The sequence below is a fragment of the Aythya fuligula genome, chromosome 2, assembly GCF_009819795.1.
Source record: "Aythya fuligula isolate bAytFul2 chromosome 2, bAytFul2.pri, whole genome shotgun sequence".
Taxonomy (NCBI): Eukaryota; Metazoa; Chordata; class Aves; order Anseriformes; family Anatidae; genus Aythya; species Aythya fuligula.
Window position 1 is genome coordinate 47,369,724 of NC_045560.1, and position 226,468 is coordinate 47,596,191.

The 226,468-nt window shown below is 42.2% G+C and overlaps 2 protein-coding genes across 2 annotated transcripts; both read left to right on the forward strand.

Moving 5' to 3' along the window:
* Window positions 1-12,825: 12,825 nt before the first annotated feature.
* LOC116485808 (collagen alpha-1(XV) chain-like) lies at window positions 12,826-126,155 on the forward strand. Its single transcript, XM_032181450.1, is given in 38 exon segments — window positions 12,826-13,027; window positions 13,160-13,242; window positions 48,018-48,568; window positions 50,264-50,338; window positions 50,868-50,963; window positions 53,131-53,257; window positions 54,656-54,774; window positions 55,845-55,948; window positions 55,951-55,968; window positions 58,007-58,059; window positions 60,968-61,005; window positions 61,198-61,350; window positions 66,394-66,462; window positions 72,367-72,402; window positions 77,608-77,670; window positions 78,554-78,589; window positions 78,681-78,764; window positions 85,621-85,686; window positions 87,300-87,335; window positions 88,967-89,029; window positions 91,007-91,084; window positions 91,202-91,237; window positions 95,116-95,169; window positions 95,267-95,326; window positions 97,172-97,240; window positions 99,994-100,035; window positions 104,221-104,266; window positions 105,726-105,824; window positions 111,706-111,755; window positions 113,801-113,911; window positions 114,427-114,571; window positions 118,234-118,298; window positions 119,482-119,610; window positions 119,785-119,844; window positions 121,183-121,242; window positions 122,251-122,436; window positions 123,361-123,476; window positions 123,819-126,155. Coding segments are annotated over 38 exon segments (3,504 nt in total). The 5' UTR covers window positions 12,826-13,016; the 3' UTR covers window positions 124,036-126,155.
* Window positions 126,156-134,071: 7,916 nt separating this feature from the next.
* Window positions 134,072-166,533, forward strand: TGFBR1 (transforming growth factor beta receptor 1). The gene is made up of 9 exons (XM_032181009.1): window positions 134,072-134,192; window positions 139,864-140,115; window positions 140,514-140,756; window positions 145,942-146,172; window positions 152,653-152,820; window positions 153,826-153,982; window positions 160,335-160,459; window positions 161,056-161,186; window positions 163,471-166,533. The coding sequence occupies exons 1-9, from the start codon at window positions 134,114-134,116 to the stop codon at window positions 163,594-163,596; spliced, it is 1,512 nt and encodes a 503-aa protein (XP_032036900.1). The 5' UTR covers window positions 134,072-134,113; the 3' UTR covers window positions 163,597-166,533.
* Window positions 166,534-226,468: the final 59,935 nt, after the last annotated feature.

The following is a 226,468-nucleotide window of genomic DNA, read 5'->3' on the forward strand; positions in this document are numbered from 1 at the left end:
ACACCTTCCTTTCAGGTAGTTGCAGAGAGCAATGAGGTCTCCCCTGAGCCTCCTCTTCTCCAGACTAAACAACCCCAGTTCCCTCAGCTGCTCCTCACAGGACTTGTGTTCCAGGCCGTTCACCAGCTTTGTAGCCCTTCTCTGGACATGCTCCATGGCCTCGATGTCTTTCTTGTAGTGAGCGGCCCAAAACTGAACACAGTACTCGAGGTGCAGCCTCACCAGAGCAGAGTACAGGGCGACAATCACCTCCCTGGTCCTACTGGCTTCAAACAACAGCAAAGCTGAACATGTATCAGAGACACAGACAAGCAGAACGCTGGCAGCCCTGGTCATGGACTGCCTTCAACAACATTTACACACAGGACTTATGTAAAACACAGACAGCTGAGACCCATTTCTCCTCTCTGGCTGGTAGAGACTGAAGCTCACTACTGCAAGCATACATACAGCACTCTCTAGGTTTACAAAGCAAGCATGTTTTCACTGATCCCGCAAGTACTGGCACTGTCCCCTCTGTCCACCCCAGCACCCCGCCTGGATCCCAGGCTCTCTTACCTCTCTCACAGGCAGCCTACTTGCTGACTAGTCTGGCTTTAAGTTTGCTGCAAACACAGAACAGTCACACACTTCTCCCTTAGTCACACCACATTCACAAATACCCCTGCGTGTACCAACACAGACCGCCTGCCTGCCTGATGCCCCAGCCAGGAACAAAGGCCTCAGCTACCTGTTGGCTGGACCAGCTTAAAGTTTGCTAGTGAATATACCCACACGATGTTAGGGAAGATACAGACACCCTTCCTGGCCATTCTTCCAGAGCTGCCCTTCGACACCATTCATCCAGAGCAGCTGTTCACTGCCATTCAAGTGCCATGGGTTGTCAAAAATCCAGAGCCACTGCTTGTCCAGAGCCACCATTTGCTGCTGTTCGTCTACAGCTGCCATTCATCCAGAGCTGGCATTCACTGCTGCTCATGAAGAGAGAGCCAGAGCCACAGTTTGCTGCAGTTCATAGAATCACAGAATCATAGAAGCATAGAAGCATAGAATGGTTTGGATTGGAAGGGACCTTAAAGGTCATCTAATTCCAACACCCCTGCCAGTGTCGGGGACACCTTCTGCTAGACCAGGTTGCTCAAAGACCTATCCAACCTGCCCTTAAACACTTCCAGGGATGAGGAATCTACAACTTCTCTGGGCAACCCATTCCAATGCTCTCCTATAAAGAAAGCCTGAGAAGGTTGGGGTTGTTCAGCCTGAAGAGAAAGCTATGAGGAGACCTTATAGTATCCTTATATGGATGCTCCATCCCTGGAAGTGTGCTAGGCCAGTTTGGATGGGGCTTTGAGCAACCTGGTCAGGTGGGAGGTGTTCCTGTCCATGTCAGGGGGTTAGGACTAGATGATCTTAAGTTCCCTTCCAATCCAAAACCATTCTGTGATTTTGTGATTCAGAAAGTGCAGTCAGAAACAGAAGAAAACAGGCACAGAGATACAGTTATAGATGGCCATAGGGTCCATCCAGGAGACAAGATACCTGCTGTGTAGGCCCAAAGCCCATTCAGGTGGTAGTACCAGAGACAAGACCCCACACATGTACACCTACCATGTGTTTCAGAGACTGTGAAACAACAGGCCTGATCTTCCTTAGACTTCCTGTCACAGCTAGCAGAAAGTATGTGTGGAGGTCCCTGATGAGGCTGCTTAGCGTAATTAATGTCTATTGGTGTTGTCAAGGCACTGACAATTTGCTACTTTTTTTTTTTTTTCATCAAACTGAAGGAATTGTTTCAATTAAGACAAGAACAACACAGAAGTTAAAGAACTTGACAGAATGTCTCCCCTATATTAATGGTGTCAGAACTTCCTTCTTAGCTGTAGTTCAGGCTTCAATACCATGAAGGGAATTTAGAGCTGAGAAGACCCTAATTGTCCTTTTTTGCCATGTACTCATGTTGTGAGTAAAAATCATTTATCTGAGAGCTTATTGTGTAAGTCTGTTTTTAAAAAAATTCTGATAAAGCACATTTGTATAAATTTATTAGTAAATGTAAACATTGGCCATAGTACTAAATTTACTACTACTGCTCCAGTTATTTTCATGTTAACTATCCATTTCGTTTTCACTGAATGAATATGAGCCATTACCACTATCAGAAATGACAAAATAAAAGCATAGATCATTGTCTTTCCTTTAATCACATAAATATTTTATTTACTTTTACACAGTGTTACAGTTATCTTGTAATTCTTTCAGGTATTTAGCTTTATTCCACACCGTTCTTGGTTTTTGCTGTCACGTGAAAGGAATGAGAAAATTGAGGCCAGATTAACAAAGGAATAAAAAATCCCTGAGAAAATGTTACTGAGGAGAGGAAGCTCGTATAACACAGCTGCCAAGAATGAGGCAACTGAACATCTGTGTTGGATTATAATGCTTCAGAAAAGCTAAAACAAGTCTGTGCTAAAAGAACCCTCTGTTAATCTTACTTGCTTTTTCCATTTCTCCTTTGTTTATACTTTTTTGGAGCCAAAGAAACACCAGTTTCTTTATTAGTACCATGACTGTCCAGATGGACAAAAAAGTTCTTGTAAAATGCCATTTTATATATTCTAACATCAAGGCTAGTTACAACAGCAAAAAGGGATGCAAAGCTGCAAAGCTTTTTTTCTTTTCTTTTCTTTTCTTTTTTCTTTTTTTTTTTTTTGAGAAGTCACCTCTGTAAACATAAACCTTAACTGAAACGATCCCTGTGCTCTGCCAGGACAGCTTCTATAGCCTGGAATTGATTTATTTGGTGCCTTTTTACTTGCTGTTTGTAGAACTTATAAGGAAAAGAGAATTACTGAGTAACAGCAGAAGCTTTGTGATCAGCTTGCAGCCTTCATCTGTGGAAGATCTTCATACATTTTCATGGGCTTTCTGTTGACTGCATATTGGTCACACTTTACTAAATGTAGTCAGTATTAAATCAAAGATGCAGCATGAAATTCTAAGCTAAACTTTAACAGTTGATGGGTTGGTGGTGTGTTTTTGTTGTTGTTTGTTTGTTTGTTTTGTTTGTTTGTTTGTTTGTTTTTAACCAGAGAGCAAGTTGAAGCTCATTGCATGTCAGCAGCAAAGGTTAAAAAAAAAGAAAAAAAAAAAAAAAAAAAGAAAATTTAAGCTGATTTACTAACAACTGCCAAATAACAACTGGCTAACAACAAATAACAAGGTTATTTGTAGTGGGAATCTGATGGACAGGCAAGACCATTTAGATACTTTTGGCTAGCTAGCATCAGCCAAAACAGACACAGTAGAGCTGTCAAAGATAGAAATGTCCTGTACCTACAGTGGTTCTCATGACCTGGGTAGGAGTGAGATTCTCCCTCCCCCTAGGCTAGTGCTCTTACTGACATGAAGAACTGAAGTCTGTGTGTGTTCTAAATGTATGTGGGTCCATCAGTGTACATGTGGTATTCAGAACAGCTGCTGCAGCCCAACAGAACAGGCAGAAGTTGTGGCGAGAAGCAGCAATTGCAGAATGTGAGCTGATCAGTTAGAGGATATCAGATGTAAATATGTAGGAGTTCAGGAAAAATACTATGTGTCTATGTGAAGAAAATAAGAGAAATAGATGTACATGTACCCTTATTTATCCAAATGTGTATTCAAGAGCTACCTAATTTACCTGAAGCCCAGAGTTATATTGGTCACAGCTAATTTCTCAACCTATGATTAAACCTTGGGACAATGAAATGCTGTTGTTTCAAGAGCTAGCAGCTGAAGATGAACTTTTAATTTTATGTTTGCTGATGACAATTTACGGTCTGTTTTGCTAAACATTTAAACCTTTAGTAGTAATGCACACAGCATTGTAGAAAGTACTGTACATGGACCTAGTTAGGCTTCTCTGCTTCCTGCTCTCTTTCTGCTGTCCTTCCCAGATTTGTGGATATCAATGCATTGCTTTTGTATCAACATCAAAAGAGAATGCAGCAAACTGGCCTTTTGAACAGAACAATGTAAGGGAGTTACATGTTTAGATCTTGTACATATGAGATGGGCTTCAGCAAATGCTAGAGGGAACTAGCCCTAATGCTATTGGGGTATATAGGATTGGTGACCAGAGGTCATCCAGTGTGGACTGAGAACTCTGGACTATGAAGCCACTACTGAAGATGGCTTAAAGAGCATTGGTATGGTTACCGATGCTGACTCTGAGGCCTGTCTACTTATTTTTTCTAGAAATACTAGTTCATTTAATAAGAGATCACTTTCTTGATCTGTGCAAGTTCTTCTAGCAGTGTTGAACCATCCTTGCTAGTATGTCAGAAGGCATGCACTTGCTTGGGTTGTGAAGGGAAGGGAGGAATATAGTGAGTTTCTTTTTAGTTTTGATAATTTATTTATTTATTTTTGTAAAGCATTTTGAGGTATGTTTGTGTGCTGAACAACTCTTCCTAAAATAAAAACACAGAAGAAAAGTCAGACTTAAAACGTGAATAAACCTATTCTGGGAAGATCTATGGATTCATTAGAAAAAAGAAAAAAAAAAAAAGATATATAGGGAATAAATGACTGGAACTACACTGGTAGCAAATGTATGACCATCATGCTTTGGTAAACATGCATGTTGCTTAAAAGAAGGTGTTGGCTGAATTAAAACAAGAAAAAAAATCAAACTGAAAAGTGCAAATTAAGACAAAAAACTGTCATGTTTTATTAAAGTGCTGACTGCTTTGAAAGTATACTTTCAAATTTTTTATTTCAAATACTTCAAATTTTTCAATACTTTTAATTTTTTAAAAGTCCGATTAGCCTTAAGGCTAGATGACACGAACCTGTTATTTTGGTGAGCGTAACAGTAGAAAAGGGGTGTAAGTTCATAAGTGTGGGTGTTAAATTTTTTGATTGTATTATTGATATTACTTCAACTTTTCCTGTATATAAATATGCTAGCTGCTTTATTATTATTATTGTTGCTGCTGTCATTATTATGATCTGTGTTAACTAGTTGTGTAATATTAACGATCCTTGAATTAAACTGCTAAATGTTCCTTTATACTAACAAGTAATGAACTACAGAATGGTTATGGTGGGAGGGGATGTCTGAAGGCCATCTGATCCAACCTCCCTGCTCGGGCAGGGACACCTAAAGCTACTTGTCCATGACCATGTTCAGACAGCTTTTGAGTGTCAAGGAGGGAGTCTCCACAACTTCTCTGGGCTACCTGTACTACTGCTCTGACACCCATTGACTAAAGATGTGCTTCTTGATGGCACCTCCTGTGTTTCAGGTTACACCCATTACCCTGTCAATTTTCTTTGCACCCTCCCTTAGCCTTCTCTTCTCCAAGCTGAACCAGCTCTCAACCTCTCCTCATAGGAGAGATGCTCCCATCCCCTCATCATCTTTCTGGCCCTTTGTTGGACTCTTTCCAGAATGTCCATATTTCTCTTGCCCAGATCTGGATACAGTACTCCAGATACAGCCTTCCCAGTGTTGAATAGAGAGGAAGGATCACCTCCCTCAACCTTCTGGCTACAGGAATGACCTGGAAACCATCGCACCACATCTCTGTGATCCCAACAAGATCATAATTCTGCAATTGCACACAGATCTCCAACTCTTAGTAACTCTATCCATCCTATGTCATTCTTAGTTTAAAGCCTTTCTGTCCAGATCAGCCACCCTGCTGGCAATGTTGCCTTTGCCCCTGTTCATGAGGCAGATTCCACCTCTCACAAAATTCTTGGTTTTATTTACAAGGTGTTCTGTCTCTTTGCCCTTAGAGAAGATTCTGAGTATCACAACTATATCTAGGAAAAAAAAAAGAAAAGAAAAGAAAAAAAAAAAAAGTTGCTGTGTTCTTTGCTACCACGTCTTCATCTAAAAAACAGATGGTACAAATACTATGTCTCGTCCTGATCATTATAGTGATCTAAATATATATTTAAGAAAATGTATATTGAGCAAAATCCTTGCACTGTAGGCAGCTTTTGTAGACAATCTTTTTCAGTAAGGCCAGGTTTTTGACCTATATCTAAGCTAAATATTTGTATTCCTTTTGCCAGTGAAGGTGCATTATCGGTCCTGTCCATGTTATAAGAATGATTTATGAAGTAGACATTTGAGGCAATAATGGTGGCATTTACATCACCTAGTGGTTGGCTTATAAAGCAGTGTTTTACTTTTCTGAACAACCCTGCTTCATATAAACTAGTGGGACAAGAGATTTTTCCCATTGTAGAACATGTTTTTTATGAGTTTATCTCAAGGCAGTGTAAAAAATAGTTGAAGAAGTTATTCATTGGTTTGGGTTCTATAAATATTTTTAAAACGAAAATATTTGGGTCAAGTTAGCTTGAACAGAATGGGGAGAGGCGTTCTCGTGAAGTGTTTTACTTTCTATATCCTCTGTGTGTGTGTATAGGAGAAAATATTTCTTCAGCTCAGCTGAACATGGAGACAGACAGTGAAAGTGCTGCATATAATTCTTTCTGGGTTTATTCACAGAAAAGGAATGTATGACATTTAGTCTGAATAGAGTCTTTCAGTGCCACACGTCCTTAATATAGCTAAGACTTACTTCCTGAGTATGCTTTAAAATTATGTACCCTTCTGGTAATGATAAATTAATTTAATATAACAAATTAGATCAGTGTTAACATGCAAGTGAGGTTAAACTACAGGCAGAATATCTACTTATGCTCAGTTTTACAATTATCTTCCCTCCCCCCGAGTGTTGAATAAATTGCTTGTTCAGTTTTTGAACACTGACCGTTTTGCATTTTGACTTTGTGTCTCATGCCAGTAACATGAACTTCATCAGAAAGAGTTCAACCATTTCTGGAAATGGTAGTTTTTGTGGCCATTTTATAAGTTGTCACAGAATTAGTTAACAGCTCTAGTGTTTTTGTGCTTTAGAACACTAAATTTAAATTTAATGGGGGCATACTGACACTTGAGTGTGCCATCAGAAGTGTTGAAATATCTTGATTTGTAGTGTATGCTACTGCTGCAATTATTATTGTATTGCACAATCAATGAGACACAATTTGCTAGTAGGTTTCATGGGTGCTTGCTTATAGCAGAAGTGTGACAGGTTGCAGGCATTTTGGATTCTACTTGAAACTTTGGCAGAAGGAAGTAAAGGAATGTTTTAATAGATGCATACTCTTCTACTACCATGAGTAATTTTTTTTTTTTTAACATATCCCTTTTAAATATTTTTTCTGTCTGTGTCTCTTGTCCAGTTCCCCTTACCTACCCTATTTTTATTTACAACTTTCTCATTCTGAGCATGGTGTTTTCCTCCTAGTCACACTGCCTGGTGAAAGACTGAGACAGAGTCTGTAAAGGGGAAATATAGATGTCTAAATATTTATTCTTGCTTCCCTGGTCACCTAATGACAGATCACATTTCCAGACTTCCCTGTCCTTTTATTTTCTAACTAGCATTCAGTGCTCTTCTTAGCTTTGCCCTCATTTTTTCCTAATTTCTTGTCCCAGGCTTATTCTCCTTTTCTCACCCTTTTCTTTGTATTAGTCCTTCATCCTCAACAGTAGTCTGATTCCCCTCAAACCCATCCATGTGCCCAGCAGACCTGGTCTTATCCTTTCTAAAAATCACTTTCTAATGTAATTATTAATGGGAGATCCCTTTCTTCCTAGGGTTTCTATTGCAAGCTTCAGGTCCCTGAATCCTTTTTGATTTCTTTACCAGCTAACGCCCACCATGTGAAAGATTTTACTTTTTTTTTTTTTTTTTTTTTTTTTCCAACGCTTTTTATAATACTGTGAGAGAGGGGTAGAGGAAGCAGAAATATTCATATTATGTGAAATGAAGTGCTAAAGGACTAGAAAATGCCACAGTTCTTTGGCTCTGTAACGTTAGTTTGAACCTGTTTCAGGGTATAATACAGACTTAAATTACATAAATGTCATCTCTTATTATTTCATATGTCCATATTAAAAACAGCATTTATAAAGTCTTTTTTATTTTTTTCCCCAAAGGTGTCTTGTTTAAAACAGGAAAAATGCAGAAGAGTGAACTATTGAAGCAAATTGTTATGCTTATAAATCATAGTATCATCATAAACTTATAAAGGTTTGGAAAAGACTTCCAAGATTATCTGGTCCAACCATCACCCTACTGCCAATATCACCCGCTAAACCATGTCCCTAAGCATTACATTCAACCTTTCCTTAAACACCTCCAGGGATGGTGACCCCACCACCCCCCTGAGCAACCCCTTCCAATGCCTAACTACTCTTTCAGAGAAGAAAACAACCCCATCTACCGTTGGATCTAGATTAAAGCTGTCCAAATGAACCCTGCTAATTCCTGTCCCATAACCCCTTCACCCCTGTGAGATAAACCTTTCCCATGTATTACTGTTAGGCCTGGTGTCTTACAAAACCAGCCATTATCAAAGAACCCAAAGCCCTGCCTGTAGCACCAGTCATGTAGCCAAGCATTTATGGACTAGATCCTTCTATTTCGTCCCACATCATCACCCCAGAATGGAAGGAGGGAAAATAACTTGCACCCAGACTATTTCACCAACAGCCCAAGGCCTTGAAGTCTTTCTTCATTTCCTTCAGATTATGGAATGCAGCTTGCTCCCCACCTATGTGGAAGATCAGTAGTGGGTAGTAGTCTGTCGAGTGCACCAGGTAAGGGAGTGTCCTGGTGATATCCTTGATTTGAGGCTCCAGGTAGGCTGCAGACTTCCCTATGATGAGGGTCAACTCTGCATATCTGGCCCTCTGTTCCTCTCAGAAAGGAATCTCCTACTACAATTACCCTTCTTTCTTTCTTTTCGGAGGCAGTCTTGAGGCGTGGTGTTGACTGCCTCTTCCTACGTGACCTCATAGGCGGACCTTCCACCACATCCTCGCCTGCCTCTCCTTTAAGATCTAGGGCCTCAAACCTGTTATGGAGGGGCACCTGGGGAAGGGAGGTAGGTACGGAGAAGATTGCCTGTGATGCTGAAGTAGGACTCGCTTCCAACCCTCCTCGTCTTTTTGGTCCCCTCCCTCTGCCTGACAGCAAAAGGGCAGGGGCTCCACCACCATTGGGGAGGCATTCCCTTGGTGCCCTGGCACGCCAGGGAGTTAGTCTATGCAGGCAATCTCCTGCTCACAAGCCCTGATGCTCCTTAGTCTCTCCACCTCCTCCTTGAGCTCAGGCACTGTGGTGAGCAGACATTCCACCTGAGAATAGGCGGTCTCCCCTCTGTCCTCCCCCAGCAGTGGCAGGCTCAGGTGCTCCCTGCAGCCAGAGGCCTGAACAGCCACGTCTCTGGGCAGGCCCTCTGTCTGGGTCACCACAGCCTTTTTGGAGTGAGCTCTCTGCCTAGTGGACACCATGGTATGTGGGTGACCTTGCAGACTGCCAATACTTGGTGCAGAGCTCCTGTGTCCTGTCCCAGGCCTCCCCTGGTGAAACAAGGGTGCAAAATCCCCCCTGTAACTCGTGGTCGGGCACTGCGGCTGCAGCTGCACCAGCCTCAAAGCAGCAGACCTCAGCTACATGCTACTATTTAGTGTGACATCATTTAAAGGAAGTAGTCAGGGGGATTGACAGCATCTTTTCAGGAAGCCAGGGCACAAGAAGTAAGATTTATGTATGAACAGTTAAAGGAGGGACAAAAGGGTGAGGAATATATAGTCAGTCCTTGTACAAGTTCTCTAGCCCTTGTACTAGAGAATGATCACCGATGCAATTCCACAGATATATGCATTGCCTGACTAACCTAGTAATGGCAAGCAGTTACGTGACTGTTTGCTGTGCAGTTAGGTTTGCTGATGATGAGTTTTTGTTTTGTTGTTTTAATAAGAACAAGGGCAGATTGCAAAGAATTACAAAAGGATCTTCTAAGTATAAGTCATGGGAAAATAAAATGGTAGATTAAATTCATTTCTACTATTTGTTATCAATTTATTGAAATTTATTGAAAGAGAGAAGACAAATCTTAATCACACAAAAATTACCTTTCAGGAGTAAATTATTATGCTTGTGAGAATTATGCAGTTATCGGGGAAAATATAAAAAAAAAAAAAACATTGTTATGTCACTAGAGAAATCTTGAGATTATTTGTATTGTGCATTTATGCTCCATCTTCACCAAAGATCAAAAGTGATGTACTAGTGTGGTGTAAATGCCTGAAGTAACTAGGAAAATAAAACTAACATTCACATTTTTTGAGGAAAAGGTACAGCATTGAAGAGGCTTTCAGGGTAGGGCATAACTGCATTATTTGAGCGTTCCCTAGGCTCCCAACCTTTGATGCTATCGCGCTGGGGAAACTTGGTGTGCTAGCTCTAAGGAACAGCACGGAGTGTAGAGTGGAGTGGAGACACCACGGCTAGGCTCTGTAATCAGATGGGGCCTCGATTGTTCTTGTGCACACAGCTGCACTTTTTGCCACCCTAAGCCAAAGACCTGTCATGTTTTGACAAATGCTGTACCCTAGTGTACTTTTTGCTCATTATAATATCATTATAATACCAAAACACACCTCCATCCCAAAAGCTACCCGCCTCCAAGGTGCGACCACCCCTCACTGAGCATGCGCTCTGAATTTCTCGGAGCCTATTACTTTAAACGGAGACGGGAAAACTTTACACCAATCATAACTAAGATATGCTTGACTAGAGCCACTCAAGCTCCACCTAAAAGATAGAAAATAATATAAATTGGCCCAAGAGAAAGGGGATGTTAGGGAAGATACCACCGTCAGGGGAGATACCATCCCGAGGACAACATCCTTAGGACCTCCTGATTCCTGGGATCAGTCGACGGGCTGAGCCTCTCTTCCCCCCCATTGGGACGCCTTTGGGTGAGATCTAAATACTTGCTTATAAATCTCTATAGAGTCTTTGATCCTTTTAACGCGTTTATTTCTAGGCTGCGCACCTGTAACATCTATAACATCTGTAACACCTGCAACATCTATAACATCTATAACATCTGTAACACCCATAACACCTATAACACCTGTGTATTTTATGCATACTAGCTTGCTTTGCAGACAGTCACTATCGCCGGCAATCCAAAAGAACCTGATTATCTGTTGCTGTAATAAACCATACTTGATTGCATTGTGATAACTCTCATTGAGTGCAATGAGGGTGAGGGTGGTTATCCGTGATAGTTCAGTGTTCTGAATCTAACCAGACCCCCAGGCGGTTAATGCATTTTTGGTGAATGTCCGAGCGGACCCCCAGATGGTTAATGCGTTTTTGGTGAATGTCTGAACGGACCCCCAGGCCGTTAATGCGTTTTTGGTGAATGTCTGACTGGACCCCCAGGCGGTTAATGTGTTTTTGGTGAATGTCCGACTGGTTCAGTATCCTGAATCTGACCGGGCCCGTAACGGTTAATCAGCTACACCCCTTAACGCGACAACTAGAACAGAAGAAACTCTAAGATTAAAAAGATGACTTGAGATATGGAATGATTGTAGAACAAGAAATGACCAAGTAAGTTCATACTCCTCAGTACAGAAAGAGACAAGTGAAAGAGGCATATGAAAGAAGTTTCTGAAATCACAACAAGCATGGAAAAAACAGAAGTGATGGTGAAGAGGCAATCCTTATTCAATACAGAGACTGAAGGCATCAAAGAACATCAGCAGGACCCAAGTTCAAAGTAAACAAACAAACAAACAAACAAACAAACAAACAAACAAAAAACACTAGGGACTTCTTTATGAAAGTCATAACTGAGCAGTGGACCTCGTTGCAGCAGCATATTAATACCAAACACTTACCTGTGTTCTGGCCCAAACAGAAATATTTTGTTCTCTTCTAGCTTGGTTCTTAACTCACTCTGGCTTCAGAACATACTGCTTTTCTAGTACTAATCTTGCACAAGAGTATTCTTATGATTCTTAAGTGTTGTGATATAGAGGCTAAAAGTGTGCAGCTAATAAATTTGTATTGCAGAGTCAGGAGGAAAAATAATATGCTTAACACAGAGATGGTCAGAAATATAAGAACACCCAGCCAGACTAACTTAGTGAACAAGTAAGAACTGTAACAGAAGAATTGTAGGCATCCATTTCAAATGTTAAGGAATGCAATCAGTTGACAGAGCTGAGGAAGGTAAACAAAACTTCTGCCTGGAAAATAGAGATTTTTAATCAGCAGAAAAACTCCAGCTTAGATGAAGAGAGATGGAAAGAGTGCAGAAGGAAAGCACTTATGTCCTCATTCAAATGGCTCCTGCTGTGTTTAAAATAAGAGACAAGTAGCAAAATTAAAATGGAGTGGATACATACAAACATTACTGTGCATGTTGGGAGCAAGGTATAGCTAGCAGACATAGAAGACCTGTTAATATTCTGTGATTCTTAAGACTACAAATGAACATTAGAAAGTTGGGAAATCTCACAGTCCTACAGGAGTGGGTTAATAAACTACTTATATTCAGAAATTTAAGACTAATGGAATGCAGAGGTCAAGAACATGTTTTGCTTTGCTGTCTTTTATCCAGCAGTGTTAAAAATATGCAGCATTGGTCACACATCCACATTAAAGTATCCAGACAAAATTAACGGCACTTTCAGCAGCATTTCATGTAGACCATCTGCATGAATAGTGTCATACCTGTGGGAGAGGGAGTGGTGTTACTTCCTTTATCTATGCATTTTCTAAAATCAGAGAAAAAGCTATGCTGCTATCTGTCAGGGTAAACAGTAGTTTAAGGCAGGACCAGAGAATTACACCATTGGGATGATGTACAGCATCAAGGGCTGTCCACCAATAAATAAAGAAGGAACTTTTAGGCTGTGGACTGACAGGAAAATCTATGTGGAGTCAGATTTCAGAGCTGGAGCACTGAATTGCAGTGAGTCACACAGAGAGCCTGAGAGCTGCCTTTGTTCCACTTGTGTCTGAACGTTGGAGGAGAAACAGCAGGCTCCAGTTTTCATTAACTTCTTATTTTCAGAAGCATAAAACTCATGTTCACTGAACTTCTTCCCCACTTTTCATCGTCCAACTGACTTTCAAAAAATGCTGTCATGGTAAGAACTCTCACTTCTAAAAATCATTATTATCATTATTACCCTTGTGCTTCTGTATTTTACTCTTTTTTCTTATTGTTCCCCCCGACGTTTTCTTTTTTTTTTTTTTTTTTTTTGGCACACCTGCTCCAGGCATGCCTGGTGGACCTGGGACTTGCTTCTTCTTCTCTTAGGCTTGTCAATCCATGCTGGTTCAGCAGCTGAGATCATAGAAGGTAAGACTTCTCCAAATCACATCTATGAATTGAGAGTAAGGGTTAATTTTAAGATAAGCTTTCTCAATATAGAAAGACTCTACATTTCAGCTTTTCATTTTCTCTGCTGCTTTTTGTTCTTCATATCATATAGGGAAGCTGCTGCAAGTTAAGAGCTTAAATTGCCATTCATTCTGGAAAAGAGAAAATAAATACATTGGTCTGCATCTGTAAGGTAGCCTTTCATGACAGCTCTCTCAATATTGCTTCAGAGTGTAATAATCATCAGAAAGCACTTCAAAGTGGATAATAGTGGATATTTTTGGATGTATCAGGTGAGGAAAAGGTAGCAGAAAGTAACTAGGATCGAGGTGTATTTCTGGAGATAACGGGAATGTGCCAGGCACAGTGTGAGTGCAAAGACACAAATGTAATGCTTGTTAAGGTGCACAGAGATTTCTCCTGATAAGTGTCTACACAAATTGTGATCTTCAGATCTCTTGAGTTAAATATTTGGTTTTATCAGCCTAGCCATTGTTGCTTTTCAGTCTTTCTGTAATTGCAGATCACATATTTTTTTCTTGTAACAGAGCAACTCTAGAAAACATAGCCTTAAATTTCAGTTTGAGAGAGATCACTGGTTTAAAAGTCTGTGTGCAATTTTGCAAAGGTGAAAAATCTTCATATATTATTCTTCCACTATAGGCGATTCTTATATCAAAAACACTTTATTGACTACATTCAGAGAGAAATAGGCTGTGAATTTGTTATGTAAATAACCACTAGACAACTATATGGTGGTAGCATTAGAACTAATTGAAGGGAAATAGATATTGTTCATGAAGAATTCAATAGCACTCAGATTGTGTGTTTTTTGTTGTTGTTGTTGTTGTTGTTTGTTTGTTTGTTTGTTTTTTGTTTTATCTGACACTGCCACAGAATAGATGGTATGTTTAAGAGCCAAAGCTCCAGCTAGTTATCTCAGTAAATAAATGCTGCAAGTGCATATGGGAAATATGTACTCTTGTATTACAGATAGGGTAAGAAGCTGTAACAAGCTATTAGAAAGAGGAAAACCTTAATGTATGACTGAATGGTGCCAGAAATACAATATATTGCATAAACTATGGAGATAAATATGTTGTATCACATGATATGTTTTCCTTGAGCTGATGAATGATAGTACAGTGCGTGAAGTCTGGACTCGAGAGAACTGATGCTTATTTTTTTCCTGATGCTTGGTTTAAATGCTCTCATCTCCTGAAATCAGGTGTTGAGTGCTAGAAATACAAATAAAACCTTTCTTTCTGGTGCTGCAACTATATGAAAGATATAAATACTCCTTGTCACTACCAAATAGTCAAGAGGTATATACTTCACAACTTATACTCTAACCACTGCAGAAATAACATCTATTTCTTTTCCCATAGTTCAATTTAGTGATAAAGTGCACAGAAATAAATTCAGTAAAGATTAAAATGTTTGGAGGTACAGGGAGAGAAAACAAACTTCTGGTCTTCCAGCTTTTTGCTGTTAAGCTTGTGCTTTATTCAATATTAATTTTTGTCACTGTCTCCTTTAAGGTTGCTGCTTTCCAGGATTCTCCAGCCCACTGAATATTGCTGTGCTGCATTTTTGTTGGCTGACCTCTTCTATCTCTCTCTCTAATGAATCGATGGCTGAAAGGACAGCTGTTTAACTTATTAAAATTAAGATAGATATCTTCCATGAAATTTGTAGATAATGCTATGTGTTGTGACAGAATGAAAAAAAAAATTAAATATGCATAATTTTAAAATTCTGTTGTATGTTCTGCAAATTGATGCAACTTGGTAATTATTTCATGGAAATTCTCAAAAAATACTTGGATCTTGCTGAGTGAAAACAAAGAGGAGTTCTGAAATCTCATTAGTTCCCATGAGTTAGCATTCTGAATTTTGACTAACTTTGTTGGAAGATTTTAGTCCCTTTTCTTGCAGCTAGCATTGTATATCTCTCTCTTTTTCTTCTTTTTCACCCAGGTATAGTGTCATTTGAACTACAGAGAGGTTTTGCAGTTTTTCTCATGTGTTCGTGAAAACTGTGCAAGTGTAGTACCCCATTCTTCTTTTGTTTGTGTATGAGGCTTAAAGATACGTTGGTGACTCAATGAATAGTCTCACCATTTCTCCTTTGTTCAAAATGACAATTAAGCATGTATCTATCTGTGCATAAAAAAGTAGTCTGCCTTAATCTATCTGGTATCACTGTGTGGTGCAAGTACTTAGCCTTTAATTATACCTGTCAATGTATCTTGATTTACCTTGTTTACCCATGTCTGCTTTCTGTACATTGCTTTGGACCTTCAGACACGAATTAAGCTAGTGAATAGCAGGTGCTCAGAATACAGTTCTGAACATAGAATCACAGAATGGCTAGGGTTGGAAGGGACCTCTGAAGATCATCTAGTCCAACCTCCATGCCAAGTAGGATCACCTAGAGCACATTGTGCAGGATGACATCCAAATGGATTTTGAATATCTCCAGAGAAGGAGACTCCACAGCCTGTCGATTTTGAATATCTCCAGAGAAGGAGACTCCACAGCCTGTCTGGGAAAACTGTTACAGTACTCTGTCACCCTCACAGTAAAGAAGTGCCCTCTCATATTCAGGTGGAACTTCCTGTGCTTCAGTTTGTTCCCATTGCCTCTTGTCCTGTTGCTGGGCACAACTGAAAAGAGACCATCTCCATCCTCTCGGCACCCTCCCCTCAGATATCTATACACATTGATGAGGTCTCCCCTCAGTCTTCTCTTCTCCAAGCTAAACAGGCCCAGTTCTCTCAGCCTGTCCTTGTCAGGCTGAGAGAACCTTGTCAGGTGCTCCTGTCCTCTCATCATCTTCGTAGCCCTCATCAGAACTTGCTCCAGCAATTCTATGTCCCTCTTGTACTGGGGAGCCCAGAACTGGACACAATACTCCAGGTGTGGCCTCACCAGGGCTGAGTAGAGGGGAAGGATCACCTCCCTTGACCTGCTGGCAACACACTCCTGAATGCAGCCCAGGATACCGTTGGCCTTCTTGGCCACAAAGGCACATTGCAGACTCGTGGTTAGCCTGCTGTCCACCAGGATGCCCAGGTCTCTCTCTGCAGAGCTGCTCTCCAGCAGGTCAGCCCCCAGACTGTACTGGTGCTTCACATGTTAGATTGTGAACAGAACTAAAGTTATAAAATCTGAATTCTAACCCTGCTGAAGTTTGAATGATAGGGTCCTCCCCATGACTTGCTCTAGGCTCTTGCAGTATTCATATTTACTCTTCCAGGCTGTCTGTGAAGATATCAGTGCTGCTCAGTTCTTTTCATTCGAATCAGTGCAAGCCTTTTTTTGTAAAATAAATAAGACAAATTGCTTAAAGGTATGCATTTCTACAGTTTGTATTATATTTATTGTCTCTAAAAGAAGCTTTACAAATTTCTAACTGACAACTTTTGGTTTTATTTTTAGCCAAGCTGAATTACACTTTGTTGCCTTAAATAATATGCTTAACAATAGTTTACATAAAGTAAATATTTGTCTCTTTCCTTGGCTCTCTGTACATGGAATGGCTGTCATTAAGCTGTTGACATAAACTTTGCACTTTTGAACTGCTGAGTTTAATGGAGGAACACTGAATTATTGACTTCCATTGGCTGTTAATCAACTGGGATGATTCATACAAGCAGCTGGCTTGCATTTCTTTCCAGGATGAACTGACACAATGAGTGTAAATTAGTATCACAGAATCACAGAATCACAGAATTTTCTAGGTTGGAAGAGACCTCAAGGTCATCGAGTCCAACCTCCAACCTAACGCTAACAGCCCTCCACTAAACCATATCCCTAAGCTCTACGTCTAAACGTCTTTTGAAGACTTCCAGGGATGGTGACTCCACCACTTCCCTGGGCAGCCTGTTCCAGTGCCTCACAACCCTTTCAGTGAAGAAGTTCTTCCTAACATCTAGCCTAAAACTCCCCTGGCTCAACTTAAACCCATTCCCCCTCGTCCTGTCACCAGGCACGTGGGAGAACAGGCCAACCCCCACCTCGCTACAGCCTCCCTTGAGGTACCTATAGAGAGCGATAAGGTCGCCCCTGAGCCTCCTTTTCTCCAGGCTGAACAAGCCCAGCTCCCTCAGCCGCTCCTCGTAGGACTTGTTCTCCAGGCCCCTCACCAGCTTCGTCGCCCTTCTCTGCACCCGCTCAAGCACCTCGATGTCCTTCTTGTAGCGAGGGGCCCAAAACTGAACACAGTACTCGAGGTGTGGCCTCACCAGAGCTGAGTACAGGGGGACGATCACCTCCCTAGCCCTGCTGGTCACGCTGTTCCTAATACAAGCCAGGATGCCGTTGGCCTTCTTGGCCACCTGAGCACACTGCTGGCTCATATTCAGCCGACTGTCCACCATCACTCCCAGGTCCTTCTCTGCCTGGCAGCTTTCCAACCATTCCTCTCCCAGCCTGTAGCTCTGCTTGGGGTTATTGCGCCACAGGTGCAGGACCCGGCACTTGGCCTTGTTAAACTTCATGCAGTTGACCTCAGCCCATCGGTGCAGCCTATCCAGGTCCTCCTGCAGAGCTTTCCTACCCTCAAGCAGATCGACACACGCACCTAACTTGGTGTCATCTGCGAACTTACTGAGGGTGCACTCGATGCCCTCGTCCAGATCATCGATGAAGATATTAAAGAGGACCGGCCCCAGCACCGAGCCCTGGGGGACGCCAGTAGTGACTGGCCTCCAACTGGACTTGGCTCCATTCACCATGACTCTTTGGGCCCGGCTATCCAGCCAGTTTCTAACCCAACGAAGCGTGCGCCAGTCCAAGCCAAGAGCAGCCAGTTTCTTGAGGAGAATGCTGTGGGAGACGGTGTCAAAAGCCTTGCTGAAGTCAAGGTAGACCACATCCACAGCCTTTCCCTCATCCACCCAGCGCGTCACTCTGTCATAGGAGATCAGGTTCGTCAGGCATGACCTGCCTTTCATAAAGCCATGCTGACTGGGCCTGATCGCCTGCTTCCCCTTCAAGTGCTGCATGATGACTCTCAGGAGGATCTGCTCCATGAGCTTTCCTGGCACTGAGGTCAAACTGACAGGCCTGTAGTTTCCTGGGTCTGCCCTCCGTCCCTTCTTGTAGATGGGCGTCACGTTTGCTAGCCGCCAGTCGATTGGGACCTCCCCTGATAGCCAGGACTGTTGATAAATGATGGACAGTGGCTTGGCCAGCTCCTCTGCCAGTTCCCTCAGTACCCTTGGGTGGATCCCATCTGGCCCCATCGACTTGTGCACATCTAAGTATGTATATAGTTAAAGTACGTGTATGTATTTAAAAGCTTGTTTCTATCAAGTAATTACTCTATGTGCTTTGCATTGCATTACATGTGTAAAATCACACTGACTTATGCAGTGACAGTGTATTCTTTTCTAAGAAGGAGCACGGTTACTGTAATTCTGTTCTGTATGGAGCACAGTGTTTTGTAAAGATAATTTAGTTGACACTACACTCTTGTTCCTGACTAAGCATTTGGGCATCATTGCACTTGAATTTAAACTGAAGAAGACACTGAATATTTTTCAGAGACATCTACAGGCTGTTAATATCTGTTGTGCATGTTCTTAATGCAGAGCTGAAGTTGATTTCATAGTCATTAAAAAACCTTTCCATGCAGAACATAGCTAATATACTGTAGAAAATCAGTTTGCTCATCTGGGTCATCTCTATGACCAGTAGAGCAAATTTGATTTAGTAAATTTGTTCCATTTTGTCACTTTTCTAAACGGATTAGTTCTCAGTACAATACCTTCTACATGTTAATTCTCCAGGACAATAAACTCTATGTTTGCGAAGCTATTCTACCAGGCAGCAGAAGATATTTTGGTCTTTCTTGAGGCCTCTGAAGGGAAAACTAGCTGGTGGGGATATAGTGTTGTAATGGCTATCTTCATTTCCTCTCTGGAGGCATCCTGGTAACACAGGAAGACTGCAGTAAGCAGTTGTTTCCATGATCTAAATAGAATCTAACATTTCATTTGCCAATAAATGGTGTTTGAAAGACTTCTTCTGCTGAGAAAGTACTGCTTCTACGACTTGCTAACAAGCATCACTTCAATTAAAGATCTTTTAACTAAAATTTGTTTCTTATACACTAAGGACAATGCCCAATCCTGATGATCTTGTGTTGTGTATTTGTCTCTTCCTGCTCTACTTGGGAGGAGATAGGTTTGTTTCAAATCTTTGGGTTGGAGGGCAAGACAATACAAGTTTTCCAGGGTTTCAACAAGGTTAAACTTTTACTGATAATTTCCAGAGGAGTTATTAGAGGTTTGGCAAAAGCACATACGTTCCAAATAAAGAAATAGAGATGGAGAGAGAGAGAGAGAGAGATCACCACCCGTGGATCCTGCATTGACTTGTCCTCTTCAGGTTCTCAGGTGGTGGGTACACACACAGATGCTCTAGCATCGTGATTTTTAAAGCTTAGTCCTTGTCTCTTTGGGCATTTTTTGGAGTCCTACGCAGCCCTTTCCCGGACATGAATGTTTCATATTAGGGGATGTTTGAGAAATGAGTCTAGGATAGTTCTTGGTGTCCATAGTGCCCTTCTACCCCATCGCCCCTCCTGATAACCACTAATCTGGGCTAAAATTCATTTCAGTTTATCCCTGTGATACTGCTCTCTTCTGAATGCTTGGTCCTGTTCAATATCTCTGGGGTGGATGGGGGAGACCTTAAATCTTTCTGTCATGATAGATGCAAGTTCTACCAGTGAAATCCAAGGCTTTGCTTCCATCTGCATGGACATGAAAAGCAAACTTCAGTGTGCAGATAGCATGTAATATCTTCCTGATGCTACTCCTCCAGATCTTATCCCTCTTTGTTTGATGGATCCTCAAAAAGTGTCAGGAAAAGGACAAAAAATGTTGCTAGTTTACCAGATATCTATTGGTCTAGTCCAATGGGGAATGCTGTTTCCTGACAGGTAAACTTATAACATCCTGGCAAAGGAAAAAAAGAAAAAGGGAAGAGAAGAGAAGAGAAGAGAAGAGAAGAGAAGAGAAGAGAAGAGAAGAGAAGAGAAGAGAAGAGAAGAGAAGAGAAGAGAAGAGAAGAGAAGAGAAGAGAAGAGAAGAGAAGAGAAGAGAAGAGAAGAGAAGAGAAGAGAAGAGAAGAGAAGAGAAGAGAAGAGAAGAGAAGAGAAGAGAAGAGAAGAGAAGAGAAGAGAAGAGAAGAGAAGAGAAGAGAAGAGAAGAGAAGAGAAGAGAAGAGAAGAGAAGAGAAGAGAAGAGAATGTAGAAACTTTACAAATTTGAGTTAGATGGTAAGAGGTGGAAAGCCAGAGAGGGGTTTGCACAGGCTTACATTTTTCCTCTATCTTCTATCTGTCCTAGAATGCTGTCTTGCCTATTATCCTATCATCTTCATGAAGTAAAGGAGAAAACATGGATAAGTCTTCCCATCATGAGCTTCCTGAAGGGTTAGTAAGGGGGCCAGAATAGTTGTCATAGTAAGCATCATGGCAATAAAAATGGATTCCATTATCAAACTCTAAAAAATGAAGAGGTAGTAAGGATCAGCAGTTTGGGAATGCCAGGAGAAAGGCAATGTAACCATGTTTCCTGCCTGAATGTAAAGCTGTAGAGTTAGTGCTGGTTTGGGTAAAAGTATAACAGTTCCTTAGGTTAAAAATTTTGGGACCCTCTTCTGCTTTTCATGTTGTCATTCTAACTTTGGTTTTCAGGCATCATAAGACATTTCATATCTAGTATTTTAATGTCCTTGGCAGAATTTTCAGGAGGACCTCTAGTTTGTGAGCTTTCCCAGTCATGTGTGGGATCAAGGATGAGGGGGAGAAAAAAGTCTTTATCCTGGATGTACATGAGATTTGGGTTAGGTATATTGTATCTGAATTCAGACTACCTGATAAGCTTGTGTTTGGATCTTTGCTTTGGTAGAATGTTAGTTGGCACTGTCGCGTTAAAGGGTGTAGCCGATTAACTGTTATGGGTCCGGTCAGATTCAGGGTACTGAACTATCACAATCACAGTTTCACCAATAAAGGATTAACCTTTAGGGGTCTGGTCGGATTCAGAGCACTGAATTACCACGGTCACAAATTCACCAATAACGTATACCACCCTTACTCTAGTCATGTTTAATGAGAACTATCACAGCTAGGAACAATGCAATCAAGTGCAATTTATTACAGCAACAGGTACACAGGCTCTTTGGATTGCCGGCAATAGTTACTGTCTGCAAAAGCAAGCTAGCATGCATGAAATCACATGTGACACAGGTGCACAGCCTGGAAATTAATGCGTTAAAAGGCAAAAACACTCTACAGAGATTTCTAAGTTTCCGTGGAGACACACCATATAACCAAGCATTCAAAACTCACTCAAAGGTGTCCCAATGGGGGGGAAGAGAGGCTCAGCCTGTCAACTGATCCCAGAAGTCATGATGTCCTCGGGATGGTGTATTCCCTGGGGATGGTCCTAACGATGGTATCTTCCCTAACTTCCCCTCTCTCTTAGGCCAATTTATATATTTTTTTATCTTTTAGGTGGAGCTTGAGTGACTCTAGTCAAGCATATCTTAGTTATGATTGGTGAAAAGTTTTCCCATCTCTGTTTAAAGTAATAGGCTCCGAGAAATTCAGAGCTCATGCTCAGCGAGGGGTGGTCGCACCTTGGAGGCAGGTAGCTTTTGGGATGGAGTGTGTTTTGGTATTATAATGATCCTAGTTACTTTGGGCAATTGCACCACAAGCACAAGCTTGAAAAGATGCATAGACACAAGGACTTAACTTGCCAACAGAGTTAAAAGCTGTATTCCCTTTAACTAGTATCCATATATGTGCTCCCAAGATTCACTTAATTAAGATAAATTCAAAGGGTAATATGAGTTCTTTTTGTCCCCTTGAGACTATTCCTTTCTTTCCTCTGTATACTAAGTTACTTATTACACTATTCATGCCTGGGATATTCAAAGGGTTCCAGAAAACATACTTCTTATTGCAACATGTATTTTCCAAGTCAAGTGCTTGCTTTGAAGTTTGCCTGTTCCTTTGGCTGTGATTTCTTCCTCTTTCCTTTTCTGTGAGATGTGGATTGATTTTTTTGTTTGTTTTTGTTTTTGAAGTGGTATTTCACATTTGACCAAATTCATGCCTGTTCAAGCAGTGTGCCTTTGCTAGAAAGACACTGAATTGTACTATTTGGTAAAATCTGACTGGTTTGTTTTAGACGTCATTAATGTTATTATTTAAGAGAGGGTGTCTATTTGTCTATTTCTAGCTCACCAAACAATCTAGTCTCATTTGGCCAACACACACAGTTGCCACAAGTTTAGAAACAAAAGTTAGTCATTGATTTTGTCTGTGGTGGATTCTATCCACACAAATAATCTTATTCTTTTTAGTGCTTTGTATGTCTCATTGGTCAGATTAGGCATATGACTAATACAGCAGGCAGTGCGTTTTGCATTTTGCTTTCCCATATTTGTACTACAGTCATACAGAGCATGTTCCATCACACATAAAGCTGCTCTATATGGGATATAGATTCTGTTTTGCTCTGTTTATATCAGTATCTTTTGATCTACTATGGACCTAGTATGTACCACAGGTGCATAGAGAGATGCTTAGCTAACAATAAATAAATAAATAAAAGTTAGGAAAAAAACATACTCCAGAGATCTATGGAGGTTTAAGTAAATTTTAATTCTTGAGGAAAATAGCCATATATTTACTTCATTTCCATAAGTCACAACTCATGTTTTATTATAGGAAAAAAGTTGAGAAAAATAATGCATGTGAGCAGTTATGTTCATCAAAAAACAACACATACACAGAACTTTATATTTGAGTAGGTGAAAGCTGTAGTGCTCTCCACCCCACCCTGAAGTATTTTTGTATTTTTTCTGTCTGTTCTGGAAACACTTACAGAATGATGCAGAGAGTATTACAGGACAAACAAGTCCATGTGAGATCTCTGTGGCCTGATGGTGTATTGGGATTTCATGGCAAGATTTTGGTAGTGGGTTGGGAGTGGGGAGCAGGGAGGAAATGCTGCAGGGGTGGCCCCTGTGAAAAGACACCATGGTCTCATTGGATAGAGCCAGTTTCTGCTGGCTCCAAAAGGGGCCCACCATGGGCCAAAGCTGAGACAAAGGGCAACACTTGTTGCACCTCAAAGATAACATATTTAATAAAGGCTGGAAAAAGCCATGCAGCAGCTGTGAGAGATAATAAAATTGTGAGATAAACAACTCTGCAAACATCAAGGTCAGTAAGGAAAGAGGAGGTGCTCCAGGCCCCAGAGCAGAGGTTCCTCTGCAGCCCATAGAGAGGACTGTGGCAATGATGGTTGTCTCCCGATGGATGCAGCCGATGGTGTACCACATCAAAGCAGATATTCACACTGCAACCCATGGAGGGCACCATGACACAACAGGTGGATATGTCCTGAAGAAAGCTGAAGCCTGTGGAGAGGAGCCCACGCTGGAGCAGGTTGTCTGTGAAACTGACAGGCAGAAACTGTGGCCCATGGGGGACCCACACTGGAGCAGTCTGTTTCTGAAGAACTGCATCCCATGGAAAAGACCTATGCCAGAGCAGTTTTTGAAGAACTGCAGCCCAAAGGAAGAGCCCACATTGTTGTAGTTCATGAAGAGCTGCATCCATGAAAGAGAATGTCTTAATTAAGATTAATCTGTTTTGCCCATAATGATAATTTGTGAGTGATCTTCCTGTACTTACCTCAAACCACAAGTTTTTCAGCATATACATGTATTCTCCCCCATGTTGTCCTGATGAGAGGTTTGAGAGAGCAGGTTGGTGAACACCTATCGCCCAGCCAGGATCAACCCACCACAGCTGGTCATATGCATGATGGTCTCAACTTAGACTGTTTAATGGAGAAGTATTCTTTGAACAAAAAATTCTTGTTTCTTTTTTCATGAGGGCCATGAAGTGACTGGGCTTCAGGCAAGTGGATGCAGTGCTCCTGTCAGTGCAATATGAAGTGATTTTCTATATGAGGTTAACTACTTGGAAAAAAAAAAAAAAAAAAAAGGCATTCATTTTGTCTAGAGATACTTGAAAAATGTAATCTCTAGTAGGTCTTTTTCTAAAATGCAGAAAGTCACAGACACTGCAGAAAGTAAACGAGAGTGCAGATAGGATTCTTCCAAAGAATGAGTAAAATGGGTAAACTCTAATTTTAATGTATGTGTTTTAATGAGTGTGTTTTAATTTGTGGATGAGGAATGTGAAACAACAGGTGTATTATTCATGTTAGCATCTGGAAGAAAGCCTTGGAAAAAGCAACAGGCAGGGCTGAATATTCAAAGAACTGCAGTTTTAAACAAATACCTATCTTACGGTCCAAATAGAGAAGAACCAAGGTCTGAATCAAGTTTTTTAGGGGTTCTGAGAAGAATCAGAATTTTCTGGAGACACTCAAGCATGTTCAGTTCCAAACAGTCAATGGCCAGAAGTCTCAAGCTGGAAATGGGGGCAGGAAGAAACTAAATAAAGTTTAGCAAGAGCAAGTATAGAGTCCTGCACCTAGGAAGGAACAACCACATGTATCAGTACAGGCTAAGGGATTACCCTTTGGAGAAGAGCTCTGTGGAGAAGGACCTGGCGGTCCTGGTGGATCACAGGTTGACCATGAGCCAGCAGTGTGCCCTGGTGGCCAAGAAGGTCAAGGGGATCCTGGCGTGCATTAAAAGGAGTGTGACCAGCAGGCCAAGGGAGGTGATCCTCCCCCTCTACTCTGCCCTGGTCAGGCCTTACCTGGAGTACTGTGTCCAGTTCTGCGCTCCCCAGTACAAAAAAGACAGGGAGCTCCTGGAAAGAGTCCAGAGGAGGGTAACAAAGATGATACAGGGCCTGGAGCATCTTCCCTATGAGGAACGGCTGAGAGACCTCGGTCTGTTCAGCCTTGAGAAAAGAAGACTGAGAGGGGATCTTATTAATGTTTACAAATATCTTAAGTGTGGGAGACAGAGGGATTTGGCCAACCTCTTTTAAGTGGTTTGTGGGGACAGGGCCGCAAAAGGGGCAATGGCCACAGCATAGAGCACAGAAAGTTCCGTACCAATATGTGAAATAGCTTCTTCTTGGTGAGGGTGACAGAGCACTGGAACAGGCTGCCCAGGGAGGTTGTGAAGTCTCCTTCTCTGGAGATATTCAAGGCCCATCTGGACAACTACCTGGGCAACCTGCTGTAGGGAACCTGCTTTGGCAGGGGGGTTGGACCCAATGATCTCCTGAGGACCCTTCCAACCCCTTTATTTCTGTGATTCTGTGATTCTATGATTCTGTGAAATGGTGATTCAGTGATGAGATTTGAAGCTGTACCATTAGTTATTGTCTTTGGCTTAATCTTCAGTATATAAGATAGAATATCAATAAGAAGGGATTCCAGTCAATTCAGTCTATGCCTGGGAATCTCCAGGATCTTATGACTCCTGTTCTATCTCCCCTACTGCCACTGAATCCACTTTTTGTTGTGTTTAGTTCCTAAAACAGTAACTTAAAACTGCTCAGTTAATATTAGCTTCCAGTCCTATTCATGACATATCTTTCTCTGAACTCTGAAATCATTATGTTCCATACATAGTCAAGATGCCTGACTCTACTTCTTTGGAAAGCTAAATATAGCTTCTGAATTTCTATGTACTTTTTTGGTGGTCAGTGACTAGAAGGGCATATTATATGGTCATTTCTCATAGGATTTTATATCCAATTCCCCTTTTAACAAGAGATATACATTACCTAGCTCATGAGTAAAGAACCCACCTAGAAATAATTTCAATTTTTACTGCCTGCTAATGAGTAAGTTAATGTCTCTTGTGAGAAAAGGATATTGTTTCAAGATATGCTTCAAAGTTTCCTACAAGCACTACCTATGTTTCACAGATATTCTGAATAGCTAACTGTGTTTTAGTAAAAAACATTTTCAGAACATAAGCCAATGTGGTATCCAACCACTGATACATCTAAGGCGCTATTTCCTCTGACTAAACTCAAAGAGTAAAAGAGCCACAAAGGGCCACAAGGGGTCACAATGTTGATCAGAGTGCTGGAACACCCTCTTAAAAAGAAAGGTTGAGAGAAAGGCTGAGGCTGGAGATGTTCAACCTGAAGAAGAGAAGGCTCTGGGGAGACCGCATTGAAGCTTTTCAGTATTTAAAGAGGGCTTAAAAAAAGAGGTGGAGAGCTACTTTTTTCTCGGGCAGACAATTACAGGACAAGGATCAATGCAAGGATCAATAAGAAAGGATTAGATTAGGTGTTAGGAGGGCTAAATTGCTTACCACCTTCTTCAGTCAAGGCGTGGTGAGGCATTGGAATAGGTTACCCTGTTGTGGGATGTCCCCTCCCTGGAGATGTGGTGTTTAAGGCCAGGTTGGATGACAGGTAGAGTGTGATTCCATAATTAATAGTGACCCCACAAATATTTTGAGTTGTTGAACCGTGAGCCAAGCTTATGGGAAAAACAGGCATGTAGAAAGAGAAGATCTGTTTGTCAGGGTGGAAAGGAGCTACATAACTTTTCTAGCTATATTATTGTCTCTTTCTTGATGGTCTCAAGAAGCTAAATAGAGTATGCAAGTCCTTTTTTCCCACATTTATAGGTATATATTGCATCATAATATGTTTTTTGTCGCAATTTGACAAACACAGTCATAGTTAACTATGCATTGCAGTGTACATTGTTTCTTGGTAACATTAATTTAAACTCATTTGTCCCTGTATTTCTTTCTCTCACACAGAAAATTTCTGGCCCAGCATTGTTGTTTCATTGGAAAGCCTGTCTTCAAGAGTCAAAGAGCTGTTATGAACAACCAAAACTAATGTCTAGTAGCTTGTTAAATTATTATGCAGCGATGTATATGGTGCAAAGTATCTACTAGTGAATAAAATGAGGGAAAAATATGCAAAATTGAAAGCCTTTCTAGAAGTTCTCTCATATTTGGAATTCCTAACATCAAAGTATCCATTGATGAGGCTCGGTAATACTCCTTGTAAGCCCAATGCCTGCATCATAGAATGAGGTGTGAGAGAACAGTGTCTCTTTGCAGCATGGATTTTTATTTCTGCCATCCCACTTTGGTTAGCTGTGTACTGACTTGATACACTGCATCACTTCTGTGAATATGATGTGGGGGTTTTTTTTGCTTTTTTTTTTTTTTTTCTGGGAGGGACAAAGATGCTCAGTCTTCTGTTTTTCACAAGCAATTCCATTTTTATTTATTTTTTTTAACATTCTGTCAAAACAACATAGATCTTGATTTGATCCAAGGAGCAATTACATCTGCAATTCGTCTACTATGAATGCTTCACAGTACTAGCGCCATTCTGAGTGTTTGTATGTGTGTGTGCATGCATGAATCCGCCCCTTGCCTGCTACTCATTCAACAAGTAAATACTTCATCTTTCTCAGATTAGCCATGAGTGTGGTTAAATACACATGGATTGATTATTTTTGTTGTTGTTGTTGTTGTTCTGTCTTTACTCTTCATCCATACACAATTTCAGGAATTTCAGGAATGGTATACAACACATGCACATTTTCTCAGCTGAAAAAAAAAAAATCAGGTTTGATTGAAATTGAAACAAGGTATCAATTATTGCAGTGCAATGGTAGTAAAATAAAAACATTTATTTGAAAAATTTTTGAATTTTTACTAGAGTGCTACAGTATGCAATATATCATTGCATAGAACTACATTTATTTTTAACAGACAATGGCTGGCTGAACTCAAAATACTGTTATTGAGACCTCCTCTTAAAATCAGACCTTTGATTGTGCATTATAGTTTTTGCTTTCTTTTTTTTCCAGATGTACTTTTAGTAAAACACATTCCTATCGTGACATAAGAATCTGTTGTGGTTTAACTGCAGAATCTTAAAAATAAGTCCTGCATGGCAATTTTCTGGCTCAGATATGACAAGAGCAAAACAATGTTTTTGTTTGTTTGTTTGTTTGTTTCATTATAAATCTGAACATGCTTAAAATTTGAAGGCCAAATTCTCAGAGGAAAAAAAAATCACCGATGGTCTAAAGTACTGCAGCAGCTTTTTACACTTTTTAAATGGAATTTGAAAAGGTAGGACTGCGGGAACTCTGTAACTGCTTTACCCATTTCAGATCTGAATTGTCCAGCAAGGAGGTTTTCATCATTTCTACTGAAATATTGCCCTTGAAATGACTGATTTGTGTGTGTGTGTGTGTGTGTGTGTGTGATGATCAATGTTGCATTTATTTCTAAAAAAAAATACATAATTGGTGGGAAAATAAATGCTGATTGAACTAAGAGTTAATGCTCCATCACCTTCCTGGGGAATGAAGTGAGGCTGACCATCATGTAGTTGCCTGTGTCCTGCTTCTTGCCCTTCTTGAAGACAGAAGTGATATTTGCTTTCCTCCAGCCTTAAGACATTTCTCTCAGTTACAATGCTCAATCAAAGACTGAGAGTGGCGTTAAAATGGCATTTGCCAATTCCCTCAACACTCATGGACTCTCATCAGTGCATGTGGATTTAGGTGTGTCCAATTTGCTCAAGTATTTCCTGACCTGATCACATTATGTTAAGGGAGGTAAAAAGTGATGAGAACCCAGCTGCCTCCTCCAGCCACTCAGGCCCAGGATTGCCCATATCCAGCCATTGGTGCCCAGTTTGGTGGCTGGGGACCTGGGATCTCTGCCCAGATTTGGGGATGCAGCTGCCACTTACCCCTTTGGAGGGTAAAATGGTAGCAAAGCTGAAAACATATCCCTTGCAGGTTTAGCTGGTAACAAAGCTGAGTATGTATCCGTGAAATACATAGACACACACAGACAGAGATAGAACACTAACATGAACACTGGCCACAAAGGCTGCCCTGGTCAAGAGCTGCCTTCAACAGCACTTGCACACAGGACTCATGTGAAACAGACACAGACAGCTGAGACCCATTTCCCCTCTTTGGCTGTTAGAGATGGAAGTACCAGAGCACTCTACAGGTTCAAAATTACATGTACATTCATGGATCCTTCGAGTACTAGCATAACCCCTCTATCCACCCAGCACCACTACACAGACCCCTCAAGTATTGGCGTAGCCCCTCTGTTCATCCAGTACCCCTGCCCAAATCCCTCAGAGTACCAGTACAGCCCCTCTGTCCATTCAGCAACCTTGCTAAGATACTTGGCCTGCCTTACAGAACACGCAAACAGGAGAGAGAGAGTGCAGAGAAAGAGTTAAGAGGAGATTTAATGATAAAAAGGAGAAGACAGGACAGACTGCAGTGTTCAGCCACAGGGGGCAACCAGACAAGTGTACTGACCATTGCCATTTTACACGTAACTGGCCTTTTTATACCCGTTTCTATCTATCCTCTTCTTTGTTCCTCCTGCTTCCTCCTACCGCTGCACACACTCAATGGGTTTTCAGAGCTCTGCAGTTTCTGCACCTTCTTAGTCTGGGGCCCCCTGGTTCACAATCATATCAGTTCATCCTTCCAGGAAGTGGCATCTGTAGCTTGTTAGTCTAGCAATTAATGTGACCGGGAGGTCTGTTTCTTGTTATTGTCTTACACCTTGGAAGTCCTCCGTCAGATAATAAACATTCCTACAGTCTCACATGCTCTCATAACTTAGTGTGACAGACCATCCCTTTCTTACTACCCTTTGTTGCCTTGGGAAAAAGTCCTTGACCGGACACCCTTAAAGGAGCAGACACTCTCCTTCTACATACCCTTACACTTCAATGAGTGGTTCAGTCACACAGGGATTGAGTTGGAAATCTATTCTCAATAGAATAGAACAGTTCAATTGGAAGGGAACTGCACAGATCATCAAGTCCAACTGCCTGATCACTTCAGCGCTATCAAAAAGTTAAAGCATATTATTAAGGGCATTATCCAAATACCTCTTGAACACTGAGAGACATGGGACATAAATTATCTCACTAGGATGCCTGTTGCAGTGTTTGACCACCCTTACAGTAAAGAAATTTTTCCTAATATTCACTCTGAACCTCTGCTGGTGCAACTTTGTGCCATTCCCAGACATCCTATCAGTACTTACTAAGGAGAAGAGATAAGCACTTCTGTCTCCATTTCCCCTCCTCAGGAAGTTGCTGAGAGTGATGAGTTTGTCTCTTAGCCTCCTTTCCTCCAAACTAGACAAAGTGCCATCAGTGTCCCTGATGGGACATGCCTTCCAGCCCTTTCATCAGCTTTGTTGCCCTTCCCTGGACAACTGCAAGTACTTTAGCATCCTTTTTATATTTTGGAGCCCAGACCTGCACACAGTATTCAAGGTGAGGCTACACCAAAACTAAATATAATGGGATAATCACCTCTTTTGACTGACTGGCTATGCTGCGTTTAATGCACCCAAAAATGAAGTTTGCCCTCTTGACTTTTAGGGCACACTTCTGACTCATGTTGAGACTATTGTCAGCTAGCACCCCATGATCCCTTTCTGCTGAGCTGCTCTAGCCACTCACCTTCCTGTCTGTACCTGTAACCAGCATTTCTCCATCCCAGGTGCAGAACCTGGCATTTACCTCTGTTGAATTTCATTGCTATTTATTGCTATTTAATGTTGCTATTGCTGATTGTCCAATGCTCCAGTCTATCTAGATCCCTCTGCAAGGCAAGGAATCATCTTTCCAGAGCATCAACAGCACCCCCCAGTTTAGTATCATCAGCAAACTTGCTAAGGATGCATTCAACTGCCACATTCAGATCATTGATAAAGATGTTAAACAGAAACAGAAATGTTGAACTGGAATTGAGTGCTAGAGAATACTACTAGTGACTGGCCACCAGCCAGATTAACTAGTAGTATCCCACCACCCCATTCACTACAACACTTTGAGCTCTGACATTGAAACAGTTCATTACCCAGTGTAGTGTGAATCTGTTCATCTCACAGTTGGATATTTGTCCAGAAGGAAACTGTGAAGGATGGTATCAAAAGGTCTTACTGAATTCCAGAAAGATTATGTCTGCTGCCTTCCCTTCATTCACTGAGCAAATGACCTTAACATGTGATCAAATTTGTAAGTCAGCACTTGAAGAACCCATGTTTACTATGCCCGATAAAAGCTTTGTTCTTTAAATGCCTTTTAATATCCCCCAGGATACTCTTCTTCATAACTTTTCAGGTACTATGGTTAAACTAATAGGTCTGTGGTTTCTTAGGTCTTTTCTTGTGCCCTTCTTGTAGATTGCTTATATGGGGCATCCACAACTTCTCTGGGCAACCTGTTCCAGTGTCTCACCACCCTAACAAGTGAAGAATTTCCTCCTAATCTCTAATTTAAATCTATCCTCTTTTAGTTTAAGACTACATGTATTACCCCTTGTCCTATCATTATCTACCCAAGTAAAGAGTCTCTCTGCATCTTATAAAAAGGATGCAGAGAGACTCTTTACTTGGGTAGATCAATCCCTTTCAATCCCTTTAAGTATTGAAAGACCTCAAAGAGATCTCCCTGCAGCCTTCTATTCTCCAGGCTGAACAGCTTTCTCAGCCTTTCTTCATAGGAGAGGTGCTCTGATCATCTTTGAGCCCTCTTCTGGACTCACTCTAACAGGTCCACATGCTTCGTGTGCTGGGGGCCTCAGACCTAGATGCAGTACTCCAGGTGAGGCCTCACAAAGGCAGAGTAGGGTGGGACAATCATCTCCCTTGACCTCCTGGTCACACCTCTTTTGATGCAGACCAGGCTGCAGTTGGCCTTCTGGGCTTCAAGCACATGCTGCTGGCTCTTGTCAAGCCTTTCATCCACCATAACTCTCAAGTCCATCTCCACAGGGCTGCTTTCAATGAATTCTTTTCCCAGTCCGCACTCCTCTCTGGGATTGCCCCAACCCACGTGCAGCACCTTGGACTTGGACTTGCTGAACTTCATGTGGTTCACATGGGCCCACTTCTCCAGCCTGTCCAGGTCTCTTTGAATGGCATCTCTTCATTCTTTGGTATCAACTGCACCACTCAGCTTGGTGTCATCTACAAACTTACTGAGGGTGCACTCAACCCCATTGTCTACGTCATTGATGAAGATATTGAAAAACACTGATCCCAAGATAGACCCCTGAGGGACTCTGCTCATCACAGGCCTCCACCTGGACATAGAACCATTGACCACTACTCTCTGGGTGCAGCCATCGAGCCAATATTTTATCCACTGGATGGCCCACCCTTCAAATCCTTGTCTTTCCAATTTAAAGATTAGGATGTTGTGAGGGACCGTGTCAAAAGCCTTACAGAAATCCAAGTTCCCTTGTTGACTGATGGAGTCACTCCATCACAGAAAGCCCAAGATTGGTCAGGCACAATTTGCCGTTGGTGAAGCCATGCTGGCTATCCCAGATCACCTCTTTTTCCTGCATGTGCCTTAACATTGCCTCCAGCAGGATTAATTCCATGATCTTGCCAGGCACAGAGGTGAGGCTCACCGGTCTGTAGTTCCCTGGGTCTGATAGATTCAACTGATAGAACTGGTACCTTACAATTTTGTTGACCACAAGGGAAAAGTTGCTGCTCCCCCAGTCATGGTTCTACCACAAAGAAGTCTGGGCAGCCCAAGATCTACTGTTAATATTAAAAACTGAGGTTAAAAAGGCATTAAATGCCTCTGTCTTTTCCTCACCCCTACTTGTTAGGTGACCATCTATCAAGTACTAGTCCAATATTTTCCTTAGACTTCCTCTTGCTGTTGACATACTTAAAAACAGCCTTTTTTTGTTGGCTGACATACACTGTTTGGTGTCAACTCAGGGTGAGCTTTGTTTTTTCTTGTTTTCCTCTTACAAATGCAAACTGCAGCTCTTTAATCTGCCTGCAAAACCTGACCTTGCATCCAGCAATCATATATTTTCTGTTTCTACCCAAATTCAAAGGTTGCCAATATTTAGTAGACACTGGGATCAAGTCGCTGTTCGAAAGATGTTTTTTGGCTTGACTTTCAATGCCATTTAAAAGTTGCTGTGAGTTTCATAGATAAATACAGATTTCCTAGTGTGGTAAACACAGATTCTTGAAATGACTAGGATCCTTATAAGAACTGCTAGTATTGAATATAACAGCTGTAAAGCAAAATTTTGGTGCAAAATTCTCTTTTCAGAAGTCCTGATGAAAGTTTAGGTTTTATGTAAGAAAGTAGAAAAAAAAAAAAAAAAAGTCTTAAATTATGAACTTTATAAACATCAAAAGTGACCTAGATTTGATCAGTCTCAAGTTTTTTTCTATTTTTATTATCTGTAATAAAACTTTAACTCATTAAGCTTGCCAACTAAATGATTCCTTGTGGCTAGGTAAAACTAAGCATGAAGACAACCAGAAGTATGTAAGTTTACTTCTCGCCGTCTCTCTTAGGTGATTTATATTGGAAATGTGAAATGCAGAACTGAGAGCTAATGTTATGAGCTATTCCTACTGAGGTGCAGGACCCTGCACTTGCCCTTGTTGTACCACATGAGGTTCCTCTCAGCCCAACCTTCCAGCCTGTTGAGACCCCTCTGAATGGCTGCACAGCCCTCTGGTATCAGCCACTCTGAACTTTGTGTCATCAGCAAAACCGATGAGGGTGGACTGCACTCCATTGTCCATGTCATTGATAAATAAATAGAACAACACTGGACCCAGTACTGACCCCTGGGGGACACCACTAGCTACGGGCCTCCAACTAGACTCTTTGTCACTAAGCACAACCCTCTGAGCTCTGCCATCCAGCCAGTTATCAATCCCCCTCATTGTCCACTCATCTAGGACACACTTCCCAAGCTTGTCTATGAGGATGTTATGGGAGACAGTGTCAAAAGCCTTGCTGAAGTCAAGGTAGACCATATCCACCACTCTCCTCCCCTCATCTACCCAGCTAGTCATCTCATCATAGAAGGCTATCAGATTGGTTAAGCATAATTTCCCCTTGGTGAATCCATTCTGACTATTTCTGATCACTTTCTTATCCTCCACATGCTTGGAGATGACTTCCAGGATGAGCTGTTCCATCATGTTTGTGATGTGATGTGAAGCTGACTGGCCTGTAGTTGCCTGGGTCCTCCTTCTTGCCCTTTTTGAAGACTGGTGTGACACTAGCTTTCTTCCAGTCCTCAGACACCTCTCCTGTTCTCCATGACCTTTCAGAGGTGATGGAGAGTGGTCTAGCAATAACATCAGCCAGCTTCCTCATCACCTGCGGGTGCATTCCATCTGGGCCCATGGATTTGTGGACGTCATGTTTGCTTAGATGATCTCTGGCCCAACCCTCCTCAACCCAGGGAAAGTCCTCCTTTCTCCGGACTTCCTTTCTTGTCTCCAGGGTCTGAGATTCCTGAGGGCTGGTCTTAGCAGTAAAGACTGAAACAAAAAAGGCATTCAGTAACCCTGTCTTCTCTGTATCTATTGTCACCAGGGCACCTTTCCCATTCAGCAGTGGGCTGACATTTTCCACAGTCTTCCTGTTGTCAGGTAGTTATGCAGTACAGTTGCTAGGCTCACTGTTTGTTTTTTTAAAACAACAGCATATGCTTTAAATGCAAAAATAGCCCAAATATCATAATATCATGACTTGTGTGGAATAATACTTTGCAGATTTTTCAGCAAGATTTTACAGAGGCTCATAGAGCTGGGACTGTTCAGCCTGGAGAAAACAAGGGTCAGGAGAGATCTTATCAATGTATATAAATACCTAAAGAGAGGATGCAGGCAGGCTATTTTCAGTAGTGCCCAGTGACTGGACAAGAGACAATGGGCACAGACTGGAACACAAGAGGTTCTGCCTAAACATCAGGAAGCAATTCTTTACTGTGTGGTTGACTGAGCACTGGCACAGGTTGTACAGAATGGTTATAGAACCTTTCTCATTTAACATATTCAAAGGCCATTTAGACATGTTTAGACAACCATGGCAACCTGCTTTAGGTGTCCCTGCTTGAGCAACGGGGTTGGAACAGATGACCTCCAGAGATCCCTTCCAACCTCAACCATTCCTTTCTCTTCTGCATGCACTGAAGAGAAAGGAATGAAAATTAAACTTAAATTGTAGTGATTTAAGCCAGCAGGTAGCTAAGCATCACACAGCTGTTTGCTCACCACCACCACCAACTCCAAGTGGGTTAGGGGACAGAATTGTAACAACAACAACAAGTAAAAATTCATGGGTTGAGATAGAGAGAGTTTAATAGGATAGAAACAGGAAGGGAAAATAACAATAATGACAATGATAATTATATAAATATATATAAAACAAATGTTTTACAATGCAATTGCTCCTCCTCTGACTTACTCCTCTGACTGATGCCCAGCCAGTCCCTGAGCAGCTGTCCCCCTCTGGCCAGTCCTCCCAGTTTTTATTGTCACACATGATGTCTTATGGTATGAAATATCCCTTTGGCCATTTTGAGCCAGCTGTCTTGTCTCTGTCCCCTCCCAGATTCTTGTGTACCCCCAGCCTCCTCACTGACAGGGCAGCACAAGAAGCTGAAAAGTCTCTAGCTTAATGTAAGCACCACTCTGTAACAACTAGAACATGAGTGTGTTACCAACATTATCTCTCTCCTAAATCCAAAACATGGCACATACCAGCCACTATGAAGAATATTAACTCTATCCCAGCTACAACCAGGACGCTCATGTTTCAGATACATAAATGAAGTAGCTATTTTAAGGGATTATTTTTATATAATATTATATTTTAATCGGATAATCCTTTATTATGTACTAACCTCAGCAGTGTTAGAAAACAATTTGTTGTCCAATGCATATGTGCATATTTATTTATGATAAATAAGCACAGAATTCTGACTGCTCTGGGTTCTAAATATGGTTTGCAAAATCTGTGCATAAAAATATGAGATTTATTAAAATGTGAATCTAAAATAGTTTCACTCTTTATGGCCTCTCATAACCTTTAGCATGCTGGGGATAAATGAAGTGGGGCTGTGCAAAAAATATATATATTAAAACATGGCACTGGTAGTTGTTTTTTTTTTACAGGCCTGCACTTAGAAAAACGTCTTTCACAAACTGTGAATCCACACCACTGTAATTCAAACAGTAACTCCATTGATAAACTTATGGAATGAAAGAAATTCCTATGGAATGTAGGAAGCTAGAAAAAGAAAGGTAGCCACTGGATCAGTGTATATAAAGAAAACAGTCTAGCAGTGTGCACTTGGAAAAAAAAATAATAATTTATTTTGTAGCTATATTTTAGAAATGAAGCTGTCTGAGGTATTTAGCATTTAGATGATATATTTAGTAGATGATATCTTGCTGGGCTTCATGTGGAGAGTTACAACATATTTTGTCAGGAGTGAATACGATTCCAAAACTAAGCAATACATTTTCATTCGTTCCATTAACCTGTAAAATGAAAATTTAGAAAAAAATTTTAACAGTACTCATCAAGAGCACAACTGTCTTTATGATGAAAACATAAAGAGATGAAATCAAAAGTGGAGAAGAATCATGTTTAGGCATTCTAAACCTGCTTCCTTTCTCACCTTGGGATCCTCTTGGAAATTATGTAGACATATGACACAAGTATTCAAATATAGTTTCAGTTTAGCTTTCCCTAGCTCTAAATTGACAAAAGCTGAAAAGACACATTCTGTTTCTTTTCTGTAATAGAGAATGTTTAGTTCATTAAAGAGAGTGAGCTCTATAAATATTCTTGCTATATGAATATATAAATGATGGGGAATGATGGGATTGTCTGTATCATGTATAAGTCTTCTGTGGACTTGAATAGAATCACAGAATTTCTAGGGTGGAAGAGACCTCAGGATCATCGAGTCCAACCTCTGACCTAACACTAACAGTCCCCACTAAACCATATCCCTAAGCTCTACATCTAAACGTCTTTTAAAGACTTCCAGGGATGGGAGTCTTCCAGGGATAGATGTGACAGCTTTCAACAGAAAATAAATTGAAAGAAAGGGCTGAAAGTCTTTCAGTAAAGTTGATTAATTTCAGAATTCAGGACACAATCCTCAGATCAGGATTCCACTAAACAGTTGGGCTGTGTAAACTAATGATAATCTTTTGATATTAAACAGCTTTCAAAGTAATACCAAAATACAGTTTGGAAATAAATATACATACGTGGCATTTTTCTTAACTTGTCCCTATGCAGAAAACACTGGCATTGTTTATAGAATTTAATCCATTTAGCAGATTCAAGAAAGGGAAAAATACTGCTGTGCAACAGCAGCTGAGAGAGTGAGGAGTGAGAAACAGCCTTGCGGACACTAAAGTCAGTGAAGGAAGTGCCCCAGGTGCTATAGCCACCCTGCAGCCTGTGGCGAGGACTCTGGCAGAGCAGGCTGTGGAGCAGCCCACAGTGTACCATGGTAGAGCAGATCTCCATGCTGCCGCCCATGGAGGAGTCCCTGGTGGAGCAGGTGGCAGGTGGATGTGGCCTGGAGGAGGCTGCGGCCCATGGAGAGCCCCTGCAGGAGCAGGCCCCGGGCCAGAACTGCAGCCCATGGAGAGCAGCCCACGCAGGAGCAGAGGTCTGGGGGGAGCTGCCGCCCACCTGTGGGGGACCCGTGCTGGAGCAGTTTGCTCCTGGGTGATGGATGGACCCCGTGGTATGGAGCCGTGTCAAAGCAGTGCTTGAAGAGCTGCTGCCTGTGGGAAGGCCACACAGGATCAGTTTGGGAAGGATGGCATGCTGTGGGAGGGACCCCACACTGGAGCAGGGGAAGAGAGTGACTGTGAAGGAATGGTGGAGATGAAGCGTTAGGGACTGAATGCAGCCTGTATTCCCCATTCCCCTGTGCTGCTCAGGGGGAGGAGGTAGAAGAGAGTGGATGAGGGAAAGGTGTTCTTAGTTTGTTTTTAGTTCTCCCCACTCTAGTCTGTTAGGACGCTACGTTAATCTACCTACACTGAGTCTGTTTTGCCTGTGATGATAATTGTTGAGTGATTTCCCTGTTCTTACCTCAACCCTTGAGCCCTTTTCATCATATTTTCTCCCCCTTTCCCTTTGAGGTGAGGGAGTAAGAGAGCAGATGTAGTTCATTTGCTCAGCTGAGTAAAACCACCACAGTTATATAGAAAAACAAAGCTGGATTAAATAGTATAAGTTCTGCTATTAGCAACCACTTCAGCTGCTTCAAAACTAGACTAAGCATTGAAGCATAGAAGCAGCTCTTGTCCAGGAAGAAAAGGGAAAAGGGGGAAAGGGAGAGGGAAGAAAGCAAAGGAAGAAAATTATCACATATTGTATTAATGTTTATAGAGATTCCATGGTGGTTGCATAATTTGAATGAATTCTACTTACTTGGGCATTTTGGATCGTGTAGTCTCAGAAAAAAAAAAAATATTGTAGTCACAACTGGGTAAGTTCAATTAAAAAAAAAAGTATACACATATATATTTATTTCAACAGCACTAGTTGAGAACAAAATACAGGGTTATAGGCTTTTGGTGCATCACCCTGCTCTCATAGTTAACTACTTAAGCTCTCTAGCAGTTAGCACAGCATGTATTATCCAGTCCTTGTTTTTTTTGACTCAGACTCCTTAGTGGCATATGTTGTGGAAAAGAAAATGGCCAAGATGGAAGCCAATCAGTGGTTCTCTTCACTGTGAAAGACATCTTGAAATGAAAGGATATGAAAAAATAGGAGAAAGAAAGAGTTTAGAACCTATTCATTGATACTTAATATATATGAGATTTTTTTTTAATATATATTGATATGTGGCCTATTTGGATCCCTTTTAATCTAAAATTGTTGATTTTACAACTCCTCTGTTGTACAGTTTGTACTGTTAGAATCATTTCTGGATGGAGGTAAAGGGTGGAGGAACTTTAAAGGTAGACTTGACCATCTGTTTGTAATCCTGTCTCTTGGTCCTGTGTGTCAGGTCCTTGAAGTTTGGTTGAGAATATTGCATCTAATACGTAGAAAAATACCAGGCTTCAAATGACCCAAACTCTTCTTATTCCAGTGACATTTCCTGTGCAAATATATAATATACATGACACTGCTTCATTAGAAGATTGTTATTGACAGCTGCCTTGAACAATATTACTAAGTACCTATTACTTCTACTAATTAGTAGCAGCTACTATTAACTACTAAAAGTTATAAAGCAACATGGGAGGATAAAATTAGTGGCAGCTGATTTTTCTGGTGAATGCTGTTTGTTTTTTTCTGCAGGTCAGAATGTGTATCTTTCTGCTGGTTCCCTTTGAGAAGGCACAGACCACTTGCCTTGGACACAACTCTAGATATATATGCACTCTGTTTTAAAAATCTGTCTTTATTCTGTACTTAACAGAATACTCCAGTTCAGTTCAGGTCACTGTAGATGTCCGCCTACCAGAAATGAGGGTGTAGCCAGATACATTAACATCTATGTGACTCAGGTTTTATGTGGTCATGTAACAAAACCACAAAATTCCAGTTATTGAAAGAGACATACTGTCAGATCCAAGATAAATGTCTTGTCCTGTTGAGTCTGAAGTTCTGTAGTTACATTCTATAAGCCAAACTCATTTTGTGATTATTTTCCTTACTTTAAAATAACATTAAAAACCCTACACAGAACACCACAGGCTGTATCAACTAGTTCCTTAGTGTTGTTCCAAATCAAGCAACGCAATTGCCAAGTAGACCACTGGGAATTAAACAGGCCCACAAAGAAGTTAATTTTTATGAACAAGTGAACATTCTGTTAGAGAGGGTATAAGGGAATTGATACTTTTTATCTCCGTGGTTGTGTATTTCAAAGGCTATACCTTCTACTTTAGCTACAATGATTAGTAGAATTGTAATTTATATATTTATGAAAAATACTTAGCATTTAAGCAACAGAGCAATGAAATAACTGATGAAAACAAATTTGGCTCGATCATTAACCGTATTTGCAAACTACATTTGCAAAGTCTCAGTTTGGGTATTGGGGATAGCTACTATAATGTATAAAATTATCACAGCAAGTACCAAAAGCAGCAGAAACTACCATAATTCACCGCATCCTGAAAATGTTACCTTACTTTGGTTTTTGAAAAAACTACGGAGATTTTGAGACTCAAGAAAACAATTTAAAACCAATCTTTCCTCCTCAATTTTCAGAACGTTTCAGGTTTAACTATCACAAGATAGTGCTGTTATTACTTGAATATTCTCTGTTACTGCTGCCTTTTGTGTACAGAGTAGTTCACTGAGAGACATCATAAGTCTTACTTGGCTTTCAGGGAGTGAACCTGAACATAGAATCATAGAATCATTAAGGTTGGAAAAGATCTCCAAGATCATCTGTTCCAACCAATCCCCTACCATCAATATACCAACTAAACCATGTCCCAAAGTACCATATACAACATTTCCTTGGCATTACTCCCCAAGGCTCATCTCTATTGAGCCCCATTTCATCCCATTCCCACTTCATACCTAGTTTTAAAGCCCAGTGAAGCCCTGCTGGCTCCTGGTCTAGGATCTGTTTCCCCATTTGAGAGAGGTGGGACCCCATCTGTAGCTATCAGGCCTTCATAACACACACCTGTGGTTATCACCAATGAAATTGGTAATACCAGAAATCACTATTGTCTTACAATAAGACTGAGAGAAAAAAGAGTAAAGCCTGCAATCAAGCCAAACCAATGATTTATTTTCCTTTTTACTATGTTTTACTTATTTTTTATTTCATAAATATTCATTTGAAATAAGAATTAACAAAAATGCAATAAATTCTGAAGATGTTACTTTTTCTTTGTGTTGGCACCAAAGACAAAAAGCCTTGAGAAAGTAACTTATGAAATCAATCCAGAAGGGCAAAAATGTTAGGTTTTGTGAACTATTTTTCTAGAAGAAGGAAGCAAGCATACATTATATGGATTTATAAATATTGGAAACAGAGACAAATCAAGTATGTCCTTCAAGTTTGGTTTGGCGTGCCGTTGAGAAAACTCTGAAACACAACTGTATGTCAAGCATACGGAGTTCAGAATAACTACTGTATGCTACTTTTACCTTTCTGTCTTTTTCAGCTCTTGGATCAAACAATATTTGAGTGAACTAAAAATATAACATTCACCAAATATGAGATTTCTGCTATTCAATATGTATTCTTGAAGAAATTATTTTTTGGCCATATGTGTGGCAAAACGTAATATATTCTTTGTGTTTTGTTGTTGTTGTTTGTTGTTGGTTTTGTTGTTTTTTTTTTTTCATTTTGTTTTGGTCATACAACTTCAAATCTTGAATAAAATATAAGAGACAACTTGGCTTTTCTAGATGTGACCTAATGATTATGTCCATGTTGTGCACAAGCCATGCAGATCTGCTCTGACTGGCAATACATTGCAGAGACAAAAGTATTAGTTCGTAATCAACAACAGTAGAACTGTTAAAGTAAATGTTAGCAAGCTGGGAAAAGTATCATCTACTATTTCATTTTTCAGTCGATTACCATAATTATTAACTACCTTATAAACTTCTCTAAGCAATTTAGGTTAACAGGCAGTGATCAAAAATATCATTAGATTGGTAACTCTAGCTTTGGTAGCCATAAAATCTCATTTATGTACTTATGGTCTTATTAAAATATGAACTGCAGTAATGAAATATCTGATTTGTATGGCATTTCTAATGTTGTCATACTGTTCCTGTCATATTTCCTTGGAAATAATGCAAAGGAGATATAGCTGTGAATCAGAGAAGAAAAGAAAAGAAAAGGAAAAGAAAAGAAAAGAAAAGAAAAGAAAAGAAAAGAAAAGAAAAAGAAAAGAAAAGAAAAGAAAAGAAAAGAAAAGAAAAGAAAAGAAAAGAAAAGAAAAGAAAAGAAAAGAAAGAAAAGAAAAGAAAAGAAAAGAAAAGAAAGAATTTTGGATCACTCAAACTACTGTTTGAGACTGCATTATTTGGTCATTGATGAGGGCAGATAAGGAATGCATGGAGCCAGAAGCAAGGATACATGCCTGCATGTAGCTATATTATGAAGAAAGGTTTCTGTCCCTATCAGCTGCATAGAAAAATACATCTCATAATATGGTCCTTTCCTGCATGGAACCTTTTTGGATCACAAGTCACACATTAACCACTTAGTTATAGGGCTTTTTCCTGTTCCCAGCATAATAATTTTTTTCTTCTTGTGTTAAGTAAATGAACAAAAATGGAATAAGTATGTATTTAACAGATTATATATTGATTAGTCACAGATAAAAAGCATCATAAATATCTGCTTTTTGTGTTTTAAGGAACTGAACTGGTATGGATCAGCACAAAACAATACCTCACTGGCAAAGCAGCATTTAAGCTATCCTTGATAAAGTCCACAGGAAAAAATCTGCAGGCTTAGCACCCCATGGTATTTTTTCAGTGAAAAGTGTGGGGAGATGATCAGAAATCATGATAAACTCTGTTTGCAGAACTTCCCATGAATGTATTGGCCTCTTCAGAGTTATCTGACAGAGCTAGCACTGAGGCTGGTACAGGTCTACACGTGAAGATTTATTCTAAACTTGTAGTTTTTCTGGTTGCAAATAAAGTCCCCCAGACATTAATAATGTAATGTATGAGCCTGTGAAAATCTGAAACCAACTGAATGTAAAGGCACTACACTATTTTTCCTCCTCTCTATGACTGCAAAGTCTGAAATACCTGTATCCAACATCCCATTAATATGTTTTATGCTAAGTTCAAATAGACTTCTTCTTTATTTTATTTTTCTTCTAAAGAAAATTCTTGAGCTCCCATTAATGAAGATAACAATCATCCCAGTATCTGTTTTGTAAAATATTTCTTATACTTGTTTATGAAGTCACATAGCTAAAATCAGAGTCACTTAGTCCACATCCCATTGCATAGGATAATGTGCAAAGTCAGCAGTGTCATTTGTAAGTAGCAAAACCAGTTAATCCACTGAATTTAAGAAAGAACCAACTGTATTTGCATTCAAGAGAAGAGCTGTAGGCATGTACTACAGTGATGCATTGAGTTTGAACTGTTTTCACAAGGAAATGAAGCATATGTAATTGTAGCATGTGTCTGTGCAATGATTTCTGAGACTTCTTTGAGTCTGAGCTTGTATACATCAAAACTGACAATGATACTGAGGCCTGATGGCCATTTAGCTCAAAGTCTTAAGGAACAGAAACAGAGTAAGTGTGCAAAACCCTATTTATGTCCGCACTGAGAGGGACTGTTTGGAGAAGCAGTAAATTTGCATAAGATGCTTAAAGCCCTGAAAAAGCTTCAGTGAGTGCTTACCTTTTCACTACAGAATCCAATGACAAGACAAAAAGATAGTAAAAACGTGGCTTCAGCAACACTTCTGCTCACAGCAGTTTCTTATTTAGGTGGCTACTGAATTTTTCCTTCCACTGGAGTGAAAAGAGGAAAAGAGGCCAGATTGTTTTCCACACCCAGCAGGTTATAGAAGATTCCCCTCCTACAGAGCTGACAGACTCCTGCACAGAGATGTTTTTCTGTTTAGTCTAAAGTGTCAGGAGAAGTTTTAACAAATTTAACAAAACTAGATGGCATTGTAAGGAAGATGAAAATATTTTTCCTTCAGTAATTGTGATCTGTTGTTAAGAGAGCATTACAGAAAGAAATCTGTCCAGACATGAAAAGCGGCCCTTGACCTGCCCATTTATTTCCTTTCCAGCCTTCTTGGTCTTCTAAGTAGCAATGTGAAACCTATGACAGGTGAAGCTGGTCAACATTTAGAAAACTGATATAATAGAGAAATATAAAATATAAAAATAGAGAAAAATACAAATGGACAAGGAGGTGCAAGCTTTTTGACAGAAGTGTATCTCAAACAACTTTTAGTAGGTTTGGTCCTACTGCTCCCTGACTAAATTTGCCACAGCAGTAGAGTGCACTGCTGAAAACTGTACTTGAGTGCACAGTTTCTAACTGTTAAAGCTGTGGCCATAGGGCTACCACTAGCAGCAGGCTATGGGATCATTTCTTCTAACAAGTCAGTTTAAAACATGTTCTTTCAGTTAGGACTTCAGCCAGGATTTTAACCCAGAATTTTTTATAACAAAAATTACATTTTTAAGATACTTTGTTTAACCCACTCAATGCATACCCTGGAGAAATATGAAAGTGTACCCATAATAAAAGTATGTGTGATTTACACCAGGAAATAAATGTAGTGTAAGGTAGCTCTTGGGAAATGAAATTCCTGGGAAAAGGAAGATGGAAGAAATAGGATTACACTAGCTGTATTTTTGTTGTTGTTGTTCTACATTTTTTAAGTGTACCTAAGTTATGAAATGATTAAGCTGTAAGAAATATTAATGTCCAAAATAAAACATAATTTTAGATTTTACTGTTCCCATAACTTCTACCTCACAATTAATTTTCCACTTTTCTGAATCCCAGCCCTTTTTAATATCTAATATATTAAGTACTTAATCCCATGGTGTAGAGAATATATGAGAAGTACAAAGAATAAATGATGAGAGGATGACTACATAAAAGAATAAAAATCCGTAATAAATACCAGGCAACATAGACTGAAGAACTTTTATGGAAGAGATGCTCCTAGATTACAGGAAATAAAAAAATAAAGCTCCCTATTTAGGCTTTGAAAAGACTTTAGTAACAAAGCATTTGCTTTCTGTTGCTTAACATGAAAGAATGGATAGTTTAGTCACCTGAGAGAGGAATACCAGTCCCCCAGGTCTCAAAGTAAAATCTAATTGTTGATGATGCATAAAAAACCCTGTTTTTCATTATATGGACTGGGTCCATAGCCCTTGATTTAAATAACAATACAATACTAAACAAAAATGTTGTGCAATATTTTTATTTTTCTGTTTTATTTTTCTGATCTACCCTGGGATTAAGCAGATTTTCCACTCTCGGATTACTGGAAGATTGCAGAAAAGTTTCACCTAAACCTGAGATGATTTACTATGCATATATCAGCCTCCATCACACAGAGATTGTACCAGAATGTAGAAAATACAAATATGTCAGCTATTTGTTTCTCTCACCTCCCATTCAGAGATTGCCTGCAGGCAGTTTTTCCATATATTTGGGGTAATATTTGCCCTTGAGTGTTGGCTTTGACTGAGCTAAGAGGTGTAGTGTGGTAGGCATGAGAATGGAAGTACCATTTCTGGGTGAAGTTTTGTAATTTTCATACAGTGCTCATATGGTCCTGCTCACACCATGGATCCAAGGACAGAATCTTGTAGTGCAATAGGGAGCTAGCAAAGAAGAGCAGGAACAATAGGAGATTCTAAGTAAGTGTTCTCTGTCCTGGCTTCCCATTAAATCCCTTTATATGGGTCGAGAATTTAGACCCAGGCCAGTGTGCCAGACTACGTTCGGTATCTTTAAATAGGTGTCTGTTTTTCCTCATTTGTGCAGAGAGTCTCTGCTGACACATACAACTAAGTCTGCAAAAGCGTCAGATGTCTCTCCCTGTACCTTAAAAGAGAATTGTCCTCATTATCTTAGAAAAATATTACATTTTAGTAATGAAGGCATTGGTCATGGCCTTGCAATGATTTTCTCCCTTAAAATTCAGGAGATAAAAAGAGAAAGAGAAAATGAGAAAAGCAATGTCATTTTTACCCATGAAAATACACAGCAGACTTAGTTAATTGTATTTTGTCTGATTTCCAAGGTTACTGTGAAACAAAAACAACAGGGTAATAATTCACATCCATTTTGAACATAATGGAAATTAAGCATAAACTAGCTTTGATGTTGTGAAAAAGTACATACAGCAAACACTGGCATTGGTTATTTCATAAGTAAAGCTCTCCTTTCCTAAACTAAAGCTCTAATCTGATTTATGAAGTGCTGTATCGCTGCCTAGTGGTGAAATATAAAATTTCTGCTACCTTTGCAATCATTAAAGAGTGTAACCTCAAGCTGATAATGGTAACAGCATATCAGTTTATGTAATTTACATATTTACATCACACACAATTTTAATTCCATAAAATCAGTGACCAAGCTTGCCACAGATGTGTACGTTGGACAGCTGCAATATTCAATGCACATTCTGTAATCCTTTTTACAGTTTTAGTTTTGTCCAGTTACCTTTAGGATGGTGGATGTCCCAGAATGCCAGCTCATACACACATCCTATATCTGAAAAAGGCTGGATAAAATGGCAACTTTGGCATTGTTCTGAGTGCAGAGACAGTAGAAAACCAGTTTCAGTGCTGAATTTCTGTGTTTCTAAAGAAATTGTCAAGTTACTCAAACCTGGACTTTTCTCTCTTTTTTTTTTTTTCTTTTTCTTTTCCAGTTTTTTTTTTTTTTTTTTTTCCTACTGCCTTGCACTGAATAAGATAGATCCCTCAACACTCCTGTTTTTCCATGCCATGTCCATTTTGAGCCCCCAGCTGTCCTTCAGTAGTTCAAGTCCTTCTGCATTGGACTTTTCTCTCTCTCTCTCTCTTTTTTTTTTTTTTCCCCGAATATGTGAGCCTTTGGAATTGCATGTTTTAAACCAGGGATAAGAGATAATTCTGTCTGTGTAAGGCCTAACAGCCCTGCTTTTTGAACTCTGCTTCTGATATACTGAAATTGAGGGTGAAAGGACACAGAAAAACAGCCTCCTTATCTGTAATCCTGTTGTCATTGACTCTGTTGTAGGTTTCCTAAAGCCTGTATGCTAATATACTTTAACCACCTTAGAAGTTGGGTTCTGTGAAAATGCAGTGTATTAACATCAGCTGGAAACAGGGACCATGTTTTATACAAGCTCTATTATACAAAAAGTAATACAAATATTCTTCTCCAGGTGTCAGAATGTTTCAGGTTTACAATTACTAGTCTTAGGATAGATCTAGACTCTAGTCCAAACAGCTTTTAATAGCAACCTTTAAGTTGGTATTAAAGGTGAGGCAAGGCAAGGCAAGGCAGGGTAAGGTGAGACAAGAGAGAAAAAAGGAAGGAAGGAAGGAAGGAAGGAAGGAAGGAAGGAAGGAAGGAAGGAAGGAAGGAAGGAAGGAAGGAAGGAAGGAAGGAAGGAAGGAAGGAAAGCAGTATACCTTTGCAAGGTTTTAGTTAGAATTGTGTGTAGGTAATTTGCTCTTGTCATTACTACTACATTGCCAAGAATTTTCTTTCTGGGCATGTTTGACAGAGATTTTTTACTCTTTTTATAGTTTATTTATTTATTTATTTTTTACACATTTACTTCTGTGTGCTTGCTGGAGCAGAAATTCGTTTCAAAACTGAATTTTGACTGATGATGGGTTTTGACTTCGACTTTTCTTATATACACAGTGAAACTAAGGAAATAAATTTGAGAAAAAGGACATAAAAACTGAGGTCTGTTTTACAAGCAGAGCTAATTGCAAGGACTGACGTAAACTCACTGCAACTTTTAGCCTGGTTTTGTGTAACTCTATTGTGTTGTTTATAGAAAATTCTTGCTTTTTTGATTGAGAGGATAACATCTCAGCTAATGTGCGAAAACGGAGGTTGTTTATTCTTCACAGAAGCAAGCACTTGCAGAAGTTTTCTTGCAGTTTATAGCCAGCAAAAGTGATATGTCTTTTGTAGGAAGTAGTTTTTTTGTCAGAAGCACATGAGCATTTAGCATATGAGTAACCTCTAATAGTCAAAGGAAAAAGGTGCATACACATAACTAAGGCTAAGTGTGTTCAGAACTAACTGAACTGGGGCCTAAAGTAGTAGCAGTATGTTATCGGTATTTTAAAAAAGCATTTCAGGTTTTAAGGTTTTTATTAAATGTTTTGAATTAAATGGGCTGTGCACTTCAAGAATAATAACGTTTGTTTGTTTGTTTCTCTCATACTTTATAGAACGAGGCTCAAAAGGAAGTCTTGATCTCACAGAGTTAATAGGAGTTCCACTCCCTCCTTCTGTCTACTTTGTCACCGGCTACGGAGGGTTTCCGGCATACAGCTTTGGTATAGATGCCAACATTGGTCGATTGACAAGTGCTATAATACCACTGTCTTTCTATAGAGACTTTGCTATAGTAGTTACAGTGAAACCAAACAGCGATCGTGGAGGAGTGCTATTTGCAATAACAGATGCCTTCCAGAAAACAATTTACTTGGGAATGAGAATTTCACCAGTTGATGACAGCACCCAAAGAATAATTATGTACTACACAGAGCCTGGTTCCCGTATCTCCCAAGAGGCTGCTTCATTTAAAGTGCCAGTGATGACTAACAGGTGGAATAGGTTTACAGTGACTGTTCAGGGAAACTATATTGCTTTGTTCATGGACTGTGAGAATATCAGGAGGAGTGTTCCATTTCAGAGGTCAGCTGAAGCCTTGGTATTTGATTCTGACTCTGGGATATTTGTTGGTAATGCAGGAGCCACGGGACTGGATAAGTTCACAGTGAGTACAATGTGATACACATCTCAGTATTGTGCACATGTACACTTCAACCAAGAGATTCTGTTTACAATGGTTATATCATGGTTACAATGTATAGAGCTATTTTTTTCCTATACCCAGCTAATGCAGGATGTATAAACTCTGACTTAAAATGCTCATAGAATGTCAGAAATTTAGAAATGATCCAGATATTGAGCTCAATGCTAAGTTTTTGTACTAGGAATTTCCACAGTAAATGTATAATTTACATTTATAGGGCCTTTTTTTTTCTGGAAGTCAGATTTCAGAGTGTCCATTTGTTTAATTTATCTGAATAATACCTTAGTACAATTCAGCATTTTAAATTCTTTTTAGCTTGGTATGTTCATTCCACACTAAATATCAAGAAGAGAGTGATCTTATCAAAGTATAGCTGGAAAATAAGCTGTTTTCTACAATTTATATATTACTTGAAGCTTAATCAGGTGGCTCTAGAAAAATGGAAAGGACCCAACACACTACCACAAGACCAGTATGCAAGAGATTAACTCATTACCAAACTGAAATGGAAACTTCACACCTTTTCTGGTCTTGTACTTCTCCAGTACTTCAAAACTGGTACAGTAGTTTGTAAGAATAATATCTCTTCCCATAAATTAGCAGAGCAGCAGCACAAAACTGAATAGATCCTTTGCTTCAGAAAAACAGGATGTTCTTTCCAAAGTTCAACTGTATTGGCAGATTGTGAGCTCCAACAGGTAAACAGCAAGGATAATGTGCTTGTATCATTTATCTGACTAGACTAAGCATTTAGAAATTATAGGGATGTATTGAACAGCAGCAAATAAGTGGCAGAAAAGGATATGCAGGAAATCTGCCTGCTGGTGTTACCTTTCTGTAGACTGTTGGATTGACTGGACTATTGAGGCTGCCTGATTAGCAAGTAGGAAGGAGAAACTTTCAAGAAAATCAGGTGACTTTGGTACCCCACCTGGAAAATATATGTGTGATGATTAGTTTCCAAGATTACCACCAATAATTCTGTAAATATGGAGAAAAGAGTGCATAGCAGATTACGCTTAAAGGCATCTTCCACTGAAACAGACTGTTCTGTTTACTCTGTATACATAAATTTCAGCCATTCAGCTGATTGCTTCAGTACTATGATTTGTGATGTGTTCTGTAGGTCACATGTATGCTCTTTTGTTTTTATACTTCACGCATCATATGTCACAATGAGTTAGGGGCAGAACAAATAAATTTTTGATAAACCCTCAAGCAAGAACTCTTTGTCCCGAATAGAAAAATACACACAAATTAAGCAAATGACTCTCTATGCCATTTGCTATTTTGCTCTGACTCTCGAGAATTCATGTGTCCAAGGCTCTGTTTACTAGACACAAAAGGACATAACTATAATCAGATTTTAAGGAAAGAAAAGGAAGTTCTATGACTTCTAAATAGAAGTACAAAACAAACATAAACCAAATAATGGGAAAACAGAACATTAAAACATTAAAATTTATTCACATTTTAAAATTGAATTTGTTATCATAATATTTCAGGCCTTAGATAATTTCCCAAGCAAATCATATCAAAGTTTTTTTTTCTGTTATTGTTATTGTTATTATTATTGTTACTATTATTATTATTATTATTATTCACCTTCCTACATGAAATATTACTTCCTTGTACTGTTTTTATTCTTTCATGTAGGGTTCAATTCAACATCTGACTATCAGATCTGACCCAAGATCTACTGAAGACCATTGTGAAGATGATGATCCTTATGTGAGTATTCTTACAAACACTTCATCTATCCTCAGTGCTCATATAACAGATTTCAAGGTCAGTTGCCACAAGTTTTTACTTTTTAATTTAAAAAAATTAAATTTAATTAAAAAAATAAATTTATAATATTATTAAATTTTAAATAGTATTATAAAATAAATTTAAATTTAAAACTAATTTTTTTAATAGTTTTTTTTTTATGAAACTAAATACAGTATTTCTTCATGGCAACATACTGCCATTTTAAAAGCTCTATGTGTAAGAATCTCTTATTTTGTTTTTTTTTTTTTTTTTCTTCTTTCTATAACATGCTTAAGAAAATGAACTGTTTTACAATTTTCTAAAGGGTCATATTCATGAAATACCCTAAGTACTGCAAAATAAGTTAACATCATAATGAGAATGAGGCTTCACCAATTTGGAAAAATAAAGATCAGTCTTTTCTACTTTGAAGTAGCTGATTCCTTGGAGAACATACTTTTTTCCTCTTACTTTTATGAACATGTTATTATGATTGGGTTTTGCACAGGCCTCGGGGGACATCAGTGGCAATGGCAGTATTCAAGAACATGAAAACATTCCTGAGACACAAGAAGCCCTTTCACCTTCTCATCTTCCCATAAGGGTAAATTTATTTGATTTATACACCCTACATTTCTGGTTTAATATTATTTTTTCAGATAGCAAGTCCTAGATTCTATTACTACTTTTAAAAATTTCATTTATTTTTCTCTGCTTTAGTTTAAACTTCTCTGAGAACTTGTTTTACAACTTAATTGTGTGTTGACCTGGCTTCCTGCTTCTGATACGTTTGAAAAAAAGATTATTTTTTATGCATTTTGCAAATAACTCAAACTTTTTCACCTGTCTTATGCTTCTCACAGAACAGCTAATGCTGAAAGAGACCTATGAAGATTATTCTGTCCAAATCTCTTCTTAAAATAGTCAATGACAGATTGGTGCCAGTAGAAAAAAAATGTTCTGATGTAGAAATGGAATTTCTTGCATTTCAGTTTGTTTCCGTTGCCTCTTGCCCTTCCACTGGCTACTGACTGATAAGGGTCTGTCTCTACTTTACTCCCTCTTATCGGGATTTTATATGTATTGATATGACCACTCTGAGCCTTCTCTTCTTGAGGCTAAATGGTTCTCACTCTCTTATCTTCCCTTCATAAGTCAAATGCTCTAGTTCCCTAATGATCTTCATGGTCCTTTCCTGGACTTGATCTAATCTGTCCATATACTTGGGATACAAGATCCACAACAACAGTTTTCAGGATGAGGGTGTTACCAGTGCTGAATAGAGAATAATCACCTCCCTTGACCTGCTGACATCACTGATCCTACTGCAGCCCAGGATGCTGCTGGCCTTCTTTGCCGGAAGGGCACATTGCTGGCTATGCTTCCAACTGCCCACCAGATCCTAGATTTTAGCATGATAAAATTTAAAAAAAAAAAAAAAAAGAAAAATCTGAAATCCCCAAAAAATTACATCAACTGACCTTCACTTTGTCAAACTAGATGGGTTAATCTTGTCATAAAAGGTTTTAATTAAGTAAGGGATTAAGTTTGTTAAACAAGATTTTCCACTGGATTTTGTTTTTCAGTAACTCCCAGAACAATCTTCCTCCATAATTTTACTATACCCTGAAGCGAGACTAACAGATCTGTAATTACCAGGGTTTTCTTTCTTGCCCTTCTTGAAAGCAAGGACATTTGCTAGCTTCCAGTCAACTGGGAATCTCTCTAGATTCTCAAGACTATTGAAAAAATAATAGAAGAGAGGTCTCACAATGACATCAGCCAGCTCTTTGAGTAGCCTTGGATGAATCCTATCAGACCCCATAGACTTATGTGCATCCAGCTGAAGCAGCAAATCTCACAGAAGTTCAGCATTGGCTGGGAGTTTACCATTTCCTGCTGTCACGGTCCTCCATTCAGGGTGCCAGGAAAGCCCATACCCCATCATTAATGTTAAAAGCAAAGGTGAGGAAGGCATTTAAATGGCTCTAGTTTGTCTATATTCCGATTTGCGAGGAACCATCTTCATCAAGAAACAGATCAATGTTGTTGCTGGTTTTCCTTTGCTCTTAACACATTTTAAGAAACTCTTTTTATTGTCCCCCACAGTAGTGGCCATCTTCAATTATAATTGAACCCTATGAATCACCTCCCTACAATGGCAAAAAAAAATCTCTGTGGTCCTCCCATGTCACATAACCACACTTCCATTGGCCATACATTTCTTTTCCCACCTAAGCTCTAAAAGGACTTTGTATTTAAAGAAAAATGTTGTTCCTCATTCCTCAAAGTAGCCAAGACCCAGCCTGATTTAAGGGATTTTTAAACACAAAACTCTGTGATACATTACAAGGCTAACATTATAAGTTTCCTGTAGTTCAGAAAAATTGTAATAAAAGGTTTATTCATCCCTAAAAAGTAATTGCAATATTCCTAAACAGATTGTCAATAGCAAGATCTAGGTATAAGAGAAATAAGAGAAGAAGAAACATTCATGTGGTTTTTTTGTTTGTTTGTTTGTTTGTTTGTTTTCTCAAATTGAGTAAATAAAACTGAAATCAAAAGAAAGTACTTTTGTCAGTTATAGTGGGAATCAGATCTGGCCCCTAGTGGGAAAGATCTTATTTTCCCCTCAAAATTAGCCCTAAGCCCTTTTCTCAATACTTCTTAATAACAAGAAGACCCTTGAAGTTTTTTAATTGATTTCTGCTTTAAAACATATACTAAGCCTTTTTTTTCTAAACAGTTTGTTGGGATTTTATGTATTTTAGCTTGAAGATACACTGGCCGAGCCAGTGGAAGCACCACCAACCATATTGTCTTTTTTGGAAGAAAGCAATTTCTCGGGACATCACAGACCAGAAGAAACCTCTGAAACAGCTAAAATTAGAGAACAAGGCATGATCTCTTTTTTTGTTCATTTGCTTGTTTGGAGGCAGGTAATGGGGGGTTGTCATTTTTGTTATCTAGGTCAGAGTTGGTAGTTTTCTTTTGTATGAAAAATCACAGACATGTTTTGGGTGCTGCCAGGAGTTGAAAATTATATGATTTGTGGGATCCTGTTGTGTTTCAAAGGATCAGCATGTCAAACATTGAAACTGCAGTCTGTTAGACCACAGTTTCTTAACAACAGCAAAGGTAAGTGGTAGCAAATACAGAGAACACTCAATGCATCTCTCACTTCACTCCATATAGATGCTTACACTATATATATTATAGATGCTTGGCATTGTTAAACATGCCAAGTAGGCTTACCCATCCATAGTGTGAAAGTTTCAGTCACTTTTTTTCCAGAAAGTTTTATATTTTAAAATAAATAATATTAATAATTATAAAATTTAAAAGAAGAAGAACAAATTTTTTAAAATAAAAAAATAATAATAAAATAAAAACAATAAAAAAAAAGAAAAAGAAAAAACCTGACCTGTGGAGCTACAGCTGTGATACTCTACACCACTACAGGAATGTACATGGCATTAAAGGTTGGTTTAGGCAAAGGAAGGAAAGGAGAAAAATGCTCTCCATTTTTGCGCAAGGTCATTGAGAAACATGACATTTATTAAGACATGATATCTGTAAATAGTGTCACTGGCTCTAAAATCAAGTGAGTCCTTTTGAAAGAAATTTAAGATAGCTGTTTAATTCAATGACCTTCTGCAACAGCCTTTCATCTAAAACTGAGTACCACCACTGAATAAATGACTATATTCCACTTATCTTCACTGCGAAGAATGTGAATATATTTAGTGCATAAATGGGGTATTTTGGATGCAAGTATTAGCAACATCATGAAAACATCAGCTTATAAACTACTGAGAAATCTAATCCTCCAACTAGCAAGGTATTTTGGTGCATGCCCGAGAACAAGACGCTATTTATCTAAATAAAGTCAAAGGAAATTGTATCTTTTTAAATTTTACATATACTCCAGATAGTGCCTGTTGTACTTATCCCTCCTTTTTTTACATTACATATGTGAAAAATAGGCAATCATTAGACATGAGTTTGAGGCAAAGGAAAATGCAATACAGTCTTTGTCCTTAAATAAACTTTCATTTTATAATTTTATTCTCTCTTCTCTCTTTTCTTTTTTTTTCTTTTTTTTTTTTTTTTTGTTTCTTTTTAAATATTTCAGAGTTATAAAGTGACATATTAATTCTTGGAATACTCTGTATTTTGGTCATAATCTAAATAATTTCTTTGTTCAAACTAATTGCAACATGTGCTATGATAGATAACCTCTGAATCAGTGTAATTTTGCTCTGTTTCTCACTATTAAGTGATTGTTTTATTTAGATTCTGCTGTCATGGAAACTGAACAAGGCAACAGTCAGTCTACCATTGTTACACAGAAAATCTTAGGAGAAGAAGATGCCTCTGGGTTTAGTATTTTGCCAACAGAGAGCGGAGAGAAGGTCTGTACAAAGGATTTGTTATCTGCTTTATCTTTTTTGGCCCAAGGGCAGGTAAACATATATGAACTTTAAGTGCTTTGTTGAGTTGTTTTCTTTGTCTATTACATCTTAGCAGCATAGCAAACCAGAAGTTACTTCTCATGTTCTTGAATGTCCTCTCATGACAACTGACTGAAAAGCACTCTCACTATACAGAAGTTTGGATCTATAAGGATTTCTCACATTGAGATGGACTTGAGATTCTTGATTGAAAAATAATAATAATAATAATAATAATAATAATAATAATAATAATAATAATAATAATAATAATGAAGTTATTACCAGGAAGTAAATATATAGCAGATTTTAAAGGTATAGCAATAATAAACAGTAGGAGCTGCTAGAGGTAGTAGATATGCAATTAACGGCAGTAAAAATATATATATATTTATATATATATTAGTATTATAGGTTCAAAAAATTGTCAATACTAAGCAGCAAATAAACTTATGAGAGATGACACTCACCAGTACTATGGCAGCAAATATACATGTAAAAATATATATTCATAAGACCACTACCAGTACCAAATATATGAAACCAATCCCAGAACAGTGATCCAACTGACCTCAGAAATGGTCCAATTCATTGGAACAACCCCAGAAATGGACACAGAAGGAGGAACCAATAAAATAATGGCCAAAAGTCTCACTTCAAAGTTGATTCACATTCATGGTTTGGAGATCACAGGTTTAGGAGTCAGCCTGACATAGCAACACGGAGTTAGAAGTCAGCCCAGTGTTCCAGGGAAGCTTCAACCTATTTACGATAATAGAAAGAGAAGAATATGTGCAGCATGAGAAATTTTCAGAGAGGGAAGCTCCATTTGGGGTGAAAATCAGGCCTTTTTCATACCATAAAGACAAGAAAGTACAGGACGGCACCACTTCAAGCAGTCAGTAGATGCTGTTGCTTTCTGATTTTCTCCTGAGACAGCCAATAGATGATGGTGTTTATTATTTTCTCAGTTAAACCACAGGATAATGCAAGATATTTAGTATATTTAATTTTTACTTATTCGGGGACAGAAAGGTCAGAATGGAGAAGATGGGCCCACAGGACCTCCAGGAAAGGCCAGGAATAGGAGATGTGCAGAGAAAAGACCCAGGATCTCCTGGACCTTCAGCAAAACATGGCCAACATGGTCCACCTGTGAGTATCGTCTGTTGAAAGAATGCATGTGCTTTAGGAAGGGTAATAGTTATTCATGTGTAAAGGCCTGAAACACCATAGCCTCACACACTGTCATCAGTTATACTTCTAGAAGATGTGTTTTTAGACCCATGAAATCAGTTCAGGAGTATCTGCTTTGCACATGTGTTAATGGCTATACAAGGGCCTGATAGAAGGAATCATCAGAAAGCACAAGGCAAACAACTGAGGCGCCAACATATTCTCCAAATATACAAGCATTTTCAGGACAAATCAATTTATTTATTTTTTCCTGCTAGGGAAAAAAATGGAGTGCAACAGTGGGACTTCAAAGTAACTAGTGCTTACATTTGTTTTGTTACTATAGTTACTTAGAAAGTAAACCCTCTTATTTTCCTATCATAGATATTTTGTTATAAGTTGTGAAATGAACATTACCCTGTATTTTTTATAGTTAGTCTTTTGTCCATGTGCAGTGTGTTCCAGCCTTGCGTATGTCTGTGCAACTCTACTAATGGACTGAGGGGGCTTCACTCAACAATAAAATTAGTAAACATGGGGAATGTGGCCCTCACTATCCATGAGGAGATGGTTGGTGACCTGCTACGGCACTTGGATGTACGCAAGTCGATGGGGCCAGATGGGATACACCTGAGGATACTGAGAGAACTGGTGGAGGAACTGGCCAAGCCGCTTACCATCATTTATCAACAGTCCTGGCTATCGAGGGTGGTCCCAGTCGACTTCTCCCTCAGTTACATTAGCATGGGACAGTTCTTGTAGATTCTGGGTAATCTTCAAAGTAGTCAACAGTGCTTGAGCAGCAGCATGGAGCTCAGAGACTGCCAGCCTAAAAACCTTCAATAACAAGGCTAGCCTGCACGGAACTTGAAGCTGCTGTGATGACAGTGACAACCTGCACAGGCTAATGTAGTGTACTCTTGACATAACCTGTAAGGATTAGCTTTAAGCATGCCTGAAGCTCTAGTGATCCTGTCTCACTTAACATGTCTAAGCATTAGGGCATGAGTTTAGATTGCTGAGCTGGGTCTAGATATCCTGACAGTATAAAAGGATAAGTATAAGTAAAAGTATAAGGATAAGGAGTATATAAAGCCCAGCTGTCTGCAATCATCATTCCACCACCGTCTTCCTATAGACTTGTTCTCTTGGAATAAAACCCCAAGGCCTGGGAAGGGAAGGAGCCTCAGGTCTAGAGGATGTAGGGAGCAGGACAAAAGATTGTAGTGACAGTACACCTGTTCCACACAGTTAGGAATCCTGCCAATAAGAAACTAAGGACTATGATGTCAGGAAAAATATTTTTCTTTCTTTCTTACACTTAATTAAGGAATTCATGCCTGAAAACCCCATGGTTTAACACAAAAGAGCTCCAGGAGGATGGGCTAAGTGACAGTTCTCCAATATGCTGCACAGCGGTCGTATTCCCTAGAAATGTTCTTTTCAGGCTTTGCTCATCCTGCCACACACAAAGCCTGTCAGCCCTTCCAGGATGTTTTCCTGCTTTGATTGCAAAGAAGAAATATTGCCCCAGTCAGCTAGTCTTCATCAAATCTTCTACAGTATGCCAGAACTCTCAATGGTAGAGAAAAGGAGTTGAGGAGCCCATGTGTGGTCTGAGCCTATCAGACTATTACTGGATAGACAGCTGACACGTGTTTGGAGTTCAGTCCCAACACATCTGTAGTAGCATTGTCAAAAAGCTGCTTGCATAACACCATTATTTTACATGAAATGTTGTATCTATATTATATTGTTTAAAAAGTATTTTTATTTCACTATGCAATGATGTGATATAGTTTTCTATTAATATGTATTTAATAATTTTTTTATACCAAACCAAATTCTCAGTCGACAAGGAATACAAAATGCTAGAACTTAGTCGGGTTTAGCTGGTACTTGTGCCACATAGTATTTCACACTTTTGTTTCATGAAGTAGGTCCAAAATACTTGCCTGTATGTGCTAGGAAGAGGACTATCAAACACCACCTGCTTTAGATTTACTATCATCCACAGGGTCTTCCTGGGCTTGATGGAGTGGTTGGCCCACCAGGACAGAAGGGGAGAAAAAGGTAAGTTAAACATCTGTGTTGCCCCTTGCAACACAGTGTTGGCTGACTTCAAACAATTTTTTTTACTGAATCCAGATGTTAATGACTTATTGGAACATATTGGGAAAAGACATACTGAGAAATCCAGGTGGATGCAGTCTCATTTTCTGCAGCATGCAATGTTCAAAATGCAATTCTATTGCAATTCACAAATAACAAAGCATAGGAAGTCTCTAGGGGAAAGAAAGAATTGCAGCTCCTAGTCCAGACTGCAGAAAACTTCTCTCCATGGTTTGTGTGTGTATACTAGGGCCACTGGAATGACTTAAGTTTGAATTCTGTGATCTGCTCCATGTGTCTTATCCCAAGTCACACAAGCGCAGGTCTTCCGACCACTAGCACAGCAAGGTTTTTACACTTCTGCAGCATCCTATGTCTGCCTGAACTGTTGACTGCTGCAGTTTTGCCATTTCAAGCTATGATTTCCCAATCCCACACTTGCATCAGCTTCAGCCTTCACTCAGTCTTGGGTGAGATGTTTCAGCATGCTAATGTGGCAGCAGAGGGTTACTTAGTTTTCCATTGACTTGCTGCAGTGAATGGCATAATTGAGGATCAAATGAGTTCTACAGCCAACACAAAGGAAAAGTGGGAAACATGAGTGGAAGCACGGGATGATAGCATCCAGCAGAGAGATTTTCTTATTCTACTATTGAACCAAAAATCACATACTGCAAAAAAATGCCACTCTCAATATCTTTCCCCTATTTACTGCATAACCACTTCAAGAAGGATGTGCAGAACATCAGCTCCAGGGCAGCCAAGTTCTGCAGCAGAGCAGGGGGTGGACTAGATGATCTTCAGAGGTCCCTTCCAACCTCAGCAATTTGTGACTCTGGCAGCAGAGATCTGCAGAGATGATCAGGGGCTTCGAGCATGTGACTGGTGAGGAGAAGATGAAGGAGCTCAAACTGGTTATTCTGGTATAAAGAAGACACAGCTGTGATCTAAGAGCTGCCTACAATTCTTTGAAGGGCAGTTGTAAAGCTGATGAAGCCAAATGGTTCCTCATAGCACCAGAGGGTACAACAAGTGACAGTGGCCTAAAAACTGCATCTTAAGAGGTTCAGGCTAAACCTTAGGAGAAACTGGTTCACTAGGAGGCTGGTGCAGAATTGTGGCAGGTTGCCCAGAGAGGATGCAGAAGCTCTCCATTGTTCGATGTTTTCAAGACTAGAATGGACAGAGCCATCATGGACCTGATGTATAGGTGGTGATGTTTCCAGTTCAAGGGGGACACTGCATTAGATGGCCTCTGGAGGTCCTGTACAACCCTTTTTCTGTGATTCTAAGTCTCACTTTTTTTTAGTGGCTAAGGGAAAATTTAATCCTTCAGTGGCTATCTGCACTTAGGTTTCAGCACAAGAACTTGAAAGTAGACTCCTAAGTGAGCCTTGAAATTTCACATACTACAAGCAAAATTAAAAACCTCCAAAACAGACAGAATATTGACATATTTATTTTTTAATTTGAAAGATTTTTTAATATCAATCTGAGAATGTAGGGTCTGACTTGTGATTTCGAAAAAAAAAATTATGTTGGTAGAACTACAGAACACCTGGGATCTAGCAACTATCCAGAAAATAAAGAATGCATCTTATAAAGCAGGCAGCCACACCTTGTCTCTATTGTGAACAGTGGCTTGAGTTTTACGTAAAAGATTTTAAGAAGAGAATAAATTCTACATGAAGCAAACAGGACCTGACTCTCAGATTATAGGAAAGAGAATTAACTGAAAGAGAAAAATAATTTTCAAACAGGGTATAATACTCAAAAAATGGCAAAAAATATTCAACTGTTTTGCCTCACTGAGACTGTTTTCTACATTGTGTACATACATTGACAAATGTTAATTAGAAGTGAAGCACTACATATTTGTTCCTTCTCAATACAATCCCCAACACGATGGGATAATATGATTTTTCTATTTCTACTATGCATTTTTACCTGAAAACCTTGTTTTAATCTACAGTGTGATATCAAGTTGTAATAATTATTCCTATTTACTACATATAATACTACAGGGTGAAACTGCAGGATGCATAGAAGAGTGCAAAGTTAAGTCATCTAGTTCCTTGGAGTGATATATGATACGTTTTTTTGCCACTACTTTTTGAAGAAATCATTGTTATCGTTACACTGCTGATGCTTACTCATTTTTTCAGAACTTACTTAAACAAAGTTTCAACTTAATGTGTAAGCACAGGAGCTTGCCAATATAACAATTAAGTCCATTAGATTCAGTGCAATTTAGAAAATGAATATTTATATGCAGTGAGTTTCTGTCTTTTCCATACGTTAGATGTGGGGAAATGGCATTTAGGTAAACTATATAAAAGCAAATCAAATAATCTGATTGCTGCAGAAGAGCCTGAAAACCATACTCATAATCATATCCCTTGTTTGGACTGGTATCATAGACAGCTTGCTTGTTACCACACCAGATCAGTTTCTGTTTCTCATATAGTCCATGAGGGTTTTGTCATTTAAGTTTAGAAGCATAAGGATGTGACCCAAAGTGTTTAATTCTGTGTAGTCTAGAGATCTGAAAATCTGCAGCAATAATTGAGATACAGGTTTGCTTCTTGTATGCATCTTAGTCCAGAGTTAGTCCTTTGGTAATATAACTCCTGAGTTGTTTTCCTCTTTGTTTTCCTTTTAACTAAGGAAATTGTTTTCCTTTTAACTAAGGGGCCTAATGTTTCATATAAAGGACATTATGACATCAAGATAAACAACACAGAAATTTGTTAGCATTTTAATTAAGCAATCACATTCATCTGTTTGTTTTTGTTTTTTGTTTTGTTTTTTTGTTTTGTTTTCCCGATTAATGCTCTTACTGTACATAAGGATGGTTTTCTTTTACAGGGCGATAGAGGTCTTCCTGGCTCCATTGGTCCAAAGGTAAAGATAAAAATAAAACAGACAGTGACTTTACAGATTATGGGAAAGCAGCATCATTCTAACACAGCATGTTACTTAGAATGTACCCCTGAAAAGGACTAAGTCTAAAAGATCGTTATTGTGAATCCTAAGCACTTACCTACATCAACTTTTTCATGTTCAGTGTAAGAATTGACTGACCTTTTATTTTAGGGTAGTACTGGAGACACTGGATTAATAGGCCCCAAAGGTGAAGATGGTCCTCATGGCTCTCCTGGGAAACAAGGACCCCCAGGACCCCCAGGGCCTCCTGGACCGCCTGGACCTCCTGGATCCACAGATCTAAGCTACGGTTCCGGATTTGAGGTATTTTGCTGTTATGGGTTTTGTTGTAGCTATGCATATACTTCCTTCAGAGAAGGGGCAATGTAATCATCTGTGTATTTCATGACTAAGAATGAATTGATGACATACGGAGTCGTTTGCTACAGCCTCAGACCAGTAGGCTTGGCAGGTAGACAACATCTCTGTAACAGTAGAAGGCCCTTCTGCTGCTGCTGCTCCCAGAATACAAAATGAAGGACCTGTGCCACACCCTGACTGATATGACATGCCCTGTTCGCTGCATTCCTGGGCTGCATGCTTTATATGACTGAGGAGGAGCACTCCTGGCTCTTCCCAAGGCTCGTCAGCTGCCCTCGAGAGGGCTGTAGGGTCCTAGTGGCTCCCTCAGATGCCGCTAGGGGCCTCTATGCAGGAAATACCCTGCAGGCCACAATGCTGCTGGAGAACACATCCACCCCAGAGCTGATCACCTCAGCAAGAGACTAGTGAGATAGAGGTGCCGACCTCTTCTCCCTTTTAACCAGTGGTAGGACACACGGGAATAGCATGAAGTCCTACCAGGGGAGGTTCAGATTGGATATTAGGTAAAATTTCTTTACACCGAAAGAGGTTGTTGATGCCTCATCCCTGTCAGTATTCAAGAGATGTTTGGCCAGTGCCCTCATTAATATACTTTAAATTTTGGTTAAACTTAACCCTGAAGAGGTCAGGCAGTGGGATTTGATGATCCTTGTAGGTCCCTTCCAACTGAACTATTATTATATTCTATTTTTATTTAGGCACTTTTCATTAAATTATTCAGTAATTAAATATTAATGTTGTGTATTATATAAAAATATAATTGCTAATATCAGATACTCAAAGCTACTACTGCATTAGATGGAAAAGCTTCTTTGGCACCATTTTTACCATGTAAATAATTTAGAGTAAAGATCTCTACATATCTAGAGACCTGTCAGTATTCATTAAAATCAAACTGCAGGTCCCACTTAAGCTTCTACTTTTCCCATGCTGTCATTTTTGAGGCCGTGAGTTTAGCTTCTTCAGTAAGATGGAAATACAGAGAAAAATTATTGACATTTGTGGTTTCATGGTCTGTTCTACTCAGAAGAAAAAAATTTCTATTAAAAAAAAAATAAAACTAAATTGCAAATCCTACTTTCTACTTCTGAGAATAATACCTTCATCACTTTAAAATACGGTATCTGGTCAGCTCAATCTGAGCTTTACATGTGATTTTAGAACTACTCATTGAGATTATTCTTTTGGAACAGAAAGTAGCTGTGCAGTACAGAAAGGCAAAGGGAGCACACTCAGGTTCAAGAGCTGCCCTATTAATGTGTTTGTGAAGCAACGTTGACAGATTGCCTGCATCAACAGTCACATATGAGTTTTTGCCTTCTCTTTTTATGTGCTTTTCACTTCTAATCTAGCAGTGACTCAGAAAAGTCTTTCCAGAGTTGTCTATTCATTATTATTATTATTATTATTATTATTGAACAAAACTGCTGGCCATCTATAGAATTGCATTTGTAAGGTGATGATGTTTAAAAGATGCCAGATAAATACATGTTTCTGCCAGTATCTACAGTGCTTCTTTTTTCTTTCTCTCTTTTTTTACTGTAGAGACACTTTGAGTAATCCAAGTACAGAGGTGACCATTAATGCTTGTTTAGAGGCATATTCTAACATCTGATATCTAACTAAACAGTATTATACTATGTACACTACTGAGTAGTAATGTCACTGCAATCCATGGATTTCAATGGGCAAAAAAAAAATCTCCAGCAGCTAACAAGTTCTTAACTGCCACCACTGCAATTGTTAGTAAATAATAGCATAAATTCTAAGTATACAAACACTCTATTGCATTAATTTTAACATACTATGAAGGCTGGTACAGGGTCTTCCCTGAATTAATATATGCTTGCCTCAGAATGAGGAAAGGGCTGGTAATAAGCCACATCTTCATCCTAGGCCTGGTCTTTGTTTGATCCCAGGATGGCTTGTCTGACTGACAGTCACTTCCTGTGACCCTTCAGGATCACAGATGTTAAGGGATGCTCCACTCTTCCCCATTCACTCTATTTGAGTAGAAACAACCTTTGCCTTGTTGTGCCACCAAAGAGAGCTCCTGCAGGGGGCCTACTTGGGACCAGAATTTGCCACTTCTGATGCTTAATTCAAAGAGAAGCAAAGTCTGTAATACTTGGCAGGAAAGCATGACATTGTGAAAACTGACAGTTGCTACTTTTATGGACACAGATAGAGACAGATATCAGCTCTAACTGCATCAATAATATCGTGACTAGCTTCATCTTAAACTTCATCCAGTCCAAATAGAATTGCTGTGATTGTAATTTCTCTGAGACAGGCTTGCTAATTCTTGCTGATCTTTTAGAGGCTCACCCCTGCCATCTGTTAAAGCAGCAATGTGGTATGCCAATTTGTTAGGGCAACACTACCTTTTGGTTGGCAGTCTGTTTACTGCTGTAAGGCTGTCTATGCAAAGCATTCCTGTTAGTGCTTGTTAGCATCTGTGTTCAGCTATGTGCAAAAAACAAATGGCATGGGGTTTGCTGGCACTTGTGTTTGCCAAAAGAACAGTTTGAGCCACAGAAGGTACCTGGTAAACCTATTAAAATATGCAGATGTCAAAATCGATGGTATGTTGTATAAAGCAGGCATCAAGCACTCTCTTAAAACAAAAGTATACTGGCACAGATGGAGTATTTAAAGTGGAGTGGAGGCAAAGGAAGGAAGGGCCCAGAAACACATTTTACGGTTTACTCTAAGTAGTGAGTGTTTGGTTAAACAGGCCAAGCAGAATCTCAGCAGATTTTCTGATGATATTTGTCATTCTGTTATCTGATGGAGGAGCAAAATGAAGTCTAAGTAACATTCATTCTCAGGTGAAGTTACATGGAAGGACTTGAATGAACATAATGACTCATTATTCCCCACCTTGGTCCTTAAACAGAAGGTCTTAATTCCAGCTGTTTCTGAGAAAGAAAGCGCTCTTTCTGCTTCTCTTGTACTTGCCCTCATGGAGCTGGTGGAAAAGGATAAAATAACAAGATCTCTCCTTTTCACTGGAGTCAGATCAGTTGACATTTTCCATAATTTCAGCACCAAACTGTCATTCCATAGCAGCTTAAGCTGATGTAATTGGTTTTCCTACCCTTTTCCTTACACTGTCATCAGAGTACATAAGATCCATGGCAATCCAAACCATTTCAAGTCAACAACTACGCAGAAAGCTAAGGAGTGTCTACTCCTAGTATGGGTCCTCTAAACATAATAACTGATAAAAAGGCTCATTGTTACTAAGAGGTGAAGATTTTATTTTCTTTCTGCTCCTCCTCCTGTCTGCGGCTGTTCCAGGCACATGCTTACCCTTCACATACACTAACATCCAGTGTTCTATCAATCCTTCCAGAAGTAAATTTAATGTACTAAAATTTTAGAGAACTATCCACCCCCCCCCCCAAAAAAAAAAAAAAAAAAAAAAAAAACACTAATTTTCTGCCATATTAGTGAGCTTAAATGACTCACAGAAAAGCCAGAGGATTCAATATGTGGCACAGATGTTGAAAATGAAGGCTGTATGGCTGTGAATAAGGAAGAGGAACAATGAAATATCAGTATTTTCCATTTTCAGAAGAAAGAAGTCACAGAAGTCACATTTCTTTTTCAGAAGAAATTGAGTCACAATGGTTTCCTGCTGGCATAGTTCATCCAGACACTTTGCAACACAGTCTGACAAGTTCTGGAATAGGCTTAAGGCTAGTAATTGGAATATGTGGCTGAAATGGTTCTGGAGCTAAGACAGAGAAATATGCCAACCTGCAATTGTACTTCTTTGTCTGCTTCAGAACTGGCACCTCCTGGTTCTGCCCTGAATTTGGAATGTCACACTCAGAATAATGGGAGCCAAATGGTGGTTGTTACTTTCTGTGCAGTCTCCTTTAAAGTCACTAGTGCATATCCACAGGAAATATGGGTGTTTCGCAAAAGGTCTTACATTTCTCTGAGATCTTTCTGAAGTCAGCAGAGAGCCAGGACAATGGTCAGTAGACTGAAACACATGGCCTGTGAGGAAAGACTCAAGGGACTAAGGTTGCTTAGTCTAGAGAAGATTTAGGGTCCCTTTAAGTACCTGAAAGGAGGTTACTGAGAAGACATGTAGCCAGGGTCTTTACAGTGGTGCACAGAGGGATAAGCAACAATAATCATAAACTGAAATGGGAGGTTCAAATTTGACAGAAGTAAAATATTTTTCACCCCAAGGACTGACAAGCATTGGAACAGGTGTTTGGAGAGGTTGTAGAACCTCAATCTCTGATGGGTTCCAAGACCTGAGGGGTCAAAGCCCTGACCAACTTGATTCGAATTCAAAGTTGACCGTACTATCAACAGAAAGTTGGACTGGGTAGCCTCTGAGGTCTTTCCCATCTTAATTAATTCCACCATCTTTGGCAGAACAGTTCTTCCCGCTCCATTTCAGTCAGCTGCACTTTAGGCAGCAATTCACAATTAAACTGTGAAAGTTATGAAGGACCTTTATTTTTGAATAATGACTGTTGCTCTTTAAAACCAGCCTGCAAGCCCTCCCTGCCTTAAATCAGTTATGTAACCCTTACTAGTCATTACAGTATTTCAGCATCAAGGTGATAGGAAGTGCTAAACAGAAAAATACTACTACATGTTTAAATGTAGCACATAAAGCAGAGATCCTCTCACAGGTGCCTGTTGCTGTCCAGACTCAAGTGCCAGAGATATAAAGTCAAAGTGACAAGTTTGTAAAGACCAGAGTTTTTGTATGAAAGATCAACATGCTCTTATCTCATTTGAAAAGAGCCTGTCTCTAGAACACCACTTGTTGATTTAAAATAAAAGGCTAATGAGAAAACATTATCTATCTATCTATCTATCTATATATATATGTTCAACATCTGCCCACTTTTTTTACAGGACTCCAGAAAAATTAGCAGCTAAAAAAAAAAAAAAAAAAAAAAAAAAAGATTAATTCTTAAGTTCTGTAGTGTTCTTCTCTTCCATTAGGACATGGAGGGATCAGGGATTATTGGCTTGCTAAGTGAATCCAGAATTACAGGATCAAGAGTGCCAAAGGTAAGTGGATATTCTGAGAGAGGGAAGCATTGATTATTTTTTTTGTCTGTTTGTCTGTTTCTTTGTTTTCCAAAAGCAAAACTGTCATCTCTCTGCTTTTTGGAAATGCATAGACCCAATCAGCTATAGACTAACTGTACTGCACTGGCTTCAGTTGCTCTAGAATGATATCACAATAACTGTCTCCTAAAGAATCTGAAATATATTTCTCTGATACCTGGTTAGCTGATGATTTTTAGAGAATTGAGTGGTATCTGTTTAAGAGATTAAATGATGAGATAGAATTTCTCCTGTTTTACCCTTAATAGATGCTCTTCTTGCATATGAAGATAATGAAATTGAGATGTTATCATTTGACAATAAGATGTGCATAGTCTGAAAATACCAATTAAACTAAAACATTGTTCCCAGTAGTATGGAAATCATGACCAAGAACAAGGAATGCTTTTTCCTCCATCAAACTTGTCTCAGGATATTTTTGTCAGTGTGAGCCACTCTAAAACACTGAGTACTTGCCACATTTTATCTTAATTCTTAACAAGTAACACCAAAACTACAATCTATTGTGACTTGCCCAAAGCAGGCAATTCTCTAGTATTCCTCCTCCTAGAACTCTCTGCATTGTTCTGATTTGGCCCTGTCTCCATGCTCACTCTGAAAGAAACATTTGAACATTCAAAATATAGCTTTGAAGGAACAAGTCTTGTTGCCCAAGTCTGGAGAAAGTACTGCTGAGAAAGACCTTGGGATAAGGTAGATGCCAGACTGCATATTCAGCAACAGTGCACTGTCACTGCAAATAAGGGAAACCTTGTGCTGCAATGCACCAAGAAGAGCATGGCTAACACTTATAAAGATGTTATTATGTTATTATTATTCTCTTGTACTCAGGGTTAGTGAAGTTGCAATTGCAGTGGAATAAGAGGTGTGGGGCTTTTTTTTCTTTTTTTTCCTTTTTTTTTTCTTCTTTTCTTTTTTTTTCTTTTTTTTTCTTTTTTTTTTTTCTTTTTCTTTTTCTTTTTTAGTTTGTTTTGTTGTTGTTGTTGTTTTTCACCCCACATCAAGAAGGATGTGGAGAAGACAGACGCAGTCCAGCAGAGGCCTGCAGGGTCAGAGGCTTCGAGCATGTGACTGGTGAGGAAAAGATGAAGGAGCTCAAACTGGTTATTCTGGTATAAAGAAGACACAGCTGTGATCTAAGAGCTGCCTACAATTCTTTGAAGGGCAGTTGTAAAGCTGATGAAGCCAAATGGTTCCTCATAGCACCAGAGGGTGCATCAAGTGACAGTGGCCTAAAAACTGCATCTTAAGAGGTTCAGGCTAAACCTTAGGAGAAACTGGTTCACTGAGAGATTGGTACAGAATTGTGGCAAGTTGCCCAGAGAGGATGCAGAAGCTCTCCATCGTTGGAGATTTTCAAGACCAGGATGGACAAAGTCATCATGGACCTGATGTATAGGTGGTGATATTTCCAGTTCAAGGGGGACACTGGATTAGATGGCCTCCAGAGGTCCTGTACTTTTTCTGTGATTCCATGAATCTTCAGAAATGAACTGGAGCCAGTAACAAGTAGCCAGCTCTTTAATGTGCTGGTTTTTTAATTCTGAATCACTGAAATTGTAGGTGTCTCAGTTACAATTACAATCTTAGACACCTTTCTCATTCTAATATCTTTTCCTAGCTACTAAAAAAGTGTCCAGAAAACTATATTTACAATAATAGAATTCTTTAGCCAAAACAAGTTAGTGTCCAAAATGAGATGTCCAAATCTGGTTCTGAAATTGCCCATTCTGACTTCCCTAATTGATAGACTTATTCTTGGTTTTGATTTTGTAACAGACATGGTTTCCAAGTCACTCTGCTATAAATACTGAAAAACATCTTATTGCAGCTGAACAAAATTCTGGAATTTCCTTTTAATCAGGAACAGGTTTTTATATACTTGTTGGTACTGCATAAAAGCATTATGAGTCACATCCAGTGATACCTCCAGAGGTTCCAGACTGTGTTTGAGAGAAAACAAAGTATCTGCTTCTAAGAGAGCTGTAACTCAAAGCAGCTGCTAAGAAGTAAATTACAATTATCCCCACTATATAGCTATCCAATGATTTTTTTATTCATCCTTTATCATAGAAACATGGAACTATAGAATGGCTTGGGTTGGCAGGGACCTTAAAGATCATCCAGTTCCAACCCCCCTGTGATGGGCAGGGATGCCTCCCACTAGATCAGGTTGCCCAGGACCTCATCCAACCTGGTCTTGAACACTTCCAGAGATGGGACATCCACAGCTTATCTGGGCAACCTGTTCCAAAGCCTCACCACCCTCTAAGTGAAGAATTTTCTCCTAACCTCTAACCTAAATCTCCCCCCTTTTAGTTTAAAGCCATTCCCCTTGTCCTGTCATTATCTGACTGAGCAAAAAGTTGTTCTCCATACTTTTTATGAGCTCCCTCTAAGCAGTGAAAGCTGCAATGAGGTGTCCCTGGAGCTTTCTCTTCTCCAGGCTGAACATCCCTAGCTCTCTCAGCCTTTCTTCACAGGAGAGGTGCTCCAGCCCTCTGATCATCTTTGCGGCCCTCCTCTGGATCCACTCTAACAGTTCCACGTCTTTCTTGTGCTGGGATCCCCAGACCTGGATGTAGCACTCCATGTGGGGCCTCACACATTTTTAAGAATGTAGTGGTTATGTTTTGTCTAACAGACAAAATATTTTTTGTTGTTGTTGTTGTTAAAAGTTTTTGTAATAAAAATGTGTATTAATAGAATTATTTCTTATCCATGTCAGAATGGTGCATAAATACCAATGGGGCACTTAGACTCCAAGACACCTGCTGTAACATGGTACTTTTGTTTAATTTCTTAGGAAGTTTGGCAGTTCTTCTTTGTTGCTCAAAATAAAATTTCGTCTGTTAGAGTAGCTAAAATTTCCAGGGTTTCTATTCTTTTTCTACCACAGATCAGTGTAAATTTTTGTTGGCGGTTTATTTGACAGTGTCTTCTCTTCATATTCCAGATGGAGATGACTCAATCATTTGTTGGATTTCTTTTTTCCGTTCTACCCCCTCAAATGATCCATATTGGGACAGTTAATTTTGCCTTTAAAGGATCATAATTGACCTTTATAACTGACAAGTAGAATTTGCATTCCAAAAACTATGTTTCAAGCTATTTTTAGCCTGGCAAGACATTACCATATTGCCTGTACTCTGTTAATACAATGTAATCTTATACAAGGAGGTAAATTTAAAAAAAAAAAAAAAAAAAAGTAAACAATTGAAAGTAATCCCTTGCAACAAATGTACTTCAAGAATTTAATTCTTGTTACTGCATACTAGTACTTTTTTTTTTTTTGAAAGTATTAGAAATAAAGTCATTCTAAGAAAAAAAATACCTTTAGCTCTTTGCATAATATAAATCAAGGCACTATTTACTAGAACAATGAATATAAAACAGTGCTTGTATCTTACTACTCTGTTGATATTTCTGATCTCGGATCCTCTTTTTGTAACAGCTGCAATTATGATTTTTTTTTCTTCTGAGAAAATTTGTTATGAAATGTTGCCTGGATTTGCCTGTAAATGCAGTGAGATTTAATAGGGTTCTGCAGAAAGACATGGACAGCATTTGGACCAAAAGTACTGTATGAACAAGAACATATCAAAGCTAGCCTATTTTGCTTTGGAGTATATTTTTGATTTCTATATTCCCAGTATTTGCCTTAAAAAAAACAACTTTATGGTTAACATTTATATATGGGGTAAGTACTAGATTAATTGTGTTTCCTTTTACACTGGGTAACACACAATGTGTATTAATAGAATTTATTTTATTTCTTATTTCTTTCTTTTCTATAAATTATTTCTTATCCATATCAGAATGGTGCATATGGGGCACTTAGACCCCAAGACACCTGCTGTAACATGGTACTTTTGTTTAATTTTTTAGGAAGTTTGGCAGTTCCTCTTTGTTGCTCATTGATACTTCATTCTGGTTTCCAGGAGGTTGCATGTGTTTTGTTATAAGAGGAAGCTGTAGGAAGACCTTCTGGTGTCATTTGTGATAAGTGATAAGAAAGTGATGAGAAAAGATTCTGAAAATGTTGGGGGAAAAGAGAGTTGTTCTTTGCCTTCTTTTTTTCTTTGAGCTCAGCTGTGACAGAATTTTTCCACCTTGATGCCACTGTTGGTTAAGTAAGCCATGTAGAAAAAACAGAGAAATGTGAAAAAAAGATAAAAGGGCATATTCCCAAAATGAAGCCTTAGCCGGGAAGAGTTTGCTTCTAATCCTGTATGAAGATTTAGTACCGCTCAATTTAATAGTACAGCATGGCAACACCTTTTCAGCACCTTCAATCTGTTGTATGAAGTTAAAGATGTTCCATGTCTTCATTGCCCTGGGAAATGACAGGAACACTGAGAGAGCATGAAATGTAAAATAATAGGTTGTGGACTCCACCCTCTCTTCCTTAAATTTATACACAGCACAGGTCACTGGTTACTCAGAAAGGACATTGTCAGCAACAGCTGCATGCATCTCTTTCATAGAACAATGCCAATCTAAGATCTGTCCAGTCTGCTATATGTAGAGTCTAGTGTAGTGCTCAGTTTACACAGCTGCAAAAAGTCCCTCCACTGGGTAACAAGTCCTCCTGTTAATGTTGGAAGACAGCATTACTTATGAGTATGGGGATAGCATGATGATGCATTTATGAACATAACTAGGACTGAAAAGATAGTCATAAATTTTGACCAAGAGAGTTCACTACCACCTACACTAAGTTTATGGTTGTTTAAACTTGAGTCATTCATCCCCAAGATCATGGAGACACAGAAAGGAACAGATTATGTGTTGCTTAATTTCTTACAAAATCAGATACACTACAGAAAATCAATATAAAGTGGCTGTAATACACTATAATTCTCATGGGGATGAAATTTCCACCCACTTTTCATGGTTATAAAAGACTTCACTAGGCAACAGTGGCAAAATACAACAGCTACCCACTTCCAAAAAACAAAGGCTCACACGGTATATTCAAGATAAAGTTGTGTTTCATATCTCCTTCATCCTTCAAACACCCAACAGTGAAGGCCTGTTGTGACCAAAGTTTAATGTCTTTCCTAACAAATAAAGACCAAACTCTGCTTTTACAGTTATTATTAAGAAAAACTACTTTCCTTTAAAAAGAATCTTCAGTCTTCATTAACTTAAGAATATAAACACTCCTGAAAGACTGTAAGCATAAACATAACATTCCAGGCAATGGCAATAGCTTCTTGATGCTTTATTCCTTTTCATATTATCCATCTCAATTAAAATGAACTACATTGCATATTCTTTGTCTAGTGAAATCAAGAAATCATGTCTACTCATAGCCAGAGTGCTGCAGAGTAAGACCTGAAGGTGTAACAGGACAGTACTCATTACATTACTTGTGTTATGACACAGTGTCTGGGTAGATGGGGAGAGCAGTAGTACGGAGGAGGCTAATTTAACTGTATTGAAGCAAGAATGTGGGTCATTTGTGGATGCACAAGATCACTGTGGCACTGGTATATCTGGGGAATGTTACTATATTCACTTTCCAGACACCGAAAGGAAGGTTCAGGCATGCAGCTTGGTGCATGCACAGCAGAAGTAATGTGTGCTAAACAGAAGCACTTATGATGTAGGTTGCAACTGGAAGGTTAAACCCCCAGAACTAGTTCACAAATGTATATTGAGCATCACTTTACCAAAAATGTGCTCTGTTTTTATTGATCTTTTTACTCCATCCAGTCTTTTTTTTTTTTTTTTTTTTTTTTTTTTTTCTCCCTAAGGAAAGTAACATACATGTTTAAAATCCTTGTAATCACCATTCACTTTGATCTTTGAGCTCTACTTACTGTGTCTCTGTTTCAGGGAGAAAGAGGAAATATTGGTCCACCAGGTTCAAAGGTGAGAAATTCATATAGCTTGATCTAAAACCTCACTCATTTCCTCCTCTTAGTTTCCTTTATATGGGAATAATAAGGGGGCAATGAACATTTCTTGCTGCTCTGTCAATTTATTAAAGCTCAGGAAGGTTTCTCTGGAAAAACAGAACCTTTCTCTGTTGAGTTGTGAATGTCAGGAGCCAGGTAACCTGTTGCTTAAGACTTCTGTTTAAAATATGGTTAAAATTATATTTAAAATCCAGTTATTTAAGTGTGTGATGTCATGGTGTATTGTGAAGCCACTTTGTTTTTTGGCAGAACAGAAATGAAAATAAGCAAAGTTTATGTGAAAACTGAGTTCCACCTCTTGACCCATTCTTAACAGGGTTCATAGCTAGCACACCATACCAAAGCACTCCACCACTACACTACGTATCTGTAGTACAACAGTAGATTCATTTGTGTTGTGCAGAGGTCTCAGGACCCATCCACAACCCTAATCCAGTGTTCCACACAGAGGCCACTATTGTTCCCTATTTCTGTGCTAGAGCTTGCCATTTTCCTGCAGCCAGGTTACTCCTAATCCAAATGGACCATTCAGAAGGTACAGGAATGTAGAAATATTAGCTGGAAGAACCCCAGAGGTCATCTAGTCCAATATCACACTTAATGTGGGATTATCACCAACACCAGATCATATCAGCAATGAATTTGTTTGGGTGAGTCTTAAATAACTCCAAGGAGAATGAAAAAAGTCTTTGGGTATCCTGTCCTGGTGCTTCATTATCCATCTAGGAAAGACGGTTTTCCTAATATGCAGCCTGTGCCTCCAAGCTGGAATTTGTCCTAGCTGTCTAACTCACCCCATGCACCAGTGTGCAAGCTAGACCTGCTCCACTGGATCAATTCAAGTTCTAGCCATGCAACATGGCATCAAAAGCAGCCAGTTTACACTGTTTTCCACCATGTTAGTGCAGAAGTTAATGGTGCAAGAGTCCATATTTCCTGTCCAATCTTCCCCCTCACCATCCCTGTCTTTTCTGCTTTGGACCCTCCTTGGAGCCCACCCCAAAGTTTCTGCTCATGTCCCCGCTGCTTTCTGCATGACTGACTATGGCTGACTTGGGTGCCTTTTGCAGATGTATCACAGCAGATGGCAGCACTGGGACACGTAGAAAATGAAATGAAATGAAATGAAATAAACGAAATGAAATGAAATAAAATAAAATAAAATAAAATAAAATAAAATAAAATAAAATAAAATAAAATAAAATAAAATAAAATAAAATAAAATTATTTTGCATTTGGCACAGCTCTAAAATCAATAGTTGCTGTATGAAACAAGATAAAAACCTTTATGAATCTACCCTTCTATTTGCTGAGTATTTGCAGAAGTATTGCCACAGTCTTCTAACAGCATTTGCTTATTTATTTTTTAAAAAACAACAATGCAGTAAGACTCTGTTTGACATAAATTCCATCTGCTCTGCATATTTTAAGCATTGCCATGGCAGAGAGATTTGTTAGTGAAGTAACTAAAGCTGATACACTAATGCATAGGACTGTTGTTTTAAAATCTTTTTTATCTGCTTGAGGCTATAAATTATTTCCTTAATTATTATTCATACAGGTGTTTTGTCTTATGGTGCTTGTTCTAGTAATTAGTATTGATGCTATGACAGATACATTTCAAACACATGCATATATTGTAAGTGGACTGGTTACAAAGTTATTTAAGAATAGTCAACCTCTCCAATCCTCAGGTTAAAAACAAAAGAAAACAAAAGAAAACGAGGAATGTATTTTAGTTCTCTTATATTTGAGCAAAGAGCAGCTCTACAATCTTAAAATATGGAGGGAGTTGGAAATGAGGATGTCTCTGAATAACTTATTTAATTAAAGCATCATACCTATCCTGTATTATTCTTCCAAACTAAAAATCATTAGTAAAATCAAATGATGAAATTATTCAGGATTTGTAATAATAAGAAGTTGATCTACACGTACCAGCATGCCTGAAAGGATGGCATATTAAATCTTTTATGATGGTAGTTCTATAATAAGGGACAAGTAGAGAGAGGATTTTGAGCCCTATAAATTGTTAATTTGAACTTCTTCTATCACACCGAAAATACAACACAGAAGGCTATTTGACTTTAGATGCTTTATGGATCTATTGTTCTTTTAGAGACCCCAGCAGAATATTACATAATTCTTGGTGGTTTTACTGGATCTTATCTATGCATCCTAGTATCCTGCCTTCAGAAATAGTCAAAAGTAGATACAGTTTGAGCAGATGCTTAGATGCTGTTTGAGTTTAGAAAAGGGCAAGTAGTACACTGAAATTCTTTTCTGCAAGAACTTGATACCTTCCCTGGAACTTACACAAACTTTTATGATATATGATATCTTGTGTCAAGGGGCTCTGTCAACTTAGCTACACATTGCACGAACTTCTTCCAGCTTTTTTCATTTGATGCTCACTATTTCTTCTATTAGAAGAGTGAATCCTTAATTCCTCTCTCCTTTTAGAATATAACACAATATTCTTCATCCATCTCCTCATTTGTCTCTTTTCCAACTAGATGGCCCTAGCTTACACCATAACATCTCGGTAGAGTAGACTTCCGGTAGACTGGAAGCTGGCAAATGTTGTGCCAATTTTCAAGAAGGGTCAGAAAGAAGACCCTAGCAATTACAGGCCTGTCAGTCTCACGTCAGTGCCTGGTAAAATCATGGAGAAGTTGGTTCTTGGACTTATTGAGGCGCACCTGGGGGACAAAGCAGTCATTGGTCCCAGCCAGCATGGGTTTGTGAAGGGTAGGTCCTGCCTAACTAACCTGATTTCCTTTTATGATAAGATCACCCGTATGGTGGACCAAGGGAAACCAGCTGATGTGATTTTTTTGGACTTCAGCAAGGCTTTTGACACGGTTTCCCATAGGATCCTACTGGACAAAATGTCCACCATGCAGCTAAATAAAAACATCATACGATGGGTGAGCAATTGGCTAACGGGCAGGGCCCAAAGGGTTATGGTAAATGGGGCTGTGTCAGGCTGGCAGGCGGTCACCAGTGGGGTCCCTCAAGGCTCCATTTTAGGGCCGGTACTTTTCAATATTTTTATAAACAATCTGGATGTAGGAATAGAGGGTATTTTGAGCAAGTTTGCTGATGACACCAAACTTGGAGGAGTTGTGGACTCAAATGAGGGCGTAAAGTTCTTACAGAGGGATCTGGACAGGTTGGAGAGCTGGGCGATCACCAACCGCATGAAGTTCAATAAGAGCAAGTGCCGGGTCCTGCACCTGGGACGGGGAAACCCTGGCTGCATGTACAGACTGGGCGATGAGACGCTGGAGAGCAGCCTAGAAGAGAGGGATCTGGGGGACGTGGTAGACAGCAAGTTGAATATGAGCCAGCAGTGTGCCCTGGCAGCCAGGAGGGCCAACCGTGTCCTGGGGTGCATCAAGCACAGCATCGCTAGTAGGTCAAGGGAGGTGATTGTCCCGCTCTACTCTGCGCTGGTGCGGCCTCACCTTGAGTACTGTGTGCAGTTCTGGGCACCACAGTATAAAAAGGACATGAAACTGTTGGAAAGTGTCCAGAGGAGGGCTACGAAGATGGTGAAAGGCCTTGAGGGGAAGACGTACGAGGAACGGCTGAGGTCACTGGGCCTGTTCAGCCTGGAGAAGAGGAGGCTGAGGGGAGACCTCATCACAGTCTACAACTTCCTCGTAAGGGGGTGTCGAGAGGCAGGAGACCTTTTCTCCATTAACACTAGTGACAGGACCCGCGGGAACGGGGTTAAGCTGAGGCAGGGGAAATTTAGGCTGGACGTCAGGAGGGGGTTCTTCACAGAGAGGGTGGTTGCACACTGGAACAGGCTCCCCAGGGAAGTGGTCACTGCACCGAGCCTGTCTGAATTTAAGAAGAGATTGGACTGTGCACTTAGGCACATGGTCTGAACTTCTGGGTAGACCTGTGCGGTGTCAAGAGTTGGACTTGATGATCCTTAAGGGTCCCTTCCAACTCAGGATATTCTATGATTCTATGATTCTATGATCTCATATAGACGTCATTCTGTACCTTTCATTATTCCCATTGCTCTTTCTGAAGTTTTTCTATTTCTACTAGAACCCTTTTAAGATGAAAGAACTGAAATGATCCACAGTATTCAAGTTATGGGCATACAATAAGCATATGCAGTGGAATAGTAATGCTCTGTGTTCTTCTTTGTTCTTCTTTTTTTTTTTTTTTCTTTCCCTGTGCCTTTTATAATAATCTTTATTATTCAGCTTACCTTTTTGACAGCTACCAAGCGTTTACATGGAATTGTCTATGTCTTTTAGATTGTCATGGTACTATCTACTGTAAAAGCCCAGAAGTAGTTTTTCTGAAGCAAAACAAAATGTAAGAACAAAACAACCTTTTCCAAAAAAAAAAAAAAAAAAAATCAAATGAAAAGAAAACACAAACCACTACTGAAACAGCACAGGACTAACCTAGCACTTGGGTGAATCATTAGGCTATTCTGTGTAATTTCTTTTGCTTTTTCATGTGACAGAGAAAAACAGATGCAGATAAAAAGATAGTTCACTGTTTAGTTGTTCCTTTAAGAATTCACAGTCTTCTTTTATCAATTTTTTCTAGGCAAAGTTCATTATCATTACTATGGAATAATTTATTTTTTTTTCCCCATAGAATATAGAGTACCTGATCAGATTCATAGCAGTAAAGTTCAGTCCTCCACTAAACTAGAGCAGGAGATACCAAACTTTTTTCCCCACATCCCAATCCTTCCCCCTCTCTCCCTCCCTCCCATCTACATTCAATATCTCTGCTGCCACTTCATCCAGTTTGAGAGTCACTTAATCGAAAGGGTGGAAATAACCCACAATAAAGCTTGAGGGAAAGCAGCAGAATTCACCCTTTTGCTAAGCAGAGTTGCAAACAATGATGATGAATAATTGAAACTGCATTTAAAAAAAAAAAAAAAAAACTTATCTGGAGAGGAGGAAACAGCAGGAGCAGTGCAGAGGACTGATGACTACTGAGAGCTACTGATCCTGACTCCATGGAACCCCCCAACCTACTATCTAGTCCACTCAGATAGTATGTCCCTTTGGGAGCAGTATGTTTGTATGAGATCTTGTAGTTTTTTTCTTGTAGTCTTTGTATTCAATCATGTAGTTTATCTTGAATAACAATATGTTTTCTGTGGTAGGGACTGCCAGGTACAAAAGGAAAACCAGGCTTTCCTGGCATTGCTGGACATCCTGGAAATATGGTGAGTAGGGATATCATATCCTGTGATCACCTAACACACACTGGCTCCTAAACTTGTGTCTTGAGGTTCAGCAGGAGCCCTCTACAGGACTTGGTAGCAGTATATGGAGAGCTGGGTCTGGGTTTGTCCTACCTAACCTGAAGCATACAGTTTAGACACCACACACCACTCAAAAGTGATACAGGCCTCTCCAGGGGCCAGTTCTCATACTTCAATTCTCCTTTTGTTTTTAATTATTCAGAATTTATCTCTGCTTTTAATTAGATGGAAACCAAAATAAAAATAAAAATAAATAAATAAAAAAATTAGATGGCTTTAATGTATTTCTCCTGCTTAAGAGCCCCAGGGACTTCAAAAATTCTTCAGCTGGGAAGTCCTACAGCTCATTCCCTGCCACTTTCCTTTCGCTCATGCCAAACGAGCTGTCTACATGTCTAGTGAATCATACTGAAGGGCTGATCAAGCTTAGAAATAACTTATCTGAAAAATGACTGTTTAGCTCACCTGTATTTCCCTGCCCAGTTCACTGGGCAATCCAGGACACAACTGAGGCAGTCAGTGCTGAAAAAGGAAAAAGCAGCCAGGCATGGCTGATTTCACTACACTGAAAGAAAGGCTTCTGTAATTAATCCCCAGCTAATGAAATGGTGTGTGCTCATTTGTTTCTTGTTTGTGAAGTGTCAAATGTGCTGACAAATAATTTTAAACATCATGCCCTCAGTGGATCTGAGTGGAAATTAGCTTGTCCCATCTGTGGTTTGAGAGGCTGCTGATCATTCTGTACCTGTGTTTTACTCTTGTGCATTTTCTGAGGATAGAGAATTCTCATTTTCACCATTTTCCTTTTAAAATAATTTCTGCTTGTTTTTATTATCATGTGCAGGGGCCAAAAGGGGAGAAGGGTGACCCAGGACCTCAGGTGAGATCGGGTGGATTTCATTCTTTCTGAGAAATCTGTGAATTGTAGTGCTTAGTAAATGGGTTTTCCACATGTAATGCTTTTAAAATAGGGTGAACGAGGACAGGATGGAAACAGTATTGTGGGTCCACCTGGACCACCAGGACCACCAGGACCAATCATAGCAATACCTGAGGTAAGTGCGTTTGTCAAGCTTCAAAGTCTTTGTAACTCCACTTAACATGAAGAGGGCACAAGCAGTTACCTACCTGTCAATTCTAGTGTTGATGTTCAGGTTTTAAGTCTGCTCCTCAAAACAAACAAAAAATCTCAGTATGGGAGGACAGCATAGATAAGGAATATAAAAATATTATTGAAGCCAACATAGCAAACTAATGACTAGTTTTCTGGAGGTTGCATGACTCCCTGTGTGTTGTGGTAGGCAGAGTCCACCACGTCTATCTAATATGTAGATAGGCCTGAAGAAACCATCCTCTGAATTCTCCACAATCTGTGTATGAATTGCGTTCATCATGTGTTACAGAAGTGTGTAGAGCCTGGTAGAAGCTGTATTGCATCAGGTATATTACAAATCTGTACAGAAACACATTTCCTTCTCTAAATAGATTGGAGTTTAAGAAGTAAGCTCCCGTACAAACTAGGGTGCACACACTTTGTGTACTTTACATACATTTGTAGCAAACAGGCTTTACATACATTTGTAGCAAACAGGTATTCTGTGGAGGTACAGCAAGAGCTATTTTTGAGACATCCTCGTATGCTTCAAAATCTACTTGCTGTTAATCAGATGATTTCTCTGAGGACTTGACAAGCTGGATTTGAAACGGTTGATTAAACTTGTGTGTATGTGTAAGTATATGTGGGTATATATGACAATGAGTTCTACTTACCGCACAGTTTGTATAAGAACAGGATCTTTGCTTAATATATATTTGCTGAGATAGAAGATTAAATTATCCAAATTCTGTTGACAGAGTTTTTCAGAAAAACATCAGACCTCATATGTAATTAACTTCAGAAATGAAAAGAACTACTGCAAGCAGACCTAACAATTGCAGTTAGAATTACAGAACTAAAATAAATACCAATACCATCTGTTGCAATGTGGATATTGTTTTGACCTTGGTAGAGTAGCAGACATCAGTTAAGTGATCTAAGTGATCCATAGCACATCCCGGGAAATCATTGCCCAGGTCAGGATGTATTAGTTCACTCACTCAACTATTGTTTAACCAAAGACAATAATACTTCATTGGCTATAGAAATCAAATGGACTGAACCATCAGAGTAGGAAGGAAGTCTTTTTTTTTAATGTCTTAGTGGCTACAACTAAAGCAGTTTTATACCGCTTGACAATAGCTAAATAAATTAAAAAGTTGATGAAGTCTCAGTATTGCTGTAATATTAAGATCTGATCAGGACGGTTGTGACTCTTGGCCAACCTTCACCATTAGTGGTCAAACAGTAAAGTAGGCATTGGCTTCGTCCTCATTTGATCTCGTTTTCCTCCTCATTTGATGTTCTCCATGTGAACTGAGGGGATTTGATTCCTTCAGGAGCCAATTCTAACACTGTGAAAAGATATGATAAAATAAAACTGAGGTCTATAGTGGGACCAAGCTATTTCCAGGCTTCTGTATTCCCTTTTGACATCTGTGGGTCTCAGAAACTTGCAATCTTCTCTCCCTCCTCTATTCACTCCTTTAATCAGTTAGGTAGTCTGCTCTGAACTATTCTGTATATATACTAAAAAACAAAAACAAAACAAAACAAAAAAACTCAGTTTGCTGCTAATTTGGTATTCAAAAATACTAATTTTTTATCATAGAACCACAGAACAGCTTGCCACCCACTAGATCAGGTTGCCCAGGGTCTAATCCAACCTGGTCTTGAACACTTCCAGACTTCCAGAGATGGGGCATCCACAGCTTATCTGGGCAACCTGTGCCAGTGCCTCACCACCCTCTGAGTGAAGAATTTTCTCCTAACCTATAACCTAAATCTCCCCCCTTTTAGTTTAAAGCCATTCCCCTTGTCCTGTCATTATCTGACTGAGCAAAAAATTGCTCTCCGTATTTTTTATGAGCCCCCTTTAAGTGGTGAAAAGCTGCAGTGAGGGCTCCCTGGAGCCTTTATCTTCCTCAGGCTGAAAATCCTCAGCTCTCTCAGCCTTTCTTTACAGGAGAGGTGCTCCAGCCCTGTGAGCATCTTTGTGGCCCTCCTCTGGACCCGCTCTAACAGATTCACATCCTTCTTGTGCTGGGGGCCCCAGACCTGGGCACAGTACTCCAAGTGGGAGGGCAGAGCAGATGGGGACAATCACATGCCTCAGCCTGTTGGCCACCCCTCTGTTGATGCAGCCCAGGATGCAGTTGGCCTTCTGGGCTGCAAGTGCACACTGCTGGCTCATGTCAAGCTTTTTGTCCACCAGAACCTGCCAGTCTTCTCCACCAGGCTGCTCTCAGTGAGTTCTTCATCCAGTCTGTACTGACACCTGGGATTGCCCTGACCCAGGTGCACTACCTTGCGCTTAGATTTGTTGAACTTCAATAGGTTCACATTGGAACACTTCTCCAGGTCCCTTTGGATGGCAGCTCTTCCTTCTGTTGTATTAACTGCACCACTCAGCTTGGTGTCATCTGCAAACCTGCTGAGGCTGCACTTGATCCCACTATGTTGTGGATAAAGATATTAAAATTTAAAATATATTAAACAGTTTAAAAGATATTAAACAGTTGATTTAAAGTTATTAAACAGCACAAGTCCCAGGACAGACCCCTGAGGGACACCACTCATCACCATCCTCCACCTGGGCATACAGCCATTGACCACTACTCCCTGGGTGCAACCCTCAAGCCAATTCCTTATCCACTGAATAGTCCAGTCCACTTATCAAGTCCATCTCTCTCCAATTTGGAGACCAGGATGTCATGTTGGATGATGTCAAAGGCCTTTAGAAGTCCAGATAGATGTCAAAGATGTCAAAAGATGTCAAAGGTGTCAAAGGCCTTTTAGAAGTCCAGATAGATGACATTGGTCAGTCTTCTCTTGTCAACTAATGCAGTCACTCAATAATAGAAGGCCACCAGATTGGCCAAGCACGATTTGCCCTTGGTGAAGCCATGCTGGTTGTCTCAGATCACCCTTTTGTCTCATATGTGCCTTAACATTGCCTCCAGGAGGATCTGTTCCATGATCTTCCCAGGTACAGAGGTGAGGCTCACCAATCTGTAGTTCCCTGGGTCCTTCTTTCTACCCTTTTTTAAAATGGGAGTGATGTTCCCTTTTTTCCAGTAACCAGAGACTTCATCTGACTGCCAGGACTTTACAAATGTGATGGAGAAAGGCTTAGCTACTACGTCAGCCAATATACAGCTAATACTACACATACAGTATATATAAAAATATATATAAAGCAATGTATAAAATACTAAAAATTCTTATCCTGTATTGGTTATTTTGCTCTTTTGGAGAGTAATCTGTGATATTCTGTGCATTTTCTTGCATCATAACTGGTAAATGATAACTAGTAAAACATTAATTTTTGCTAGGATTTAATCACTCTGAACTATCTTAGTTGGAACTAAGATACTAACTAACTCAGTTGGAATCTATAATGAAATAACGTTGAATTGAGAAATTTAATTGGATTTAAATATAAAATGATTAAGCAATTAATTATGTTTTGCTGCCATTCTTCATACATAGTTTAGGTACACAAACTGAATGAAAGCTCTGTTCCTGGAGAAAGGTTCATGTCTGGGGGGAGTAAAGCAAATGTCAGAAGATTTTGTGTTACCCCTTTTTTCTGTAATTGTATTAACAGCTTATTCACTCCATTTGTCATGCGAAAAACTATTGTTTCTTCCTCTTTATAACAGTGAACAAAAACTGAAAAACAACACTGTCCTTACTTTTTAGACAACACTTTCTAAATTCATTTGATGTGTTGAAAATTTATGTTGCTAAATTGTGGCTATTAAAGCTGCTTGCAAATCTGAAAAGAAAGTTAAATAACTATGTGCCTGGTGCAGTCTTTTTCTCTAATCATCATTTTTGCACCCTGTATTTTTGTATCTTTAGCACTTTGTAGACTTCACTTATTTCCAACCATACTTTCCATTTGCAGCTAAACTCTATTTCTAAAACATACAAAATGCCTGCTCCCAAGCTCAGCAAGGCCTTTGGAATTCTTTCCACTGACTTCACTATGGTTTGGATTGAGAATGAATACTCAGTAATTCAAAACAAAACAAAACAAAACAAAAAAATAAACTCTGTAATTCTGTACTGAAAAGATGGAGTAAACCCAGGGCTCCTGGACTTCTGCCACCAGCTGTAGACAAAGCAGAACAATTTCAGCAGCAGAACTCTTATTACTGTCATTAAAGTATAGACACTGTCCTGCTCCCTCTCTGGGCGAAGTAGGACAAGGAATGCAGTGCAACCAACAGCATCTTGCTACCCCTGGAGCAACCAGAAGAGAGCTTATGCAGGTCAGGAGAAGGACTGCTTCCTGTAGGATTTAAAACAGTCTTTTTACTTGCTTCAGTGACAACTTTCCAGAGTTTTCTGTAGAACCTGAGGACAGGGAGAAGGGAGCAGCACCCAGTAGAAGTAACAGGCTTTAGCTACATGAATCATGATTCCAACAGGACCTCAAAATACAGAAAGCTTGCGTTGCCATGCTCAGATGGATATGATAGGATAGGATATGATAGAATATGACATATGATAAGACCAAGTAGGTCTGTCCTCTCTTGTGCCCTTCCTCACATCCTAGATTAGAAAAAATAGTATTCAGAGACTCACATGACAATTGGAAGGGACCTCTGATGACCATGTGGTCAAACCATCTATTCAAACCAGGAATTTAACACAAGATTTTTTCAAACTAATTTCAAAGTTAGATCCTGTATACTATATTCATAACAAATTATGAAAAGGACTGTAATCTGGTAGTTATCATCCGGACATAGTTACGTGAAGAAAAGGTATTCAGATTTCACAATGCCTTGTTGAAAACATGCTTATTCATGAGCTAAGTAAATCCTGCTCTTTGAAGGCATGTCCTGCCCTGGCCTTGTGAAATTCAGAAGATTTTCATTACATTGAATAGGAATACACGGCTGCACACAGAGCATGATCTTGAAATGGATGGTGTGTCTTGCTGCTAAACCAGTGTACTAGTTCAAGACTCTAAGAATATTTGGTACATATTTCTGAATTCAAAACAAGGTTAGAAGTCATACTGTTGGACTGTTGGAGTGAAAGAAATGAAAAAAAAATCTCTTTCATCTACAGCATTTATGTGGAGCAAGCAGTTTCATACTGCCCTTACTTAATGTATGACCACATGATATAGTATTGGGAACATTTATTTAAACCAGAAAGTTGGCTGTCTTGAAAACAGAATGAAAGTCTTATCAAAACATCAGGATAAGAAGGTGACTGAGAGCAGCCAAGTTGGATTTACTAAGGACAAGTCATTTCTGACCAGCATGGTCACCTGCCTGTGGCCAAGGGATGGACACCATGCCCTGACTTTTTTGATGCAGTCTCCCATAGCCTTATGATCACCAAACTGGTAACCTATGAATTGGATAAGAGGATGACTAAAAACAGGTGGAAAATTGGCTCAGCTCAATTGATGAACTCAGAGAGATGTGACTACATTCACAAGACTGCATCAGGAATATCAAGTACAACTGTGGGCTTCCTAGTACAAGAAAGATATTGACATAGTGAAGCAAGACCCGTGAAGAGACACCGAGATGGTCAGGAGACCAGAGGACATGGTACACAAGAAGTGGAAACAACTGAGTTTGTTCAGCCTGGAGAAAATAATGCTAAGCATATCTGAATTTAAGAAGCGATTGGACCGTGCTGTTAGTCACATGGTCTAAAATTTTGGGTAGACCTGTGTGGTGCCAGGAGTTGGACTAGATGATCCTTATGGGTCCCTTCCAACTCAGGATATTCTGTGATTCTGTGATTCTGTGATTCTAAGGAGAAAATTCGTTGCTCTCTACAACTACCTAATTAGAGAATACAGAGATGGAGCTACATGCTTCTTAGAGGTACATAGAGTTATCATGAGACTTTAATCAACACAAGTTGGAAAATGGGAAATTCTGATTAGATATAAGCAAAGACTTTTTACCCTGAGGATGCTCAAATATTGAATCTGGTTGCTCAGGGTATCTGTGGCATTTATGTCCTTGTAGTTGTTCAAGCCTCAACTGGACTTGACCTAATTTGACCAGCTTTGAGCAGGAGGTTGGAACAAATTACTTGCAAAGGTCCAGGTCGACCTTCATTATTCTGATTCTACAATCAATGTCTGCAGGTGTCTGAGCTAATGCAGACCTCACTAATTCCAGGATAGGAAGAAGTATAACAACATTGTTATCATTCTGCTCTGTTCAGGTTTCTGGAGACTCAGAGTGCATTAGCTTAGGTGTTGCTCCACATGCATGTGACTACACTGTTTTGGGGATCCAAGCTAATTTCATTGATTGCTCTATATTGCACCAAGTAGACACAGCAGCATGATCAGATCTAATTTAGGAGTCACTATATTGTATGATGCAGACATATCCAGAATAAAAACCTCAAATCTACAAGATAGATTGTGGCCAGATAAATTCACCATCTCAGAATGCCAGTGACTTATTGGGGTATAATACTTTTATTTTGATCTTTATTGTGGAGAAATGACCTCAGACTACAATATATGTTGTAAAAGTTTTCAAATTAAAAATATATGGTGGTCAGGTAGTAAAAGCTTTTAAAGCATTCTGAAGTCCTTACATAAGGAATGAAATGAAAATGCTCTATTTTGTTATTCCAGGTGTATAACAAAAGTTAAAAATAGCTTATACATATCTTTGGCCTTACTTGTAGTTTTCTGCCCATGTTTATAATGGGATACACAGTTTAAACTGTGTGCAAATTTCTAAAAAACGTATGAGTACTCCAGATAACCAGTGTGATATTTGAAATAACCTGTTCCTTAACCACTTTTTTAGCTACTACTCAATGATACAGATGGAATTTTTAATTTTTCTTCAATTGAAGAACTGGTCGGGCCTCCTGTGAGTATATGTTGCTTTACTGAATCCTCAGAATTGCTCTATCTTTAATGTCTCCTTTTAAGTATCATCTAGAGCTGAGTTTCCTGTGCTTCAGAAATGTGTTTATAACTCCTGCAACAAGCTGTGTGGGAGTACTTCAGGGCAGAAATGAATTCTGTGTGGATGAATTAGTTCTTATATGTTTGTCTGAAAGAAATGAATTGAAGGGGTTGGTTTAGTTCTAAATCTGAACAATATGCTCAGAATGACAGAAATGTGGAACTGATGCAAAAATAGGGATGTACATAGCATTTCCTCCACCTTTTTGTATTCTTGTTTTTCAAGTCATGAAAAGTTGGGGTAATGTATTTCCCTCAGTTCTGCTTGTGATTGCAACTAAGAATAGTAGGCTCACACGTTTGAATTTTATCTCACAGAAATTATAGCTGTGGATGGTAAATTGTAAATCTCACAAAAGAACAACAGATAGGAAATTTCAATTTCTGTTTTATAGCAGTCTAGCTGCAAAAAAGTTTGGTCAAATATTTAAAGTGCTGGATGCTTCTTTGTAAGGATTCCAAATTTCTAGGACTAACTCCACAGAAAAGCCTACGTTCTCCAGCCTGTAGAGTCTATTCAAAGTTAGGCAGAACTTGCCTGAAAATCTACAATATATTGCACTTCACAATGTTTAAATCCCACAGTGTCTTGCTTCACAGTGTTTCAGTTGCTGACCGGTGTTTATTTCATTTATTTATTGTCTATTTCTTCTTTGTGAACACAGTTGTCTCCCTCACATTCAGTCCCCGATGAAACAAGGAAGATAAGCCTAACCCCTGCACATTATAGGATGCCAGGGATTAATAGGATGGTCCCTTGTGTGAGTTCTGGTATTGCAGGTAGTTGGCATTCAAGCCTTAGACAACAGGTTCTCAAAACATATATGAGTGGTCTCATAAACACAGCAGAAATTCATTGTTTTTTAGTAGTTGTTATGGAAAGAAGTAGGTCCTGTAGGTCCAGCCTGAAATGTAGTTTTAATTGGAAGGGCATCAGAACCTCAGTTCACCATAGTCAGGAAGGATGTTGGGGTATCATGGTGACCTGGGTAATGCACGTTCAGGTGACTTAAACTAGAAATAAATTGTGTTTCTGCAAATATCATAGTGGGGCAATCTTAAATATGCTCAGTACAAATACAAATCCATGTTTATATTCACAGTATAGTGGACATTCTGTTTCCTATCCACAGACAACCCGGAGTGCAGTGGCAAAGGTGGAAGGGCTCCTGTGATCTCTGTGATGGGTTGTGTAAAAAAAATAAAAATAAAAATACAAAGAAGTCTGACTTATGGTTGCATGCCTTTAATATGTGGAAAATGTCACCTTTCAGAAGCCTCTCCTGGATATTTGTCCCTTCCATTTTGGAAAGTAAATCCTAGTGTCCCAGAAAAAGTTAGAAACATAGAGTGTTGTGGAGTGATAGCAGGTTTACCACTGGCTGAATGAAATTCTTAGTCCAGTTTCAGATCAATTAATATTCATAAATTAGGCTATACACTGAAAATGCATACTCTGTTTTGTAAATCTGTAATATATGTTTGTAAGGGAGTAGGGTTTTTTGCATTTTGCAGGGTCCAGATGGCAGGCCAGGTCTACCAGGATTTCCTGTAAGTATTATGTTCCTGGGATCTAAGTATTTCTCAATATGCTTTAATATTTTAACATTTATATTGTACAGAGTTTATACAAAGTCTGATACATTTCTGTATGAGACTGTAGTTTTTATGGAACCAACAGTTATGGTAGAAATTAACTCTGCTGGAAATGAAGTATACTATGATATACATAACTCATTTCTGCTTATCTCAGAATCAGATCTGCAGTTTACATGTAATTGAGTCTAATGAAAAATTGCTACCTAAAGAAAATTCCTGTGCAGTTTAGGAGAAACAAATGGAATGAATGGGCTTCTAAAAATTATATTCAAATAGCATATGGGATAATATTATTTGTTATGTATTTTTGTGCTGTTGCTGCATTTTTTTTTGGTCACTACTAGAGAGCTCTGTAAAACCTTATCAGGTTTATGATTTCTTAATCCTTTAGGATAATACAAAGCTTATTTTTTATTAATTTTAGTAATTTTTTTAAAATAGTATTTCAGCATTCCAGTGCATTACATAGCCATAGTTTCAAAAGGTACATTATATTATGCTACCTATTGTGCTCATACTGCTGTTCCATTAAACACTACCTGGCTTGTAACTTCTTACAGTATTATTTATACTATTATATTTATATTATATCTAATTTAGTAGCATTATTTCCCCCTGTTACGGTTGTTTTACAGTTCAGATGTATGCATATGATCTCAGAGCCCTTCGTCTATTGCCTAAGAATAAGGAGAAAACTGGGAAAGCTGAAAAATGATGTTAACAAAATGTTGGCAACTAGCCCAAAGTTCTACAAAGGTTGTTTGCTGGGTCCTGGGCATTGTGGACTGCATAAGAAAACAAATAAAAATTAAAAAATTAAAAATCTTTAAAATACTTTTCAGTTGAAAAAGAGCTGACAACATTTAGAAAGTGATATAATGAATTGTTAGTCTTTCTGTTATTAACAGAATTTCTTCATAAAAAATACCATTCTCATCCTTAAGTCAGGTCTTTACTTTAACTCTTCACTAATGCAGAAATCATGTAAATTTGAATTTAGCTCTTGATGGGTAAAAACAAAAGTGCTTCTACACGTGTTTATAATGGAAGACTGTAAAACAAAATAGGATCTGAGAAGAATACTTTCACAGAAATGATCTTATTTTTAAATATATAATCTCTCTATGTAAAAACGTAATTTTTATTGTACTGTTTCTTAAAAATACAACTTCAGAAAATCTTTTGGAAATCAGTGTCACTGAATGACCATGGAAGGAGAGAGAATAGAGTAGGGAAGAAAGAGAATTTTAGGCTGATTTTCCATTCTTATTAATGTATGCATATTTCTCTTTGTGAAAGTGTGTATCATCTACACTCTGATAAACAATAGCTTTTTTTCTTTTGCTATTTTTAACAGATTATCCCTATATAATATTTGTTTTTAAAAATTTGTTGATTCAGACAGCAATTTAGTCTTGTAAGTCTAAGATTTGTAATACTTGTAAATCAAGTCTTAGACTGTAATCAGAGTGATTCAGGTTCAACTTTTCCAGTTACTTAAAATTACATTTAGTAAAATGGTCCTGCTCCGTTTTCTCTGCAGAGCTCTCCACCAATTTATTTATGTACTTGATTTTGCTTAGGGCCCTCAGGGACCAAAAGGTGATATTGGTTTGCCTGGACCAAAAGGACCCAAAGGCCAACAGGTAAGAGAAAAGACAAAGGGAATATTACATGTTACAAAATGTGTTAGATAACAAATCCTTAGTGGCATCATAATGTTTTATGGTTCTAGTTTTATAATTCTAATTTTACTAGGGATTGGGGTGTTAATAAGTTTATGTGAAAAATGTACTAAGTGTGATTTGAAAAACTGATAAACAAAATACCTGATATAATATTACTGAGAACTAACATTTCTGCCCAAGAACTGAAATTCAGCAGTATAGTATGCTTTTATCAAAATATGTTTGCATAAACATCAAGCATGAGGTGACCTCTTCTTGCAAGCTGGTGATCAGTGCCGACAGCCTGGTATTCTAACCAAGGAGACCAAAAAAAATTTAAAAAAAAGGAAAAAAAAACTTTCTTTTTCCTTCCTTGGTACAGAAAGTTTTACCTACACAATGAAGACTGCGATTTTCCATTCCCCAAAAACAAGAGCAAGACCTGGAAACCTCTTTCCTTAGGGTCCTTTCTCTTATTTTACACAATACTGTTTATTTTGTGACATTGCTGAGAGCTGACCGAGGCCTGTTCTGTTTTTTTCTTCCTCTTTTCAAGTATTGCTGATGCTGTTGCATTTTCTTATTCCTCTTCTCATCCATTTGCTGGAAGCATGGATGAGGAACATCTAAGTTATTACAGTCTTGGGGATAACAAAAGCAAAAACACTTCCTGCTTGTATTTATAAAATAACCGACCCACACTTTCTCACAAGTGGGAATGGTTTGAGAATAATCCCCTTTTGATACATGGGTTCTGGTTTTACCCAGTGCATAAAATGATGGAGCTCAGACTTAAAAACAGTTGTGTGTTTTTTGGCTTGGCGTTGTCTGTTTGCTTTTTTTGGTTTTGGATTTTTTTGTGTTTATTTTTTACTTCTACTATTCACACTGGAAGGAACTCAAAGTTTTGAAGTCATTATATTTTACACCCACCAATGACATAATGATGTTTTTGATGCTGTTTCTGAGGCGTGAATACCAAGTTATGCTCAAGACTGTGATGATCTCAGCAACCACAGACAAAGCTCAACAGACACCAGGGAACATTTCCCTGTAAGGATCATGAGATTGTTCTGTTGCAGCCTCTCATCCATAAAATCTCACAAAAAATAAAGTCAATAAAACAAGGGCTCAGGGAGACTCCAAAATATGCCTTAAATCTGCAGGAAATGAAGCTCAATATAAGTGTTCTAACCTGAGCTATCACTTTAATCAGCAATGCAATTGTTAGTTTCAAATCAAATTTCTTCCATTAAAGGTCTTGGGAAAGCTAAAAAGCTCAGATTACCTGAGCTAGGAGGAGGAAAGTTACAGCTGAATGATCTAGATCTAGTGGCAACCACGTGTCTGCACTGGAGAATGAGAATTCCTGGTGGTGGTGCCATTATTCAATGAAACCCATTGAAGAAGAGAAACTCAGAGGTTTGTAATTTAAATGCTGCCAATTGGCCTTCCTGAAAGATAATAAGACTGCATCATACCTCAAGGACATAGAAAAAAAGATTCATGCTTTCCTGATAGTCACTCTTTCTACTTAGTGTTTTCAAGAATTTACAATTCCAGCAGTATTTGCTGACGAATATCTAAGCTGATGGTACATAGGAAGACTCCAATAGCCTGTCTGCCTTTGGCAGAGATCTCTTATGAACACAGCACGTTTCACAGAGACAATTATTTGAGAGCAACTGAAAGTCTTTTTTTTTTTTTTTTTTTTTTAACACAAAAACAAAACCAAGTATTTATACATCTTATGGATATTTACCGTAGTAGGATATTTTCAGTTTACCGTATGGTGTTTTAGGAAAGATCAGTCCTACTCTCCCCCAGAATCAATCATACTGTAGTTTTTCTCTCAGAATGTCATGTTTCAAGCAGCAGCAATGCTGCTTTTACTTTTGCTTACTCATTGAGAGCTGCTTTGTAAACACTGTAAAATAGCTTTGATGTTAATTGCAGGGTGAAAAGGGAGAACCAGGAGCTATCATTACTGCTGATGGATCTTTAACTGAATTATTAGGAAGAAAAGGGCAGAAGGTGAGTTCATACTGCTTTTTGTTCTTCCAGAATATTTGGTGGCCTTGTTACCAGCCACCTCTATTAGATACTGTAGAAGTTCTCATTGTCATTGCTGTGTATGTTCATCCTCAACAGGGTGAAGCTGGAGTGGTGGGACCAGTGGGGCCAAGGGTAAGACCTTTCCAAAATTCAGTGAATTCTTTTTTGATTTTGTTTTGGCATTAGAGAGACTAATAATTGTAAAGGTAGTTTGTTTTAGCTTTCCATTCCTTCTGAGTAGGAATTGTAAGGAATATTAATGTTTCAGGATGATCAATGTCCTCTAGAAAATAATGGTTTTTACATACATGGTGCTGTAAGTTACTGACTTGATATAGAATATAAATTCTAGTAAAAAAAAAGGTATCCGTTATTTACTAAACAGAGAGTGAGAAGTCTTCTTTCTGAGCTCATAACTTTCCAGACTTATGAGAAGTGTTTGAGTACACTGCATTTATTTAGCCACAAAAAAAATAAAAAATAAAAAAAAATAAAAAAATACTGAGAGAGAGGCTCTAATTGTTCCCTGTCACTGCCTGAAAGGGAACTAGAAAAAACACAGAGTCAGGCCTTCTCAGAGATGTGCAGGAAAAAGAAAAGACATGTGCCAATGATCACAGGTTGCAGCAAGGGAAATTCTGAAAAGATATAAGGGAAAAAAAAATCACAAAAGCACCACCACACCAAAAAAAAAAAAAAAAAAAAAAAAAAGTGATTAAACACAGAAATAGATGCTCAGAGAAATGGTGGATTGGGAAACAAGGTGCCGAACACCATGATCTAACTTGGAAATTTGCCTTTCTTTAAGGGTTGGACTAGATGACCTCTGGAGGTCCCTTTCAATCTAAATTATTCTCCAATTCTATGATTTCTATTATATACATTTAAACAACTGACTACATCAGCCCCAATTTCTGTAGGAGCCAAGGATTTGCAACTCCCTTGTATTCAGAGCAAGAAGTAAATCAGGCAGTAGCATCAGACCATTTACTGAAAACAGGGTTTAGAAGCCTTATTTCACATACTTGGCCTAATATTTTTGACTCTACACAAAATGTATGAAAGCACAACAAGAAATTAGTTGTAATATATTAACACTTTTCCAGACTCAGTAGTGTTAGAGCAGGAATTCATTTCCTGAAGTCTAATATTACACAAAGATCAAGGATATTGAGATTTTCAGGCTGCCAAGAGAAGCGGTTGATGCCCCATCTCTGGAGGTGTTCAAGACCAGGCTGGATGGGGCCTTGGCCAACCTGATGTAGTGGGTGGCATCCCTCTCTATGGCAGAGGAGTTAGAGTTATATGACCTTTAAGGTCTCTTCCAACCCAAACCATTCTATGACTCTATGATTTCTTTGCTTCTGCTTTTGATGTAGCCTAGTCCCTGTTGTACCTAAGTGATTGTTAGTAGCTTTTGTAGTTTCTGTGCATTAAGGTGAACAGGAGATTTTTCCCATCGGTTGCTGTGGTCTTTAGAAGGAGATAACCGGGTCTGCTGATAAACTGCTTTCTTAAATACTATACTTTAAAATGCCTTGAGGGAGCTATCCTAACTTAAGAGAAGGGGAGGTCCTTTTCTCCTCCTTGTATGACTGCAAGATGAGTTTATCCTTTAACCTTGATATAGAATCATAGGATAATTTAGAATGGAAGTGAACTTCAGAGGTCATCTAGTACACACTTGCTGGCCAAATCAGGTCTAGGTAGCTCAGGGGTTTGCCCAGTCAAGTCTTCAACACCTCTTACAGTGGAGATTCCACAGCCCCCATGGCCAACATGTTCCAGTATATGATAATCTTTAGTTTTAATAGTTTTTTCCATATATTTTTTTGAAAATTCTCATGTTCTGACTTGTGTCTCTTGCCTTTCATCCTTTTGCCAGGCACCCTTCAGGACATGCCCTTTTACTATCAGCCCCAAACTCTGAATTTATATTTTCTTTTGTACTGCCCTGAGATGTTTCATACAGTTTATCAAGAAGGCAAGAGCATTCAGAAAATGTTCTTGCTAGCACTGGTGTGAACTCAGCAGGATAATTTGACACACAGAGCCTGTTTCAAGATTTTTCCCAGCCATTTCCTCTTCTTAGTGTATTCTTAGTGCCTAGAGATTCTTAGTGCAAAACTCTGATTTGATCATCACTGCTAATAGGCATGATTCCTTTTAGTGTGGTCCGATAGATTAAAAAAAAATCTTTTGTAGTCAGTGGGAGTCCTGTGCAGCATTAATATAGAAATTTCAGAGTGCTTAGCCACACCCTCTGTGGCATAATTTATCAAAGCATTGGTGTCAATAGCTCTGTTCCACTTGGTATGCACTAAAGCTCTGTCAGAAGCTCTCACAGAATCTCTCAGAACCCTCTGAGCTCTGCTGTCCATCCAGTTATCAATCCCCCTCACTGTCTACTCATCTAGGCCACACTTCCTGAGCTTCTCTATGAGGATGTTATGGGAGACGATGTTAAAAGTCTTGCTGCAGTCAATATAGACCACATCCACCGCTCTCCCCTCATCTACCCAGCTAGTCATCTCATCATAGAAGGCTATCACATAGGTTAAGCATGATTTCCCCTTGATGACTACTCCTGATCACCTTCTTATCCTCCACATGCCTGGAGATTCACCTCAAGGAAGAGCTGCTCCATCTTCTTTCCAGAGATGCAGGTGTCTGAATGTCTTGTAGTTGCTTCATCCACCTCTAGGCAGAGCTCCATGCATTCCAGTTGCTCTCTCACATAAAGAGCAATCCCACCACCTTGCCTTCCTGGCCAGTCTTTTCTAAAAAGCACGTGGCCTTCCATGACAGCATTCCAGTCATGTGAAGTATCCCACTATGTCTCCAAGATTGCAATGAGGTCATAGAATCATTGAAACATTAAGGTTGGAAAAGACCTCCAAGATCATCTGATCCAACCGTCCCCCTACCATCAGCATCATCACCCACTAAACCATGTCCCTAAGCACGATGTCCAGCCTTTCCTTAAACACCCCCAGGAATGGGGACTCTGCCAGACCCAGTACAAGGTATTAGAAGATTTACTTTCAGATTTTATGCATCCAATTCATATGTAGCCTTCATCTTCTCCATGTACATGTGGAACAATGAGTGTAGTTAAAATACAAGTGCAATAATTCAAGAAGGCGAATTCTTCAGTATTTCACCAGGCTGGAAAAAAAAGGAAATGAAACTAGAAAAGCTGACTCATAAGTAAAGAGACTGTCTAGACTCTTGTGGTTTTGTTGAGTTTTAGGAAGTTGACTGCAGGTTAAAGCTTGTGGTGTTCACCAGTTTACTGCTTTTTGTTAATCTGTTACCCCTGGCTGCCTAGAAGTCATGTGCTTGCAAATACCAAATCACAGATAATCCATGGTCCTGGACTACTTTTCCCGGGTGACCTGCTTGCCTTTTAGTTCTGAAGTCTCTTTTATCGGTCTTTGTGGTCTGATGGGTAACTCTTGTGTAAAGAAGGATCTGTTTCAATTATCATCCACTTAAGTCCATGTATCCAGGCTGGCAAGAAGTCTGGCACTATAGTAAGTCTCAGTCTAATCCACAGACATTTCCCCATAGTGTCTGATTCAATAAAAAATAAAAAATAAAAAACAGGTGCACAAAGTATACACCTTTAACTGCCTTTTTTCTATTGACTGATATGCTTAATTTTGCTTTGATACATGGCAGCTTAGTGTTGAACTACACACATTACAAACGGCAGAAAATTCAGGCTTCATTTCAGATAGCCAGTCTTTTTCAAACCAGACTTCTCTATTATATGCAGACCTCTCCAGCTTCTGAGATCACTTAGAAGAGCAAATAGAGAGGACATTCTGAGGAAATAGACAGGACATTCTGTGTATTGTGGGCAAATAATCACAGACTGACTTAACACAAATGTAACACTATGCCTCTATTTCTAAATAACCAAATCTGTGCCAAAGATTTCTTCCATACATTATTTGTTCAATTTTATTCTTTTTCTCCACAATCATATTTTCTTTTCTGTCCAGGGACCAATAGGACCTGCTGGACCTAAAGGAGAACTTGGCTTCCCAGGACGACCAGTATGTATTAAGCTCTCAAATGGAATAAAAGTAGGGCAGCTTGGTTCAGGCACCTACTGCACTATTTCTACTCTTTTGTTATGTGTACTTATTTCAGGGCCGCCCAGGACTCAATGGACTAAGAGGTGTGAAAGGTGAACGAGGTGAAGCATTAAATGTAAGTTTTTATGTATTACAATTAATTGAAATAAATCTTGTTGAAGTCTTGTCAAGTCTGATTTCTATGAATTTCTTTGAAATGATGATGGGATGAAAAAGCTGAAATTAGCTTGAAATGATTACTTGCTTCTGCTATTATTCCTATGTGATAACAGTCATCAGAAAGTCAACTTCTGAGGCCACCTGGACAGTTCTTACAGATATAGATCTTTGTATCAGATCCCAGGTGTAAAAGTTGCATGCAATTCACTGTTAGCATAGGTTGTTCAAATAGCATATGATCTGGGATTGCCAAATTCTTTCTACAAATACATAGGATCTTCATGGTGTGAAGATACTTCCATAGGCTTTTAGATGTCTTGAATATGTGCAAGCAGCATTTAAGCATATCATAATTAAGTGTCATCTACCCGACTAACGAGGAGATGGTTGCTGATACCTATTACCTGCTTTGATATTCGTGTACATGTATCCAGAATAATGACCACCATACAGTGTTTGCAAGATGATTGCACATACATGCCCACCTGTATCCTGTAATTATGGAATGACAAGTAATGAATGCTGCAACTCTCTTCTGGCACAGCAACTCTGTTCTTATGAATAGAATTAAATCAACTGGTCTCATGACAGACATGAAGAATTGTAAAACACACATCAATAAGTACTGCTGAGCATAAGCAGCACATTTCAGACTAGAGTATTTATTTACTTGGCAGAGTACTTCTTGTAGTTGTTCTGACATCATGGGCTGATCTGTGCTGAAAAAGAAAAATGTACTCTAACCACAACAGCAGGTAATAATAATATTTCATCTGTATCTAAGATATGCAGGAAAAAAAAAATAGACAAGGGAACCTTACTGCATTACCATAGAAATCATAGGAAGGCAGGGATCAGCAAGGTATTAGAAGAGATGATCTAGTCAATAGAAATTTAGTTGCTGGAAGATGAAGCCTGGCAGATTAGACAAATTATAACTAGACAAAAAAGACAGAAAAGATGACTAGCCTCTGGCAGAAAACATTAAATAGATTTTCAATTTCTCCATATCTTTAAACAGTGTCAAGGTTAATTTTCTGGAATGTCTCCCCTAGCCAAACAAAAACTATTAAAGCAATTGTTATCAGATGAAGTTTATCAGGATGGGCCATTAAAGCAAACAGGCAAGCAAAACAGGTTGCACGTTCTAATAGTTTTTCCTTCAGTGCTTGGGGAAGATAAAATCCAATAGATCCAATAGAATAGTTATTTATATGGTGACATATGACACCTCACTGAAGTGTGCATCAATGTAGAGTGAACATGTCATGGACATGTCATGGTGCCAAATTTTTAAATGACACGGTAAAGACTTAGCATAGTTTTTGTAAAGGGCAGTCATGCCTCCAGTGTAGCAGAATTCCTTGAAGATGCTAATTAGTGTATAGTTATCTGACAGGCACTTTGAAGTATATGAATCTCATCAGTCCTGAGAGTCCCAGGCCAGTCTTGAAGACCTAATTATCCTTAGATGGTAGAACCACTGACTTTAATTTATTTTCAACTTATAGTGCTTTTGGGCTTGGGAGTTGGATGTTTGCTTGCTTATTTTTCCCTGGAAATAGCAATTTTAGGCTGCTTTGTTCTCCATAGAGTACTTTAGGCTAAATATTAAAATTCACCTTCCAGCTTAGGTTGGTCCCTCTAACTGAATGCTCAGCCTTCCCTCAAGCCATTTCACATATAACTTCTTGGTTAAACAGAGCCTTAAAAGCCCCTTGTCCTTCCTTCCCTAGGCTCAGTTGTACTGCATATGAAAAGATCTGTGTAATGTCTTCCTTACTTCACTTTCTTTTACCAGGGCATGCCTGGCTTGCCTGGACCCCCAGGGCCCCCTGGACGTCCAGGACGTATAGTTTACATCAAAGGAGTAAGTACACTGAACAAACAGTTTCTGTTCTGTCTCTGTAGCAGAAATGTGCTGTTCTTGAAATGGTTTGCAAAGTGAAACATCAAAACTTGTTTCAGGCAACAGCATTTACCGTGGGCCACCTTGCTTGCATGCATAGGAAGAAATCTCATAACAAGAGTATGGAGTAATTGCCTGGGGTGACTCAGAAATTAAAACTTATACTCCCGTTTTAAAGAAAAGGTACAGCATCGAAGAAGCTTCCAGGGTGGAATGTAGCTGCACCACACAGAAGTTCCTTAAGCTTACAACCTTAGATGTTGATCACACCAGGGGAACTTTGTGTGCTGACTCTAAGAGGAACTGTGTGGTGGGTGGGGCAGAGTGGAGACACCATAGCCAGGATCTGTGATAAGATGCGAACTTGATTGTTCTTGTGCACACTGAAACTGATAAGCTGCACATTTGGTATCCTGGGCCAAGAGTCTGTCATATTTTTGACAAAATGTTGTCCTTTTCGTGAACTTTACTCATTATAATATCATTATAATACCAAAACACACCTCCATTCCAAAGGTTACCCACCTCCAAGGTGTAACCATGCCTCACTGAGCTTGTGCTAAAAAATTTTTCTAGTCTATACCTTTAAAAGCAAAGAGAGAAAATTTTGAACCATTCGTAACAAAGGTATGCATGGCTAGAGTCACTCAAACTCCACCTAAAAGGTAGAAAATAATGTAAATTAGCTTAAGGGAGAGAGGATGTTAGGGATGATACCGTCATATAAGGAAAGATACCTTCTGACTTCTGGGATCAGTCAACTGACTGGGTAAGATAAGGGCCATAAGGAGGACCCAGGGAACTACGGGCCTGTCAGCCTGACCTCAGTGCCAGGAAACGTGATGGAGCAGGTCATCTTGAATGCAGTCACACAGCATACACAGGACAACCAGGCCCAGCCAGCATGGGTTCATGAAAGGCAAGTCCTGCTTGACCAACCTCATCTCCTTCTACGACCAGGTGACCCACCTGGTGGATGAGGGAAAGGATGTAGTCTGCCTAGACTTCAGCAAATCCTTTGACACGGTCTCCCACAGTATTCTCCTGGAGATGCTGGCAGCCCTTGACTTGGACAGGTACACTCTGCTGGGTTAAAAACTGGCTGGACGGCTGGGCCTAGAGAGTAGTGGTAAATGGAATGAAATCTAGTTGGTGACCAAACAGTCACAAGTGGTGTTCCTCAGCAGTCAGTGTTGGGGCCTATCCTCTTTAATATCTTAGTGGTGTGAGAAAAATCTCAATAATTTTTTCAGACAGGGTCTTCTGTGAAGCTATTTTATTTGCAAGTGCAATGGTGGGCATCCTGCAAGCAGGAGCACCTAGTAAAGGTCTATATACACCATAACATTATATTCCCTATTACCCAACGCTTGATTCCTCCCCTGTTTCTTCATCGGCTGAGTACTACAGGTTCACAAACTACTCAACGTCTTTCTATACCACACATGTACAATTTTATTTGACCAAATGTTAATTTCTCCTTTTCCTTTTTTTTTTTTCTTTCTTCTGTCATGACCAGAGGGCCCGTGATTTTTGTTTTTACTGATTTCACACTGCTTGTCCTGTTTTTCTTAGCTATCCTCTCTTCAATATTTTCTCTTCAATATCTTTATAAATGATCTGGATGAGGGGATTGAGTACACCCTCAGTACGTTTGCAGACGATGCCAAGTTAGGTGCATGGATTGATCTGCTCAAGGGTAGGAAAGCTCTGCAGGAGGATCTGGACAGGCTGAACCGATAGGCTGAGGCCAACTGTATGAGGTTCAACAAGGCCAAGTGCCGGGTCCTGCACCTGGGGCACAACAACCCCAAGCAGTGCTACAGGTTGGGAGATGAGTAGCTGGAAAACTGCCAGGCAGAGAAGGTCCTAGGAGTATTGGTTGATAGTCAGCTGAACATGAGCCAGCAGTGTGCTCAGGTGGCCAAGAAGGCCAACAGCATCCTGGCTTGTGTCAGAAACAGCATAGCCAGCAGGACTAGGGAAGTGATTGTCCCCTTGTACTCTGATCTGGTGAGGCAGCACGTTGAGTGCACGTTGAGTGTTTAGTTTTGGGCCCCTCTCTATAGGAAGGACATCAAGGTGCTCAAGCGTGTCCAGAGAAGGGCAATGAAACTGTTGAGGGGTCTAGAACATGAGTCTTATGAGGAGAGGCTGACATAGCTGGGGTTGTTTAGCCTGGAGAAGAGGAGGCTTAGGGATGACCTTATTGCTCCCTACAACTATCTGAAAGGAATTTGTGGGGAGCTGGGAGTCAGCCTCTTCTCACAGATAGCTAGTCATAGGACAGGAGGGAATCGCCTCAAGTTGTGCCAGGGGAGGTTTAGGTTAGAAATTAGGAGACATTTCTTCTCAGAAAGAGTAGTCAGGCATTGAAATATGTTGCCCAGGGGGGTGGTGGTGTCACCGTCCCTGGGGATGTTCAAGGAAAGGCTCAACCTGGTGCATAGGGACATGGTTTAGTGGGTGACATTGGTGGTAGGGGGACAGTTGGACCAGATGATCTTGGAGGTCTTTTCCAACCTTAATGTTTCTATGATTCTATGCTGACAGAACCATGAGAGCTCCCAGGAAGAAAACAGGACTCTGTGAGGTGCTGTTTTTTACTTTCAAGTTTTGTCTTGTCATGTCTATTAGATCTAACTGTTTGGTGTGTTTTCTGGAATATTATTGCCTACATTCATTAAACTTATTTCCCTTCTTATTTTCAACAGACAGTTTTCCCAGTATCTCGCAGACCTCATTGCAAGATGACAGTAAGTCACACACAGAATTTGCTCTTAGCAAGATGCATGCCCATGACAATACATAACCAAAACAGCTACATGCATAACTACAGTATCTCTGCAGCTTTACTCCCCCTGCCTTCTGCTGTACACCAGGGAGATGTTTTACCTAGTCTTCAAGATAACAGATTTTCAAATGTTTAAATATTCAAAGTTAGCCACATATATATAACAGAACTAACTGAAACCTTTTGCTTAAAGCACTTTGATTACTTGGTTGTCCAAACTCTTTTAATGGCTTTCAGAGCTCCATGTTTCCATAGATTGAGAGTTGCTTTGGGGAGCGAATATTTATACATACATGTACATGCATCTTTCAGACGTACATATAAATAATGTCTCCACATTGTTATGTCTTTTGTTGTTTTCAATTTCCCCATCCAAAATAAGACACCTTATATATTTCAGTCTGGCATAAAAAGTGCATCAGAAAAGAAAAATCACAGTCCTTATTTGACCCTCAATTGCAGACTATTCACATATAATTCATGACTGGAGTGTTGTAATGGAAGCATACAGGCACTTTAGGAAGGACAGGCAGGGGAGATGAGGAGGGGATATCAACAGATATCAACCACCCCGATATCTGTTGGAGAGACAACACAGCAAGACATAAGCAATCCAAAAAGTTCCCAGTAGGTATTGATGATAACTTCCTTCTCCAAGTCATAGAGGAGCCAATGAAGAGAAGTGATATGCTGGACCTCGTTGTCATCCACAGGAAGAGGCTTTGGGGAAATATGAAGGTAAAAGAAAGCCATAGCTGCAGTGACCATGAAATGGTGGAGTTCAAGATTCTTAGGTCAGTGAACAACAAACTCACAGCCCTGGACTTTGGGAGAGTAGACTTAGAACTCTTCAGGGATCTGCTTTTTAGAGTACTGTGGGATGAAGCCCTAGATAGAAGAAAGGACCAAGAAAGCTGGTTAATACTCAAGGATCACCTCCTCCAAGCTCAGGAGCGATGCATCCCAACAAGGAGGAAGTCAGGCAAAAATGCCAGGAGGCCTGCATGGATAAACAAGGAGCTTCTGGAAAACGTAAACACAAAAAGGAAGCCTATAAAGGGTAGAAGCAAGGACAAGTAGCCTGGAAGGAATACAGAGACATTGTCCAAGTAGCCAGGGGTCAAGTTAGGAAAGCCAAAGCCCAGACAGAATTGAATCTGGCCAGGGACATTAAGTGCAACATGAAGGGCTTCTACAAGCACATCAGTGATAACAAGAAAAATAGGAAAGATATGAGCCCTCTGCTGAAAGAAATGGAGACCTGGTTACCCAGGATATAGAGAAGGCTGAGGTACTCAATGACATTTTTGCTTCAGTCTTCACCAGCAAGTGCTCTAGCCACATCACCAAATTCACAGAATCCAAAGGCAGGGGCTGGGAAAATTAAATGCTTCCCACTGTAGGAGAAGATTAGGTTTAAGACCTTCCAAGGTACCTGAATGTGCATGAGCTGATGAGATGTGTCCGAGGGTCCTGAGGGAACTAGCAAGATGAAGTTGCTAATCCAAGATCTATAGTATTTGAAAAGACATAGCAGTCTGATGAAGTTCCCAGTGACTGGAAAAGAGGAAAGACAACCCTCATTTTTAAAAAGGGAAAAAGAAAGACACAGAGAAATACAAGCCAGTCAGTCTCACCTCTGTCTCCAATAAAATCACAAAGCAGATTCTCCTGGAAAATGTTCTAAGGCACTTGGAAAACAAAGAAGTGATTGATGACAGCCAACATGGCTTCACTAATTGCAAATCATTCCTGAAAAATTTGGTGGCCTTCTAAGACAGGGTTACAGCATTAGTGGATAAGGGAAGAGCAACTGATGGCAACTACCTGGACTTGGGCAAAGCATTTGGTACTGTCCCACACAACAGTCTTGTCTCTAAAATGTTGAGACATGGATTTAATGGATGGACCACGTGGTGGGTAAGGAATTAGCTGAATGGTCATACTAAAAGAGTTGCAGTCAATGGCTCAATATCCAGGTGGAGAACAATAATGACTGATGCCCTTGGGGTCTGTATTGGGACCGGTATTATTTAACATCCTTGTTGGTGACATGGACAATGGGATAGAGTGCCCCCTCAGCAAGTCTGTGTGTCTGAGAAAGCTGGAGAGGGACTCTCTATCAGGGACTATACTGAAAGGAGAAGGGGTAACGGTTTTAAACTAAAAGAAGTGTTCAAGATCAGATTTGATATGACCCAATCTAGTGGAGGATATCCCTGCCTATGGGAGGGGGTTTCAACTAGATAATTTTTAAGGTCTCTTACAACCCAAATCATTCTATGATTCTATGATAAAAAATTATTATCACAAGAAAGCCACCAGGTGAAGCTCTGCCACACTTTTCCAAAGTAAATGACAACACCCTCCATTGTCTTCAAACGAACTGTAATTTCATACTCAGTGCCAAAAAAAAGGAAAGAGTTTTCATGTTTTCAGAACACTTTGATGCAATTTTTGCTTAACATGTCATGGAAATCACATCCTACAATGAACTGCGGACACAGTTTAATCCTGGGATTACTCTTCCTAGGACAATATTATACTGCTAACCTGTGGGCTACATACTTGGAAAGGATTCTGTCTTTGAACACTGCGGTCTTCCCCTGAATAGTCTGATGCATGGTATGGCTGCTCTAGTTTTCTGTTAGACAGTATAGTTCAAAATAGTACTGTGCTCTTCTCTTCCAGTTTCCATTATAGTCCTTTTTTACTCATATTAGAAAAGCAGCTCTTGACTTAGACTATACTAGATGCATTGACACTCATCACACCATTTACTGTTCAAGAAAGATTTATCCCAGGTAACGTATCTTTCTGATCTTTCTGTTAATTAATGATAAATAGTCATTACTCCATGGTAAGTTCACATTCCTATGGGTTTGGCCCACTATTGTAGACATCATTTTACCTCATTGAATTCCTCCCTTAAATCTTCCTATTCCTACTGTATAACATTCTGGTATGTTTTTCTCACATTCACACAAAAGTTCTGGGTTAGTCAGCCTCATCTCTGAAACCTGACTGGACTGCACCGAGCAACCTACTGTAGTTGATCCTGCTCTGGGCTAGACAACTTCCAGAAATCCCACCCAAACTCAAGTTTTGTATGCTTCTCTGTGGAATGATTCAAACAATGCAAACCTATTTTAGCTGAGTTTCAGATAATAATAAAAAGTCTCTTTTCAATAAGGTTACAATCACTGAATAATAAAAGTGAATTTTACATGTAAAAGTAATAAAGCCAGTAGTTATAAATACCTCTTCATGCATCTGAATACACTAGATATCTTTGACATACATTTGTGGACAATTTAAACCTATCCAAGTATACAGATAAGAAGTCTGATGCACATGCCTATATAAATGTATATCCATAAAGAACTACAGACTAAATCTCATAAGTTTTCTTCATGTGAAGTGAATTTCTGAATTTACAGGAGCTATCCATGTGACTGAAGACTCCTAAGAGCTAATACTGCAGTATTAGCCATATGCAGCACACGGTTGATTTTCTTTGTATGCTTGTTTAAATTCATATAAATAGTACTAGTTAGTACTAAAATCTGTCTATTTCCAAGCAGTGTGCCACATTTTAATTCCTGCACTGTCCTTGTTTTGAAGACAGGTGGTAGAAGTATTGTTACAGGGGAATTGTCTCAGAATAGGATACACTAAAATAAGAAGTTTCTCCCCACTGTGATTTCAATGCATCTGGAGTATAGGTCAACATCAGAGAGTAGGCCTAGCCATGGTCTGATGAAAAAATTACAACTATATTCTCTTATCATACAATCAAATATAAAATCCTGCTTTCAAATGCAGTGATGTAAATTTAGAATTGTTCTTGGAGAATAAGTCTTCTGATGTTTCTCTAGCATGACTGAGACTGGGATTTGCTAGTGCCTCCAAAGTGCATGTTGTTACGCTCTTACTGAAAGCATGTTGCATGCTTAAGATAGAACAATCCTGAAAAAGGCTTGATTAGTTAATACTCGAAACCTGCCAAACTGGAGATGAGCACAGAGTGCTGTTATAACACTTACTGTGATAGCATGCAAATATTCCAGGCTTTCCAGTCACACTGATGCACTTCCATCAATTAATGTGTATAGATAAGTTCTAATAGATTTCCTTTTGTATGTAGGTGAGCGCTACTTACCCTGGGAATGAAGAAGCTCTTAATGTCCAAGGTGAGTAATTCTTGCAGCATGGTTTAAATAAACTGTTCTTATTATGAACAAAAACACCTTTTTTTTTTTTTTTGGGGGGGGGGGGGGGTGTTGCGTAACTGGTTTCATGAGGAAAAAAAAAAAAAAAAAAAAAAAAGAATGATAGTCTCACTTGTTCTGCTGAATCCATAATGTCATATCTTGGTCCAGTCTCAACATGCAGGCCAAAGAATAAATGAGTATAGGGCTACACTTCAAAGGCTAGCTTATAAATTGAGCAGTGGATGAGGGAAAGGCTGTGGATTTGGTCTACGTAGACTTCAATATGACTTATGACACCATTTCCCACAGCATTCTCCTGTAAAAACTGGCTGCTCAAGGCCTGGACAGGTGTATGCTTCATTGCATTGAAAACTGTTCTGGTGGCTGGGTCCAAAGAGTCATGGTGATTGGAGAAATATCCATCCAGAGGCCAGTCACAAGTGGAATCCCCCAGGGATCAATACTGGGGCCCGTTCTCTTTAATATCTTTATCAGTGATCTGGATGAGAAGATAGAGTGCACCCTCAGTTAGTTTGCAGACAACACCAAGTTGGGCACAAGTGTTGATCTGCTCGAGGGTAGGAAGGCTACACAGAGGGATTTGGATAGGCTCGACTGATGGGTCGAGGCCAACTGTATGAGGTTCTACAAGGCTAAGTGCTGGGTCCTGCATTTGGGGCACAACAACCCCAAGCAATGCTACAGGCTGGGAGAAGAGTGGTTGGAAAGCTATGCAGAGGAAAAGGAACTGGGGCTGTTGGTTGGTGCTTGCCTGAACATGAGCTGGCAGTGTGCTCAGATGGCCAAGAAGGCCAAAGATATCCTGGCTTGCTATCAGAAAAAGTGTGGCCAGAAGGATTAGGGAGGTCATTGTCCCCCTGTACTCTGCTCTAGTGAGGCTGCACCTTGAGTACTGTGTTTAGTTTTGGACCTCTCACTACAAGGACATTGAGGCCATGGAGAGTGTCCAGAGAAGGGCAACAAAGGGCGAAGTGTCTGGGAACACAAGTCTTATGAGGAGCAGCTGAACATTACAGATACTATTTTTTTTCAAAATCTAGAGATAGCAGTTTTGGTATAAAAATCATAATGTAAGAACCATTTCTGCTCTTGCCCCATGAAATTCACAAATGCAATGAGAACAGGTTGATTCAGAGGGTCAAAGGCTAGGTGATTAAGGAAAGGAGAGTGAAAGACTGATCCGTAAAAGAAAGATTATTTTGTACATGTTGGGATTGATAAACAAGAGAGGACAATGAGCCAGCCAGCCATTCAATATTCATGAGAACAGTGAGACAAGCATATAGAGACTGGAATTAAAAGCCCTGCACATATGAAAAATCTGCTGTTACTATCAGTGGTTTGGTTGTTACTTCTGCAGTCTCTGTTGTTTGAAAGTTCTCGTGAATTTTGTTTCATTGTGATGCTTTTATGACAGGTGCTAAAGGAAACAGAGATTGCTGGGGATTGCAGTCCACTGGGAGTTCAGCAGACTTAAAAGGAGAAAAGGGAGACAGAGGTGATCCAGGACCACCAGGTATACTAAATCAGATATGTCACTGATACCCTCTAAAGGGTCATGTGTTTAACTTAAAAGCAGTACAGCAAAGTACCTTTACCTGCCTAAAGACACACTTATTTTCTTGCTGAACTGAGGTGCAGAACAACAAAGCCTGTAATGTATCCTCTGAAAAGAACTATCTGTACTGCACATTTGTGAACCTATTATGAGTGTGTTCAGTACATGAACAGATATTGAAATGTATCTGGCTGGTTAGAGATTTTCTGAAATCTTAGAAGAACATCACACCCACTTCCTAAGACATTATTTTGTTGTCAGAGTTTTTGAGCCAACTGGACTAAAATGCAGTGTTATCCCTTTCAGGATAACATACCTCTGCATTCTGATTTCAAGGCAGCCATTTGTTGGTGATAGTCCCAATTCCAGAACTCTACCATCTCCATTTCAACCAACTTTTTAATATTCTATGCTTTATTTGCCGTAATCATGAAAAGTATGAGAGCTAAATTATCAATTCACTTGTGCTAGGAGCATCACAACAGATGTTGCTTACCAAAGATTTACTTTTCTATATCAAAAGTTGACACATATTGCTAATTCTTACACATTCAAAAATAGTTATAGAAACAAGCATCTATTTGAAAAGATTGCTATTACAAATTCTTCCTTTTTACTATATTTTTTGAAATCTCATATACTGAGATAAGGCTTTGGTCAGTGCCAGCAATCATTCAAAATAGAAGAAGCTGTACATCAAATTAATGTTCCTATACCATATTTATAATATTTGTCCTCTAATGTGTTCATAATTAATACAAAATTGTATATACATGGATATTTTGTCTTTGTTCCAAAGCCACAGTTCTGTTGACTTAAGATATTTGGTTATTTTTATGAGGACATCTGTTTGTTGTAATCAAATCTGCTTTCTTATCATGTCCTTATTAATCTTCATTCTGATCAATGTCCAGTGCTCTGAAGTAGCGGTTAGTGCTTCCTCATCACCAATAGACTTATAAAAAAAAAAAAAAAAAAAAAAAAAAAAAAAGGAGCAAGAAAGATTTCTATACAGAGGTTAAGATTTACTCTTCTGTGCCGGTTTCTCCACTGTCAATGTCTGTTAATTCCCAGACTTTGTATTTAATGTAGTTCAATGTCCTACAGTTACTTTTGTCTGTACCTGATGATTTCAGGGGTACTTCTGAAGCAGAGGATTATGCTTATGATTTTGTTATAAAACTGCAACTAGAGAGGATGGAGAAAATTATACAATAATTCTGGTTAAACTGTCTTGTTTAAATCTTCCTCATAAAAGAATGTCAGCTGACGTAACTACTACAATGTTCTTTTATACAAATCCATTCTGTAGGTCTTATAGATACCTACACAACCTTTGACAATGGAAATTCACAATCCAGAAATTGCAGGATAGTAGAACATGATAATATAGGAAATTTTCAAAACCTTCTTTGGGGACAGACAATTGAAGGTCCTTCCAGTTCACTATCTGTTGAGTCACAGCAATCTGAAAAGCTTTCTGAACTCTGCCATTTATTCATTCAGTGGATTTATTTTTCCTCTACCCCAAATGTCATCCCTCTAACCTTACAGACAGACTCCGTTAATTGATAGCTTGCAAAAACATGAAGCCAGCATAGAAAGCATGGATATTTGGCAGGCCGCAATTTATATAACTACTCTGTATAAAGGCAGGTATAGTGAGTATCCAGAACATAGGCACAGTGTTTCAATCATATATGCAACATTCCAACACAACCTCATTATTTCTGGCTGAAGGAATACTGTCTGAGGCCATGTAAGGAAACCCATTTAGAAACAGAGGAGAAGAATTCATGGTATCTCAGACCCAATTGCCTAAAGTTGAAGATCTGCTCATCTAAAATGCAGTGTTTATTGCAGTATACTGGCATTTGATCCTTCCTTCCTGCCAGGCCACATTCATACCTGGCATTCTGGACAAGTTTCAATACTCATCCAAATCCACCCTTTTTCTTGTTTGTCCTGAGACTTTCTTTTCTTTATGAAGAAGTTTCACCCTCCTTTTCATGAATACTGGAAGGAATGGAATTAAAGGAAAAGCAGATGGGGAACAAGACAGCATCTCACTGGGCAAGCACTAATTCCTGTAATGAATTTTATTGCTCCAGGGACTGAGTTTATTTATAAATCAGATCCCAGATCAGAAAGCAGCACGGCTTTCTCTAAAAGAAAGGGCACCAAAGTTCTGTAACTTTATGACCATTGTGAGGGTGTGATTTTGCCATTGATAATGCCCATGCAAAGTGCTATTAGTCCGTTTCAGCAACATCAGAAAACAAAGCAAAATGAAAATGTCTGGTCTGCCAGCACAGGCTATGCAATTAGCATGTTTCCCTCTGGTTGGTGTTAAGATCCCCAAAGGTCCTACAAAAAATTGCCTATCAGCCCTTCACTGAATATCTAGAGAAGAGGACTGGACTAGGTGAGCCCTTAAGAAGTCATGTCAGGCAAACTTCCCTGGCTGTGTAAACCAAACAGGGCCGGGACATGGGATAGTTGTCCTGCAGTTTAAATGTTAGCATGTTTCCTGGCCAACATTTGGCCTAAAATAAATAACACTTTCTAAGACCATGGGAGACAGCTTAACTGAAGGATTGGTACAATAGGCTGTATGGATAACTTTCTCCTCTTTTGGGAGTGAGGAAGACAGTTTAGCTGTATGGATAAAAGCTATGCTATTTGATCATGGGGCTAAAGAGGTAGGAGTACCAGTATAGGTAGAGCTAGCCTTAAGCTCCCAGATCACAGCTCTTCTATCCTTTCTGAAGCCACTCCTGTTTTTCCACTGGTTCCTTACCACAAGTTTTTGGGTTCTATTTTAGAGTGATGCCCTTCCTATTCCTCACATACTTTGCATAGACCTAGTCTGCTTGAAAGATCTCCTAGGAAAATCCTAAAATATTACCCAATATAGAAATTAATACTAAGCAACATCTGAGAAGGACACCTGCCAATCTACCTGTCTATTCTCCACCCCCTTTCATAGATTGAGCAATAGCTGTCAGGATTCAAATAAAATCAAAATAGCTACCACACTGGCAATACATTTCTGTCCCAGAGTACAGATGTATACACTATCTACATGATCTAATTGCGTCTGAGATAATATACTGAGATCTGAGACCTATGGCTGGAACAGTGTTGCACCCAAAGTTCAGAACACATTTGAAGAAATGGCAGCTTCCATGGCTGCCAGGAGGGCCATGGCAGCCAGGAGGGCCAACCGTATCCTGGGGTTCATCAAGCACGGCATTGCTAGTCAGTTGAGGGAAGGGATTCTCTCGCTCTACTCTGCGCTGGTGCAGCCTCACCTCGAGTACTCTGTGCAGTTCTGGGCACCACAGTACAGAAAGGACGTGAAACTGTTGGAGAGTGTCCAGATGGACAAAGTACTAAGATGGTGAAGTGCCTAGAGGGGAAGACATACGAGGAGCAGCTGAGGTGACTTGGCCTGTTCAGCCTGAAAAAGAGGAGGCTGAGGGGGAATCTCATTGTTGTCTACAGCTTCCTCACATGGGGGAGTGGAGGGGCAGGTGCTGAGCTGTTCTCTTTACTGACCAGTGATAGGACCTGAGTGAATGGTGTCAAGCTGTGACAGAAGAGCTTCAGGCTGGGTATCAGGAAGAGGTTCTTCAATGAGAGGGTTGTAACACACTGGAGCAGACTCCCCAGGGAAGTAGTCACTGCACCAAGCCTGTCGGAGTTTAAGAAGCGTTTGGACTGTGCTTAGTCATGTGGTCTGAATTTTTGGGTAGACCCGTGTGGTGCCAGGAGTTGGACTCAATGATCCTTATGGGTCCCTTCCAACTTGGGATATTTTATGATTCTATGAAAATGTCCCCAGCTGTTACTGGCAGCTGTAAAACATTCATTTTCCAAGTGTATCCCAAACAACGAATATTTGAAGAATTCTTAGACTTGTGCTGGCTTGACTTCTTTGGCTGACCACCATTGGCAGACAACACAGCACAGCTGTTATAACCATTGGTACTGGTACTGGTTTTTCTTGCAGAAAAATGTCAAAGAACAGTTGTTCTGTGATCAGCAAAATGGCAGTAACCCTGGTTCTTTTTCTTGTTGGTTATGTGTGGCCAGCAGGACTAGGGAAGTGATTGTCCCTCTGTACTCAGCTCTGGTGAGGCCACACCTCGAGTACTGTGTTCAGTTTTGGGCCCCTCACTACAAGAAGGACATTGAGGTACTCGAGCGAGTCCAGAGAAGAGCAATGAAGCTGTTGAAGGGTCTGGAGAACAAGTCTTACGAGGAGCGACTCAGGGAGCTGGGCTTGTTTAGCCTGGAGAAGAGGAGGCTCAGGGGTGACCTTATCACACTCTACAGGTACCTTAAAGGAGGCTGTAGCGAGGTGGGGGTTGGTCTGTTCTCCCACGTGCCTGGTGATTGTATGAAGGGGAAATGGGCTAAAGTTGCTCCAGGGGAGGTTCAGGTTGGATATTAGGAAGAACTTCTTTACCAAAAGGGTTGTGAGGCATTGGAATGGGCTGCCCAGGGAAGCAGTTGAGTCAGCATCCCTGGAGGTCTTTAAAAGACGTTTAGATGTAGAGCTCAGTGATGTGGTTTAGTGGAGGACTTGTTAGTGTTAGGTCAGAGGTTGGACTCGGTGATCATGGAGGTCTCTTCCAACCTAGACGGTTCTGTGATTCTGTGAAAGTGTCCTTGCACAAAAGATAGTACAACTGTAATTCATTCAGAAGTGGGCTGGTACTGACTGCTACCCCATTGCTTGCAAAACATATGGAATGCTCTCGTGTTAAAGGGTAAGGAAGTTTGGCAGGACCTAAACCCCCTTGTGTTCCAGCTTGTCCTCAGATATCCAAGGGGCTGGGCTTAGATTCTGAGTGATGCCCAAGTGGCACTATAAGTCCGGTTGCATTCAATATACCATGATCACGGTTGCACAAATAGCACAATCAGCACTATAAGGTTTGGCCACATTAATTACAATCACGGCTTCACAAATAGTACATACAATACATCTTCAGTCTAGTAAATGACAGGTGTAGTTTTTTGAAGCAACAAGAGTATAGGTTATTTTGGATTGCTGGTGATAAATACACTGTCTGCAAAACGTGCAAATACCAAGAATATAAGAAACACAATCAACTACACATGCTAACTTATGAAACAACTCTGTAGAGAATGTTAGGTTGCCTGGGGAAGCACTCAGTACAACCAAGAGTTCAAATCTCACCCAATAGGCATTCCTGTAGGAGGGTAAGAGACGTTCAGCCCATCAACTGATCCCAGAAGTCATCAATGTCCTTCCAACTTGTCTATGATGGTGTCTTCCCCTGACATTTTCCTCTCTTGAGCTATTTTTTTAAAATATTTTCTTACTTTTAGGTGGAGCTTGAGTGACTCTAGTCATACATGCCTTCCTTGTGATTGGTACAATTTTTTCTTGCTTTTGTTTAAAGGTATAGGCTCAGAGAAATTCAGAGTGCATGCTCAGTGAGGAGTGGTCACACCTTTGAGATGGGTAGCCTTTGGGATGGAGGTGTGTTTTGGCATTATAATGAGATTATAATGAGCATTTTTCAGAAAACTGAGTACTTATCATCTTTGAGACTTCTTTGCTTTCAAATGTCACTGAAATCCACAGTAAGGTTCAGAAATTATTAAGGTGAAGAAGTGAGACAGAGCATGTAAGCATGGTTTCATTAGGAAACTGAACTAAAAATGTTAGATTTAAAGGTTAATATTACCATTGTAAATCATTTTCCTTTAAACTTCTAAGCCAAAAATACCTAAAGCAGTGCTTTTAAAAAGGAAATTACAGATAATTACTGTACTTTACTGTATTTTCTTCATTTTTCAGGTCCACCTCTACCTCCATCATATTTCAGCCACTTTATTAATAGCATAAAGGTAATTATATCTCATTTGTGTTTGAGTTCTTTAAGCTTTTTTTAAAGCATACTATATATTAAGCATACTACAGTACAGAATAGTGAAATATATGAAACAGATAACTGGATCAGCAATTACAAATTATATTAATTCCTTAAACTCCAGATGAATATAAAAGTTTGTTACAAATACAGAGATAGCTGTTAGTACTACAGAAAGACTATAGGAAAAAAAAAAAAAAAAAAAAAAAAAAAAAAAAAAAAAAACATTAGTGAGGCTTTTTGCCTTCCCAGTGGTATTAAAGTGAGTCATTATTCACTGTTACCTAACATAGGTTGGTATAAACTATTTGCTGTAAATTAATGCCTTTTGTTCCATGCCAGCTCAGATAAGAGACATCCATTTCCTAAAGGGTGACTAGAAAAAATATTACCAACAATCAATGCATGACAAGAAATTCACTTCTGTTGAATACTATTTATCTTTTAAACACAATCAATAAAATAAATTAAAGTGATGGAAAGCATGTTTCTGCTTCCCCATGCTCGTTTACTGAGATCTCATAAAAGAAAGCATATCCATACCATGATGTGCTTGGTCTCTCTCTGTTCCACTACTCTCCTGACTGCTTTAAGTGAAAAAATGAATACCTACACAATACTATTTTAAATGCTTTTATGTAAACAAGGCTGTTATTGCTCTTTATCAAAACAAGATCTGAAAAAAGTAGAATCAAGTTATCATTTAATGATGCCATAGAAAACTGGGCTTGTGGGGGTACTGTCAGTTTCCTTGAAGGACTCCTACTGCTGTCTTTTTTTCAGATTTTATTCCTGCTTGGCTGAGAGCACTGAAGTTATTTCTATAACATGAAGTGTCCAGTGCATGCATGGCAGAGCCATTGTGGCTTCTCTGATATAATAAAGCAGTGTTTGCAACTTTACAGCTTTAGCTACAATTTCATCTAGTTCTTCAGCTCTACAAAATGGCATATCATATATAAAGCTTCATACTTTTGTTTACAGGGAAAGAAAAAAAAAGAAAAAAAAAAAAAAAAAAAGAAGACTCAGAGGAGGAGCTATACATAGCCATTTCTATTGTCTTTCCTCAGCTACCTGCCACTCTTGCATTGTCCTTTGCTGCCTCTATACATAGCTTTATTTCTGAAAATGTGAAAATGGGAACCAAAATAGACCAAAAAAATTAAGGTGGGAGGGAAGGAAGGAAGGAAGGAAGGAAGGAAGGAAGGAAGGAAGGAAGGAAGGAAGGAAGGAAGGAAGGAAGGAAGGAAGGAAGGAAGGAAGGAAGGAAGGAAGGAAGGAAGGAAGGAAGGAAGGAGAAACCAGCAGACAAAGAGAAAATAATGTGAGGTCAGAACCTACAATGGAGGTGGCTTACTTTGTACAAAAGATAATGACCTAATATTTAAATGCTTCTTCTTACCTGCCACTGTTCCCCAGCTAGCTGCTAATCAGAAGAGATACAGTTCAAAGTGCCTGCAATTTTGTGTGGTGTCTCTTCTGTTATCCTGGTACACATACCCATCCTTTTGTGTGGTAATTATCTATGTACGGTAATCATCACTTTGTAACATATCTTTAAATATCTGTCCATTTCATGTCAATCTTGCTTTGCTTTTTCCTTGATGTGGGAGAAAAGCAACAAGCTTTTATGCTTCCTCCAACTTTCTCTTTGCCTCCAGCTACAACACAGATCAGGTGTTTTTTTCTGGGTAAATTAGGAAACAGCAACAGAGGCACTTCCCTCTGTCTCCACTCAGTCTCTGTCTCTCCCAGCCTGTGAAATCCTTCTGTGAAAATCCTTGTGAAAATTCTCTCCTCCCTGTGAAATCCTTGCAGCTTCAATAGAGGAGGCATTCCTTTTTATTCCATATCACTGTAGAAGGAAGTGATGCCAAAAAGATTTTAAGTGGATCATTTTCTTTATTAATCTCAGAAATTTCAGGCAACTTTAAAAGACCAGTGCATGGGGTTCTGATCTTGCTTCAACTGAGGTTCAGATCTTGCTTCAACTGGATGTTTTCAAATATGTTATGTTTAAAGGGTGAAAAAGGAGACAATGGAAACACTGGTGTAAAAGGAGAAAAAGGAGAACCAAACAGAGGATTTTACCTGACAGGACCTCCTGGACCACCTGGAAGACCAGGATTAATTGTAAGTCATATAAATGGTAAAACAGGAATATTTGTGGGTACCCATTGTTCTAACTTAGAAGGCTGTAAAAAGAAATAATCATCATGATGGTGTTAAGAACAATATATACACTCCTATACTAACCATTAGGTTAATGAGACAGACTTGCATTAGGCATAAACACAGACACTTCACTATTGGAATTAATTTGCTCTGAAGAACTGGTATAGTGTTGTACTCAGCTGGCTAATACAACTAAATCAGTATGTAGATTCACGCTGTCAACAGCATTACAAGTCAAGGCAATATATATAACTATGTAAGACCTATCAGAAAGCTTTCTGAAAGTCCAATTCTTTAATTTAGTTTAATATATAGTTGGTTTTTTTTCATTTCCCATGGCTTTCAAAAATGGTTATGACTCATGTCTGAACAGTGGTGTAGTGGCCTGCCTTCAGAAAATGTTGCCACCAGAGATGAAGGACCTACAGCCGTGAAATTGATACATTCAAGGTAGTATTTTTTATCATTCATAGGGACCAAAAGGGGACTCAGTTGTTGGACCCAGAGGACCTCCAGGGTTACCTGGCTTACCTGGATTACCAGGTTATGGAAAAACTGGACCTCCTGGCCCACCTGGCCCACCAGGACCACCAGGACCCCCTGCAATATATGGCTCAGGTGAGAGGGTGTAATTTTGCTTTTCACTATGTACGTGAGCACATCTACATACATGCCCCTCTTTCCTCACCATTTCCTTTACATATCTGCTCTTCTAGCCACCCATCCATTCTTCATGCTTGAATCAGGTTTCTCCCTTCTTTCCTGCACACTGATGTTATTTCCCTGAGGGGTGTGTATTGGAACTGAGAGCACAAAAGGGACAATTTCTCTGCAATCAGTTTTCATTGACTAGTGAGATGGGAGCACTAATGCATGAAAACTTTATTTTAACTGTGATTAGGAGGAAGTAACAGAGGAGGGGAGGAATAACACGGGAAGGTTGCCTTGAAATATTTGTGAAGTTTATTAGACTGGCTAAATTTGGGAAGCTGTTAATGTGGGCCAGGAAGCTCTTCTGTGATATAAGGGCAGTACTCACAGTAGATCTTAGGTCTAAAATGAAACTGGTGGAGAACTGCTTCTAAAAACTAGTTGTTATTGCACACTCTGAATATGAGCAAATCTGTTTTGGGATTGGTTACTGTATATTTTGGTTACTTTAATCATTTTCAATTTACTGGATTAGAAAAAGGTGTAAAAATTGTCACAGGTAGTAACATCTGAGGGAGGAGCTTTGTTAACGAGGTGGTGCTAGAGGTTCAGATGACTTATTGCAACCTTGCATTGCTTTAAATCAAATGTCAGAGTTCAAGTCAGTTGCACTTTTGACTCCTTCTGGCTTGCAGGTCTGTTAGTGGCAAGACTCTTATTGTTAATGTCCAGCCCTTAGACTAGGTTCTGATGGAAATGGTCCTGAGCTCCACTTGACATCACTGCTGAGTGTGATGTCAGAGGATAACTTGTCAGTGCTACCTGAGTGAGAGACTGATTCTTCCGTCAGGAAACTGTGCCCAGAATAAGAATCTGGTAAGGTAAAACCAGCCCTCCAACACGAAGCATTCCCTAATCTCAGCTGAAGGAAAGCAACATGCTAACAGCACGGGCAACCATACAGAGAGGTTATAATGCATGACTGTTCTGCCTAAACTTTAGTTTGGCCTAGCTAATACAGATCTCAGTTTCTGAGACCTATTGATCTGACTTCTTCCTGTAACACTTGTGCTTTCAGCATGCTGCATTGGAGAAAAGACCCCTCCACCTCCAGTTTGTAGTCTGCAGGTATTTCTTGAACCTAGTCAGACTGGTTTAAACAGCTGCCCAGGGACAAGGTGATATTTCCAAGCTGTCATCTGGCAAATATTATTAATGGAGTGTTTACCAGAAGTGTTCATGCCCTGATGAATATTTGAACAAATGAGTAATCCTTACTATATTCAACATTGGAACGTAGGCCTGGACATGGATTAGCCCCTGATCACAATAAAATGGACAGATCCATGGCATCCATAAAGGCTGTCAGGCCTTTTCCCATGTAATTCACACCAAGTACTTCTGAATATTAGCTAAGAGACCTAGTCAGATGAATATATATATATATGTATGTATATATATACACACACACATATATATTATTAATACTCCATCCCTATACTTTCACTCATCTACTCTGCCCTTAGTCTTCATTATCCTTCTACACATTTTCCTCTTTGATTTGTAAGTAGCTTCTTTAGGCAGCACACTGATGGACGTCCATTTTACTAAATATTATGGTGACAGGTGTTTGTTTCTTTATTTAGTATCTTCAAGGCACCTATTTATCTCTGTTAAAGCTCTTACTGCAATATGGAGTTCACATACTGTAATATGAGGAAAGAAGAATGGCTTATCTGCAGATAAATAGCTTTGAATTCTTGTGAGAAATAAGCCCCTTTTCCCTGCTATTGGTATGAAAGAGATTCTCTCTGGAGAATCCTCAGAGCATAAATTCTTTAATTTGTAAAAGGCCATTTCGAGGGTTCTCATGGCTTCACAAAAATAAATAGTTTTGAATAGTAGATTTTGCTTTATTGGTATGTAATTGCAGCCTCTCAATTCAGAAGTTATAAATTGGTAAAAATCAAGTTCTGGAATGCAGCACTGCTTTCAGGATTAGGCTTTACTGACTCTTCAATGGTCCATGCTATATTTTATAGTTTTATCTTACAATGCTTTATTCAGATTATCAAACTACTTCAAAGTGGAGAGATACAGTGAAACAGAAGATATTCAATACTTTTGCTCCACTGATTGTATTTGAAGGTGGGGGGGAATCTATAGCTCTATTTTCACTGAAGGTCATTGATCCTTATTCACTTCAAAATTATGAAGGCAGAGGAAACAGTCTTATAGCTTATCTTCTTTTGCTCTCCTTCAGTCCATCTCATTCCAAACTCTCCAGTAAGCTCTGAATAAGTATAGTTTAGATTATTGTGGGGAGGTTATCCAGAAGTACTCAACTAAATTTCTCCAAAGGGTGGTTTCAGAGAATATTCCTACATTATTATATTTCTCCTTCAACTTCAAAGAGCAATTTGGTCCACATTTAGGATCATGGGACTATTTGCATGGCTAAGATCGACTGGATACTATTCTCAAGTGCCCAGCAACATAGGAATTGGGAATTGGCAAGGAGGTGAACCTTTCAGGTACTTGTGCATATTTTATGCCACAGATTCATCAGTGTGCTGGAACATGTTAGACTCCCCCATGCTTCAGATAGTTTGACAGGTATCCACCAACTATTTTTTATCTTTCTTCCATGTCATACCAGCTCACATCATGCCTTTATGTTCATAATTGTATTTCTTGCTGAGCCTTTTATACACACTCCCAGCAGTATACTAGTGTACTCTGGTTGATACCTCTGGACCTATTTTGTTGCCCCTACTTTGTGTCTCTGTTTTTATACACAGAAATATCTCTACTTGTGATTGTGATTTATAAAAGGTTTGCCCAGACTTTAGCTACAGAGCCTCACTGGGATGCATCATGATGCTCACTAGGGTCTGCATGGTCTTTCTTCTAAGAAGCTTTAAAGTGCCATTATCATATGAATTCACACAATATTTTTGCTTTCAGTCTTCCAAATATTTTTTTATTTCCTGGAGTTTTTACTCCAAGAAACAATGATTTTCAGCTCAAGGTAAAAAAATCAGTTCCAGAGTAGAGAGAGGTACTAGGTAGGTAATATATGTTGTGGACTACAGGCTTAGAGGTTCAGGTTCATACCACCAGAGAATTCATTGTTGCTTTGAAACAATAGCTGAGCTTACACTTGTGAATTTTTATCTAAGTAAAAGTTAATTCTAGTTTACTTTAAGAACAAAGGATAAATTTACTCCCTCTTACTCCCTCAAAGCCTATATGGGTGGGAGATAAAAATTCTTCCAAGTACACATCAACAGCAGCTAGTAGAAGAAATATTCCGGTCAATTTAAGTCAATCTGATTCTTCATTTGCAGAATACCCACAATAAATTCCAAGCTGGTGATTTTAAATTTCCAAATAACAGAGAAAAGATTGTTTCACCATTGCTTAATAAATAAATAAATAAATCCTCAGAATACATTTTCTATAGTTGGCTTGAACACAGCTATTCAGAGCTGGCTATGTAAGGACCATGGCCATTTAAAGCTCTCGCTATTCCTAGACACCACCACCAAGTCCTTTATTTATGTCACTCACTTTCTCTCTCAAAACAGATGACCTTCAACATGTGTTGTATGCTTGTTTTGTTTTAGCAGCTGCAATGCCCGGGCCACCAGGTCCTCCTGGAGAGCCAGGGCCACCTGTAAGCAGGAATCTGGTAAGACAACAAAAAATGGAAGTTTGCCATAGCAACCTTGTTTCAAATTTTTTCATGGTCATTGGTAGTAGTAACAGAAGACAGAAGGCTTAGTCCTGCCTTTTTAATTATTAGAATCTTTTCTTGTTTACTAAACCTCATCATGTTTTAGAATGGAATCCGTGAAGCTGGGAAAAGTGATGAGAGAAGTCTGTCCATTTCCTTGTTAGTAACAGTCCATTCAAGCAAATGCAAGTATTGATGGGATGTTAAAGAAAAGGAAAGGTGTACATATTCCATACCCACAGCAACAGTTCTGAAAGAACTGCAACTTAACTTGCAAAGAGACTGGAATAACCTCTGAATGACCAGTTTCTATAAAAAAAAAAAAAAAAAAAAAAAAAAAAAAAAAAAAAAAAACACCTTCACACTAGACTAAAACATACTCATTTAGGTCACTTGATTCTAAGATGAAAACTGTAACAAATCTAAAATTTATTCTGCTAAATAATACATTTAAACTGAATTGTTTCCTTTTCTTATTCAGTCTTTCTTCAACAGCTGACATTTTTGAAAATTAAGTATTTTGCTTTTTATCTCTTAATTTTAAAAAGGTTATGAAAATAGTTTCATTCTAAGATACTGTCTACTAATCCTGCTACAAGGTTTCAGCTCAGCTAAAATGTATTATTACCACATCTGAATTCAACACATAGTTAGTGCCGTTTCTCACTCAGATGCCTGATTTGAAGTGAAAATCCATGAAACCCATAGAATAAGTATCTGAATAGATCACATTAACAAGACCAAAATAAAATAAAATAAAATAAAATAAAATAAAATAGAGAGACACAAATGGATCTAGAATTGTGTGTGGTATTTCTAAGGCATAGCCAACCTTATCAAGTCTCTTCTGTATTCTGCCATTTCAATCCTGTATGCTAAATGTTAGAGACACAATCATCTCACTCTCTGAAAAATTAACAATTGGTGTAGTTCTATTAAAACCAACAGAGTAATGATTCTGTAATGCCAAAATATGTCTTTTTATTGACGTTTTTTGTATGGAATGACATAAAACTGATTTTATGAGCATTTCCCAAGCAAGAAGTCTTGACATTTATGTGTTTAAATTAAACTTAAATTTAACTTGCAAAGTGTTTTGTGTGTTTGATGAAGCATGATTTGTTTTGCTACTTGACAGATTACAACATTCCAAAACATTGCGGGTATGTTGGAAAAGGTTCATTTCGTAGCAGAAGGTACACTAATCTATCTGAGTGAAACCAGTGAGGTTTTTATCCGTGTTCGGAATGGATGGAGAAAATTGCAGGTATGATTGCACTACATCCTAATACCTTTGAGCTCTCTTACTCAAAATGGAATCATTGTGATGAGAATCATTGAGAAGTATGGGTGCAAAGATACTTTTTTTTTCTTTTCTTTTTTTAGCTCATAAGCTCCTACTGATATGATTTTGTTTGCTTCTCTTTTTGTGTTCTTTCAGCTTGGTGAGCTAATTCCCATCCCTGATGACAGCCTTCCTCCTCCAGCCATATCAAGCCATGTAAGTACAAAATACTGGACTGTGAAAAACTGAGTCTAAATGTGCAAAAAGAGAAGATACACTTGGCAGAAGTTGCAGGCAGGTCCCTGCACAACATGATTTTCTGCTGAGACTTGTCAGTTCAAAGTAAGTATCCTGCCACTGCATAACCTTGCAAAGTAGTTCATGCTGTCCAGCCATTAATCTTTTCCATTATAGTTCGAGATTTCAAACATGACAAAGATGAAACAACCTCCACAAAACACAGGACAAAGCAGACTGCCCACTAAAAAGAAATCAGTATTCTGTTTCATAACACTTCTGTCAAGAAAACTCTTAAAAGTGTCTCTGAAAAGCAGGTTTTCTTTAAAAGTTTATAGTGCTTTATTTATGCTGTATCATCATCACCTGCATATAGTTTATCCCACATTGGGATAAGTGGGTTACTGAGGTCTCTTCTAAAATCTCACATGTTAATTTATACCTGACTTCATTTTGCAGATTATTGTCTAAATTTGCATGTGAACATGCTGCCTGTCCCAAAAAATCATATGAGGATGAAACCCAGGAAATGGCAAAGGGGATAGAGAAGTCTTGTTGATGACTGGTCAATTGATCTTACTGATAATGAAAGGGCAAGGGAGTGCTATGAAGGCTCATGAGGAGGAAAGTGGCTGGGAAAATAAAAGTAGTTGGAATAGGTCAGACAGAAATGCACTTAGCACACTAGGAAGATCTCTAGACCTCGTTTTGTAAGAAATTTTCTGCAACCTCCAGCTGACACCACATCATTTTCCCAACTGCTACATTCACTGGCTCATTACTCATATTTTCCATGACCATAGAAGAAAATTTAGCTGTTCATGAGAGAGCTATTGAAGCTCATCAACCCTTTGGTCTCTACATGTCACTTGTTTAGGAGAGGGAATTACTAAGACCTTAAGAAATCTCCCCAGCCACTAAACTTTCTATTTCCACATTCTTCCTGTCCTTTCAATGTTATTTTTCCTGAAGTGGTCTTCTGCTTCTACCAAGAGCAGGCCACTTCCATATGGGACTGCAGGTGCATACTGGTGCTGACACCAGGTAGGGTACTGCAGAATGGTAACACTTGGGTCTAGCAAAGCAACTTGGCCAGGACAGTATTCAAACACATATTTATGTGACAAACTAAATTGAAGGTACATACATGTAGGTAAAGTATTGTGGCCACATGGTTCGGGTTTATTTTTCTGATGCAATATAGTTTCAGATTCTCCAACATTCAATGTCTACTTTATGTACAATATTATGGAATGTTTAAAATTCTGGTCTAACTAACATATTTAACAAACATATCTGCATGTGTTAAAATAACAGGGATTTCAGTCTCTTCCGGCACCAAGTCCAATATCAAATATGAACAATGGAAAGCCAGTAGTAAGTATGAGATCTGTATTGCAATGCATTTTGAAATATTCCAATTTTCATGTTGAGGGAAATGTGTAATATTTTCTCTTCAAATTAACAGCTTTTGCTTTAGAAATTTACAAATATTTTTTTAACTAGTTTAGACATCACAGAGAAAATAATAAATGGTTTTCTCCAGGACTATTTTAGTCTCCCTAGCCCCTTTCATATCTTAGAAAAGAAATAATGAACAAACAAAACAAAAACTGATTCTATGTTAGGAATACCTCTTAACTTAGGGATTGTGCCCAAAAATCTGCAATACAGTAATTTTTAAGCTATAATTGTGTTACAATTAAATCACTAAAATATTAGTTAGAACCTTTTCTATCTTCATGATGCTGCTTGTTTTTAAACAGACACTTTAGAATATAAGCCTTCATTTGAAGTACTTTAAAATATTTATTAAAATTTATTTATTTATTTATTTATTATCAAATTTATTATAATATTTATTAAATATATTAAAATACATTAAAATAAATTAAAGTATTTATTAAGATATATTAAAAATTAATGTTTAGACAAGGAAAGCAAAATAATGGAGTTACATGAAAAAATAAAGAAGTGGAAGAGTTCTTGCATACTGTTTGACTCAAGTATGCTAGTTCTTGTATTTGGTAACATTGAATTTTCAAATGGTATATGTCACCTCTTACTACTTATTTCCATGTCTGTAAGATTTCAGATTATGTTTGTTAACTTTTTGAGACTGTTGTTTTAAGATACTAGCTACTTCAAAAAGTTTTTAAAGAGTATATAATTCATGTTTTCCTGACTGTTAAAGAAATACATGTATATTACAGGGCTGCATAGATTTAAGGAATGTAATATTATTATTATGGCAAATAAACTTAATACCAAGAATGGAAGGTACTAGGTCTTGTGCTGGCAGGGGATAGGTGGTAGTTGTTTTCAATACGTCTTCTCATGTTATATACTTTAAAAAAAAATGGCTTTTCTTCTTTCTTTCTCCAGCTGCATCTGGTGGCTTTAAACTTGCCATTTTCTGGTGACATGAGAGCAGATTTTCAGTGTTTTCAACAGGCCCAGCTAGCAGGTTTGACAGCTACTTATAGAGCCTTCCTCTCATCACATTTGCAAGATCTGGCCACAGTTGTCAGAAAAACAGACCGATACAACTTACCAATAGTCAATCTTAAGGTAAGAGTGAGTGCTTAGTATTTGTTATATTAGGATAAGCTGTAGGTGCTCCAAAATCTTAGAAAATACCAAAAGCTTAAAAGTTCAACACAAAGTACATTTATAAAGAAGTTTTCCTTCATATTTTGGAATCAGGTTACAGGAGGAAAAAGGTAGTGATAAAGCAGAAAGTTAAAGACTCACATTTCCTTTCCTTTTTAAGGTGTTACTCCTTTCAGTATCAAATTGGGCATTCAGTATTCCAATTAGGCATTGGAATAGACTGCTCAGGGAAGTGGTGGAGTCATCATCCCTGGAGGTCTTTAAAAGACGTTTAGATGTTGAACTTAGCGATATGGTTTAGTGGAGGACTTGCTAGTGTTAGGTCAGAGGTTGGACTCTATGATCTTGAGGTCTCTTCAAACCTAGACAATTCTGTGATTCTGTGATTCTGTAAAAGAGGTTTAGATTCGATATAAGGAAGAAATTCTTTGTTATGAGGGTGGTGAGGCACAGGAACAGGGTGCTGAGAGAAATTATGGATGCTCTATCCCTTGAAGCATTCAAGGCCAGATTCAGTGGGCCCTTGAAAAACCTGATCTAGTGGAAGGTGTCTCTGCCCATCTCAGGACTGTTGGAACTAGATCATCTTTATCAGTCTCTTCGAACCCAGACCATTCTATGACTGTATAGTTTCTATGATCAAGTTGAATGTTTGGAGTGACAATAGAGCAGAGATGCAACTATGAGGCAAAGGTGAGAGAGCTATTTGCAGAGAGATGATATCTGGATTCATTCAGGAGCATCGTGAAGAATCTAAGATGTGAAAGCTGGAATCACAAGTTTTCTTAAATCAAGATAAGATTTTAGATTTACTGAGAAGTTTATAAAAGTCAGTTATGACATATTATTTTGTTTGTAAAAATGGCTTTGAAAATTTAACAGGGAGAAATGCTTTTCCACAACTGGGAATCTATATTTAAAGGAAATGGTGGAGAATTCAACATTAATGTTCCAATATACTCCTTTGATGGGAGAAATGTCATGACAGACCCATCCTGGTGAGTTTACATTATCATTTTTAGTTTTACATGGCATTTATTTTTGTCAGATAGTACAAGTGGCAATATCTTGGGCTATTAGAAATATGATAAAAATTTCTCTATTTTCTTATGCTGTCTTCTTTTCCATTTCAGATAGTCTACAACTGAGATATCAGGCTCTGTTTTCCTTTTCTTCCTTTGCTTTCTATCTTCATCTTTTCCCACATGCTGTTTGCTTCAAGGCAAGAGAGCAACAAAAAATAGTCATATGGTATGAACAGAGCAAAGTCACCATATAGGCATGCAGCTGAATGAAAAATAGACTTTTTCAGAAAATAACCTGTTAGCATTACTTTTCAGGCCTCAAAAAGTAATATGGCATGGTTCAACGGCGAATGGGATCCGAATGGTTAGCAACTACTGTGAAGCCTGGCACACAAGTGATTTGGCAGCTATGGGACAAGCATCACCACTGAAGAAGGGAAAACTTCTCGATCAGAAAGCATATAGCTGTAGCAATCAGTTTATTGTTCTCTGTATTGAAAACAGTTTTGTATCTGATCCCCAAGGAAAATAATTCACCTGTTGCACATAGTATTCCATCTCATGACAGAAAAAGCCGACACTGAACTTTTATTTGTACCGATGTAAATATTTTATTTTTTGCAATTGCACCTTTCAGGAAAAAATAGCCAAAGAAAATGTACCTCAACATAAGCCATATTCCAGTTGGGTGAAATATCCCATGTCACATGAGGCTGACTTAAACCCTTCTTTCCACTTGAACCCCACATGGTTCAAGGTCTGCCAACACTTAACTCACAACCCCTTTCCTTTCTGTCTGAAGATCAGTGAAAGTCTAGTGTGGTCTACAGGAAAGATTCAGTAGCTTATCTTAGAAGCAATAAGGCTCAGCAAGGCTGATGCTTCTTCATAGTTGAGAAGCTGCATGTTCTTTTTACTTGCATAGGTTTTTGAACACTCAAGGCACTATTTAAATATATGTCTATATACATGCTGTCCCTGAGTAAATAAGGGGATGCTGTTAAAACTTACAGGGATGGAATTGACAAAAAATTTTAAGAACAAAGGTGCTCACCTTTCAGTCTCCGCGGAAGCTAAGTACCTACCTCCCATAAGCTTTTACAGATTTCACCCTGGTTCTTATACATGAGTTTAGCAGCCTGACTGCTTACTTCCACTATTTGCAGATTCTAGGTGTACGGCTTTATGCAGAACTGAATCTCACCTAGACAAAATCTGGTCCTTATTTTGGTGCTATCGTTATCAGGAAATCTGGAACAATATTAATAGAAAACATCCTGTTTTAACTGGCAGAACTTTGCAAAGTATATGCAGACAAACAAGCCATCCGACCGTTATTTATTTTATTGCATGTTAGAGGAAGTCATTTCCTGTTGTGGCAAGCATTGCTGAATGAAAAATGTCTGTCATCGTTTCTTTACAATAGGTTCTAGATATTGTTATCTCACTAAGTTACATGTAAAAGTGATTTTCCTTTTTGTGAATTTACCCTTCTGGCATTCACATAATGAAGGAATCGTTAATACATAATCACAGCAGCAATGATGGAAATGACCTGTAAATGCTAATGTTCTTGACAAACAGTATCACCTTAATATCTTAAGTCTTTTGCCTACATATTTGTCTACTGCATACTTTAAAAAAGATATTTTGTCGTATTTTTTCTGGTGGTAACTATGGAATTCAAGAGCCATGTTATCATTTTAAAAAAATCTTATCTAAATTCTGTGTTTTAAGTACATAATACTCTTATTTGTCAGCAAATTAATAAGTTACTAGATAACTACTTTCAAAAGACAAGAGCAAGCCAAATCACATTTATTATACTAAACTGATTTAATTATTACATAATAATGTGAAATCCAACTTTATTTTTTCAATTATTATAAAAGCATATTTCCCAGGGTCAGCTGAATTGTATCTTCTTTTTTTCTCGGAAAAGCCACAACTCCATCATTACAACATGTTAATGAGGCAAAAACAGCCTCTATATTGCATTTTAAATGTATGCATAACAATTCACTGCACTCATTTTTAGTACATCCATTTCCCTAAAATGTTGAGCACTTGTGAAATGCTGTATTCCATTAATTTGCACAGCTGGAAGAGTTGTATATGTATGGTGGGGTTTCACTCTGAGACACAGAAGCTTCAAGGGGGAAAATATTTTTTTTTATGTACTTCCAGCAGGAGCCACCTAGCTTTAAACCTATGTTTATGCTTGCAGCCAGTAATTACAGTCAATTCTTACTCTTCCACTCCTGAGCTAGAGCCATCAGTCACAGGGAGTTGGGTATTTCCTTGCCTAGAACTGCAATGACAAGTTGGGGATAAGAGATGGGATCAAAACCAAGCGCTCAAAGGGGGAGGGGAGAAGTCAGAAAAACATAGTTTTTAGGAGATAGGGCACAAATATTAAGTCAGGCCCAGCAGTAATGTGTGCAGAATTACATTTGTGCCAATCATTTCACAGGACTAACTTCTCTTTGTATTCTGGATAGCTGTTAGAGCTTAGAAGGAAACTGAAATAGTTAAACACGATCAATGATACATTAGAGAAATCTTAACATTTGCTTCCCAACTTTAACATTAATTCACATGCTACAGGAATTTATTGTACACCCTTCATCTTAATACAGAGCATAAACAGTGCGTCATCTTGGCTGTTCCACTGCTGAGTACACTCACTGTGCTCATACACCTGCCAGGGAACTAGCTGAGCTGAGACCAACAGGAGAGACCTGTTAGAAAACTGAGGTTTCCCTTGGAGAAAACAAAAACAAAAAACACCGTCGTCATAACCAGAGCCAAAGGTGCTCTTTATATTCCTTGGTATAACTGCAGAGAAACAGTAATGTTTATCAAGGATATGACAGAGACAAGTTTGGCCCAGTACTTAAAAATAAATTAGCTCTCCCTATCGAAGCTGAATACTTTTGAAGTTCAACACAAAAATCAGGTGCACTTCAGGAAGAAGATTTGTTAATTCCAGTAAGTAACTGCATTTAAAACAAATGAATCAATCACAAAGAGTAACACTGCAGCACAGCTGAAAAGAATAACTATACTAGTGAGAAGAGTAACTATACTCTGTGAGAAGAGTCCAGAAGCTGCCCCATGGCAGATCAAAGCTAATTTCAGCCTGCTCCAAAGGGACCCACTACTGGCCAGAGCTGAGCCAATAAGCGACATGGGTCATGCCTCTGGAATTTAAGAAAGGAAAAAAACTGCTGTGCAACTGCTGTTGCTGGGAGAGAGAGGAGTGAGAAGCAGCTCTGCAGCCCCCAAGGTCAGAGCAGCAGGAGGGCAGGAGGTGCTCCAAGCACACAGCAGCAGTTCCCCTGCAGCCTGTGCAGGGAGAGGCCCCTGGTGGAGCAGGCTGTCCCCCTGCAGCCCATGGGACCCACATGGAGCAGATCTCCACGCTGTAGCCCCCCCATGGGTGGAGGAGCCCCCGGTGGAGCAGGTGGATGTGGCCCGGAGGAGGCTGCGGCCCATGGAGAGCCCCCGCAGAAGCAGGCCCCGGGCCGGAGCTGCAGCCCGTGGAGAGGAGCCCACGCAGGAGCAGGGGTCTGGGGGGAGCTGCCGCCCACCCGCGGGGGACCCGTGCTAGAGCAGTTTGCACCTCAGTGTACAGTGTAACAGCTTCAGATTCTACAGTCAGCAAGTCTTCTGCATGACATTTTATGAGTCTAGAGTTCCCAGAATCATCCCACCACCCTCTCAATCTTCCTGATACCTTGAGATATGAGAATGCATCCCTTGATCCTATACCATATTAGGGTGGGATGAGTGGTGTGTGTGAACTCATGAGTTTTCTAAGTTCTCATTGTGATGCTGACCACAGCCAAGCCCCTTTTGCAATTACCAAAAGCTGTATTAGATTTTTTGTTACAGATGAATTGGTAATTGTTCATCAACTCCATCAAAACTCAGCAGTAATTTCCAATTTGTTGATCATATTATTTTAAAATTGTTATTTCCTTCCAAGAAGATATTGACCTGTGGGCTCTGAATCTTCATGAGTTCCTAGGGCTTGTGAAGTCTCTGTGGTCCATCTGCCAACAGGCTGCTTTGGAAACACGGCCTTCAGCACATTTTCATTTGTCTTGCATTGCCATTAGTTCCACCTAGATAGTAAGAACCTGGTTCACTCACAGCAACTTAGATCTGCTCAAGTTGCACATGGATGAATAGAACACGCAGCAGTGTGTTTAGATGCCTATGCCTCCATTTTCAGAAGGCAAGAAGCAGGTATCTCTGCTTGTGCCATGATACTTTTCCATTTGGGTAGGAAAGTACCTGGATAATGTATAGAGGTAATTGTCACCAAAGTGACAATTGAATGGATTTGTAGATGAGGCCTCTCCTACAGAAAGGCCTCTGCTCTTACAAAAAAAAGGTTGGGGGAGAGAAGCTAGAGAAATTAGTTGCACCAAACTCAGTTACTTTCTAATATCCACATTTTTTCCTGGGGAGGGGGGGAAGAAGGGGGGGTGGAAAGAAACCTAACTATTGATGATATAACAGAAGACACTTCAAGGCTTAGGTACATATCAGCATTTCAAACTCCTGCTCTCAACTGAGTGTCACATAACAACAGATAAGCTATTCATTCTGTCAAAGGCACTGAGTCACGGGATCTCTCTTACAAAAAAATGATTGCTCACCACCAGAAGAAAGGGTAGGGAATACTGATGAGCAGCCTAGAGAACAGATCAAAATAGTCACTTAGAGCTAGCTGTATCTTCTTTTACAGGTACAATCACTAGGACATACGGTGGGAAGGAAGAAGGGTAAGGCGAGTCAAAAATATTGGAGAAGAGGAAGAAAAAAGCACTGAAGTTGTAGTGAACTCTGTAAATGAGAATTTAGAAGAAAATCCTGTGTAGGATCCATTACAGAAACTCTGTAGGTAGTAAGTGGGCTAGTCTACAGGTTGGAGCTACAGAATGGACACTGAACTCAGATGAGATGTTAGCGAAAAGCAACCCATTTAAATCTAACAGAGGTTAAACACAGTGATGAAAAGGATTTAATGTAGCCACATCCAAACGTAATGATCCTCTATTGCCCCCTCAGCCACTGGTAAATATCCATAGGCAGCTATGCTTCCACTGACACTTTAGGCATTTAAAGAGCAAAAATCTCTTTCTGTGGCGGGAAGAATCCACAGACATGGAAATAACTGCAATAGGAAGGACTGAAAGTATCAAGTAAAACATCCACAGTCTTGCAAGTAAGATCTGTAAGCACAAATCCCTTGGGCATTGAAAGTACATTTCCCATATTAACCACTAGTAAAATGAGTCCAAAAGGTACCAGCTTTAAGGTATACTTTTGCATAAAAGCTTTGGTTCTACATAGGAACTAAACTATGTGAAGAAAGTCAAAAAGTTTAGGCAACCCTTGGTGCCCTGACCACAACTTTCTGTTCAGTTTATTTTTAGGTTGATGTCTCTGTACTGTGTGCAGCTGTAAACACCCAACAGTAAAAAAAAAAAAAAAAAAAAAAAAAAAGTTACTTCTGAACTAGTGAAGCCTGTTTTAATCAAAGGGAGGTAAAGATAAGAAGTAGAGCAGCAACTTACTGGTATCAAAAATCACAACCCTCTGGAACAGTTAGTCCTAGCTCATATGCAAGAGAAGACTAAATCTGTTTTAGCCCCAAGTAAAACACAGAATACAAGAAAAATACAAGAGCAGACATACTTATGCAGACTTCGTATGCATAGGACAAAGCTGTAATAGCACAGACCAGGACAGAAATCTGCAGAAATTAAAATATGCCTCTAAAGGTTTTGGTTGCAATGTTCAAATGTACACTGCACTTAAGACCAAAGTAGTTTATGGTTGTTTTATTTTCACAACTCTTCATCTTCCTTATTTTGTAAACAGGAAAGCAATGTCCAGAGCACAAACTAAGATTATTTATTAAGGCTAAGACTGCCTGGAGAACCCTAGCTTCCTCTGTTACAAATGCTGCAGTGGCTAAGGCATGGTGTGTCCAAAGAGAAAGGATGGTCTCATGTTTGTGGTAATAGAATACACATTTGCCCATTAACGTTCACAACAAATCTATTTTCTGCTTCAGGATATACATTTTTTTATACTCTTTGTTATTTTCTGCTCACATTATTTGCCTTTCCTTTCAGTATTAATAAGCCAAGACACCTGTCTTATACAGAACTCCAATTTGGCAGAAATAGGTTCCTCACAACTGTACTGAGAAATTGTGTGTAATGGAATGGGATTGATCGTTTTTTTACATTTTCCTTCTTGCAATCACAAACATTTGAACCTAACCTATTCAGAGATGAGTGGAAGTAACTGGCATGAAAAAGGCTGGTGATTTGTATACTGTGCCACCAAGATAGCACACTGTTAACTTTGCTGGAGGAATGCAGAATTATTTGTGAATGGAGGATGTTTGATGTCCAGATTCTGGCATCTACGCTAGTAGCAAAAAGAGTTCTTTACAGCAAGGACTGCTGAGTACATTGATTTGTCATCACTAGTTCAGTAGTAAGCACCCAGGCTCAGGGTTCTACTCACAGCCATGCTTAAAGTGGCATAACACAATTTCACAATCCTGTGGAATACCAAAAGGGATCTGTGAACTGTACAGAAATATCAACAGAAACAAGCACCAGAGGGTAAGACTGGAATCTCATATCTCTTGGCTCCTGCTTTAAAAGATATATGAAAAAGCCCTTTCCCTTCAAATGTATCAGAAATATTTTACCAGATGTAAGCAAACAAATAGCTGAGTGCCAGGTGACCTTTATGATGCTTACTACTCTGTGACTGTGCTGTGCTGTTGCAGTGCTGAATTTTTAAAGTGAAAACAGAAATGGATTATGACTTCAAGAAAAAATTGGAGCTTTATTAGTAGACAAAATTAGAGGTGTGAGTCAACTGTTATCCTTATGCACTAAGAAATTCTGTAAAGTTTTTAGACAATATTCCTCTGAGGTTAAATACCAGCAGAAATAAAAAATGACAAGAAATGAATACCAGCAGTACTCTATGAGGACTTCTCATCAAAAAGACCTTTTTCTCCCTGGCTTGAGCTTATTTATTTAATTGCGAGGTGTAAAAGCCACCTACTTTCAAGGATATTTGTTGTGGGTATTACCTGAGGATCTTTACCTCAGGACATTACCTGAGGACAAGCAATTGAGGTTGCCACTGCTAGAGAAAAGATATGAAGGACACCATCACTCCAGGTCACAAGCAGTTACGAGCTCTGAAGAATGAGAGTGGATGGGGAGTAAATAGCAAGACGTGATGTGCTGTAGCAAAAATGACATACATTATTGCCTTAATATTACTATCAACTCCATACAAGAAGTAGAGCTCAAGCAGGTAAAAGCTGTGCTTTTACCAAAAAAAAAAAAAAAAAAAAAAAAGTATCCTTTCTTAATTAAAGGCAAGCTACTATAATGTATCTATCCTTCACTGGAGAGTCACTGGTGAGATAATCATGTAATTTCAGGGTTGCTACAGCAACATAAAGCCTTTGGATAGATCATGACATACAGTCCAAAGCCATTTCCAGACCTCATGTCAGCCTCTTTACTTCTGGCTACCCACCCCCAGTCTAACCAGTCTTCTTAGTCACTTCTGTGTTTAGTAACATGCCTCAGACTACATATTTCCTCACTGCTTTTAGCATAAATTAGACCACTCTTTTGTGAGTGCAGCCCCAGGGCAGGTACTGCGGGCTGTGGCTTAACCACTGTGGTGGCAGTGGGCCTGATGGCGGTGCTGGCCCCCACAGTGATGGGCCTGGTCCTCATGATGTTGGGCCTGGACACAGCTTGTGGCCCCATGGCGTCCTGTCTCCAAGAAGGTGCCCTCACAGAGAGGCCCCCGCCAGGATCCTGGCCCAAGGGCTCCAAGGCATCTTCCTGTAACACAAGTCCTGTGAGGAGCAGATGAGGGAACTGGGGTTGTTTAGTCTGGAGAAGAGGAGGCTCAGGGAAGACCTCATTGCTCTCTGAAACTACCTGAAAGGAAGGTGTGGGGAGCTGCATGTTGGCCTCTTCTTGCAGGTGACTAGTGATAGGACTAGAGGGAATGGCCTCAAGTTGCACCAGGGGAGGTTTAGGTTGGAAATGAGGAGACATTTCTTCTCAGAAAGAGCAGTCAGGCATTGGAACATGTTGCCCAGGGGGGTGGTGTAGTCCCCGTCCCCGGGGATGTTCAAGGAAAGGCTCAACCTGGTGCATAGGTACATGGTTTAGCGGGTGATATTGGTAATAGGGTGATGGTTGGGCCAGATGATCTTTGACGTCTTTTCCAGCCTTAATGATTCTATGAGACTTACAGTCGACACTGCTCTCTGTGAATATACCATACCTGATTTCAAATTAAGCTGGACATTGTAAGTGTAGGAAACAAAGTTCGAGGGGTTTAATAGCAGCACCATTAAAACTGCCATCACTGCAATCTGCTTAAGTGCAAACTAAGAACTTACAACACTGCGATATACTTGCAAACCTACTAGCTCTAGGATAACTAGCGTAAGCTGTAGGGACCAAGCAACTGTATACTGAAGCAGTATGAAGCAGTGCCACCTGATTCATAATTCTGAGATACCGATCTGTCATGTTTCACAGACAGTGAATTAAAAGGAAAATTTTAAGACATATGACACCCTTTAACTGACCTCCTGATAATGGGGATAATGAACTGGGTTTGCTTACCTAAGATCTCACTGTATTTAGTTTTGGAGGGACAGATGAGGTAAACCTGGCAATATCTGTAAAGGTTAGATATGTAAAAATTCTGGGTATTCTATAAAGCAGTGACAAAATAATAATAATAATAATAATAATCTGCTGCTTGCCTCTGATTTAGCAGCATCACAGTCTTTTGCTAAAGTTTCTGATTTGTGAGCTTACAGAAACGGGAAGCAAATAAGTACTTTCATTCTTTCTGTGCTAATTTGAGTAAAATTGCTTGAGAAAATAAAGGATCTGGTTTTCTTTGTTGTGTTGGGGGCTTTTTTTGGCTTTTTTGATGGAAAACAGCTTATTCTGTTGACTTGGAAAATATTACATGTTCAGTATTTTTCCTCTTACTGACCATAACTTGTAAATGTCACAATGCACCAAACAGTTTAAAAAAAAAAAAAAAAAAAAAAAAAAATTCAACTAATTAAATGAAGGGAAAACTTTAAAAACTGCAAATGAAGTTTTGCAACATCTTATTTCCTCTTGCGTTACCACTAACCATACATATTTTCGTGTTGAAACACAGATTAACTAGAAATTTTTGTTAGCCTGATACAGTACTTCTTATCCTAAAAGACTGACAGAGCTGTTGGTACCACGTTTCTGTTAGACCACATAGTAGCATAACCACAGCTGTTAGCTGTTAGATAGCGGTCGCTGTTAGTACCACATTTCCATACACTTTTGCTTCAAAAACTGAACAATTTTTATTAGTGCCCATTTGCTTAAGTAAATCTACTTATGAGTATTCATATATTTGATCTTAGTCAAAAGCTAATCCATAGAACAACTTGTTCTGCATAATTTCCTGTCATCACTTGTCCCTTTTCAAAACTGGTTACATGTTAATGCTTTATGTAGCTCCTCAGCATGTGTTTTTCTTGCATTACAGAGTGCTGTTTGAACCTTCCATACATGCTCAAGTATTTGCTTTCTTTCCGGAAGGTGGAAAGTAAAAGACTATTCAAAACCCGTCCATAATTCTTGCAAGAAATAATAAATTCTTGCAAGAAATAAGACTATGTAGAGATCAAATGTTCCACTCTCTGTCCCTCTGGGTCCTGCATATTTTACACAATATGTCTAAAGGCCACCATGTTCTAGTAGAGGTATGAAACAAACCCATGTTTAAACTGCGGATAATCCTGGTATAATAGCCTGCTTTAATGAACCTGTGAAACAACGTGGGAGCTGCAAACGGGGTCTAGAAAGGTTCAATCCTTATACTAATGCAGGTAGGCTCTACCCTATCTCATCCTCATGCAGGTAGGCTCTACCCTATGACCTTTTAGGCTACAGGAAGACAAATCCTTTGCTCCTGAATTGCAGGCGGGCTGCAGGGCTAGCATTACGAAGGCTGAGCTTCCTCTATACGGCTGCCAGCGGGTCTGTGAGCAAGCTGTCACAGTGCCCGTGCGTTACACCTACACCCGCGTGTGAGAGAAACGCATCAGAGGGAGCCGCGGGACGGGCTCTGCCTGCCTCCCCTAGCCCACGCCGCCACCCAGGCAGCTTCTAAAGACGAATTCCCCAGCTCCTGGGGCTGCTTCCCCTGTCTCAACAAGCCTCCTGCCGGAAGCCCTCTCGGGCGGACGAACGAAAGCGGATGCTCAGCGGCGAGGCTGCCTCCAGCCTCCAGCCGCCAGCCGCCAGCCCGCCCCTCAGCCCCGCCGCGGGGGTGGGACGGGGACGGGGCCGGGAGCGGGGGGGGGGGGGAGCGGCCAATCAGGCGGCGCCTCCGCGGCCGCGGCAGCAGCGGCAGGAGGGAGGCGAGGGGCGCGGCGGGGCGGGGTGGGGCGGGCTGAGGCGGTGCGGGGCCGCGCGCGCGCGCGCTCGGCGGGGCTGGCGTTGCGGGTTCGAGACCGGACCATGGCGCTACCGGCCCCTCGGCCGGGCTGGGCCCCGCTGCGCCTGGCGGCGGCCGCGCTGCTCTTCCCCGCGGCGGCCGGTGAGCGCCTGAGGGGAAAGATGGGGGAGATAAAGGTGGAAAGGAATGGGGCGAGGGGGATGGGGGGGGGAGCGAGCGGGGTCAGTGCGTGGTGCTGGAGGCACCACGGCGGGGTAGGAGAGCGGCGGCGGGCGGCTGCAGGTCCGCGGCGGTTCCTTTCAACAACATGGCGGAGGGGCTGGCTGGGGCGGAGGCGCCACCCCCCTGGTGTCCGAGCCCGGCAGGGCCCGCGGCCGGCTCGTCCCTTTGTCAGGCTGCCCTCAGCAGCCCCCTGCCGCCCCGCTGGTGCGCGCCGCCTGAACCCTCTCCAGCCCTGTCTGCGGTTTATTTTACAGCCGCCCCGCCAGGTAGGTACGCGGCTGTCGGTGTGCAGGCGGTAGGGTTGAGCCTCCCTTTATTCTTGGGGAAAAAACTTGTGGCTGCTCCCTGGGAGCGCTGGCGTCGACCCGGGGAAATCCCGCTATGTCTCCTCGCAGCGTGTCAAAGGGCGCTTGCAGGCAGCACAGCGGGGAGAGGAGGCGTGAGGCGGTGCTCAGAGCCTCCCCGGAGCGAGGGTAAGAGATCCCCCGGCTGCCATGTCGGGCGCTTTAACGCGCCACGTTGTAGCGTGTTTACAGTGTCTGCGGGGAAGCTGTGACGAGGGAGGTGGGCGAGCTTTCCCTCGCAGTCAGACAGCCGTGTTTGCCTTGCCAGGAGCGCACCATGAGGAAGTGAAGTCTGCAGCGAGCGTCGCGCAGTGAAGTGGCTTTGTTCTGCTGGCTTCTCTGTACCTGTGGCGTCTTGTGAGAGGGAGATGTTTGTTATACAAGTGTTACAGATGCCTGGTTCTAATCGCTGTAGGTTCCAGCTGCATCTCTAGCGAGAGGTTAATGACAGATGCACAAAATCTGACTTATAATGAATTCCAGTTCCTAAATTATTCCGCAGGTGGGTCGTATACTGCTTTGGGTTTTAAAGAGGAAACGGAGAAGCACCACAACTTATTCCAGCTATAAGACATCTGGGGTTTCACCGTGCTGTTTGCAGTTCACTTTAAGGTGGTACTTACACTGTAAAGAAAATACTGCTTAAAGCAAAACAACTAGCTAAACTAAAATACTCTATTGCTTGTCAGTCTTCTTACTGAAGGAGGTGGAGAATCTTTTGTTGTGGAAACAGTGAAGTAAGCCTAAGTTAACCATTGATTTTTCTTGTGTTCGTGAAAAGGCGTAGCAGGCTTTAATAATTTGAAGCTTTCTTACATACCGTATCCAATCTAGACATTGAGGGAAACTTTAACTTGATTTCAGCTTTGAAGCTTTCTTTTCCCTTTTAATGCTTCTAGTCAGTCAAGAATTCCCATTCAATCTCTTTCAGGAAAGAAAGGTCTGAAAGCTTTATGCGAAAACAAGGTAATAGATTTCTATGCAAAAGCTTAAGGTTGGAAGTAGAAGTGTTCTTTTGTGCGAGTATCTCTTTTTGTTTGTTTGTTTTAAGTGGGGCAGGAGGGGAAAGAAGTCCACCTTGTCCAGAGTAATAGGTGGGGATCTAGGGCTCATGATCCATAGCTCATAGACAAGTCCTCTCTTACTGGTAAAGGGATTAAATTGTCTGAATACTGTGCTATAAGTTGACAAAGACGTGTGACATATGATTTGTCTACAGTTACTTAGCATTCTTTGCAAAAGTTAGGCATTTTCTGATTGCAAAACAACATCAGAAGCAGCATGCTAGTTTAATGTGTGAATGAATCCTCTTGTGATATGTTTTGTATGAAAATCAGACATGTCATGAATCACAGTGGCTAGCTGACTTCCTGTCAAGCTCTACTTTTTAAGCCTACTACTCGCCCTAATTTGAAAGCAGTCGTGATTTATTTATTTTTTATTTTGTAACTGTGTAAGCCACAAATAGTCTTTAATCTTTTAAGAATTCAGGGGCATTACCTCTTGGAAACAATTGCATTCACACAACTAGTCCTTATCCCAAATAAGGATAGAAATCTGTTTTGCATACTGAAGTGTATTTAAACATATAAATTAAAGAGTTCTTTTTTTCATGAAGGTAGCAAGGGTAAAACAGATAAAGACCAAGGTTTTAAATTTTTTTTTTTTTTTTTTTTTTTAAGGATACTTTTCTATGAAAGTTACCCAAACCAATTTTTATTTACTTTCTTGTAAGAGACAAGAACACACCTATGAGTAGCTTTCTGGATGAGTTGCAAAAAAATACATGTATGTAGCACCATTTGCCACCTGCACTACAGAGGACATAGCATTGCTTCTTGGAAGCTGAGACTTTTCACAAGGCTTTATCATTACCTGCAAGATATAGATAGGGCCTCAAAGTATTTTGTCCGCTGTCTTGGGTGCATCATTTTGGCTGCCAAAATTGCTGTTTTCCTTTAAAGTTGTGCTTAACAAAAAAGGATTAAATGTATGTGAATGCTGCCCTGGAAACTGTTACCTTACAGTACTTAATTCTTTGCCTTTGTGCAAAGAATGGCTTAGTGAATGTCCTGAAATATCATGGTTAAAAATGTCATAGAGTATCTGGCATACTGTACTTAAACACTTCTGCATCTTGAGCTAGAAGAGTTCAGAGGTGAGTCAGGTGTGTTGTTTGAGGGGAATGTACAAACAACGCAGGAAGCTGACAGCGCCTCTATGTATTACATTTTTGCTTGTGGAAAAAAAAAAAATTGGACAAGGAAGAAACAGACAATAAATGCTAGAGCCCTGTTGGTCATCTCCCCAGGATCTCTCAGTGTCTCTTCCATATATCACAGCCTTGCTTCTTTCTCACCTCAAGCATTATGTCTTGTGGAACCAAAGTCCTGACTGTTCCTCTGGTGGTACTTTTCCCCCAGCTGTCACATGTATTTCCCATGGAAGAAGAGTTTTAATGTGTATCACAAGAGAAGGACCTGGAGCTTCTTGTTCAGCATAATACTGCTTTTGGGGCCTGGAATCGTTTGACTTTTGATTTGATTTACTTTAAAATGTTTACAACAAAGGTTTTGATAGAAGAATTAAAAATATAAAATAATATTGAGATGTGGTTTTGCTTTTGAGAAACACCCCCAGGATGTTTTTAACTGCTTCAATACCCTTTGTTAGCATCCCTTGAAAGATCTTTTTCAACATATGATTTACAGCCAAAAATTCTTTCATCAAAGGTAGTGTTCTATACTAAAACTGTCTGGATGAAATAGTGTTGCAGGATGTGAACAAATAGTATATAGTAATTCATAGGTTTTTGTGTTATTTTAAAAAAAAAAAAAAGTCTTTCTGTACTTTTGTTCATTTGGGAGCACAAGAAATATATTTAAAATATTGTTTCTGTAGATAACCTAAGAGTATAGACTGTTAAAAGCTAAGTGAATAGGCTGTACTTGATTCTATTCTGTTCACTTTTTGTATATAGTATTTATAACCGAGCTCTGGAGAACCAGCTTCTTGTCAAGCTGCATCTCATTTACGTTGCCAGCTTGTTATACCCTCGTTTAATGCCAGTGGTTGCATCCACACACTGTTGTAATTTTTTTAAAAGAAAAAGAAAGTGTTCTGTGCTAATTAAAACATGGACTAAAACTTAAATTTAACTTTTTTTTTCTTTTTGCTCCTCCTCAGGTTTAGTAGTTTTGAAGGAGCTTTTTGTGTTACAAACTTTACTGGAGGGAGAAAGGAAGCAGGGAGATGAGGGTTCAAAATGTATGGGAATTCATTATACCTGAAAGATATTACTAGCTCTGGAAGATTAGAGAATGACTGCTGTATTTTACAGCATGATCTTATCAACCAACGGTAGTTGAAAATACATGAATATTTAAGTGGGCTTGGAGAACTGACTGGGTTCTGTGTCTGTCTATTCTTAAATACAATGCTTCCCTGAAGAAAAAATGGAGATGAAGCAAAAACTTTCCTCCGAGACAATAGCAGTGTGATTGTTTTTTTCCTTGAGGTTGAAGTTGTAAGTGAAAACACTTGCTTATCAAAATGATTTAATTGCATGTTAGTAATTGGCTTCTCCTCCTCATCCCACTAGTGTTAAATCTCATCTATAACATATTCATATATTCATAGTCTTTGTTCTTTTATGCATAGGTAACTGGGAAGTGAGATATAGGCAAGAATATGCCAAGTCTCTTTCTTGTCCTCCTGCTAGCAGTTGTTAACTATGCCTGATTCAGTTTTCCTGTTAGTAAAATACAGGCATTTTACCATTACGCACTGTAGTTGTAAGGCATTAAGAATTGTAAATGGCAAAAGTAGAAAGGTGGCTGACATTTTTTTGATGTCTTTTATTAAAAAAAAAAAAAAAAAAAAAAAAAAGTGTGTCCACTAGAGAGCAGCAAAAAACTATAGTCCTAGAAGCTTGCCTGTTTGGCTGATTAGGCATTATTTTCCACTTTAAAATAAAGGGAGGGGGGAGTGTAGCTTCAGAAGGAAGTAGGGGTGTATTTGTGGAGAAAAACATTCAGTCGAGTGTGGACAGTGTACTGTCTTGATATGAGGCTAGAAGATAATTGCATCAAACTGGGACAAAAATATAAATTTTTCTATAAATTTGCACTCATTGAGAACTCCGTAGCAAAGGAACGGGGGGGAACAAAATAAGGAAGACACCAAATGCCTTATTTAGTATGAGTGACATTTGTGTATCTTTGCAATTCTGTATGATCAGGGTGATGAATAAGCTTAACAAGGTCTACTTAAACGTCACTTTTCAGTTCAGGTAACTTATTCTCTGTACCATGACTTAATGTACGTTAAAAAAAAATATTATGTCTCTTACTGTAGGCATTCAGATGCATGTGCAGTTATGGTGAGCCAAGGAGATGACTTAAATAGGAAAAAAAATGTCTTGGATGAAGCAAGTCAGATAAAGGCCTGCAAGAGTTAACCTGAAGAATAAATGTTTGTAATAACAGATTTCCTTCTCCAGGAAATTCTGCAATTTAAAGAATGAAACATGATCTTACATGTGATTAGTCTGCTATATCCCCCGCCCTCAAATTACTAGTTCAGTTGATAGCTTTAGTAAATCAGGAACCTGAGTGTTGTAAAGAAATGTTTTCCTGTATCTTCAAAATAGTCCAAACCCTATTCTGCTTGTGTGGAAGGAGGTATGTTCTCTGGTTGTTTGGGCTCTGTTCAGGGTTTGGATTCTGTTTTTGTTTTAAATGAGGATTAAGCCTTTATATGCCCCTTCCTCAGCAAAAAAAAAAAAAAAATATATATATATATATAACTGTAAAACCATCAAGTAATGGCTTTAAAATGGCTTTAAAATGACATAACTTGTATTGGTTTTGAAAATAAGATAACTGCATAAGTGCTCTAGAGGATAGTGTTATAAAATATATAATTTTTTAGGATGGAAGACGGTAACAGAACTTCTCTACCTGGAGAAATATCTAAGATAGCAGCCCTTCTCTTTTAATACATAACTGTATAAGGAAGATGACTTCAACTCTGCTTTACTGTCTTAAATATGCAGATCTCCTAATTCTGTTGTCACAATAAAAAGCATTGTAGTGTTGTTCTTTAGTGTTACAGTCCTGTGTTTATGTAGCCAGAAAGATTATATAGGGCTCAGTTTCTTAAACTTTAGTTTTTTCAGTAGTTTACGTTGTTTTACAATTCAGAATGTGTGCCAAGACTAACGTTATTTTTTTTCCTCCATACAGCATTACAATGTTATTGCCATCTATGTACAAAAGACAACTTTACATGTGTGACAGATGGGCTTTGTTTTACCTCAGTAACACGGACTGCAGACAAAGTCATACACAATAGCATGTGTATAGCAGAAATTGATCTGATTCCCCGAGACAGGCCATTTGTTTGTGCACCGTCCTCCAGAGATGGAGTTATTACTTTGCCTCATTGCTGTGACAAAGACCACTGCAATAAAATAGAACTTCCAATTCCAACACCAGGTAAGAGTTTTTGGCATGTTGGATTTTTTTATTTTTTTTTTTTAAGCTTCACAAATTCTGCAAGCATTCCAATTTTGAAGTTGCAGGTGAACTTGAAAGCCTAAAGTACACCTTAGATTTTGCAAATAAAATTTCAAGAGCTTTGGCATAAGACATTAATATCCTGTGTAGGAACGGTAGAGCCAGTTTTGAAGACTTCTATGCAAGTCAAATAAAAACTCTGAGTAAGCATATAGTTGCTTTTGTTCACTGTAATACTTAGTCTTCAAAAATTTACTGTGCAAAAGTTATTAATGAACGTGTTAAATTGCACATCACAAAATAACTACATTTAATGTATTTCATAGAGTTACAAAAAGAGAAGAAGTTTTAACATTTCCTTTTATTTTTACCTTCAGGTCCTACTCCAGGAAAACCAGCTTCTAACCTAGGACCTGTGGAACTGGCAGCTGTTATTGCCGGACCCGTCTGCTTTGTCTGCATTTCACTAATGTTGATTCTATACCTTTGTCATAACCGTACTGTGATTCATCATCGTGTGCCCAGTGAAGAAGATCCCTCATTAGATCGTCCCTTTATATCAGAAGGAACTACTTTAAAGGATTTAATTTATGATATGACAACTTCAGGCTCTGGGTCAGGTAATGTCATACTTGTAGTAGTAATTACTCTTTTAAAGAGCGTTGTAAAGCATTGATTTTTTTAATACTGTCAGATCTACTTAAATTTGTAAATAATTGGAAAAGGAAGTAGAGAAGATGCTGCTTTCGTGTGGATTTATTTGATATCGGGAAAGATTGCAGTATATGAAAATAAGTGATTTTTAGCTCTAAATTCATGTACACCCGTAGTTATTGGTGTATAAAGAATATTCTAAGTACAAGTTAATATTTTAGCCAGTTGTCTCCTTAGAGAAGATGGTGTGTCAATTGTAAATTGCTGCAGACCATGTCTGAAGAATTTCTATCCTTTGATTTCATAATTTGTATTTATTAATTCCAGCTTCAACAGGTATTCCTCTGGGATGAAGAGGTTATAGTCTGTTTACTGCATATAGTCTTTGCTATTGTAATCCTAACATAGTTGCTTATAGGATTGTGGTGGTCTGTCATAGAGATATAGATTAACAGGCATTGATAGGGGATGATGCATCACACAAAACATTGCAGAAATGAATCAATGTATGGTCCATGTTAAGTTACATATGTTCTACAGGAGTGAGGCACCAGGTTGTGTACAGAAGTAATTCCCTTCTAACTTCTGTAGATAATCACAGCGCTTTTACGAACCTTTATGTGGCTCCTTTCCCCCACTACTTTAGGTCACAAGTCAGGTCTATGAATATGTAAATTCAGGATTAGCTGTTGATTGACCTTTCCAGTTGTTACTGGGAATATCCCTTCATTTGCATTCTGGCCTTCCTCCCTCGGGTACTTCTGAGAATTTTCATGTTTGAAGATATTCTCTGGAAGTATGCCTTCAAAATAAGTTCTTGATAAGCTGGGAATCACAGAAGAAACTTACTCCAGAGTGGTTCAAAGTTATTGAACCATTTGCATCCTTCTCTATTAGCAAATGTTGGGTGGTTTTGGTTGGTTGTTCTTTTGGTGGTGGTGGTGTTTGTTGTTGGATGGGGTATTTTAGGGTTGGGGGGTGAAGTGGGGTGTTTGGAGGTTGGATGGGTAGTTCTGTTGTTTTTTTGTTGTTGTTGTGGGGGTGATATGATTATCATGGGAGTGGAACAGGAAGTGTTTCAAGTAATTACTTTCAGTGCTGTTGGTAGTGTTTATATTTGCTGTGACTTGTGTCATTTTGTCTCAAAATTAGTCAGTTGCTTACTATATAAATTCTCATTCTTTTGTGCCTTAGTACTTGAATGATAATTTAAGCATCCTGATTTTGGTACAGCACATTTAAAAATGAGAGGACTCCTCAGTTATGGAATAAACTGAGGATAGGAACAGAGCTGCTAGTGAGAAAGGTTTCTGACATGGTTAAGCACAGAGCTGTATGAACGGTATGCTGCTGGGGAAAGAGGATGCAAGAAACAGGAAATGTACAGAATAGACAACAATCCAAATTTAGTCGTAAGAGCCATAGTTATTCAACACAAAGCACTTACCTAAGAGTCGCAGCTAAGAAAGTGTTTGGGGTGTTGGCCTAGAGTAAATGTTCATGCAGAGGGACCAAAAAACTTGAGCTTGTCAAGTAAAAAAGGGATTCACCTGTTTCTGTGTTATGGTATTGTTTGAAGAGCAGCATATCAAACGAAGTGTACAGAATTCTAAAAATGAGCTTACTGCTGAGATCAGAAGGGAATTAGGATTCATTTTCTGTGGTGATAAATACTAAACTGCTGTTAATTATTTGACTTCTGTTAGTATTTCCTTGTTGTTCCATGAGGAGCAAAAGAAAATAAAGCAAGACCTGAAACGATTACAGGCTTGATGAAAGGAATTCATAAAACATTCAAAATAAAAGCTGAGACTTTAGCAGAGGGCTCTAAGAGAAGGATTTCAGAGTCTCTTGGAGCTGAGAATGATTTTCAGATCATGATGCAAATCTCGGAAATAACTACATATTGTATAGATGGATTGGGATGCCCCACTGTAATGCTATAACTTGCAAGTGACAAAGCAACTTTCCTGCAAGGAAACAGGAAGAGTCATATGAAATGGGAGAGAAATTTCTGTCATTGATAGGTGAGTTCAAGCAGGTACTTAAATGCGTTTGAAAACCAGAGGATTGTAAAATCAATGTTGATCTGAGTCAGTTCAACTGGATGTAAAACTACTAAAAGTTATCTGCAATTCATAGAGGTTTGAAGAGAATTAAATTCTCCCAGTTCCTAGGTTTTGGGGAAGGTCTTTTGGGGGGAGACTTATCCAGGTGATTTCTGCACTGTAGATCAGATGTTTGAGAATATGAACAAAAACCTGATAGAGCAAGTCCAGAGGAGTTGCTCTAACAAAGCTCTCCTACAAAGACAGACTGAGAGAGTTGGGATTGTTTAGCCTAGGGGCGTGAAGGTTCTAGCGAGATTTTATAGCAGCCTTCCAGTATGTAATGTGGGCCTACAGGAAAGATGGGGAGAGACTTTATCAGGGAGCACAGCAGTAGATAATTTCTTAAAACTGAGGGTGGATTTAGACTAGATACAAGGAAGAAGTTCTTTGCTGTGCATGTGGTCAGGCACTAGAAGAGGTTGCCTAGAGAAGTTGTGGATGTCCCATCCCTGGAGGTCTTCAAGGCCAAGTTGGATGGGGCTTTGAGCAACCTGGTCTGGTGGGAGGTGTCCCTGCCCGTGGCTGGGGTGTTGGGACTGGGTGATCTTTAAGATTCCTTTCAGCTCAAACTGTTCTGTGATTCAGAACCAAAGTTACAGCAGCTGATTTTGTTGGCTGCCTTTAGTGCCTTAAAACTTAGTTCCTGAATGCAGAATTTTCTAATTCAAATCAGGCAAAAACTTCTTATACATTGTAAAGTCATTGGTCCTAATTAATCAGAGCACAGTTAAGATGTGGAAAGGAAAAAAGCTTTTCTCTTAAACTCTAAGAAGGCTTGAGGATACTTGGATATAAAGTATGAAAATGATGGATGCTTCATGGATAAATTGGATGACCATGCTTGAATATAAGATGACCTGTTGTTGAATTTAACGTGAGCTTGAATTTTTCTCATACTCCTGATTAGCTGACTGATTCTGATCTTCATGCACAGCTGAAAAGGAGCTGTACTTGAGCTTAAAAAAAAAAAAAAAAAGAGCTTGAAGTACACTTGTGTCCAGGGTGTATGCCACAAAGGCTAACATTATAGCCATCTGTAGCAAGTTACTTTTCAGGCATTCTGGTTTACAGTAATAGAGTTGCCCAAATTCCTGGTGATTCATGGCTGCATTTCATCTATAGCAAGAAGTGGAGAGTGCTCAGTTGAAACAGTGTCTGTGAGGTAAATAATTCTTACTGACTTAAGATAATTATGGATTCCAGCCTTCCAATATTGTTTCTGACAGCAGCAGTAGTAAAAGAAAGCACAATTGGAAAAAAAAAAAAAAAAAAAAAAGAGAGAGACGAATTATGTAAATATTGTAAAAACAAGTATAGAAGCAAGGTGGATTAAGCTTTGTATCTGTTTTGAGGTTAGCTGATATCCTTGGACATCTTTTTTATATAAGAAGTGTCATCCATAAATGGCTCACCATGTTGAAAGCAGTGCACCTCAAACTGTAGATAAACAATTTTTGGAAGCAGCTATAGAAAAAATAGTAGGTACATCACAACTTTCAAGTATAGAAAAAAAACTTCAAATAGAAGTTTGTGTAAGGATTTTGCAGTAGCACTGAAGTGCTAAGAAAGAAACCTCTTCTGGTTGACAGAGTCAAATTTCACATTTTTAGAAATTAGGTTGGTCCTGTGGTTATTCTAGGTTGGCTTTTTCTGCATTTCAAAAATCTGTCCATAAAGAATACAAATTAGGCTTCACAGATAAGCATGTACAGTTTGAGCAGACAACACAGTTGACCTGAGGTCAGCTATTGCAACAGAAGTTTTGTGGGTTTTTTTTCTTAGCAAATAATCATTGCAAGTCCTGAAAATATTTAAATCTTTAGTATATCCATTTTCTCTATCATTTCTTCATGTAGAATTACGCATATTTTTAGTGCAGAATATGCAGAAAATTCCTCTAAATCTGAAACTCTCAATGAGCTCCTCTGAACACAGCAGCGTTTTAATTTACATTGCTCAAAGACTCAAGGTTGTTGAGCAGATCAGGTGTCCTTCTAGTGCTGTTATTTGCAAAGAATGTCCAGAGATGGACAGGAAATAGTTATTTAAGCTTTTAGTTGTGATACATTTTCTGCAGCTTAAGGAAATGCAGATGTTCTATCAGCTGTTGGAACAGCGATTACAGAGCAATAGATTTTCAAGTGTTTAAGTGAAATAATACAATATCAAAAGACCTTATTGTGAGCAGATAATTACATTCACCCTGTAATGTAGTATCACTGCAGAATTCAACAAGCCTTTTAGTTACAACAAAAACCTACCCTTGGGGGATACCAGTGCTTCTTGTTTGTTGTGTAAGTTTATGGAAGCATGTTACAAGGTGCTGTGATTTGAATGCATGTAGATGTTCTGGAGCTGTAAAACCTGCATGAATGTGAGCGTTTTTCTCATGTATAATGCTAGTGAAGTACACAAGTGTGGCCTGTGAAACAGGAAGATAGTGTTAAAAGGATGTTTTCCTATATTACAGGGGCTTGAGAGTACTAACAGGCTGCTCATGTACTTGGGTATCAGCATGAATGTTTGACAGTGTTGCTGATAAGCATGGTTTAACTTTGTCTTAGAAATGGACCAAGTCTCACCTAGCAAGAAGTCAAGAAATTGGATTAGTATAAAAGGTGCTCTTGAACTGCTTTGTCAAGAGAGTTATGATCTTTAACAACAACAAAAAAACTTAATCTGATTGTTCCATGGTTTGTTTCTTATGTTTAGTTAATTTTTGTGGGCTTGTCCCCTTCCTCCTTTCCCCCTGCCCCCCTCCCCCCCCCCCCCCCCCCCCCCCCCCCCCCCCAAGTTTAAACAGAAAGGAAATTCGTATGTTACTTTAAAAGGCTGTAGAGGCAGTTTGTAGCATAATATATTTCAGTATTTGTATTGTTGGCGTTTAAAACTGCAGACGGCATCTTACCGATGTACTTATTACCAGTCTCCAACAAGTTGTCAAAATCTTATGAGTGTGCATTCTAAGAGAAACATCTTAATGGAAAATAGATCCGAAGTGCTTACTTTGTTTAAGGTTAATATTAAATCTTCTTTTCAGGTTTACCTTTACTTGTGCAAAGAACAATTGCAAGAACTATAGTACTTCAAGAAAGCATTGGTAAGGGTCGCTTTGGAGAAGTATGGCGAGGGAAATGGAGAGGAGAAGAAGTTGCTGTGAAGATCTTTTCTTCAAGAGAAGAACGTTCATGGTTTCGAGAGGCAGAAATTTATCAAACAGTTATGCTACGACATGAAAACATTCTTGGATTTATAGCTGCAGACAATAAAGGTTAGTAATACTGTGAATTAATTTTGCTTTTTGTATTCTGCGTCAGAAAAGACGGTAATTTTAAAATCTATTTTGCAAACACCCAGTTAAGAACAGGAAAAAAATAATAATATTTGAACATCTGGTGTTTCATCGGGTTTAATTAAAAAAGTACTTTTTTCTGGAAAACATGTTTAAATCTTTTAAATAACTATAATTCAAAAAGATTATTTAATGAGGTGTAATTTCCACAAACAAGTTAAAATGTTAACTGAACTTGATATCAAAAAGTAGCTGCATTACCCAATCAGCCTGCAAGTTTGCTGAATACCTTTACTTTCCAAATAGCCTAACAAGATAGACATGTGGGACCAAGAGAAATAACGTCTAATCTGGTAATCCTAATATAATGAAGGAGGTAGAGAATTCATTTTTCTGTCTGAGATATGAGAAGTTTTACATTTCGCAGTTCAATTAGAAAAGAAGCTGTAAAAAAGCGATTAATAGTTTGTTCCTAGTATTAAAAACCTGTACCGATCTCCTGTTGTTGGAGTATACAAGTAGAATTCTCTTTAATTATCAGTAGACCGATTTCAAGTGTCTATTTCTCTATGAACATGTTGAATTGGAACAGAACCCAAAAGTTTGCGTGAAACACTCCCCTTCTCTAAGGAACAGTTAGCTACAGTTAAATTGTTCCTAACATGTTTAACATGTTTGTCTCCAAGAGCTTGGATATCCACAGCATACTAAGCAACTTGTTCCAGCCGTGTAGTATGCTTACCATTAGAAACTTAGTCTTAATATCCAACACAACTTTAGATGTGACAGTAAGAACAGGCGTGAAAGCAAGAGTTTGTTGTGATGGACCTACTGAAATATCTGGAATCTGCACCTTAAATGAATACATTCGTTGTATTAAAGATGCTAATGAAAACACCCCTCTGCAGAAGTTACGAGCACTATTTCAGTTAGAAGTGCCATGGATATATCACACTATCTTAGCTGTAACTTTCAAGAAAATCAGTCTGTAGTTAAGCATAGCAGTCTCCCATTTTGCCTCAAACCCATAGTTTGTCCCAAAACTACACTTGACTGCTGTGCACAGGGGGTATGAGGAAGTTACCCTAAACTGGTGGGCTCCTGAAATAATACTGTAATTGCTGGCTCAGGTTCGAGATGCAGTACAGTGGATTTCCATTTAACTTGAACATCTCTTGGTTCCCTGCAGTACACTATAATGTGATGTAAAAAACTGTTTTTTTTGTTTGTTTGTTTCTGTTGTTAATATGCTGGACTTAAATTGAGGAAGAAATCCTTTGTTAAAAGCTCATGTTGTTATTTGAGGCTTTGTGGCTTTCAGACAAGGCTCTCTTGTTCTCTTGAGAACTAGTTTGTAATCAGTTTACAAGAAAAGGATGAAGACATGTTTTGAAAATGCTGTAACTTTTTACTCTGTCTATTTCTCCAATGGTGTTACTGTCTAATCAAGTGGGAAAAGCTTTTTTCACAGGAGCTTACTGCTGGTTTATTTCACCTACCAATGCAGAATTCTCAGGATAGCCTTCTACATCCTCATAGCAAGGAAATCTGTACACACCATTATTTCCCTAGATTAAGGATTCAGAAGTCCTGAATATCAAAAGGAGGTTAATATGTCAACTGTACTTTCGAATAGTTGGAGCCCCCTGTGTACCATTAAATGGGGTAGCACATAGGGACCATTAAGGAGGCAGTTCTTTCAGTTTCCCAGGTATGCTATCATCATACTTTAAAAGGAACGAGTGTATCACGTTATAACTTCAGAGAGACAGTAGGCTTAAAAATGCCCATTAATGGTCTTTCGTTATAGATGCTAGTGTTTCCTGCTAAGTGCTTACTAGGTGCCAGAAGCAAGATGAAACACTACTTTGCAGTGGTAATAGCTGTGAAGGATTTGCATCCATTTCCCCATAGGGCAGGAGAAATGTTGAATGCATTTGGGAGTTAGTACAGCCTAGCTGGAACACATGAAGTCATTCTCCAGGAACCTGATGATGTGTTAGTTACCTTGCAAAGGTAACTAAAAAGATACAGCAGTACAGGGAATTCCTTGTGCAATACCAGTTTATAGCTTGCTAAAAGTTTCAGTAATGCATTGAGATTAATTTCTCAGGAGTAGGTTTTCCTGTGTCCATTATGAGTGCTGAAGACTTGTTCCTCTTTCATTGCATGTAGTGGTATAAAAGTTGGCCAGTTTTATGCTGCAATTTTCTCTGCTAATAAAAGCATAAATAAGGTCTCTCATCTTAACACCAAATGTATTTTTCACAACTTTTGGGAAATCTTTGGCTGACAATTGTATCTGTAAAATTGTAATCTATACAAGCACACATCAGCTAAATCAGTGGAATTCAGCTTAGACGGTTGAGTCAGTTTGACCACCAATTCATCGACCATCACTCCTCATTTTACACTGTTTAGGTATTCCATGTGCCATAATGTTCCTCTCCCTGTTTTCCTACATTTGTTCAGAAGGCTGCAGGACCTGGTCCTATTACCTACTTTCCCGTCTGAAGATTTACTGGGAAATATGTGCTGCTGTTAAGCCAACTTGAAGGCTGAGAAGCAATAAATGTTTTTGTCTGCAGTCTCATTCTGTCTGGCTAGAACATTTATGTTCTGGTTAGCTCTTTACTTAGCCAGGAGTTATGTGCTAACTTTCAAATACTGCCAGGTCAGAGAAATTGCTTTCTGGGGCATGTGTTGCCTTCTTTTGAACTACCTAAGCAGGTAGTTTGGGGCTTGGGTATTTTTTGCTTGATACCCAATGCTAAAGTGTGTTAAGTACCTACAGTATTTTACAAGCAATGGCAGCAACCTCTGTTCACGGTACTAATTACTTCCCTGGGTTCAACTGTCTGTAACCATAACTCTATAGTCACATTTTGAGTAAGGTGAAATCTTATACTGTATTCTTTTACGTAACATTATGTGCTAAGATAATATGACTTTTCTGTTCCTTCCCCCTTGTTCAGTCAGACTACCTTATATGTTAAGTAGATCCCTAAGAATGTTAGGCAATATATTGCAGAGGAATTGCTTCCTCTTGAGAGAAGTAATGTTTGTGTTTATTCTTTTTGAGCTGTGATATTAGCCTGAGAAGAAGGCATTCGACAGGAAGGTCTTGCTAATCGACATAACTCAAGTGTTTTACATTAATTTAATCAGATGATTATCTATATGATAATCAAGCTTTTACATTTTTTTTAAAAAAAGAAAGAGCTGAAGTCCTCTTCCAGCTCCAATGGTCTTATCCCAGCTACTGCCTGAATATCTCATTTCTAGGAGTCTTACAGTTAAGGATTCCACTGTAACTGATCTTACCACTATTAATTTTCCTCATTTTTTTTCCTTAAATTATCTGCATGCCAAGAAAGGTTAGTTTCAAAGTACAGAGTAGGATACATTTTACTATGTGATACTAGAGAAATATGCAATTAGGCAGTTTTTAAACTTTAAGCTTCATTTAAATATTCAATTTGGAGCATAAATCTCAGGTTCAAAATTACCAAATACTGTCGGACTTCAAAACCTAGTGTTTAGCTTTAAGACGAGCATACCCGTGTCCAAATTCTTGTTGTAAGAGTAACAACTTTAAAAATAATTTAGTAATGATGTGAAAAACGCTTTTTTCACCTAAGTGAATTCAATTTTAGTTGAAACTTCATTACATAGATTTGCTAAGGTAATTGTAATGAATTCTGCTCTCCAGAGGGAGCTTGTCTAAAATGAACGTTGCTTGGAATTCATTAATGTTTTTTCACATCCTGTAACCAGTGCTCTAACGATAAATCTGAATGTTTCACAAGTCTAACAAAATAAGAAAATTCTGAAGAGAGAAATAAACTTCTTGCTTTAGAGTTATTTTGATGGTCTGAAAATATTTTCAGAAGGTTTATCACAGATGGATTAAATAACCATAATTAAGCACTTTTAAATTGGTTGGGTTTTTTTGAAGATACCTAGTTTCTTGTAATATTTTTTGAACATTTTGAAATTGCATGAGACTCTTGATTAAACTGTGTTAGCTATATTAGATTACCTTGTCTTGGAAAGTTGTTCTACTGTATATAATTATAACTGTGTATAATTACTTTTTCATACCTGATGATTCAAATGCAGTGGTTGAAAACTTCACGGCAGATGCTGTTTACTGCGAAGCCAAAATATTCAAGTCACTAGTAATTAACCACACTATCAACAGTATAAGAAGGCTTTAAGTTCATAGCTTGGGTTCTGCTTATATCACTGAATAAATACGTGTATATTTGGTCAAATTTAGTAAGGTGGAGATATTGTAGTAGGTTCCATCTAGTAGCTGAACAGTGATGTAATTATTGCTGCATTTCAGCTTGTCTGTAAATAATATTTGTGTAAGCTTGGATGTAAGACCATGGCTTGTTTAAATTCTTGTTTGGTATCAACAAACAATACATAATGCAAAAAATAGTCATCTTTTGGAAAGGGTAGTGATCCAAGCTTTATTTTTTCTTCTTTGGGGAAAAAAAAAAGATAAAAACAAAATAAATATTAAAACTTGAAGGTAAATAATAAAGTTGTACATAAGAAAATAGAGTGGTCTATAAATCTAGTGTCTTTGAAAGATCTATTTAAATGGCATAGGTCAGTTCACAGCTTAAAATAGTGTTTAGGTATTTCTGCCTGAAACGGTGCTTGGGATTTTAACATTATACGCATACCTGTTGTTTGATCCTGTATTTGACTTCTCATGTTTCATATGAATGGGGCTTCTCATTGTGTGTTAAAACTAAACAACAATAAATAGAGAAGTTAGCAGTGTGGGGATATAACTGATGAAACATTGGCATAAAAGTAGTGAAGAGAATGTTCTGACTTCTGAATGAATTAACTTATTTCATTTTCAACTCTATAGCTTTCGGAACTCTTTGAATAATGTATTTTAGAGAGCCTTTTATGTGCCTATAAACACATACCTTTTCTAATGGTTCTGTAAAACTGGTTCAGTGAAGCTACAGCTGTTGAACTGACTTTTCAGAGACCATATTTTCTCTGGTGGAAAAAGTGACATTTAATAGTGTACTGAATTCTACCAGTTCATTTGCTTGTCTATGCGAAATAGTGAAAGATGAAGCCGTCCTAACTTAAATGTTGGTGAAGACTTTAAAAAGAAAAAAAAAATGCTTTCCCTTTTTTTGCTTTTTAAAAAACAAAGCCCAGGAATTGCTTCTGTGGATATGTTTTAAGAGTCTTCCCACTGCAGTAGCAGCTTTCCAACAGTCTTTTACAGTCAGGGCATTTGTCTGCTTTCTTTCTTCTGTTTAAACGAAACCTAGTTGGGACTGAGCTGTGAATGTAGAGAGTCAGTATTCTTTCTATTGTAAGAATTGGTTGAATGTAGATTAGACTCCTATTTTCCTACTCTGAAGTGTTCTGCTGATTCTTATTACTACTTTTTTATTACTTTTTTCTTTAATGGTAACTCTAGCCTCCATACAAATGTTCAAGTAGAAGAGATTCTTTAAAGTCTTCCCTGCCAGCCACAGGTGCTTGAGTAAATACAGCATTTCTTGATCTGTAGATCGTTGTGTGCCTATGTGATGTTTCTGAGCTACATGTACTTATGAGGGGATTGAAGGAAAAGGAAAAGAAATATAAGACCCTTCAATCTGGAAACTAGACTTTCCAGTTTGCTCATCAGTATGTTTATGATAGGAACTAATTTCTGAATTCACTTCTTCCTATTCTTCAGATTTAGTTCTTTATATATTTAGCTTATGCTGTTTTCTCACTTGTTATTAGAGAATGGCTGTATAATCCAGGATAGAAAGTCCAACAGAAATTGTTAAAGAATAGTTATCCCATAGAAAGAGATTCAAGGCTTTTCTACAAAGTAGCTGTAAAAACACTTGTTGGATCTACCATTGGAGTTGCTTTTATTAGGTTTTCTGATTGTTTTGTTTGTTTGTATTTTTATGTTGTATCTTCCAGTAGCCTCAACTTCAAGATATTTTGTGTCAATTGTTTTAATAATTTGAACAATTTAGCTGTTGCATCTCACTTGTATGTCTTCAGATATTTGTAAATGTATTACAACCTGTCAGGCTCACAGCTCAGATACTGGTGGTGTTAGTTTTGCATTATGTATTCAGCATTGTTCCCCAAGCAGAAGAGTTAGGGGAAGGCAGGGCCTGACTAAATAACCTGAATAACTATTCACCAAAAATGTCACCTATGAACAATAGTGGCGTTAGCTTTCCGCGGTTTGTCTTTTAGTTTAAATAAAAGAATATTCCCTAAACTGTTCAGATTGCACATTGGTAGGCCCAGCCCTTACGGTGGCATTTAAGTGTTAAAGAGACAGAAGTAAAGACTTAAAGTCCAATTGGCTGAGGTTGCAAAAGAGTCTGTAACTTGTAAGCATTGTATAAAACTGGTATATATGGGGTATGCTGTATTCATGCCAATGTTGTTTTGCAGACAATGGTACGTGGACTCAGCTGTGGTTGGTGTCAGACTATCATGAACATGGGTCGCTCTTTGATTACCTGAACAGGTATACAGTAACTGTGGAAGGAATGATAAAACTAGCTTTATCCACTGCCAGTGGCCTTGCTCATCTTCACATGGAAATTGTGGGCACACAAGGTAATCTTACAATTGTTCAGTTTGTCCAGTGGATAATACTAGATTTTTTTTAAATAGCACATACATGTTTTTCTACTGTAATTCTCTTCTTAATTAGAACATAAAACTCTTTTAGGGTGTAGCTGCTTTGCACACAGCTGCTCGTTTTTGTGATGAGAAGGCATCTGAACACAGCACTGATAACGAGGTTAATCTTTTGAGGAGCTGAGTGAATTGAAAAATGTCAGTCTGTGATAACATATGAACTCATACAAGTTCTTAATATAATATAGACTGATACTGTTTCAGTATCAGTTTCTTCTGAGGACAATATGAAAATAAGTTTTCTTCCACTACTAAACAAACGCACGGTAAACTTCCAAAAATATATGATTTATACTAGTAGGCTTCTCCCTTTCTCCTCAATTGCCATGCCCTTTCCCTCAACCCTCACCCCCAGCCCCATTCTTTTACATGCTAAAATGGTTGCTCTTCTGTTATTAAAGCAGAACACTTTTTGCTTTTCTTCCAAAGCTTGAAAACAAAACAGTCATAAACTCCCCTACAGTTAAAAAGTATATAACGTTTCTAGTAGTGTTGACATATTTTGTAACTGCATATCTGATGATCTGCTGAGGGATTCTGGGGGTTTGGGTTTTTTATCTTCCTTTCTGTGGTATATCCAGGTCACGATGACGCAATAATCATTCATACAAAACATCTATACTGCCTGTCATATCTCCCTAACTTTGATTTGTGACAACATTATGGGTCTATTTCCAGAGATAGTAAAAGTATTTTGCCAGCAAGTAGTATTCGTATTTGCCAGCAAGTAGTACATACATGGAACAAGACACTTTTCTGGGTAACCAGCTATTCCACAATGAATGATTTCAAGAGTTACCTTGATGAGCCCAAAGTGGTGGAACGGGAAGGGATTCCTTAACCTCAGTCTGCATCAGATTCGCAATACCAGCTATTGTCTTTTTACGGATGTGTTATTACTATTTTTTTTTTCCTTCACAGGCAAACCAGCGATTGCCCACAGAGATTTGAAATCAAAAAACATATTGGTAAAAAAGAATGGAACATGCTGCATTGCAGACCTAGGATTGGCAGTTAGGCATGATTCAGCTACAGACACAATTGATATTGCCCCCAACCACAGAGTAGGAACAAAAAGGTAAAAATCATTAGTATGATGTATTAGGTGATTTTTAGAATGAAATGCTTTGCTTTCTTTTTTTTTTTTTTTTTTTTTTTTCATTTAGAGGATTTTTCTAGCTACAAATATAATTAGGAAAAAATGTCAATAGTGGCAGGTACAGTTCTGTGGCCCTTTCTTCCAGCTAGTGATTTGGTTAGACTGTACTGAAAGCGCATGCTGAACACTGGGCTTTATTAGTGGAATTTGAAAAATGTCAAAAATGTGCAAATCGTAGTAGGGCAGAAATGTATGTTAAAAACAACTAGGAGACTTCATGAATAGTGATTGTAGAGACTTCACTTGCTGTATCTTATTCTTTCTGCTTTGTTGCATGGAATTATTGCCTGCAGCACAGTCTGGTGACGTAAGACAGGATATTGACAGTGAAAGTAAAAAGCTGGGTTTTTTGTTTGTTTAGTTTGAAGCCTATGTGATAGAACAAAGCGCAGAGTTGCAAATGTGGGCTTTTGTGGAAATATATTCTTTAGAGCTTAAAAAGGTAGTTGTCTGTCATCTACTGCATAAATAGTTATCAATGGGTGAGTGAGGATGCTCCCTTTTATTTTAAAGGCCTACCTCTGAATTTGGAAATAAGAATTTTTCTCATTCTCAGAAGAACTTCTGAGAGCTGGTTCATAGCACTTCTTTATAGCTTCTGTGTTTAGTCGGTGATCCTACTTGTACTAAAATTTCTGTTGCTGAGAAATGTGTGGAAGTCCTGTGGTCCAGGATTGTGCAAGATTAACTTTTGCATATAGCCTAACTGCATTGGAGAAAATCCTGTGTTAATGTTGCCTGTTTTCCAATCCTCACATTCAAAAATGTTTTTCTTTCTTTTGACATCTCTTTAGTGAGTGATACTGCACATGTGTATGTGTGAATGGGATGTTACAATGAACTAGGGTATAGCTTTAGTTGTGGCTTTTGGGGGAGAAAAATGGGGTTTAGTAAACAAGGCTTTTTGCATTTGTATTGAAAATTGTTTTACTGACAATTATATTGCTGAGATTACTTTGTTCTAAAGTTCTGCTATTCTTCTTCTGTTACCCACTTTTTAAAAACTACACAAACAGATGAGACTTACGAATTTTTACTAGATGAGAAAATACTGGGCATTATTCCTTCTCAAGTCTCCACTAATCATTGCCTCATGCTTCTTCACAAGGGTGAAGGTGTACCAACTCTCTTACTGCAGTGGGCAGCAGCAGGACTAAGTCCACTGCCCACTTCAGACATTAGTCACTTTTACTTCTCTGAAAATTGTTCATTCTCATAAAAGGCTGGTTCCTTCTTCCTCCCTCTTGTGTATTCTTAGGTAAGTAACTCTGCATCTTTGCTTATTTTTCCATAATGAAGCTCAGCTTTTATCTGTTCAATGACAATTTTGTTCCCATTGATGGGTACCACTGTTGGTATCTCTTCTGCGCATGGAAGCTCTGTATGCAGGTTCAGAGAGGCTTGACTAAGCTCATGTTTTTCCAGTGATTGTCTACAGTAAAACATGGTCTAGGGAGCAAGCAAGACTCATTTTCAGGTGAGTGCTCTAGCTACTGATTGGACTGATTCTTCTCTCTGGCTGAACGAATCTTTATTTCTGCTTAGAGACTTAGCTTCATCAGGGGATGTGAAATGTGTGCTTTTTGCAGTATAGCATAAAGCAGGGAATGTGAGCTTTAAACTGAGGAGGAAATAAAATCCCACCCTCCCTTTTAAACAAGTGTAACCCAGCTGTTACTTCTGGTAGTTGAAACTGGCTGTGTTTTATCTGGAGAAACAGTTCAGTTGTAAATTACACCTTAGCATGGGCGATCTTCTGCAGTTTACCTAACCCCAGCATGAGTGGAATTCTAGCTGTGCTTGAGAACAGGTGTGGTGAAGAGAAATGTCATGTTCAACATGTTTTGGGGTCCTATTCCACTCCCTGTAAGCTTTCATAGAATTTGTGGAAATGAATACAGAGCTGTCAGACTGAGTGTGACAAGAGGAAAACCAGCAGGCTCCCAAAGCTTGGCGAGGCTATGCTCAGCATTGTTTGTAAACTCCTTTGTAGACCAACCATTCCATTCTTGGAGGATGTTGACCTGCAGACCTTGTTCAGAAGGTCAAAATTAGTCTGTGTAGAATAGTTCTCTTCAGAACCTGAAATACTGTGTCAGTGAAAAGTGCGTTTACAATATGAAAGTTGACAAGGAAATGCATTTTTCTCAGTTTTGTCTAATACCCATGAAATGCTAGAAACACTAGCTAGGTGATCTACTTGTCTTTTGCCTCCAGCAGTAATCTTAGGTAGTCACCATTTTGAGTTGCTAGTGAAGCCAAAACCAATCTTAATTGCATTGGTGGAAGGTCATGCAAAGTCAGTTTGCCTATAAATTCAGTGGAAGGCACATTTTGGGGAGGGAGGTGGTTGGCGTTTTTTTTGGATGGTTGGTTGCCGTTGTTTTGTTTGCTCGTTTGTTGTTTTGTTTTTTTTTTTTTTTCTCCCTCTCTTTTGAGCATTTGAATTCAGCTTCATTACTACAGTCAGGCCTCTTTTATTTTTTTCTGATAAAACCGTTGTGCTTAGGATGACTTACAGAAATGTAGACAGTCTCCTTTTACTGTTTATATAAGCAATTATGACTTACAGACTTGCAGCATGATTGGGGTTTTTGGCTTATGCTTTTTCCCTTCTGCTTCTGGCTCCATTGCTCTTCTTGTCCCTGTGTGATCTTGAGATGGATGAGAGATTCTTTCTTCTAGACCTAAAGCTGATCACTATATTGTCAAGTACATGAAGTAGCATAAGAACAAATTCCAATATATGTGTGCAAAGTCCTCGCTGAGATAAGGAAAACACACACAACCATTTTGCATGCTTCTTGATTAAAAAGTTTTTGATACAGGTGGCCTAGAATAGTTTCAGTCTTGTCCATGTCAAAGACTGACACATTAAGACTGCCTTTCTTTCAGTAAATACTGTCAAGGTAAACCATATGTACTTCTTCAGGCAATTGTCCTCCTCAGCTTGTGTTGTTATCACATGTGGGCAATTCATATGCCTATACAGTGCTTAGGAGAATTCTCTCGTCAGCAATCCTTACTGAAATTCTGGACTATTCTAACGAGTATTTGCTCTCTAGTTGATAGCCCTTGCTTCTTTGTATGTCACTTTCATAGGATGCAGTGATGCTGAGACAATAAGCTGACTCTTTATTCCTGAAGATACCATGATGTTTATTCTAAGCAGTCAGTCTTGTATGCTGCCTGGAGCTAGAAAGGAGGAAAAAACAGTTCTAGTAAGACTTTTCAGTAGTATTCAGGACTTTGTTGTACTACATTGATTGGATAAAATTGTGCACAAGCTTCTATGATAGTTTCAGAGATTGATCTGTTGGCTGATACTGTATTCCACTACTGTAATCTATGCTTGTTGCTTTTTTGCCAATTAATGGTGGTGTTTTCCAGAGCCCTGGTGTCATTTGTTTACCTTCTTCAGTAATACACCAGGTTGAGATTGACAAGGCAATGATGTGGAAAAACACACTAGAGTCTGCTAGATGTTACATATTGGATTTAGCTGCAAGAGCTATACAAGATTGAGAAAGCGATATTGCAACTTCTGACTGATAAATACTATTCGCGTTCTTTCTAGCAGTCTGTGGACGTGCTGCTGTCACTAACTCAGTGAGTTCTGCACTGACATAGTACTTAATTCGTTTGGATATCATGACTAGTTTTCAGTCTCTCTCAATCGAAAGGCTACAATAGATTTTCTGTTGTAGGGAGTGTTGAAGGTCAACTCAGCACAGTTGTTAGAGCATGTAACCTGAATTGGATTTACTATTCAAGAAAAAAAAAAAGCCTGACATGTTCAAGAAATGTGTGTTGGTTGATGACAGGACATACTGATTGTATTATGAAGAATCAGTTACCGCAAGGTAGGGAAGCCTTTGTTTCCAAGGAACACGTAACAGTGCTGCCTTTTTTAACTAGATGCCGTATGTGTTCAGGGCTTCAACTTGTTAGGGGGATGTTTTAAGTGGCTGCTACCTCCAGTAGACTCCAGGAACTGGAGATTCTTCCTGCCTGGGTCCGCTTAGTGTGTGCCCAAAGGCCTGGGACCCTGCCCATCTCTGGCCTGTGGATGTGGGTGCTGCTTTCTCAGTTGAGGCTCAAGGCATAGCGAAGCTGAACATGTCTAACAGACTCCTAGAGCCCTGACTCAGCTGGCTGTGCAGATTGCTGTGTGCTGTTCACAACACCTGTATAAAACAGTCAGAACTTGCAGCGGTCAACTCTCCTGCCTTCTCTTTAGCTAATCAGGATTGAACTTTACTAGTGAAAACGTGTGCCCACATCCTTCTATAGCCTCATAAGTAAGCACACATGCTTATTGGTCTCTAAAATATTAGTACAACCCCTTTTCTCTAAAGCCTTCTGATTGGCTCCAGTGGTCTCCTACTAACCAGATAGACAGGATTAGTGCATGCCAGCAAACAGTTGCATGTGTTTGTCCAGTCATCTCACAAGCATCCCTGTACTTGTGTTTTTCCTTGAATACCAGCACAAGCCACATGTCTTAACAGTCCTGCCTGGATGCTGGGTCTCCTACGTGCTGGATAGTCCAGCTTGAAGTTTGCTAGCACATGTACCACACATGTACACCAGGTTTAGAGAAAACAATCCTTCAACCCTCCCCTGCAGCTGGCATCCAGGCACAGAGGCTTCATGACCTGTGATTCTAGCTCCAGTCTTTGGCACTGAGGACCCTCCTTACTCTGTTTCTCTCACTCCAGTCCCCCAGTAGCTGGTTCCTGTGAGCATGTGACTGTGGGCCCTGTGACCTGTGGTCCTACTCCAGTGGCTGAAGCAGAGATCTTCATTTGTTCCAGTGACTGCCACTGGCAGTAAGACGACTACCACTTGCTGCATTGCTGGCAACACAGTCCCAAAGATGCCTTCACCCACTGTCTAAATGCAGTTGAGTTTCTGGCTCATAATTCATTCACAGTGGTCCTCCCATAGTAGATGACACTCTAGATCTGCTCCTAAGACCTTTGGATATGCACTCCTAGGATCGTTAGTTCCTCCTCCAGCTGCTGCTGCTGCTGAGACATTACTCTCCCGTTGATGGTTCCCTAGGCCCAGTGGCAGCTTCATTCCTGGTCTGGTTCCAGTTGCTGGCCCTGAATCATGCCTGTCTCTAACTGGTGGCATGTAGTCTTTAGAGCACACATGCAGGTGGCATGGTGAGTGAGATATTGCATAGAATAATAGTTTTTTTTAAAAAAAGGGGGGGTGGGAGGGGACGTTAATAAGAGGATAGAATACACTAATGAGCAGGTACAGAAGAGCAGGCTAACAACTGTTTATATGCGCCTGACCCCTTTGTTAGGCTTTTTTTCACCCAGTTTTGTTCCTCCTGGATTCCATTCTCTTAAACATTCCTTGATAAATTTTGCATAATCCCACATTACACCTTGAATATCCACAATCCTCATGTTCCTCTTGTTTCCCAGCTATAGAGTCTAGACTGGCCTTTTCCAGAGCTATGCCTGGACTTTCTTAATAGCCCATCAATTAGTGACTGGAGACTTTTGGTCTTGTTTTTCTTTGTTACCCTGTGTCTACCAAGTTTGTTTCTTTTTGTTTACCATTTCACCTTTTACTTATTCTCCATTATTTCTTTGCATATTGCCTTCTGTTTATTTATGTCCTTTGTTCTGAAAGGTCTCTGGTTGGAAAACCTTAATGAGGCAGATGTTCTCATCTTCCACATACCCTTACAAGTTAGTATTATCTCCTGCAGGTCCTTTCCCCTGTGCCTCGGAAGTGTTTATATCCAAAAATCCATTTTCATGTTGTTCTGCTCTCTGCTATACAAAGAACATCTATCTTTCCTGTGAACTGCAGCCCATGTATTTTTTATGTGGGAATTCTATCACTACTTTCTTTTTTTTTTTTGTCCATCTTTTTTGAAAGCTCAGAATTTTCCAAGTCCTCTATGCTCCATTCCCTTGCTCTTAAATTAACACTCATTTTTCTTTACATACTGTGTTCTAAATAGTGAAGCATTTATTGTTAATGATCAGACATAACTATTCTGCAAGTCCTGTTGAAGACTACATTACATCTTACAGTTGTTTATCTGAACACTTCATTGATTTTTGGAAATGTGTAGGCCAAGAGCAGAAAAGCTTTGAATATCCTAGTCTTTGTAAAGTGCATTATTTCTCTGAATTTGTCTCGTTTTCCACATAAATGTTTATGAGTTGAATGGTAATACTGAACTTCTGTAGTAAGTATTCTTGAAATTAAATGTTTTCTATTCTTTTATTGCAAACAGGTACATGGCACCTGAAGTTTTAGATGATTCCATAAATATGAAACATTTTGAGTCATTCAAACGAGCAGACATCTATGCAATGGGATTAGTGTTTTGGGAAATAGCTCGGCGATGTTCAATCGGTGGTATGTGGCAATCTATAAAATTGGACAGAATTATAAGTAACTTACAGAACCTGCATAAGTTTGAGAAAATTTTCTCTAAAAACAGTGCAGTGCCTCTCAGATTTTATGATCATTAATCTTGTAAATGATGACTGGTTATTCCACCCTTGTGTAAAATAATGAAAAATACCAATCAAAGAAAATAGGAAATATTCCTGTCTGTATTATTTTTTTCTCTGAAAACTTTCACAAAAGGAGGAGAAAGGGGTTAAGTTAAATGCCCTTGAGAGCAAGGGACAAACACATAAGACGTAATGTGTTCAGATAATGTACATAGCTTATTTTAAATAAAACACCGTTATTAATCATATACTAAAGACACTTCTTGAAAGCATATCATGTGACATAGCTTTCATCTTTTCCAAATATATAAGCTTACAAATTAAAGAGAAATGTTTACGGATTCTTTTTTTAATTCTGTCAGTCATTGTAATTAACTTTCAAAAATAAAAGCAGAAAAAGAAAATAGTGGGTCCTGATAAGAAGCACATAAGTTAGAAGTAAAGAATATGTAATTTAGCGTTAAATAAAATAACTTTATTTTCAACCTTTTACAGGAATCCATGAAGATTACCAGTTGCCATACTATGACCTAGTTCCTTCAGATCCTTCTGTTGAAGAAATGAGGAAAGTTGTTTGTGAGCAGAAGTTAAGGCCCAATATTCCAAACAGATGGCAGAGCTGCGAGGTATTGGCTAACCTTTCTAAAGCTGTTTTAGTGGTCGCTGGAGCTTTTATTGATTTTAGTGGCTTAAAAATTGTGCTTGTTGTTAAAGGGAGAAGGGTTGCCTCTGTAAACATAATTTCTTTCTAACGGTTGTGGCTTTATCAAATGTTGTTGAACTTTGGTTATATATAAATATTTAATAAAGTCCCACAATTATAAATATAGTTTATGTTCTAGGATCCCTTCTTATGAAGCTAATATAAATAAAAGCCAGTATGAGTTATATTATCCAGGAAGTGTCATTTTAAATAAATTGTGTAACAGTGGGTCGTACTGTATCTGGCTGGGACAAAGTTAATCTTATTCATAGCAGCCTGTATAGTGCTATGTTTTTTGACCAAAACTGTTGATAGCACACTGATGCTTCAGCTGTTGCTGAATAGTGCTTACACAGCATCAAAGCCTTATCCATTTCTCACCCTGTCCCCGCAGCACATAGGTTGGGGGTGGACAAGAGATCAGGAGGGAATACATCCATGACACTTAATGTCATGCTCAGCAATGAAACTCTGAGCAGGGGGACAGTTTTCCAGGGGCTGCTATTGCTCAGGGGCTAGTTAGGGACTGGTCAGCTGGTGGTGAGCAGTTGCTTTTGTATCATTTTTTTTCCCTGTATTGAACTGTGTTTATTTCAACCGACAAGTTTTCTTGATTTTGCCCTTCTCATTTTCTTTCCTCATCCCACTGTGGGGGGAGTGAACAAGCAGCTATATGGGAGTTAGCTGCCTATAAGGGTAAACCCACAGCCAGAGTAATGAAGACATGAATCAGGAAAAGTGTAGCTTCTTATTAGGTCTGTGCCAGTTCATTTATAACTAGGCTGGCTAGTTACCTTTTTCAAAAGCTTGCTGGTTTCAGGTTGGCTCTGCCAGCCCAGTAGTAGTACTGCTTATTGGAATACAAATGGTATCTTCAACAGTGTTGTCCATTCTCACGTGAATGCTCAGGTCCCCTTGGAATTAACTCAGGGGCCTTTTCCCTATCACATTGTGGTAGAGGCATATCCTGCAGAATTTAGACTGACCAAAATAGTAAGTGCCCTTAAGAATTTTCATCCAAGACTGTAGTGGCCTTAACAGTTCATCTGTCTCAGAATTTGTACTTACTGAAATACAAGCACAGTTATTAGGAAGCTGAGTCTAACATAAGCCAGAGACATAGAACTGAGGTATGCATATAGCAACTGCTCCTGATCATCCCTCTCTAGATGTGCTTGTGCCTGATTCTAGAGTGAGTTTATTGCACTGGTAGTCACTGCTTACCAGGGCGCAGGCGGTAGTACGCACAACTGTGAGCTCTTGCCTTTCCAGCCAACTTTTGTCATAGTGCTTGCTCTAGGAAACCAGTTAGGACTAGAATTGATACTTTCTTGTTCAGAGCATAGCAAAATATCTGCAGGAGGCTAAAGCAGGAGTAAGAGACTGATGAGATGTGATATACTTCAGATGGGAGATGGAAACAGGTTATGGAATGTATGAAGTCAATACATACATGAAGGCCTGAGAGAAAAGACTGGGCAAGAGAAAAGATAGGGCAAGAGAGAGAACCAATATACACCCACAGACTTGCAGAATCACTTCAAATGCTGGTGTTCCAACCCTATACATTTACTTAGCAGTTCCTTGTCATACAGTATGTAATCTGGAATGTGTACCTATTAATTTATTTCATCATTAATTTTTGTTATTTGCATTATTACTTGATAGTAGCATTCAAGGATTTCAAAAAATGGCTATCAGAAGGATAAAAAGGCTCCAGAAGTTTTCAGAGTATTTTAGAGCTTCAATTTGAGGAATATGTGATAACAAGTGCTGAATAGCTATACATTCAATTAACTCTTTGAAAAACACTTTATCATTGAGTATATTCCCAGCTATGTGCCACTTCTGTGCTAGTAACAAGTGTTTTATATTATTTTGCTACTGCTTTTCAACTGAACTTAAAAATGAGTATATTTTGCCTAATGCAAAAATTTAGAAAATTGTCACAGAAAAGCTACTAATTCTTCATTAAAATATTTTTGTGTGAGCCAAAATTGCACTAGAGCATACTAGTGTTCTCCTTATATTGATTTATTTACAGAAAAAAAAACTTTAAGAATTTGAGTTTTCTTCTACATGTACAATATGCAGCTTTAGTATTAGTAATATAATAGACTTCAGAAATATGTACAGTAAGAGACTAAGGCAGAACAGAGATTACATAGGAACAGAACTGCATGTAATTACTTGTCTTTCCTTTGCAGGCATTACGAGTAATGGCGAAAATCATGCGGGAATGCTGGTATGCCAACGGAGCTGCTAGGCTAACAGCTTTGCGCATTAAGAAAACATTATCACAGCTTAGTCAACAGGAGGGGATAAAGATGTAATCCTGGATTTGCTACCGAAAATACTGTAAAAATCCATATCTGCACCGGAGTGGCATGTTAAGAACATTAATTGTTCTACCTCATTGGGGGAACAGAAGGATATTGCTGCCTTTTAATACTTCATAGGAACGTCACTTACTAGGATTTTTGTGAACTAAACAGTTGTTTTGGGTCCTGTCTGTGCACTATGAACCTCTTCTCAAGGTTACTTACAAAACATCATGTAGTCTAGTTTTATTTTTATTAACCTGTATTTTTTTTATTTGGAAAGTTCATAGCTGGTCTTAACTTCTAGTTAACTGTGCTAAAAATATGAGATCACTTTTAAAATGGAACTGGTTCACTATATTGTTCTAGAGTGCATTGATGGCTTTTTAAGCAATGTTATTCCTGGCTGGTACATTGACTATTCTGAACCACCATGATGGTTCTTAGATTCAGATTTTGAATGTACCGTTGGAGTATACTTTGCTAGCTATTAAGGTTGTATGTCTTTTGGACTTTTACTTAGACTTGCAAATTGACCTCATTTGGTTGTGAGGAACATAATTTATGCAACTGTATACATGATTGCTGTTACTTTTTCCATTTTTTCAGAACACTACATTGCCTTCAAAATAGATTGTATTATACCAGTAAGTGCTACTTTTGAGTCTTTTAATGCAAAACAGTAGGAGTGTACAAAGCCTATGGTACTTTTGGTTTCAAAAATACAAGTTAAAAACTCAACTGTTCCTTTCCCTAAGATTTAATTCACACCCGTTACAGTGAGTATATGTTTTGTGGAATATCTTTTAATTTTACCAAAACCTGACTCTTTAAACCACTGTGGGAGTTTGAAACCATGTAAGCTAGTCACTGTTTAAGCTAATAATTCACTTGTCTTATTTTGTAATTATCAAGTCATAAGTCATAATTACATGTAAGATTTTTTTTCTATCAAGTGGTACTTTTAAAATGCTTGAAGTACCCATCTACTTAAGAAAAGTAGGAAGAGGACTAAGGTGTTCTTAAGGGAGATTTTCCTCCTCTAAATTAATTAAGAACAGTCTGCTTGCTGTGCAGTTCTACAGTCTTTAGGCTAAAAAAAATAACTTTTAATTCAATTAAATGAGGATTAAGTGCACCTTTAACTGGGGAGAACTTATTTGGGCTTTTGAACAAGAAAGTTAGAAGTTGCTTACACATCCTATATACATACTTTTTGTGTGTGCCACATACACAGAAAGGGATGAGCTGAAGGTCTCTGGATACAAATACCAGAGGGCTCCATCTGTCATCTTCATAGTTACAGAAATAATGCTTGTGATGGCTTGTGTCGTCATAAGAAGACAGAATAGTATGCATGGCTTTAGTCAAGTTTTGCCTGAAATTGTAAGGATATCACAAGATTTTTACAAAGTTCTTTAGAAATTGAATTGTTTTCTCTGCCCAAATTTGTAACTTCTGAAGGGGAATGGGAGAATCCATGTGGAAACCTTTAAAAATACTGTCTCCAGGATATCATTTGAATTGCAATATTAGGAAGAATCTGGCTGACCTTTGGTATCATTAATGTCTGGTAGGATTTCTGTATGTAAATATGCCTGGTAATTAATATGCAACCTAACAGTTAAGTTCTTACTCTCTAGAGCACATCAATATCCTTCTCAGTATGCAGCACATACAGGGAAACCTTAATTCTATTCTCTTTTTATTCGGCAAGATGGTTGCGAAAAGGAGCGCAGTTGAGATTGTATTCCTTTGTCTGTTACATGTAGTAGTTACAGCAGTAAAAAGAGGCTATGTAGGTAGCAAAAGATTTTGCCAAGGTTTAGCGTTAGCATTTCATTAACTCTTGCATTTCCAAATTCTTGCATGGAGAGGAGCTAGCTTAATTGATGTGGGAATTACAAATCGACAGAGGTTGAACTGCAAACAGTGAAATACTTTCTTCAGCCACCATTATGGATGAGTTTACTCATCTGGGAGAACAGGAGAAAAATAAAAGGGAAGTTCTTAGCAGAAAACAATTGTTTAAATGTATGTACAACTGCTACACTTAGGTCTTTTGGCATTAACCTCCCAGTCGTGCTTTCTGACCTATATCAAGCAAAGTTGAATCAAAAGTGACTTCACCTGAGGATTTTAAATAAACTCTGCTTCTATGCAAATAGTCAGCTGTGCACCACAGAGTTTTCCAATTATGACTGTTTATAATAACTAAACACCCCATTCTACCTACTTGGTATGCTTCCCTAACAAGTTCTGTATATCTAAACAAATATTTAAAGAAAGCAGATCAGCATTGAAGGAGGACTTACTATTAGCTCTGTACTAATTTCGAAGGCTTCCTATTTAAACACTAATTTTTTTAAAATTTGAGTTTGTGATACCTTTCTTTACCTGGTTCTTTACTAAATACATTTAGATACAAATGGTATAGTTCCTACTTCGGAAGCATCAAGCTACCAGCATGCTTCTGATCTGTGTAATAATCTTAATGGTATTGTGTGAGAGTTTCCAATCTAATTCATCAGATAACTTAATTTGGGGAGGAGAGAGGTGGTAATTACCACATACAAAATCTTGTCACCATAACGTTTAGTTTCCAAAAATGTAAGGAGCAGTTCTATAGCACTTAGAATATGTGGCACCTAAAGAGCATAATGGCATGCAGATTATTCAGTCAGTTGTACTCATCTAACCACCTACTATTCTTCATTCTCCCGAATTGCTTAGCAATTCCTGTGTTCTAATTTTTAACTTTGTAATAGAAGCTTGCAAAAACAAAGCACAGGAAGGACACTTGATGCAGTATGTGACCTTATGAACATCATTTTGAACAACCAACCATGTTATTCATATTGGAATGCAGAACAGGAAAACTCTGAATAAGAGTTGCGTGTGCTCAGTTCTGATACCACAACTTCAAGCTGTGTTTTTGTTTTGTTTTGTTGTGTTTTTTTTTTTTACGTTATATAAACTGAACACCTTTTACAAAGGCTGTGTCTGTATATATTATGTAACTTTAAATGTTACCTGTGTAAGATCATATCTTATATATATGGACACAGGTACACATAAGTATTTTTTAAATTAAGATTGTAATATCACTAGATCTGCTCTTGGAAATCCAGGGGGACCAAAATATTTTAGCATTCAAAATACTAATTTTGTATAATTTCAAGTATATGCCAAAACATTTTGATGAATATTGATACAAATGTTTATTGTACATTAAACATTCACTTAAGTTTAATCATTTCAGTCAATTTCAGTCAATATATTAGTAGCATTGAAGCCTCAATGGCTAAGTGGACGCATAAGGACATGGAGAATAAGGAGCATTGGAAATGGTCTGATGCTGAAAAGCCTGAAAAGTTGCTTTTGGAATGCTGGAATTCTTCAGGGACCTTCCAACTTTAAAAGCTGGATTTCTGGGTTGTTTCTCAAGCTGACTTTCCAAGCATGTCACCCTCCAATGGTTTCACTTGTAATCCTAAGAAAGACTTCTGTATATAGGGTAAAGACATTGGGTTTGACTGTATCGGGACATGAAGGTGTCAAATGATTAAGAGGCTATATTATAGTTTTCAGTAATGGTTCTGAGTGTGACTGCCATGAAATTCACTGTTTAGTTGGTTCCTTGTTTGTATCGTTCCATTGAAATGATTGCAAGGTGTTAATCATTTTACATTAAAAATATATATATATCACTATATCAGTTGCTTTAAACTCAAAATACCTCTTAAACGATCAAGGTACATTTACCTCGTGTATATAATGCTTAATATTTTTCAAAATATTCTCCAGATTTGCAGTTACATATTTCTAGAAATATGGGTATTACTAAATTTACAACAGTAAATTCAGCGGTACTAAATGTATTGTCTCATTCCCCCAAACACTTTCATTTTCTGTATTGTGTTAGCAAGTTTGCTGCTTTGTCAATGTAACACCTGCCCTTTATATAGCTGTGTGTATATTGCCTTGTAAATTTTACTTTTTAGATGATAAATATGAGGATCCTGTACAGATGAGTGTCACTTTTTTAAACCTCACAAAATGGTGCATTTCCCGACATTTCTGAAAATGTATTGTATTTGTAGAGTATACACTTCAGTGGATTGTAAATAGGACAGTAGAAGAGTGAATGCTTATGCATAAGTGGTAACACTACAGTAGAGAGATTAAAGCAGTGAAAATAAATTACTTTTTTTTTTCTCTCCAAAATCCGTGAGTTATCCTTCAGAGGAAGAAGTTACAGGTACGTTCTGGACGTGATGTTCTTAACTGGCAAAACGTGGATTTACAGTGAGGTACGTGTGAATTTCTTTCCTCTGAAAGAATTTCTGCTGCCATAAAAATGATAAAGGGGTTTGCTGATGCTGAGGCAATCGATCTCATGTATGCAATACAAATAACAATAATGTGCCTGATCTTCCTTGTGTCCTAAAATGTTTGAATAAGGTAGGTACATTGCTGGTGTCGTAGATAATTAATGACAGGCTAGACAGTCCTGCTTCTTTCTGTTTTACATTTCTATGCGTTTATATAGAAGTAAGAGCTACCATTTACATATAAGAGCTGGTGAGAATTTCAAAAGACTTCAGCGGCTTACCTCAGTGTGTTGCAGAACAGCAAGTTTGCTTGTGTTGAATTGGATTGCTCCTGTGCAAAACTCAGTTATAAACTGATGTTATATTTCTGAAGGAATTAAGATGCAGACACAGCAACAAAAATAAGATGTCTTGGCCTTATGTGCACCCATTTTATTTGAAATTAGAATAGCTAGTTGGGATGCACCTACAAAGATCATCAAGTCCAACTGCCTTACCACTTCAGGGCTAAGCAAAAGAGCAAATGTTACTGAGGGCGTTGTCCAGGATGCTTCTAGAACACTGACAGGCATGGGGCATCAACCACCTTGCTAGGATGCCTGTTGCAATGAAGGAATCTTTCCAGATATCTAATGTAAACCTCCCCTGCCTCAGCTTTGTGCTATTCCCATGCACTAATTACAATGGCACCTCTAATCACCTCTTTTGACCAGATGGCTCTTTTGTGTTTAATGTACTCCAGAATACGGTTTGCCCTCTTAGCTGTTAGGGCATTCTGAAATCACCAGCATAGCTTCTAGTAAACTCTCTCTGAACTGTATGGGGAATCCTTAAGGTATCCAGAGAAAAACAAAAGCAGTATCAAAATGTGTTCATCTTTCACAGAAGGTATGATTATTTGGTTGAAAACATGCTTGTGCTTCTCCAAGGAATGACTAGAGGAAAGCCTTCCCCGACACTAAAAACAACAAAAAAATCAGTAAAATAAAATCGTATGTTCCTCTCATAAATCTGTCAGAGAAAATGTATGGCCTCAAAATAGCATAGTAGTGTATCAAGCTTAAGTAAGTATCAAGCTTAATTTTCATTGAATGTGGATTTCTATGTTTGATGCTTTCAGGATAAGATTCAGGTTGAAGTTAGGTTACTAAAATAGATCTGATGGCAATTAGATGTTCTTGTCAGGTGGTTTTTGATCTGGGTGCAATATAGTCTTGCATGATATTTTTACATTGCTACAAGGAGTTGACAAAGTGTATGTGGTCAACTTTCATGGGACTTGCTCTGAGGTGTGCCTAATTAAAAAACAACTGAAAATCTGTAAATATCAAACACTTAACCAAGTTCGTTATAAGTGAGGCTCTTTTGCAGTTTTAGAATCATAGATCATTTTAGAAGAACTGCTGAATTCAAGGTTTGCATGCTACCGTACGCTGCTCGTTCAGCATAGTTGGTGTTTGCTATCAAAATTCAAAGTGTTCAAGGAGAAAATGTCTCAGGGAAACTGAGGTGTATTTTCTGCTTTAAAAATCAAAACCAATCAAAATGCACCCTTCTGCAGCAAGGTAGTATAATGAAATTGTGAACTTTAGTTCCTTTACTGTTTTGTTACAGATTTTTTTCACTGAGAGGCCCAAAAAATGTGAAATTACACTATTAGAAATGCTGCAAATCAGACACTTCTACCTCTTTATGGTCATCTTATCCTAAACAAATAAAGTTCCCAACATTTCAAAATGAATCAAACTGATGAGCCCAGCAGAGAGAGTTAATGCAGGCTAGGTGCAGGGTGTCATTTTAATCACTATGGTAAAGATCCTGAAAGGGTTTTTTTGTTTTGTTTTGTTTTGTTAAAAAAAAAAAAAAAAAAAAAAAAAAAAGCCTCATCCTTTGTTTTAAAGCTAGTATTTTTACTGTAATTTTTCAGACTTCTTTGGAAGAGTCAATAAACTTACCTCCCTCAAAAATCTTATGTATGGTCTTAGAATACTTACTGCAAAGAAAATTCCATAAGTAGCAAAACATGTAGAACCTAAGATAAATGCCAACTAATAGCTAAGAAAAGTGAAGGCTTTGAAAATCCATAAAGACCAAGCCAAGTTGCGGACAACTTTTTCTTAACTAAAAAAAAAATACTTTTATTATTATTATTTTCTATGCTGTGGGATGCATTATGTGGCCAGATAAAATGTTGACAGGTGGTAATTGTGGATCATTGCTTGCTAATGTATGTTGCATTTTGTTTAAAGGAGTTGTGGCTGTCAATCCAGTCCTGCCAGGTCCAAACCACCAAAAAAGAAGTAAGCTGGAACTGATGCTTTACTGGGGAGCACGCTCGTCTGGGAAGGTTCTGGAGCGTGAAGGGGAGTAGGCAGAAAAGGGCAAACATAGTCAGGGCCTGCAAAATGGGGGAGCTGGAGGCAGGCAGAGGTGATAGGAAGAAAAAAAAAAAAAAAAGGACTTGTATGGAATTTGTTATAAGTTCATGCAGTGGTTTTACCTTGCTAGGCAGCTGAACACCACAAGTGCTCTATCACTGCCTCTCCTCAGAAAAGGAAGAGAAGAAAAAAACACCTCACAGGTTGAGATAAGGATAATTTAATTAAAGGAAAAATAATTATTAATGGAAAAAATATTAAGGGGAAATTAAATAATTTAAAGGGGAAGAGGAAAGGGGGGGGGGGTAAAGAGCTACGGCTGTGTTAAAGCACAGAGAGAGAGGAAAGTTACTTCCCACCAACTAGCTATGCTTGACCACATCCTTGAAGCAGGGCCTCAATACACTTAGCCCCATTGTGTAGGAGGACAGGTGTTTTCATAACAAGAGCCCACCCCTCCCCTCTCCTTCCTTTTTCCACTTTTATTGCTGAGTGTGGCACCGCATGGTATGGAATATCCCTTTGGTTGGTTTAGGTCAGCTGCCATGGTGATGTTCCTTCCTCACCTCTTGCCCACCCCCAACCTGCTGGGTCTGGAGGGAGTCCTGATGCTGTGCCAGCAGGGCTCTGAAGTAGACACAGCACTGGTGTGATACCACTGCTGTTCTAGCTACACGTGCAGAGCACGGCTCTGTATGGGCTGCTGCAGGGAAAGTTAACTCCATCCCAGCCAGACCCAGCACAGCTCAGAAAGCTTCAAAAAATATGCTGGATGAGGGCAGAGATTTCAAACCTTTTCATTTTTATTCTAGCTTGCCCAGCAGACCTCAGCTTCTTTAGTTGAAGTATTAACGTATTTCTCAGGATACTGTTAGCTTTTAATGCCTTTGGTGGTTTGTGGCTTTTTAAGATGTGTAGACAGTTCCCCCTCAAAGGACTAGCTTAGTCAAAAAACAGTAAAAAAAAAAAAAAAAATTGTCAATTCTTCCAGAAATTTGTTCAGTTTAGGATAGTGAAAGATTTGAAGGCACAGATATGGTGAAAGCTTGTTATTCTGTGTTTCTATTCACATTACTTGGGCACTAGCTGCAGAGCTTGAACAGCTATTTTGAAAACTAAAGTGATGAAATCAGAAAGGGATGTCATGGATTTAAATTTCTTTAGGAGAAATCCCTAAGATATTTGCCTAAAGAAGGCAAATACCATAAATCTCTCAAAATGCTGTCATGTTACATGGACAATCTACGTTACTGAAAAAGTGCAAGAGTCGAAGGCAATGGAAATGTAACTTAAAAACCAAACAAGTGTTGTGAATCTCATAATAAACGATGTTATTTTAGGTAAGAGAAGAGCTTGGATGTCTACCAGTCCTCTTACGTATAAAAAGCATGAAAAGAAAATGGTGCAGGCATAACAGACTCTTTGAGTTGTTCTAAGCATGTTACTTTCTTGATCTCAGTCCAGAATTTCATTCTTGAATTGCTAAATTGCTAGCTGCAAGAACTACGTAATACGGTTATCTAAAACCTAGCTTTTTATCACATTAGATGCTCATCAGGAACATCTGCTTGATGTATGACTTCATGAAGGAGATGTTTGAGTGTGGTAACACACATCAGCTAGGAATAGAAGGCAGCCACCGTAGCCACCGTAACATGGCTGCCCACAGCAGGCTATATAACACCATGATACATGTAACATTGTAATGCCTGCTCAGGGTTGTAGTTTTACTCAGCCAGGCAGCTGAGTTCCTCTACAACTGCTCTCGCCCCCTACCCCTTCCTCAAAGGAAAAAATAATGAAAATGGTGCAAGGGTTGAGATAAGACAGGGAGATCACTTAATAATCATCACCATGGGCAAAACAGACTCAGCACAGGGAGATTTATTGGTAATAGGCAATAAATTACATTAGTTAGAGCAGTGAGAAACTAAAAACTCCTTCCCCCACATCCACCCTCTCCTTCTTCCTCCTCCAAGCAGCTCGGAGGAACAGGGAATGGGGGCTGCCATTAGTCCCTGAAGCTTTGTCTCCGCCGTTCCCTCACGGTCACTCTGCCCCTGCTCCCTGTGGGGTCCCTCCCACGGGATGCCATCCTTCCCGAACTGAGCCTGCGGGGGCTGCTTACAGGCAGCAGCTCTCCAAGCACTGCTCCCACACGGCTCCGTCCCACAGGGTCCATCCATCCCCCAGGTGCAAACTGCTCCAGCACGGGTCCCCCACGGGTGGGCGGCAGCTCCCCCCAGACCCCTGCTCCTGCGTGGGCTCCTCTCCACGGGCTGCAGCTCCGGCCTGGGGCCTGCTCCTGCGGGGGCTCTCCATGGGCCGCAGCCTCCTCCAGGCCACATCCACCTGCTCCACCGGGGGCTCCTCCACTCATGGGGGGGCTGCAGCGTGGAGATCTGCTCCATGTGGGACTCATGGGCTGCAGGGGGACAGCCTGCTCCACCAGGGGCCTCTCCCTGCACGGGCTGCAGGGGAACTGCTGCTCTCTGCCTGGAGCACCTCCTGCCCTCTTGCTGCTCTGACCTTGGGGGCTGCAGAGCTGCTTCTCACTCCTCACTCTCCTAGCTGCTGCTGGGAGAACATAGCAGTTTGTTTCCCTTTCTTAAATCTGCTCTTACAGAGACATAAACAATGCTGCTCATTGGCTTGGTTCTGGCCAGCAGTCGGTCCCTTTAGAGCCAGCTGAAATTGGCCCTTATCTGTTATTTGACATGGACAGCTTATGGACTCTACTCACAGAGGCCACCCCTACAGCCCCCCACTACCAAAACCTTGCCATGTAAACCCCTGTTTACGTGGGGTTTACCATGGCTTTAAATGGACCATAATGGATACCAGATGCAAGGTCACTGCTAGATGTAGCTTTTGTGACTAACCTGTCCAAACACCAGCCAAGGAGTGGTGCAAGAGCTTTTGTTATATATCAGTAAGTACTTGTTTTAACAATTTATGTCTCAGGGAATCATCTCCCTTGTGTTTGTTGCCAGTTAAGACCTTCTCTTGGAAAATAAAAAATAAAATAAAATAATCTCCCTTCTGAAAGCAGAGGAACCTTACACTTAGGTTAACATATAGGTTTTATTCTTACAGTTATGATTCAGTATTTAAACAAATGCAATAGTCTAAATAAATACGAGCTTCCTTTCCCACCCACAAAGGCAAAGATGAGATCTTGACCATCATTCTGCTCCACTCTAAGCACCTTTTGTAAAGGCTCCTGTCACATAAGTCTTACGAAACGCAAGCTGCTATGGCATTGATTGTTGATGCTGTTGGTCTTAATAGTTGCTAGAGCAATTAAAAAGTTAACATTGAGGCAGGGAGTGAAAGTAGGATGTTGGCCAACACAGGCCACTTGCACTGTATTCCTGTTCATATGCAAGCAGTGAAGAGTGGTCACTGGGTTAAACCAGAATGAAAAGGCTTGGAAGAAGAGGAAAACAGGGTGGAGTCTTCTTTCACACACAGTACATTATATATTGCTGTACATAGGCCTCATTGGGAGCCAGTGCCTGATATAAGTTGCCCCCTTAATTAATTTTCAGAGAGCATTGCATTAATAATAGAAAGGAATTTATTGAGTAAGCAACAGCAAGCAAAACAGCGCTGGGCGGCCGGGGAGTCTCGGCTCCGCCAGCGGCGCGCACCTCACCCCCGCCAGGCTCCCTTTTTATATCTTGGTAATTCCGGGATTACGCAGCACATCCTGGTATATTCTGCGACTGTGCGCACTGTTGCTAGGGGGTCGTCTCTGTCCCTCTGGTGGTCGTGAAGATGAAGGCCGTAGTCTTCCTCGGCATTTTGGTTCAACTTCTTTTTTATTTCGTCATGTTGGCCCAGCGTGAGACAGGAAGGCAGGATGTTGATACACTAGTTGAGCAACTTATCAGGAGATGGTTCCACGAGCTTTGCAGCAGGGTCTTTGAAGAAAAGAGGCAACTGAGATGCAGAAGGAGAGAAAGGGAGGGGGTTCTCTTTTTTGTTACATTAAGCAAAAGAATTTTCATAGTGTCTAGCCAAGTATGATACAGCTCCTTACTTCAGCAGGGAGCTTTTGCAACTCCCGCTCCTCAAACAGAACTTCTTTTTTTTTTTTAATACAAAAGGCAATGAACAAACATTTATTGTCTATTACAAGTGGTATAAAAGGGCCCTGTTTTTTACCCAGAAGGAAGCTCCCAGAAGGGCTGGGGATGGAAGGGACCTCTGGAGGTCATCTGCTCCAACCCCCTGCTGAAGCAGGGCCACCTAGAGCTGTACGGCCGCTGGGCACTGCTGACAAGAGCCTGGCTCCGTCTTCTTTGCATCCTCCCTTTGGGGATCTCTAGACACTGCTACGATCCCGCCGAGCCTTCTCTCCTCCAGGATGAATGCACGGTGACGCACAATGCAATTGCTCGCTGCCCACTGAGTGATGATGCCCAGACAGACCCCGCGCGGTGGCAGCCACACTCTGACCAACCTGCTCAGTCCCAGTCTTCAGCACGACCCCGTAGGGTATGGGACATAGCTCTGGCCAGTTTGGGCCAGCTGTCCTGGCTGCGTCCCCTCCCAGCTCCTGGTGCACCCGCAGCCTCCTGGCTGGCAGGGCGGTGTGGGCAGCTGGAACGGCTTTGGCGCTGCGACAACTAAAAGGTCGGTGTGTTGTCAGCATCACTCTCTTCTGAAATCCAGAACCCAGCTCCGTAGCAGCTACTGGGAAGACAACAAGCTGAAACCAGGACAGCCTCGTGCACCTCCCAGTGTTCTTCTACCATCTCCTCAAAAGCATCCCGGAGTGCACATTTTACAGAATCCCGCTTCTGACAACAACAAAGTTCATGCCGTGACCTTCCAAAGGGTTGAGCCCTTCAGGGATGCCCGCCTGCCTGCGGGTGGGGAGAGACGGCAAGTGGGAGTTGGTAGGGTGCTGCGATACACGGAGGCTTTCTTTGCTGAAAAGTTCTCGTTATCACACATGGCCGCAAACCACCACTGGGCAATATTCTGTGATTCAAGGCAAGCGTGGAGAGAGGTGTCAGGCTAATTAAGAAAAGCCATCTTGGAAGAGACCAAACCCAGGAGTGGGCCCGAGGGTGGGCACCAAGGAGTCAAGAACAAAGCGTCACTGCAAAGACGTGAGGCTCCCATCAGAGTTCAGAGTCAGCCGGGAATCCCCAGCACAGGTTCACTGGATTTAGGATGTCATGTAGGCAAGAACAATTTGTGCAGCACAAGAAGTTCTGAGGGGGAGAGGCGCTCCATTTAGGGTCGACAAGGAGTCCTTTTTCTATTAAGAGAGACAGAAGAGAGCAGAGGACACCACCTCCTTAGAGCAGCCAAAAGCTGCTGCTAATTTCTGTGTTTCACCTGAGACGAGCGATAGACACCGATGCTTCCTAGTCTCTGGGAATGGCACCCTTCCCAGAGCCGTTCCTCCTTCTCAGACAGCCCATTGCTCTTGTAGTTCCCTGCTTTTGCCCTTGGTGGTGGCACCTGGAGACAGCCTCTGGTTCTTAGGCTGCACTTGCAGGAGGCCAGCAGCGCCTTCCAGGGATGCTGCTGCAGGTTGCCAGGCCCGGTTCCGCAGCTGGCAGGCATTCTCTGCTGCCAGGCTTTTAGGAGACTTTTGCTGTCAGCCTTTTTTCCACTCGGGCTACGTCACCATGTGTCTGCTCCCGTTCCCAACACCTTCCCACTCCCATGTTGACTTCCCATCCCCCAAATGACTTCTCACCCCCAAGTCTCACTCGCGGACCCGCCACCCACAGCCATTCCCCATCAGGACCAGACATCCCCAAACCAATTTGTATTGCGGGCAGCAGGAGAGGGCTGTGTTCAGCCCCCCCCCAACCCCCCCAGTAAAACCGATGCAGGAAGAAGTGCAGGCAGAGGCTGTGCAGGGTGGAAGAGTGGTAATTTATTCTTCCTGGGGGAATCGTGGCTGCCACCCCCAGCCCGTCCCCAGGTGAGGCCCGGCCGCCTGCTCAGGCGGGGGGCCCGGCCTGCCGGCCCGCATGGTCCCCATGTCCCGGCTCCTCCTGCCGCACCCTGTGCAGCCAGGATGTGTCCCCGACGTCGGCGTCCTGCAGGGAGCGTGGCAGTCTGCGCCCAACCTGCCCCGCGTGCCAGGAGAAGCTTCTTTCAAGTCTGCGCTCCGTGGAGGGGCTGCGCGCCCTGCGCCGGGGCGAGACGCTGCGGGAGCGGTAGATGGAGGGGCTCCTCTGCCCCTGCCCCCGCTGCTGCTGCTGCCGCCGCCCCAGCCGCGCGTTCCGCTGGAATCTTCCGCGGGGTCTTCGGGCCAGGCGCACGACTGCTACGATGGGCCCGCGGCACATCGGGCAGGTGTTTCTTGCCTCCGCCCAGACGTGGATGCACTCCAGGCAAAAGGAGTGCCTGCAGGGGTCCACACGAGCTGCGCTGGACAGTGGGCCCAGGCAGATGGGGCACATCTCGTCCCCGGGGGCCTCCTCGGGCTGCTCCTGCCGCCGGCTCATGGTTCCTGCAGCTTCCGCGACGTGGAACCGGTCGTCCTGTGGGGGAGGCTGCCCTGGTGCTGGGCGCTCAGCAGCTGCCCGGGGTCTTCAGCACCTCGATGTCTCGCGGGTCACCGGCAGGACCTCAACACCTCGCGTGCCACCAGGAGGACTACTGCAGAGAGAAGCAGGAAGAAAATGTTGTATCAGCAAGCAGACATTCGCTTTCTAGGTTCTGCCAAGTTGTCTAGAGTGCTGTAGCTGTCAGCAGTGTGTATATGGATTGCAAACACAGACTAGGCTTAGGCCAGATGAGGTACATGGATGTCTATAGGTGTGAGAGCATTACCGAAGGCCCTTGATGGCTCGCGTGCAACAACAATGGCTTCGCGTATGCCTATAGCACTAGCTCCGCCTGTCTCTCTCTCTTTCCAGCCGTGGAGACTCGAGCTCTCGCCTACCACCAGCCGGACTGGCCGCAGGCGCCCCGCGCAGGGCATTTATAGGCAGCCCCCTTCTGTGAGGCCAGAGGTGACATCAGCAGGGTCTGGGGTGCCCCTGAGGGAAGCACTGACAGAGGTCTCCTTAGAGTTGTGAGACTTGAGATGGCTGCTCCACGCTGACAGGAGCCCAGCGGAGAGCGGTATCAGGCTAATTAAGAAAAGCCATCTTGGAAGAGGTAGAATCCAGGACTGGGCCAAGGAGTGGGCACTGAGGTATCAAGAATAAAGTGTCACTTGAAATACCTGAGACTCCCATCAAGTCAGTGCTGCCATCAGGGGTACCCTGAAACCTTTGTGATGTCACCTCTGGCCTCACAGAAGGGGGCTGCCTATAAATGCCCTGCACGGGGCGCCTGCGGCCAGTCCGGCTGGTGGTAGGCGAGAGCTCGAGTCTCCACGGCTGGAAGGAGAGAGAGAGGCGGAGCTAGTGCTATAGGCATACGCAAAGCCATTGTTGTTGCACGCAAGCCATCAAGGGCCTTCGGTAATGCTCTCACACCTATAGACATCCCCGTGCCTCATCTGGCCTAAGCCTAGTCTGTGTTTGCAATCCATATACACACTGCTGACAGCTACAGCACTCTAGACAACTTGGTAGAACCTAGAAAGCTAACGTCTGCTTGCTGATACAACATTTTCTTCCTGCTTCTCTCTGCAGTAGTCCTCCTGGTGGCACGCGAGGCGTTGAGGTCCTGCCGGCAACCCAGGAGACATCGCGGTGCTGAAGACCCTGGGCTGCTGCTGAGCGCCCAGCACCAGGGCAGCCTCCCCCACAGGACGACCGGTTCCACGTCGCGGAAGCTGCCGGAACCATGAGCTGGCGGCAGGAGCAGCCCGAGGAGGCCCCCGGGGACGAGATGTGCCCCATCTGCCTGGGCCCGCTGTCCAGCGCAGCTCGCGTGGACCCCTGCAGGCACTCCTTTTGCCTGGAGTGCATCCACGTCTGGGCGGAGGCAAGAAACACCTGCCCGATGTGCCGCGGGCCTATCGTAGCAGTCGTGCGCCTGGCCCGAAGACCCCGCAGAAGGTTCCAGCGCAACGCGCGGCTGGGGCGGCGGCAGCAGCAGCAGCAGCGGCAGGGGCAGAGGAGCCCCTCCAACTACCGCTCCCGCAGCGTCTCGCCCCGGCGCAGGGCGCGCAGCCCCTCCACGGAGCACAGACTTGAAAGAAGCTTCTCCTGGCACGCGGGGCAGGTCGGGCGCAGACTGCCACGCTCCCCGCAGGACGCCGACGTCGGGGACACATCCTGGCTGCACAGGGTGCGGCAGGAGGAGCCGGGACACGGGGACCACGCGGGCCGGCAGGCCGGGCCCCCCGCCTGAGCAGGCGGCCGGGCCTCACCTGGGGACGGGCTGGGGGTGGCAGCCACGATTCCCCCAGGAAGAATAAATTACCACTCTTCCACCCTGCACAGCCTCTGCCTGCACTTCTTCCCGCATCGCTCAGCAAGAGGGGGGTTGGGGGGGGGGAAGGGGGCTGGACACAGCCCTCCCCTGCTGTCCCCGCCATGAATTGGTTTGGGGATGTCTGGTCCTGATGGGGAATGGCTGTGGGTTGCGGTTCTGCGAGTGAGACTTGGGGGTGAGAAGTCATTTGGGGGATGGGAAGTCAACATGGGAATGGGAAGGTGTCGGGGACAGGAGCAGCCCAAAAGTTTAAATTGCTCGGTTGTTGTGTCGGCCTCACGTGATAAGAAGATTCAGCTCTATGCACAAAATCCAGGCTGAAGAAGGAACATGGTGCCCAAAGTAGAACTTACTTAAGTTAGCTGAGTTTTTCAAAGACTGAAAGTGCTGTAGCAGTTAAACAATGACTGAGCGTGCGCAAAACAGAAAGGAGAGAAGTATGAGATGAAGAAGACGATGAGCCTTCATCAGAAAGCCCCAAAGTGCAACCACCAGAGGTTACCTGACCTGCAAGAGCAGGAGGGACGACATGATAATTAGTTCTGAGAAACCATTAGCATAAATCCTGCCTTTTCTTGTGAACTGCATAAATATGGATATCCCCGTACCATAAATAAGTACTCCTTGTCTTGCTTAGCTGTACGTGTTGGGTGGAATTATCCCCCACACACCCAGTGTTGTTCATAAAGAATACCTACTTCCTAATTCTCCAGAAGGAGTCTTGGAAAGTGACACTGCTTTTTGCGTTCCACCATTGATGAGGACACATCAAGAAACTGAGGAACAACTTTCCACCTGGGAAGGTGGAAATTGGCCAGGGACAGTGGGAATAGGCATGAGAAACCTAGGACTGTTTAGAGAAAATCAGGAGCACCGCAACCTCTTGGCTGTCTCAGGTGGAAGATAGAATTGAGCAGTACCTCACTTGTTACGTGGTGGCATCCTACGCCGTCTTCTGTGTCAGTGGTGTTATAAGTTGCCCCCTTAATTAATTTTCAGAGAGCATTGCATTAATAATAGAAAGGAATTTATTGAGTAAGCAACAGCAAGCAAAACAGCGCTGGGCGGCCGGGGAGTCTCGGCTCCGCCAGCGGCGCGCACCTCACCCCCGCCAGGCTCCCTTTTTATATCTTGGTAATTCCGGGATTACGCAGCACATCCTGGTATATTCTGCGACTGTGCGCACTGTTGCTAGGGGGTCGTCTCTGTCCCTCTGGTGGTCGTGAAGATGAAGGCCGTAGTCTTCCTCGGCATTTTGGTTCAACTTCTTTTTTATTTCGTCATGTTGGCCCAGCGTGAGACAGGAAGGCAGGATGTTGATACACTAGTTGAGCAACTTATCAGGAGATGGTTCCACGAGCTTTGCAGCAGGGTCTTTGAAGAAAAGAGGCAACTGAGATGCAGAAGGAGAGAAAGGGAGGGGGTTCTCTTTTTTGTTACATTAAGCAAAAGAATTTTCATAGTGTCTAGCCAAGTATGATACAGCTCCTTACTTCAGCAGGGAGCTTTTGCAACTCCCGCTCCTCAAACAGAACTTCTTTTTTTTTTTTAATACAAAAGGCAATGAACAAACATTTATTGTCTATTACAAGTGGTATAAAAGGGCCCTGTTTTTTACCCAGAAGGAAGCTCCCAGAAGGGCTGGGGATGGAAGGGACCTCTGGAGGTCATCTGCTCCAACCCCCTGCTGAAGCAGGGCCACCTAGAGCTGTACGGCCGCTGGGCACTGCTGACAAGAGCCTGGCTCCGTCTTCTTTGCATCCTCCCTTTGGGGATCTCTAGACACTGCTACGATCCCGCCGAGCCTTCTCTCCTCCAGGATGAATGCACGGTGACGCACAATGCAATTGCTCGCTGCCCACTGAGTGATGATGCCCAGACAGACCCCGCGCGGTGGCAGCCACACTCTGACCAACCTGCTCAGTCCCAGTCTTCAGCACGACCCCGTAGGGTATGGGACATAGCTCTGGCCAGTTTGGGCCAGCTGTCCTGGCTGCGTCCCCTCCCAGCTTCTGGTGCACCCGCAGCCTCCTGGCTGGCAGGGCGCTGTGTGCAGCTGGAACGGCTTTGGCGCTGCGACAACTAAAAGGTCGGTGTGTTGTCAGCATCACTCTCTTCTGAAATCCAGAACCCAGCTCCGTAGCAGCTACTGGGAAGACAACAAGCTGAAACCAGGACAGCCTCGTGCACCTCCCAGTGTTCTTCTACCATCTCCTCAAAAGCATCCCGGAGTGCACATTTTACAGAATCCCGCTTCTGACAACAACAAAGTTCATGCCGTGACCTTCCAAAGGGTTGAGCCCTTCAGGGATGCCCGCCTGCCTGCGGGTGGGGAGAGACGGCAAGTGGGAGTTGGTAGGGTGCTGCGATACACGGAGGCTTTCTTTGCTGAAAAGTTCTCGTTATCACACATGGCCGCAAACCACCACTGGGCAATATTCTGTGATTCAAGGCAAGCGTGGAGAGAGGTGTCAGGCTAATTAAGAAAAGCCATCTTGGAAGAGACCAAACCCAGGAGTGGGCCCGAGGGTGGGCACCAAGGAGTCAAGAACAAAGCGTCACTGCAAAGACGTGAGGCTCCCATCAGAGTTCAGAGTCAGCCGGGAATCCCCAGCACAGGTTCACTGGATTTAGGATGTCATGTAGGCAAGAACAATTTGTGCAGCACAAGAAGTTCTGAGGGGGAGAGGCGCTCCATTTAGGGTCGACAAGGAGTCCTTTTTCTATTAAGAGAGACAGAAGAGAGCAGAGGACACCACCTCCTTAGAGCAGCCAAAAGCTGCTGCTAATTTCTGTGTTTCACCTGAGACGAGCGATAGACACCGATGCTTCCTAGTCTCTGGGAATGGCACCCTTCCCAGAGCCGTTCCTCCTTCTCAGACAGCCCATTGCTCTTGTAGTTCCCTGCTTTTGCCCTTGGTGGTGGCACCTGGAGACAGCCTCTGGTTCTTAGGCTGCACTTGCAGGAGGCCAGCAGCGCCTTCCAGGGATGCTGCTGCAGGTTGCCAGGCCCGGTTCCGCAGCTGGCAGGCATTCTCTGCTGCCAGGCTTTTAGGAGACTTTTGCTGTCAGCCTTTTTTCCACTCGGGCTACGTCACCATGTGTCTGCTCCCGTTCCCAACACCTTCCCACTCCCATGTTGACTTCCCATCCCCCAAATGACTTCTCACCCCCAAGTCTCACTCGCGGACCCGCCACCCACAGCCATTCCCCATCAGGACCAGACATCCCCAAACCAATTTGTATTGCGGGCAGCAGGAGAGGGCTGTGTTCAGCCCCCCCCCAACCCCCCCAGTAAAACCGATGCAGGAAGAAGTGCAGGCAGAGGCTGTGCAGGGTGGAAGAGTGGTAATTTATTCTTCCTGGGGGAATCGTGGCTGCCACCCCCAGCCCGTCCCCAGGTGAGGCCCGGCCGCCTGCTCAGGCGGGGGGCCCGGCCTGCCGGCCCGCATGGTCCCCATGTCCCGGCTCCTCCTGCCGCACCCTGTGCAGCCAGGATGTGTCCCCGACGTCGGCGTCCTGCGGGGAGCGTGGCAGTCTGCGCCCAACCTGCCCCGCGTGCCAGGAGAAGCTTCTTTCAAGTCTGCGCTCCGTGGAGGGGCTGCGCGCCCTGCGCCGGGGCGAGACGCTGCGGGAGCGGTAGATGGAGGGGCTCCTCTGCCCCTGCCCCCGCTGCTGCTGCTGCCGCCGCCCCAGCCGCGCGTTCCGCTGGAATCTTCCGCGGGGTCTTCGGGCCAGGCGCACGACTGCTACGATGGGCCCGCGGCACATCGGGCAGGTGTTTCTTGCCTCCGCCCAGACGTGGATGCACTCCAGGCAAAAGGAGTGCCTGCAGGGGTCCACACGAGCTGCGCTGGACAGTGGGCCCAGGCAGATGGGGCACATCTCGTCCCCGGGGGCCTCCTCGGGCTGCTCCTGCCGCCGGCTCATGGTTCCTGCAGCTTCCGCGATGTGGAACCGCTCGTCCTGTGGGGGAGGCTGCCCTGGTGCTGGGCGCTCAGCAGCTGCCCGGGGTCTTCAGCACCTCGATGTCTCGCGGGTCACCGGCAGGACCTCAACACCTCGCGTGCCACCAGGAGGACTACTGCAGAGAGAAGCAGGAAGAAAATGTTGTATCAGCAAGCAGACATTCGCTTTCTAGGTTCTGCCAAGTTGTCTAGAGTGCTGTAGCTGTCAGCAGTGTGTATATGGATTGCAAACACAGACTAGGCTTAGGCCAGATGAGGTACATGGATGTCTATAGGTGTGAGAGCATTACCGAAGGCCCTTGATGGCTCGCGTGCAACAACAATGGCTTCGCGTATGCCTATAGCACTAGCTCCGCCTGTCTCTCTCTCTTTCCAGCCGTGGAGACTCGAGCTCTCGCCTACCACCAGCCAGACTGGCCGCAGGCGCCCCGTGCAGGGCATTTATAGGCAGCCCCCTTCTGTGAGGCCAGAGGTGACATCAGCAGGGTCTGGGGTGCCCCTGAGGGAAGCACTGACAGAGGTCTCCTTAGAGTTGTGAGACTTGAGATGGCTGCTCCACGCTGACAGGAGCCCAGCGGAGAGCGGTATCAGGCTAATTAAGAAAAGCCATCTTGGAAGAGGTAGAATCCAGGACTGGGCCAAGGAGTGGGCACTGAGGTATCAAGAATAAAGTGTCACTTGAAATACCTGAGACTCCCATCAAGTCAGTGCTGCCATCAGGGGTACCCTGAAACCTTTGTGATGTCACCTCTGGCCTCACAGAAGGGGGCTGCCTATAAATGCCCTGCACGGGGCGCCTGCGGCCAGTCCGGCTGGTGGTAGGCGAGAGCTCGAGTCTCCACGGCTGGAAGGAGAGAGAGAGGCGGAGCTAGTGCTATAGGCATACGCAAAGCCATTGTTGTTGCACGCAAGCCATCAAGGGCCTTCGGTAATGCTCTCACACCTATAGACATCCCCGTGCCTCATCTGGCCTAAGCCTAGTCTGTGTTTGCAATCCATATACACACTGCTGACAGCTACAGCACTCTAGACAACTTGGTAGAACCTAGAAAGCTAACGTCTGCTTGCTGATACAACATTTTCTTCCTGCTTCTCTCTGCAGTAGTCCTCCTGGTGGCACGCGAGGCGTTGAGGTCCTGCCGGCAACCCAGGAGACATCGCGGTGCTGAAGACCCTGGGCTGCTGCTGAGCGCCCAGCACCAGGGCAGCCTCCCCCACAGGACGACCGGTTCCACGTCGCGGAAGCTGCAGGAACCATGAGCTGGCGGCAGGAGCAGCCCGAGGAGGCCCCCGGGGACGAGATGTGCCCCATCTGCCTGGGCCCGCTGTCCAGCGCAGCTCGCGTGGACCCCTGCAGGCACTCCTTTTGCCTGGAGTGCATCCACGTCTGGGCGGAGGCAAGAAACACCTGCCCGATGTGCCGCGGGCCTATCGTAGCAGTCGTGCGCCTGGCCCGAAGACCCCGCGGAAGGTTCCAGCGCAACGCGCGGCTGGGGCGGCGGCAGCAGCAGCAGCAGCGGCAGGGGCAGAGGAGCCCCTCCAACTACCGCTCCCGCAGCGTCTCGCCCCGGCGCAGGGCGCGCAGCCCCTCCACGGAGCACAGACTTGAAAGAAGCTTCTCCTGGCACGCGGGGCAGGTCGGGCGCAGACTGCCACGCTCCCCGCAGGACGCCGACGTCGGGGACACATCCTGGCTGCACAGGGTGCGGCAGGAGGAGCCGGGACATGGGGACCACGCGGGCCGGCAGGCCGGGCCCCCCGCCTGAGCAGGCGGCCGGGCCTCACCTGGGGACGGGCTGGGGGTGGCAGCCACGATTCCCCCAGGAAGAATAAATTACCACTCTTCCACCCTGCACAGCCTCTGCCTGCACTTCTTCCCGCATCGCTCAGCAAGAGGGGGGTTGGGGGGGGGAAGGGGGCTGGACACAGCCCTCCCCTGCTGTCCCCGCCATGAATTGGTTTGGGGATGTCTGGTCCTGATGGGGAATGGCTGTGGGTGGCGGTTCTGCGAGTGAGACTTGGGGGTGAGAAGTCATTTGGGGGATGGGAAGTCAACATGGGAATGGGAAGGTGTCGGGGACAGGAGCAGCCCAAAAGTTTAAATTGCTCGGTTGTTGTGTCGGCCTCACGTGATAAGAAGATTCAGCTCTATGCACAAAATCCAGGCTGAAGAAGGAACATGGTGCCCAAAGTAGAACTTACTTAAGTTAGCTGAGTTTTTCAAAGACTGAAAGTGCTGTAGCAGTTAAACAATGACTGAGCGTGCGCAAAACAGAAAGGAGAGAAGTATGAGATGAAGAAGACGATGAGCCTTCATCAGAAAGCCCCAAAGTGCAACCACCAGAGGTTACCTGACCTGCAAGAGCAGGAGGGACGACATGATAATTAGTTCTGAGAAACCATTAGCATAAATCCTGCCTTTTCTTGTGAACTGCATAAATATGGATATCCCCGTACCATAAATAAGTACTCCTTGTCTTGCTTAGCTGTACGTGTTGGGTGGAATTATCCCCCACACACCCAGTGTTGTTCATAAAGAATACCTACTTCCTAATTCTCCAGAAGGAGTCTTGGAAAGTGACACTGCTTTTTGCGTTCCACCATTGATGAGGACACATCAAGAAACTGAGGAACAACTTTCCACCTGGGAAGGTGGAAATTGGCCAGGGACAGTGGGAATAGGCATGAGAAACCTAGGACTGTTTAGAGAAAATCAGGAGCACCGCAACCTCTTGGCTGTCTCAGGTGGAAGATAGAATTGAGCAGTACCTCACTTGTTACGTGGTGGCATCCTACGCCGTCTTCTGTGTCAGTGGTGTTATAAGTTGCCCCCTTAATTAATTTTCAGAGAGCATTGCATTAATAATAGAAAGGAATTTATTGAGTAAGCAACAGCAAGCAAAACAGCGCTGGGCGGCCGGGGAGTCTCGGCTCCGCCAGCGGCGCGCACCTCACCCCCGCCAGGCTCCCTTTTTATATCTTGGTAATTCCGGGATTACGCAGCACATCCTGGTATATTCTGCGACTGTGCGCACTGTTGCTAGGGGGTCGTCTCTGTCCCTCTGGTGGTCGTGAAGATGAAGGCCGTAGTCTTCCTCGGCATTTTGGTTCAACTTCTTTTTTATTTCGTCATGTTGGCCCAGCGTGAGACAGGAAGGCAGGATGTTGATACACTAGTTGAGCAACTTATCAGGAGATGGTTCCACGAGCTTTGCAGCAGGGTCTTTGAAGAAAAGAGGCAACTGAGATGCAGAAGGAGAGAAAGGGAGGGGGTTCTCTTTTTGTTACATTAAGCAAAAGAATTTTCATAGTGTCTAGCCAAGTATGATACAGCTCCTTACTTCAGCAGGGAGCTTTTGCAACTCCCGCTCCTCAAACAGAACTTCTTTTTTTTTTTTAATACAAAAGGCAATGAACAAACATTTATTGTCTATTACAAGTGGTATAAAAGGGCCCTGTTTTTTACCCAGAAGGAAGCTCCCAGAAGGGCTGGGGATGGAAGGGACCTCTGGAGGTCATCTGCTCCAACCCCCTGCTGAAGCAGGGCCACCTAGAGCTGTACGGCCGCTGGGCACTGCTGACAAGAGCCTGGCTCCGTCTTCTTTGCATCCTCCCTTTGGGGATGTCTAGACACTGCTACGATCCCGCCGAGCCTTCTCTCCTCCAGGATGAATGCACGGTGACGCACAATGCAATTGCTCGCTGCCCACTGAGTGATGATGCCCAGACAGACCCCGCGCGGTGGCAGCCACACTCTGACCAACCTGCTCAGTCCCAGTCTTCAGCACGACCCCGTAGGGTATGGGACATAGCTCTGGCCAGTTTGGGCCAGCTGTCCTGGCTGCGTCCCCTCCCAGCTCCTGGTGCACCCGCAGCCTCCTGGCTGGCAGGGCGGTGTGGGCAGCTGGAACGGCTTTGGCGCTGCGACAACTAAAAGGTCGGTGTGTTGTCAGCATCACTCTCTTCTGAAATCCAGAACCCAGCTCCGTAGCAGCTACTGGGAAGACAACAAGCTGAAACCAGGACAGCCTCGTGCACCTCCCAGTGTTCTTCTACCATCTCCTCAAAAGCATCCCGGAGTGCACATTTTACAGAATCCCGCTTCTGACAACAACAAAGTTCATGCCGTGACCTTCCAAAGGGTTGAGCCCTTCAGGGATGCCCGCCTGCCTGCGGGTGGGGAGAGACGGCAAGTGGGAGTTGGTAGGGTGCTGCGATACACGGAGGCTTTCTTTGCTGAAAAGTTCTCGTTATCACACATGGCCGCAAACCACCACTGGGCAATATTCTGTGATTCAAGGCAAGCGTGGAGAGAGGTGTCAGGCTAATTAAGAAAAGCCATCTTGGAAGAGACCAAACCCAGGAGTGGGCCCGAGGGTGGGCACCAAGGAGTCAAGAACAAAGCGTCACTGCAAAGACGTGAGGCTCCCATCAGAGTTCAGAGTCAGCCGGGAATCCCCAGCACAGGTTCACTGGATTTAGGATGTCATGTAGGCAAGAACAATTTGTGCAGCACAAGAAGTTCTGAGGGGGAGAGGCGCTCCATTTAGGGTCGACAAGGAGTCCTTTTTCTATTAAGAGAGACAGAAGAGAGCAGAGGACACCACCTCCTTAGAGCAGCCAAAAGCTGCTGCTAATTTCTGTGTTTCACCTGAGACGAGCGATAGACACCGATGCTTCCTAGTCTCTGGGAATGGCACCCTTCCCAGAGCCGTTCCTCCTTCTCAGACAGCCCATTGCTCTTGTAGTTCCCTGCTTTTGCCCTTGGTGGTGGCACCTGGAGACAGCCTCTGGTTCTTAGGCGGCACTTGCAGGAGGCCAGCAGCGCCTTCCAGGGATGCTGCTGCAGGTTGCCAGGCCCGGTTCCGCAGCTGGCAGGCATTCTCTGCTGCCAGGCTTTTAGGAGACTTTTGCTGTCAGCCTTTTTTCCACTCGGGCTACGTCACCATGTGTCTGCTCCCGTTCCCAACACCTTCCCACTCCCATGTTGACTTCCCATCCCCCAAATGACTTCTCACCCCCAAGTCTCACTCGCGGACCCGCCACCCACAGCCATTCCCCATCAGGACCAGACATCCCCAAACCAATTTGTATTGCGGGCAGCAGGAGAGGGCTGTGTTCAGCCCCCCCCCCAACCCCCCCAGTAAAACCGATGCAGGAAGAAGTGCAGGCAGAGGCTGTGCAGGGTGGAAGAGTGGTAATTTATTCTTCCTGGGGGAATCGTGGCTGCCACCCCCAGCCCGTCCCCAGGTGAGGCCCGGCCGCCTGCTCAGGCGGGGGGCCCGGCCTGCCGGCCCGCATGGTCCCCATGTCCCGGCTCCTCCTGCCGCACCCTGTGCAGCCAGGATGTGTCCCCGACGTCGGCGTCCTGCGGGGAGCGTGGCAGTCTGCGCCCAACCTGCCCCGCGTGCCAGGAGAAGCTTCTTTCAAGTCTGCGCTCCGTGGAGGGGCTGCGCGCCCTGCGCCGGGGCGAGACGCTGCGGGAGCGGTAGATGGAGGGGCTCCTCTGCCCCTGCCCCCGCTGCTGCTGCTGCCGCCGCCCCAGCCGCGCGTTCCGCTGGAATCTTCCGCGGGGTCTTCGGGCCAGGTGCACGACTGCTACGATGGGCCCGCGGCACATCGGGCAGGTGTTTCTTGCCTCCGCCCAGACGTGGATGCACTCCAGGCAAAAGGAGTGCCTGCAGGGGTCCACACGAGCTGCGCTGGACAGTGGGCCCAGGCAGATGGGGCACATCTCGTCCCCGGGGGCCTCCTCGGGCTGCTCCTGCCGCCGGCTCATGGTTCCTGCAGCTTCCGCGATGTGGAACCGCTCGTCCTGTGGGGGAGGCTGCCCTGGTGCTGGGCGCTCAGCAGCTGCCCGGGGTCTTCAGCACCTCGATGTCTCGCGGGTCACCGGCAGGACCTCAACACCTCGCGTGCCACCAGGAGGACTACTGCAGAGAGAAGCAGGAAGAAAATGTTGTATCAGCAAGCAGACATTCGCTTTCTAGGTTCTGCCAAGTTGTCTAGAGTGCTGTAGCTGTCAGCAGTGTGTATATGGATTGCAAACACAGACTAGGCTTAGGCCAGATGAGGTACATGGATGTCTATAGGTGTGAGAGCATTACCGAAGGCCCTTGATGGCTCGCGTGCAACAACAATGGCTTCGCGTATGCCTATAGCACTAGCTCCGCCTGTCTCTCTCTCTTTCCAGCCGTGGAGACTCGAGCTCTCGCCTACCACCAGCCGGACTGGCCGCAGGCGCCCCGCGCAGGGCATTTATAGGCAGCCCCCTTCTGTGAGGCCAGAGGTGACATCAGCAGGGTCTGGGGTGCCCCTGAGGGAAGCACTGACAGAGGTCTCCTTAGAGTTGTGAGACTTGAGATGGCTGCTCCACGCTGACAGGAGCCCAGCGGAGAGCGGTATCAGGCTAATTAAGAAAAGCCATCTTGGAAGAGGTAGAATCCAGGACTGGGCCAAGGAGTGGGCACTGAGGTATCAAGAATAAAGTGTCACTTGAAATACCTGAGACTCCCATCAAGTCAGTGCTGCCATCAGGGGTACCCTGAAACCTTTGTGATGTCACCTCTGGCCTCACAGAAGGGGGCTGCCTATAAATGCCCTGCACGGGGCGCCTGCGGCCAGTCCGGCTGGTGGTAGGCGAGAGCTCGAGTCTCCACGGCTGGAAGGAGAGAGAGAGGCGGAGCTAGTGCTATAGGCATACGCAAAGCCATTGTTGTTGCACGCAAGCCATCAAGGGCCTTCGGTAATGCTCTCACACCTATAGACATCCCCGTGCCTCATCTGGCCTAAGCCTAGTCTGTGTTTGCAATCCATATACACACTGCTGACAGCTACAGCACTCTAGACAACTTGGTAGAACCTAGAAAGCTAACGTCTGCTTGCTGATACAACATTTTCTTCCTGCTTCTCTCTGCAGTAGTCCTCCTGGTGGCACGCGAGGCGTTGAGGTCCTGCCGGCAACCCAGGAGACATCGCGGTGCTGAAGACCCTGGGCTGCTGCTGAGCGCCCAGCACCAGGGCAGCCTCCCCCACAGGACGACCGGTTCCACGTCGCGGAAGCTGCCGGAACCATGAGCTGGCGGCAGGAGCAGCCCGAGGAGGCCCCCGGGGACGAGATGTGCCCCATCTGCCTGGGCCCGCTGTCCAGCGCAGCTCGCGTGGACCCCTGCAGGCACTCCTTTTGCCTGGAGTGCATCCACGTCTGGGCGGAGGCAAGAAACACCTGCCCGATGTGCCGCGGGCCTATCGTAGCAGTCGTGCGCCTGGCCCGAAGACCCCGCAGAAGGTTCCAGCGCAACGCGCGGCTGGGGCGGCGGCAGCAGCAGCAGCAGCGGCAGGGGCAGAGGAGCCCCTCCAACTACCGCTCCCGCAGCGTCTCGCCCCGGCGCAGGGCGCGCAGCCCCTCCACGGAGCACAGACTTGAAAGAAGCTTCTCCTGGCACGCGGGGCAGGTCGGGCGCAGACTGCCACGCTCCCCGCAGGACGCCGACGTCGGGGACACATCCTGGCTGCACAGGGTGCGGCAGGAGGAGCCGGGACATGGGGACCACGCGGGCCGGCAGGCCGGGCCCCCCGCCTGAGCAGGCGGCCGGGCCTCACCTGGGGACGGGCTGGGGGTGGCAGCCACGATTCCCCCAGGAAGAATAAATTACCACTCTTCCACCCTGCACAGCCTCTGCCTGCACTTCTTCCCGCATCGCTCAGCAAGAGGGGGGTTGGGGGGGGGGAAGGGGGCTGGACACAGCCCTCCCCTGCTGTCCCCGCCATGAATTGGTTTGGGGATGTCTGGTCCTGATGGGGAATGGCTGTGGGTGGCGGTTCTGCGAGTGAGACTTGGGGGTGAGAAGTCATTTGGGGGATGGGAAGTCAACATGGGAATGGGAAGGTGTCGGGGACAGGAGCAGCCCAAAAGTTTAAATTGCTCGGTTGTTGTGTTGGCCTCACGTGATAAGAAGATTCAGCTCTATGCACAAAATCCAGGCTGAAGAAGGAACATGGTGCCCAAAGTAGAACTTACTTAAGTTAGCTGAGTTTTTCAAAGACTGAAAGTGCTGTAGCAGTTAAACAATGACTGAGCATGCGCAAAACAGAAAGGAGAGAAGTATGAGATGAAGAAGACGATGAGCCTTCATCAGAAAGCCCCAAAGTGCAACCACCAGAGGTTACCTGACCTGCAAGAGCAGGAGGGACGACATGATAATTAGTTCTGAGAAACCATTAGCATAAATCCTGCCTTTTCTTGTGAACTGCATAAATATGGATATCCCCGTACCATAAATAAGTACTCCTTGTCTTGCTTAGCTGTACGTGTTGGGTGGAATTATCCCCCACACACCCAGTGTTGTTCATAAAGAATACCTACTTCCTAATTCTCCAGAAGGAGTCTTGGAAAGTGACACCGCTTTTTGCGTTCCACCATTGATGAGGACACATCAAGAAACTGAGGAACAACTTTCCACCTGGGAAGGTGGAAATTGGCCAGGGACAGTGGGAATAGGCATGAGAAACCTAGGATTGTTTAGAGAAAATCAGGAGCACCGCAACCTCTTGGCTGTCTCAGGTGGAAGATAGAATTGAGCAGTACCTCACTTGTTACGTGGTGGCATCCTACGCCGTCTTCTGTGTCAGTGGTGTTATAAGTTGCCCCCTTAATTAATTTTCAGAGAGCATTGCATTAATAATAGAAAGGAATTTATTGAGTAAGCAACAGCAAGCAAAACAGCGCTGGGCGGCCGGGGAGTCTCGGCTCCGCCAGCGGCGCGCACCTCACCCCCGCCAGGCTCCCTTTTTATATCTTGGTAATTCCGGGATTACGCAGCACATCCTGGTATATTCTGCGACTGTGCGCACTGTTGCTAGGGGGTCGTCTCTGTCCCTCTGGTGGTCGTGAAGATGAAGGCCGTAGTCTTCCTCGGCATTTTGGTTCAACTTCTTTTTTATTTCGTCATGTTGGCCCAGCGTGAGACAGGAAGGCAGGATGTTGATACACTAGTTGAGCAACTTATCAGGAGATGGTTCCACGAGCTTTGCAGCAGGGTCTTTGAAGAAAAGAGGCAACTGAGATGCAGAAGGAGAGAAAGGGAGGGGGTTCTCTTTTTTGTTACATTAAGCAAAAGAATTTTCATAGTGTCTAGCCAAGTATGATACAGCTCCTTACTTCAGCAGGGAGCTTTTGCAACTCCCGCTCCTCAAACAGAACTTCTTTTTTTTTTTAATACAAAAGGCAATGAACAAACATTTATTGTCTATTACAAGTGGTATAAAAGGGCCCTGTTTTTTACCCAGAAGGAAGCTCCCAGAAGGGCTGGGGATGGAAGGGACCTCTGGAGGTCATCTGCTCCAACCCCCTGCTGAAGCAGGGCCACCTAGAGCTGTACGGCCGCTGGGCACTGCTGACAAGAGCCTGGCTCCGTCTTCTTTGCATCCTCCCTTTGGGGATCTCTAGACACTGCTACGATCCCGCCGAGCCTTCTCTCCTCCAGGATGAATGCACGGTGACGCACAATGCAATTGCTCGCTGCCCACTGAGTGATGATGCCCAGACAGACCCCGCGCGGTGGCAGCCACACTCTGACCAACCTGCTCAGTCCCAGTCTTCAGCACGACCCCGTAGGGTATGGGACATAGCTCTGGCCAGTTTGGGCCAGCTGTCCTGGCTGCGTCCCCTCCCAGCTCCTGGTGCACCCGCAGCCTCCTGGCTGGCAGGGCGGTGTGGGCAGCTGGAACGGCTTTGGCGCTGCGACAACTAAAAGGTCGGTGTGTTGTCAGCATCACTCTCTTCTGAAATCCAGAACCCAGCTCCGTAGCAGCTACTGGGAAGACAACAAGCTGAAACCAGGACAGCCTCGTGCACCTCCCAGTGTTCTTCTACCATCTCCTCAAAAGCATCCCGGAGTGCACATTTTACAGAATCCCGCTTCTGACAACAACAAAGTTCATGCCGTGACCTTCCAAAGGGTTGAGCCCTTCAGGGATGCCCGCCTGCCTGCGGGTGGGGAGAGACGGCAAGTGGGAGTTGGTAGGGTGCTGCGATACACGGAGGCTTTCTTTGCTGAAAAGTTCTCGTTATCACACATGGCCGCAAACCACCACTGGGCAATATTCTGTGATTCAAGGCAAGCGTGGAGAGAGGTGTCAGGCTAATTAAGAAAAGCCATCTTGGAAGAGACCAAACCCAGGAGTGGGCCCGAGGGTGGGCACCAAGGAGTCAAGAACAAAGCGTCACTGCAAAGACGTGAGGCTCCCATCAGAGTTCAGAGTCAGCCGGGAATCCCCAGCACAGGTTCACTGGATTTAGGATGTCATGTAGGCAAGAACAATTTGTGCAGCACAAGAAGTTCTGAGGGGGAGAGGCGCTCCATTTAGGGTCGACAAGGAGTCCTTTTTCTATTAAGAGAGACAGAAGAGAGCAGAGGACACCACCTCCTTAGAGCAGCCAAAAGCTGCTGCTAATTTCTGTGTTTCACCTGAGACGAGCGATAGACACCGATGCTTCCTAGTCTCTGGGAATGGCACCCTTCCCAGAGCCGTTCCTCCTTCTCAGACAGCCCATTGCTCTTGTAGTTCCCTGCTTTTGCCCTTGGTGGTGGCACCTGGAGACAGCCTCTGGTTCTTAGGCTGCACTTGCAGGAGGCCAGCAGCGCCTTCCAGGGATGCTGCTGCAGGTTGCCAGGCCCGGTTCCGCAGCTGGCAGGCATTCTCTGCTGCCAGGCTTTTAGGAGACTTTTGCTGTCAGCCTTTTTTCCACTCGGGCTACGTCACCATGTGTCTGCTCCCGTTCCCAACACCTTCCCACTCCCATGTTGACTTCCCATCCCCCAAATGACTTCTCACCCCCAAGTCTCACTCGCGGACCCGCCACCCACAGCCATTCCCCATCAGGACCAGACATCCCCAAACCAATTTGTATTGCGGGCAGCAGGAGAGGGCTGTGTTCAGCCCCCCCCCAACCCCCCCAGTAAAACCGATGCAGGAAGAAGTGCAGGCAGAGGCTGTGCAGGGTGGAAGAGTGGTAATTTATTCTTCCTGGGGGAATCGTGGCTGCCACCCCCAGCCCGTCCCCAGGTGAGGCCCGGCCGCCTGCTCAGGCGGGGGGCCCGGCCTGCCGGCCCGCATGGTCCCCATGTCCCGGCTCCTCCTGCCGCACCCTGTGCAGCCAGGATGTGTCCCCGACGTCGGCGTCCTGCGGGGAGCGTGGCAGTCTGCGCCCAACCTGCCCCGCGTGCCAGGAGAAGCTTCTTTCAAGTCTGCGCTCCGTGGAGGGGCTGCGCGCCCTGCGCCGGGGCGAGACGCTGCGGGAGCGGTAGATGGAGGGGCTCCTCTGCCCCTGCCCCCGCTGCTGCTGCTGCCGCCGCCCCAGCCGCGCGTTCCGCTGGAATCTTCCGCGGGGTCTTCGGGCCAGGCGCACGACTGCTACAATGGGCCCGCGGCACATCGGGCAGGTGTTTCTTGCCTCCGCCCAGACGTGGATGCACTCCAGGCAAAAGGAGTGCCTGCAGGGGTCCACACGAGCTGCGCTGGACAGTGGGCCCAGGCAGATGGGGCACATCTCGTCCCCGGGGGCCTCCTCGGGCTGCTCCTGCCGCCGGCTCATGGTTCCTGCAGCTTCCGCGATGTGGAACCGCTCGTCCTGTGGGGGAGGCTGCCCTGGTGCTGGGCGCTCAGCAGCTGCCCGGGGTCTTCAGCACCTCGATGTCTCGCGGGTCACCGGCAGGACCTCAACACCTCGCGTGCCACCAGGAGGACTACTGCAGAGAGAAGCAGGAAGAAAATGTTGTATCAGCAAGCAGACATTCGCGTTCTAGGTTCTGCCAAGTTGTCTAGAGTGCTGTAGCTGTCAGCAGTGTGTATATGGATTGCAAACACAGACTAGGCTTAGGCCAGATGAGGTACATGGATGTCTATAGGTGTGAGAGCATTACCGAAGGCCCTTGATGGCTCGCGTGCAACAACAATGGCTTCGCGTATGCCTATAGCACTAGCTCCGCCTGTCTCTCTCTCTTTCCAGCCGTGGAGACTCGAGCTCTCGCCTACCACCAGCCGGACTGGCCGCAGGCGCCCCGCGCAGGGCATTTATAGGCAGCCCCCTTCTGTGAGGCCAGAGGTGACATCAGCAGGGTCTGGGGTGCCCCTGAGGGAAGCACTGACAGAGGTCTCCTTAGAGTTGTGAGACTTGAGATGGCTGCTCCACGCTGACAGGAGCCCAGCGGAGAGCGGTATCAGGCTAATTAAGAAAAGCCATCTTGGAAGAGGTAGAATCCAGGACTGGGCCAAGGAGTGGGCACTGAGGTATCAAGAATAAAGTGTCACTTGAAATACCTGAGACTCCCATCAAGTCAGTGCTGCCATCAGGGGTACCCTGAAACCTTTGTGATGTCACCTCTGGCCTCACAGAAGGGGGCTGCCTATAAATGCCCTGCACGGGGCGCCTGCGGCCAGTCTGGCTGGTGGTAGGCGAGAGCTCGAGTCTCCACGGCTGGAAGGAGAGAGAGAGGCGGAGCTAGTGCTATAGGCATACGCAAAGCCATTGTTGTTGCACGCAAGCCATCAAGGGCCTTCGGTAATGCTCTCACACCTATAGACATCCCCGTGCCTCATCTGGCCTAAGCCTAGTCTGTGTTTGCAATCCATATACACACTGCTGACAGCTACAGCACTCTAGACAACTTGGTAGAACCTAGAAAGCTAACGTCTGCTTGCTGATACAACATTTTCTTCCTGCTTCTCTCTGCAGTAGTCCTCCTGGTGGCACGCGAGGCGTTGAGGTCCTGCCGGCAACCCAGGAGACATCGCGGTGCTGAAGACCCTGGGCTGCTGCTGAGCGCCCAGCACCAGGGCAGCCTCCCCCACAGGACGACCGGTTCCACGTCGCGGAAGCTGCCGGAACCATGAGCTGGCGGCAGGAGCAGCCCGAGGAGGCCCCCGGGGACGAGATGTGCCCCATCTGCCTGGGCCCGCTGTCCAGCGCAGCTCGCGTGGACCCCTGCAGGCACTCCTTTTGCCTGGAGTGCATCCACGTCTGGGCGGAGGCAAGAAACACCTGCCCGATGTGCCGCGGGCCTATCGTAGCAGTCGTGCGCCTGGCCCGAAGACCCCGCGGAAGGTTCCAGCGCAACGCGCGGCTGGGGCGGCGGCAGCAGCAGCAGCAGCGGCAGGGGCAGAGGAGCCCCTCCAACTACCGCTCCCGCAGCGTCTCGCCCCGGCGCAGGGCGCGCAGCCCCTCCACGGAGCACAGACTTGAAAGAAGCTTCTCCTGGCACGCGGGGCAGGTCGGGCGCAGACTGCCACGCTCCCCGCAGGACGCCGACGTCGGGGACACATCCTGGCTGCACAGGGTGCGGCAGGAGGAGCCGGGACATGGGGACCACGCGGGCCGGCAGGCCGGGCCCCCCGCCTGAGCAGGCGGCCGGGCCTCACCTGGGGACGGGCTGGGGGTGGCAGCCACGATTCCCCCAGGAAGAATAAATTACCACTCTTCCACCCTGCACAGCCTCTGCCTGCACTTCTTCCCGCATCGCTCAGCAAGAGGGGGGTTGGGGGGGGGGAAGGGGGCTGGACACAGCCCTCCCCTGCTGTCCCCGCCATGAATTGGTTTGGGGATGTCTGGTCCTGATGGGGAATGGCTGTGGGTGGCGGTTCTGCGAGTGAGACTTGGGGGTGAGAAGTCATTTGGGGGATGGGAAGTCAACATGGGAATGGGAAGGTGTCGGGGACAGGAGCAGCCCAAAAGTTTAAATTGCTCGGTTGTTGTGTTGGCCTCACGTGATAAGAAGATTCAGCTCTATGCACAAAATCCAGGCTGAAGAAGGAACATGGTGCCCAAAGTAGAACTTACTTAAGTTAGCTGAGTTTTTCAAAGACTGAAAGTGCTGTAGCAGTTAAACAATGACTGAGCATGCGCAAAACAGAAAGGAGAGAAGTATGAGATGAAGAAGACGATGAGCCTTCATCAGAAAGCCCCAAAGTGCAACCACCAGAGGTTACCTGACCTGCAAGAGCAGGAGGGACGACATGATAATTAGTTCTGAGAAACCATTAGCATAAATCCTGCCTTTTCTTGTGAACTGCATAAATATGGATATCCCCGTACCATAAATAAGTACTCCTTGTCTTGCTTAGCTGTACGTGTTGGGTGGAATTATCCCCCACACACCCAGTGTTGTTCATAAAGAATACCTACTTCCTAATTCTCCAGAAGGAGTCTTGGAAAGTGACACCGCTTTTTGCGTTCCACCATTGATGAGGACACATCAAGAAACTGAGGAACAACTTTCCACCTGGGAAGGTGGAAATTGGCCAGGGACAGTGGGAATAGGCATGAGAAACCTAGGACTGTTTAGAGAAAATCAGGAGCACCGCAACCTCTTGGCTGTCTCAGGTGGAAGATAGAATTGAGCAGTACCTCACTTGTTACGTGGTGGCATCCTACGCCGTCTTCTGTGTCAGTGGTGTTATAAGTTGCCCCCTTAATTAATTTTCAGAGAGCATTGCATTAATAATAGAAAGGAATTTATTGAGTAAGCAACAGCAAGCAAAACAGCGCTGGGCGGCCGGGGAGTCTCGGCTCCGCCAGCGGCGCGCACCTCACCCCCGCCAGGCTCCCTTTTTATATCTTGGTAATTCCGGGATTACGCAGCACATCCTGGTATATTCTGCGACTGTGCGCACTGTTGCTAGGGGGTCGTCTCTGTCCCTCTGGTGGTCGTGAAGATGAAGGCCGTAGTCTTCCTCGGCATTTTGGTTCAACTTCTTTTTTATTTCGTCATGTTGGCCCAGCGTGAGACAGGAAGGCAGGATGTTGATACACTAGTTGAGCAACTTATCAGGAGATGGTTCCACGAGCTTTGCAGCAGGGTCTTTGAAGAAAAGAGGCAACTGAGATGCAGAAGGAGAGAAAGGGAGGGGGTTCTCTTTTTTGTTACATTAAGCAAAAGAATTTTCATAGTGTCTAGCCAAGTATGATACAGCTCCTTACTTCAGCAGGGAGCTTTTGCAACTCCCGCTCCTCAAACAGAACTTCTTTTTTTTTTTTAATACAAAAGGCAATGAACAAACATTTATTGTCTATTACAAGTGGTATAAAAGGGCCCTGTTTTTTACCCAGAAGGAAGCTCCCAGAAGGGCTGGGGATGGAAGGGACCTCTGGAGGTCATCTGCTCCAACCCCCTGCTGAAGCAGGGCCACCTAGAGCTGTACGGCCGCTGGGCACTGCTGACAAGAGCCTGGCTCCGTCTTCTTTGCATCCTCCCTTTGGGGATCTCTAGACACTGCTACGATCCCGCCGAGCCTTCTCTCCTCCAGGATGAATGCACGGTGACGCACAATGCAATTGCTCGCTGCCCACTGAGTGATGATGCCCAGACAGACCCCGCGCGGTGGCAGCCACACTCTGACCAACCTGCTCAGTCCCAGTCTTCAGCACGACCCCGTAGGGTATGGGACATAGCTCTGGCCAGTTTGGGCCAGCTGTCCTGGCTGCGTCCCCTCCCAGCTCCTGGTGCACCCGCAGCCTCCTGGCTGGCAGGGCGGTGTGGGCAGCTGGAACGGCTTTGGCGCTGCGACAACTAAAAGGTCGGTGTGTTGTCAGCATCACTCTCTTCTGAAATCCAGAACCCAGCTCCGTAGCAGCTACTGGGAAGACAACAAGCTGAAACCAGGACAGCCTCGTGCACCTCCCAGTGTTCTTCTACCATCTCCTCAAAAGCATCCCGGAGTGCACATTTTACAGAATCCCGCTTCTGACAACAACAAAGTTCATGCCGTGACCTTCCAAAGGGTTGAGCCCTTCAGGGATGCCCGCCTGCCTGCGGGTGGGGAGAGACGGCAAGTGGGAGTTGGTAGGGTGCTGCGATACACGGAGGCTTTCTTTGCTGAAAAGTTCTCGTTATCACACATGGCCGCAAACCACCACTGGGCAATATTCTGTGATTCAAGGCAAGCGTGGAGAGAGGTGTCAGGCTAATTAAGAAAAGCCATCTTGGAAGAGACCAAACCCAGGAGTGGGCCCGAGGGTGGGCACCAAGGAGTCAAGAACAAAGCGTCACTGCAAAGACGTGAGGCTCCCATCAGAGTTCAGAGTCAGCCGGGAATCCCCAGCACAGGTTCACTGGATTTAGGATGTCATGTAGGCAAGAACAATTTGTGCAGCACAAGAAGTTCTGAGGGGGAGAGGCGCTCCATTTAGGGTCGACAAGGAGTCCTTTTTCTATTAAGAGAGACAGAAGAGAGCAGAGGACACCACCTCCTTAGAGCAGCCAAAAGCTGCTGCTAATTTCTGTGTTTCACCTGAGACGAGCGATAGACACCGATGCTTCCTAGTCTCTGGGAATGGCACCCTTCCCAGAGCCGTTCCTCCTTCTCAGACAGCCCATTGCTCTTGTAGTTCCCTGCTTTTGCCCTTGGTGGTGGCACCTGGAGACAGCCTCTGGTTCTTAGGCTGCACTTGCAGGAGGCCAGCAGCGCCTTCCAGGGATGCTGCTGCAGGTTGCCAGGCCCGGTTCCGCAGCTGGCAGGCATTCTCTGCTGCCAGGCTTTTAGGAGACTTTTGCTGTCAGCCTTTTTTCCACTCGGGCTACGTCACCATGTGTCTGCTCCCGTTCCCAACACCTTCCCACTCCCATGTTGACTTCCCATCCCCCAAATGACTTCTCACCCCAAGTCTCACTCGCGGACCCGCCACCCACAGCCATTCCCCATCAGGACCAGACATCCCCAAACCAATTTGTATTGCGGGCAGCAGGAGAGGGCTGTGTTCAGCCCCCCCCAACCCCCCCCAGTAAAACCAATGCAGGAAGAAGTGCAGGCAGAGGCTGTGCAGGGTGGAAGAGTGGTAATTTATTCTTCCTGGGGGAATCGTGGCTGCCACCCCCAGCCCGTCCCCAGGTGAGGCCCGGCCGCCTGCTCAGGCGGGGGGCCCGGCCTGCCGGCCCGCATGGTCCCCATGTCCCGGCTCCTCCTGCCGCACCCTGTGCAGCCAGGATGTGTCCCCGACGTCGGCGTCCTGCGGGGAGCGTGGCAGTCTGCGCCCAACCTGCCCCGCGTGCCAGGAGAAGCTTCTTTCAAGTCTGCGCTCCGTGGAGGGGCTGCGCGCCCTGCGCCGGGGCGAGACGCTGCGGGAGCGGTAGATGGAGGGGCTCCTCTGCCCCTGCCCCCGCTGCTGCTGCTGCCGCCGCCCCAGCCGCGCGTTCCGCTGGAATCTTCCGCGGGGTCTTCGGGCCAGGCGCACGACTGCTACAATGGGCCCGCGGCACATCGGGCAGGTGTTTCTTGCCTCCGCCCAGACGTGGATGCACTCCAGGCAAAAGGAGTGCCTGCAGGGGTCCACACGAGCTGCGCTGGACAGTGGGCCCAGGCAGATGGGGCACATCTCGTCCCCGGGGGCCTCCTCGGGCTGCTCCTGCCGCCGGCTCATGGTTCCTGCAGCTTCCGCGATGTGGAACCGCTCGTCCTGTGGGGGAGGCTGCCCTGGTGCTGGGCGCTCAGCAGCTGCCCGGGGTCTTCAGCACCTCGATGTCTCGCGGGTCACCGGCAGGACCTCAACACCTCGCGTGCCACCAGGAGGACTACTGCAGAGAGAAGCAGGAAGAAAATGTTGTATCAGCAAGCAGACATTCGCGTTCTAGGTTCTGCCAAGTTGTCTAGAGTGCTGTAGCTGTCAGCAGTGTGTATATGGATTGCAAACACAGACTAGGCTTAGGCCAGATGAGGTACATGGATGTCTATAGGTGTGAGAGCATTACCGAAGGCCCTTGATGGCTCGCGTGCAACAACAATGGCTTCGCGTATGCCTATAGCACTAGCTCCGCCTGTCTCTCTCTCTTTCCAGCCGTGGAGACTCGAGCTCTCGCCTACCACCAGCCGGACTGGCCGCAGGCGCCCCGCGCAGGGCATTTATAGGCAGCCCCCTTCTGTGAGGCCAGAGGTGACATCAGCAGGGTCTGGGGTGCCCCTGAGGGAAGCACTGACAGAGGTCTCCTTAGAGTTGTGAGACTTGAGATGGCTGCTCCACGCTGACAGGAGCCCAGCGGAGAGCGGTATCAGGCTAATTAAGAAAAGCCATCTTGGAAGAGGTAGAATCCAGGACTGGGCCAAGGAGTGGGCACTGAGGTATCAAGAATAAAGTGTCACTTGAAATACCTGAGACTCCCATCAAGTCAGTGCTGCCATCAGGGGTACCCTGAAACCTTTGTGATGTCACCTCTGGCCTCACAGAAGGGGGCTGCCTATAAATGCCCTGCACGGGGCGCCTGCGGCCAGTCTGGCTGGTGGTAGGCGAGAGCTCGAGTCTCCACGGCTGGAAGGAGAGAGAGAGGCGGAGCTAGTGCTATAGGCATACGCAAAGCCATTGTTGTTGCACGCAAGCCATCAAGGGCCTTCGGTAATGCTCTCACACCTATAGACATCCCCGTGCCTCATCTGGCCTAAGCCTAGTCTGTGTTTGCAATCCATATACACACTGCTGACAGCTACAGCACTCTAGACAACTTGGTAGAACCTAGAAAGCTAACGTCTGCTTGCTGATACAACATTTTCTTCCTGCTTCTCTCTGCAGTAGTCCTCCTGGTGGCACGCGAGGCGTTGAGGTCCTGCCGGCAACCCAGGAGACATCGCGGTGCTGAAGACCCTGGGCTGCTGCTGAGCGCCCAGCACCAGGGCAGCCTCCCCCACAGGACGACCGGTTCCACGTCGCGGAAGCTGCCGGAACCATGAGCTGGCGGCAGGAGCAGCCCGAGGAGGCCCCCGGGGACGAGATGTGCCCCATCTGCCTGGGCCCGCTGTCCAGCGCAGCTCGCGTGGACCCCTGCAGGCACTCCTTTTGCCTGGAGTGCATCCACGTCTGGGCGGAGGCAAGAAACACCTGCCCGATGTGCCGCGGGCCTATCGTAGCAGTCGTGCGCCTGGCCCGAAGACCCCGCGGAAGGTTCCAGCGCAACGCGCGGCTGGGGCGGCGGCAGCAGCAGCAGCAGCGGCAGGGGCAGAGGAGCCCCTCCAACTACCGCTCCCGCAGCGTCTCGCCCCGGCGCAGGGCGCGCAGCCCCTCCACGGAGCACAGACTTGAAAGAAGCTTCTCCTGGCACGCGGGGCAGGTCGGGCGCAGACTGCCACGCTCCCCGCAGGACGCCGACGTCGGGGACACATCCTGGCTGCACAGGGTGCGGCAGGAGGAGCCGGGACATGGGGACCACGCGGGCCGGCAGGCCGGGCCCCCCGCCTGAGCAGGCGGCCGGGCCTCACCTGGGGACGGGCTGGGGGTGGCAGCCACGATTCCCCCAGGAAGAATAAATTACCACTCTTCCACCCTGCACAGCCTCTGCCTGCACTTCTTCCCGCATCGCTCAGCAAGAGGGGGGTTGGGGGGGGGGAAGGGGGCTGGACACAGCCCTCCCCTGCTGTCCCCGCCATGAATTGGTTTGGGGATGTCTGGTCCTGATGGGGAATGGCTGTGGGTGGCGGTTCTGCGAGTGAGACTTGGGGGTGAGAAGTCATTTGGGGGATGGGAAGTCAACATGGGAATGGGAAGGTGTCGGGGACAGGAGCAGCCCAAAAGTTTAAATTGCTCGGTTGTTGTGTTGGCCTCACGTGATAAGAAGATTCAGCTCTATGCACAAAATCCAGGCTGAAGAAGGAACATGGTGCCCAAAGTAGAACTTACTTAAGTTAGCTGAGTTTTTCAAAGACTGAAAGTGCTGTAGCAGTTAAACAATGACTGAGCATGCGCAAACAGAAAGGAGAGAAGTATGAGATGAAGAAGACGATGAGCCTTCATCAGAAAGCCCCAAAGTGCAACCACCAGAGGTTACCTGACCTGCAAGAGCAGGAGGGACGACATGATAATTAGTTCTGAGAAACCATTAGCATAAATCCTGCCTTTTCTTGTGAACTGCATAAATATGGATATCCCCGTACCATAAATAAGTACTCCTTGTCTTGCTTAGCTGTACGTGTTGGGTGGAATTATCCCCCACACACCCAGTGTTGTTCATAAAGAATACCTACTTCCTAATTCTCCAGAAGGAGTCTTGGAAAGTGACACCGCTTTTTGCGTTCCACCATTGATGAGGACACATCAAGAAACTGAGGAACAACTTTCCACCTGGGAAGGTGGAAATTGGCCAGGGACAGTGGGAATAGGCATGAGAAACCTAGGACTGTTTAGAGAAAATCAGGAGCACCGCAACCTCTTGGCTGTCTCAGGTGGAAGATAGAATTGAGCAGTACCTCACTTGTTACGTGGTGGCATCCTACGCCGTCTTCTGTGTCAGTGGTGTTATAAGTTGCCCCCTTAATTAATTTTCAGAGAGCATTGCATTAATAATAGAAAGGAATTTATTGAGTAAGCAACAGCAAGCAAAACAGCGCTGGGCGGCCGGGGAGTCTCGGCTCCGCCAGCGGCGCGCACCTCACCCCCGCCAGGCTCCCTTTTTATATCTTGGTAATTCCGGGATTACGCAGCACATCCTGGTATATTCTGCGACTGTGCGCACTGTTGCTAGGGGGTCGTCTCTGTCCCTCTGGTGGTCGTGAAGATGAAGGCCGTAGTCTTCCTCGGCATTTTGGTTCAACTTCTTTTTTATTTCGTCATGTTGGCCCAGCGTGAGACAGGAAGGCAGGATGTTGATACACTAGTTGAGCAACTTATCAGGAGATGGTTCCACGAGCTTTGCAGCAGGGTCTTTGAAGAAAAGAGGCAACTGAGATGCAGAAGGAGAGAAAGGGAGGGGGTTCTCTTTTTTGTTACATTAAGCAAAAGAATTTTCATAGTGTCTAGCCAAGTATGATACAGCTCCTTACTTCAGCAGGGAGCTTTTGCAACTCCCGCTCCTCAAACAGAACTTCTTTTTTTTTTTTAATACAAAAGGCAATGAACAAACATTTATTGTCTATTACAAGTGGTATAAAAGGGCCCTGTTTTTTACCCAGAAGGAAGCTCCCAGAAGGGCTGGGGATGGAAGGGACCTCTGGAGGTCATCTGCTCCAACCCCCTGCTGAAGCAGGGCCACCTAGAGCTGTACGGCCGCTGGGCACTGCTGACAAGAGCCTGGCTCCGTCTTCTTTGCATCCTCCCTTTGGGGATCTCTAGACACTGCTACGATCCCGCCGAGCCTTCTCTCCTCCAGGATGAATGCACGGTGACGCACAATGCAATTGCTCGCTGCCCACTGAGTGATGATGCCCAGACAGACCCCGCGCGGTGGCAGCCACACTCTGACCAACCTGCTCAGTCCCAGTCTTCAGCACGACCCCGTAGGGTATGGGACATAGCTCTGGCCAGTTTGGGCCAGCTGTCCTGGCTGCGTCCCCTCCCAGCTCCTGGTGCACCCGCAGCCTCCTGGCTGGCAGGGCGGTGTGGGCAGCTGGAACGGCTTTGGCGCTGCGACAACTAAAAGGTCGGTGTGTTGTCAGCATCACTCTCTTCTGAAATCCAGAACCCAGCTCCGTAGCAGCTACTGGGAAGACAACAAGCTGAAACCAGGACAGCCTCGTGCACCTCCCAGTGTTCTTCTACCATCTCCTCAAAAGCATCCCGGAGTGCACATTTTACAGAATCCCGCTTCTGACAACAACAAAGTTCATGCCGTGACCTTCCAAAGGGTTGAGCCCTTCAGGGATGCCCGCCTGCCTGCGGGTGGGGAGAGACGGCAAGTGGGAGTTGGTAGGGTGCTGCGATACACGGAGGCTTTCTTTGCTGAAAAGTTCTCGTTATCACACATGGCCGCAAACCACCACTGGGCAATATTCTGTGATTCAAGGCAAGCGTGGAGAGAGGTGTCAGGCTAATTAAGAAAAGCCATCTTGGAAGAGACCAAACCCAGGAGTGGGCCCGAGGGTGGGCACCAAGGAGTCAAGAACAAAGCGTCACTGCAAAGACGTGAGGCTCCCATCAGAGTTCAGAGTCAGCCGGGAATCCCCAGCACAGGTTCACTGGATTTAGGATGTCATGTAGGCAAGAACAATTTGTGCAGCACAAGAAGTTCTGAGGGGGAGAGGCGCTCCATTTAGGGTCGACAAGGAGTCCTTTTTCTATTAAGAGAGACAGAAGAGAGCAGAGGACACCACCTCCTTAGAGCAGCCAAAAGCTGCTGCTAATTTCTGTGTTTCACCTGAGACGAGCGATAGACACCGATGCTTCCTAGTCTCTGGGAATGGCACCCTTCCCAGAGCCGTTCCTCCTTCTCAGACAGCCCATTGCTCTTGTAGTTCCCTGCTTTTGCCCTTGGTGGTGGCACCTGGAGACAGCCTCTGGTTCTTAGGCGGCACTTGCAGGAGGCCAGCAGCGCCTTCCAGGGATGCTGCTGCAGGTTGCCAGGCCCGGTTCCGCAGCTGGCAGGCATTCTCTGCTGCCAGGCTTTTAGGAGACTTTTGCTGTCAGCCTTTTTTCCACTCGGGCTACGTCACCATGTGTCTGCTCCCGTTCCCAACACCTTCCCACTCCCATGTTGACTTCCCATCCCCCAAATGACTTCTCACCCCCAAGTCTCACTCGCGGACCCGCCACCCACAGCCATTCCCCATCAGGACCAGACATCCCCAAACCAATTTGTATTGTGGGCAGCAGGAGAGGGCTGTGTTCAGCCCCCCCCAACCCCCCCAGTAAAACCAATGCAGGAAGAAGTGCAGGCAGAGGCTGTGCAGGGTGGAAGAGTGGTAATTTATTCTTCCTGGGGGAATCGTGGCTGCCACCCCCAGCCCGTCCCCAGGTGAGGCCCGGCCGCCTGCTCAGGCGGGGGGCCCGGCCTGCCGGCCCGCATGGTCCCCATGTCCCGGCTCCTCCTGCCGCACCCTGTGCAGCCAGGATGTGTCCCCGACGTCGGTGTCCTGCGGGGAGCGTGGCAGTCTGCGCCCGACCTGCCCCGCGTGCCAGGAGAAGCTTCTTTCAAGTCTGCGCTCCGTGGAGGGGCTGCGCGCCCTGCGCCGGGGCGAGACGCTGCGGGAGCGGTAGATGGAGGGGCTCCTCTGCCCCTGCCCCCGCTGCTGCTGCTGCCGCCGCCCCAGCCGCGCGTTCCGCTGGAATCTTCCGCGGGGTCTTCGGGCCAGGCGCACGACTGCTACAATGGGCCCGCGGCACATCGGGCAGGTGTTTCTTGCCTCCGCCCAGACGTGGATGCACTCCAGGCAAAAGGAGTGCCTGCAGGGGTCCACACGAGCTGCGCTGGACAGTGGGCCCAGGCAGATGGGGCACATCTCGTCCCCGGGGGCCTCCTCGGGCTGCTCCTGCCGCCGGCTCATGGTTCCTGCAGCTTCCGCGATGTGGAACCGCTCGTCCTGTGGGGGAGGCTGCCCTGGTGCTGGGCGCTCAGCAGCTGCCCGGGGTCTTCAGCACCTCGATGTCTCGCGGGTCACCGGCAGGACCTCAACACCTCGCGTGCCACCAGGAGGACTACTGCAGAGAGAAGCAGGAAGAAAATGTTGTATCAGCAAGCAGACATTCGCGTTCTAGGTTCTGCCAAGTTGTCTAGAGTGCTGTAGCTGTCAGCAGTGTGTATATGGATTGCAAACACAGACTAGGCTTAGGCCAGATGAGGTACATGGATGTCTATAGGTGTGAGAGCATTACCGAAGGCCCTTGATGGCTCGCGTGCAACAACAATGGCTTCGCGTATGCCTATAGCACTAGCTCCGCCTGTCTCTCTCTCTTTCCAGCCGTGGAGACTCGAGCTCTCGCCTACCACCAGCCGGACTGGCCGCAGGCGCCCCGCGCAGGGCATTTATAGGCAGCCCCCTTCTGTGAGGCCAGAGGTGACATCAGCAGGGTCTGGGGTGCCCCTGAGGGAAGCACTGACAGAGGTCTCCTTAGAGTTGTGAGACTTGAGATGGCTGCTCCACGCTGACAGGAGCCCAGCGGAGAGCGGTATCAGGCTAATTAAGAAAAGCCATCTTGGAAGAGGTAGAATCCAGGACTGGGCCAAGGAGTGGGCACTGAGGTATCAAGAATAAAGTGTCACTTGAAATACCTGAGACTCCCATCAAGTCAGTGCTGCCATCAGGGGTACCCTGAAACCTTTGTGATGTCACCTCTGGCCTCACAGAAGGGGGCTGCCTATAAATGCCCTGCACGGGGCGCCTGCGGCCAGTCTGGCTGGTGGTAGGCGAGAGCTCGAGTCTCCACGGCTGGAAGGAGAGAGAGAGGCGGAGCTAGTGCTATAGGCATACGCAAAGCCATTGTTGTTGCACGCAAGCCATCAAGGGCCTTCGGTAATGCTCTCACACCTATAGACATCCCCGTGCCTCATCTGGCCTAAGCCTAGTCTGTGTTTGCAATCCATATACACACTGCTGACAGCTACAGCACTCTAGACAACTTGGTAGAACCTAGAAAGCTAACGTCTGCTTGCTGATACAACATTTTCTTCCTGCTTCTCTCTGCAGTAGTCCTCCTGGTGGCACGCGAGGCGTTGAGGTCCTGCCGGCAACCCAGGAGACATCGCGGTGCTGAAGACCCTGGGCTGCTGCTGAGCGCCCAGCACCAGGGCAGCCTCCCCCACAGGACGACCGGTTCCACGTCGCGGAAGCTGCCGGAACCATGAGCTGGCGGCAGGAGCAGCCCGAGGAGGCCCCCGGGGACGAGATGTGCCCCATCTGCCTGGGCCCGCTGTCCAGCGCAGCTCGCGTGGACCCCTGCAGGCACTCCTTTTGCCTGGAGTGCATCCACGTCTGGGCGGAGGCAAGAAACACCTGCCCGATGTGCCGCGGGCCTATCGTAGCAGTCGTGCGCCTGGCCCGAAGACCCCGCGGAAGGTTCCAGCGCAACGCGCGGCTGGGGCGGCGGCAGCAGCAGCAGCAGCGGCAGGGGCAGAGGAGCCCCTCCAACTACCGCTCCCGCAGCGTCTCGCCCCGGCGCAGGGCGCGCAGCCCCTCCACGGAGCACAGACTTGAAAGAAGCTTCTCCTGGCACGCGGGGCAGGTCGGGCGCAGACTGCCACGCTCCCCGCAGGACGCCGACGTCGGGGACACATCCTGGCTGCACAGGGTGCGGCAGGAGGAGCCGGGACATGGGGACCACGCGGGCCGGCAGGCCGGGCCCCCCGCCTGAGCAGGCGGCCGGGCCTCACCTGGGGACGGGCTGGGGGTGGCAGCCACGATTCCCCCAGGAAGAATAAATTACCACTCTTCCACCCTGCACAGCCTCTGCCTGCACTTCTTCCCGCATCGCTCAGCAAGAGGGGGGTTGGGGGGGGGGAAGGGGGCTGGACACAGCCCTCCCCTGCTGTCCCCGCCATGAATTGGTTTGGGGATGTCTGGTCCTGATGGGGAATGGCTGTGGGTGGCGGTTCTGCGAGTGAGACTTGGGGGTGAGAAGTCATTTGGGGGATGGGAAGTCAACATGGGAATGGGAAGGTGTCGGGGACAGGAGCAGCCCAAAAGTTTAAATTGCTCGGTTGTTGTGTTGGCCTCACGTGATAAGAAGATTCAGCTCTATGCACAAAATCCAGGCTGAAGAAGGAACATGGTGCCCAAAGTAGAACTTACTTAAGTTAGCTGAGTTTTTCAAAGACTGAAAGTGCTGTAGCAGTTAAACAATGACTGAGCATGCGCAAAACAGAAAGGAGAGAAGTATGAGATGAAGAAGACGATGAGCCTTCATCAGAAAGCCCCAAAGTGCAACCACCAGAGGTTACCTGACCTGCAAGAGCAGGAGGGACGACATGATAATTAGTTCTGAGAAACCATTAGCATAAATCCTGCCTTTTCTTGTGAACTGCATAAATATGGATATCCCCGTACCATAAATAAGTACTCCTTGTCTTGCTTAGCTGTACGTGTTGGGTGGAATTATCCCCCACACACCCAGTGTTGTTCATAAAGAATACCTACTTCCTAATTCTCCAGAAGGAGTCTTGGAAAGTGACACCGCTTTTTGCGTTCCACCATTGATGAGGACACATCAAGAAACTGAGGAACAACTTTCCACCTGGGAAGGTGGAAATTGGCCAGGGACAGTGGGAATAGGCATGAGAAACCTAGGACTGTTTAGAGAAAATCAGGAGCACCGCAACCTCTTGGCTGTCTCAGGTGGAAGATAGAATTGAGCAGTACCTCACTTGTTACGTGGTGGCATCCTACGCCGTCTTCTGTGTCAGTGGTGTTATAAGTTGCCCCCTTAATTAATTTTCAGAGAGCATTGCATTAATAATAGAAAGGAATTTATTGAGTAAGCAACAGCAAGCAAAACAGCGCTGGGCGGCCGGGGAGTCTCGGCTCCGCCAGCGGCGCGCACCTCACCCCCGCCAGGCTCCCTTTTTATATCTTGGTAATTCCGGGATTACGCAGCACATCCTGGTATATTCTGCGACTGTGCGCACTGTTGCTAGGGGGTCGTCTCTGTCCCTCTGGTGGTCGTGAAGATGAAGGCCGTAGTCTTCCTCGGCATTTTGGTTCAACTTCTTTTTTATTTCGTCATGTTGGCCCAGCGTGAGACAGGAAGGCAGGATGTTGATACACTAGTTGAGCAACTTATCAGGAGATGGTTCCACGAGCTTTGCAGCAGGGTCTTTGAAGAAAAGAGGCAACTGAGATGCAGAAGGAGAGAAAGGGAGGGGGTTCTCTTTTTTGTTACATTAAGCAAAAGAATTTTCATAGTGTCTAGCCAAGTATGATACAGCTCCTTACTTCAGCAGGGAGCTTTTGCAACTCCCGCTCCTCAAACAGAACTTCTTTTTTTTTTTTAATACAAAAGGCAATGAACAAACATTTATTGTCTATTACAAGTGGTATAAAAGGGCCCTGTTTTTTACCCAGAAGGAAGCTCCCAGAAGGGCTGGGGATGGAAGGGACCTCTGGAGGTCATCTGCTCCAACCCCCTGCTGAAGCAGGGCCACCTAGAGCTGTACGGCCGCTGGGCACTGCTGACAAGAGCCTGGCTCCGTCTTCTTTGCATCCTCCCTTTGGGGATCTCTAGACACTGCTACGATCCCGCCGAGCCTTCTCTCCTCCAGGATGAATGCACGGTGACGCACAATGCAATTGCTCGCTGCCCACTGAGTGATGATGCCCAGACAGACCCCGCGCGGTGGCAGCCACACTCTGACCAACCTGCTCAGTCCCAGTCTTCAGCACGACCCCGTAGGGTATGGGACATAGCTCTGGCCAGTTTGGGCCAGCTGTCCTGGCTGCGTCCCCTCCCAGCTCCTGGTGCACCCGCAGCCTCCTGGCTGGCAGGGCGGTGTGGGCAGCTGGAACGGCTTTGGCGCTGCGACAACTAAAAGGTCGGTGTGTTGTCAGCATCACTCTCTTCTGAAATCCAGAACCCAGCTCCGTAGCAGCTACTGGGAAGACAACAAGCTGAAACCAGGACAGCCTCGTGCACCTCCCAGTGTTCTTCTACCATCTCCTCAAAAGCATCCCGGAGTGCACATTTTACAGAATCCCGCTTCTGACAACAACAAAGTTCATGCCGTGACCTTCCAAAGGGTTGAGCCCTTCAGGGATGCCCGCCTGCCTGCGGGTGGGGAGAGACGGCAAGTGGGAGTTGGTAGGGTGCTGCGATACACGGAGGCTTTCTTTGCTGAAAAGTTCTCGTTATCACACATGGCCGCAAACCACCACTGGGCAATATTCTGTGATTCAAGGCAAGCGTGGAGAGAGGTGTCAGGCTAATTAAGAAAAGCCATCTTGGAAGAGACCAAACCCAGGAGTGGGCCCGAGGGTGGGCACCAAGGAGTCAAGAACAAAGCGTCACTGCAAAGACGTGAGGCTCCCATCAGAGTTCAGAGTCAGCCGGGAATCCCCAGCACAGGTTCACTGGATTTAGGATGTCATGTAGGCAAGAACAATTTGTGCAGCACAAGAAGTTCTGAGGGGGAGAGGCGCTCCATTTAGGGTCGACAAGGAGTCCTTTTTCTATTAAGAGAGACAGAAGAGAGCAGAGGACACCACCTCCTTAGAGCAGCCAAAAGCTGCTGCTAATTTCTGTGTTTCACCTGAGACGAGCGATAGACACCGATGCTTCCTAGTCTCTGGGAATGGCACCCTTCCCAGAGCCGTTCCTCCTTCTCAGACAGCCCATTGCTCTTGTAGTTCCCTGCTTTTGCCCTTGGTGGTGGCACCTGGAGACAGCCTCTGGTTCTTAGGCTGCACTTGCAGGAGGCCAGCAGCGCCTTCCAGGGATGCTGCTGCAGGTTGCCAGGCCCGGTTCCGCAGCTGGCAGGCATTCTCTGCTGCCAGGCTTTTAGGAGACTTTTGCTGTCAGCCTTTTTTCCACTCGGGCTACGTCACCATGTGTCTGCTCCCGTTCCCAACACCTTCCCACTCCCATGTTGACTTCCCATCCCCCAAATGACTTCTCACCCCCAAGTCTCACTCGCGGACCCGCCACCCACAGCCATTCCCCATCAGGACCAGACATCCCCAAACCAATTTGTATTGTGGGCAGCAGGAGAGGGCTGTGTTCAGCCCCCCCCAACCCCCCCAGTAAAACCAATGCAGGAAGAAGTGCAGGCAGAGGCTGTGCAGGGTGGAAGAGTGGTAATTTATTCTTCCTGGGGGAATCGTGGCTGCCACCCCCAGCCCGTCCCCAGGTGAGGCCCGGCCGCCTGCTCAGGCGGGGGGCCCGGCCTGCCGGCCCGCATGGTCCCCATGTCCCGGCTCCTCCTGCCGCACCCTGTGCAGCCAGGATGTGTCCCCGACGTCGGTGTCCTGCGGGGAGCGTGGCAGTCTGCGCCCGACCTGCCCCGCGTGCCAGGAGAAGCTTCTTTCAAGTCTGCGCTCCGTGGAGGGGCTGCGCGCCCTGCGCCGGGGCGAGACGCTGCGGGAGCGGTAGATGGAGGGGCTCCTCTGCCCCTGCCCCCGCTGCTGCTGCTGCCGCCGCCCCAGCCGCGCATTCCGCTGGAATCTTCCACGGGGTCTTCGGGCCAGGCGCACGACTGCTACGATGGGCCCGCGGCACATCGGGCAGGTGTTTCTTGCCTCCGCCCAGACGTGGATGCACTCCAGGCAAAAGGAGTGCCTGCAGGGGTCCACACGAGCTGCGCTGGACAGTGGGCCCAGGCAGATGGGGCACATCTCGTCCCCAGGGGCCTCCTCGGGCTGCTCCTGCCGCCGGCTCATGGTTCCTGCAGCTTCCGCGACGTGGAACCGCTCGTCCTTTGGGGGAGGCTGCCCTGGTGCTGGGCGCTCAGCAGCTGCCCGGGGTCTTCAGCACCTCGATGTCTCGCGGGTCACCGGCAGGACCTCAACACCTCGCGTGCCACCAGGAGGACTACTGCAGAGAGAAGCAGGAAGAAAATGTTGTATCAGCAAGCAGACATTCGCGTTCTAGGTTCTGCCAAGTTGTCTAGAGTGCTGTAGCTGTCAGCAGTGTGTATATGGATTGCAAACACAGACTAGGCTTAGGCCAGATGAGGTACATGGATGTCTATAGGTGTGAGAGCATTACCGAAGGCCCTTGATGGCTCGCGTGCAACAACAATGGCTTCGCGTATGCCTATAGCACTAGCTCCGCCTGTCTCTCTCTCTTTCCAGCCGTGGAGACTCGAGCTCTCGCCTACCACCAGCCGGACTGGCCGCAGGCGCCCCGCGCAGGGCATTTATAGGCAGCCCCCTTCTGTGAGGCCAGAGGTGACATCAGCAGGGTCTGGGGTGCCCCTGAGGGAAGCACTGACAGAGGTCTCCTTAGAGTTGTGAGACTTGAGATGGCTGCTCCACGCTGACAGGAGCCCAGCGGAGAGCGGTATCAGGCTAATTAAGAAAAGCCATCTTGGAAGAGGTAGAATCCAGGACTGGGCCAAGGAGTGGGCACTGAGGTATCAAGAATAAAGTGTCACTTGAAATACCTGAGACTCCCATCAAGTCAGTGCTGCCATCAGGGGTACCCTGAAACCTTTGTGATGTCACCTCTGGCCTCACAGAAGGGGGCTGCCTATAAATGCCCTGCACGGGGCGCCTGCGGCCAGTCCGGCTGGTGGTAGGCAAGAGCTCGAGTCTCCACGGCTGGAAGGAGAGAGAGAGGCGGAGCTAGTGCTATAGGCATACGCAAAGCCATTGTTGTTGCACGCAAGCCATCAAGGGCCTTCGGTAATGCTCTCACACCTATAGACATCCCCGTGCCTCATCTGGCCTAAGCCTAGTCTGTGTTTGCAATCCATATACACACTGCTGACAGCTACAGCACTCTAGACAACTTGGTAGAACCTAGAAAGCTAACGTCTGCTTGCTGATACAACATTTTCTTCCTGCTTCTCTCTGCAGTAGTCCTCCTGGTGGCACGCGAGGCGTTGAGGTCCTGCCGGCAACCCAGGAGACATCGCGGTGCTGAAGACCCTGGGCTGCTGCTGAGCGCCCAGCACCAGAGCAGCCTCCCCCACAGGACGACCGGTTCCACGTCGCGGAAGCTGCCGGAACCATGAGCTGGCGGCAGGAGCAGCCCGAGGAGGCCCCCGGGGACGAGATGTGCCCCATCTGCCTGGGCCCGCTGTCCAGCGCAGCTCGCGTGGACCCCTGCAGGCACTCCTTTTGCCTGGAGTGCATCCACGTCTGGGCGGAGGCAAGAAACACCTGCCCGATGTGCCGCGGGCCTATCGTAGCAGTCGTGCGCCTGGCCCGAAGACCCCGCGGAAGGTTCCAGCGCAACGCGCGGCTGGGGCGGCGGCAGCAGCAGCAGCAGCGGCAGGGGCAGAGGAGCCCCTCCAACTACCGCTCCCGCAGCGTCTCGCCCCGGCGCAGGGCGCGCAGCCCCTCCACAGAGCACAGACTTGAAAGAAGCTTCTCCTGGCACGCGGGGCAGGTCGGGCGCAGACTGCCACGCTCCCCGCAGGACTCCGACGTCGGGGACACATCCTGGCTGCACAGGGTGCGGCAGGAGGAGCCGGGATATGGGGACCACGCGAGCCGGCAGGCCGGGCCCCCCGCCTGAGCAGGCGGCCGGGCCTCACCTGGGGACGGGCTGGGGGTGGCAGCCACGATTCCCCCAGGAAGAATAAATTACCACTCTTCCACCCTGCACAGCCTCTGCCTGCACTTCTTCCCGCATCGCTCAGCAAGAGGGGGGTTGGGGGGGGGGAAGGGGGCTGGACACAGCCCTCCCCTGCTGTCCCCGCCATGAATTGGTTTGGGGATGTCTGGTCCTGATGGGGAATGGCTGTGGGTGGCGGTTCTGCGAGTGAGACTTGGGGGTGAGAAGTCATTTGGGGGATGGGAAGTCAACATGGGAATGGGAAGGTGTCGGGGACAGGAGCAGCCCAAAAGTTTAAATTGCTCGGTTGTTGTGTCGGCCTCACGTGATAAGAAGATTCAGCTCTATGCACAAAATCCAGGCTGAAGAAGGAACATGGTGCCCAAAGTAGAACTTACTTAAGTTAGCTGAGTTTTTCAAAGACTGAAAGTGCTGTAGCAGTTAAACAATGACTGAGCATGCGCAAAACAGAAAGGAGAGAAGTATGAGATGAAGAAGACGATGAGCCTTCATCAGAAAGCCCCAAAGTGCAACCACCAGAGGTTACCTGACCTGCAAGAGCAGGAGGGACGACATGATAATTAGTTCTGAGAAACCATTAGCATAAATCCTGCCTTTTCTTGTGAACTGCATAAATATGGATATCCCCGTACCATAAATAAGTACTCCTTGTCTTGCTTAGCTGTACGTGTTGGGTGGAATTATCCCCACACACCCAGTGTTGTTCATAAAGAATACCTACTTCCTAATTCTCCAGAAGGAGTCTTGGAAAGTGACACCGCTTTTTGCGTTCCACCATTGATGAGGACACATCAAGAAACTGAGGAACAACTTTCCACCTGGGAAGGTGGAAATTGGCCAGGGACAGTGGGAATAGGCATGAGAAACCTAGGACTGTTTAGAGAAAATCAGGAGCACCGCAACCTCTTGGCTGTCTCAGGTGGAAGATAGAATTGAGCAGTACCTCACTTGTTACGTGGTGGCATCCTACGCCGTCTTCTGTGTCAGTGGTGTTATAAGTTGCCCCCTTAATTAATTTTCAGAGAGCATTGCATTAATAATAGAAAGGAATTTATTGAGTAAGCAACAGCAAGCAAAACAGTGCTGGGCGGCCGGGGAGTCTCGGCTCCGCCAGCGGCGCGCACCTCACCCCCGCCAGGCTCCCTTTTTATATCTTGGTAATTCCGGGATTACGCAGCACATCCTGGTATATTCTGCGACTGTGCGCACTGTTGCTAGGGGGTCGTCTCTGTCCCTCTGGTGGTCGTGAAGATGAAGGCCGTAGTCTTCCTCGGCATTTTGGTTCAACTTCTTTTTTATTTCGTCATGTTGGCCCAGCGTGAGACAGGAAGGCAGGATGTTGATACACTAGTTGAGCAACTTATCAGGAGATGGTTCCACGAGCTTTGCAGCAGGGTCTTTGAAGAAAAGAGGCAACTGAGATGCAGAAGGAGAGAAAGGGAGGGGGTTCTCTTTTTTGTTACATTAAGCAAAAGAATTTTCATAGTGTCTAGCCAAGTATGATACAGCTCCTTACTTCAGCAGGGAGCTTTTGCAACTCCCGCTCCTCAAACGGAACTCCTTGTTTTTATAATACAAAAGGCAATGAACAAACATTTATTGTGTATTACAGTGCCCTACTCCTGAGATAGAAAATAATGCTACTGAATGTCTTTAACTCAGCAAGGTATAAAAACCACAGTAGAGGCACCTGACAGGCACTATTTTTCAGCTCTTTTTACAATAGCAAGGGAACTTTTATTCAACAGTCTTATCCATCTACAGGCTTAATGATCTGCTTGTATAAATTCTCTCCCTATGTGATATTAAGGAACACCAGGAAGGGGGAGCATGTGCTACGTCGCGCATCTCTGAAGGCCTGCATTCATTTATGCATTTTGACTGGCAAATGTTAAAATTAGAAATCTGGAAGATAAAACACACTAGGAATGCCTTTTTATCTATTTATGAGTGATTTCATATGAGATTCCAGATGGATAAATACTTTAAAAGTTACAAGTCAGCTTAAAAAGTGGCGAATTTTCAGGTTGGGTTTTGTTTTTGTGTTTTACATACATTCCTGCTTTTTTGTGGTTGTTTGTTTGTTTGTTTGTTTTAACAGTATGGGGCAGTTGAAATAGTTTATTTCTAATAACCACTGCCTTGAAGTAATGAATATTTTACGTAGGTGCAGAGTAAATAAAGAGTTTATAAATGAACCATGTAGTTCCAAATACATATTGTGATTTTCTTTTTATGTAGTTTTGTTTAATAAGTAACTGATATACATTAATGTAACAGGAAATTATAATATAAAGTAGCTGTGGTCCTGGTAGAACATACAAATGGATACCAGGAAATGAAAAAATCAAAGGTTTTATTCAACATTCTTACTAGTTTTTTTTACCTATTGAGCTGTGATGTTTTAATTGGTATTAATGGTTTGAAATCTCACAGGTGTAAGCAGGTTTTGCAGGGGTACACTCTGCAGAATCCCTTTGCAGGGTCCTGGTGGAGCTCACTGGGAGCCTGTTGTGGCTGGGAGGGACCAACGCGGGGTGTAAGGGTGTGCTCATCCGTACGAATGAGCTTGAAAACAGCTGACCGAAGCTTTCTTAGAAAAAGTGTTTCACTCAGTTGTGAGAAAGGAGGGGGCTGGGTGTTGTTTAGGCACATCTTAGTATAGATTGCTGGCTTTTTACCGAGACAAGTATCTCCAGTACTGTATTCAAAACAGCACTGCAACAGTGACACACACACTGAGAAATGAAGTCATCTTCCTTGAGCAAGGCTTCAGAGTCATCTGTCAAGCTAGAAATAATTATAAAAATTATAAAAAGCATTATTGCAAGGAACATAATGCAGCTATATTTTAAACTCTCAGTAAAGATTTGTCTGTGCAAGACTACAAAAATGATCTTATGCAATAAAAATTCAAAAGATTTGAAAATGATAAATTAAATCAAGGATAAGAAAGTGAAAAAGAAAGAAACCAAGCTGTTTTGCTAGCAGTTCTCGTGCCATCTGTGCATATGATGAGGCGCTAGACAGAATTTTGCTGATGCATCCTGTTTTGAAGGTGGTGGTGAAGATAATGCAAGGTAATGCAAGCGTTGTCTGCACTGTTATTTTTGTTCTTTTATACAGTTCAATACAGGAATAGTTTGTTTTCAAATGGACTTTGGGGAAAAAAGAAAAAAAAGGTGACCCCAAGGCATAGACTGTGTAATCTAGGCAGCTAGAACACCAAGACAGTAAGAAAACACAGCTCCTCAGAACAGCGAAGAGGCATGAAATTATAACCACCTAAAGAAAACACACTTTCTAGGTAGGAGAAAAACCATGAGTCTTTTTATATATCAGCCATCTCCAGTATCGTAAAAGAACATAAAACAAACTGGAAAATACTGATGTAATAAATTATGTTTCTATTGTGAATGCAGGGGACAAGTTTTCCTGGATTATTTCATTCTGCAAAGGACATGTTGTTGATGGCTTAAGGAAGCCAGAAGAAGCAGTGAGCTTTGCCTCCAAGGCTGTGATGATGGTGCTTCCTCACTTTCACAGAAAAGTAACTGATAGCTTTATCTTGTAGTAAGTACTACATGGCAGTCCTAACTTTTCTCTTAATGGTTGCAATCCATGTTTTAGTTTTCCACTGCATGCTCTGATTCACCATACAGTTACTCAGAGAAGGACCATTTTTAATACATATATTGCATAGCCATTGACAAGTAACACATCAGGAAATGTGAAGACCATATCTGAAAGCAGGACAGAGATTACAGTCAGGAAAATTCCAGCACTGATAATGTTTCCAGACTGCACCACAGTAACAGTGGCAAGCTTGTCACAAAGTCAGAGACAAGCTTGTCACCAAGTCTTCCTGTGGTCTATCAGCTTGCAAGTTTGGCTTAGAAGGTACAAAAAAAAAAAGGAATCTCAGTTTCATAATAGTCTAAACTAATCCTATGTTTGCAAAACAATGGAGTTATAGTCTTTATTGACTGAGAAGGTGTAGGTGTCTGATCAACAGCCTTATAATGTGTAATAACATTTCCTAATGCCATCTTTACCATGCTAGAGCCCACTGTTGACCGTCTTACCTCAAAGCAGTTTGCTTTTCGTAGATACTGTCTGGGGCGAGGAGCTTCTAATCTCCAGTGGCTGTACATTTCTCATTAGAAAATGTAGGTTTTCCAGTCATGCGTGTCTCTATGCATGTGCATTCATGTCACGCTGCAGCCATCCACAAAGCTACCCTTGGATCTCTTGGGAACAGGACCTTTTACCACCGAAAGTTCCATGGCTACTACTATTTGCGCTAGGTTTACAGCACAGTACTCTTGTATATTTCAAAGAGTCCAGGAATGATGACACATTGAGAAATGGAAGTTTGTTTATTTTTCAGAAACTGTTTTGTTCTACTCAGTTACCTAGGTTCAGCTGCAGGCATGCCTCATACTTCTTGCACATTTTTGCTCTTGCCTTCTTAATGTATTCAGGTTTGTGACTGAAGCTATCTTCAATACTTAACTATGGTGTTTCACTATAAGAGGAGAGTGTCTGGATTCTTTCAATTTTCTACTGCTTCTAATTCCTGAATTTTGGGGAAATCCTGAATATACTTGCTTGATAATGCTTATTTCATTTTTTTTTTTTTTAAACAAAACTAAACAATCTCTTGCATATTCAGGATTTTCTTGATTATTCTTGCATCTCAGGAAGTGACTCAACACTGCCATTTTTACCACAGAATTCTAGTAAGTATGGGTCTTATATAACTGGTCAGTTTGTGACTGCTATCCTCTGTCCTGGCTGTGTCCCCTCAAAGCTTCTTGTGCACCCCCAGTCTCCGCACTGGCAGGGCAGCACGAGAAGTAGAAAAGTCCTTGACTCTTGTGTAAGCACTGGTCTGCAACAACTAAAAACACTGGAGTGTTATCACCACTATCTGCATTAAAAATCCAAAACACAGCCTCATATGAGCTCTACAAAGAAAATTAACTCTATTACAGCCGTGACAGCTTCATATGAGGATTGAGTGATTCCACGTCCTTTTAGTCTGAGTCTAGGTTTGACTATTGTATTGTGTGCTGCTTATTAAGAATTTGATCTGATCTGCAAGATTCCAGAAATCATCAAACCTCTCACACTCATCCAAAATAACATCAACCATGTTCTTGGCAAGTATTTGCCTAGAATACTTCTGAAAGTCTCCATTGGTGGGTATGCCACAACTTTCCTACGCAATACATTTAATTATTTCACCACCCTTATCTTTAGAAAGATTTTTTGATGTCCAAGCTGAATTTTCCTTGCTTCAGTTGTTGTGAAAGGTAAAAGATATGTTGCCAAAGCTTGTGAGAAAATGCATGTTGACTCTTGCCTGGTGCCTTGGTGGTACTCAAAAATAATATGTCAAATGACTCATTCTAGTTCTTTTTTAAAGAGTCAAAACAAAGTTGACCAATACATAATTTCTTGTCTCTTTCCTTTGTCCTTAAAAATGAATCATTGAATTTTTCCTACCCCAACCTTTTGGTACATTCCCAAACCTTTAAAACCTGTCAAAATAATAGCAACTCCTGACATTGCTTCAGCTATTAAAAATCCTGTAATGAGCAAATCATCTTGAACTAATTTGAAGGCAATCTAACACTAATCTGACCTGTTCTCACTTTCTATCACTAAAGGGTAGAATCAGCTAGCTTTAGATAATCTCAGTGTTTAATTAGCATAGATGAAATAATACGATGCTTCTTGTTAGAGCATTTCTGATTTACTGTAGCACTTCAGCCTTTCTACACAGTTGATTTGATATTAAAAAGATAATATTAATTAAATGTGATAATGTTAACTTCAAATCTGTATGAATTAAACTTCCATTTTGAAGTACATTTTATGTTAAATTTAGGCCTTGCAGTAACACATTCCCTGACAAACAACTCATCAGATGTTGGAAACAGTCCTGGAGTTGGCACAAAACAGTACCTGCCACTAGAACTTCTTGATGACTCAATTTTTGTTGTTGACTTTGTCTATAAGCATATCGGCATGTGGGCATTTGATCTTGTTTTATGGACAATAACAAAAAGAACATTCAAAATGTTAAATCCTAAAAGAAACAAAAGAAAAAGAAAACTTTTACATGGATTTTTTCTAGTTCTGTAAATAGAATTAGGTATCTTGTGTCAATTAATTTGTTTGTTTTTTTTTTTTAGGGGCTAGTTAATATTAGAACTGTATTACTAGCATAAAATCTGTTCTGTAGCAACAATAAACATGCACACACACAAATTAACTTAGCCAGCTAGAAAATCAATATGCCAGAATGCTCTTTTCAGTTGCCTGCATTGCATTTGGAAACATGCCCTCAACGTTTTCTAGAGAGAAAAAAAAGAGTTTGCTCTTAGCTGCATACCATCTTTTTAGGAGCAAGACGGAGCCATTAGGTATTTTGTAGAAAAGGTACTTTTAGAATTGCAAGTTGTTTAAAATGACATACTTTGCCAATGTGTAAGGTATTCAGAAGCTGCAGCATGACTTACTTGGATACATGACTGATGATAATATGATCCAGGAAAAATTCAGGGAATGTAAGAGGAAGGGCAAGGAATGTAAAATTTCTGCAATACTGTAGTAGCTCTAAACACAGTCTCTTTTTAGCTGGTATTTTTTCCATTTGTTGTGTAGGTTTGTTTTTTTTCAGTTTAGACTTATTCCATCACCTTTCCTGGCACTGAGGTCAGGCTGACAGGCCTGTAGTTCCCCACATCCTCCTTATGACCCTTCTTATAGATGGGCATCACATTAACAAGTCTCCAGTCATCTGGGACCTCTCCAATTGACCATGACTGCTGATAGATGATGGAAAGTGGCCCATCAATCACATCCACTAACTCTCTCAGCACCCTTGGGTGCTGAGGACAGTGAAGCCTAGGACAGTGAAAGATATAAGAAACTTTGAGACGAATGACTCAAAATAGGACTCCCTTTCCCCTTGGAAAGGGACTAAAGCCCTATACTTCAGCACTGGTTTTCCATCTTCCCTCTGTCCGTTCCTGTCATCCACAGAATGCATTAACTCGGTTTCACAGCATGGGTGGAAAAGTACCCCATGGCTTTGTGCTTCTTCGGTAGCCTACAACATGTTGGTTAATCCACTTTTACCCTGAAAGCTTGAGAGCTGCAGGGCTGAGGAAGGACTTGAACCAAGATATGTATTTTCTGCATCACTGCTTTATAATTACTATGCTACTGTGGAAAGTAAGAGTACACTAAGAGTACAGCTGTGAAATGGGAATATTGATAACTTAATACATGTTGGTGTCGTCATATCTGAACTCATTCCCATGGCGGATGTGATCTGAGACTCCGTCTCCATTTCTCAGACTTATATTTTCCTTTCCTAGTATAGAAATCAGAGTTCTCTAGTAATCTCATTCACTCCTAAGCTTAATATGTAAACTATGCATCTGTAATTTTATTACAGAAGTTACAGAATTAGAATAAAACTTTGTTTTGTTTTGTTATTTTATTATTGGTATTTTGAGAAATATTGGAGATTAATGCATACTAGAAAATTTCTACCCTAGCTTACTCAAGTGTTGTTACAAATGGGAATAGGCATTGGTCTGTAATTCTTACAATTATGCCATCTTGACAGAGTTTGCTAGCTAATGTATGGAACAGAAAGAATAAAATAATCTTCTTGTAACTAAATATTTTAACTAGTTCAACTAAAACTGATTTAAAATAGCATTACACAAACAGGCTGAAAAAAATTATAATTTTATGCCTTCCCCTTTATTTTATTTTAATCTGCCACTCTGCACTGAATTTTTCTGCTTGCAACTGGAAGCAACTGGATAATTGTCAATTAGCAGCATAAGTGATTTCATACCACCCATACCCATTTTTACAGGCTTACAGACTGTGTTAATACAGAAATGTATGTATAGCACTGAATTGTATAGCAGTGAATGGATTACATATGGTTCTTCAGAGATGACTAAATGAGAGTACTGCAGTTGCTAAAATATGGAGGAAATTGTATAATGCCCTATGGGTGCATTAAAATATCACACTGTAGATGCAGGTTATGATGTGATTATACCACAGTTGCATAGTACAACAAAACATAAAAATAGCTCTTGGAAAATATTCCAGCAACAATTTGGTCCTCAAACACCATATGGAGAAGTAACTAATCCTGTATATGACTAGATGACTCAGTAGTATAAGCCACAGAAGAATTTCCATATGGCATCCAAAATGTTCTTCAACATCCTTTTCTGTCTCCAACCCATGATTATAATATGTTGGCATATGCACTGCTGATCCTGAAGACTGAGTCCAAAAGAAAAATGAATATTCATTTTATTTATATTCAAGGACATATCATTTAGCAAGTGGTAACACATCGGTCATTTGTCCTCTTGCACAGCAAGTCACGACCATAAAGATAGATTTCTGTTGACATGAGTATGGGCCTCACTACTGTACCAGACTTTACATTTAGAGACTTGAGTTTAGAGTCAGATTTAGACAATTAGAATGGTTGAAGGATTAGGTTGGACTGAACAGAATTCCATTTAAAATTTTTTTTTGACATTTTGAAGGGGTCAATTTTCTACTCCCTAAACTTTAGTTGTCCAGTATAGTTTCCCTAATTTCCAGTCTCTCAATTTTACTTTTTTTTTATCAATGCCATAATGTTATTTGAAAAATCAAATTAAAATTCCATCCCATTAGAGAAGTCATTTATGTGTAGGTACCTACATATAAACCATTGCTAGCAACCCTGACCTACATGCAGTAGTTCTGAAGGTACCAAATTGATATAGTTACATTAATACATTACTCCATTATACTCTTTATGGAGTGTACAAAGTGGTACAGAGAATAAAAAACATCTGACCACATAACATGAATGTAAATGTATCTTGGTGACATTTTTTAGGTATTATTTTTTGTATCACCTTCTTTAACATGGTAATCAGGCTTTAATGATGCAGTTTTTCTACATCAAAGAGGATGAATACTGTTGATGTCTTCATCAGTCCACAATCTGTTTTTTAAATTATCCATTTCATAAACTCTGTTATCAAGAAGTGCATTTTTCTTCCCCCAGCATTCTTATTTGTAGAAAAACAGATATGTCTCTAACTCCATAACTGATTTCAAGGTTTTAAAATATAAACTGTCAGAAGACTTTAGTTTCAGATCACTTTCTCTGTTGAGAAGACTTCACGATATAAAGCAGACAGATTTTTGATGGTACCTTCTATGAACATCAAAACCGCCTTCTTTAATAAACATGAGATCTATTTCAAATTCCTTTTCAAAACTTTAGAGTAGTTTATTTCCTTATACGCATGGATTGAGATAATCTTATTTACATCTTTATTACCATCAGAGTAAATTGTAATTAATTACATACTCCACACTTATTTTATAACTTTAAATTGTCTGTCCTTTCAAGGATATGCTTGATGTATTCAACATTATTTGTCTATAGCAAGACTTTGTGAACTCTGACATGCACCACATGCTTAACTTGCTTGAGATTAATTGCAGACATTTTATTTAGCATTAATGTACATCTTTTGGGGGTTTAATTTCAAATACGCAACTTTCTCAGTGTAACAGCACCTCACGTGCTGATAACAGTCACCAAACTTTGATTTGTATTTGTGTTTTACATTTTAATATAATTACTATGAAAGGGAATTAAAAAAAAAAAAAAAAAGTAACTTGAAAATAAATTGAACATTCTTATCCATTATTTGGAAAGCCAACTATTAAATGCTGACTGAGAATTGGAAAAAAAAAAAAAAAGTAGCTAAGGTTTGCCTGAACAAAAAAGTTTAGGAGAACAAAATCTCTCTGAAAGAGTCTTTGTTATTGCAGTTTGTCCCTAGCCTGAAAAAAAAAGAACAGACAACATCCTCCTTTACCAGCTAGTGCATTGTTATGGATTGTTTTGGTTATGCTGGTCCCACAACTGGTAACAATGGCAGTTTGTGCATGGATACATCTGAGGTAGCTCTAAAGTCCTACCTAGTTCCAACAGAGAGATGGTACAGAACAAGTTTTAGTATAGGAAAGGCATTTAACAAGTGCTAAAACTCTGGCTCTGCACTATTGTGCAGGTATCTAGTTGTGGATACAGAGATTAGGCAAATTAATGCTAATTAGGGTAAGTCTACAAAAATAAGCACCAATTCCAATTTTAAGGTTCAGATATCCTAAGAGTTACAGCAAAGCTTTTTTTTTAAAAAAAAAATATTCATAGCTAAAATACAATGGTTTTAAAAATTATCAAGAGTAAAAATGCTACTGTCTTCTAGTAATGAGATTAAAAAGAGAAACAGAAGGAATCCAAGGTGAAAATGACCCTTCATCTGGTAAAGTACTGTCTTGAGAGGGGTGGCTCTGAAGTTCTTAAAAGATTGGGAAGCCAGTTTATGTATCTTCCCAAAGTAGATACGTCACATTAAAATATAGAACAGCATATTTCCAGTACAGAGAGTGCTTTGCTGTATTGATATATTATATGCCTTATTAACAATATGATCTCTCTCGGGATATAAGAAAAATGTGGCATCGTTTTACTTTTTGAGGTGATCTTGATCAAGTCAAATATTTTACAATAAAAATATATGTTTTCGCCAGTAATTAAGATCATGACCACATCAGAATCTTCACTTAATGCTGATGGAGGCTTCAACATAAAATTTGACATTCAAAGTTTTAAATTTTTCAGCAATTTTTTAGGATAACAAAGCATGATTAAACACTGCACAGAGCAAAATAAAATGATCTAACCAAGATACTACAGAAAAAATAGCTGAATGAGTAGGGTTTGTCTTATCACTAGACTTAGAAAGTATGCAAGTATGCTGTCAGTATAATTCTAACAATCTGTTTTACACCAAGGCATTTATTTCAAGCCCCAAGATTCCACTTCTCACTGTTAGACATTGGGTAGGAATTATTTTGAAATGTGTTCTGTTTTAATAAGGTCCATATGCATCTTTTAACTGAAAAACAGTATTCTGCAGATTAATATCCAAGCTCCAAGGAACAAAAGTCCTTGCCTCCTGGAATAACTGGGTTAAACAATAGCCCGTTTTACGAAGTTGTGCTGCCATAACTGTAATCCTAATTTTTTAATCTTGTATTATTTCGAAGTTCAGTATGCTTCTTTAAAGTGAAGTAATACTTTCAGTGGTCTCAGTTACTCAGTCTTCTGGACCTGCAGATGTGTCTTGGTGTGAAAATCCAGAGCCTTTAAATTACCAGACATAGCAGCATGTCTTTCCTCGACCTGCTTGATTGTGGAATAGTTAATTATTATTGTTGAATGATAATTTTGCACTTAAATAGCATTGAGAGGAAACAGAATGCACAGCAATCCATGTTCAGCCACATCTGAAACTGACCCCAATAAAACTATTTAGCATAACTGGGGAAAAATCATCTAACTCGTTCAGACACCTTTGTAATTCAGTGAAACTAAACCAGCGTGCAATGGCCAGATTTTTTGGTTGGTTTGGTTGTTTGGTGTTGTTTTGTTTTGTTTTTCTTTTTTTTTTTTTTTTTTTTCTGTTTTTGGATCTGCTGCCATCTAGTGGCCCCATCGTGAATTATAAATGCTGAAATACGCAGCTAAAAACTAGCAGAATATGCCTTAGGTTTGGCATACGGATTTACGGGGAAAAACCTACCTGTTTAACATACATGTAGGCCCACTTACACATAAACGTTAGAAAAAGAGTATTATTTTTTATAGTCAGATTATATTGGCCGCTTTTCAGTTTCTTGAATTAACATCTACAGCAACAACTTTAATTTAACTTCAAATTAAAATACAATTAAGTGTGGTTTTATTTCTTATGGCTTTGTTCCATAATGTAGTATGATTTAATTATTCTATACTAGTGTATAAGCAGATGGATAAGATACAAAACTTTTTCACTTCATTGTAGCGTTCTCCCCTATTACCTTTTTTCTTTTTTTTTTTTTTTCTTTTTTTTTTTTTTTTATGAATTTGATACTGGAACTAAAGAGCACTCAGTTACTACAGATTCTCCAGGCTGTAAAAAACACAGAGCCATTAATAGGTTGGTGACTGTTCAGACTGTCTTCAGAGGAAGGAGTTAATTGGGATGATAGGCTAGAAAAAGGATAAAAGCAGTTTGTGAGATGCTGTATTTTTCTGTGTTTTTAATTTTTTCCTGTACTGGCAGAGAATCTGATAATGGGATAGATAAGGTACTTAGCCAAAAAGTCTGAACTGTCAGAAGTCGGCCCATTTGCTTTGAAATGGTCAGTTTTCTCTGAGGCAAAAATAGTTTCCAGCTATGAAATGAGCAGTAGTTTAAATCTGCTTTCAATTCGTTGCATAAGAGATTTCTCTTGAATTCTAAAAAAAATAAAAAAATAATAATTAAAAAAAAAATTGGGGGGATGTGATCTCTGTAGAAAAGTAAATACAGTTGTAAAGTTAAGCGTCCAACTTGTCTCCATTTCGGACTGAATCTCAATGGGTTATGCTGCCTTCCTGCTGCCAGGAATGGGAGCTTCTCACAGCTGAGGTACACCGGACTTCAGGCTGCAGCACTTATTGATTAACAACACAGTCTGAAGGAAAGGATAAAAAGGAGGGAAAAAATGCAGTCCAACCGAGCGTTTCAGGTTGTTTTGTGAAACCTATAGCTGTGCAAACACCGGCCTGAGTGCTTTTGGGTCAACTAGTTCAAGCAACGGCGCCCTAGGCTGCCAGTTTGTGGTGGGCTGTGAGCGGGATGTCCTCTCAGGTTTGTTTCTTCCCGTGTTGGGTGCCCTCTGTTTTGCGCTGTTCATTTCACTTCTCCCACCAGGTCACTGGATACCTGTGGTAACTTCAAGTCCATGTGGCTACACGGCATAGGCGTG

What these genes read in the sequence shown, in the direction of transcription:
- TGFBR1 (XM_032181009.1), top strand. Translation starts at nt 134,114, where the DNA reads ATGGCGCTACCGGCCCCTCGGCCGGGCTGGGCCCCGCTGCGCCTGGCG. An exon ending in GCTCTTCCCCGCGGCGGCCG is followed by an intron (nt 134,193 to 139,863) that starts GTGAGCGCCTGA and finishes TCCTCCATACAG; the next exon opens with CATTACAATGTTATTGCCAT. An exon ending in AACTTCAGGCTCTGGGTCAG is followed by an intron (nt 140,757 to 145,941) that starts GTAATGTCATAC and finishes TCTTCTTTTCAG; the next exon opens with GTTTACCTTTACTTGTGCAA.